At 50.9% G+C, this 279,058-nt stretch overlaps 12 protein-coding genes across 40 annotated transcripts; 8 read left to right on the top strand and 4 right to left on the bottom strand.

Annotated features, from left to right (window-relative positions):
• The first annotated feature begins 46,199 nt into the window (after positions 1 to 46,199).
• FAM193B (family with sequence similarity 193 member B) lies at positions 46,200 to 79,038 on the top strand. Of its 19 annotated transcripts, none has more exons than XM_049874426.1 (13): positions 46,427 to 47,626; positions 52,319 to 52,543; positions 53,106 to 53,166; positions 62,027 to 62,164; positions 62,937 to 63,168; positions 63,396 to 63,486; positions 64,659 to 65,055; positions 67,573 to 67,774; positions 68,696 to 68,935; positions 75,155 to 76,151; positions 76,303 to 76,378; positions 77,253 to 77,350; positions 78,673 to 79,034. In XM_049874426.1, exons 4-12 carry the CDS (start codon positions 62,130 to 62,132, stop codon positions 77,347 to 77,349), a joined length of 2,367 nt encoding a protein of 788 aa, XP_049730383.1. In that variant the 5' UTR covers positions 46,427 to 47,626; positions 52,319 to 52,543; positions 53,106 to 53,166; positions 62,027 to 62,129; the 3' UTR covers position 77,350; positions 78,673 to 79,034. The 19 variants fall into 19 exon arrangements, with proteins under 19 accessions (XP_049730376.1, XP_049730375.1, XP_049730374.1 ...); XM_049874425.1 differs by lacking the exon at positions 52,319 to 52,543 and having other exon boundaries at positions 46,428 to 46,518; positions 46,669 to 47,626; XM_049874427.1 differs by lacking the exon at positions 52,319 to 52,543 and having other exon boundaries at positions 53,111 to 53,166.
• Positions 79,039 to 82,070: 3,032 nt separating this feature from the next.
• Positions 82,071 to 88,173, top strand: DDX41 (DEAD-box helicase 41). Of its 3 annotated transcripts, XM_049874439.1 has the most exons (17): positions 82,071 to 82,238; positions 82,321 to 82,431; positions 82,726 to 82,885; positions 82,964 to 83,038; positions 83,120 to 83,180; positions 83,302 to 83,438; positions 84,451 to 84,523; positions 84,645 to 84,798; positions 84,877 to 85,013; positions 85,864 to 86,026; positions 86,222 to 86,353; positions 86,634 to 86,705; positions 86,840 to 86,936; positions 87,084 to 87,233; positions 87,335 to 87,406; positions 87,500 to 87,610; positions 87,791 to 88,173. In XM_049874439.1, exons 1-17 carry the CDS (start codon positions 82,212 to 82,214, stop codon positions 87,925 to 87,927), a joined length of 1,869 nt encoding a protein of 622 aa, XP_049730396.1. In that variant the 5' UTR covers positions 82,071 to 82,211; the 3' UTR covers positions 87,928 to 88,173. The 3 variants fall into 3 exon arrangements, with proteins under 3 accessions (XP_049730396.1, XP_049730397.1, XP_049730395.1); XM_049874440.1 differs by lacking the exon at positions 86,222 to 86,353; XM_049874438.1 differs by having other exon boundaries at positions 85,864 to 86,353.
• A 1,151-nt stretch (positions 88,174 to 89,324) lies between these two features.
• Positions 89,325 to 93,811, top strand: DOK3 (docking protein 3). Its single transcript, XM_049859015.1, has 6 exons — positions 89,325 to 89,386; positions 90,059 to 90,170; positions 91,101 to 91,397; positions 92,503 to 92,602; positions 92,742 to 92,914; positions 92,994 to 93,811. Exons 1-6 carry the CDS (start codon positions 89,346 to 89,348, stop codon positions 93,672 to 93,674), a joined length of 1,404 nt encoding a protein of 467 aa, XP_049714972.1. The 5' UTR covers positions 89,325 to 89,345; the 3' UTR covers positions 93,675 to 93,811.
• A 10,706-nt stretch (positions 93,812 to 104,517) lies between these two features.
• On the top strand, positions 104,518 to 124,234 carry PDLIM7 (PDZ and LIM domain 7). Of its 4 annotated transcripts, XR_007516197.1 has the most exons (14): positions 104,518 to 104,605; positions 105,566 to 105,672; positions 109,865 to 110,016; positions 110,094 to 110,124; positions 110,597 to 110,715; positions 111,331 to 111,467; positions 111,608 to 111,644; positions 112,602 to 112,663; positions 112,788 to 113,025; positions 114,018 to 114,198; positions 120,807 to 120,927; positions 121,021 to 121,136; positions 121,301 to 121,466; positions 123,007 to 124,234. XR_007516197.1 is itself a non-coding variant. In XM_049874415.1 (13 exons), exons 2-13 carry the CDS (start codon positions 105,577 to 105,579, stop codon positions 121,385 to 121,387), a joined length of 1,275 nt encoding a protein of 424 aa, XP_049730372.1. In that variant the 5' UTR covers positions 104,518 to 104,605; positions 105,566 to 105,576; the 3' UTR covers positions 121,388 to 121,639. The 4 variants fall into 4 exon arrangements, 3 of the variants coding, with proteins under 3 accessions (XP_049730372.1, XP_049730371.1, XP_049730373.1); XM_049874415.1 differs by lacking the exons at positions 110,597 to 110,715; positions 123,007 to 124,234 and adding an exon at positions 111,080 to 111,096 and having other exon boundaries at positions 121,301 to 121,639; XM_049874414.1 differs by lacking the exon at positions 123,007 to 124,234 and having other exon boundaries at positions 121,301 to 121,639.
• DBN1 (drebrin 1) lies at positions 109,176 to 148,031 on the top strand. Of its 3 annotated transcripts, XM_049874413.1 has the most exons (15): positions 133,747 to 134,049; positions 138,615 to 138,670; positions 139,315 to 139,427; positions 139,559 to 139,633; positions 139,748 to 139,894; positions 140,038 to 140,115; positions 140,376 to 140,527; positions 140,632 to 140,695; positions 143,740 to 143,799; positions 143,885 to 144,008; positions 144,791 to 144,928; positions 145,263 to 145,433; positions 145,877 to 146,565; positions 146,857 to 146,959; positions 147,130 to 148,031. In XM_049874413.1, exons 1-15 carry the CDS (start codon positions 133,964 to 133,966, stop codon positions 147,198 to 147,200), a joined length of 2,127 nt encoding a protein of 708 aa, XP_049730370.1. In that variant the 5' UTR covers positions 133,747 to 133,963; the 3' UTR covers positions 147,201 to 148,031. The 3 variants fall into 3 exon arrangements, with proteins under 3 accessions (XP_049730369.1, XP_049730370.1, XP_049730368.1); XM_049874411.1 differs by lacking the exon at positions 144,791 to 144,928 and having other exon boundaries at positions 147,130 to 148,030; XM_049874412.1 differs by lacking the exons at positions 133,747 to 134,049; positions 138,615 to 138,670; positions 144,791 to 144,928 and adding an exon at positions 109,176 to 109,179 and having other exon boundaries at positions 139,395 to 139,427.
• A 175-nt stretch (positions 148,032 to 148,206) lies between these two features.
• Positions 148,207 to 157,848, bottom strand: PRR7 (proline rich 7, synaptic). Its single transcript, XM_049874410.1, has 3 exons — positions 157,761 to 157,848; positions 149,090 to 149,748; positions 148,207 to 148,862 (listed from the first exon to the last, which is right to left on the bottom strand). Exons 2-3 carry the CDS (start codon positions 149,508 to 149,510, stop codon positions 148,465 to 148,467), a joined length of 819 nt encoding a protein of 272 aa, XP_049730367.1. The 5' UTR covers positions 149,511 to 149,748; positions 157,761 to 157,848; the 3' UTR covers positions 148,207 to 148,464.
• Positions 157,849 to 161,458: 3,610 nt separating this feature from the next.
• Positions 161,459 to 178,527, bottom strand: GRK6 (G protein-coupled receptor kinase 6). Of its 4 annotated transcripts, none has more exons than XM_049874406.1 (16): positions 178,338 to 178,527; positions 174,511 to 174,606; positions 173,500 to 173,612; positions 173,298 to 173,375; positions 172,861 to 172,961; positions 172,505 to 172,597; positions 172,335 to 172,398; positions 172,043 to 172,183; positions 171,583 to 171,773; positions 170,739 to 170,776; positions 170,567 to 170,656; positions 169,186 to 169,394; positions 168,945 to 169,082; positions 163,427 to 163,564; positions 163,212 to 163,346; positions 161,459 to 162,630 (listed from the first exon to the last, which is right to left on the bottom strand). In XM_049874406.1, the coding sequence occupies exons 1-16, from the start codon at positions 178,387 to 178,389 to the stop codon at positions 162,541 to 162,543; spliced, it is 1,767 nt and encodes a 588-aa protein (XP_049730363.1). In that variant the 5' UTR covers positions 178,390 to 178,527; the 3' UTR covers positions 161,459 to 162,540. The 4 variants fall into 4 exon arrangements, with proteins under 4 accessions (XP_049730363.1, XP_049730362.1, XP_049730365.1 ...); XM_049874405.1 differs by having other exon boundaries at positions 171,583 to 171,795; positions 172,050 to 172,183; XM_049874408.1 differs by lacking the exon at positions 174,511 to 174,606.
• Positions 178,528 to 195,183: 16,656 nt separating this feature from the next.
• On the top strand, positions 195,184 to 202,162 carry F12 (coagulation factor XII). The gene is made up of 14 exons (XM_049859002.1): positions 195,184 to 195,390; positions 195,749 to 195,806; positions 198,019 to 198,118; positions 198,276 to 198,346; positions 198,643 to 198,753; positions 198,904 to 199,035; positions 199,177 to 199,281; positions 199,406 to 199,571; positions 199,665 to 199,873; positions 199,980 to 200,202; positions 200,382 to 200,518; positions 200,610 to 200,759; positions 201,328 to 201,476; positions 201,567 to 202,162. The coding sequence occupies exons 1-14, from the start codon at positions 195,334 to 195,336 to the stop codon at positions 201,732 to 201,734; spliced, it is 1,836 nt and encodes a 611-aa protein (XP_049714959.1). The 5' UTR covers positions 195,184 to 195,333; the 3' UTR covers positions 201,735 to 202,162.
• Positions 202,163 to 203,121: 959 nt separating this feature from the next.
• PFN3 (profilin 3) lies at positions 203,122 to 203,535 on the top strand. The gene has a single exon (XM_049858989.1). It carries the CDS (start codon positions 203,122 to 203,124, stop codon positions 203,533 to 203,535), a length of 414 nt encoding a protein of 137 aa, XP_049714946.1.
• A 1,973-nt stretch (positions 203,536 to 205,508) lies between these two features.
• SLC34A1 (solute carrier family 34 member 1) lies at positions 205,509 to 219,276 on the bottom strand. Its single transcript, XM_049858977.1, has 13 exons — positions 219,237 to 219,276; positions 217,613 to 217,742; positions 217,319 to 217,468; positions 217,127 to 217,255; positions 216,912 to 217,055; positions 215,766 to 215,877; positions 215,432 to 215,627; positions 215,247 to 215,342; positions 208,809 to 208,878; positions 208,439 to 208,606; positions 206,893 to 207,009; positions 206,693 to 206,817; positions 205,509 to 206,012 (listed from the first exon to the last, which is right to left on the bottom strand). Exons 2-13 carry the CDS (start codon positions 217,719 to 217,721, stop codon positions 205,509 to 205,511), a joined length of 1,920 nt encoding a protein of 639 aa, XP_049714934.1. The 5' UTR covers positions 217,722 to 217,742; positions 219,237 to 219,276.
• A 12,689-nt stretch (positions 219,277 to 231,965) lies between these two features.
• Positions 231,966 to 246,791, bottom strand: RGS14 (regulator of G protein signaling 14). Its single transcript, XM_049874404.1, has 15 exons — positions 246,606 to 246,791; positions 239,484 to 239,505; positions 239,149 to 239,321; positions 238,691 to 238,783; positions 238,450 to 238,593; positions 237,299 to 237,442; positions 237,039 to 237,150; positions 236,398 to 236,504; positions 235,734 to 235,943; positions 233,740 to 233,816; positions 233,406 to 233,532; positions 233,242 to 233,323; positions 233,084 to 233,130; positions 232,881 to 232,995; positions 231,966 to 232,663 (listed from the first exon to the last, which is right to left on the bottom strand). The coding sequence occupies exons 1-15, from the start codon at positions 246,648 to 246,650 to the stop codon at positions 232,461 to 232,463; spliced, it is 1,701 nt and encodes a 566-aa protein (XP_049730361.1). The 5' UTR covers positions 246,651 to 246,791; the 3' UTR covers positions 231,966 to 232,460.
• Positions 246,792 to 252,707: 5,916 nt separating this feature from the next.
• Positions 252,708 to 276,182, top strand: LMAN2 (lectin, mannose binding 2). The gene is made up of 8 exons (XM_049874403.1): positions 252,708 to 253,122; positions 253,278 to 253,396; positions 264,528 to 264,645; positions 265,705 to 265,784; positions 265,949 to 266,110; positions 266,213 to 266,327; positions 271,582 to 271,701; positions 273,711 to 276,182. Exons 1-8 carry the CDS (start codon positions 252,921 to 252,923, stop codon positions 273,869 to 273,871), a joined length of 1,077 nt encoding a protein of 358 aa, XP_049730360.1. The 5' UTR covers positions 252,708 to 252,920; the 3' UTR covers positions 273,872 to 276,182.
• The last annotated feature ends 2,876 nt before the right edge of the window (positions 276,183 to 279,058 follow it).

Genomic DNA, 279,058 nt, shown 5'->3' with positions numbered 1-279,058 from the left:
TGAAACATGAGGACAATGGGACCTGGAATGGGGAAGGCACCAGCCAGGCTGGTTAGCTGCAGAGTGAGTTTCAAAACCCTGTCCTTTGACTTCAGGCAAATGCCTTTTCCTTCATCGTAGTACGAACAACCAAAATGCACTCATTGCACACTACTCTGAGCACAAGCCTGTGCTAGCCTTTTCATATGCCATCTAATTTCATCCTCACAATAGCCCTGAGAGTTAGGCGTTGTTGCATTTCAGAAGTGGAAACAGTTCAATTCTGCCTTTATTTGACATTTTTTTGAGAATACTAGTGATTGCCTATGAGGCACGTCGGTTTATCACTTTCAGGCTTTGCTCACTCTTCAGTCCCTGGGAACCCCTAATGACAGAGTATTTCCTGTGTATCAGTACATACAGCTTCTCTGAGATGGGAAATCCAAATTAATATCTTTGCCAAAATCTTCCAGTCACTTCAGCATTTGACCAAACTTTCCTGGCTGGTGAAAGTCAACATTCAAATACGAAAGCCTACTTCATTTTCCAAAAAGTTGATTGTATTATTTGGAATTAGTAGTGATTTAAGAAATAATATTAGAGTCATTATTCCCTGTCCCTGAGCATAGAGAATGTGACCCAGCTGGAGCTGGACTCACAAGGACACATCAACTGGGCCCTGAGGTATAAAGACAATAGCTAAGATAATCTTAGAAAATCTCTTTTAGGGAATCTTTCACATAAACCAGTCAAACAGAACACAAAAGACTTTTCACTCATCTTTTTCTATTAGAATTTAGTGAATGGAAAATTTGTCGGACCAATGAAGACCCTCCTGATTGTCATTACTGAAACCTGTACCAATCATTGTTAAGAAAGACAATTCAGAATGTAGGATCAGAGTTTCTAGCCAATCTGTGAAAAGGTGAAGCTTTCAATGGTTTTGCCCATCTGTAATGTTAATTTTTTGTTGTTGTTGTTTGGTTTAATGTTAATATACACTGATGATTCTATAACGTTTGGGCAAACATGGCTGTGGCAGCATCCGTGTCTGTTTCCCCATTCTTGCCTATTCTGTAATATTTCTTGGACTCAGATAGACATGGCTCTAACAGCATTCTTGTCTGGTTTCCCACTTCCAGCTGTTCTACAATATTTCCTTGGATTTGGGCAGACATTAGCTCTGGCAGCATTCTTGTCCGCTTCCCACTTTTGCCTTTTTGAATATATGCCGAATAAAACTTTCTTTTTGTTTTACTCAACTTTATGATGTTTTTACCCTACAACAATACAAGCTGCATTTTGCCAATCCAGGTGGAAAAGGCTGGGAATAAAGCTGACGTAACACTCAAGGCTGGCCAGCAATTCGGTGCCGTTCCTAAAATACTCGATGTATTGGATTGCAATGGGTGTGGTACCACCTCCAGCACGGTGCGTACCTACTGCCTGGGACACAGTTCTAGACCCTCTGGGGGGAATAGACATCAGTGCTAGAGAAAGAGGCTGGCTGTACCTAGGATCCAGGGACAAATATGACAAACTTAAAAAAAAAAAAAAGATGATCAGGCAGAAGCCACTAAAAATTCACAGCCAGCCCCGCGGCCTCAGGCAATGACAGCTGGATTGCTGAGTATCAGCTCTGTTTGTGCAAGTCCAGTCTGGAAACCAGGTGCTGAAGACTTTTCAGTCCTGTTGCCTCCCAGATTTTATTAGGGCTTTTATGAGAGTCATGACCTCAGCCCGGCATGGCAACATTTAAAAGAGACAACCAAAAAAAAAGATAAGACGAGTAAAGCTTTTAGTGGAAGAGGAGGAGAATGGGTGGGGTGAAAATTGGGACCTTCGCATTTGATTTTCAAGGCTGGGGTAAAACGAAGGGCCTCCGTTTTGAATGCTGTGTTGTGGAAATCTTTCAAAAGAGTCATCTCTGGGATTCTGCATGCCAAACCAGAGGTGTAGGATTCTCTCTCTGTGCCTCTTGCCTTGGTTTATGTAACACTAACCAGCTGAGTCAATTCTGACTCACGGAGACCCCATGCGTGTTGGAATAGAACTGTGCCCCACAGAGTTTTCAATGTCTGATTTTTTGGAAGCAGATCACCAGGCCTTTCTTCTGGGGTGCCTCCGGATGGACTGAACCTACCAAGTTTGGATTAGCAGCCAAGCCTGTAAACCATTTATACCACTCAGGGATTCCTTGTCTCCTTTTGCTTATTTGTAAAAGTGGAAAGTAACTGCTACCTCGCAGGATTTCTTTTAAGTATTAAATGAGGTAAAGCACACTCATTGTCGGCATAAGTGTGTAGGAAGCAGACTATGTTATACATTGCCCAGCTAAGCCAGCTGTCTGGTAAAAATATAAGACTGGACATTTAGACCCATTTAATAGAACATTGGAGATCACCTAGTCCAACATCTGAGTGTGGTAGATGAAAAGGGAGAAGGCAGTAAGTACCTTGCCCAAGGTCTCTCAGAAAGTTAGAAGCTGAAACAACATAAGTGGGCGTACCGAGAGGAATGAATACTGGAAACCACCATTAGTCAGGAGCTCTGCTGTGGCTCCTACAAACATAATCTCATTTCTTTCTGATGGGAAACATACGAGGCAAGCTCTTAATTTTGTAAACCAGGAGCTTAAGGTTCCAAATGAAAAGAGCCCCCCCCGAGATCAAAGCAGAGGGGGGAGAGCCAAACCCAGGCTGAGCTAAAACCCAGCTCCATGCTCTTGACCCTATACCATCTTGCCAAGTTTTCTCCTTCCACGCACTGACACATTTCTGACCTATTTCTAGAGAACCTATAGAAAACAGAGGTGGTTGTCAAGGGCATTGTTTTTGTTTTGTTTTGTTTTTAAATCTGCCTATAAATCACTGCGTAACCTTGGAAAAGTCACCCTCCTTTATGCAGCTGAATTTTGCAATCTAAAATGGCTAAGTGCACCCAATGACCCAAGACTCTTTTATTTTTTTTTTGTGATCAATCACAGCATTAATTGTGCAAGCAAATGGTTTATCTGCACCACTGTGCGGGGGTGAGAGGATGGTATTTTGCAACTATTATTCAGCAGCTGCAGTTTTATTTGCCCCATTTTAGCTGAATTTTAAATCACCATGGATATTTAGTACTAATCACCACATGCTGCTTTCTTTTCATGAGGTTAAACACTGTGTCAGGTTATACACTGTACATTTTTACCACTCTGGATTGCCTCCTTTCTAGGATGGCGCCTCTGACAAATAGCCAAACAAACACAAACTGATGCCTGTGTACAGTTGGCCCTTGGAAAAATGCATGCCCGTCAAGGTGGTCACGCACTCTGCTTGCTGTGGTAGGTTCCACTTCAGGGTCTTACCATCTTATCTTCTTCCTCCCCCAGGAAATAAAATGTCATGTGGTGTACCAGCTTGATCATGGCTGAGCTGTTGTCTGAGATGAGATGGTGCACTGAACAAAGCATTTCTGTTTCCAAAGTGATCTCTGTAAGATGCAAACGGAGCATGAATTGCTCTAGGGTGCCAACTTTGTGCTCATCGCTTTCCATTCTGTCTTATCGGCTTTCCTCTAAAAGCCAGAAGCAGGAGCATTGGCTGCCAAAGATAGTTTGAATCTTTGTCTGGAAGCTGCCAAAGTCAAAGAAGGAGGAAAAGAGAAGGGAAGTGTTATGGATTGAACTATGTCCCCCAAAAATGTTATCAACTTGGCTAAGCCATGATTCCCAGTATCGTGTAGTTGTCCACCAGTTTTTCATCTGAGGTGATTTTCCTATATGCTGCAACTCCTATTTCTATGATATTAATAAGGCAGAATTAGAGGCAGTTGTGTTAATGAGGCAGGACTCAATCTACAAGATGACGTTGTGTCTTGAGTCAATCTCTTTTGAGATATAAAAGAAAGAAGCAAGCAAGGAGACAGGGGGACTTCATACCACCAAGAAAGCAGTGCCAGAAGCAGAGTACATCCTCTGGACCTGGGGTCCCTGCTCTGAGAAGCTCCTCAACTGGGGAAAATTGATGACAAGGACCTTCACCCAGAGCTGACAGAGAAAGCCTTCCCGTGGAGCTGGCACCCTGAATTTAAACTTCTAGCCTCCTAGACGATGAGAGAATAAATTTCTGTTTGTTAAAGCCATCCACTTGTGGTATTTCTATTATAGCAGCACTACATGACTAAGACAGGAAGTAACAACATTTACAGAGCACCTTCTGTGCTGCCAGGCACTGCTTAACTCATTCAGTGCTCATGATGTCACATCAAAAATGGCAGGACCCAAGGCCCAAACAGTGTGCCCAGCACTCTGATTTTCTCCATCTCTCAGTACTGCTTTTCTCTGCTTGACTTTGTTCTCATCCCAGCTCTGTCCATACGTTGATAAGAAGACCACCAGCATCCCCAGTCTCACATTCTCCTAGCTTAGCCCATAGATAGGAGACTGCTCCTTCCCGTGTCTGCATAACAGTCCCAAAGAGAATTCAGATTGGCCTTGCTCTGTCACATGTTCATGATTGAACCAGGGCAAGGCTAGCCTAGTCAGGAGTCAGAGTCTGAATCTGGGGACAGTGATTGGCAGCCCAGTATGAAGTAGGGAGGGGTTTCTTCAAGGAATCGGAAGAAGAGGGGTGGCAAGCCTTGCTAGACAGACGAAAACTCTAGCTACCACATTTCATTGCAGTGAGTCACTTAAGAATAATGTTGGTGGGAGTTGTCAGTTTGAAAGTTTTCTCTAATAGAACTGAATCAAGAATCCAAAAGGGAGAGCTAAGGGCAGTTTACCAAGTCTCAGTGGACACATATATTAACATGTATTTATCAGAACACCCAAAAAAAAAAAAAAAAAAAAAAAAAAACCATTGCCGTCGAGTCGATTAATCAGTCTTTTTTCATCTTTTGATGACTCTTGGTGTGCTGAAGTGGTAGTTAGCTTTCTCTTGGATAGACCCAGGCCTCTTTCACTCGCAGCACTCTGTGATTGGTGCTTCACACCAAAAGGAAAATGACCCTCCAACTCCAAGGGGTTCTTTCCTATAAAAATCACTGATTTAAGATCATTTATATATACGGGGGGGAGTCTTTGACGGTTCAGTGGTAGAATTTTTGCCTTTCATGCTGGGTTTGATTCCCAGCCCATACGCCTCACGTGGAGCCACCGTTCGTCTGTCGGTGCAGGCTTGCGTGTTGCTATGATGCTGAACAGGTTTCAGTGGCACTTTCAGACTAAGGCAGACTAGAAAGAAAGGCCTGGTGACTTAATCCCAAAAATCAACCAGTGAAAACTCTACGGATCACAATGGTTAGATTCACAGTGGATCATGGGGATGGCACAGGACTGGGCAGTGCTTCATTGGGTTTTGCATGGAGTCTCCATGAGTGAGGGGCCAACTCAAGGACAGCTAACAACAGCATATATGTTTTTTGTGGTTATTTGAGAACAATGCAAAGAAATATTCCACCCATTTCCTTCCACCAACACCCATTAAGTGCACAATAAACTCTCTGGTGCATCAGTGTGTAAAGTAAGTGTAGCATCAACATCTGAGACCTTATTACAGGCTGTTTCTTCTGGCGTTTGTCTGACATCTGGCCTGAGTAGCCACCCATCTATCCATCCATCTACCTATCTGTCTTAATTGCCTAGTTCTGCTACAACAGAAATACTACAAATGGGTGGCTTTAACAAAGAGAAATTTATTCTCTCACAGTCTAGGAGGCTAGAAGTCCAAATTCAGGGTGTTGCTTCCGGGGGAAGGCTTTCTCTCTTTGTCAGTTCTGAGGGAAGGTCCTTGTTATCAATATTCCCTGGTCAAGGAGCTTCTCAGCGCAGGGACTCTGGGTCCAGAGGATGCATTCTGCTCTTAGCGGTGTTTTCTTGGTGGTGTGAGGTCCCCCTGTCTCTCTGCTTGCTTCTCTCTTTTATATCTCAAAAGAGATTGACTCAAGACATAACGTCATCTTGTAGATTGAGTCCTGCCTCGTTAACATAACTGCTGCTGATCCCACCTCATTAACATCAGAGAGATAGGATTTACAACACAAAGGAAAATCACATCAGATGACAAAACGGTGGACAGTCACAAGATACTGTCCATGGGAATCATGGCCTAGCCAAGTTGATACACATTTTTGGGGGACACAGTTCAATCCATGATACCATCCGTCATCCATGCAAATGAACTTACATACATATATGCCAAAAAACCTACCCATTACCGTATATGTTATACATACATATAGATACGTGCATATATTCAGTGAACATTTATTAAGCCCCATTATGCGGCAGGCAACAGGCTACAGGTTACCGCAAAAGTGCCACCTAGTTAAAATCTGGAGTAGGGTTGTCAAGTATCCACAAAGTCATGTCATTTCTTGTACCACTATTCTTTTATTTTGGATGCTTACAAAGACCAGTGCACGTTGCTCCCAGCTATATTACTATTAATGCTCTAACTGAAGATTTAGCTTGAAATCTGGTTTCTTCTAAACTGTTACTACATATCGGCAAGAGAAACCATTCATAGCACAGGGCAGTGGCCTAGAAAAGGGATTGGATTTAAAGATGGGACACTGACCTTCCTTTTCACTTTTAGAGTTATGCTTAATAGCTCAGAGTCTGTTATCTGCCTGGGCCCCTGATGTTAGACTGTGTTATCCATTTGTCCAAATCTGGGTGACTGAGGTAGCACTTTCAATGCTTAATTGTTTGCACCAAGGTTTACACTCTCTGAAAAGGCAGCCTGTGGAAAGAGAACAGACTCTCGAGGAGACAAATCTGTTTTCTTCTAACTCACGCCAAATACCTATGTGACTGTGAGCAAGTTACTTAACCTCTCTAAGCCTTGGTTTTCTCAACTCAAAAAAGAAGGTTATTAATACCTAACTCACACATTTATGTAAGGACTAAAGGAAAGAAATAATCCCCAGAATATGATGCACAAAGAATAAATAGCAGCTCATTTAACACTAGCCACATCCTCAGGGAGGTACATCTCCTTCCAATCCCTCCTCCCGTGTCCCTGCCATGACCGAAAGCCCAGACGAAGAATTTCTGAATTAGTCACTGATTTGGAGCCCCCCTCCTCCTTCCCTTGCCACTGAGAGATATCTGTATATAAGTCTGAGTAATTATTTTAGTGATACACTCATATATTTCACTAATACCCACTACAGTTGTCCAGCTTTCCGAGTACAGATCACTTTCCCATCCGTTACCTCATTTGATCCTCACAACAGTCCCATGAGAAGCACAAGCCAGTGTTGCCGTCTTTCTTTTACAGACGAGCAAGCAGAGGGTTAGGAAGGTTAAGTGGCTTGTCCAGGGTCACACTTCTAGATTCAGATCTATGACTCTGAATTCCATCCATGAGTTTTCTATTACACCAAGCAGCTGTGGGATTTTACCACAAACTGAAAGACAAACAATAGGTATTCTGGAAGGAAAAAAACCAGGAAGGTAAATGCTAATGGGAACAGGTCAGTTAGTGCAGCCCTAACCATCCCCACAGGGCCCCTTTCGGGCCTTTGTTCAGCTTTCAGCCTGTTCTTTTCCCAGGCACACCTTTTCTCAGCCTCTGTGTTCACTCAGATCCTCCCTGTAGTCCACAGCCTCACTCAAACTCAGGCTCCTCCGTGAAGCCTATAGCCAACTACCGCATTCATTTCTTCAATTAATATTTACTGAATGCCAGGCACTGTGGGGGCAAAAGAACCTGTCTTGTGGGATTTCCTTCTAGTGGGGCGAAACACAATAAACTTGGTAGTAAATATGTCCTGTATTTTTGATGATAATAAATGCTCAAAAGGAAAAAAAAGCAGAAAGTACAGGTAGGGCATGTGTGTGCAATTTTAGAGAGGAAGGCCTTGCTGAGCAGTTGCCATTTGGGTGAAGACTAAGAATAGGTGCGGGAGACAGCCATTTGATTAACTGGGATAGGAACAGGCAAACAGAGGAAAGAGCCAAGTGTCAATGCCCTGTGCCAGAGTGTGCATGCCATGTTTCAAGAATATCGAGGAGACGGGTGTGGCATGTATGAGTGAAGGACGGCAAAGCAAGGGAGATGAGTTTGGAGAGGAAGGAGAAGTAGATTGGTTATGCCTGTTAGAGCATTGGAAGAACTCATTGTTACTCTGGATGAGATGGGAAGCTATTGAGGGTTTGGACAGGATCTGAATTTTATTTTACAGGATCCTTTTGGCTACTCTGTTGAGATGGGCAAGGCGGAAGCATAGAGATCATTTAGGAAGCTGTTGTATTAATCCTGGTGAGGTATGATGGTAGCTTGGGCCAGGAAATATCCAGATGATGGTGGCTTGGACCAGGAAGTGTTCAAATTCTGTGTCTATTTTTAAGGCAGATCCAACAGTATTTCTGGTAGGTTAGATGTGGGGCATGAGAGATATAGAGGAATCAAGCATGCTCCAAATTCTTTGGCCTGAGCAACAGGAACAAATGTAACTGTTACTTACTAAGATAGGAAAGGAGCGTTGGTGGTGCACTGGTTAAGAGATTGGCTGCTAACCAAAAGGTCAGCAGTTCAAATCTACCAGCTACTCCTTGGAAACCCTATGAGGTAGTTCTACTCTGTACTTTAGGGTCTCTATGAGTCAGAATTGACTTGACAGCAACAGATAAGATAGGAAAGACTGCAGGTAGAATAGACTGGAAGAGGTGGAGGGCATATTGCTGTTGTTGTTATTGCTGTGTGCCATGGAGTCAATTCTGACTCATAGTGACCCCATAGGATAAAGTAGAACTGCCCAATAGGTTTCCTAGGCTGTAACCCTTATGGGAGCAGATCACCAAGTCTTTTCTCCTATGGAGCTGCTAGTGGGTTTGAATCACTGACCTTCTGGTTAGCAGCCAAGCATTTAACAATTATGCCACCATGGCTCCTTGGGGGACATATTAGGAGCTCCAATTTGGATGTGTGTTCAGTTAGAGATACCTCATAGACATTTAAAGGGAGATGACTGAGCAGACAGCTGGATTTCCAAGTCTGTAGTTCCAGAGAGAAGTCTAAGCTGGAGATATGATTTTAGGAGTTGTCAAGGTATAAGATTTTATTAAAAATTTGAAACTGAATAAGATCTCCAAGGAAGTGTGCAGAGAACAAGAAGAGGTCCAGTGGTTGAGCCCTAGGACACGCCACTGTTGAGAGGTTGGTACAAGAGGAGGCACCAGTCACGGAGAATAAAAAGGAGTAGCCAGGGAGATGGGAGAAATCCTTGATTATCCCTTCTGTGGAGTCCTACCAAAAGCTATCTGTCCCCTTCAACTACTGGTTTACATGTCTTTGATGGACACAGACGAGAGACATCCTGAGACTGAGAACCAAGTCATTTCTCTACTCTCCACAGTGCTGAGCGTCTAGTAACATTGTTAAAACCCAATTAACTGATTGTCTTACAACTGAATCACAAAATGATAGTGTAAGTGTCATGGATTGAATTGTGTCCCCCAAATACATGTGTATCATTGATTCCCAGTATTGTGTGGTTGTTCACCATTTTGTCATCTGATGTGATTTTCCTATGTGTTGTAAATCCTGCCTCTATGATGTTAATGAGGGGGGATAGGCAGCAATTATGTTAATGAGGCATTGACTCAATCAACAAGATTGGATTGTATCTTGAGCCAATTTCTTTTGGGGTATAAAAAGAGAGAAGCAAGCAGAGAGTCCAGGGACCTCATACCACAAAGAAAGAAGCGCAGGGAGCAGAGCACATCCTCTGGACTCAAGAGTCCTGTGAGGAGAAGCTCCTAGTTCAGGGGAAGAATGATGAGAAGGACCTTCTTCCAGAGCCAACAGAGAGAGGAAGCCTTCCTCTGGAGCTGACACCCTGAATTTGGACTTCTAGCCTACTAGACTTTGAGAAAACAAATTTCTGTTTTTTTAAAGCCATCCACTTGTGGTATTTCTGTTATAGCAGCACTAGATAACTAAGACAGTAAGAAACCTAAAAAATCATCCAGCTTTGTGATTCCCCAACTCTATTCCTTGGAGCAATTCAAAGGAGTTATTTGCCTTCATCATTTGGAAATCTATGCGCCCTCCTTTCCTTGAAAGGCTAATAAAAGCAACAGAGTCCAGGCAGTCAAAGACACAGTCCTCACCCTTTCCTTCTAGGAAATATTTGTGATTTTCATCAGACCTCAAATACTTCAGATAGTTCCAAGTGCTTAGATCTAGTCAAGAGCATCCACAGGGCACAGGAACCAAAGGAGAAACACTGCGCTCTGAGCACCTTGGCCTCATTTCTGGCTGATTTGAGAGGGGAAGACAACATCTGCCACATTCCTTTCTTTTAAGACCAACCAAAGTCCTAGAATCCTGGAGATGATCATAGAGATCATCTAGTCCAACCACCCGCTACAAAGATGAGGAATTTGAGCCTAGAAGGGCCAGCCCCAGTCCTTGTTCCATTGTGTTCAATCCAAGACTAAAACCCAGGTCTTTTAACTTGAAATTTCCTATTCAGATTCAAATACAACTAAAGTGTATTAGCATATAGTATAAGCCTAATATACTGATGAAGATCAAAGACTATAGTCTTCAGTATGGATTGCACCTCAACATAAAGAAAACTTAAATCCTCACAACTGGACCAATAAACAACATCATGATAAATGGAGAAAAGATTGAAGTTGTCAAGGATTTCATTTTGCCTGGATCCACAGTCTTGGAAACAGTAGTCAAGAAATAAAATGATGTCCCAAGAGACAGAAAGGGCCATATAAACCAGAGACTAAATCAGCCTGAAACTGGAAGAATTAGATGGTGCCCGGCTACCATTGATCACTGCCCTGACAGAGAACACAACAGAGAATCCCTGGAGGAGCAGGAGAACAGTGGGATGCAGATCTCAAATTCTCATAAAAAGACAGGCTTAATGGTCTGGCTGAGACTAGAGGGACCCTGGAGGTCATGGTCACCGGACCCTTAGTTAGCCCAAGACTGGAACCATTCCTGAAGCCAACTCTTCAGACAGGGATTGGACTGGAGCATAAGATAGATAATGATACTGGTGAGGAGTGAGCTTCTTGGCCCAAGCAGACACATGAGACTATCTGGGCAACTCCTGTCTGGAGGCAAGATGAGAAGGAAGAGGGGGACAGGAGCTGGTTGAATGGACACAGGGAACACAGGGTGGAGAGGAGGAGTATGCTGTCTCATTAGGAAGAGAGCAGCTAGGAGTACATAGCAAGGTGTATATAACTTTTTGTATGAGAGACTGACTTGATTTGTAAACTTTCACTTAAAGCACAATAAATAAATTAATTAATTTTAAAAAATAAAATGACATACTGCATTGAACAAATCTGCTCCAAAAGATTTCTTTAAAGTATGAAAAAGCAAAGATGTCATTTTGAGGGCTAAGGTACACCCGACCCAAGCTATGGTATTTTCAGTAGCCTCATATGCATGTGAAAGCTTAACAGTGAATAAGGAAGAGCAGAAGAGAATGAAGAACACAAGGAAAATACAGCCCAAGAGACAAAATGTCCACATAAACCAAAGACTCCATCAGCCTGACACCAGAAGAACTAGACAGTGCCCGGCTGCCATCAATGACTGCCCTGACAGGGAACACAACAGAGTCCCAGAAAAAGCAGGAAAAAAATGCAGAGCAGCACTCAAATTCATGTAAAAAGACCAGACTTAATGGTCTGACTGAAGTGGAGGAACCCCCGAAGCTATGGCCCCCAGACACTCTGTTAACTCAGAACTAAAACCATTCTGGAAGCCCCCTCTTTAGACAAAGGTTAATCTGGACTATAAAACAGAAAATAATACTTATGGAGAGTGTGCATCTTAGTTCAGTCAGATACACCAGACCAAATGGGCAGCTTCTGACCGGAGGCAGGATGAGAAAGCAGGAAGGGACAGGAACTGGTTGAATGGACACAAGAAACCCAGGGTGGAAAGGGGGAATGTGCTGTCACATTGTAGGGATTGTAACTAATGTCATATAACAATATGTGTATATATTTTTGTATGAGAAATTAACTTGAGCTGTAAACTTTCACCTAAAATGCAATTAAAAAAAAAAAAAAGACTGCATTGGAAATTAGGATGATTCAAATTCAAACTAACTCAACAATGATAGATTAGGTTTTTCGGTTTGTTCATTTTTTGTTACTCATTGTTTTGTTTTGGTTTGGTTTGCCCCTTAGATTGTTATAAATTTTAATAGCTGATGATATCTAATATTTGCAGAGGTGTGGATACTCTCATAATAGGTGGATAGTATCAGAGGTACAGGTACAGGTACAGCCTTGTTAGAAGACACTATGAGAGCATCTATTAACATTTTAGAATACACAAGCCATGAGTCACAACAATTTCACTTCTGGATATCAGACTAGAGAAGGACTTGCCCATGTGCATGGAGAGGCAAGAACAAGGACATTCTTGATAGCATTGTTTAAAACAACAACAACAAAAAAAGAAATGATGCCTTTGAATTATGGTGTTGGCAAAGAATATTGAATAACGAACAAATCTATCTTGGAAGAAGTACAGCCAGCATGCTCGTTAGAAGCAAGGATGGCGAGACTTCATCTCATGTACTTTGGACGTGTTATCAGGAGGGACCAGTCCCTAGAGAAGGACATGGTGCTTGGTAGAGGGTCAGCAAAAAAGAGGAAGACCCTCAATGTGATGGATTGACACAGCGGCTGCAACAACGGGCTCAAACATAGCAACAATTGTGAGATGGTGCAGGACTGGGCATTGTTTCGTTCTATTGTACATAGGGTCACTACAAGTCTGAACCAACTCAATGGCACTAACAACATATACCTAAAAATATGCCAGGTACTTTTATATGTTATTGTCTTAGGCAAGATTCTCCAGAAAAGCAAAACCAGTAAAGCTTATAAATATAGAGATTTACATCAAGGAAATGGCTCATGTGGTTGTAGAGGCTGGAACGCCCCCAGTCCGTGGGTCAGGCTGGACACTACTCGTGGTTCACGTAGCTACAGGGGCTGGCAAACCCAAGATCAGCAGGTCAGACAGCAAGGCTCTTGCTCACAGGCTGCAAAGATGGATGAATCTCAAGATCAGCAGGCAAGATGGCAGGTAAGTTGCTAGCTCAAGTGAAAAGAACTGGAGGTCAGATGAACAGGACTCAGCTGCAGGATCCAGAGCGAGAAAAAGCCCCCAAGCCTTGCCAGAAAGTCTACTTACATTCAATGAAGGCCACACCTCCAAGGAAACTCCCTTTCGACTGATTGGCTACTCAGCAAATCCCACCATGGAAGTGATCACATCATCATACAACTGCCAAACTACATTGTAACTGCCAAACCGCTGAGAATCATGGCACAGCCAAGTTGACACATAACCTTAACGATCACAGTTATCATTCTTAATACTTACCACAGCCCCATAAGACCAATACTACTATCCCATTTTTACAGATGAGAAAATGGATGCCCCAACAGGAAAGTGACACGTCCAGGACCACACAGTGGTATGTTGGAAGACTGGGATTGGAGTCTGTGTCTATTGACTATAAGGCTAGTGCTCATTCTAGCATACCTGTTGCCTTTCCCAGCAAGACTAGGCTCACAAGGTTTTATACTCCTACAGTCCAAGTAATTACCCCAAGGTGCTACCAGTAGGGTAGACCTGCCCAGCTTAGTGTGTTAGTAAATGACTCAACTCTGAGCCCCTTCAACAAGGAAGGTATTACAGAGAAGTGGTCAAAAGCCTGAACTCTGAAGCCAAACTGCCTGGGTTAGAGCCATAACTCTGCCACTTATTAACTGTGCAGCTTTGGACAAACCCTTTAATTCCTCGAAGCCCCAGTTTCCTAATCTGTAAAGTGGGAACAATGATATACTTACCCTTTAGGGAGTTAGAATTAAGTAATATAATACATGTAAATCACTTAGTACAATGTCTGACATCTATAGTATATGCTCAATAAATGTTAAATATAATAGTAAATGGCTGATTTTTAATAACTCTGGAGCTGTTTTGGAACACACTGCCCAAAACTTCAAAATCCTTTCCTGGAAATACGTCACGATGGGAAAGCCAATATCAAGAAACTGACATAACCAACCAATTCTTTTAGGCACAGTGACTCTGTGTATTCCTTCTGTCTTCTTTTGATGCTTCCTGCATCAGAGAGCCTCAGGAGGCTGTAACAGTAAACAACTGCTTCCCTCTTCTAGGAGACAATGAGAGTGAACCAGATTCTGGACCCTGCCATTACTCTCTCCCTTCCCCAATCCACTGATGATGGTAGAAGTGGGAAGAGCTACGGCAATAGGGGCAGCGCCCCAGCTTGCCAAGAGCACTCCAGCCACACCAGAAAAGGGTCCCCCACGCTTGCTGGATTTCTGACCACACTGTAGGGCTACAACAGCCAAAGGACAGCTTCTGAGGATTCCCTAAGCTTTCCAGGGTCCTGTTCTGTGAAATTCTGCAAGACTGACCGGGGTGACTAAGTTGCAGACCTACCTCGGAAAGGAACAAGGTAAGAAAAACATTCTTGGGATGGTGAGTTGGGGGGACCCAAGCCAGGCCAATTAACATAAACATTAAAAGACTTGTAACATTTTTACTTTTTGTAGTCTGTTCCCACACTGAATGGTGCTGACCTGTGTAACCCAAAGGATATTGTAAAAATGATAAGATAAAGCAGATTGCTATATAATAGACTACATCATAAAAGACGCTGAAGTTTTCACCTTGCTCTCACTTATATCACACATTCTGAGGGTTTTCATGCCATGAGGACATTCAAGCAGCCTGTGGAGAGGTCCATGTGGCCAGAAACTGAGGCCTCCTGCCATCGGCCACAAGAAGAGCCATCTTTGTAGTAGATCCTCCAGCCCCTTCAGCCTGCAGATGCAGATTCAGATGATATCCAGAATATATAAAGAGCTCTTACAATTCAACAACAACAAAAAGCAACCCAATGACAAAATGAACTTGAATAGACATTTCTCCAAAGAAGATACACAAATGGCCAACAAGCACATGAAAAGATGTTCAGCATCATTCCTCATTAGGGAAAGGTAAGTCAAAACCACAATGAGATATAGCAGTAATAAAAACCCCAAAGCAACACGTGTTGGTGAAAAGGTGGAGAAATTGGAACCCTCTTTTTTTAATGTAAAAAAAAAAAAAATTCACATAACATAAAATCACCGTTTTAACTTTTGGATATACACCTAGGAGTGGAATTGCTGTGTTACATGGTAATTCTATGTTTAACTTCTTGAGGAGCCACCAAACTGTTTTCCACAGCAATTATGCCATTTTATATTCCCATCAGCAATGTACGAGGGTTCCGAATCCTCTGCATTCTCACCACACTTGTTATTTTGGGGCGGGGGGCGGTTATTATCACACAGTGGTTAAAGCGATCAACTGCTTATCAAAAGGTTAGCAGTTCAAAACTACCAGTGGCTGTGCAGGAGAAAAATGGGGCAGTCTGCTTCTGTAGAGATATACAGCATTGGAAACCCTATAGGGTAGCTATGAGTCAGAATTAACTTGATGGCAGTGGGTTCGGTTTGGGTTTGGGTTGTTTGGAATGACTAATGATGCCGAACATCTTTTCAGGACCTTGTTTGTGCTTTTTTTTTTTTTTTTCCTGGCCATTTGTATATATTCTTTGGAGAAATATCTATTCATTTTTTTCATTGGGTTGTTTGTCTTTTTTGTTGCTGAATTGTAAGAGTTCTTTATATATTCTGGATGTTGTTGTTGTGTGTCATCGAGTCAATCCCAACTCATAGCAATCCTACAGGACAGAGTAGAACTGCCCTACAAGGTTTTCTAAGCTGTAATCTTTATAGGGAAGGAGCCCTGGTGCTCAGTGGTTACTGTGCTCGGCTGCTAACACAAAGGTCAGCCGTTAGAACCCACCAGCCTCTCTGCAGGAGAAAGATGTGGCGGTCTGCTTCTGTAAAGACTTACAGCCTCAGAAACCTTATGGGGCAGTTCTACACTGTCCTATAGGGTAGCTATAAGTTGAAATCAATTTGATGGCAGTAGATTTGAATTTTTTTGGAATCTTTGTGGGAGCAGATTACCACGTCTTCTCTCTCCCTCTGAGCCATTGATGAGTTCAAACTGCCAACCTTTCATTTAGCAGCTGAGCTCTTAACCAATGAGACTAGGATGCATAGGAATGGATATCTCCAGCTGACTTCCCATCCATACTCTGTCCTAATCTGAGTCATTTCTTGCCACGATTATAAATTTTCAGGTGTGTGGGTGAGACCTTTCCTAACTTCCAGTGATGTAGAGAATTTTTCCTATTATGTTGGTTTTACTATTTCAGTGAGAGACTGGGAAAGAATATAAATCAAAAGCACAAACATGGAATGCCATTTTGGAATGGGAAATTATTAACATCCCAAGTTACAACATTGCCTTATCTGTAAGAAAATTCACTCCAGAGCAGTGGGCAGCACATGCTGGAAGGGACAGCTGTGGGGGTCAGGAGCCCTGCAATGGGGCTGTTATATTGTCTATGGAGCAGTGATGACCTCATGGTCGTTTCTGTGATAAATCATTTTATCACCTGACTTCTGAGAGGACAGGCTGCACTAGATACCAGAGGCACTGGGGAACCGTGTGCAGGGTTTCAAGATGCCATGGCGCTTAACTCTCTCTGAGCCAGACCCTTGTTGGGGAGGTGTTGTCTATGAACATGCTAGTGTATGTGCCAGAGGGCAGTAGTGGTTTACTGGTAGAATTCTCGCCTTCCAGGTAGGAGACCAGGGTTCAATTCCTGACCAATGTCATGCACAGCCACCACCACCCATCTATCAGTGGAGGCTTTTGTCTTGCTGTGATGCTGAGCAGGTTTTGGCAGAGCTTCCAGACTAAAACAGACTAGGAAGAAAGGCCTGGCAATCTACATCTGAAAATCAATGAAAACCCTCTGGAGCAGAGTAGTCCAATCCCATTGTGCATGAAGTCACCCTAAGTGGTGATCTGACTCTGACAGCAGCTAACAACAACAACAGTATCTGTGACTAAGATTTCCATATGCATCTCACAATCCCATGAGACAAGTACTTGCATCCCTACTCTGTAGATGATGAGACTGAGAACCAGAGTGTGAGACAGAGAACTTGGTTTGGCCCTTTGACTCTGGTTTCTGAAAATAACCTGCGCAATCAAGATGACTTTGTTTTGTAAACTAGCCAAGCAAGTAGGGGCTACAGAGGTCCCATACCTGATGAACTAACTTCAAGAGGGGGGAGTGCTAATGCAGTCATGTATATTCACTTATTGATTGGATCAATCATAACTCTGCATTAAGACCCAAGTCTGGCATATTCATCGAGGTCTCAATGTCTAGGGGGAACTGGAACATTTGAGCCCTCTTTTTGGGGCCTCCTGGGTGGGTGAGAACATCCATGCACGGGAGAGGGAGCAGCGCATCCCTGGGGACAATGGAGATCCCTGGCTGGGAACTCTCCCAAACTTTGCCTGATACATCTCTACACTCGTATCCTTTCTGGTTCGAATAAATGGGTAACTGTAGGTGTAGGTAACAGTTTCATTGAATTCTGTGAGCCATTTAGAGAATTAACAAACTGACAGGGGCAATGAGCCAGCAGGGGCTGGCAGTACAGAGTCAGTTGTGTAGACCAGGCTCTAGATGGCTGGGAAAGTTTGCACAGGTAGTCGATGGAGGAGGATAGAGTCCTTCTGGCTTGTGACCTAGTCCCAGGGGACCAGAGAGAGAGACAGGGAGGCCAGTTCGTCTGAAGTGCAAGGAGTTGGGCAGACTCCTGAGCCTACAGCTGCTCCCTGATGACCTGGTCTCAGGTAGCCAGGGATGTTTTGACCCGACTCAGGATAGCCAGGGATGAGGTCTGATCTAACTCTGGGTAGTAAGGGTCAAAGAGAGGAACTGCCATGGAAGTGTCTGGAGAAGAGTGGAAATATGGGAAGATGAGGACTGGATCCATTTCCAACTGGGCATTGAATTCATGCTGATCCTTGCCACGCAGTTAGTGATGCAGATGGGGTTTGCTCACCTTGCCTCTTTCTTAGCATGGCACAGAGAAATTGAGGACTTTCCTAAGGCCACACAGCTAGTAAGTGGCAGAGCTTAGATTCAAATCTAAATCTGTCTGACTCCCAAGGCTTTCCATTACAATATACAGCCAAATAAGTCACCAGCATCAGTTACCATTGATTCTGACACTTGGTGACACCATGTGTGTCAACTAGAACTATGCTCCATAGCATTTTCAGTGGCTCATTTTTCGCAAGTAGATCACAAAGCCTTTCTTCCAAGGCACTTCCAGGTGGCCTTTAAGGTAACAAGCCGAGTACATTAACCAGGACAGCTTCAAAAAAGAGACAATCCTTGGACTGGTCCTTGAAGGATCAGTACATGTTTATCCGGCCCAGGAGGGGTAAGGAGAGAACCTAAAGAGTTGAACACACCAAAGTTGTAAGACGTGGCTGAAACCGAGAGTTCAGGGGAGAGAGTGATGGGGAAGGAGGCTGCTGATCCGGGCAAAGGGCCCTAAATACCAGGCCTGATGAACTGGAACTTACCCTGTAGGCTGTAAGGACTCCTGGGTTGTTCTAAGAAGGAGTATTTAAAGATAACTCTGGAGGCAGCATGGAGGGTGAATTGGCCCAGCGGTTCTTGACATTAATGTGAATTGGAATCACCTGGGGTGTTTGAAAAAAAAAAAAAAACAGATTCCTGGAACCCACTCAAAGATCCTGGGTCGGTGGGGCTGGAGAGAAGCCCTGGGATCTGCATGTTAACAAATTTTCCGGATGATTCTGAAGCAAGGGATGACTTTAAGAAACACTGGTAAGGCAAGGAGACCATTACGACATTGTTGCCAGAGACAAATGGTGAGTCCGGAACTGGAACGATGGCAAGGAAAATGGAAACAGCATGGTCATGTTCATATAATGTTACCCTTAATTTTTCCTTTTTCTAGCAATTCACCACCACCCCCCTTTCAAATGCTAGTCCATTCTGTGTTCATTGCCTCAGTGTTGGAATATGACAGGGCAGACAACAGGAGCAAGAGTCCTTCTGGTAAGATGAATGGTAATTGTTTCAAATAATAAGGGGCTGGGGAAGGGGGTAGAGGTATAGTTGGATCAAGATTGGACACGAGCTGGTCATTGTTGAAGCTGGGTGATGGCTGCGTGGGGATTTGCTGTAGAATTCTGCCTACGTTTGTCTATGTTTAAACTTTGTATAATAAAAAGACTTTTTAAAAAATATTTCTGGATTTGGATTTGGGGGGCAACCAATGTCACGAAAGAACATATATGTTAGTTGTTTAAAGAGAAACTAATTTACTCTGTAAACCTCCCCCTAAAGCACAATTAAAAAAAAAAGACTTGGGGGAAAGAAGAGAAATCCTAATCATAGCCCAAAAATTCTGAGAAACTTTGTGAGAGACTAAATGAATAATTTCTTTTGTGAGGATTAGCACAAAGCTGGCTCCTATGAGGCGGAGGCTAAGGATGTCCCAAATGCCCGACTTCCCTAAACTGCTGTACCACTCCGTCATCTCTAACACCAACTCCTACCCCTCCCCTCACTAACCTCCTTCCCATCTTTGGGTTCCGTAATTCCCTTCAACATCTCATAGAACTCACGAAGCATACTTACAGTGAAGTGGTTTATTAAGGAAGTAACAAGGTATAACTCGGGTTCAGGATCTACTCAGAAGTAACAGAAACAAGTCAGGACACAGTTCTATCAGGACAGCTTCTTCTCCGCTGCTGCCACAGGGCCCTGCTTGGGGCCTTCTCGGGCAAACGTTACAGCTCTTAGCTCTGTGGGTCCACAAGCCCTGCTGCAGCTGTCTTGCGCCGGTCTCCTGCCACTATCACTCCTGCTCTCTCTGTCTTCAGTGTTACAACTCCTTTCTCTCTCTCTCCACGTCTCTCTCCTAAAATCTCCACCAGGTAAGCTTGTTATATAGCAAGCTATCAATTTCAAGGTATGGTCCCCCCGAGCAAGACCACGAACTAACTAATCCCCTGCAAGTGTTCCATGCACCTTAGTTACACTATTAGCAGGCTGTCCAATCCTCTCGGTGGGCCACAAGCACCTGATTTGCATAGCCCCACCCAATCATTTTGTGGGAGCCACAGATGATGTATAGCTAGAAAGGCCATATTAGGTAATTCACTGTACTGCAGAGACCAAAGTTTATTGGTGGTTACCAGGGGCAAGTGGGATGGAGAAAGGGAGGCCCATGACATCTGGACCCTCTCAGCCCCTTTACCTCATTGTTTTAGTTACCTGGTGCTGCTGTAACAGAAATACCACAAGTGAATGGCTTTAACAAACAGAAATTTATTCTCTCACAGTCTAGGAGCCTAGAAGTCTGGATTCAGGGTGCCAGCTCTAGGAGAAGGTTTTCTATCTCTGTTGGTTCTTGGGTAAGGTCCTTGTCATCAATCTTCCCCTGGTCTAGGAGCTTCTCAGTGCAGGAACCCCAGGTACAAAGGACACGCTTCGCTCCTGCCTCTTCTTTCTTGGTGATATGAGGTCTCTCTCCTCTCTTCTCCATTCTCTCTTTTATATCTCAAAAGAGATTGACTCAAGATACTACTTAATCCTGTAGATTGAGTCCTGCCTCATTAACATAACTGCCTCTAATTCTGCCTCATTAACATCATAGAGGTTAGGATTTACAACACACATGATAATCACATCAGATCACAAAACGGAGGACAACCACACAATTCTGGGAATCCTGGCCTAGCCATGTTGGCGCACATTTTTGGGGACCACAGTTCATTCTATAACACTCACTCAACCCTGGGAAGAAAGAACAGCTCATCTGAGTAGTGCTTTTGGGTAGAACATGGGCATACTCTGGCCCACTTTGCCCATCTTCCTTGTAGGACCCTCCTGCCTGCGAAGGGCACACACCCACTCCCAGAATCGACAGGTCATAAGGCAGGAGACTTGGAGATCAGATGCGTAACAGGGTGGTGAGGAAGAGGGAGAGGAGGTCTCTCCTACCTTCAGTAGAACTGTTTCCCAAACACATCAAGCAAATTCAGATCCTTAAACATGGCAAGGGTTTTATTCCTTCCCCTGATGGTCTTCCCTTACCAGTCTTTTAACATAGGTTCAGTTGTTCTTGCCCAGTTAATTAATGATCAGGAGCAATTACGTTTACTCCCATAAAGCAAGTCCCAATAACCAGAGGTTAGTTGATCACTAACCAGACACAGGTTTCAGATGCCGAGAGAGAGAGCCCTGCTAGGACATTCACATATAAACCTTAGATGCAAGCTACACCCCAAGGAAGCACATAACTTGAGTAAGTATGGGACTTGAGTCACCCCTCCTGCAAGGCTGCAACCCAAGACATACCCCACACCAGCCCTACCTCATCAAAATATAGAAGTCAGGATCCACAACACATAAAATGGAGGACAACCACACAATATTGGGAATCATGGCCTAGCCAAGTTGACATATAACACACTCACATATTCTATGTACCTTATTTTTTTTTAATTTTTATTGTGTTTTAAGTGAAAGTTTACAAATCAAGTCAGTCTCTCACACAAAAACTTACTTACATCTTGCTACATACTCCCAATTGCTCTCCCCCTAATGAGACAGCCTGCTCCCTCTCTCCACTCTCTCTTTTCATGTCCATTTCATCAGCTTCTAACCCCCTCTACCCTCTCATCTCCCCTCCAGGGAGGAGATGCCAACATAGTCTCAAGTGTCCACCTGATCCAAGAAGCTCACTCCTCACCAGCATCCCTCTCCAACCCATTGTCCAGTCCAATCCCTGTCTGAAGAGTTGGCTTTGGGAATGGTTCCTGTCCTGGGCCAATAGAAAGTCTGGGGGCCATGACCACCGGGGTCCTTCTAGTCTCAGTCAGACCATTAAGTCTGGTCTATTTACAAGAATTTGGGGTCTGCATCCCACTGCTCTCCTGCTCCCTCAGGGGTCCTCTGTTGTGTTCCCTGTCAGGGCAGTCATCGGTTATAGCCAGGAATCATCTAGTTCTTCTGGTCTCAGGATGATGTAGTCTCTGGTTTATGTGGCCCTTTCTGTCTTTTGGGCTTGTAATTACCTTGTGTCCTTGGTGTTCTTCATTGTCCTTTGGTCCAGGTGGGTTGAGACCAATTGATACATCTTAGATGTCCGCTTGCTAGCGTTTAAGACCCCAGACACCACTCTCCAAAGTGGGATGCAGAATGTTTTCTTAACAGAGTTTATCATGCCAATTGACTTAGATGTCCCCTGAAACCATGGTCCCCAAACCCCCGCCCCTGCTACGCCGGCCTTCAAAGCATTCAGTTTATTCAGGAAACTTCTTTGCTTTTGGTTTAGTACAGTTGTGCTGACCTCTCCTGTATTGTGTGTTGTCTTTCCAGTCACCAAAAGTAGTTCTTATCTACTATCTAATTAGTGAAAGCCCCTCTCCCACCCTCCCTCCCTCCCCCTTCTCGTAACCATCAAAGAATATTTTTTTCTCTGTTTAAACAATTTGTTGAGTTCATATGATAGTGCCCGTAAACAATATTTATCCCTTTGCAACTAATTTCGCTCAGCATAATGCCTTCCAGATTCCTCCATGTTATGAAATGTTTCACAGATTCATCACCGTTCTGTATCGATGCATAGTATTCCATTACTGAATATACCATAATTTATTTATCCATTCATCCATTGATGGGCACCTTGGTTGCTTCCATCTTTTTGCTATTGTAAACAGTGCTGCAATGAACATGCATATACCTGTTCATGTAAAGGCTCTTATTTCTCTAGGGCATATTCCAAGGAGTGGGATTGCTGGATCATATGGTAGTTCTATTTCTAGCTTTTTAAGGAAGCGCCAGATCAATTTCCAAAGTGGTTGTGCCATTTTACATTTCCACCAGCAGTGTATAAGTGTTCCAGTCTCTCCACAACCTCTCCAACATTTATTCTTTTGTGTTTTTTGGATTAATGCCGCCTTGTTGGGGATGAAATCTCATTGTAGTTTTGATTTGCATTTCTCTAATGGCTAATGATCGTGAGCATTTCCTCATGTATCTGTTCGCTACCTGAATGTCTTCTTTAGTGAAGTGTTTGTCCATATCTTTTGACCATTTTTTAAGTGGGTTATTTGTCTTTTTGTTGTTGAGTTTTTGTAATACCATATAGGTTTTAGAGATCAGGTGCGGATTGGAAATGTCATAGCTAAAACTTTTTCCCAGTCTGTAGGTAATCTTTTTACTCTTTTGGTGAAGTCTTTGGATGAGCATACGTGTTTGATTTTTAGGAGCTCCCAGTTATCTAGCTTTTCTTCTGCATTGTTAGTAATGTTTTATATACTGTTTATGCCATGTAATAGGGCTCCTAGCGTTGTCCCTATTTTTTCTTCCATGATCTTTATTGTTTTAGATTTTGTATTTAGGTCTTTGATCCATTTTGAGCTCGTTTTTGTGCATGGTGTGAGATATGGGTCTTGTTTCATTTTTTTGCTGGTGGGTATCCAGTTATGCCAGCACCATTTGTTAAAAAGACTGTCTTTTCCCCATTTAACTAACTTTGGGCCTTTGTCAAATATCAGTTGCTCATATGTGGATGGATTTATGTCTAGATTTTCAATTCTGTTCCATTGGTCTATATACCTGTTGTACCAGTACCAGGCTGTTTTAACTACTGTGGCGGTATAATAGGTTCTAAAATGAGGTAGAGTGAGACCTGCCACTTTGTTCTTCTTTTTCAATAATGCTTTACTTATCTGGGGCCTCTTTCCCTTCCATGTAAAGTTCGTGATTCGTTTCTCCATCTCATTAAGAAATGTCATTGGAATTTGGGTTGGAATTGCATTAAATCTATAGATCGCTTCTGGTAGAATACAAAAAAAATATATAGACATTTTTATGTTAAGTCATCCTATCCATGAGCATGGTATGTTTTTCCACTTATGTAGGTCTCTTGGTTTCTTGCAGTAGTGTCTTGTAGATTTCTTTTTATAGGTCTTTTACATCTCTGGTAAGATTTATTCCTAAGTATTTTATCTTCTTGGGGGCTACTGTAAATGGTATTGATTTGGTGATTTCCTCTTCAATGTTCTTTTTGATGGTGTAGAGGAATCCAACTGATTTTTGTATGTTTATCTTGTATCCTGATACTCTGCTGAACTCTTCTATTAGTTTCAGTAGTTTTCTTGAGGATTCCTTAGGGTTTTCTGCGTATAAGATCATGTCTTTTACTTCTTCCTTGCCAATCTGGATGTTCTTTATTTCTTTATCTAGCCTAATTGCTCTGGCTAGGACCTCCAGCAAAATGTTGAATACGAGTGGTGATAAAGGGCATCCTTGTTTGGTTCCCAATCTCTAGAGAAATGCTTTCAGACTCTCTCCATTCAGGATGATGTTGGCTTTGGCTTTGTATAAATGCCCTTTCATTATGTTGAGGAATTTTCCTTCTATTCCTATTTTGCTGAGAGTTTTTATCATGAATGGGTATTGAAGTTTGTCCAATGCCTTTTCTGCATCAATTGATAAAATCATGTGATTCTTGTCTTTTAGGTATATGATGGATTACATTAATTGTTTTTCTGATGTTGAAACATCCCTGCATACCTGGTATGAATGCTCCTTGTCACGGTGAATTATTTTTTTGATGTTGTTGAATTCTATTGGCTAGAATTTTGTTGAGGATTTTTGCATCTAAGTTCATGAGGGATATAGGTCTGTAATTTTCTTTTTTTGTGACCTGGTTTTGGTATCAGGGATGTGGTGGCTTCATAGAATGATTTTGGGAGTATTCCGTCCTTTTCTATGCTCTGAAATACCTTTAGTAGTAGTGGTGTTAATTCTTTTCTGAAAGTTTGACAGTACTCTGCAGTGAAGCCATCTGGGCCAGGGCTTTTTTTTTGCTTGGAGTTTTTTCATTACCTTTTCAATCTCTTCTTTTGTTTTGGGGCTATCTAGTTGTTCTACCTCTGTTTGTGTTAGTTTAGGTAAGTAGTGTGTTTCTAGGAATTAGCCCATTTCTTTTAGGTTTTTAAATTTGTTAGAGTACAATTTTTCACGGTAATCTGAGATAATTCTTTTAATTTCAGTTGGGTCTGTTGTAATATCGCCTATCTCATTTCTTAGTCGGGTTATTTGCTTGTTCTTTTGTTTTTCTTTTGTCATTTGGGCCTATGGTTTATCAATTTTGTTGATTTTTTCAAAGAGCCAGCTTTTGGTCTTGTTAATTCTTTCAATTGTTTTTCTGTTTTCTATTTCATTTAGTTCTGCTCTAGTTTTTATTTTTTGTTTCTTCTGGTACCTGAGGGTTTCTTTTTTTTTGCTGTCTTTCTATTTGTTCAGGTTGTAGGGATAATTCTTTGATTTTGGCCCTTTCTTCTTTTTGCATATGTGCATTTATTGATATAAATTGACCTCTGAGCGCTGCTTTCGCTGTGTCCGAAAAGTTCTGATAGGAAGTGTTTTCATTCTCATTGGATCCTATGAATGTCTTTATTCCATCCTTAATGTCTCCTATAATCCAGTCTGTTTTGAGCAGGGTGTTGTTCAGTTTCCAAGTGTTTGATTTCTTTTCCCTGCTTTTCCTGTTATTGATTTCCATTTTCATGGCCTTATGGTCAGAGAAGATGCTTTGTGATATTTCAGTGTTTTGGGTTCTGCTAAGGCTTGCTTTATGACCTAATATGTGGTCTATTCTAGAGAATGTTCCATGTGCACTAGAAAAGAAAGTATACTTGGCTGCTGTTGGGTGGATTATTCTGTATATGTCTGTGAGGTCAAGTTGGTTGATTGTGGCATTTAGATCTTCCGTGTCTTTATTGAGCTTCTTTCTGGATGTCCTGTCCTACTATTGGATGTACTGTCCTGTCCTCTACCATTATTGTGGAGCTGCCTTTCTCACTTTTCAATAAGCCGAGAATTTGTTTTATGTATCTTGGAGTCCTGTCACTCAGTGCATAAATATTTAATACGGTTATATCTTCTTGGTATATTGTCCCTCTAATCATTATATAGTGTCCTTCCTTACCCTTTCTGATGGATTTAACTTTAAAGTCTATTTTGTCAGAAATTAATATTGCCACTCCTGCTCTTTTTTGATTGTTGTTTGCTTGATAGATTTTTTTCCATCCTTTGAGTTTTAGTTTGTTTGTGTCTCTAAGTCTGAGGTGTGTCTCTTGTAGGCAGCTTAGAGACAGATCATGTTTTTTAATCCATTCTGCCACTCTCTGTCTCTTTATTGGTGCCTTTAGTCCTTTTACATTGAGCGTAATTATGGATAGGTATGAATTTAATGCTATCCTTTGGATGTCTTTTTTTTGTGTGTTGTTGACAGGTTCTTTTTCTCACTTAATTTTACGTGCTGAGTAGATTATATATTGTGCTTTTTTTCATATTTGTTGTTGTTGATTTGGTTTCTGCTGAGTCTATATTTTTTCTTGTATTTTGCTTTGATGAATAGGATACTTTGTCTTCTTTGTGGTTACCTTGTTATTTACCCCTATTTTTCGAAATTTAAACCTAACTTTTATTTTTTGTATCACATTGTCTTCCTCTCCATATGGAAGATCTATGACTACATTTCTTAGTTCTTCTTTATTGTTTTAATGTTGTCTTCTTTTACATAATAACATTGATGTTTCCCTGTTTTGAGCATTTTTTTATCTTGATTTATTTTTGTGATTTTCCTGTCTGGGTTCTAGTCTAGTCCAGTGTTCTAGTCTTGGCTTGATGCCTGATAGTATTGATTTTCTAACCAAAGAACTCCCTTTAGTATTTCTTGTAGTTTTGGTTTGGTTTTTACGAATTCCCTCAACTTCTGTTTATATGGAAATATCCTAATTTCACCTTCATGTTTAAGAGACAGTTTTGCTGGATATAAGATTCTTGGCTGGCAATTTTTTTCCTTCATTACTTTATATAAGTCATCGCATTGCCTTCTTGCCTGCATGGTTTCTGCCGAGTAGTCCGAGCTTATTCTTACTGACTGTCCTTTGTAGGCGACTTTTCATTTATCCCTAGCTTCTCTTAAAATTCTTTATCTTTGTTTTTGGCAAGTTTGATTATGATATATCTTGGTGACTTTCTTTTAAAATCTACCTTATGTGGAGTTCGATGAGCATCTTGGATTCATATCTGCTCATCTTTCATGATATCAAGGAAGTTTTCTGCCAACAATTCTGTCTGTATTTTCTGGTATCCCTCCCTGTTCTGGTACTCCAATCACTTGTAGGTTATTTCTTTTGATAGAGTCCCACATGATTCTTAAGTTTTCTTAATTTTTTAATCTGATTTTTCTTCAAATATATTAGTGCCAAGTGATTTATCTTTGGGTTCAGAAAGTCTGGCTTCTACTTGCTCAATTCTGCTCTTCTGACTTTCTATTGAGTTGTCTACTTCTGTAATTTTATTGTTAATCTTCTGAATTTCTAATTGCCGTCTATGGATTTTTCCAGCTTATTAAGTTTTTCTTTATGCTCCTGAATAATCTTTTTAATTTCTTCAATTGCTTTATCTGTGTGTTCCTTGGCTTTTTCTATGTATTGCCTCATTTCCTTCCTGATGTCTTGAAGGGTTCTGTATATTAATCTTTTGTATTCTCCCTCTGGTAATTCCAGGAAGGCACTTTCATCTAGAAGATCCCTTGATTCTTTGTTTTGAGAGCTTGTTGAGGCAATCATGGTCTGTTTCTTTTTTATGTGACTTGATATTGACTGTTGTTTCTGAGCATTAGTTTATTTTATGTTTGCATACTGTGTCGTAGCTTCTTGCTTTGTTTTGTTTGGATATGGCCAAATGGGTTGCTTGAGTGAGCGAGCTTGATTATTTTCGCCTTCGGAGCTCTGGCGTTCTGTTCCCAGATGGCTAGAGGTGTTATGAGGTGTATCAGTCTAGGAGTCCATTCAGTTTTCTTCTATGAATTCAGCTCAGGTATCCAGGTAGCTGATCATCAAGTTTGTGGTACAGGCTCTGTCCTACAGTTAGAGGGGCAGAGGTGATTGGTGTAGATACTGGTATCTGGTTGCAGCAGAGACTCACTCTCTGAACAAGGCAGGGGCTGAGACTCATCCCCCATGTGTCTCTGAGGAAAGCATGTCCCTGTTCCCTAGAGTGTACAGGTGGGTGGGTTCTGCAGATGGACCATGGGCACCCAGTGTTTTTGGTTGTAAGGACTGGGAGGTACCAGTTATCCTTGGACCCCTGTCGTGGGTGGCTGGTCGACCTGAGCAGAGACACCAGTCCTTAGGCCCCCAATGTGGGTAGGTAAGGACCCTGTTTAATAGGCAAAGCAATGTCAAACATCAAACACCCACCTCTCTGCCACACAGCTGAAACAGTTGCAGTCTGCCAACAAGGGCCTAGTCTCCCGAAATAGGCCCACACAGGTCCATGCCGAGGGGAAAAGTACACAAAGTCCACAGACCATTTATGCCTGGACAGGACCTGCTTCTGTCCTGAGCTTCCCATTAGTGGAGCTGGCAAATTATCTTTTTCCCCCTTTGCAAATTTATTTCTTCTCCAAGACCAGGAGTATGGCTCTAGGCACTCAACAGGGCCTGTCTCAGGCCCAGAGAAATCAGCCACTGAAGCTGGTTTGGGAACTTGGGGGCGGGGGGGAGTAAAATGTACGCAATACTTAGCTTTTGCCAAGAGCACCATTCTTCTCTGGTTCTGGAGGTGTGAGTAGCCTGTGTGGCTGGCTGCTTCTCCCCGCAGAAACTGCGACCAAACGCTAGTATCAGCCCCCCACAGCCACTCCTAGGAATGGTACCTGAGGGCTCCCTGCGATTCAGGTCCAGTAACTCCTCTCCACTTCTGAACCGCCTCTTCCTCCCCCTGCCCCTCAGTTCATTTTCTAAGCTTGCCTTTGATGTTCAGGTCTCCTAGCTTGTCATAAATATACTCATTTCACTTGTTTCTTCGGGGTCTTTGTTGTAAGAGGGCTCACCGGAAGCATCTGTCTATTCTGCCATTTTGGCTCTGCCTCTCCCTTATTTACATAGTCCTACCCAATCATTGTGTGTGAGTCACAAAGACCATGGCTAGAAGGGCTACATTAATTAATTCATTGCACCACACACAGGCTTTCTTACACACTCACATACTCTCACACATACACATACACACAGCCTCACAAACATGCACAAACATACACACACTGTCTAACACTTAAGTACTAGATAAGAACCTGGGGCCTTAAACACAAGCCCAGGGAAGGGCTAAAGCCCTAAATTAGCTGAGATTAAGTTTCTGCCACCAAAGCAGAGAGGAGTTAAAAACAGAAATTAAGCTGAGTTATAGAAAAACTTTATATTTCTTACACATATTAATTCATGAGCATAGATTCATTGTTGATACAGTAAATGTATGGAGGCAGAGTCAACAAGACTTGAAGGTCAGATCGGTGACAGGGTAGTGAGCAAGAGGAAGAGGAGCTCTCTCCTACCTTCTGTAGACCTGTTTCCCTTAAGCATTGCAAGGTTTTTATTCCTTCCCCGATGGTCTTCCCTTACCAGTCCTCTAACATAGGCTTAATTGTTCTTGCCCAGTTAATTAATGATCAGGAGCAATTACGTGTACTCCCATAAAGCAATTTTCTATTTACTTACTAGAAAAAGTGTATCCGACATGGGAACTCTCTGTGCTTTCTGCAGAATTTTTCTGTAAACCTAAAACTGCTCTAAAAAAAATAGTGTGTTTTTTAAAAAGAGAGTATCTGTTAAAATTGTGCTGTTAACACTACTGTTCAAAAGGCACTGTTACAACCATGGCTGTAATACCTTAAAGAGGTGAGGGCACGGCCCAGCACACTTCGCCTCCCTAGGGCGCCTTGTCCGGACACATCTACTGCATTCTTCCCTTGTGCCCCAGGCTCCATCACCCTCAGGGACAGTCCAAAGCTCATTCTGGGATTCAAGACCCTCCACCACAGGACCCTATCTTTCATCCTTTCCAACCTTCCTTCTGTTGCCAGGTGGAAAGCCCAGGTTGTCATCTCCTGTCTGAAGGGGAGATGAGAGGGCAAAGGGGATCAGAAGCTGGCTGAATGGACACAAAAAGAGAGAGTGGAGGGAAGGAGTGTGCTGTCTCAGTAGGGGGAGAGCAATTAGGAGTATATAGCAAGGTGGGTTTTTTTGGTTAGCAAGGTGTTTATAAATTTTTATATAAGAGTCCATCTTGATTTGTAAACTTTCACTTGAAGCACAATAAAAGTAAAAAAAAAAAAAGTACTAAGAAATTTCTTTAGGAAGGCTGAGTCCCAACTCCAGGATTCAAGGAGGGACCTATTGCCATCAAACTGACTGCAACTCATAGCAACCTGCCGTCAAGTCAATTCTGACTCATAGCTACCCTATCAGACAGAGTAGAATTGCCCCATAGGTTTTCTAAGGCTGTAAATCTGTATGGAAGGAGACCACTACATCTTTCTCCTGTGAAGCAGCTGGTGAATTCGAACCACTGACCTTTTGGTTAGCAGCTGAGCTCCTAACCACTGCACCACTAGGACTCCATTTTTAAATTAACATGTAAAAACAATTTAAACTGTCCCAAAAGATGTAATTTGGATTACATCATATGAACTTCCTGGGTGATGCAAACTGTTAACATGATCAGCTGTTAACCAAAAGGTTGGAGGTTTGAGTTCACCCAGAAGCACCTTGGAAGAAAGTCTTGCTGATCTGCTTCCAAAAAAATCAGCCACTGAAAACCCTCTGGAGGACAGTTCTACTCTGACGCACATGGGGTTGCCACGAGTCAGGATTGACTCAACAACACTGTTTTTTGTTTTTACTGGTATATCGTATGCTTGCTTTAAATATACTTTCTTCCAGTTCCTGAAGCAGCATAATAAACTAATTTAATGTATGAGAATGTATGTCTTTACTCCATATGTCTTACCAAGTCTTCTAGAGTATCTCCTACTTCAGGCTCTCAAGGTCTGTCAGGATGATGTCATCAGTGTCTTGGTAGATTAGCCTGATATCCACTGGAGTGGTAATTTGATCGAATGCCATCAATGCCCCCACATGTATATCAACTGTCCATAAGACCATGTATGTGAGTTGATGGAAAGGTGGCAAGAAAGGAAAGTAACTAGCTCAGGTAACCTACCTGTGCCTTTAGGACTTTCTTGGACCCAGGCTATATATGTCACTTCATCTTGATCATGGAGTGCTTCTTGCTGCCCCAATTTTATGGCTGGGTAGATCAGATAACACCTGGCTCATTATAGGCAGCTCAGGTCACATGGTCACCTGGTATACCATGGCCAGGCATCCAATTTCACCAGATACCTGGAGGGCACCAGGAGCCATTTCTCAAAAAGAATAACTATTTGCTGAAGGAGATCATAACTTCCCTCCAAAATCCAACTCCTGAGTTATAAAGACCAAAGGCAGAAGTACTTACTCTGCAGCCTGGGCCAGTAGGAGAAGTTTCTCTCCTTGTATGGCTTCCCTAAAGTTGGCAGCTTTCAATAAAACTAGTTACAGGTCAAAATAATGTGCCTAACTATGGTATATATTGGGTTCCTAGTTGCACAAACAATTAAGTGTTTGACTACTGGCTGAAAGGTTGGCACTTTGAACCCACCCAGAGGTGCCTCAGAAGACAGGCCTGGTGATGTGCTTCAAAAGGTCACAGCCTTGAAAATCCTATGGAACAGTTCTACTCTGCAACTAACTCAATGGCAACTAACAACAATGACAATTGTATATGTTACCTCTCAAATCTAAAAAAAGTCCACAAAGTATTGTACTTTTCTTAGTGGTAAGGGGTATGACGTATAGCAACTCGTCTTTCATTTCATAGGGAATATCTCAACACACCGCAGGTCCCTAGATAGTTCAGTAAATAGATAGGTTCCTGTATTCGTGCAATTTATCACTTGCCCTTTGGCACTCATAGGTCTTACCAAGTCATCTAGAGTATCTGCTACTTCGTGCTCTGAAAGTCTGTCGGGATGATGTCATCAATGTCTTGGTAGATTGGACTGATATCCAGATATCCAGATTAACGGGACCAGTTGACACCAGAGGACTCCCTGAGACTATCACTCTAAGGTACTCTTTAAACCGTGAACCAAAACTAACTCCTGAGATCACTTTTTAGTGAAATAACCAAGTGGCACACAAAATAAAGGATAGCACTGGGGTACCCATAAGCACAGTGTTCTACTCAAAAACTATCCATATGAGACCAAAAGGTCAACATTTAGTCTAAAGAAAGATGACAAGATAAGGGGTCAGGGAAATTAAACTACTGGAAGTGGAACAACCAGAACACAGTGAAAGAGAATGTTGACACACCATGAAAAATGTAACTAATCTCACTGAACAATTTGTATAAAAAAAGAAATTGTCAAATGGGAACCTTATTTACTGGGTAAACTTTCATCAGAAGTACAATAAAATAGCTGTTGTTGTTAGGTGCCATCGATTCAGTTCCAACTCCTAGCGACCCTATGCACAACAGAACAAAACACTTCCCAGTCCTCCACCATCCTTACAATCGTTGTTATGCTTCAGCCCATTGTGGCAGCCACCGTGCCAATCCATCTCATTAAGGGTCTTCCTCTTTTCCACTGACCCTGTACTTTACCAAGCATGATGTCCTTCTGCAGGACTGATCCCTCCTGACATGTCCAAAGTACATAAGACACGGTCTTGCCATCCTTGCTTCTACTGAGCATCCTGGTTGTACTTCTTCCATGACAGATTTGTTCATTCTTTTGGCAGTCTATGGTATGTTCAATATTCTTCACCAACACCACAACTCAGAGGTGTCAATTCTTCTTCGGACTTCCTTATTTATTGTTCAGCTTTCACATGCATATGATGTGATTGAAAATACCATAGCTTGGGACAGGCATACCTTAGTCTTCAAGGTGACATCCTTGCTTTTCAACACGTTAAGGAGGTCCTTTACAGCAGATTTACCCAATGCAATGCATCTTTTGATTTCTTAACTGCTGCTTCCATGGGTGTTGACTGTGGATCCAAGTAAAATGAAATCCTTGACAACTTCAAACTTTTCTCGGTTTATCATGATGCTGTTTATTGGTCCAGTTGTGAGGATTTTGTTTTCTTTATGTTCAGGTATAATCCATATTGAAGGCTGTGGTCTTTGATCTTCATCAATTAGTGCTTCATGTCCTCTTCACTTTCAGCAAGCAAGGTTGTGTCATCTGCATAACGCAGGTTGTTAATGAGTCTTCCTCCAATCCTGACGCCCATTCTTCTTCATATAGTCCAGCTTCTTGGATTATTTGCTCAGCATACAGATTGAATAGGTATGGTGAAAGGATACAACCCTGACGCACACCTTTCCTGACTTTAAACCACTCAGTATCCCCTTGCTCTGTCTGAACAACTGCCTCTTGATCTATGTACAGGTTCCTCATGAGCACAATTAAGTGTTCTGGAATTCCCATTCTTTGCAATGTTATCTATAATTTGTTATGATCCATAATCAAATGCCTTTGCATAGTCAATAAAACACAGGTAAGCATCTTCCTGGTATTCTCTGCTTTCAGCCAGGATCCATCTGACATCAGCAGTGATATTCCTGGTTCCATGTCCTCTTCTGAATCAGCCTGAATTTCTGGCAGTTTCCTGTCAATATACTGCTGCAGCCACTTTTGAATGATCTTCAGCAAAATTTTACTTGCGTGTTGCTGTGATGCTGGAAGCTATGCCACTGGTATTCAGATACCAGCAGGGTCACCCATGGAGGACAGGTTTCAGCTAAGCTTACAGACTAAGACAGACTAGGAAGAAGGACCTAGCAGTCTACTTCTGAAAAGAATTAGACAGTGAAAACCTTATGAATAGCAGCAGAACATAGTCTGATATAGTGCTGGAAGATGTGTCCCCCAGTTTGGAAGACACTCAGAAGACAACTGGGGAAGAGCTGCAACCTCAAAGTAGAGCCGACCTTAATGAAACGGATCGAGTAAAGCTTTCAGGATCTTCATTTGCTGATGTGGCACAACTCAAAACGAGAAGAAACAGCTGCAAACATCCATTAATAATCAGAAACTGGAAATCATCAAAAATGAAATGGAATGCATAAACATCGATATCCTCGGAATTAGTGAGCTCAAATGGACTGGTATTGACCATTTTGAATCAGACAGTCATATAGTCTACTATGCCGGGAATGACAACTTGAAGAGGAATGATGTTGCATTCATTGTCAAAAAGAACATTTCAAGATCTATCCTGAAGTACAACGCTGTCAGTGATAGGATAATATCCATACGCCAACAAGGACGACCAGCTAATACGACTATTATTCAAATTTACACACCAACCACTAAGGCCAAAGATGAAGAAATGGCAGATTTTTACCAACTTCTGCAGTCTGAAATTGATCGAACATGCAATCAGGATGCATTGATAATTACTGGTGATTGCAATGCAAAAGTTGGAAAAGAAGAAGGATCGCTGGTTGGAAAGTATGGCCTTGGTGATAGAAACAATGCCAGAGATTGAATGATAGAGTTTTGCAAGACAAACAACTTCTTCATTGCAAATACCTTTTTTCACTAACATAAACAGAGTCTATACACATGGATCTCACCAGATGGAAGACACAGGAGTCAAATCGACTACATCTGTGGAAAGAGATGATGGAAAAGATCAATATCATGAGCTAGAACAAGGCCAGGGGCCAACTGTGGAACAGACCATCAACTGCTCATACACAAGTTCAAGCTGAAACTGAAGAAAATCAGAGCAAGTCCACGAGAGCCAAAGTACAACCTTGCATATACTCCATCTGAATTTAGAGACCCTCTCGAGAACAGCTTTGACGTGTTGCACACTAATGACCAAAGACCAGAAGAGTTGTGGAACGACATCATACATGAAGAAAGCAAGAGGTCACTGAAAAGACAGGAAAGAAAGAAAAGACCAAGATGGATGGCAGAGGAGACTCTGAAACTTGCTCTCAAATGTCGAGCAGCTAAAGCAAAAGGAAGAAATGATGAAGTAAAAGAATTGAACAGAAGATTTCAAAGGGTGGCTCGAGAAGACAAAGTAAAGTATTATAATGACATGTGCAAAGAGCTGGAGATAGAAAACCAAAAGGGAAAAACACACTTGGTGTTTCTCAAGCTGAAAGAACTGAAGAAAAAATTCAAGCCTCAAGTTGCAATAGTGAAAGGTTCTATGGGGAAAATATTAAACAATGCAGGAAGCATCAAAAGAAGATGGAAGGAATACACAGAGTCATTATACCAAGAAGAATTGGTCGACATTCAACCATTTCAAGAGGCAGCAGATGATCAGGAACCGATGGTACTAAAGGAAGAAGTCCAAGCTGCACTGAAGCTATTGGCAAAACACAAGGCTCTGGGAACTGAGAGAATACCAACTGAAATGTTTCAACAATTGGATGCAGAGCTGGAAGTGCTGGCCAACTGACTGAAAGAAATCCATATTTATGCCTATTCCCAAGAAAGGTGAGCCAACCAAATGTGGAAAAGATAACATAGTATTTTTTTTTAAATAGTCCTTGCTCTGTGGGTTAAGAAGCCAATGTCAGAACTCTGTCCCTGTTGAGGATACCAGTAACAACTCTACATAAAACCACCATACGGTTTCAGGGTACCACTGGGGCTGCTATAAAACAGACTACACTCAAAGCTTTTCTACTTTTAATTTTTTACCATGTGCATGTATTATATATACAAATTTTTTTCCTAACAAAATAAAATGTAAATACCACTAAAAAAAAAAATCCCGTTTTTAACAATTAAATTCTTAATTATTAAAAATGTTTAAATGGAGGCAGAGCCAAGATGACAGAATAGCCAGATGCTTCCGGCGATCTCTCTTACAATAAAGACCCGAAAAATCAAGTGAAACGATTATATTTATGACAAGCTACGAGCCCTGAACATCAAAGGCAAAGTTAGAAAATGGGCTGAGCCGCAGGAGGAGGGAGAGTCAGTTCAGAAGCGGAGACGAGTTACCAGACCTGAATCGCTGGGATCCCTCAAGCTCCATTCCCGGGACCGGCAGCGGCGGGCTGGTAGTAGCATTCAGCTGCAGCTTCCTCAGGGAGAAGCAGCCAGCCGCACAGCCTACTCACACCTCCAGAACCAGAGAAAAACAATGCTCTCAGCGAAAGCTAAGCAATTTCGTATATTTTACCGCACCCCCCACCCCCAAGCTGGCTTCAGTGGCGTTGATTTCCCTGGGTCTGAGGCAGGCCCATGTGAGCACCCTGACCATGCTCCCAGACTTGGAGAAGAAATAAATTCACAACAGGGGGAAAAGATAATTTGCCAGCTCCACTAACCTGCAGAGCTCAGGGCAGAAGTGGCTCCTGTACAGGCATAAACAGTCCATGGCCTTTGAATATGTTTCCCCCCTGCATGAACCTGTGTGGGCCTATTTCAGGAGAATAGGCCCTTGCTGGCAGACTGCAACTGTTTACGCTATGCAGTGAAGAGTTGGGTGTTGGATATTTGACACTGCTTTGCCTGTTAAACAGGGTCCTCACCTACTCACATCAGGGGCCTAAGGACTGGTGGCTCCACTCAGGTCGCCCAGCCACCCAAGGATCCAAGGATAACTGGTACCTCCCAGTCCTTACAACCAAAATCACTGGGTGCCCATGGTCCATCTGCAGAACCCACGTACCTGTATGCTCTAGGGAACAAGGACGCACATTCCTTAGAGACATTCAGGGGATGGTTCTCAGCCCCCTGCCTTATGTGGAGCATGACCCCCCCGCTGCAACCAGATACCAGTACCTACTCCAAACACCCCTGTCCCTCTAAGACTATAGAACAGACCCTATACCACACACTTGATGACCAGCTACCTGGACACCTGAGCTGAATCCAAACAAGAAAAGTGAATGGCCCCATAAGCTCATATACCTGATAACAGCTCTAGCCATCTGGTGACAAGATGTCAGAGCTCCAAAGGCAAAAATAATCCACCTAGCTTACTCAAGCAACCCATTTGGGTATATCAAAACAAAACAAAGTGAGAAACTAGGATACAATAAGCAAACATAAAATAAACTAATGCAATAACTTATAGGTGGCTCAGAGAACGTCAGTATCAAAGCACATAAAGAAACAGACATGATTGCTTCAACAAGCTCTGAAAGCAGATAATCAAAAGATCTTCTGAATGAAGGTGCTTTCCTGGAATTACTAGATCCAGAATTCAAAAGATTAATATACAGAACCCTTTAAGATTTTTTTTTTTAAGACAGGAAGAAGAGATCAGGCAATATGCAGAACAAGCCAAGAAACACACAGATAAAACAGCTGAAGAAATTAAAAAGATTATTCAAGAACATAATGAAAAATTTAATAAGCTGAAAGAATCCACAGAGAGACACCAATCACAAATTCAGAAGATAGACAATAAAATTGCAGAATTAGACAACTTGGTAGAAAGTCAGAGGAGCAGAATCGAGCAAGTGGAAGGCAGAATTGATGACCCTGAAGATAAAGCACTTGGCACCAATATATTTGAAGAAAAATCAGATAAAAGATTTTTTAAAACGAAGAAACCTTAAGAATCATGTGAGACTCTATCAAGAGAAATAACCTACAAGTGATTGGAGTGCCAGAACAGAGAGGGATAACAGAAAATACAGAGAATTGTTGAAGATTTGTTGGCAGAAAACTTCCCTGATATCATGAAAGATAAGAAGATATCAGTCCAAGATGCTCATCGAACTCCACATAAGACAGATTTTAAAAGAAAGTCACCAAGACATATTATAATCAAAGTTGCCAAAACCAAAGATAAAGAGGGAATTTTAAGAGCAGCTAGGGATAAATGAAAAGTCACCTACAAAGGAGAGTCAATAAGAATAAGCTCAGATTACTCAGCAGAAACCATGCAGGCAAGAAGGCAATGGGATGACTTATATAAAGCATTGAAGGAAAAAAATTGCCAGCCAAGAATCATGTAGCCAGCAAAACTGTCTCTCAAATATAAAGGTGAAATTAGGATATTTCCAGATAAACAGAAGTTCAGGGAATTCATAAAAACCAAACCAAAACTACAAGAAATATTAAAGGGAGTTCTTTGGTTAGAAAATCAATACTATCAGGCATCAAGCCAAGACTAGAACACTGGACTAGACTAGAACCCAGACAGGGAAATCACAAAAATAAATCAAGATTAAAAAAAAAACCACTCAAAACAAGGAAACAGTGATGTCATTACATAAGAGAAGACAACATTAGAACAATAAAGAGGGACTAAGAAATGCAGTCACAGATCTTTCATATGGAGAAAAAGACAAGGTGATATAAAGAAATAAAAGTTAGGTTTAAACTTAGAAAAACAGAGGTAAATATCAAGGTAACCACAAAGGAGTCTATCCTACTCATCAAAATAAAATACAAGAAAAAAAATAGAGACTCAGCAGAAACAAAATCAACAACAACGAAGAAGAGGAAAAGACAATATATAAAGATAAATAGAAAAAATTAACTGGGAAAAAGAAACTGTCAACAACACACAAAAAAAGACATCAAAATGACAGCACTAAACTCATACCTATCCATAATTACGCTGAATATTAATGGACTAAATGCACCAATAAAGAGACAGCGAGTGGCTGAATGGATAAAAAAAACATGATCCATCTATATGCTGCCTACAAGAGACACAACTTAGAGACAAAAAGAAACTAAAACTCAAAGGACGGAAAAAAAATATCAAGCAAACAACAATCAAAAAAGAGTAGGAGTGGCAATATTGATTTCTGACAAAATAGACTTTAAAGTTAAATCCACCGCAAAGGATAAGGAAGGACATTATACAATGATTAAATGGACAATATACCAGGAGAATATAACCATTAAATATTTATGCACCCAATGACGGGGCTCCAAGATACATAAAACAAACTCTATCAGCATTAAAAAGTGAGATAGACAGCTCCACAATTATAGTAGGTGGCTTCAACACACCACTTCTGGTGAAGGACAGGACATCCAGAAAGAAGCTCAATAAAGACACGGAAGATCTAAACGCCACAATCAACTGACTCGACCTTATAGGCATATACAGAACACTCCACCCAACAGCAGCCAAGTATGCTTTCTTTTCTAGTGTACATGGAACAGTCTTTGGAATACACCACATATTAGGTCATAAAGCAAGCCTTAGCAGAATCCAAAACCTCGAAATATTACAAAGCATCTTCTCTGACCATAAGGCCATAAAAGTAGAAATCAGTAACAGAAAAAGCAGGGAAAGAAATCAAACACTTGGAAACTGAACAATACCCTGCTCAAAAATACTGGGTTATAGAAGACATTAAGGATGGAATAAAGAAATCCATAGAATCCAGTGAGAAGGAAAACACTTCCTATCAGAACTTTTGGGACACAGCGAAAGCAGTGCTCAGAGATCAATTTATATCAATAAATGCACACATGCAAAAAGAAGAAAGGGCCAAAATCAAAGAATTATACCTACAACTTGAACAAATAGAAAGAGAGCAACAAAAGAAACCTTCAGAACTTGAAAAAGGAAATACTAAAAATCAGAGCACAACTAAATGAAATAGAAAACAGAAAAAACAATCGAAGAGTTAAAAAGGCCAAAAGCTGGTTCTTTAAAAAAAAAAAACAAAACTGATAAACCATTGGCCCAAATGACAAAAGAAAAAAAGGAGAGGAAGCAAATAACCCAAATAAGAAATGAAAAAAAAAAAATAAACGAGATGGGCAATATTACAACAGACCCAACTGAAATTTAAAAAATCATATCAGATTACTGTGAAAAATTGTACTCTAAACAAATTTGAAAACCTGGAAGAAATGGATGAATTACTAGAAACACACTACCTACCTAAATTAACACAAACAGAGGTAGCACAACTAAATAGACCCATAACAAGAGATTGAAGAGGTAATCAAAAAACTCCCAACAAAAAAAAAGCCCTCGCCTGGATGGTTTCAATGCAGAGTTCTATCAAACTTTCAGAGAAGAATTAACACCACTACTACTAAATTTTTTTTTTTTTCTACTAAAAGACATGGAACCAGGGATATCATTGCTGATGTCAGATGGATCCTGGCTGAAAGCAGAGAATACCAGAAGGTTGTTTACCTGAGTTTTATTTACTATGCAAAGGCATCCGACTGTGTGTATCATAACAAATTACGCATAACATTGCGAAGAATGGGAATTCCAGAACACTTAATTGTGCTCATGAGGAACCTTTATATAGATCAAGACGCAGTTGTTCGGCCAGAACGAGAGGATACTGATTGGTTTAAAATCAGGAAAGGTGTGTGCCAGGGTTGTATTCTTTCACCATACCTATTCAATCTGTATGCTGACCAAATAATCCGAGAAGCTGGACTATATGAAGAAGAATGGAGCATCAGGATTGGAGGAAGACTCATTAACAACCTACATTATGCAGATGGCACAACCTTGCTTGCTGAAAGTGAAGACGACTTGAAGCACTTACTGATGAAGATCAAAGATCACAGCCTTCAGTATTAATTGCACCTCAACATAAAGAAAACAAAAATCCTCACAACTGGACCAATGAGCAACATCATGATAAAAGCATAAAAGATTGAAGTAGTCAAGGATTTCATTTTACTTGGATCCACAATCAACGGCCGTGGAAGCAGCGGTCAAGACATCAAACGACGCATTGCATTGAGTAAATCGGCTACAAATAACCTCTTTAAAGTGTTGAAGAGCAAAGATGTCACCTTGAAGACTAAGGTGCACCTGACCCAAGCCATGGTATTTTCAATCACATCATATGCATGTGAAAGCTGGACAATGAATAAGGAAGACCGAAGAAGAATTGATGCCTTTGAATTGTGGTGTTGGCGAAGAATATTGAATATACCATGGACTGCCAGAAGAACGAATAAATCTGTCTTGGAAGAAGTACAACCAGAATGCTCCTTAGAAGCAAAGATGGTGAGACTGCGTCTACATACTTTGGACAAGTTGTCAGGAGGGATCAGTCTCTGGAAAAAGACATCATGCTTGGCAAAGTACAGGGTCAGCGGAAAACAGGAAGACTCTGAACGAGGTGGATTGACACAGTGGCTGCAACAATGGGGTCAAGCATAACGACGATTGTAAGGATAGCACAGGACTGGGCAGTGTTTTGTTCTGTTGTGCATAGAGAGTTGCTATGAGTCGGAACCAAGTCGACAGCACCTAACAACAACAACACTACTAAAGGTATTTTGGAACATAGAAAAGGACAAAATACTCCAAAACTCATTCTATGAAGCCAGCATATCCCTGATACCAAAACCAGGTAAAGACACCACAAAAAAAAAAAAAGAGAAAAATACAGACCTATATCCCTTATGAACTTAGATGCAAAAACCCTGAACAAATCCTAGTCAACAACATAGCAAAAAAATAATGCACCATGACCAAGTGGGATTCATATCAGGTATGCAGGGATGGTTCAACATTAGAAAAACAATTAATCTAATCCATCATACAAATAAAAGAAAAGAACCACATGGTTTTATCAATCGATGCAGCAAAGGCATTGACAAAGCTCAACACCCACTCCGGAAAGCAAAAGAGACCTACATAAGTGGAAATACATACCTTGCTCATGGATAGGAAGACTTAACATTGTAAAAATGTCTATTCTACCAAAAGCCATCTATAGAAATAATGGAATTCCGATCCAAATTCCAAGAACATGTTTTAATGTGATGGAGAAACAAATCACTAACTTCATATGGAAGGGAAAGAGGCCCTGGATAAGCAAAGCATTACTGAAAAAGGAGAACAAAGTGGCAGGCCTCACTGTACCTGATTTTAGAACCTATTATACTGCCACAGTAGTCAAAATAGCCTGGTACTGGTACAACAACAGATGCATAGACCAATGGAACAGAATTGAGAATCCAGACATAAATCTATCCACATATGAGCAGCTGATATTTGACAAAGGCCCGGAGTTAGTTAAATGGGAAAAGACAGTCTTTTTAACAAACAGTGCTGGCATAACTGGATATCCATTAGCAAAAAAATTAAACAAGACCCATACCTCACACCATGTACAAAAACTAACTCAAAATGGATCAAAGACCTAAACATAAAATCTAAAACAATAAAGATGATGGAAAAAAAAATATGAACAATGGTAGGAGCCCTAATACATGGCATAAACAGTATACAAAACATTACTAACATTGCAGAAGAAAAACTAGATACTTGAGCATTCCTAAAAATCAAGCACGTATGCTCATCCAAAGACTTCACCAAAAGAGTAAAAAGATTACCTACAGACTGGGAAAAGTTTTTAGCTGTGATGTTTCTGATCAGCTCCTGATCTCTAAAATCTACATGGTATTACAAAAACTCAACTATAAAAAGACAACCCAATTAAAAAATGGGCAAAAGATATGAACAGACACTTCACTAAAGAAGACATTCAAGTAGCTAATAGATACATGAGAAAATGCTCACGATCATTAGCCATTAGAGAAATGCAAATCAAAACTACAATGAGATTCCATCTCCAATAAGGCTGGCATTAATCCAAAAAACACAAAATAATAAATGTTGGAGAGGTTGTGGAGAGACTGGAACACTTATATACTGCTGGTGGGAATGTAAAATGGTACAACCACTTTGGAAATCAATTTGGCGCTTCCTTAAAAAACTTGAAATAAAACTACCATATGATCCAGCAATCCCACTCCTCGGAATATACCCTAGAGAAATAAGAGCCTTCACAAAAACAGATATATGCACACCCATGTTTATTGCAGCTCTGTTTACAATAGCAAAAAGCTGGAAGCAACCAATGTGTCCATCAACGGATGAATGGTTAAATAAATTGTGGTATATTCACACAATGGAATACTACGCATCGATAAAGAACAGTGACGAATCTGTGAAACATTTCATAACATGGAGGAACCTGGAAGGCATTATGCTGAGCGAAATTAGTCAGAGGCAAAAGGACAAATATTGTATAAGACCACTATTATAAGATTTTGAGAAATAGTATAAACTGAGAAGAACACATACGTTTGTGGTTACGAGGTGGGGAGGGAGGGAGGGTGGGAGAGGGTTTTTTACTGATTAATTAGTAGATAAGAACTGCTTTAGGTGAAGGGAAGGACAATACTCAATACATGGGAGGTCAGCTCAACAGGACTGGACTGGACCAAAAGCAAAGAAGTTTCCGGGATAAACTGAATACTTCAAAGGTCAGCGGAGCAAGGGCGGGGGTTTGGGGACTATGGCTTAAGGGGACTTCTAAGTCAATTGGCAAAATAATTCTATTATGAAAACATTCTGCATCCCACTTTGAAATGTGACGTCTGGAGTCTTAAATGCTAACAAGAGGCCATCTAAGATGCATCAATTGGTCTCAACCCACCTGGAGCAAAGGAGAATGAAGAACACCAAGGGCACATGATAACTAAGAGCCCAAGAGACAGAAAGGGCCACATGAACTAGAGACTTACATCATCCTGAGACCAGAAGAACTAGATGGTGCCCAGCTACAACCGATGACTGCCCTGGCAGGGAGCACAACAGAGAACCCCTGAGGGAGCAGGAGATCAGTGGATGCAGACCCCAAATTCTCACAAAAAGACCATACTTAATGGTCTGACTGAGACTAGAGGAATCCCGGCTGTCATGGTCCCCAAACCTTCTGTTGGCCCAGGACAGGAACCATTCCCGAAGACAACTCATCAGACATGAAAGGGACTGGACAGTGGGTAGGAGAGAGATGCTGATGAAGAGTGAGCTAATGATATCAGGTGGACACTTGAGACTGTGTTGGTATCTCCTGTCTGGAGGGGGGATGGGAGGATAGAGAGAGTTGGAAGCTGGCAAAATTGTCACGAAAGGAGAGACTGGAAGGGGTTGACTCATTAGGGGGAGAGCAAGTGGGAGAATGGAGTAAGGTGTATATAAACTTATATGTGACAGTCTGACTTGATTTGTAAACGTTCACTTGAAGCTCAATAAAAGTTAATAAAAAAAAAAAAAACTTGAAATAAAACTACCATATGATCCAGCAATCCCACTCCTTGGCATATGCCCTAGAGAAATAAGAGCCTTCACACGAACAGATATATGTACACCCATGTTCACTGCAGCACTGTTTACAATAGCAAAAAGATGGAAGCAACCAAGGTGCCTATCAACGGATGAATGAGTAAATAAATTATGGTATATTCATGCAATGGAAGATCACACATCAGTAAAGAACAATGATGAATCCGTGAAACATTTCATGACATGGAGGATCTGGAAGGCATTATGCTGAATGAAATTAGTCAGCTGCAAAAGGACAAATACTGTATAAGACCACTATTATAAGAACTTGAGAAATAGTTTAAACAGAAAAGAAAATATTCTTTGATGGTTACAAGAGTGGAGAGGGAGGAAAGGAGGGAAAGGGGTTTTCACTAATTAGTAGATAAGAACTATTTTAGGTAAAGGGAAAGACAACACAATACAGGAGAGGTCAGCACAACTGGACTAAACCAAAAGCAAAGAAGTTTCATGAATAAACTGAATGCTTCGAAGGCCAGCGTAGAAGGGGCAGGGGCTTGGGGACCATGGTTTCAGGAGACATCTAAGTCAATTGGCATAAGAAAATCTATTAAGAAAACATTCTGCATCCCACTTTGCAGAGTGGCATCTGGGCTCTTAAATGCTAGCAAGCAGCCATCTAAGATGCATCAATTGGTCTCAACCCACCTGGAGCAAAGGAGAATGAAGAACACCAAAGACATAAGGTAATTATAAGCCTAAGAGGCAGATCGGGCCACATAAAGCAGAGACTACATTAGCCTGAGACCAGAAGAACAAGATGATACCCGGCTACAACTAACGGCTGTCCTGACAGGAAACACAACAGAGAACCCCTGAGGGAGCAAGAGATCAGTGGATGCAGACTCCAAATTCACATAAAAAGACCAGACTTAAAGGTCAGACTGAGACTAGAAGGACCCCAGAGAGGTCATGGTCCCCAGACCTTCTGTTAGCCCAAGACTGGAACCATTCCCAAAGCCAACTCTTCAGACAGGGATTGGACTGGACTATGGGATAGACAATAAAACTGGTGAAGAATGAACTTTTTGGATCAAGTAGACACATGAGACTATGTTGCCATCTCCTGTCTGAAGGGGAGAGGAAAGAGTAGAGGGGGTCAGAAGCTGGCCGAATGGACATGAAAAGAGAGAGTGGAGGGAAGCAGTGTGCTGTCTCATTACAGGGAGAGCAATAAGGAGTATATAGCAAGGTTTTGTATGAGAATCCAATTTGATTTGTAAACTTTCACTTAAAGCACAATAAAAATTAAAAAAAAAAAAGTTTAAATGTTCTTTTGTGTGCTACTCAAAATCCTCTCCTGCACATACCACTGACCCAGGACATGCCCCAGTCACCTCACTTTTATCACACTGGTTTTAAGTGTGTATCTAAGTGCCCACCTTCCCCAACAGTTTAGGGTGCGGGAGCTGAGTGTGAAGTCACACTGTCCCGAGCACCGGACACTGAGCTCCCAGTGGCCTATATGTTTAAAATAAAGACGTAGAAGATCCCTTCCTCCCTTTCAGCTCAGGCCATCCTGGAGTGCATGGGTTTTAGCTGAATGATGTTGAACAACCATTTCGCCTTTCATAGCCTCAATCTTCTCCGCGGTAAAATGGGAATGATCATGCCTGCGTCACTGTATTGTTGGGGGTAGTCAGATGATGGGTGTCAAAGTACCTAGAACTACACAAATGAATTAATTCACTCACCCATTTAACAGGCAATTATTAAGTGCGGTTTTTTAAGCCTGTGCAAGGAGCCCTGGTGGCGCAGTGGTTAAGCGCTCTGCTGCTAACCAAAAAGTTGTTGGTTCGAACCCACCAGCCGCTCAGCGGGAGAAAAATGTGGCAAGGTGCTCCTATGAAGATTACATTACAGCCTAGGAAGCCGCATGGGGCAGTTCAACGCTGTCCTGTAGGGTCGCTATGAGTCCGAATCGACTGGACGGTAACGGATTTGGTTTCTTTTAACCTACAGGACAGTTACTACAACTTTATACCCGCTCCTCTGGCAGGTCTCATCCCTCGGATCCCGGGGAGGAGGAGGCGCCTCCCCACGAGGCTCATTCTCCCACGAACTACGGGTGGTGACCTTATGCAAGATGGCGCAGGCAGCCTCAGGGGCTAATGCGGCGGCGCCGACTCCGCATGCCCTCTGACCTGCTGGCAGCGGACGGAGACGAGCCGGGCGCCGCCATATTGGCTGTTGTCCTGTGAGGGGAGAGGCGGTGGCGGCGGCGGTGGCGGCGGCGGGAGTGGAGCGAGGTAGCAGCGTTAGGAGCAGCATGACTCGGAGGCGGAGTAGGCCCAGCGGCGGCGCGGGCCGGCGCGAGCGGGCGCGAGTGCCGGGGCCTCAGAAGCCCCAGGCGCCCGAACCCCCGCCGCCGCCGAGCCTGGACGCGGGAGTGGGTGCCGGGCCCCCGGAGGTGCCGGCGCCTGCGGAGCCCGACCGCGACGACCCCAGGCAGGAAGATGAGCCCAAGCTGGTGCCTGGCCCGCAGGTAGGAGCGAGCGAAGCGGCTCCGGCTACTCGGGCGCTTTCGCATCCCCGGAGCGGAGTCGGTGCCAGGGCGGAGTTGGGATGGACCATTCTCCCCGGGCTGGGGCTGGAGCCTACCCCCAGGTCCGCAGCTGAGGCTTTCTTCTCCAAGGCGGGAGTGCAGGCTGGACCCAACTCCATGCCGAGGCATGGTCCATCTTCCTAAGACCAGACTGAAGCTGCCAGCCGCAACCGCCCTGCCGCCTCCGGGCTGGAGTAGAGGCTAACCGTTCTGCTCATACACCCACATTGGGGCTGGCTCTGATCCTGGGGCTACGATTCAGCCCTCTGCCCACCTTCCCCTGGGCCCACCTGCTCCCCCACCCACAGGTCTTGGGAGGGGCATCTGTGGGCGAAGGGTCCTGGAAGGCCGGCTGCAGCCTATTCCTGTCCCCCAGGGAGCAGCTCCACCCCTTCCCCTGCACTGCCTGCAGCCCCTGCCCCCTCAGCAGCTGTGCCCCCAGCATGTCTCCTGGGACCTCCCTCCTCTCCCTGCCCAGCTGAACAGCTGGAGCAGACAGACAGCTTGGCTGCCAGGAAGACTATTTGGTGGGGCTCCCGCACTGAGGTGGAAACCCAGCAAAATCTCTCCTTCCTCCTCTCGGTACCCTGGCCCACCCCGACCCTCAGGTCCCTGGGCTTGGCGAATCCTGCTGAGAGTGAGCAGTAGGAGTATTCCCCAAAGCTTCCAGCTTGCTACCTGGAAGGTTACTTTCTTTTGAGCGAAGGAAATAATGGGGGGCACCCTGTCAGTGTTCACTGAGAGGCCGGGGAGGCACGGGCCACAGTTGCTCTGGGAGGGTTGTGGCACCCTGGGATGGGTGGCTCGCCCTAAGCTTGCTCTGACAAAAGAGTTTTGAGTTGGTCTTTTGGCTGAGCCTGCCAAGGAAGGCAGGTTCCTGCAGGAGACTTGGAGGGTCGGATGCAGCGCCGGATGAGGATGAGGCGTGGCGGAAGATGCGTTTGGCTCTGCAGACACTGCATCGGGCAGCAGGGGACTCTGGGAGGCTGGTGCAGCCAGAAGGCATGGCTCTTGACAGCTTTCTAGTAGAATCTCTGGAGTTGTGCATGTGAGTGGGGATGTCATTTGGGGTACCATTCCCAGAAAGCCTTCCCTGACCTCCCCAGTTGCATCAGGTGCCCCTTCTATGCCCATGGCCCTCTGTACTTCCCTCTGGTAGCATCCCCAATTCTGTGATGAAATGTTCTGTTGATGTGTCTGTCCCCCACTCTGGACTGTGAACTCCACAGGGGCAAGGACTATGTCATCTAGCTCTGATCCTCCATGCCTAGCTGACACAGGGTAGAAAATAACTAGATGAATGAGAGGGAAAATGAGTCAGTTGAGAATCTGTGCTTACTGTAACCAGTTTTGATGCTGGTCTCCTTTGTGTCTCAAATCACAATAAGAAGGGTTTTAATTAATGAATATGTCATACTTACTGAGTGTCAGAATCAACATCTTCATGCCCACCCCCACCTCCTGCCCTGGGCTGAGTCTGGTGTAAAGGATACTCTAACCTCCCCCAGGTTGGACCCCACCCCCACTAGGTCTGGGGTGGGACCTTGAGACTGCTTCCCTCTCTAGCCTTCTCTTTCCGTACTCGTCTGTGTCTCCCCCTTTTCCCCCAGTCCTGTTATCCAGAGGGAGGAGTAGGGGAAGGGAGAGCCAGGGAGTTGTTGTCTTCTCCTTCCTATTCACCCATTCAGACCATACAATACTTTCAGGGTCCCTCCTACTTCTGGTTCCAGTTAGCCAACCTATAGTGTTCATTGTATAGAGGAGCCAAAAAACTTGACTTAACTATTCAGCTTTCATTTAGGATACGACTTTCCCGAGAACTATAACCTTTATTAACTTGTCTGACATCTAGGTTCCTACCATGTTCTGTCTACTCCACTGCTTTACCTGCCCATTCATTCATTTATTCATGCCAGGCACTTTACATATCTTCTAATCTCATCGCCTCATCATTTAGCACCATTGTAATGAACTAATTATTGGTGCGATTGTTGTCTTTGCTACATAAACTCTGAGAATGCAGGAACCATGTCAGTCACCATTGTACCCCTATACCTGGTGATTAACAAATGCTAATGAATGAGCTGAAGGATATAAATATTACTACCCCATTTTACAGATGAAGAAACAGAAACTCAGACTAAATATTTACCCAGAATGACTCCCGCCATAAGTCTTAGACCAAAAAAAAAAAGACACTCTTGTGTACTTTGGGGACTTTAACAAGGCATTTTTAACTGACAAGCTCTGAATTCTCCTTCCTGATTGTGCCCCACTTTATTGCTGAGGGGGCTGGATGCCAGAAACAGGCTTTCGTGCCCTGGTGAAAAGCACCCACTGAAGGGGTTGGGGTCAGTCACTGCCCTACCCACTGGCATCCTTTGGTGAGCATCTTCTGGCTTCCACCACCACTTGGAACCCTGTCTTATGTACGTAGTGTAAGAAAGTAAGGTGAGAGTCAGTGCCATATACCAAACTTAACCCACAGGTAGCAAATAGGACCAGTTCCAGTGCACAGACATGTTTAATGTGTTACCTCACACATCGTTTGGTTTAATTTGAGCCACAGTTTAAAAAATCAAAAGATTTCTCACAGATCTGGATTTGTACGATCTCAAAACTGATGATCTAGTGATGCTGGGCCACGTTTGCCCCTCCCCCCCACTCCCCACCGTAGTAGTCTACAGTCTGTGCGCAGCATCTGCCCCTTTTAAATAACATGTGCTCCCTAGGCCACTCCTCTTCCGTCCAGTCCACTTCCCTCATTTGCATAACCAGTACACATTTAACAGGAGCCTTGGTGGCACAGTGGTTAAGCACTTGGCTGCTATCCAAAAGGTCGGCAGTACAAATGCACTAGCCACTCTGAGAGGGAAATATCTGGCAGTCTGCTTCCATAAGGATTTACAGCCTTTGAAACCCTATTGGGGCAGTTCTACTCTGTCCAGTAGGGTCACTATGAGTCACAATTGACTCCGTGGCAATGGGTTTGGTTTAGTTTTTTGGTACACATTTAAGCGCAGGACCCCGAGCTAACTGGGACCCCAAAAGTCCTCATTTTCAATTGTTCAGGCCACTAAACCACATTGATCTGTTTACTAAGAACCCAGACCCCTCCCCCCCTTTACTTCACAAGGAAACAATTACTGCCTTATTAGCAAAAAAAAAAAAAAATTTTTTTTAAGCAGTTGAAGGAAGCAGTGGGGAATAGTGTTTGGTGGTTCCAAACTTGGGTTGAACTCCCCACCTTAGCCTCCTTCTAGCTTATAATTTTGGGCAAGTTTTTTGTTCCTCTGAGCCTCGTGGGCAACTACACGAGAGGATGTGAAGCTTCCCACATGGCACCTTGTACGAAGAGGCTTCTCAAGCACTAGCGGGAGTGGGAGGTGGCATGCGGCAGAAGCTGTGCCCAGGTAGCCAGCGAAAGCCTGAGTGTTCTCACCTGCTCACTCACTGGTTGTCATTAAGTGTCTCTTGGGCCCTTCAGCTTTGTAATCCAGGTACACACTCAGTAAAGGCCCCCAGGAGACTTGCTAGAATGGAAACCCACAGTTGGCGGGGGGCTGGCCTAATCCTCCCCTTCCCCACCTCTTGTTCTCCACCTCTGATCTCTCCAGCATCCCCTAGGACTTGGGCCAGTTTCCTTTGAAGGGACTGTAGAGACCTGGTTCTCCCACTGCTAAGAGTAGACCTGCCTCCTCAGGAATTGGAGCAGTACCCTTACTAAAACCATCTCATGTTTAATTTGTTCAGCCAGCATTAAACTATCTCTATGCCAAGGCCTTTATTAGGGGTACAAAGATGAATGAGATAGTCCCTACCTACCCTGAGGGACCTCCCCCTTAGAATCCTGCCTGCCTAGCCTGTGCCACTTTCATTGCAAGTAGGAGGAAGTGACCCTGAAGGGTGCCTGCCACCTGACTCTTGTAGCAAGCCAAGAGAATGACTATGTAGAAAAATCAAAAGGACTTTGAAGGTAGACTTACCTCAGATTTTAAAAAATTTTTATTTCCTTAATATGTCCCAGAACAATAAGCTTTATTACCATGTCTGATATCCAGATGGACCTGGGTTAGGATCCTACTACCTTTACATGGAGCCCTGGTGGCATAGTGGTTAATAGCTCAGGCTGCTAACCAAAAGGTCAGCGATTCAAATCCACCAGCCACTCCTTGGAAACCTTGTGGGGGCAGTTCTACTCTGTCATATAGGGTCAACTCGATGGTGCACAACAACAGCCTTCACTTACCACACCTAGACTTTTTGAGAGCAAGGACTATGCTTTATTCATTTTGGGGGTATTGTGCATGGTCCTTAGGTGCTCGATAAATGCCTTAAACCAAACTACAACAACAGAAATAAATTAGGTTTCTACCACTTTATTCTTACCTGCCCCCACTGCTTGGCCAGGCTGGCAGCTATGCATTCCTTTAGGCCATACATTGCACACATGCGCCCCCTAGGCTTCCTCTTGCCTGGAGTCCATGTATTCTGCGAACAGTAACCAACACCTGATCTCTGCAGGCCGTGTGCTAGCTGGAAATGAAGAAGTGAATCAGATGGGTCCCTGCCCCCAAGGAGTTCATGGTGTAGAGAACATGTATATAAACAATTGTAATAATGCTAGACAAGGGTGTACCATTGGCTTCCTCTGATTTAAGATTCAAATCCTAGATCCTAGCAAGTGGCTTAGGAAATGTAAAATGACAATGATGCCAGGCTCACAGGGTTAATGGTAGGGTTAGACAAGTAACGTATGGAAAGCACTTAACACAAGTGGCAGCCACAGTTAGGATGAATGCTTGGTGCTGAGAATGCACAGACGATGACACCCTAGAGAAGGCTTTTCAGAGCTGAGTCTTCAAGGATGAGTTGTTCCTCCAGAGGATAAGGTGAGAGAAAGGGGTCTAAACAAAGGAAGTGACATATGCGAAGGCCCAGAGGCAAGGAACTGGCCGGCACATTTGGAGAGTCCGGAGAGATGAGGCTGGAGAGGTTAGCAGGGTTCTTGAAAACCACACGGAAAGGTTGGGACTTCATCCTGCAGGCAGCGAGGCACTGGTGAAAGATTTTAAGTAGGGAAGTAGGCGTGATGTACTTCAGTAAGTTCCCTGATAGCTTGTGAAGGAGTGATTCTGAGGGGAGAGGCATCTGTGATTGCGTGACACATCCTCCCTCCCCCGGGCCTAATAAATCATCAGAATTCCCTGGGCTTGGCTGACCATGTTCTTGATCAACAGAACAGCAGCTCCAGGCCCAGAACCCAGGGATCTGCTATGGAATTGCCCCAAGTGATTCCGATGTGTGCCTGGGTCTGGGAGCTGCTGAGTTGTGGGTGCTGTGGGAATCTTTGCAGAGAGAGGCTTATGATACTCTTGCAAAGAATTGGTCTTTCCAGGAGGGGAGCTTTTCCATAAGCAAGAATGGAAATAACCTTTGTTTAAAAAAAAAAGAAAGAAAACCTCCCCCAGTTTTCTAGTTGTTGCCCTATTAATGATACCCTCCACCTGATAACCTTCAAAACACATACTCATGCCTATTAGATGCTGCACCCACTGCCAAATGACTAGAATTAGGGAGAATCTGGGGACACAGGCTCTGCCCTTGAAAAGCTCACAGTGTGTGGAGAAGACAGATTTGTCAACAACTAGAATACATGTGATAAGCACTGATCTAGAGCAGTAGAATAGATAGCTACCATCAAGCTGACTCTGACTCATGGTGACCTTATGTGCAACAGAATGAAACGTTACCCGGTCCTGCACCATCTTCACGATCACCAACATGTGCAAGTCCATCAAAGTCCATCATTGTGGCTGTTAAGCACTACTATAGACATATGTTCAAGTGTTATGGGATCCCAGAGCAAAGCACAATTTATTCAGCCCGTGGCCTTGCGAGAACGTAACACCTAATCTGAGCCTACGAAGAAAAGGAAGAGGCAAAGAGAACGGCACAAGTGAAGGTGTGAATACCTCACGTATTAGGGAAAATGAATAATAAATGATCCTTTGCAGCAAGAAGTGCAGAAGCAGAAAAGAGGACTGTGGAGAGGCATTCTTACATTCTGGGAAGGGCCTGTGTTTGCACCCTTCCGATCTCAGCAGCTCTGTGCCCATGTTCCTGCCTTCATCCTTCAAACTCCAGGCAGTTCCCAGCTGAATGGCTCCAAGCTCATGCAGCCTGTGGCTAAACATGCTGCAATTCTGTAGGTCATCTCTCCTTTATTCCCCACCTGAGTTGTTTAGCTCCCCAGCCCCGCCTTGTGGTTTCCCCCTCCATTCTGAAATGAGTAGATATATTTATTTACTTTGAAAAGTGATATAAGGAAGCTAAGGCAGAAAGAAGGGGACTGAGGGACTGCAAACAGTGAAGGTTCTTATTTAGGAAGTTGTTGCAGGAAGCATGGGCTTGGGGGTTAGAACAAGCCTTGAAGATCACCTGTTTAGTTTTCTGTCCTGTGCTTCAAGTAATAACTTTGGATTGGGCAAGTCTTACTTAGTAAGTTTCCCTGTCATTTTTTCCAGGGCAGAAGAGGAAAGAAACTAACGGGTATTGAGCACCTACTGTGTGCCAGACCCAGGCCAGGTATTTTACATAATTTATTTCCTTCTGTCCTCACAACTCTGTGAAGTATGGTTTTATTCCCATTTCATAAATGAAGAAATTGAGGCCGAAAGAAATTGAGTGATATTCCAAGATGATACTGAAAATGGCAGAACCAGGATTGAACTCACAACTGTCTGTCTTCAAAGTTCATACTCTTCCACCCATGAGAAGCTTGTGCTGGGGATGCAGAGTAGTAGGTGGGAGCTCTGCCTGAGGATCTAGGTAGATAAACAACAGTTTAGGCCTTCCTGTGGGTGATTGCACCCAGGAAGCAGTTCAACAGATGAGCTAGCCTTGAAGTGTGGAGGTCCCTGGGGTCAGAGAGACTCATTGCCTTGGCCTTGGAAGGACCTGCATTGACTGCCTGAGTGGGAGTTGGGGCACTGACTAGGGCTTGTGTTGCCTCCCTGAGAATTAACTGCAGCTCTGACTGTCAGCATTGGAGTGGTCTGAGATTCTTAGCACCAGTGCCCTCTCATCTGTGACTCTGAGTGACACAGCCATGCTTTCAGTGTAGCATGTTAGAAAGGGGCTGATTCGACTGTTTCAAATTTTATCCTTTGTGTAGAGCAGCTGAGACATAAGCCAAATGGGCTTTAACCTTATTCACTGAATGCCTGTTACGTGCCAGGCCCAAACCACGCCTAGGTCCTGGGAACACTTCAATGGCCAAGATCTGCTCCCTGTCCCCAGGGGACTGGGGGGCAGACAGGATACAGCCATGGCACAATGTGATAGGTGCTATACTAAAAGAATTAGTTCTACTTACCCTGGCCCAGAAAAACTTTTGTTGACCAGTGACCAGGGTCTTAGGAAATGAATAGGAATTTGCCCAAGAGAAGAGCTGAGGTGTTGAAATTTTAATGGTCAAAGTGTATCTGAGGAACAGCATGAGTAGAACCTAAGGTTCTCAGGTGTTAAAGTGGAAGTGAAGAATGGAGAGGTTAGCTGGGGCCAAGTCATGAATGCCAGGGGGCAGAGGGTCCCATGGTAGTGAATTCATTACAAACTAATCATGAGCAGTGCTCAGCCAGGGGGCCTGCTCCATATGCTGGTGATGGGAGTAGACTGGGGATTAAAGAGGGACAGGGTAGGAAAGAGGAGCAAATGGCAGGAGATCCACCAACTAGATAGGTGTAGGAGAACTGGGGAGAAGTCACATAATAAGCTAATGTCAAGTAGAGAAGCCCAGTGTCCTAGTTTGTTTTTAGTTTGTTTATTCCCTGCTTGGTTCTCCAAAATGACTATGAGGCGTCCTGGGAGTTTGGGAGCAGTGATAACCCCGTGCATGAACTTGCCTGGTTTATGTGTTCTTAAAGTGGGAACTCTCTTGTTTGATGTTTCCTCTGCACATAGCACAATGGTTGGCACCAGGTAGGGGCTCTGAGAATGTTTGTGGAATGAATGGGTGAATGGAAGAACAAGTGAAGTGACTAGAATGATGAGTTTTTCTGGACTGGGGATTAATCATTTTCCCTGCTTCTGGGAGGAACTTTAGCTGCTGTTGCTGTCTTCAGCCTGCCTTGGTGACAGGGAGGACTTGGGTGTCTTGAGAGTAGAGGGCTCTAATGGGCCATTTCAGAATAGAATTTGGAACTTATTGCAGGGCAGCTGGCTAGATACAGCATGTGTCTTGGGGAAATCATGTACAAACAGACACGAACTCTTGGGACTGGAAAGAATCCATGGGAGCAGTGAGAGCAGGTTTAGTGCTGGAAATTAGATCTAGCTTCAGAGCAGTCCTTGATAACTTCCTGGTCTGCAACCTGGGCTCTTCCCCAGCAATTCCCAAATTGTGAACGAAAAAGGCTGAGGTGGAAAATTGAGTGAAGCCCCCAGAGAACTATCCAGATACACCATGAACTGTATCATTGTTACTAATCACTATCACTTACCAAGCACTCGCTGTGTGACCAGTCCCATTAGGTGCTTTGCATCAGCAGTCCTAAAAGTGTCTGGTCTGAACACCCTTTTACATTCCTAAAAAGTGTTGAGCACCCCATAGAGCTTTTCTTTATGTTGGTTATATCTATCGATATTTACCAAATTAAGTGTTAAAATTGAGAATTTTTTCAAGTAGTTACTAATTCATAATAGTACTAAACCCATCGCATGTTAACATAAATAACGTTTTTATGAAATATAACTATTTTCAAAAAATCAGTGAAAAGAATGATCTTGTTTTCATTTTTGCAAATTTCTTTTTGCCTGACTTCATAGAATAAAACTGGGTCCTCATATGCAGAAGCATTCAGTCTGTTGCAGTATGTCGTTTCAGTTGAAGTATGCAAAACAAAATCCAGCCTCACACAGATATATAAAGGAACAGGGAGGAGTATTTTAATAATCTTTCCAAATGATTGTAGCACTTCTTTGCAATATGGAATCTGAAACCTTATTGGTGAACTTTTTATACTCCTGTTTCATGAAAACCCATTGGTCTGTCTTGCACTTGGAATGGATCTTTTACTCACACGCGACTTTGTAACATACTTTGATCATTTGGAAAACAGATTTGCTGAGTTATGCAAGTCTTCCAAATGTCCTGTTCTATTTTCTAGTATCAAAAGATAACATTTGTTATCATCACCCTCAATTTAATCAGAAAAGTCTTTAAGCATTGGGAAGCTGTTAAGCTCATGGTGGTGCATACAAGTTTTCAAAAATTCTTTCACTTGAAAGATTGAATTTTATCACTAGACACATACTTTTACTTGTTTTCCTTGAAATAACAGGCTCATTTTGTTCATTTTTGAGAAAAAGTCTCCTCTCCCAAATACCTAAGTCTGAATCACCATAGTTTGTCAATCGTTCAAGTAAAAATCGTGTTCCATGGAAAAAATGGCAAATCCAGCTCACCACTTAGTACCCCATGTGTTTTTCTGCAAGACACCACCATACTCTGGTCTGCTGCAGAAGTGCTTTATGCTTGCTTCCTATTCTTACCACATAGGAGATTTAAAACATAGACTCTAGAGGCAAAATTTGATAAAATTAATAATTTTTATTTCTTCATCGGGGATATTCTTAAGTGAAATCGGTACTTTTCCTTCTTTTTTCTTCTACAGTACTACCAGTGGTCCAGTGCTGCTGCCTTGATCTGTGTTAAGGCACCAGAATTTTACTTTTTTTTTTTTTTTTGCACCATTAGTATAAATATTAACATAGTTTTGACCTCAGGGTCCTGTGAACTGCACTTTGAAACCTGCTGTTTTATGTCATTTATAATCACCCTCTAATCCTCATAAGAGTCCTGCCCAGTACATGTTATTAGCTTTACCATTTTAAAATTAACTTCTTCAGTATCACTGTTACTAAGTCCTGGACAGTACGTCTATGTCATTGAATTTTACAAAGACTACTTCTTTGGGCCAAAGCAAACCTGGCTTGTGGCCAAGCTGCCTTTGGTTTTTGTAGTTGTTTTAAAAAAGAAGTAGCATCCCTTCCTCCTGGCAATGTGGCAGGCTTACAGGCTTGCTGAGCAGAATAGGGCTGGGATTTCAGCTCCCACTTAACCCCTTGGCCAGGCACACTGCACACCTATTCACAATAGTTCTGGCTTCCAGAGCCCAGATTTAAACCCAAGTAGGCCTATTCTGTTTCCATTCTGCATTGCATCTCAGTACTCGTTCCTTTGTACTAAATATACATAAAAGCCCCTACTCCAGTGATGTGAATTGAGAGCAGATTGTTCTAAGGTCTGTGGGAAGTCAGCTGCACCTCAGTCTGTTCTTCATGATGCTTAGCTCTACTACCTGAGGCTCTGGGAGACAGTGGGTGCTCTGTTCTTGCATTTGTATCTTCACAGGAGCAGCCAGTCAGTAAATGATTATAAAGCATAGTTATCACTAGAGCTAGCATGGGTCCAGTGTGCTAAAGAAAGCAGTTGAATAAGCCATAGTTCCTGCCTTTGAATCTAGCAGGAGAGACAGGCATGAAAATAATATAATGCGGCAGAGTGTTTCAGGAGTATGTCAAGATATACTGGCTCCAAAGAACTCCTGCTGCTTCAGCGTTTTCCCAGCCAGAAGCCAAACTTTAGTGCGTGAACTAGGAAGTAAAGTGACTACCTGGTCAACTTCCCCCTTCCTTTGATTTTGTCTCTTTTTATCCAGGAAAAACTAGATTTCCCTAATAAGTTCATACTTATCAGGCCTGGGCCAGAAAAGTCTTGGGCCTGGTCAGGTAAGGGAGAAGACATACTGGTTTTAATGGCTGCAGTTGCCAGCACCATGGGCCCTGAAGCGGCTGTAGACTAGAGTTCCCCTGGCTTCTTGGCTGCTCCAGGCATGTGGGAGATGCAGCATGAGTCCCCTGTGTGAGTAACCCCAAACTGTCCAGAGATTCTGGTTTTGCTCGAAGAGTATCCTGAGAGATTGAAGCGGAATTATCTTGGAGATTTTTTGAGCAGATCCAAAATCAAGAGGACCCCTGTAGCCTTTTCTTCCTCTTTCTTCATCTTCTGCTTACAGCTAGACCTATGTCCAGAGAGGGTCTAAAACTTAAGCTGAACTGAGAAGGAACAATTAGTTGTTACTCAGGGCTGCTGGGTTTGAGAAAGAATTTCATCAGCCTTCGTGATGAAGAAAAATGGTTGGCTGTTTCATTCATTCAATAAACATTTATGGAGCATGTTCTCTCTGTGAAACGGCTATACCAGGTGCTAAGACTACAGCTTGAATACAGCTAATGGAAAGCATGGGTGACTGGCTCTTTGGGATATAAGGGGTCATGATAGCCAGAAATTTGGGGGATGACAGGAGATTGCAGCCAAAAGGAATTCTGAACTGAGAGGTTTTCTCTGCCAAAGCAAAATCCAAACAGTGGTATTACTGACTGAATATAGTATCTCTAGGGCTTGAGATTTCTACCACCTTCTGGCAATTAGAGGCAATTAGAACAGAGGTGATGGAGTGAGAGAGAAAAGTACCCAGGACTCACCAGGATTATACCCAAGGGCAGACACCATGGCCTTGAGGGTGGCCTCCAGAACTGCCTGGGCCTAGAAAGAACTCATGTATACCAAACTTAGAGAGGACAGTGGATAAACCAGTTTCCATTGTAGACTTATTAAGATCAGAATAGCCAGGGGGCCTAGATAATAGATTATCTATTGCGTGGATCCCTCAAGCTAAGTGCTTTGCTCCTGTGATGTCCATAATCCTCTGGGCAACATTATGTAATGTAGATGGTATCAGCCTTGCTTTCAAAAAAAAAAAAAAACTTGTTGCCGTGGAGTCGATTCTGACCCATAGTGACCGTATAGGACAGAGTAGAACTGCCCCCTAAGGTTTCCAGGGAGCAGCTGGTGGATTCGAACTGCTGACCTTTTGGTTAGCAGCTGAGCTCTTAACCACTATACCACCAGGGCTATAGCCTTGCTTCAGCTAGGGCTTCATTAGCTTCCCAGGCCCTGTGTTTCTTCCTGTAACTGGGGAGACAGCCTGTCTTATAAAGTCATTTCCACTGATGGCTAATCTCATTTATTATGTGTACCAGTTTGGTTCTAGAGAGAGTCACATTATTTCCATGAAGTAAGGGTGTCTCACTGTAATCTCTGAAGAATTCAGTCTTCCACTCTTGAGTTTGGAACTGTTTGGATAGAAGTTCAGTGTGGGGAGATGGCCCTTCTCAGTGGAAAGCAATCATTTCAAGCCATGCCTCACAAGCTGCCTGCCAGTTGTACTGCTATGGGAACACCTTACAAACCTGATTTAGCTGCTATGTACCCAGCTGGGCCTAGGCCCTTTGCCTTGAATTCTCATAAAAACACCAGACTTAATGGTCTGACTGAAACTAAAAGGACCCGGGAGGTCATGGTCCCCAGACCATCTGTTAGCCCAAGACTGGAACCACTCCCAAAGCCAACTCTTCAGACAGGATTGGACTGGACTATAAGATAGAAAATGATACTTGTGAGAACTGAGCTGCTTGGATCCCATAGACTCATGAGACTATGTGGGCAGCTCCTGTCTGGAGGGGAGATGAGAAGGCAGAGGGGGACAGAAGCCGGCTGAATGGACGCGGAGATAGAGGGTAGAGAGAAGGAGCATGCTGTCTCATTAGCTGGAGAGCAACTAGGAGTATATAGCAAGGTGTATGTAAATTTTTGTATGAGAGGCTGACTTGATTTGTAAACTTTGACTTAAAGCACAATAAAAATTAAAAAAAAAAAAGATGTCTAACAAGTCACCTTAGATTCATGGCATGTGAGAGGTACAAAGACCATATATTCTATATTTTCATCCCTACTGCTCATTTTAGTATTGTTTCTTATTGTTCCCACCATGTTAATAATTAGTACCATTTATTAAACCAGTTATTATCGGCACAGGACTAGGTGTTATATCACATTTATTTCTCACAGCCAGCCCCACAGGTTAGGACTTAATCTTATTTTACAAATGAGGAAACAGGGTAAGTAGAACTTACCCAGCACTATACAGCTGGTGTGTGATGGAAGCCCAGGATTAATGCCAAAGCCAGTGTTGTTCCCACTGCACCCTATCACCTCTTGCAATACTTGGGCACCAAGTACAGTAACATTCGTCACACATTTAACTTACTAGAATTCTATATTTGCTGTTAAAACAAACAAACAAAAAAACTTACTGTACATCACTGTATACATTATACATTTGAATTCTTGACTGCACCTACAAAACTACACATATTGTTCTTTAAGGCCATGTAAAGAAATTCAAGAATAATTTTACTTACACAAGATTGTCATCTTATGTGATGACATTAAAACCTAACACCCAAATGAAAGGAGACTCTGTTGTAGTAAAAATTCATGTCCTGGTGTATGCCTTAAGAATATGATCAGCATCATTACAGGGAAAGGGGCTTGGGCCTCACCGTCTCCACCTAGAGTGACTATGGCTCCTTGTAGTGATGGCAAGTTTCCTGGGTACGTTTCTAAAAAGAGCTTCTCGGCCTTAACTTCTCTGAACACCACCCTTCTCAATCAGCCTTTTATCCCTTTCCAGTGGGTACTTACCAGTGATGGGTTCTGGAGGACTGTCTCTTTTGTAGCTGCTGTTAGGCACCTGCCTTGCTCACTGAAATGTTCCCTTGGCAGGAACTGTCTAGGCAGTATCTCACGTGAGTTCTGCTTGTAAAATTCGCTCTCTCTGGTACTCTTTCCCAAACTCCTCATACTTCCACAAATGTTTCATTATGCTCTTGATATCATTCTTTGGAAAAACGACCCTTCTTTTTCAAGAAACCAGGGACCCAGGTCAGTGTAAGTGTAACATTACAGGCCCTGATGCCAATTCTTTTTGAGAAGGTGATTTTATGCAAGAAAGAAAATGGCATTGGTTTTATTGGTAGGATAAGGGTGGTACCCTTTATTGCTTTGCTTAGGCTTTTGAAATACCTATTACCTAGCGGTGGGTAAGTTTCGAAGGTATATCAGTTAACAATGCTGCATAACAAACCATACCAAAACGTAGTGGCTTAGGATGACACCATTTGTTGTTCCTCAAGAGTCTGTGGGTTGGCTGCATTTGGCTGAATCTCAGCTGGGCTCATTCTGTATCTCTGATCAGCTGGTAGATCAGCTGGAAGCTGGTTGGTATAGGATGGTGTCCGAGTTCTCCCCTTGTCTCTCACCTCCTTCCAACAGCTAGTTTGGTCATGTTCTTATGGCATGGCAGAGGTGCGAGGGTGAGCAAGCCCAGTCACGCAGGAAAGCAAGCAGCAGTGCATACACTTTCAAGCTTTTGCTAACATCCTACATTCGCTAACATTCCGTTGGCCAAAGCAAATGCCCTGGCCAAGCCCAGCATCAGAGTGGGAGGGGACTATAGAGTTACAGGATCTAGGAAGGCCGTTAATTGGGGCCATTAAATGCAATCAGTCCACCAGTCAGTACCCCTAATGTGAAAGAAAACCTACTGACTTGTATTTCTTGGGTAAATTTGTCCTAGAAAAAAAAAATCCCAAATAATAATACTGCTTTTTGGCCTATCATATGAGCATGAATAGCGCTAGGCAATTACCTGCTTATGCGTTGATCCTCACAACAACTCTGCAAGGTAGGTAGGAAATTGGAGTTCAGGGAAATTAAATAACTTGCTCAAGGTCACCCAGCTACTGCATTGTCAAGCAGGGATCAGAATGCATGTCTGTCTGACCCCAAAGCCCAGGTTCTTTTCTCCATACCTCACTGCCTTTCTGAAGCACCAGGATCTGCCTTCCATTCTCTTTTCCCTTTCCTCTCCCCCCAAAATGCTGCTGTGATCTTAGCAGAATTATGCAGCTCTTCTGGAAACACACAAGGGCTCCCAAACTCTCCATTGACCGAAAGCTTGCTTTCCTTCCCAGTGAGGATTGGACTGGAGACTAGTGGCCCCGCCCAGACATTCCAAAGAGGAAGGGACCATCTTCTCTTTGACCTTCAAGATTTGGGGGCCTCAGGGATTTCTAGGCATTTGAGCATGGCCTTGGGAGTCAGACTGACAGGAGTTCAAATCCTAGCTCAACCACTCACTAACTCTATAACCTTGGGCAACTTATTTAACTTCTAGAAATCTGTTTCTTCATCTTAAAAAAATGGGAATAATACCACTTAGTTTGCAGAGCTGTTACAAGGACTAAAATTATGTATATAAAGTGCCTAACACCGTTCCTGGCATGTAATACCTAAAATTATTAATATCATTAATATTATTTCTAAGTAGAGCCTTTCCGCTCCTCGGAAACCCTGTTTCTGTCTGTTGGACAGGTTCCCCCCACCACCAGCCAGTCTGTGCAGACTTGCTGTCTACTATGTCACCGGGAACGCAAAGGCTGGGAAGAAGGCCCTTCTCAAAATGGACTGGTGTTGCAGGGTGAGAAGCTGCCCCCTGACTTCATGCCAAAGCTCGTCAAGAACCTCCTAGGCGAGATGCCCCTGTGGGTCTGCCAGAGTTGCCGAAAGAGCATGGAGGAAGATGAAAGGCAGACAGGTCAAGAACACGCAGTGGCGGTAGGTAACTGCTGAGAGAAGGTCCCTGAATGCAGGAGGGCAGCCTTCCCGAATAAGCTGAGCCATCCTTGCCCTAGCCCGTCAAGTGGCTCCACTTGGGCAGCCCCAAAGCCCCAGGCACTAGAGACTGCTGGGTTGCATTGACACAACATTAGTGGCTTTGGTTCAGATTTGCAGGAAGAAGAAAAAGGCTTCAGCCAGCACTTCAGGACAGTCTGCACAGTCCCTTGCCACTGATCTGCTGCCTTCAGCTCTGGCAACTTGAAAGCCAATTAGTGTGATATGGAAGGCAAGAGTTGGTTTGAAGATCTGAATGGTGCCTCAGTTAAAAGGCCTCCAGAGTAACTGGGAGCCATCTAAGTTGACCATCTCATGAATCATGATGGCCAGACTTGCCTTGTTTCTCATTCCCCTCTAGAACCCCTTTATCCAGAATCAGTTCAGCTTCTGGATTCCTGACCTAAAGACCCCCTTCTCCTATCCCTCTGTAGCCAGCTCTCACTACTCCCTGAAAGCCCACACTTCACAGGCAGTCTTTACCCCTGCCAGCATCTTTCTCGCCGATATCCACACTTAACCGGGAGCACCTCATCCTCTGCCCAGCAAAGGCCTGACCATCATTTTCCCTTGCACTTGAGAGTGCAGTCATTGCACTTTGCCATGGCACAGGAGCCTGAGGGAAGAGGGTCTACCCCTGGTATGCTTCAGCAGCACGGGGCCAACTCTGATATTTGCTGTTTTACATTGAGCCTTTTTCTTCCCCCTTCTCCAGATCTCCTTGTCACATACATCCTGCAAATCACAGTCTTGTGGGGGTGACTCTCATTCTTCTTCGTCCTCCTCTTCATCATCCTCGTCTTCGTCCTCCTCCTGCCACGGGAACTCAGGGGACTGGGATCCCAGCTCATTTCTGTCAGCACATAAGCTCTCAGGCCTGTGGAACTCCCCGCACTCCAGTGGAGCCATGCCAGGCAGCTCTCTCGGGAGTCCTCCTGCCATACCCGGTGAGTTTCCAAGCTTGAGAGAGCCAGGCCTTTGACTGCCCTGCAAGGAATTCATAAGGAGGGGGTTTTGTGGCTCTAAGATAGGCCTGGGGAACCCATAAATGTAGAGAGCTGTGGTTTCCAAACAAATCAGAATAGCAGGCATTAAAACAAGTAAAAATGGAGCTATCCTGATTGATGGGGTGTGGAAGGGGGTACCTAGACCTTGACCATCTCTCTGCCCCCAGGACTCTGGCGTTCAAAAAATATTGCTGATAGAGAACAGTTCGCCCTCGGAGCCGTCATTGGCTCTCATCATTGGATCCAGGAGGGGACCTGGTGAGCACAGTCTGAACAGAAAGTGGAGTCTGGAAGGGCCCTTAGGGAATTAGGGCTTAGATCACCAACCCCTGACTCCTGTAGCACTATGTTGTTGTTAGGTGCTGTCAAATCAGTTGTGACTCACAGCGACCTTATGTACAACAGAATAAAATATTGCACAGTCCTGCACCATCCTCATAATTGTGCTCGAGCCCATCATTGCAGCCACTGTATCAATCCATCTCATTGAGGGTCTTCCTCTCTTTCACTGAGGCTCTACTCTACCAAGCATGAAGTGCTTCTCCAGGGACTGGTCCTTCCTGATAACATGTCCAGAGTATGTGAGACGAAGTCTTGCCATCTTCGCTTCTAACGAGCATTCTGGCTGTAACACAATAGAGGCCTCATTTTCTCCACTGAAAAAGGAGTATAAAAGCCCTGCACTTCCAACCAAAAGAGACTGCCATGATTATTAGCCAGTTTAGCAGCTATATAACCCTCTTTAGGCTCTGAGATATCGCTTAGAGACCAGAGAAAAGGCTCTTGGGTTATTGATTTACTATGTAAATAGGATTTACTATCATACTTGTAAGTGGAGAGGCTAAGTTCTGCAAAGTGGTGCTGTTCCCAAAATGTGGGAGAGTTGGGCAGTACCTATTCCAGTTTATTTTGGTGCATAAGCCAGAGAGAATCATTAAAGCCTTTTCCTACCTTACCAAAATGTGGGGCCAACTGGACATCTGGCAGCCCCTGGCTGCATCAGCCCACACACCCAGAGGCAGAGGCTTGGCCCACTGCTCGGCTGGCTTTTGTAGATCCTGACCTGGGCTTGGGGGATGCCCAGGGACAAGCAAGTCCTGGAGAGGCCCTGAGGACACACACACACTCTCTGTTTGTGCCACAGCAGAGGTGTGTTGCCTTCAGTGGACCAGCATTCCTGGTGCCTCCTCCCTCAGGCCTGAGCTCCTCAAGCCTGCTTCACCTAGCTGCCGCCTGTAGAGATTCCTCCCAGCCCAAGGCACTGCAGAGCTCTCCCAAAAGCTCCAGTTCTCACAGCGCGGAGAGGCTATGCCCAGAACAGAGGACTCCTTTGGTCACAGCAAGCAAGATGCTGTGGCAGTGAGCCTTTAGGCTTTCCTTCCCTAGGGCTCAGTGCCCACGCTGACACCTTCTTCCCCATCTGCCCACAGGTGAGACTTTCCCCATCTCGGAGCACCACCGGCACTCAGACCTCACTGACCTCACTGTCCCTCCTAACAGCCCCACTGGCCACCACCCCCAGCCAGCATCTCTGATCCCGTCTCACCCTGAATCCTTTGGCTCACCGCCCCACCCCCACCTGCTGCCCACTACCCCGGCAGCGCCTTTTCTGGCCCAGGCATCCGAGTGCCCTGTTACCACTGCTGCTGCCCCCCACACCCCAGGGACATGTCAGAGCCCCCACCTGCCCTCTACCAGCATGCCACTCTTAAAGATGCCTCCACCATTCCCGGGGTCCAGCCACCCTTGTAGTGGGCACTGCAGCGGGCACTGCAGCGTGCCTCTCCTCCCACCACCAAGCTCTCAGCAACTCCCCAGCACTCACAGGTAAGTGAAGGGCAAACTCCCTGGGTGACCTGAGCTCAGAGTTTTGAAAAACTTTGTAAGGGTGCCTTTGGGTGGAAATTAAAGGGTAGCTATTTGTTTATTGTTTTTCTAGTTATGAAAGAAATTTGTATTATTTTTTTTTTAACTTGGGATGATTCAGAAATGTATAAAGAAGCAAAATATGTCCTCACATCCCAAAAATAAACTTCTAACTTACATATGTTTATATAAAGAAACATATTTACATACATATTTTCATTTATGTTTCTTTATATAAATGACATAATTAGGTCTATATTCTGTATGCATTTTGGGGAAGTTATTTTTTTCACATGATATCATAGCCAACTGACCAGTTGCCATCAAGTCAGTTTCACCTTCTGGTGACACTGTGTGTGAGAGTAAACTGTCAATGACTAATTTTTTTGGAAGCAGGTCACTGGCCTTTCTTCCAGGGTGCCTCTGGCGGACTCGAACAGCCAACCTTTCAGATAGCAGCTGAGCTAATTAACTCACAACGTTTCCCCAGTTAAAATTTTTCAGAAAACTTTTCAGTGACCACATGATGCATAATCATGTAGCTGTAGCATAATTTATCCTTCCCCTATCCCTGGACTTAGAAGTATTTCTGGTTTCTTAACCATTATAAGTAAATAAGGCTGTAAAAACATCCTTGCACCTAAATTTTCATTTGAGTCAGGAATGATGTCCATAAGGTGGGTTCCTAGAAGTAACTCTCAGTAAAATAACTCTAAGTACTGGAGAAAGGTTATATTAATATATATTGGAAGGATAGATTCTTTAAAGGAGATAGATGTATGTTTTGTATGATAAATCAGATGTTTTATCTTGCATTTACATTTTCCCACTCCCCTAACGCAACCCCTCAGAGCAGTGTGTTTTGGTGTGTGTTGTTCACACCCAGTACTGATGGTGTCTGTGCAGTTTCACATCCTCTGGTATTCACTTAGCGTAACATCATAAGCACATTTATGGCCCCTGTGTGGTCGTCCTAGCCCTCAGCTGTAAAGGCTGGAGAATATGGACCATGGTTCAGTTAACTCTTCTCCAGTTGCTCAGCATTTGTCATTCCCACACTTTAACGTTATCAGTGATGTCGCTAAAGATTTCTGTGCCTGAAGCTTCCTGCCTCTTCTGAATTTTTCCCCTTGGAAAAGGTTCCTCAATATGAAACGACATTCTCAGTCAAAGCGTGTTTTGTTTGTGTTTGTTTTTTGGAAGTGGGTTCTTAATACACACTGAAAATTGCTTTCCAATGTGATCACCAGTCAGTCTCTGGAGCACTGGGTGTTTTAATTTTTCTGAAAATAATTTTGCTAATGTAATAGATGAAAGATGGTAGATTTGGATTAAACTTCTAAAAGCACCACTGATAATAACCCTCCCAGTGCTTCCTTCTTTTTAACACTTGCCATGTGCTTCCTGTTCTTTCTACCAGCAGAGGGGAGTTACTAGTTGGACTGCCCCAGCAGCAGAGCAGCCACACTGCTCTTTGGGCTCCATCCTTACTCTCGGCTCCGCTGCCTCCTGAGCCTTAGCCTTAGCATTGAGACCAGCCTCTGAAGCACTTGCACTGTCTGTAGCCCAACCTAGTACTCTGACTTTTCCGGGCTCTCCACTTCTGGGACCTTTCATGCTGATGTCTCATTCTTACCCTGGGAGAATGTTCTATTTTGTAAGATACCCCCATACCTCCTGAAATCCAGAGGCAGGACAATGCAATGGAGAGAACATGAGCTTTACAGACAGAGCCTGAGTGCTGGCCCCTCCTTTGGCAGAGCAGTTAAGCACTCTGAGCCTCCATTTCCTCCGCTGCAAAATGGGGCTGATAATGCCATTTTGTAGGATTTGGGGGATGGTTAGAAATAATATGCTGTGGCCCGGAAGACACAGTAGCTTTTCTGAACTTAATGCTCTATGGTTAACTGCAGAGTACTAGACTTGAGTCATAAGGACCTTAGAAAGTGAAAGAAAACTGGCCTCACTTACCACCTTTGGATGTTCTAAGGGAGCCACTAATTGTTTTCAGGTATTTACTGAGCACCTACTATGTGCAAGGTTGTTAAGCTGTATGTGCACTGAGGATCCACAAATGAAAGTGGCGTAGTCCCTGCCCTTGGGGGACACAGTGTGGTTTGAGAGACCAGTGAGCAAACAGACCATTACAATAAGCATAAATGGTAGGATAGAGAGAACTCTGCATGGTGCCGAGAGACTCCTGAGAAGAGTGTGCACTGGTAGGTGTGGCGAGGGAGGTGTGGGAAACCTTCCCAGAGAGCAGCGTTTGGGATGGGCACTGAGGGACAGTGAGGGGTGCTCACCCTTTCCTTGCGGGAGATGTTATGTAGGTTGACTGCCTCAGACCTTGGTGGAAGGAGGCAGGTAAAGAATAGCTGGGGAGGTGAATAGGGGTTGAGAAGCTTTTCAGGGCTCCTGTTATGGTCTGCTCCGGAAATGCCCTTCCTCACTTTGGGGCCTGTCTTTCTCCCCCATCAGCAGGGACTCCGGGTGCAAGGGACACAAGTTTACACACAGTGGCCTGGCATGCCAACTGCCCCAGCCCTGCGAGGCAGATGAGGGGCTGGGCGAGGAAGAGGATAGCAGCTCAGAGCGCAGCTCCTGCACCTCGTCCTCCACCCACCAGAGAGATGGGAAGTTCTGTGACTGCTGCTACTGTGAGTTCTTCGGCCACAATGCGGTGAGTGAGCCTGCCAGGCCAGAGAGGGCTGGGGGCCAGCAAGATGAGCCAGAGGAGCCCCCTGCTCTCCGCAGAGGTCCCTGTGACTCACAGGAGGACATTACTCTTCTGTTTTATAACAACCGTGCTGGGACCATGTAAGTCCTTTTACTTGCGTCCACTTGTGTATTCTCAGCAGATTTGTGAGGTAGGGAGTTTTTTAATTTTGCTACCTTTGCTCTTTTTGTGGTTTCTCTTAAGATTGACTTTTTTTCCTTAGGCAAAAGGGAAGGAAATGGCAGAGAGAAAGCTTGATTCTGATGAGTCTGTATACGTGTGTAATCACAGAGCAATGAGCGCTTGTGAGTGATGAAGGCAGAGTGGAAGCAAAGGCTCAGTCCCCAGTGTGACAGCCAGCCGAGGGGAAGGCCGTGGGCACAGATCACGCCAGCCAGGAGGCTCAGATGAGAGCACATCCTCTCTGGACAGGGGGAGGAAGAGTGCAGGAGTCTCATAAGGTGAAGAGGAGAGGGCTGCTGGTTAGGGGAGAGCAGTTGAGAAGAAATGAAAATCATTAAAGTGCCAGTCACCTTTGAGCTAGGAATTATTGTCCTCATTTTAGAGATGACAAAACTGAGGCTCGCAAAGACTGAGTGACTCACCCAAGGTCATACGGCCTCTAAGTAGGGAAGCTGGGCTCAAACCTGGCCTCCCAGCTCCCTGTCAGGGTTCTCCCCTGCTGTTGTGTGCCTCCTCCCACCCACCTCGCACCCCCTGCAGCCTTGGCTCCAAGCTTGGCTGAGGGAGACTCCATTTGGCCCTGTGGCTGGTGGTAGAGAGAACATTTGTCTCACTTCTCACCACATCTCTGATACCAGCGGGTGGGAGTGTGAATGGGCTCCCAGGCCCAGGGTGTAATGTAAGCACCTCCCCCTCCCCCAGCCACCCGCTGCCCCGACGAGTCGGAATTATACCGAGATCCGGGAGAAGCTCCGCTCAAGGCTGACCAGGCGGAAAGAGGAGCTGCCCATGAAGGGGGGAGCCCTGGGCGGGATCTCTGGGGAGCCCGCCGTGGACCACCGAGATGTGGATGAGCTGCTGGAATTCATCAACAGCACGGAACCCAAAGTCCCCAACAGCGCCAGGGCCGCCAAGCGGGCCCGGCACAAGCTGAAAAAGAAGGTGGGTGTGGGGGGGAGCCCAGTTCTACTACCTCCTCTTCCTGAGGAATCCCTCACCCCAGCCCCCAAGACTTCTGGGGCATGAATGGTGCTGGCTACCAAAGGCCTTGGCATGGCTCTCTACTCTGGGAAAATCTGAATGAGTTTGGGAAGCATCAGGGTCAGGGCACCTGGGGCACAGGATTGGAGGAAAGCCATGTCTTGGCCTCTGAAGCTGCTTATGGAGCCCTCCCAGCCCAGGACTTGGATCAGTCAGTCAGCCCCTTACTCCATCAGCAAACACGTCTCCAAATACTGGAAGCAAAGTATGATACAGTGCAGTTCTCACCTGGAAGAGCTCAGTCCAGTAGGGAGAGTGACGCAAAGCTGGCCAAGCATGTTAGAGGGTGACCTAGTCAGTCCTGATGAGCATGCTGGAAGTGGCTGAACCAAGAGGATCATGCATGAGCTGAGTGGCAGGGAGTGTTACAGACTCACCATGGGGCCTCCGGCAGCAGGCACAGCACGTTCCACAGCAGCGTGGTCTGACCCGAGCTTAAAACCAAAGCAAGGCAGGACCGATATAGTACAGGCGAAGGAGGGCCTCTCAGGCCCTGTTGAGAGCTCTGGCTCAATTCTGCAGGTGAGAGGAAGTCCCCTTCAGGATTTAATCAAGAAATCCACCTGGTCAGACCTGTACTCTAAGGTTACTGTGTGGCAATGTGGAAGGTAGGTCAGAGAGGGTAATATTCAAGGCAGGAAAATTTTGAGTTTGACACTCCAGGCAGGAAATGGTGGCCCAGGGGAGAGATGATTGATGATCCTTCAATGAAAGCCAGCTCTGGGGTGGGAGCTGAAGAGATGGATTTTCAGAGGAAGTGACAGGCCTCAATGATCTAACTGCAGGAAAGGGAGGTGAAGGAGTCAGGGGTGTCTCCAGGTGTTTGCTTGGGTGACTGGAAAGATGGTGGTGCCTTTCCCTGAGTGAGGATGGGATTTGCAGAAGACAGTGAATTCTTTTGGGGCCTGTTGACTCGGAGGGTCCCATGAGACACCATGAAGGTACAGGGCTGGGTGTTGCTGGCACAGAGATGTAATTGAAGCCATGGGAGCGAGCAAGTCCACAGGGCTGAGTTCGCCTCACAGAGGGCTAAGGTAGGACCTGGTTAGCTATTCCCGGGCAGCCCCGCTGCCAGATGAGCCCCAGGGCTTGGTGGCTTGTTCCCAGCTGCCTTGTTACCTCTTACTTGACTACACCCCAACTGTGTCTGCACAGTGCCACCCTCAGGAGCCTAGCATCTGAAGAGATTTGGGGTTGACAACCAGCTGGCGGTCCTGGGTGGTCAAACAGCCCTGGTATTCTGGAAAGTAAAAGTGATTCTTCACCTTTCTCCAGCCCAGAGGCCTACCTTTCTGCAGCCTGAAGTAGGGAGCTAAGGAGTCTCACCACTGCCTGCAGAAAACCGCCTGCCCTTTCTTTCTCCCACCCAGCGTTGCCCACCTCAAGTGTTTCAGCAGGCTTCAGTGGTCTCTCTGGACTGGTCAGCTCATAAGGCAGTGGTGCCCAGTTAGGGCCCCAGAGAGCACACTCAACAGTTCCGGACTGGCGAGCTTTCCCTACAGCGGAGTCCCACACGTCCTTTTCCCTTTCCCAGTAATGCTGTCTCCTCCCTCCTCTTTTTCCTGACAAATTTCCCATCCACGCTCAGTTCAGGTGTTTCCTACTTTGCAGACTTCCTCAGATAACTTCATCAGTAGTGCTCTGCACCTTGCACATCTCTCCAGTCTGCCACTCATCACCCTCTGGGCACTTGTTCAGGAACCCACTACACAGCTCCTGTCTGCCAGGCCCAGTTCCCAAGGTCAGGGAAATGACCCGGAACGAAACGGACCTACAGTCATGGCGTGTGCAGACATAGAAACCGTCGGTGCAGTATCATATGATCGGCAACTGTGGCCATTGTTTGTTTACTCATGGTCTCCTCCCTGAACTCTCTCTACCTCCCAGACTAACAAATCTGGCTGTCCCCAAAACACAGCTTCCCCCAGCAGCTGTCCAGCGGGGGCTGCTCATTCTCTTCCACCTCAAGGGATGGATAAAAGTTAAGTGTCTTTCTTGCTCTCTTATGCCACTGCAAATGACTCTCATCTTACGTACTAATCCTGATCCATTGAAGCTGCACCCCTGCCTCTGTCCCCTCTAGCCTCCCAGCCATTCCTCTTCATTCATGGAAGACTATCAATGCCTCTTTCTCATCTTCCCAGACCACTCTAGATCCTTGGACTAGTGCTTCAGTCACTCTCTAGCCAACACACTCAATTCCTTACTCCTTTGCCCTTCCATTACACCCACTCAGAAAAACTGCAGCACTGGGCCAGACCGCATCCTGCCTTTTCTGCTCCTGCACCTTGACGGGGGCACATCATCAGATCTGTTGGAGCCTCCAGCCACATGGCCTTCTGCTCGCTGAGTTCTCTTTCTCCTTATCACTTCCACCCTCCAGCCCCTTTGTCAGATCTCCATCCATCTCAGACCTCTAGGCCTTCCCTGTCCCCACCTTATTTTTCATCAAATAACCTCACTTCCTACTTCAACAAGAACAAAAAAAAAAAGCCATTGGACAGGCATTCTCTCAACATCTTACGACTCCACCTGAAAAATTTCTTCCTTCTTGTCATGGTAGAGGAGTTGTCCCTCTTCCCCCCTCAGGCCATTCCAGTCCTCAGTCCAACAGTGGACCACTTTCTCTGGCGCTCAAGTCTCTCCTCTAGGCTGTTTCCCACTGACATTTCATTGTACCTCAGTACTCTTTTTTTGAGAGCGAGCTCTTCCTTGAGCCTACAACCTTTCTTTCACCCCCATAGCCTCTTCCCTCTCATTACAGCAAATTTCTTGAAGAATCCTATCTGTGTTCACTGTCTTCACTTCTCTTGTCAACACTCTGCAAACTATTCCCAGCCACACCCCTCCACAGAGTCACCAAGGGCTCCTTTGTTGCCAAAGCCACTTTGTACTCTCCTGTTCCCATCTTATTTGTCCACTAAGCAACATTTGACACTTTGTATTCCTTCTTCTTTTTCTAACATTGTTTTCTTTGGCAGCTTCATCTTCAGCCAAGCAGGGGCAGGGAAAGGGCAGTGGGAAGACCATGTTTTCAAGAGTTTCTGCCTTCCTCTCTGACCTCTCTCTCCTTTGTGAGCTCCTCTTCCTCTACCTGGTCCTTCCTCTTGAGGACACCTCCCTAGAAAAAGAAGCCACCAGACAGTGCTGACTCCCAATTTGCTGTGCCCACCCCATTTCCTCCCTGTACTTGGTATTGACATCTCTTCCTGCTGCTAGGCACCTGCTCACGGGAGGCCCACGGGCACCCCAGACTCAGCACATTCAAAGCCGAGCTGTCCTCTTTCTCCAAAGAAGGCCCTCTCCCTTCTCCATTGTCTGTCTAGTTAAAGGCACCACCATCCACCCAGTTGCCCAAACCAGAAACCTGGGTGCCGCCTGGGGAGGGAGTGTGCTTTGGTGATGAGAGCAGCGGGCCTTAGAGTTAGACATCAGTTTGAAACCCGGCTCAGCCACACTTGCTCTATGACCTTGGGCAAATCACTTCACCTCCGGGCCTCAGTTTCTTCATGCATAAAGTGCGAATACTAGGAGAAGCTAACTCAGGTGGTTGGGAGGATGAGATGGAGTAATGCATGAAAAGGGTTGGCCATGTGTTCAGCACATGGTGAGCACTTAATAAACGGTGCCTGCTTAAGCAGCAGCTGTGCTTGTTGGTGTTGTTTTCTTGTTCTCTCTCCCCACCAGTCACAAGTCCTGTCCATGCTGCCTCCTAAGTAGCTCAGACCAGCCCACCTGTCACCACCCTACTGCCACTACTTTTAACACCCTTCAGTGGCTGAGCATTGGCCCAGCATAAATCCTGACTCTTGGTGGCCCGTGTGGCTTTTCATGATCCTGCCCCTCCTGAGCTTTCCAGCTTCCTCTCTCAGTCTCTCCTTCTGGCTTTCCTGCCCACCCACCGACAGAGGTAAATCTGGGCTCTAGCTGTACCTCTGAGCAGTTTGCATTCCCTCAGAGGTATTGTGCTCCCATATCCTGGCCTTTACACTTGCTGTTCCTTCTGTCTGGAAAGTGCTGGTCTCACTTTCTCCAGGATACTCCCTTACTCTTTAGCACAGTGTAGAGGCTGCCTCCTCTGGAAAGCAGTCTCTAGTGGCCTGTCTGGGACAGGGGCATCTCCATTGGGATCCCAGAGCACCCTGTGCTTTCTTCCGTTATATAGCACCTGTCCCTGCCACTCTGAATTAGGCGGGGACTTCTAATCCAGGTCTGGCCCACACTTGAGCCCCAGTGTGTGCCTCAGGCCTCAGAAAGCTCTGTTCGCTCAGCATTCTCCCCTCCACAGTCTGCATGCTGTCTGTCTCCCCAGCAGATGAAGTTAGCCAGGCAGAGACCATGTCTCTCTCAAGGCTGAATTCCCAGAACCTAGCCCAGTGCCTCACAGAGTTGTGGTCAACAAACGATTATCAAACAATTGAAAACCGTAGGAACTTCCGAAGACCAAAGTAGTAAGCTGCCACTTACTAGTCGTATAACCTTGGGCTGATTCCTTAGTCTTTCAAAAGTCGAGTGTTCTCATCTGTGAATTGAGGATAATGAGATAGCAAGGGCTGTATGAGGGTTAAATGCAGAAAATAAATCTTTCTGTGCCTTCTCCTCTTGCTGCCAGATTGTGAGTGGCACCACATTGCTCCCTCTATACCTTTTCTCAGGCTCTTTGGTTTAGCAACAAAACTCTTTTCTGCAAATGAAACCTTACATGGACCCTCAGTCTGTGCCAAAAGCAAAGCTGTTCTGAAAGGGAGGAGAGGGATGAAGGGCCCAGGTTGCTCGTCCATTCCCATGGCTCTGGAGCTCTGGGCAGCACTGGGAGTGTGGCTGTGGGTGGTGCGTCCTCCTCCCCTCAAATCACAGTGCTGAGGCAGCCTCTGCACACAGGGACGAGGGCTCTGCGTGCCCTCTTAGGTTGCCCATAGCAAGCCTGTTGGGCTCAGGTACCTTTCTCCCTAATTTACAAATGGGGAAGATAAGGTTCAGAGAGAATAAATGATCTGTCCAAGGTCCCACTGCTAGTCGATTGTAAACCCAGAGGTCAAAAAAGACTAAGTGCGTGCCCTCCGAGCACAGAATCACCCTGCTGAAGTTGACTCTGAAGTGGCAGCACACCCTCTTTTCTCTCCCAGTTTCCTTTTCCTGTTTCCTCCTCCGCTCCCAGATCAACTGGAACATGTGTAATTTGGAAGTCGTCCAGCTTCCAGTGTATCTCTGCCACCCACTTCCGCAGGCTCTGTCATCTGTCTCATGTCTCCCTCTGAGGCCTGGTTGGTCTGCTGGCACCTCGAGGTTGGGAGGTAGGGTGTGTGACTCAAGGCCCACAGACTTGCATCTTGACTTTCCACATCTGGGCCTGTCAGAGCTAAACGGCCGTATCTAGACTCTCTTAGCCTCCCATCATCACCTGGGCAAAAGGGCTGCTGTTACATCTTGCAGTGAGGGCCCATTGTATGCCAGGGAGCACACTTTAGGTGTGACCTTGATGACTTGGGGCCAGCTGAGCAGTGAGTGGCCTTTCTATGGGAACCTCACTCACTTTGGCAGCCCCCACTCACAGTGTCAGGAGGGGCACACATGTTCCCGTCTACCCAGAGCAGACTCATCTCCCATGACAACCTCCTGCCCCTGCATCTTTCTTCTCACACAATCCCCATGATATCATGACTTTCCCCTCCCACCTACAGAACGTCTCTGTAGAACCATCTTCGTCACAGGCAACCCCCCTTTGGTCTTTGGAATTACTGTCCCCATTTTATAGATGAGTCCACTGAGACCCAACAAGTCAGTCAGCTGCTAAAGCTCACACACACTCAGCCCTGGGAGACGAGATCCACTTGGCAAAGTTCCTATCCCCTTGACTCTTAACCTTCTTAGGCCAGAGGACTGCCTGGGGGCCTGGATAAACATACTGGAAACCCTACCTGTCACTGTACCTCCACCCCGAGGACATGCAGCTGTCCAAGTGCACTTCCTCCTCACTCTTGCAGGGTGGGCAAATGGGCTTGTGGCTGGCTCTGCCTCAGCCAGTGAGTGACAAAGCAGGGCACCAGGCTGATGTGTCAGGTGTCACATTGTGCCCAGCCACTGCCGGGCCCCTGCTTACGCTGCCTCTTGTGTTGGTAGGAGAAGGAGAAGGCCCAGTTGGCAGCAGAAGCCGTGAAGCAGGCACATCACAGTGTTTCTGGAAGCCAGGAGCCAAGGCCTGCCAGGGAAAGGCTCTTGGAGTGGCCTGGCCGGGAGCTGGATCGGGTCAATAGCTTCCTAAGCAGCCGTCTGCAGGAGATTAAGAACACTGTAAAGGACTCCATCCGGGCCAGCTTCAGTGTGTGTGAGCTCAGCATGGACAGCAACGGCTACGCAAAGGATGGAGCTGCTGAGCCTGAGCCTCAGAGTCAGCCCCCTTCAAACCTCAATGGCTCCTCAGAGCAACGGCCTGACATCAACCTTGACCTGTCCCCTTTGACTTTGGGCTCCTCGCGTAATCACACGTTACAAGATCCAGGCGAGCCAGCCCCACCATGGGCAGAAGTGAGAGGCCCCCACCCATGGACAGAGGTGAGGGGTCCCCCTCCTGGTATCGTACCAGAGAATGGTCTAGTGAGGAGGCTCAACACTGTGCCCAACCTGTCCCGGGTGATCTGGGTCAAGACACCCAAGCCAGCCAACCCCAGCTCTGAGGACCCAAGCCCAAAGGAGGTCCCCAGTTGCAAGCAGGAGCTGCCAGAGCCTGTGGCCTCAGGTGGGAAGCCACGTAAGGGCAAGAGACAAGGCAATCAGGCCAAGAAGAGTGAGGCAAGCCCATGCCTCCAGCCCGCAGCCAACCTGGAGGCTCCCAGTGCCAAGGTCCAGACCCCTCGCTTCAAACTGCCGGGCAAAGCCCCAGAGCCTCCCAAATTGGGTAACTGTGTTGAGGCTGGAGAGGGGAGCTGGGCTGGCATCCCCAAAGCTGAGAAGCAGAAGGGCAGCTCCTGGCGAAACTGGCCTGGCGAGGCCAAGGCTCGGCCCCCAGAGCAGGAGTCTGTGCAGCCCCCAGGCCCAGCGAGGCCACAGAGCTTGCCACAGGGCAAGGGCCGCAGCCGCCGGAGTCGCAACAAGCAGGAGAAGTCAGCCTCCTCCTTGGGTGAGTGCCTCAGGAACCAAGTGGCTGACCCCCCGATCCCAACCAAGCCATGGGTGGAGGGCAGTCCTCACGTGTGGGCATCGCTGCTCCAAGAGCATGACCCCAGAGGCCTGGCTGTGGGCACTGAGCCCTCCTGGCTGTGTCTTCCTAGACGATGTGTTCCTGCCCAAGGACATGGATGGGGTGGAGATGGATGAGACGGACCGGGAAGTGGAGTACTTCAAGAGGTAGGTGTGGGAGGTGGCTGTGCACCCACCCACCTGGGACTCTAAGTCCAGCCCACACTTGAGCCCCAGTTTGTGCTTCAGGCCTCAGAAAGCCGTCTTCCCTCAGTCTTCTCTGTCTGCCAACTACTAGAGCTCAGTTGAGAGGGCAGGGCTGACCCCCAACCTGTCTGCTGGAACTCTGGGAGCCACTTGGCAGGACTGGGTGTTGGGGAAGAAATGGGGAATGGAGGAAGGACATGTGTCAGGCCCCAGGAACAAGGCCTTTTTCTAGCTCTATTCACTTTGTTCACTTGACGCTCTGCTCTGGGCGTGGGCTGAGCTCTGGGAACAGGTAAATCCAGCACAGTCTGGATGGGGAGAGAGGTCCTTAAACCTGATGGGTGGTGGTGGAGGGCCAAGGTCATGGGGCTGGGAGAGGGACTCCAAACCAAGCTGGGGTGTGGGGGCAGGCCAGGGACACCTGCCCCAGAGGAGGTGACAACCAAGCAGAAAACAGGATTTTCTGGAGACTGGAGAATGAGGTGACCAGGTAAAACAGGAGAGGGCCTTTGTGACAGTGAGGCCAGCAAGTACAAAGCTTGGAGGGTGAAGGGAGGTGGCGTACTTGGGGGATGGAAGCAACCCAGTATAGCTAGACGATGAGGAGAGAGCCCATATCCCAAGACAGCCTCTGCTTTCCTCCAGTGGCTCCTGGCCCAGTCCAGGAGGCCCCCTAGTCAGCAAAACTTCCAAACCTGCTAGACATCAATGCCTGGGTGCCAGAGAGGTTGTGCAGAGCCAACCTGGTTTCCTTATTGACCAGGGGACAGAGGGGTCCCACAAGGAGGGGATGGAACCTCTGATTGCACTCCTCCTGTGTCTCCAAACCCAACAGGTTCTGTTTGGATTCTGCAAAACAAACACGTCAGAAAGTTGCTGTGAACTGGACCAACTTCAGCCTCAAGAAAACCACTCCCAGCACAGCTCAGTGAGGTAAAGAGACCCCAAGTATGCGTGCCACCCTCTCTCCCCATGTTCCGCCATCTTCCATGCCTCCTGCCAGACCATTTCGTGCTCTGGGGCGCAGAGAGCTGGACTTTGGGCTGGCAGCCCTGGTCCCTCTGCCTCCACAGCAACAGCATGTGGACTATGGTCTCTGAAGGTCTAGGCCCCATCTGTTGTCCTGTGACCACTCACCCCTCAGCCTGTGCTTTCCCATGGCCCCACCCTGGCCCAGGCCCTCTTGTGAGCAAATCCTGCCTGTGCTTCTGAAGGGGCCCTTCCGTCAGGGAGGTCCTGCCAGGGCTCTACTTCCCTTCCCAGCTGCCTCCCACAGGGCCAATGTGTGCCATGGGGCCTGCCCCTACCCCAACACAATCTGCCCTTCAGGCTGAATCCCACTTGCCAGGGCTGGCTTCTCACTGCAGGTAACTGGGATACTTCCCAGCTGAAGCTGTGAGGAAAGGGGCCAGCCCTGAAAGCAATGAGAAGGGCAGAGAGCTAGGAGGTCATTTTGGCCTGGAGGTGCAGGGGACACTCGAAACAGCCATTCCATGTGGAAATTGAGGGTCCAGCTGGCTCCTGGAAGAAGAGACCTGGCCCTCACTGGGCTCCAGCTTCCCCTGCCAGCTGCCTGCACAGGTCGTTTAGTCTGCAATAGCAGAGTATCCGATGATGTTCTAGATGGGAACAGAAGACTAAAGAAAGCAAGGGATGAGAGTCCCAGTGCAGAAGAGAAGCATGCAAGCAGGCCTTGTGCCAGGCTGGGCTTGGGGCCAAGCGGCTGTGCATATCCCAACCCTGTGCTGTGTGCCATGTGCCTGGGGAGAGGCCTTTTCCAGCTGGCAATCACACAGCTGCCCTTAAGGCAGTGGCAAGCTGGGGTACCCCCATTCCTCCCAGATGTCTCCACCCATCCTCCTCCTCTTTCTAGGCCCAGGCACCTCCTCTTTGAGCTCATCTGACCCCCATCACAGCAGCTGAGTCCCCTTGGGATCAGGATCCCCCACCCTTGACAGCTGACCTTAGCTCTCAGGGGGCCCCAGAGAAGATGAGGCCAGGGCAACCTTTGGGGCTGTTGACAGAAGAACAAATATCAGAGGCCAGGGTCTTACCGCCCCAGCCTGGAAGGATAGGCTGCAGCAGGGGGTCCTGGGCTCATCCAGGATTGTTCCCCATTCCTTGAGATCTAGGACAACGCTCTGCACGTTCCAGAACCCCAGGACTGGTGCTCGGTCTCTGACAGGGTCTAACCTCATATTCTTCTGGAGCTGACCCAGGGAGTCTGTTCAATGTTTGCGTTTGCTCTTTCTCAGCCCCTGCCAGGTCAAGCTCCTTCAGGGTATCCTGAGACCCCGACTGCCAGCTGAAGGTCTACAGTTCCTCCTTCTACATGCCCTGTCCACCTGCCCAGGACGTCCCTGTTCCCTGCCATCTTGGACCAACCAAAAGCTGAATGGATGCCGGACTGTGCTGGAGTCCTTCTAGACCTCCACAGAGCCGCTTCCTGGTGCTACGCAGCCTCCACACTCAGAGCCTGGGACTGGGCTGGCCTGTGGGCCGGGGGCTGATGGTACTGCTGGCCCAATACTGCTCTCTTTGTGTTTGATTTTTTGTTTTTGTTTTTTCAATTCATTACTTTTGATACTGTGAAGATCTTTCATGCTGAAAGATAAAGCAACATTTGGACACAGAGTTGGTATGTTTGGTGATTTGCTGGTCTGAGTGGGGAGTGTGGTGGGGATGTATTTAGAAGCATGGGATCAGCTGTTGGTCACTAACCCTTTTGAGTGTGTCCTACACATCTGGAGTTAGGCATCATTTCCACTCAACCCTTGCAGCAATCCTAGTGGTACTGTTTTACCCCATTTTACAGATGAGGAAACAAAAGCTAAGACAGGAAAGTGATTCAGCTGAGCTCAGTCTGGCCCACTAGGGTTAGGGCGCAGGCCTGTATAACTCTGGCATCTCTGCCTTTTCCTCCTGTGGCGAGGACTCTAGTATGTAAACTTGGAGCAGCCCCTTCACCACTCTATGCCTCATTTTCCCCCTTTGCAAAATGGTGAGTTGAAGGGGTTGGACTTGATACCTGGGAAAGGCTTTGCGAGGGCTTACAGCCCGTGTACCTGCAGCCGGGGCTATTGAGGTTCTTCACATGGAATTAGCAAAGTCAGGGATAAATTGAGTGTTTATAAATCAAATCTGACTTTCTCATGGAAATGGGACATGAGCCTAAGTGCTTGAGCTGAGAGGATAATGAACCCTGCAGAAAAGTAAAGCAAACTACCTCATCCCGCCCAAATTGATCTGGTTTGTCCATTCAGATTTTTAATACAGTGGGTCCCTGGTGTAGTTTTCTTTACCAAAACCAACTCTTTAACTTGAGCTTCTGTAGGGAGTGCCCCTGTGGGCAGTGCCCTATGGGGGCAGTGGCCACACAGTCGCTAAGAGCCCTTTATGGAGTGTTGTGAGCAGGATCAGAAGCCACTTCTTCCTTCCTCTCCCTCTTCCCATTCACCCCCAGTTGAGCCCCACCTGGGGGCACTATGGGGCTGGCAGTGTGTGCCAACTTCCTCTTTGAAAGGCATGACCCAGGGCTCTGAACCGGTTCGTTCCAGTTAGAACTCCTGCTGAGAATTTGTTGTCTTTCCATCCCCCGGATATACTCAATCTGAATCTATAATTGAACAAAATCCCCAGGTGATTCTTAATGTATGATATGTATGATAAATTTTGAGACCCACTGTTCTACTAGCAGTTTTCAGAATTGGTCTCTAACCAGCAGCATTAGCATTGCCTGGGAACTTGCTAGAATTGCAAATTCTCTGAATGAGAAACCAATTTGTGCTGTAAACTTTCACCTAAAACAATAAAATTTTTTTTAAAAATTACAGCCAAAAAAAACCCTATGGGGCAGTTCTACTCTGTCACATAGGGTCACTATGAGTCAGAGTCCACTCAGTGGCAAATGACGACGATGATTATTTTTATTATGCAAAATTACTAATTCTGCACTGTCCAGTCAGGCAGCCACTGACCACGTGTGGCCGCTGGGCACTTGACGTGTGGTTAGTCCAAAGTGAGATGTGCTGTTAGTATAAATACACATGGATTTCAATGATTTAGACCATCCTTAAAAAAAAGAAAAACATTAACTTAAAATATTGACTACATGTTTAAATTATGACACCGGTTATACTGGGTTGAACAGAACATTAAAATAAAAATGATGGAGATTCTCAGCAGGGATTCAAACCGGTTCAAAGTCCTGCCTGAAACAAACAGCACTAACCACAGGCTCACAATCACTGGTCCCTGGCCTTTCCCAATGCTCAAGTAAGCATGGACACTTAACCTGTGAAACCTTTCCCTCGTTTTAGTTGTGGCCCTCTCTCCCTTCAACTCTTGTACCAGTCTCCTACCCTGAGGTTGCACTGGCACAGCCACCTAAAAGTCTGCTTCATCATTCTAAACTTGCAAGTCTGATCAGGCAGCCTCTTCACCTACAGAGAAAGACTGTGTGAGTGGCATTCAAGGCCCTTCATGCCTGGCCCCTGCTGGACAACCGCAGCTCCCAGTTAGGCCCAGCACCCTCAGGCGCCTGCTTCCCGGATTACCCTTCCTTCATGACTCCCTGCCTATCCTGCAGGTCCCAGCTAAGGGCCTGCTTTTGCTACGAATTCCTGGAGAATTGGCTTGCCTGCCTTGGTGATACTAACTACAGTGATACTTTGTCTTATGATAAACCCAAAAACCAAACACTGCTGTTGAGTCAATTATGACTCTGATGGTTCTTAATCTCAAGATTGGTTTGTGTCTTGTTCATCTTTGATCTGCTTCTGCATTGTGCAGGGTGCCCAGCACACAGTAGGTGGTTCTTAAATATGAGTGAAGAAATTCCTCTAAAAAATCCCCAATGAAGTTGAAATTACTCAATATGGCAGTCAAGGCCCCTTCGTGCTCTGGGCCCAATTTACTTTTCCAGCCTTGTGTCTGACTACTTCTACTCACTCCAGCTGCAGTGATCTCTTTGTTCCCTGAGAAATCTGTACTAGCACATCGCCAGCCTTCTATTCCTGCTGCACCTTCTATCTGGAAGCCTCTCTCTTCCTCTCCTCCACTCCCTGCACCGAGGTTCCTACACTTCCCTCCAAGTTCGGACACTTTCCTTCTCGAAGCTTCTCAGGTTTCCCAGGCAGTGAGTCACTCTGAGCTCTATTACAGCCCTCAGAATAATAATCGTTTCCAAATGTTCTGAGCCTCACAGTTAAAAATCACTGTCATCACGATTCTATTTAACCCTCGCGGCTCTGAACATAGGTATTGCCTCGCACAGACGAGGACAGCAGTCAGGGAGGCCGTGCGGGCTGGGTCATTAATTCCACAAGCTCCACCCTGCCCCGGCGGCCTTGTGCTAGGGATGACGACATGGCCGGGACACCAGCGTGCCCTGCCCCGCGGCTCCCAGGCCACGAGACGGCGCGGCGTGCCTGGATGATGTCATGCCCTGGCCTGGTGTCCAGCCTCCCTGGGTTCGGAATTAGCCGCCTCCGCTCAGATCCCTCCTCTTCAAACAGGGTGGTTTGAGCCTTTAGCGCATGCTCCTAATTTCCCAGTGGCCTACAATGCCTTGCCTGACGCTTTCTCCCTCAACTCCGGCAATAGCAACAGAAGTCACACAAGGGGCGTTGACGCCGCACCGTGCGAGAGCTGCCCAGGAGAAAATTTGTCCCTCTGCGCGATCCGGCACTCAGAGGTCGTTGCTAGGCACCGACGTCCGCTTCCTCACACCTGATTGGTTCTCAGTCGAAGGTGAGGCGGGGTTTTGCCGTGGTGCGCATGCGTGCAGCAAAGGATGGAGGAGTCAGAACCAGAGCGCAAGGTGAGAGCGAGGCTGTGGTCAGCGCGGGTGGGGAGCGGGAGTGAAGGCAGGGGTACCGGGCCTGACTCGAGTGTTTCTTCAGCGGGCTCGCACCGACGAGGCGACTGCCGGAGGAGGTCGCTCCGAGGCGGAGGATGAGGACGATGAGGACTACGTGCCGTACGTGCCGCTGCGGCAGCGCCGGCAACTGCTGGTGAGGAGCCCGGGTCGGCGGAGGAATGAAGGAGTGACCACCGGTTCGCTGTTGAGGGACTGCCGGGAGTCTGCAGTGGGGGGCGGTCGCGGTCTGAGGAGTTGGGTGTCAGTATATGGGAGTGGTGGTCCCAGGCAAACGAGGGACTGGCAACTTGATCTGAGTGGTGGGGAAGGTTTGCGCCAGGGGGCCCGAGATCCTCTCCCAAAAGCCAGGATCCTAACTCAGGGCCCCTGGACCCGATCCCCCACTTTGTCTTGGGCGTGACTCTGAGGGGCGCTGGGGGAATCACAGCTCCAGAAGCTGCTACAGCGAAGGCGCAAGGGGGCTGCAGAGGAGGAGCAGCAGGACAGCGGCAGTGAGCCCCGGGGAGATGAGGACGACATCCCGCTGGGCCCTCAGTCCAACGTCAGTCTCCTGGACCAGCATCAGCACCTAAAAGAGAAGGCTGAAGGTGGACTGAGCAGCAAGCCTGGGGGCGGGAGGCGGAGCCTGGTGCTGGTGCCTTTTTGACAAATACTGCTTCTCTCAGCCCGCAAAGAGTCCGCCAAGGAGAAGCAGCTGAAAGAAGAAGAGAAAATTCTGGAGAGTGTGGCCGAGGGCCGAGGTATGGTTATAGCTAGTGCGGTGAGGAGGGCCTGGCTTCTGGGAAGCAGGAGCCACCCCTGAGCCCTGCCTGTCTCCTCAGCCTTGATGTCAGTGAAGGAGATGGCCAAGGGAATCACGTATGATGATCCAATCAAAACCAGGTATGTCTTTTTAGTCTGTGCAGTTATCCTTACTTGGGATGGTGTATACCTGAGAATGGCAGGTATGCCCTAAGGCCAGCTGTGCTCTTGGCCACTCTTGACCACTACAACCCACCCACAGTTGGATGCCCCCCCGTTACGTCCTGAGCATGTCTGAAGAGCGGCACGAGCGTGTGCGAAAAAAGTACCACATCCTGGTGGAGGGAGATGGTATCCCACCACCCATCAAGAGCTTCAAGGAGATGAAATTCCCTGCAGGTACCTGGGAACTAAGAGAGACGCCATATTTTTATAATTAAAAATCTGTGCAATATGAAATATCTAGAATAGGCAAGTGTAAAATGGTCAGAGTTTATTAGTGGTTACCGGGGGCTGGCAGGAGGGAAGGGGAAAAGAAGACACAATACTTACGGGACACTGAGCTTTTGTTAAAGGTGGTGGGAATATTAAGGAATGGTTCATGGTGATGGTTGGACACGATGAACATATGTAATGTCACCGAACTATTCTTGTGAAGGTTGTTGAAATGCCAAATGTTTGGTACTTATATATTTACCACAATTTAAAAAAAAATTATGAGGTTGTTTCCTAGCACCTGCTTGGCCTGAGGCAGGAGAGCCAGGGAGCAAAGTGCAGTGGTCTGTTCTGTCAGACCTCGCAGACAGTTGGGGCATAGAAACCCCTGGGCCACGTGCCATGTGCAAGATCATGTGACTTACAAAGGTTTATCTTTTTAAAGGATAAATATTTTGTCCAGGTGTTTTGTTTCTTTATTTACATTAGACTTACAAGTAGTAAAACCTATAAGAATAGGTAGTTATTAAAGATAAAACAAGTGAAGTACCTGGGAGCTAGGAGGGACCTGACAGTTTTATAAGCAGATATATACGAGATTGTGCCCTTGCCCCCCTCCCCCCACTGAGCTCAGCAGCTACAGTGTTGGCTGTAACCTGTGGAAATGAAAAGACTTGAGGAGAGATTTTTTAGGCTTCTTTTTCAGTCACTAGCTGTTCAAGTTCACTGTCCTCTGCCATTGGGGGCACTTCACTGGGAAAGTGAGTAGCACCTCCAGCAGTAAGAAGCCCAACCTGGCTCCTGGCTCTACCCAGCCCAGGGGCCTTGGGCAAATGCCTGTGTGTGAGTGCGTGTGTCTGTGTCTCTCTGTTTTATCGTTTGTAACTTTGGGAGGATGGTGCCAATCTTATAGGCTTTGGGGGCCTGAGAAAGTACCTGTGAGACACAGGAATGATGCGGAGGTTGTCTTCTATAGCTATCCTGAGAGGTCTGAAAAAGAAAGGCATCCACCACCCGACGCCCATTCAGATCCAGGGCATCCCCACCATGTGAGTGTGGGTGGGGGCCTGAGAAGGGTGGTGAGGGAGAAGCAGGTGCTGCACATCCATCTGGAGAAGTAGACCCTGTCTTCTGCTGAACCTGACCCTCAGGCCTGTCCTCTCCCCACAGTCTATCTGGCCGGGACATGATCGGTATCGCCTTCACCGGTTCCGGCAAGACTCTGGTGTTCACGCTGCCCGTCATCATGTTCTGCCTGGAACAAGAGAAGAGGTTACCTTTCTCCAAGCGAGAGGGACCATATGGACTCATCATCTGCCCTTCGGTAAGATACAGGAGCCTGGCAGGCAGGGCAGAGGCTAGGACTGCCTTCCGGTGCCAGCCTCTGCCCCTGTGCCTGCAGCGGGAGCTGGCCCGGCAGACGCACGGCATCCTGGAGTACTACTGCCGCCTGCTGCAGGAAGACAGCTCGCCCCTGCTGCGCTGCGCACTCTGCATTGGGGGCATGTCTGTCAAAGAGCAAATGGAGACCATCCGACAGTGAGTGCTGGCCCAGGCTCCCCCAGAGCCCCAAGAGAAGAGAGAGGCCTCCTGTGGGCCCAGCCCTCAGGGAGCTCCCAGCCCCTGGAAGTGGACAGATGAACCACAACTCCAGGCGTCGGGGTAGGACAGAGGGATATGGCGAGGTGCACGGAAGCTCAGCAGATGGAGCAGCCCACCCCTGCCTGGGGGATCTAGAATATAGGGTGGTCAGGGAAGACTGCGGGGAAGGGGACACTTGAATTTCGAAGAGGGACATTACAGGCAGAAGACACAGCAAGAACAGAAGCAGAGAGGCAAGGGGCTCGGTGTGCCCAGGAAAATTGGGGTCATTTGGTGTGGTCAGAATGAAGAGGCTGAGGTACTGGGCCAGGGGCTCGATCCCAGCTGCACTCATGCTATTCCACATTAGCCACTCCTGGGACCATGGATGGGCCAGTCCCTGTCCCTTGTCTCGAAGGCATTCCCTGTGTCAGGGAAGATGCCACTACAGGAAAGATGAGCTCTCTTAACAGAAGAAGGACCCCACCGAGGACTACAGAGGGGGCTTCATAAGCGCAGACTGAAGCCCATCCTGAGATTCAGGACAGACCCCTGGGGACAAGAGAAGAGTGGTCCGGGGGAGGGGGAGAGGGTGCAGGAGCAGAGCAGTGGTCGAGAAGGCTGTAGCCTCTTCCAGGGGGAGAATTGTGTGCCATATGGAGGGCAGGGTGGTGGGAGCAAAGAGAAGGGGACAGGTGAGGAGAGACAGGGAGACTGGCAGCGAGAGGGCAGAGCAGAGGCAGAGCCCCAGTCTCTAGGTAGGGGTGGGCAGGTGGCCCCCACCTCAGAGTCTCTCCTCCATTTCCAGTGGGGTGCACATGATGGTGGCCACCCCTGGGCGCCTCATGGATTTGCTACAGAAGAAGATGGTCAGTCTAGATATCTGTCGCTACCTGGCCCTGGACGAGGCTGACCGCATGATTGACATGGGCTTTGAGGGTGACATCCGGACCATCTTCTCCTACTTCAAGGTGCCCGCCCCTGCCTGGTTCCATGTCCTCCTGCTCCTAGAGTCCCCATACACACCATATTTGACTGCACTGCTGCCCCCCCGCCACCATCAGAAGGGCTACATCCCAGCTTCTCAGTGCCCAAACCCCAACCTGCCCTTGGCTCCAGCCTCCACATCCCATGTCCCCAAGGTGCCAGCCCCCACCCTTCCTCAGGGCCAGCGGCAAACCCTGCTCTTCAGTGCTACCATGCCCAAGAAGATTCAGAATTTTGCCAAGAGCGCCCTGGTGAAGCCTGTCACGATCAACGTGGGCCGCGCCGGGGCTGCCAGTCTGGACGTCATCCAGGTGGGGGGGGGGGCACCCCTAATGGTCAGACTGTCACCTCTGAGAGCTGAAACTGGGCTCCCTTGAAACTGACTGGTTGAGGGTGTCCACCTTGGGGGCTCTGAGGATATCATTCAGGGCCCCAGACCCCTTAACAGAAAACATAGGTATAACTTCCAGCTTTTGGTGGCAACAGGCTTCTGGTCACTTCCCAGCCCGGACTGGGGATCTGGCTTTGTGGCAGGGGCATGGCTGGTGAACCTAACCTCAGGGTCACCTGACCTGGTCCCTGTGGTGGCAGGAGGTGGAATATGTGAAGGAAGAGGCCAAGATGGTGTACCTGCTCGAGTGCCTGCAGAAGACACCCCCACCAGTGAGTTCAGCAGGCAAGGCCAGCCCGGATCACTGGGAAGGAGGGAGGGGGCAGTCAGGATAGCTCCCACAGGGAGGCTGGGGTGTGCCCAGGTTGAGTCAACCCACTCAACTGGTGTTGGCCTTCCTGGACAGGTGCTCATCTTCGCAGAGAAGAAGGCAGACGTGGATGCCATCCATGAGTACCTGCTGCTCAAGGGGGTCGAGGCTGTGGCCATCCATGGGGGCAAAGGTCAGGGTGATGTCTCCTTTGGCACAGACCCTGCTGCCACAGCAGCCCCCTCCTAACCCCTTCTCCTGCCCAGCCGTCCTGCTGTTTCTCCCCAAATTCCTCCTTTAGCCCTAACAGCTTCTGCCTGACCCCGACTCCCCACCCCAGACCAGGAGGAACGGACCAAGGCAATTGAGGCATTCCGAGAGGGCAAGAAGGATGTCCTCGTGGCCACAGACGTAGCCTCCAAGGGCCTGGACTTCCCTGCCATCCAGCACGTCATCAATTACGACATGCCTGAGGAGATTGAGAACTATGGTGGGAAGATTGAGGGGCCGGGGGTACAGGGTGTCAAGGGGAAGGTCAGGCCAGGCCCCAACTCCTGGGCAGTGGGCCAAAGCTCTGCTTCCCATCTGTAGTACACCGTATCGGCCGCACTGGGCGCTCAGGAAACACGGGCATTGCTACCACCTTCATCAACAAGGCCTGCGGTGAGTCTATCTCTGGAGCCTGGGCTGTCCCCCAGGTTCTGACTGCAGGACCCAGGGTTGGGTCTGATGATATCACCTCCGCCTGCTCTGCAGATGAGTCTGTGCTGATGGACCTCAAAGCCCTGCTGCTGGAAGCCAAGCAGAAGGTGCCCCCTGTGCTGCAAGTGCTACACTGCGGGGACGAGTCCATGCTGGACATCGGAGGTGACTGTGGGGTAGGGGCACAAGCCCAGGGTCGGTGGGGAAGGTGCATGACGGGAACACAGTGGAAACAAGTCCACGTTGGACATCAGGGCCTGGGTGGTTCTTATGGCAGTCCCAGCTCTGGGCCCTGGAGTCTGGCCCTATGGCCATGCTGACCCCATCCCCTACCCCAACCCCCAGGAGAGCGTGGCTGTGCCTTCTGCGGGGGTCTGGGCCATCGCATCACGGATTGCCCCAAGCTGGAGGCTATGCAGACCAAGCAGGTCAGCAACATCGGCCGCAAGGACTACCTGGCCCACAGTTCCATGGATTTCTGAGCCGTCTGTCTGTCCTCACCAAGAGGCTCCAGTCCCTGGGGCTCCACCCACCCCTACGCATATACACACCCCAGTCCCCTGGACAAGAAGCCAGCATCCTCAGCCCAGCTGGCCTGGGTTGGGCCAGGCTGGGCCTGACCGCCTGCTTCCTGTGCCCCCAGAAGCACTATTTTTGTCCTCCTTCACCCCAGCTGCCATTAAAGCACAGCCTCTCTGGTCTCACCCCAGCCCCGCCTCTCGTTTTTCTTGGCTGCCCCCGTGGTCCCTAGGCAAGCCTTACCCTCCAACCTCAGAGCCCTCCAAGGCAAGGTCTCAGCATGTCCCTCACCCATTAGCACCAGCTTGCCAGGACCTGGATGTGTAGGGAGCCACCTTACCATGCCGGCACGACCCAGGGCTCATGCCCCAGGGAGGGAGCCATACCTCTAGCCTCACCCCGTCCTCCGTCTTCCTGTCCGTTGGGTGAAGCTTCCTGGGGCTTCTCCTGGGGCCCATTGGGAGACCACTTCCTGCCCCAGGCCCACGGCCCACCTGCACAGGCTCCCAGAGGAGAACCCTCAGCTCCTTTCACTAAGGAGTAGCAGTCAACACAGGACTATCATTCACCCTTGGTCCCCGCTCTGCCCAGCTTGGCTGGTGACCATTGGCCCCACTCTGCCCAGTTCAGTTGGTGCTAGGCTCTTAGGGCCCAGGAGAGCCAGGCTAATGCCTGCCTGGGAAGCTCAGTTGAGTGGGAAAGCTCACAAGTAAAAACGCAAATGAGACTGGTGGCCGTCACGAGACTGCTGTAGATGAACTTGAATTTCAGCATCTGAGCAGGGGGTTAGTAGAGCAACAATCTTGGCAGCAGCCACTTCCCAAGCCGTTCCTCTGGGTAAGGTGACTACATAGAAAGCCACACACAGATCCCAGTGGGACAGCAGTTACTCAAGCCATGTTTGTCACTTGGTGTGTGGCCTTGGGCAGGTTACATAATTTTTCCAAGCCTCGATTTCCTCATTGTTGAGATGGTGATGAGAAGGCAAAGCCCATGGTGTTTGAGGTCCCCCAAGCTCAGGCTGCCTGGCCACCTCCTGTCATGGCCGTAGAGCAAGTGCCCGGGAGGCCGGAGAAAGTAACCCTGGCCAGAAGAAACTGCCTGTCCTACACATGGCCCCAAACAGCATTCTTTGGCCTGGTCACACATGCCTTCCTCAAGGTGGCACTGGTGACTGGCATGAGACTGCCCCAGGATTTGGAGTCACACACACAACCCAGGTACTGGCCCCCAGCAGGAAGCACAGCCACTCTAACAGAGCATGTGACCTCTCCAGGGGGCCTGCAAGGGTGCCACCCACACCCTGGTGGCTGGGTGGCTCAGGTGTGTACTCCTGTGTGGACTGGGTGCACGCTATGGGGGCACTGTGTTCTGGAATACCATGGATTGTCTGGGACTCCAGGAGGAAGAGGTTGCACAGTGGTGAGAGCACCTGGGGGTGCTGATCTGTGGGGCTCGAACTCAGGACCCAGAGTGCAGAGCTGAGGAGGGCAGTGAGGAAATGTGTTAGGAGGGGGAGAAACAGGGCTGGGTTCGAGCAGTAAAGAAATGGCTTCCTACGGTGGAGAGGGCTGGAGCACTGCTGAGGCTGGCAGTGGGGCAGGGGCTGTGGGGATGAAATGACTGTTAGAAATACTTCAGAGGAAAAGAAACACAGAGTGGGATGGGTAAGACCATTGCTGGCCGGCCCAGTGGTCCAAACCCAGACTCACAGAGTCGGAAAAGCAAGGAGGATGCATAGTGAGAGCACGGCGGTGGGCACACCAGGCCTGGGGTGCACAGCAGCAGGGGAGGGGTGGGGCCAAGTTCATGACTCAGGGGAGCCAGCCTGCCGGTCAGAAGCTCTCCCAGCTGACCCAGGCTCGTCTGGGGCCATTACCGTTGGGTAGCCTGAGGCCCCTGCCAGGCAGGTATGGGCACCAGGGCCCAGTCAAGACCCCAAGGAAAAAATATGTGATGCCCCACTGCCTGTCCCAGCTTCTCTACTGAAGACAGGGCTCCCCTCCCCCCAGCCCTGCAGCTGCCTCTCTGGACGGAGGGAGGGGAAGTGGCCAGAAGGGGAAGTGTGAGGAGTTCCCCTCCACTTGTCACTAGTCTCCTCAGGCCTTCGGAGTGGCGGCCCTGTGGCCCAGCCGCAGCCATGGAGCCTCCGGAGACCCCCGTCAAGGATGGCATCCTCTACCAGCAGCACATCAAGTTCGGCAAGGTGGGCATCCCCCAGCTGCCAGGCAGCTATCCAGGACAAAAGTGGGCAGAAAGCAGCCCCCCATCCCCACCTTGCTCATCTCACCCAGACTTGGGACAATTGGGGAGTTGGGGTGGGGAACCCAACCCAGGTATGGGAGCATGGAGCAGAGCCTGGTCCTGGGCTCGATGGGCTGAGGCTGGCCAAGCCTGTGGAAGACCCTGCCTCATTCACAGCTGGGGGAGCCAAGAGCAGGGAGCGGGTCAGAGCAGAGGCTGTGTAGACCAACAGCCCTCCTTCCCATCTCATAGTAGCACCAAGGCCCCTAGGGAGTCTAGGGAGGGTCAGCTGAGGTGGAAGAGACCGAGGTCCTATGGCCGAGCCCCACCCTGCAGAAGAGGGCTTGGCTCCTAGCCAGTCGTGAGAGAAGAGGTGGGTGGGAGTCCACCTCTCCCCAACAGTCAACCCTGCACCCCCAGCTCCGCTGCAGCTGCTGCCCAGGCAGATAAAGGGCCTGTTTCCTTTGTTCGAAGTTATTTGCATGTTTCCTTCCTTGCCATCATGAGACTGAGGCCTCCCTGCAACCCACCCGGCCCTTGGCCCGAGAGGCCTTGTTTGTGGGAGGTGATCAACACAACAACAGTGCCGGGTGGTCAGCTCCGTGCCTCTCGGGCCTTCACAGACACCATCCAGTAGAATCTTCAACTTTGTGTTCTCACAATGTTATGGAGATCACAGGAAAGGGTCGGGGGTTTGAACCCAGGGCTGACTGACACTGCGCATACTCTTCTCTGTGTCAGCCTGGCTGTAATGGGCCTCCTTCACTGGGGCCCTGAGGAATCGGAAAGGCAGAGGCTAGCCAGGGCAGCCAGGAGTGTATGCTAAGCTGCTTGTGCTGAGCTTGTGCAGCAGGGAGAGTCCACCACCCAAGGGTCTCCCTCTTTCCCACAGAAGTGCTGGCGGAAGGTGTGGGCGCTGCTGTACGCAGGAGGCCCATCAGGTGTGGCCCGGCTGGAGACCTGGGAGGTCCGCAATGGTGGCCCAGGGTCTGTGGGGGAAAGGTCTGCACGGCGCGGGGAACGGCGGGTCATCCGCCTGGCTGACTGCGTATCTGTGCTGCCTGCGGACGGTGAGAGCTGCCCCCAAGACACTGGGGCCTTCCTGATCACCACCACTGATCGAAGCCACCTGCTGGCCACGAAGGACCGCCAGGCCTGGATGGGCCCCATCTGCCAGCTGGCCTTCCCGGTGAGCAGGGCACACCTCACCCCCGACTTGGTCATCTCCGTGCTCCCTCATATCTTGTCCCTCAGTAGCATCTGCCAAGCATCTACAGGTGGGAAAACAGCCCAGAAGCCCATAGAAAAATTCTCAGGTGGCCACGTGTGTGATAGAGCAAGGGAACACTGCGATGAAGGACATCAGACAGGATGGTCAAGGAAGGCCTCTGTGAAGGGAGCAGTAGGGCTGAGTCCTGAATGACAAAGAGCCCGCTAGGCCAAGGTCTAAGGAAAGAATGTCACAGGCAGAGGGAGCAGCATGGGCAAAGGCCCTGAGGCCGGAAAAAGTTTGGTGTGTTCAAGGGGCAGAAAGGAGGCCAGGGCGGCCAGAGGGTAAGGAGTGGCAACGAGCATACTAGGAGATGAAGTTGAAATTTGACAAGAGCCACATAAAAACCACCTTGGACCATGGTGAGAGTTTGGAATTTTATTCTGAGTAAGAGGAAAAGCCTTATGGAGGGTTCAAGCCAGAGACCAAAAGGAAATGAGCAGACATGAGGGCACCAGTTAGGAATTTGCTGCATCTGACCAGGCAGGCGATGGTGCCCTGGACCAGGGTGGTGGTGGTGTTGAAAGTCAGGGGGCCCAGGGAGGGGGGCTTGCTGCAGGATTGGATGTGGGGGTGAAGGGAAGAGAGGGGCTTTTTGTGCTTCAGTGGAGAAAGAGGCCTGGGGAGTGCGGAACACAAGGCTCAGAACCAGGTCACTCATGGTTCCTTTCCAGCTCTCCTGCCCCTCCAGTGCTCCACACTGTCAGGGGGACACAACCCAGCCCAGTCCCTACAGGGAACATCCTCCCATATACCCAGCACTTTATGCTGTCTGACACCCTAAGCCAAGCACCCCCAAGGAGTAGCAAGTGGGACTGCTGCCCATCTCACAGGTGGGGATCAGGCTTAGAGGGCTGGCACACCAGCAAAGTGGACTGGCACCTGGGACTCGGAATGTTCTTGCTTGTCATAGAGTCCTGAGTTACCAACACCAAGGAGGCATAGGGGAAGGCCATGGGGAGACAGAGGAGCCAAATGTAAGGAATGGGGGGACTCTAATCTCTGACCTTGGGCCCACCCTCAGGGCACAGTGGAGTGCTCCTCAGCATCAGGGGAGGCCATGTCTTCCATCAGAGGCCCCGTCTCCATGGAGGAAAACTCCATCTACTCCTCTTGGCAGGAAGGTGAGTTGAGGAGGCACAAGGGCAGCCTCAGCCCGCCAGCACCCAGAGCTGGGATCCGTGGGGGCCGATGGGGGCTGCGCTTGCTTGCTTGCTTGCTTTGGTGATGGCAGAAGGAGCCCTCATGGCCACCTGCCTGCAGTGGTCAAGTTCCCCGTGGTGGTACAGAAGACGGAGGCTGCCACCCGCTGCCAACTGAAGGGGCCCTACTTGCTGGGGCTGAGCCGGGATACCATCCAGCTGAACGATCCCTCTGGCCTGCGGGCCCTCTACACCTGGCCGTACTGCTTCTTGCGAAAGTTCGGCTCCCACAAGGTGAGGTACCCATCCCAAGGGTCCTGGTAGGAGGGGCGACACTTGGCCCTGGCCGCTGACCTGGCCTTGTCTCCCCCAGGGAGTGTTCTCCTTTGAAGCTGGCCGCCGCTGCGACACTGGCGAGGGCCTCTTCGCCTTCAGCAGCCCCTACGCCCCTGACCTCTGCGGCGCCGTGGCAGCAGCCATCGCCCGCCAGCGCGAGCTGCTGCCGGAGCTGGTGCCCCCCCAGCCCAGCCCCCTGCCACGGGCCACCTCGCTGCCCTGCCTGGAGCCACCCGGGGAGCTGCAGGAGGTCCTGGGGCTGGAGCCGCGGGCATGCCGGAAGGTGCGCGAGGGGCTGGGTCCCGGGCCACAGAGCCTGCCACCGCTGTCAGGCCAGGACACCAAGGACTTCCCTGTCTACGCTGTCGTGGCCAAGCGCACCAGCAGGCCACCGGCTACCGCTGCCGCAGCCACCACCACCGCCGCCGCTGCCGAGCACCTCTACGAGAACCTGTGCGCACTGGATGGCGGCCCTGAGGCCAGCCCCCAGGCCAGTGCCCTCTACCACAACCGTGAAGACCTGAGCTGGCCTGGTCCCAGCTCTGACGAGAGCCTGGAGGCCCAGTACCGGCGGCTCCTCGAGCTGGAGCTGGACAAGGCCGGCGACGAAGTCGGGGCCATCGGCCGCTCCAGCGCACAGACAGGCTTCAAGGCCAAGCTGGTGACGCTGCTGAGCCGAGAGCGGAGGAAGGGCCCTGTCCCATGCGACCGGCCCTGAGCCCCTGAGCTATGTGGCCACTGGAGAAGGGAGACATCTGGACCCTTCACATCCACTCTGACCTGCAGGGACCCCTCCCCTGCCTTCCCCCCACCCACTGTATAGTGTACAGAGATTTGCTGATAATAAAGCCTTCCAGCTCCAGCACAGACTCAGTGCCAGCTTTGCTCTGCCATGCAGCCCCCAGCTTCACCTTCTCTAACTTCAGCTCCCGCCAGTGGGTACATGTGGGCACACAGACTTCACTCACATTCGCTGCAGCAAAGCCCAGCACCCTGCACTGAGTTCCACAGATGACTTGGACCTGACCTCTGCCACCAGAGGGCTCACATCCTCAGGACCAGATAATTGTGTGCCCACCCACCACCCCCACCCCCGTTCTGTGCAGCAGAAAGATGTGAAGGGAGGAAGGTGGCTTGCTGATTGGAGAGGCACCCTTTGAACACATAAAAGGCAGACAGGGCTTCAACACAGGGCGGGGGGCTGGCCAAGGAGGAGCTGGTGACCAGAGCAGGAGAGTCCCTGAAAGTCCTACAAGAGCTTGGTCTCCTGCTCAGGGGAGAGGGGGGATTTTGCATTGGGGAGGAACACAGTTGGACTGACAAAGGAGCAGTGCAGAGCCCAGATTTGAAGCAGCCAATTAGACACCAGGAAGCCCGAGGTAGGGACAGGGCTAGGGGAGAGGAGGGAAGGATTTCAAAGATGTGCACACCCAAAGCGTTTGTCCCCTGCTGAGACACTAAATGGTAGACACATGTGAGGGACTTCAGGTCTCAGCCTCCTCAACTCTAAGGGAAAAAGATCAAATTCTATTTCAGATGCCCATCCATTTGTTTGATTTTTACAACATGCCTACTCTGTGCCGGACTCTGGAGTGTTCAGTGTGTGTTCTCAAGGGGGTGACCTTCCAGTATGGGGTAAGCAAGTCTCCTGAAGATGGCAGTGCCTGCTTCATTCTCCTCTCCACGTGCTATTCCTGTCATTGTCCTTGGACCATATACACAGCATCATGTCTCCAAGGACCTGGTCTCTTGGTCCCTCAACCTCAACTGCACTCAGTTGCCCACTCCTGAGCCTCATCATCATGAGGCTAATTGCATCCATTGTAAAAATGTGATTGCAAACCTCAAGCAAACAGGCTCTCCCTACCGCTTTTGTGTCCTAGTATGGCTGCCTTTCTAGTCCCTGAGATCATCCAACCTTCTCCTCTCGTCCCCACCCACTCCTACCTTGCAGACATCATTGGAGAAATGACCGACAACAGAAATAAGCACCCTCACCCACCCATAACTGCACCTACATGTACCAGCATTTGCATCTGTTTCCCTTTTCTGCTCCTGAACATGAGAGAAGGGTCTGTACCCAACCCACCAGCTCAGTTTCCCACATGTGCTCTGGTCCCAGCCCCTGAGCTTGAGGAGCTCCCTCCTCTCTCTCCTTGATCCATTGTTATTGTTGTTGTTAGGTGCTGTCGGGTCAGTTCCAACTCACAGCAACCCTATGTACAACAGAGAGAAACACTGCCCGGTCCTGCACCATCCTCACAATCATGCTTGCGCCCACTGTTGCAACCACTGTGTTAGTCGATCTTGTTGAGGGTCTTCCTCCTTTTCACTGACCCTCTACTTCACCAAGCATAACATCCTTCTTCTGGGACTGGTCCCTCTTGATACCATGTCCAAAGTACATGAGACAAAGTCCTCCCTTCTAAGGAGCAGTCTGGCTGTACTTCCAAGACAGATGTGATGTGTTTGTTCTTCTGGCCGTCCATGGTATATTCAGTATTCTTTGCCAACACCGTAATTCAAAGGCATCAATTCTTCAGTCTTCCTTACTCATTGTCCAGCTTTTGCATGCATATGAGGCAATTGAAAATACCATGGTTTGGGTCAGGCACACCTTAGTCCTCAAAGTGACATCTTTGCTTTGTAACACTTTAAAGAGGTCTTTTGAAGCAGATTTGCCTGTAATAACTCATTTGATTTCTTGACTGCAGCTTCAATTGGGCATTGATTGTGGATCCAAGTAAAATGAAATCCTTGACAACTTCAATATTTTTTCAATTTAACATGATGTTGTTTACTGGTCCAGTTGTGTGGATTTTTGTTTTATGTTGAGGTGTAATCCATACTGAAGGCTGTAGTCTTTGATCCTTTTTTTTTTAATTATTAATTTTTATTGTGCTTTAAGTGAAAGTTTACAAATCATGTCAGTCTCTCATATAAAAATTTATATACACCTTGCTATACACTCCTAATTGCTCTCCCCCTAATGAGACAGCACACCCCTTCCCTCCACTCTCTCTCCTCATGTCCATTCAGCCAGCTTCTGGTCCCCTCTGCCCTCTCATTTCCGCCCCCAGACAGGAGATGCCAACATAGTCTCATGTGTCTACTTGATCCAAGAAGCTCATTCTTCACCAGTCCAATCCCTGTCTGAAGAGTTGGCTTTGGGAATGGTTCCTGTCTTGGGCTAACAGAAGGTCTGGGGACCATGACCTCTGGGGTCTTTCTACTCCCAGTCAGACCATTAAGTCTGGTCTTTTTATGAGAATTTGGGGTCTGCATCCCACTGCTCTCCTGCTCCCTCAGGGGTTCTCTGTTGTGTTCCCTGTCAGGACAGTCATTGGTTGTGGCCGGGCACCATCTAGTTCTTCTGGTCTCAGGCTGATGTAGTCTCTGGTTTATGTGCTCCTTTCTGTCTCTTGGGCTCATAATCACCTAGTATCTTTGGTGTTCTTCACACTTCCTTGCTCCCGGTGGGTTGAGACCAATTGATGCATCTTGGATGGCTGCTTGCTAGTGTTTAAGACCCCAGGTACCACCCTCCAAAGTGGGATGCAGAATGTTTTCTTAATAGATTTTATTATCCCAATTGTGTAGTCTTTGATCTTTATCAGTAAGTGCTTCAAGTCCTCTTCCCTTTCAGCAAGTAAGGTTGTGTCATCTGCATATCACACATATACAGGCACATATATGGATCTCTTCCAGTCAGGTGGCCAGATAGCTGTCTTCCAAATTTCTTGGCACAAGCAAGTGAGCACTTCCAGCGTTTCATCTGTTTGTTGAAACATCCCAATTGGTATTCCATTAATTCCTAGAGCCTTGTTTTTTGGCAACGCCTTCAGTGCAGCTTGGACTTCTTCCTTTAATATCATCGGTTCTTGATCATATGCTGCCTACTGAAATGGCTGAACATCAATTAATTTTGTTACAGTGACTGTGTTCCTTCCATGTTCAACATTTTGTCCATAGCATCCTTCAATATTGCATCTCAAGGCTTGAATTCTTCAGTTCTTCCAGCTTGAGGAAGGCTGAATGTGCTCTTCCCTTTTGGTTTTCTAACTCCAGGTCTTTGTACGTTTCATTATAATACTCTGTCTTCTCAAGCCACCCTTTGAAATTTTCTTTTCTGCTCTTTTGCGTCATCATTTCTTCTATTTGCTTTAGCTACTCTACATTCAAGAGCAAGTTTCAGTCTCTTCTGACATCCATTTTGGTCTTTTCTTTCTTTCCTGTTTTTAATGACCTTTTGCTTTCTTCATGTATGATGTCCTTAATGTCATCCCACAACTCATCTGGTCTTCAGTCATTAATGTTCCGTGTATCAAATCTGTTCTTGAGATGGTCTCTAAATTCAGGTGGGATATACTTAGGCTTTCATGGACTTGTCTTAATTTTCTTCAGCTTCAGCTTCAGCTTGAATTTGCTTATGAGCAATTGATGGTCTGATCTGCAGTCGGCCCCTGACCTTGTTCTGACTGCTGATATTGAGCTTCTCCATCATCTCTTTCCACAGATGTAGTTGATTTGATTTCTGTGCATTCCATCTAGTGAGGTCAATGTGTACAGTCGCCATTGATGTTGTTGAAAAAGATATTTCCAATCAATAAGCTGTTGGTCTTGCAAAATTCTATCATTCAATCTCCACCGACATTTCTGTCACCAAGGCCATATTTTGCAACTGCTGATCCTTCTTTGTTTCTGACTTTTGCATTCCAATTCCCAGTAATTATCAATGCATCTTGAGTGCATGTTTGATCCATTTCAGACTGCAGAAGTTGGTAAAAATCTTCAATTTCTTCATATTTGGTCTTAGCGGTTGATGTGTAAATTTGAATAATAATCATATTAACCAGTCTTCCTTGTAGGCGTATGGATGTTATTCTATTATTGACAGCATGGTACTTCAGGATAGACCTTGAAATGTTCTTTTGATGGTAAATCCAACCCCGTTCCTCTTCGACTTGCCATTCCCTGCAGAGAAAACATGATTGTCTGGTTAAAAATGGCCAATACCAGTCCATTTCAGCTCACTAATGCCTAGCATATTGATCTTTAAGTGTTTCATTTCATTTTTGACAACTTCCAATTTTCCTAGATTCACTCTTCATATATTCCCTGTTCCAAATACTAATGGACGTTTGCAGCTGTTTCATTTCACTGTGAGTCGTGCCACATCAGCAAATCAAGGTCCCGAAGCTTGACTCCATCCACGTCATTCAGGTTGACTCTACTCTGAGGAGGCAGCTCTTCTCCAGTTGTATTTTCAGGGCCTTCCAACCTCAGGGGCACATCTTCCGGCATTATTCCAGAGAACGTTCTGCTACCATTCACAAGATTTTCACTGGCCTATTTTTTTTTTTTCTGAAGTAGATCACCAGGTCCTTCTTCCTAGTCTTAGTCTGGAAGCTCAATTGAAACCTGTCTACCATGGTGACCCTGTTGTTATTTGAAACACTGGTGACATAGCTTCCAGCATCAGAGCAACATGCATGCTACCACAGCATAACAAGCTACAGACTCATTGATCCATTAATAGTCCCATTACCCTCCTCCTCATCATTACCATTTCCAGCCACACACAAACATGCTCTTTAAGTTCACGTTTCAAAGAAACCCTCCCATGACCTCACATTCCCCTTCAGTCACCCTCCTCAAATTTCTCTGTTCCTCTTCACAGTAAAACTCCTCAAAGGAGTGTTGATGACTCTCATTTCCACTTTCTAGCTTACTATTCTTCCCTCAATCACGTTCGTCACCCCTTTGTCTCCTCAACTCCATTAAATCAGTTGCTGTTGATTGAATTGATTCCGACTCATGACAACCCCATGTATGTCAGAGTAAAACTGTGGCTTCATAAGGTTTTCAGTGGCTGGTTTTTTGGAAGTAGGTCACCAGGCTTTTCTTCCAAGGTTCCTCTGGTGGACTAGAACCAACAACCTTTTGGTCAACTCCATTACATGGCTCTTATTAAGGTCATCAGCCTCCTTGCGCCCCAAAACAAAAACGACCTGGCAATGTTCATCACAGCTCCACTCAATAGCCAAGAGGTGGAAGCAACCCAAGGGTCCGTCAATGGATAAATGGATAAATAAAATGTGATGTATTTGTAGAATGGAATATTATTCAGCCATAAAGAGAAATGAAGTCCTGATGCATGCTACCACACGGATGGACCTTGAAGACATACTGAGCAAAATAAGTCAGACACAAAAGGATAATGTTGTATGATTCCACTTTTCTGAAATATCTGGAAGAGGCAAACGCAGAGAGGCAAAAGTTTATCAGAGGTTACCAGGGGCTAAGGAGAGGGAGGGTGGGGCATCAGAGCTGAAGAGGTACTGAATTTCTGTTTGGGGTGATGAAAAACTTGGCTACTGGTGACAATTGCATAATGTGGTAAATATAGTTAACGTCTCTGAATTGCACACTTAAAAATGGTTAGAATGGCAAACTTTTTGTTATATATATTTCCTCACAAGAATTTTCTTAAAGTGATCTGGACCCCCTCCATCCCTCAGCAGTGTTTGACAACCCTTCTTGAAACACTGTCTTCACTGAGTTTTCCCCTCCCTCACAGGTCACTCTTTCCCAGCCTCTTTTGCTGTCTCCTCTATCTGACCTCTGCCCAGGGCTCTGGCCTCAAACACAGGGTAACTCAACCCTGGCTACACCTGGGAAGCACCTGAGAGGCTTTTTAAAATGCCCTTGCATAGGCCCACACCTAGGGGTTCTGATCCCATCAGTGTGTGAGTTTTTTGTTTTTAACTACCCAGGTACTTGTAGTGTGCATCCAAGAATGGGAATTGCTGCTCCAGGTGAGCCAACTGGGTCCCCAGGTTTCATGGACCATCCAAATGCGATGACTCCCAAAGGCGTATCTTCAGCCCAGGCCTCTCCCCTGAGCTCCAGCTTTTAAAAAATCCAACTGCATAACTAAACATCTTCATGTGGACATATAAAAGGCACCTCCAAATTTAATGAATGAAAGTAGATTGAGATGGGGCTCCTTGCAGTGCAGTGCCAGGGCCTATGTGGCCACAGAGGGCAAAGCCCAGAAGGTTAGAGGTGGCATGGAGACTGAATTTGGTCCTATTTATGGAAGTACATTTTACAGGTGAAGTCTTCCCATGATCCATGAGGCTGCCAGAGAGCAAACTGAGGCCAGCAGGCTCCCAGTCAGAGTGGCTGCAGCCCTCTGCGGTGCCCCTCCTTCCCAAAATGGCAAGTCCTGGCCCAGCCCTTGTTAGCTCTGCAAGTTCCAGGACATACTGGAGGTTACCCAGAGAGCATCTTGGCCAGACTGGAGCCAGGACTCTGGGTCCCCGGTCTGGTGTGCTTCTCTTCAGTACAAATCTAATGGTGAGTTCTGAAAGGTCCCAACCAGACTGGATGAGAAAGTTCTTGGAAGCCTGTCAGAATCTTGTCCTGGAGCTGAAGCAGCCCTGGCCACCAGGGGGCACAGTCTCCTAACCTTGGGCCTGGGAGCCCTGGTGGCTTGGAGGCTTCGTCCAGGCCTGAGCTTGTGCGGGCCCAAGAACCAGGACCCCAGGGCTGGCATCTCTGCTGGAGGACTGCCAGGACCCCCAGACTGCTGCTTCACCCTTTGTTCATTTGCTGTTTCACTTCCTCAGACGGTCCTCTCCTTCCTTCCCTTCCTTCCCTTGCTTCCCTCCTTCCTTTCCTTCCTTTCAGTTCTTCCTCTGTTTATTTATACCCGCTGTGCGCATACACAGGATATAATAGTGGCCAAGACTGACAAGACAAGCCTCTGCTCTCGTGGAACTGACATTTTAATGAAGACAAACAACAATGAAGAAACGCTTAATGTAAAAAATAAAAAAATAAAAAAAAACCATTGCCATCAAGTCAATTCTGACTTATAAAAAAAAAAAAAAAAAAACTTATAAAGATGGTGGTAAATTCTGTGAAGAATAAAGCTGGGTAAGGAACTGATGGGTGATGACAGGGAGGTGTGGGGGCCACTACTTTAGGTAGGGTGATCAGGGAAGGCTTTTTTGAGAAAGCAGCATCTGAGCAGAGACTTGAACAAAGTGAGAGAGCCTGCCATTTAGATATTTGAGGAAAAGTGTTTCAAGCAGAGGGAGCAACAAGTACAAAGGCCCTGAGTCTGGCACATGCTTGGTGTGTTAGAGGAACAGTGAGAAGGCCAGTGTGGCCGGAGGAAGACAACAGTGGGAGGTGGACCCAGTTCATTAGGACTGTGTAGGTTATAAGGACTTTGCATTTTATTTTAAGCACAACGCCAGCCCACGGGAACGCTGAAAGCTGAGGGTGCTGTGGTGTGATTTCTGCTTTAAAAATATCACTGTGTTGCATAGAGAAGGCTCTGCAAGAGTGAAGGAAGCAGGGAGACCTGTTAGGAGGCTGTCACAAGTCCAGGAACGAAATGACAGTTGGCTCGGACAACAGTGGCAGCAGTGGCCAGAAGTGATCCCACATGTGGCATATTTTGAAGGTGGAATTTACAGAAGCTGAGGTATGAGAGGAAACCCTGGTGGCGTAGTGGTTAAAAGCTACAGCTGCTAACCAAAAAGTCGGCAGTTCAAATCCACCAGGTGCTCCTTGGAAACTATGGGGCAGTTCTACTCTGTCTTATGGGGTTGCTATGAGTCAGAATCTGCTCAGCCGCAATGGGTTTTGTCTTGGAGGTATGAGAGAGAGAAGAGAAAGGAAGAATGACTTCATAGTTTTTACTGAACCAGTTGGATGGATGGCAGTGCCATTTACTGAGATGAGAGAGGTAGGATAAGTCACAAATTTGGTTTGAGATATCTGGTAGGCATCCAAGTAGAGATGCTGGACAGATAGTTGGATATCGGAGTCTGAGGTCCACGGGGGAGAAATCAGGGCTTGGCATATAACTTGGAGTCCTTGGCATACAACCAGTTAACCAGTTCCCGCTGAGTCAACTCTGACTCATGGTGACCTCATGTGTGTCAGAGTATAACTGTGTTGCATAAGATTTCCAATGGCTGATTTTTTGGAAGTAGATTATCAGGCCTTTCTTTTGAGATGTTTCTGGGTGAACTCGAAGTGCCAACTTTTCAGTTAGCAGCCAAGCACATTAACCGTTTGCACCACCCAGGACTCCCCTTGGCATATCCAAAAATCAGTTGCCATCAAGTCAATTCCAACTCATGGTGGCCCCTGTATGCCAGAGTAGAACTGTGTTCCCCAGGGTTTTCAGGTGGTGTTAAAAGTCATAAGACAGGATGAGGTGAGTGTAGAGAGTGTAGAGAGAGGTAAATCATCAGGCAAATGAGGGGCCTCCAAAGGAGATAGAGCAGCAGCCAGTGGGGCTGGAAGAAACCAGGAAAAGAGTGCTTCCAGAAGGAGGGCATGACCAACCTGGACCAGTGCTGCTCCTTGGCTGCGTAGGATGAAAGCTGAGAAACCACCACTGATCTGATAACGTGGCGGTCACTGGGGACCTTGAGAGAGCAATCTCAGACAACTGGTGGGGATAAGAGCCTAACTGGAATGAGTTCAAGAGATAATAGGAGATAGAGTGATAGACAACTCCTTCGTGGAATTTTACTCTAAAGGGAAGTTGTTGTTAGGTGCCATCGAGTCGGTTCTGGCTCACAGTGACCCTGTGTACAACAGAACTAAACACTGCCTCGTCCTGTGCCGTCCTCACAATCGTTGCTATGTTTGAGCCCATGGTTGTACCCACTGTGTCAATCCATCTCATTGAAGGTATTCCTCTTTTTCGCTAACCGTCTACTTTACCAAGCATGATGTCCTTCTCCAGGGACTGGTCCCTCCCGATAACACATCCAAAGTACAGGAGACAAAGTCTTGCCATCCTCCCTTCTAAGGAGCATTCTGGCTGTACTTCTCTCAAGACAGATCTGTTTGTTATTCTGCAGTCCATGGTATATTCAATATTCTTCACCAACGCTATAATTTAAATGCATCAATTCTTCAGTCTTCCTTATTCATTGTCCAGCCTTCACATACATATGAGGCAGCTGAAAATACCATGGCTGGGTCAGGCGCACCTTAGTCCTCAAAGTGACATCTTTGCTTTTTAACACTTTAAAGCGGTCTTTTGTAGCAGATTTGCTCAATACCATACATCATTTGATTTCTTGACTGCTGCTTCCATGGGCGTTGATTGTGAATCCAAGTAAAATGAAATCCTTGACAACTTCAATCTTTTCTCCATTTATCATCATGCTGCTTATCCGTTCAATTGTCAGGAATTTTGTTTTCTTTATGTTGAGGTGTCATCTATACTGAAGACTGTAGTCTTTGATCTTCATCAAGGGAAGCAGAATAAAAGAAAGGCCTGGCAATCTGCTTCTAAAAAATCAGACATTGAAAACTCCATGGATCACAAAGATCCAGTCAGCAAACAATCAAGGGGATGGTGTAGGACCCTGAGTTTCTTTCTGTTGTGCATGGGGCCGCCATGAGTTAGGGTGATGGAGGGAGGGGAGAACTGCAGCAGAGGAGCTCAAGGAATGAGTGGAGGGTGGAAACCTCTTCACTTACTCGAACACTCACATGTGTGCTCAATCTTCCTGCCACCTTACCTGCCCGAGCCGCCTGGGCTGGGCGCTGGGAGCAGAGTGAGGACCCTGAGGACAACTCCTCAGAGGTGGGATGTAGCGTGCCAGGCGCGGGGCCAGACTGCAGGGCTGCAGACGATGACTCTGCCCGGGGCGGGGCGGGGCGGGGGGGCAGTGAGGTCAGGGGTCATGGTCAGGCTCTAGGCGGAGCCCCGGGCCCCCTCCTTCTAAGCTTCCTTCTCCCATTTTTCCTGCCTTCGGCAAAGTGTTCTGCAAATCTAGCCTCAAGCTCCCTGGCTCCCCCTGGACTTGCCCTCCACCAAAACAAAACCCCGGACTGCGAGGATGGCGTAGGACGGAGCAGTGTTTCGTCCTGGGGTACACAGGGTCGCTGTGAGTCGGCACTTACTCGACGGCAGCTAACAACCACCACCAAACCAAACCCACTGCCATCGAGTCTGACTCACAGCAACCGTATAGGACAGTGAACTGCCCCATAGCGTTTCCAAGGAGCGGCTCGTGGATTCGAACTGCCAACCTTTTGGTTAGCGGCCGAGCTCTTAACCACTGCGCCTGCAGGGCTCCTCTCCTAAGTCCCTCCGATTTAGAAACTCTGGAGTCTCTGAAGCAGCGCCTTGCGCCATACCATACTATCCTCCCGACGGCCCTGCGAGACGGGTATTATTGCCCCATTCTTCCGAGGAGGAAGCTAAGGTTCAGAGGCGATAAACGGTGTACAGCTCTTTTTCAAAGTCAGCTTTCTTTTCACTCCGCCAGCTAGAGACGCAAGCGGCTGGCAAGTCCCGGGCGAGTCCGGGGCGAGGCGGTGTATCTCAGACGCGGCGTCCCGCAGCCCCGGCCCCGCCCCACCCAACGGGACCCCCGCGGGCAGCTCCCTCCAGCTCCACGGTGGGGCGGGGCTTCCCCTAGAGGAGCGGCGCCTTGTGGGCGCGGCCTTGTCGGAGGCGAGCCCTCGGGCCCCGCCCCCAGCCGGAGACTCAAAGCGGACGGCGGGCGCGGGGCGGGGTCAGAACGGGGGACAGGCGGCCGATCCCAACGCGGCTCCTTTGAGCCGGCGGCGAAGTAGCGCCCCGGCGGGGCCGAGCAGGTACGGGCGACCGCGCGGGCGTCTCGGGCTGGGCTAGGCGGGGGCGGGGGCCTGCCGAGGGCCACGGAGGGATTAGGGGTCGTGGCCAGCGCTGGGCTTCCTCCCGCCGGCCGGGCCCCTTCCCCCGCCCTCGCCCCCGCCTTCCTGCGGCGAAGCCGGCTGTGGCGGGGCAGATTGGCGCCTGCGCTGCTTCCTGCGGCCCGGACCCGGCCAGTGCTTGGGGCCCGGGCGGGGGACCCGGGGAAACTGAGTCGCGTCGGGGTGGGAACAGGCCTGTGTGGGAGGCACCGCCCCCACTAGACTCCAGGATGGATACCCTTGCAGGGCACGCTTCGGGCTCCTGGCCCCCACCGGTCTTCCCAGGGACCGCGCCCCACTCACCCAGCCCCCAGGGGTCCTGCCCTGGCTCCCAGCAGCCTCAGTCGGGCCCGGAACGGCTAGTACCCGCCCCAGCCGCCTCCTTCCCTTGTCTTCCCCTCCCCCCCGCGTCCAGAGCCCCCGTGTGCTCCCTCCGCTGGCTCTCCTCGCAGTGTCAGCTTACACGCCTTATATAGTCCGAGCAGGCTCCAGCAGCGGCCTGCCTGCCTGCCGGGACCTGGGGCGGGGGAGAGAAGCGCTGGCCCCTGACTCACCCCACCGCCCGAGGCTCCGTGCTGGCTTGGGGGCAGGCTGTGCCAACCTATCCCAGCAGCCCACACCTAGATGAAAAGAATCTCACATTTGGATGCAGGATCGCTCGGCCTTCCATCTTTGGGGGAGAGGGGCTGCCCCTGTCTTTTCAAAGTGAGCTCTGCCAGCCAGCCGCCCAGCCAAGCCTGACAAGGGGCCTGCCCTCCAGGCCCTGGGTGTGCTCAGCGCCCACCCGTGCCTGCCTGGTGCCTGTCCAGGGCTAGTGTCCAGCGCTCAGCCTGCCTGTCCATCCACCATGCCAGCCACTCACATTCTCTTCTCTCCTCTCAGGAGCGGGCACCATGGATTCTTTCAAGGTGGTGCTGGAGGGACCAGCACCCTGGGGCTTCCGGCTGCAAGGGGGCAAAGACTTCAATGTACCCCTCTCCATCTCCAGGGTGAGCCAAGGCTGAGTTCCAGGTCGGGGTCTTTGGGTGCTGAAGTCTCCAGTGGGTGGTGGGAGGAGTCTGAACAGGAGCCAACCAGGGGCCACCAGGTCAGGGCGTACCCAGGTGGAGAGATGTAGTAGGCCCCTGCCCCAACCTCGTGGAACAAGGCTGCAAAGACTCCAACTAGGTGGCCATGAAGCCCCCTGTTCCCCCAGTTCTGTGCTGAACTGGATGCCATTCCACAAAGCTCCATACCAACCTGGGAGGCCAGGGTGCGTGCCCTTCTGCGGAAGGGAGCCTGAGGTCTCAAGAGGAAGTGTCTGAGCCAGTCGAGGGGATGTAACTTCCAGCCAGGTCCTAGGCTGGACTCTCTGACTGCAGGATCTCATTTCACTCTCACCGTTGACCAGGGAATAGAAATTGTCATCCTGTTTTTCCAAATGAGAGAATCTGGGGCATAGAGAGATGGAGGGGTTTGTTCAGCAGCTCCATGGCAGAGCAAGGATTTGAAGTCAGGCACCAGCACTGGGCCTGCAGTTTGTTTAAGTAGGAGGAGAGGTCTCTCCTCAGCCTATGTGAGGGCTGGCATCATCATCATCCACTGGCTCATTGAGGAGGCTGTGGCCTTTGATCCCTTGCAGGGGTAGGGGGCCAGGGGCTGTCTCTGGGGCTCCACCTACAGCTCCTGAGAGCCCTGATGGGGGCGGAGCTGGGGGCTGGCTCCTCCCTGTGGCAGGGGGATTGCCTTATAAGCTCAAGAATGCAGCCCCACACTGGGATGGCCAACTGGGTGGCTGGAGTCTGCAGAACCGAAAAGGGCTGGCCTCAGCCTGGACCCCTGAACTTCATTGGTGGGCTCCTCTGTCTGAGGGGTGGCCCAAGCCAGGTTCCTGCTGGTTAGCAGGCCATAGCTCCAGCTATGGCGGTCAGTTGTGGGGCACAGAAAGCAAAATGCCTGCTGAGAGTGGGTGAGGCCAGCTCTGGGACTGGTGACTCGGCTCTGGTTGTGGCCTGGGGGTTAGGAGGGGGCGGGGACTTCCTTCCCCCACATCCGCCTGCCCGGAGAGGCCCACCCAAGTGCCGGTGGGCAGGCAACTATTGGCAGGAAGCCCAGGGCAAGCATATCATGGAGGGGACCAGAGGGTTGTCCAAGCACTGCCCAGTCTGAGAAGTGCCCCAAGGCAGAGTCTGTTTGTGGAGACTTTGTGGCCAGGGCAGGCAGGAGATGTTCAGTGCGTCTCCTGGAGAGCCTTCAACAGGATTCCCCTGGTACCTGCCCTGGACGCCAAGGGCAGTGATCTCCCTCCTCCCTCCTTCCCCCATACACACCCCTACACAATCTTTAAGCCTTGCCAACCCCGAAAACCTAGCCCACATCCCCCCTCCCTGGGAAAGCATTGGCCACTGTGGCTGGGGAGCCCTAGGCCTTTGCTGGGCTCAGAGCCTCAGCTGCCTCATCAGTGAGGATGGACAACATAGTAGCCCAGGGGATGGACTTCCAGATGTGGCCTGTTGGGGGCACTGTGAGCCTGGGCTCCCTTGTCAGCAGCCCCAGCCCTGGAGTTGGGCATAGGCCCAGGTGGGAGGGGTGGTCTTTTTTGAGCTAGGCCAGCCCCCTTCCCTGACCCCAGAACAGAGGGACAAGGGAGGGGCTAACGCTGGCTCTGGGCCCAGGCCTGGGAGATGAGGTAACGTCTGGGACTCGGGGGTTGGGCTGCTCAGTGGAGCCCTCAGGCTGACTCACCCCCACCCCAAGAAGTGTCCAGCTCCTGGCTTTCCCCCTCCATGGACCCGAGGGCCTCATCCTGCCCCCACCTGAAGCTGCACTCTGCTTGGTTCTCCAGCCACCCCGGCTCTCCCCTGTGGCTCCGTCAGTCTCTCTGACCACTCCCCTACTGCTCGTGTGCTTCGTGCTCTCCTCACCCGGGAAAGGAAGTTCTCCCCACCCTACCTCCCTCCAGCTGCTCCTGCCCACCCCAGACCCCCATTTCTGGCACAGCCCACACCTCCCAGGAGTCACTCACTGTCAGTAGGGAGTGGCTGGACCAGGTTTCACTTCTACTGACTCACCGTGACCTGAGTAAGTCACTTCCCCTTGAGAGTGTTACTTCCCCTTGCCTCTGATAAGGAGTTAGATTGAACTAAAGGTGAGGTAGTGAATCCAGGCCCCAAACCCAGCTGGGAGTCAGGAGGTCTTTACAAGGAGGCTGACCCTGGGCGGGGCCCCGGTGCTCAGCAGAGGTGGCCCAGTGTGGAGGAACCTTAGGACAAGAATCAAATCTTGGCCCTGCCTCTTACTAGCTGGACGACTTGAGGCAAATTGTTTAACCTGTCCGTGTTTTCCCATGTGTAAAATGGGCATAATCTCAGGCTCCAATCCACAGAGTTGTTGGAGGATTCAGTGTCCATATGTGGCCTGGAAACTAGTAGGTGCCCAATAAATGTAAGCTACTACGATTACTGTTATTACTTAGCAGATAAAGAAGGGGCCACTCCTAACCTCCCAGGCATGAAATAGAGCCAGCCAACCCAGCTCTCCTACCTTCTGGCCCCAATGCTATCAGTCTCCGCCATCTCTTTGGAACCTCTGCCCTCTCCTCTTCTTGCCTGGGCTTACTTTGTACATTGGCCCACCTGAAAAGGCTACTGCTGTCTCAGGCAACCTGTCCCCCCTTGTCTTAATTATCTAGTGCTGTTATAACAGAAATACCACAAGTGGATGGCTTTAACAAACACAAATTCATTTTCTCACAGTTTAAGAGGCTAGAAATACATATTCAAAGTGCTGGCTCTAGGGGAAGACTTTCTCTCTGTGGGTTCTTTGGGAAGGTGCTTGTCTCTTCAGCTTGTTTTCTGATTCCTTGGAGATCTCCATGTGGCTTAGCATCAATCTTCCTTCATCTCTGCCTGATTGATCTGCTCATTTTATATCTTGAAAGAGATTGACTCTAAACACACCCTACACTAATCCCACCTCATTAACGTAACAAAGACAGTCCTTTCCCAAGTGGGGTTATAACCACAAACTTAGAGGTTAGGATTTACAACACACATTTTTTGTGGACACAATTCAATCCATAACACCCCTCTGAGCACTGTGAAGTGTAAACCTGGCTCCAAGCACTTCCTGTGGAAACTGCTCAGGACCAGGTCCCTTGCCAGGCAGCTGGGCAGCCCCTGGGCTCTGCCCCATTAATGGTGGAGCCACTCCTGCCTGGGTGGCTGGTACTGGGCCAGAGGGTTGGGGAAGTGCCCTGAGGCCTGTCAGGGTCTCTTCTATCAGGGACCTGCTAAAGATCCCTCTCCTGCCATCAAGGCCAAATCCTGGTTCCTGCTTTGCCCTCAGTTGCCCCCATTAAAAAAAAAAAAACCATTGTTGTCAAGTCAGTTCTGACTCATAGCAACCCTATAGGACATCGTAGAACTGCTCCATAGGATTTCCAAGGGGTGGCTGGTGAATTCAAACTGCCCAGCAGCAGCTGAGCTCTTATCTACCACACCACCAGGGACTCCCAAGTCAGAGCCTGAAAGATGGTGATGCAGTGTGTGTGGGGTGATGTGGCATTTGCAAGCTTGGGGGTGACACCATTTACAGCCCGTGAAGCCCCACTGACATCTAAGGCCCCATTCAGACACTGCACTGGTAACCTGGAGATGATGCAGCCTACCTCTGGCTCTTGAAGGGGCCTACTATGGGGGAGACAGGTCTCTGCAGATGGCCCCAAGACAGGGTACTGGGAGTATCAGAAATCAGAGCACCCAGAGGTATCAGGAATGTGTACCATGTACAAGCCAGGGAAAGGGAGGATATACCTGGTAGGTGGAACAGCCTGGGCGAAGGCCTAAGAGGCCAGCAGGACTCTCAAAAGGCTGTGGTTGAGGCTGAGGGGCTTGGGTTTTATCATAAGAGTGGCTGTTTGTCAACGTCATAACAATTTCTGGACTGTCGGGGAGAGTCTTGGAGGTAAATGTAAAGAAATGAATAAGTAAGTGAATAGGCAGGGTGGTTGGGGTAATGTGAAGCTCAGGTGAGCCACTACCTCCCAGGTAGCTTTAGTATCCACCAGCTGCCCAGAAATCTGTTTGATGGAGAGGCCTTTGGGCTCTGGAAGTGGGGCAGCTTAGGGAAGGGCAGGTTGATGGCTCTTGGCCTGTTTGGCCTGTGGAGTCCTGAAGCCTCCATGACCCCGTCTCCCCACAGCTCACTCCGGGTGGCAAAGCTGCGCAGGCTGGTGTGGCCGTGGGTGACTGGGTGCTGAGCATTGATGGCGAGAATGCGGGGACCCTCACGCACATCGAAGCCCAGAATAAGATTCGTGCCTGCGGGGAGCGCCTCAGCCTGGGTCTTAGCAGGTGTGAGAGTACTGGCCAGCCCAGAGGGTGGGGGTGCCCTTCCTAGCCCACCCTCACTGCTTCTCTTTTTCCTTCAGGGCCCAGCCAGCTCAGAGTAAACCACAGAAGGTAGGCAGCAGACTGGGGACATGGGATGGAGGGTGGGTGGTGTTGGACAAGGGGGCTGATCTGCCCTCCTCAGCGCAGGCTCAGTTCCACCATCCCTGGCCGGGAGTAGAGGTTTGAGGCCGGAGCTAGGGAGGGCCTGGGGGACCCGAGTTGAGCTGGAGGCTGCCGCACGGTGGAGGCACCGTGCATGTCTGTCTGTCTGCCTGCCCGCCAGCCCACCTCCCTGCCTGCCTCCTTCACACTGGCCTGTGTTGTGAGCCCGCGTGCACATCATCCACCCTTGGGCCTGCATGAGCTGAGACCATAGCTCCCAGATGGGCCTCTTACTTGAAACCCGAGTCACCCCCTCCCCTGTTGCCTCCGGCCAGATGTGTGGGGGCGGGGCTGGAGCCACTCTGCGCCAGGTGGGGCATCACACTTTGGCCCCAAACCCCCCCCCCGCCCCGCCCCGCCCGGATGTCTCTCTGCTCAGGCCCCGGCCCCCACCGCGGACACCCCGCGGTACACCTTTACACCCAGCGCGTCCCTCAACAAGACGGCCCGGCCTTTTGGGGCATCCCCACCAGCGGACAGCACCCCGCAGCAGAATGGGTACGTGGTCCCTGCCTACCCACGCAGTCCCTCCGCTGCCCCATGCCAGCTGCTGCTCCTCTGTCTGTGCTGTGCCCCAGCCCGGCCAAAACCATGCGGCAGCAACCCCTGGCAGCCAGGGTGGGGGCTGCAGGCACAGGGCCCTTCCCTAGGGGGTGGCTCCTGCCCAGGCATCGACCTCCTGGGGCTCTGAATGAGGCAGCGCCCCCACCAGCGGCCTAGGGTTGGGGTGTGGTATTGGGCCTGACCAAGCCCCAGATACTCCCCACAGCCTTGCCCCTGGCTGCTCTGACTCTTCACCATCTCTCTTCCTCCCTTGTGTCTGTCCCTTTGTCCCTGTATCTGTCCATCTATTTCTTCACAGGTGCAGACCCCTGACAAGTCAGTGAGCCCCCTCTGCCTGTCCCTGTCTTCCTTCCTTTGGCACTCTGGGCGGTGGCCCCTCCCTGCCCTGACTACCCTCACCTCTCACTTCCCTACCCACTCACTAGTAGGGCCCCTGGCCTCTCCCTTCCTCATGCTCCCCATCACCATTACCCACATGTACCAAATCCTGGGAGGGGCCGCCCCCACTCCCACCCCCAGCATGCCTTCTGAGCCACACCCTCCCCACAGACAGCCGATTCAACCGCTGGTCCCCAACGCCAGCAAGCAGCGGCTGATGGAGAACACAGAGGACTGGCGGCCGCGGCCTGGGACAGGCCAGTCCCGTTCCTTTCGCATCCTTGCCCACCTCACAGGCACCGAGTTCAGTAAGTGCCAGTCCAGGGCAGGGCAGACTCTCCTTCTGGCCCCCAGTCCGGGCTCCAGTGCCCTGTGGACCCCTGCCAGAACTCAGGGTTGGGATGACCCTTTGTCTCACCTTGGTCAATGCCTGCCTCTGCCCTCTCAGTGCAAGACCCGGATGAGGAGCACCTGAAGAAATCAAGGTAACAGGATGGGCACCGGTCCCTCTCTCCTACCTCTTGCCTCTCCCCATTCCAGTCACCGCTCCCAGGTCTGCTCCTGGCACTGAAGCCAGGGCTCTTCATCTTTCTTCCTTCCTTGCTTCCTCCCTTCCCTCCTCCCTCCCTTCCTCCCTTTCATCTCTCCTTCCTTCTACTTCCTCTTCCTTCTCTCTCTGCCCCTCAGGGAAAAGTATGTCCTGGAGCTGCAGAGCCCACGCTACACCCGCCTCCGGGACTGGCACCACCAGCGCTCTGCCCACGTGCTCAACGTGCAGTCGTAGCCTGGCCCTCTCGCCGGCCTGCTGCCCTCTGCCTCTCTTTTTCTGTTCTTCCCACCCAGTGCAACCCCCTTGGGTGCCTCCAGCTTCTGCCTACTTCACCCACCCCTTTTCTGCCCCTGGATTGAGCTTCTACAGACCTGGCCCTAGCAGCCCCACCTGGCACCGGCCTGGCTCCGTCTGACACTGCCGCCCCTCTCTGCCCTATGGTGCTGCTGTCTGCCAGGTCCACACCAGCTTGGGCATGGAAATAAACATTCTCAGCCCTGCTTTCTCTGTCTGTCTTCTCTCTTTGTGGGTCTGGTTCACATTTGGGGTGTGGGGGTGTTTGATGGTTCAGACTCAATGTGGTCCCTGCCGGTCTGGGTCTCTGTGGGAAGGGGTACATGGCCAAGAGGGTGCCACCCTGCCAGCGGAGCCAGAGCCCTGGTATGAGGGGTCCCCAGAGCTGACCTCCCTGCTCTGCACAATAGACCAGCCAGCTGGCACCTGGCTGGAGAAGCTGTTCTTCCCATCCCTCCCCCAGTGAGACCTGGAACCCAGCTCAGCAGCTCTCACTCACCCAAGCATCTCCCAGGGGGCCAGCAGGACCAAGGTCAAGGGGGTGGGGAGCATGCCAGGAGCCTCAGCCCTGCAGGGTCTTGAACAGCAGGTCTCGCAGCCAGGTGCCCAGGACTGAAGCCCCAGCCCCAGCCTCAGCTACAGCCCAGGAGCCCTGGCCTGGTAAGAGGGTGGGCTTGGGCCTGGGGAAGGGTGGGTATGGGGGTGGCAAGCTCCTCCAAGCTGCCCCTGTCCTTTGGGGTCCCCAAACACCCCGCTGGAGTCACACTCTCCTTGGCCGTGGCAGGCCCTACCACCCCTACCCTGACCAGCCGCCCACCCTGGGCCGTGGACCCTGCATTTGCGGAGCGCTACGCCCCGGATAAAACAAGCACGGTGCTGACCCGGCACAGCCAGCCAGCCACACCCACGCCTCTGCAGAACCGTACCTCCATTGTGCAGGCGGCTGCTGGAGGGGGCCTAGGAGATGGCAGTGGGAGCAATGGCAAGACTCCCGTGTGCCACCAGTGCCACAAGGTCATTCGGTGAGTGGTCTGTTCTTCCCTACCCTGGCCTTTTCTATCCCACAGCCCAGCCCTAGTGTCTTTCCTATCTCCACCACCCCCATCTGCCCTCCCATCTTGCCTCAGCTGCCACTGCAGTTGCTGGTCAGCATTGGGAATGGGGACCTGACCTGGGGCCCCAGACTCTCAATTCCTGCACTGCCGACCCCCGACACAACCTTCTATCAGGGTTTATCCTGGTGAAATGGAGGAAGATGCCAACAACACATTCAAGCTGCAGCCTTATTCCCCTGGGCAAAGAAGGGCCTGTACCTTTGTAGCCCCTCTGCCTCTCCCTCCTGCTCACTTAGCCTCTCTCTGCTAGGCCTCTGCTCTCAGAGCAGGCAGGCTAGAGACCCCCTACAGGACCTGGCAGGGTCACACAGCCCCACATAGTGCACGAGGTTCTAGTACCTTCCCAGTTCTCAACCCCAGCCCTGCTCTGCTCTTGACTTCTGTCCACTCTGCAAAGTTCCCCCTCCTTCAGACACTCCATTTAACTGGGACCTGCAGACCCCTCCCCTAGGGACCACCTAGGCTCAGCCCAGGCCAGATGGAGCAGGCAAGCAGGACAGGTCAGCTCAGGTCTTCTAGGGTTCATGGGAACTCGGGCCTCTTATCCCCCCGGGGCTCTGTCTCTCTGCCACTTCCTCAGGTCCCTCTCAGGAACCTCAAGTCCTCAGCCCCCACCCAGGGTAACTCTCCTCCCTGTCCTACAGCTGCCTCTTTCTCTCATCAGTCATCAAAATAGTGTAGCCTGGCAGAGCAGGCCCTTTCTTGGCCTTAAAACCCTCACTGTGTGACCTTAGACAAGTCATTTCCCAGGCCTGATTCCTTTCTATTTGGAAAATGGGAGAACGCACTTTCCCTCTTAAGGCTTTGTAGTAGGTGTTCAATAAACCCACTTGGGCTCTAGCCAGGAGCCCCACCTCACTGGCGTATATGCTCTCTTTCTGCCCCTCGCCTCCTCTCAGGGGCCGCTACCTGGTGGCTCTGGGCCATGCATACCACCCTGAGGAGTTTGTGTGCAGCCAGTGTGGGAAGGTCCTAGAAGAGGGTGGCTTCTTCGAAGAGAAGGGGGCCATCTTCTGTCCCCCCTGCTATGATGTGCGTTATGCGCCCAGCTGTGCCAAGTGCAAGAAGAAGATCACAGGCGTGAGTGGGGCTGGTGGGGGGACGGGAAGGCGGTTCCCGACAGTCAGCACTGAACAGCGTTTGTGGAGCAACTCCAGGGCCTGGAATTCTCTCTGCATAATCCTTTTGGAGCTTTAACAGCCTGTTAAAGGGGCCACTACATTAGCCTCACTACAGATGAGGTACATTAGCCAGGATCCTCTTAACAAATGACCAAAAGCCTACTCAAAAGCCTATTTATTGGCTCAAATAACTCGCAAGCCCATGGGGACCTAATTTCAGGCCCAGGAGAATCCAGGTAAGGTCTCTAGGTGGTGCAAACAGTTTGCACTTGACTGCTAACCTAAAGGTTGTCCACTTGAACCAGCCCAGCAGTACCATGGAAGAAAGGGCGTGGCGATCTGCTTCCATTAAGATTACAGCCCAGAAAACCCTGTGGAGCAGTTCTACTCTGTAACACATGGGGTTGCCATGAGTCGGAATCTACTCAGTGGCAAAAACAACAATAGAATCCAGGTACTGAGGTTATCAAGAGTCTTTCTGGCACTTGCCTCTGTTTTTGTCTGTGGTGGCTTCATTCCCCAGCATGTGCTTCCCCAAAAGGCTGCAAAGGGCATGCCACAGTAGCTGTAGGCGTACATCTCTCCAGCTTAGCATCACACACTGAAAGAGACTATCTCTGTCCCAATTTATGCAACAAAAGTCTCGGTGCTGATGGTCATTGTACTGGCTTGGGTCACATGCCCATCCCTGAACCAAGCCCCATGACTCTGATTGACCACGGAGGCCTGGTTTACAGCCATGGCTGGAGCAGGGGCTTAGACAGCCCCACCTGAACTACAGACTGAGAGTGAGGCATGAGTAGTTCCCTAAAATAAAACCAGAATGACATTATCCTAGGAAGAGAAGTCCTGGACAGGCCAAAATAAGAGATGGCTGCTGTGTCAGTTGGAAGTGTGTTCATCTGCAATAACAGAAGTCCCCACAGAAGAGATTTAAACAGAAGGGTTTATTTGTTTCAATCGTTAGAGTTCCACGGCAGGAACAGGAGCTCAAGGATGTCTTCAGGGGCCCAGGATTTTCCCAGCTTTTTGCCCCAAAATCCTTAGCGCAGTTTGTCCTCAAGTTTATCATGTCATTGGTTGCCAAGTGGCTGCTCAAGTCCCAAGCCTTATGTCCTTATTCCAGGCAAGAAGTAAAAGGAAGGAGCAGCTGGCATTCTTTTAGCAGGGTCATAACTTCTGACTGTAGAACAAAAGCCAGGAACTTCCATCTTCATCTCATTGTCTGGAGTTGTATGACTACCCTAGGCTGCACAGGAAGCTGGGAAATCCAGGATTTAGCTCTCCAACCTCAATCAAAGAATGGAAGAAAAAGGAAGGGGGTGGTTGTGAAAGGCTTTTGAGAGGCTAATCCACAGCGTCTGTTCCATCTGTCATTCGCTGCCGTTCAGTCGGCATGACTCACGGCAACCCATGCGCAAAGGAAGGAAATGCTGTCTGGTCCTGCGCCAAGCCCGTGATTGGTTACAGACCGGACCGTTGTGCTCTGTAGGGTTTTCATTGGCTGGCTTTCTGAAGTAGGTCACAAGGCCTTTCTTCCTAGTCTGTTTGAGTCTGGAAGCTCCACTGAAACCTGTTCAGCATCAGTAGGCAGGCCTCCACGGACAGGCAGATGGTGGCTGCCCGTGAGGTGCATGTTGCCGCACCTAACACATGAGAGAACCCTCAAAACAAACGACTCAATGTGCCGCTATAAGGGCATAGGCCACTGAAGAGCCAGAAATTTAGACTCAAAAGTTTGTGATTCCTGTTCTTCCCACTGAACTTAAACACAAAACATAGCCTAATAAGGTCTCCTGTAGGGAAACCTGCCTGCTGCCCAAAGCTGGGCTTGGGACCTCGGTCAGTGTGTGACAAGAGCTAAGAGTAAGGGCCCTTCTACCTTCGCCGATTCATTCTCTTTATTAAATGTGAGTACTGCTAGGCAGTGTGTCCCATGCTGAGGACCAACCATGAACAAGATATACACGGGTCCTGCCCCCAGGAGTTCATACTTGGGGAGGGTGACTCAGAAGGTGTCAGGGGCTGAGGGCAGAGCCAGCCTTTGTTCTTTAACCCCGGGGGAAAGGGGCAGATCAGGCAGGATCGACAAGCTGATCAGGCTCCTGTTGTACATATATGGAAATGGAGGCCCAGAGAGGGGCAGAGAGTGCCTGAGGCTGCACAGAGCTTGAATGGCCCAGGCCTGCCTGACTCCCAGCTTTGGCTCACACTTCCTCCTCCTGTGAATCCAGAGGCAAAGCTGCCAGATGTGTCCAGAGAGCTCTGTGATGGTGATGTTCCTATTAGTTAGGTTTACCTTGACTGCGAGTAGGAGAAAACTGAAAATAATGTGGTGCAAACGGTTAACATGCTCGGCTGCTAACTGAAAGGTTGGAGGTTTGAGTTCACCCAAAGGTGCTCAGGAGAAAGACCTGGCAACCTACTTCTGAAAGGTCATAGCCATTGAAAGCCCTGTGGAGCACAGATCTACTCTGACACACACAAGGTCGCCATGAATTGGAGTCGACTCAAAAGCAACTAAAAAAGGCTAGAGGTGGGCAGCCCAGGACTAGCATGGCTCACCAAGGCCCTGTGTCTTGTTGCTTGGCCTTCCTCAGCACATGCTTACTTAGAACTCATAGTCCAAGATGGCTCTTGAGCCTCAGCCAAAATTTCCACATTCTAGCCAGCAGAAAGTTGAGGAGGGGAAGAAGGGGGACAGAAGGCCATGGCAGCTGGCTTCTGAGGATGCTACCACACAACCCTCCTGCTTACATCCCATCGGTCAGAACTCCATCACAGCACAAGACCACAGAGCTATAGGGGAGGCTGGGAAATGTAGTCTTTATTTTGGGTGGCCACGTGCCCAGCAGAAAATTGGAGTTCCATGAGTAGGCAAGAAGGGCCAAATGTATATCACCACAGTTTTGTCATTGTAATGACAGCTAATGTTTATGGGACATTTAACTGTGTGGGCATTCTGCTTCACAGTCATACTATGAAGTTAGTTTGGTTATCATTCCCATCTTAGAGATGAGGAAAATTTGCCCAAGATCACAGTCATCCCCCTACCAGCCTGTGCCACACCCCACTGGACTGTTCTAGAGGAATGGGCTAGACACCAGGACCTCTCTTGAGCTGGGCATCCAAGTTCGCCCCCTGCTGTTTGCTGACCTGCTCTGCTTGCATCACACAGGCCCCTCAACTTGGCCACATACAGTCCTGGGTGGGCAGGGTTATCAGCCACACCCCAGCCATTGAGGAGTTGCTGAGGCTCCATGGATCCTGGGTCCTAGAATAAGCTGTGGCTGGCAGCCCTGCTCCTGTCCCCAGCCCAGTCTGGTGCTTCCACAGAGCTGCCATGGGCCTCAGCTTCCCCTCTTGCAGGGACTCCAGGGCCTGAAAGACACCAGGGAACCCCTGCTAGGAGACAGGAGTCTGACTTCACCACCCTGAGAGGTGCTTGGAGAGGGGCTCTCACTGCCCAGGGGTCCCTCAGGAATATTCCCTGACACCAGCTCGGTGTCCTGCCTGTGCCCAGCTCTAGCGATGATGCTGCCCTTGGGGCCCTCAGTACGGAGCACAGAGAATCAGACTATTTCAGAGAGTTGGAGGGAAGCTCAGGGGGCTGGGATCATCTGGGGACCCTGTGCTCCCTCAAGTCTCAGTGCTCACCCCAGCCTCTCACTCTGAACTTCACCCACTTGGGCCTCTCTGTTTTGTGCCCTCCTCCCTCCCACCATGGGGCCTTTGCTCAGGCTGTCCTCTCTGTCAGGAACACTCTTTAGCACGCTTTCTTGTTTACCATTCCTTCCTTCTCATCAGGGACGCAAATGTCACTTCCTCAGGAGAACATTCTCGGGTGCCACCCTTCCCACCAGGTCAGGTCACCCACAATTTGCCACTACATCCCAGTCATTTGTTTTTGTTCCCCCATCTCTTCCCCAGGGGTAAGCTGACATTTGATGAATGAGTGGGTGGAAGTGGCCTTGAAGCTGAACTTAAAGCCTGAGTAGGAATTAGCTTGGAGAAGGATCAGGGAAGAGTGTTCCAGGCAGAGGGAATCACTTGCATCAAAAGGGAAAGACAGGAAGGGTATGAGATGGGGTGGCAGAGGAAGGCAGGGCCGTGTTAGGGAGTTTGGAGCAGGGACTGGCAAGGTCAGATTTGCCTCACTGAACGTTTCCTCTGGGGAGGGTAGAAGATGGGCTGGAGAGGGAGGACTGGAGGCTTCTGGGACCCGGGCCTGGGCAATGGGGATGGGAGAGCAGACAGATTTAGGAAAATGAAGGGAGTAAAATAAAAATTGATAACTGGCCCACAGGTTCTTCTGAAACCTGCCTTCCAGCCCATACCCACTGGGCCCAGCTCTGGGCTTCTGTCTGGGCAGCTCCTACTCCTGTTAGAGTATCCGCTCCCACTAGATTCTTCACCTTGACCCTTTTTCTTTTAAAAAGAGGCGACACAAGGTTGCAGGAAGAGCCAGCTTTGAAACCAGGCAGATGTGGGCACAAAACCCGTTTCTGTCATCAGTTGTCTGGGCAAGCCACGTTCTCTGAGCCTCACCAAAACAGGGGTGTCAGTAACTCCTGGCCAGGGTGGTTGTGAGGTCTACGTGGGATGTGATGTGATGTTGTAGAGGTTACTAAAGGCCCCTTGGTGGTGCAGACAGTTTGCACTCAGCTACTAACCAAAAGATTGGCAGTTCACATGCACCCAGCAGTGCCACAGAAGAAAGGCCTGGTGATCTGCTTCCACAAGATTACAGACATTGAAAACTCTATGGAGCCCAGTACTACTGTGACACCTGGGGTTACCATGAGTCAGAATCGACTCAACAGCAACAAGAAGAGGTCACAAACAGGCCATTGGAGGGCGAGATGCAGCCCATGCTTATCTCGATTGACCTGTAAACTGTTTCATTTTTAAATTAATGGCCAACGTTTAAAAATGAGATTTCACTTCTAACACTTAGATTTCAACCTGAGCTTTCATAGCATTCCAGAGTAAACCAGTCAGTACTGCCCCCTGGGGCAGGCAAGTGCTCCCCCATGATACAGTCCCCGCCTTGCCCTGTTGTTCACCCCTGCCAGCCTCACTCCCTTCTGTTCCCACCTGGCCCTTGCAGGCATTTGGGTCTGGGGCCCTGGCTCAAATGTGAGGTCATTCTTGCAACCACCCTGCAAGGATTAGGTTCCCAGTTCACAAGCACAAGAACCAGTCTCAAGATAAAGCTTTTGGCCAAGTCACCCGGCTAAGAAGCAAAGTCAGGCAGAACCCACAGACCTCCGCCCTCTCTCTGGGGCTCTACGCTGCCTTCTGCCCACTTCAGCTCTGAATGCCACCTGCCCTGGCTGGCCCAAGTGTCCCAGAGATTGACAGCCCAGCCCTCAGGGAGAGCCCAGTCTCCAGTGGAGGCAGGTGAATTCAGCCCACAAACACTGAGTGCCCACTAAAGGCCAAGCAGGAGTCCCTGGGTGTCACAAACAGTTAAGCACTCAACTCCTAGCCAAGAGGTTGGCGGTTCAAACTTACCCAGAAGCGTCTCAGAAGACAGGCTTGGCAGTTTGCTTCTGAAAGGTCACAGCCGTTGAAAACTGGGGCATAGTTCTACTACATGGGCCCTCCATGAGTCAGAATCAACTCGCTGGTGATTAACAAGCCCTCCTGGACCTTATATTTGAGCAGGAAGAAGTGGGGGAGAGACAGATAATAAGCAGTAAAAAGTGGACATTAGTAAATTATCTGATAGTATGTTAGTAAGGATAAGTGCTATGGAAAGAGGCAAAGAGCAAAGGGTCTCGGGAGGGCAGGTTGGAGAATTAATAGTGTCAAAGTGGGCCTCATTAAAAAGGTGACACTTGATCAGAGATGGGGAGGAGGTGAGGGGTGAGCCTTGCAGATGTCTGAGGAAGTGCATTCCAGGCAGCGCTAACAGCCAATGCAAAGCCCCAAGACAGGTATATGCCTGGTGCATTTAAGGACTGGCAAGAGGCCAGTGGCTGGATGGTACAGAGAGATAGCGGGGGAGATCAGCTGGCCGATAGGGAACAGACCAGACCCTACCAGCCCTGTAGGCCCTTCACAGGATTTTTACTCGGAAACATGGACCCTGCAGGGTTTTGTGCAGAGGGAAGAGGTGGTCTGGCTTGGGTTTGGAGGTCCACAGTGATTACTGGTGAGAATAGTAGGTGAGGACAGAGGTAGGAGCAGCGAGGCCAGCTTCGTGCAGTCACAAAGAGGATTGATACCTTGAAGGTAGGCCCAAAGGGATTTCCTGGCAGACCTGGTGTGGGGTGTGAGTGAAAGGGAATGTGACCTGAGTGAAAGACGGATGGAGTTGCCATCAGCCAGATGGGGTGGCTGTGAGGACCGATTTTGGGGCGTAGAGACTGGGAGCTGCCTGCACATGGCAAGTCTGAGGTGTGGTGGACAGCCACTGGCCTCATTGGGGTTGGAGAGAGAGGTGGGCATCAGGGACGTGCAGTCACGGGAAGGAAGAGGTTCCGGGGCCAGGCTTGCTGTGTGTCTGCGTGCTCAGGAGGAGGGGGCCAAGCTGCTAAGTGTGACTCTCGCCCCTCCCAGGAGATCATGCACGCCTTAAAAATGACCTGGCACGTACACTGCTTCACCTGCGCCGCCTGCAAGACGCCCATTCGCAACAGGGCCTTCTACATGGAAGAGGGGTCGCCCTACTGCGAGCGAGGTACGGGGGAGGGTCCAGGGGCGTGGGCGAGTCGGGTGCCGTGAGGGTTCCGCTGGAATCCAGCGCCCTCTTCTTCTTTACCCCCATCCCCAGACTACGAGAAGATGTTTGGCACAAAGTGTCGAGGTTGTGACTTCAAGATCGACGCTGGGGACCGCTTCCTAGAAGCGCTGGGATTCAGTTGGCATGACACGTGCTTCGTTTGCGCGGTGAGCGCTCCCTACTGGCCGCCCCTTGGAATCGGTCCCGCCTCCACTGCCCTCTGTTCTTCGCCAGCCCCCACACCCCCACGGCTGGCCTTGGGAGGAGTCCCCGGGGAGGGGCCTCTTCTGCCATCCCCCAGCCCATGTGACTAGATCTTCTCTGTCTCAAGATATGTCAGATCAACCTGGAAGGAAAGACCTTCTATTCGAAGAAGGACAAGCCCCTTTGCAAGAGCCATGCCTTCTCTCACGTGTGAGCCCGTCCTGCCCACTGCTACCTGGCCCGCCCCAGCTGGAGGGGTCATGGTTCTGGAACCATCGCCCCAAGACTTCTGGGTAGGACTGGCAAAGGTGGCCCCAACCCCGGCTCCTGGCCCAAGCCTGGGGTCTCCCGTGCCCTGCCTCACCCCTACACTCCCTCACTCTCTCAATCAGCATCACACCACCGGTGCTGGCCACACCGGCCCCTGTTCACCTCCAGTGCCACAGTAAACCTGTATCCAGCTGTGTCCTGTGTGTCCTTATTCCCAGGCATCAGTCCTGGTGGAATTGGAGGCTATGCAGTGGTTAAGCGCTCGGATGCTAACTGAAAGGTTGGTGGTTCGAACCCATCAGCCACTCCATGGGAGAAAGATGTGGCAGTTGGCTTCCATAAGCTTTGGAAATCATATATCGGGGAGTTCTCTCGGGTCGCTATGAGTAAAAAAATTGATTTGACAGCAATGGGTTTAGCAGGGTGGAGACCGAGGTAGTTTTCTCAGGGCTAACCATCTTGGTGGTCTTTGTGGTGGGCCTGTGAGAGGAAGTAAAGTGGGGAGTCCCATGTGCTGGGCACAGGCACCCACAGAAGTGAGGGGAGCTGCTGGAGAAAGAGCCGGGGGTGGGTCTGCAGGGATGGAGCACAGAGAAAGAGGAGCAGCCCAGAGGTGCCAGGGTCTTCTTATGGAGAGGGCACCCCACAGGTCAAGGAGCTGGGACTGTCTTCTGAGGACAAGGGGGGCCATGGAAGAGTTTGAAATCAAGAAGCAACCAGTTGGGATTTCTGTTGTAGAAAGGGGCCCTTAGGACACTAAGCAGGGTGGGGAGGAAGAATTGGGGCAATGGTCCAGGGAAAGGAGGAGCGGAAATGGAAATCGATGTGGCAGAGATGGGACCCAGTGATAGGTCCCAGGGAGCCCAGAGGAAGAAAGGTACTTTTTGCCAGACAACTAGTAGATACCAGACATTTCTTACATCAATGCCTATGATCCTCCTAGCAACCTCAGTAACTCCTGCAGTTACCCTCACTTTATAGATGAGGTTCAGAAGGGTTAGAAGACCTGCCCAAGGTCACACAGCCACTGAACCACAAACCAGGCTAGAAGCCAGGCTGGCACCAGCAACGCTTTCCAGCTAGTGCCCCTCTGGGATGCTTTGCATCCTCCTGGTACCTCCAGTTCCAAAGGCGTGTGTGGTGGCCTTGTCATCCTCATCCTAGAGCTTTCCATCTCCCACTGGTGCCCTATACCCCCAGAGGGACTTTCAGTGGTGCTGTTCCAAGCGTAGACTGGAGAGGGACTGAGGAGAGGGGACAGAGCAGACCAGGATAGCACAGTGTGCCCACGCACCCAGGTCCTTCCAGGCTCTCTGGCCCCATCACCTTCCCTACATCAGTCAGCAGTTTCAATGGGTCCTTGGGCCAACCCCCTTTAAGAGAAGACAAGGGTCTCTGTCTCAACTCATATTTAGACTGTGAGAGGGAAGGGTTTGAGCCCAAGCAGCCTGGGGAAATGGCACTTTGGATGGAGACAGGCGGGGAAGAAGGGGCTATCTTCTGTCTTGGACTCCTGGGGATTGAGTGCAGGGCTTTATGGCTGTTTCTTTCATGTTTTGCCAGATCTGGAACTGCGCCTGGCACTTAGTTGGGGCCCAATAACTGTTGAATGACTGACTGAAGAGCCTGTGACACATTTAGGGGACAAATTCAGGAAGCAGCTGAAGATCCGATTTGGAAATGGATTTCGGACCAGTCTAGGGCAGTCAACCTACATGCTTACAGTTGAGCCTCAAGGCTGCATTCTCCCTGCATTCAAGTGCACAGGGGCAATCTCTAAGTTGCAGCCCCCCCCCCCCATTTCAAGATGAACAGACCTTGATAGCCGGTGACAGCAACACGTCAGCAGACATGCCTTCCCTCCTCTTGTCCAACTGCCTCAGTCAGGCGCCTTGCATATTTGTGGTGCCTCTGAGTGTCATTCTGCACCTCGTCTGGGCCCCCCTTGGACTTGCGCATGGGGGCAAATACTCCCCTCTGCCCCCCCTTGCTACACATCTGCCCAGGCAGGTAACATCAGGAATAACATTGGGAGTAAGATAAGGAGTAACAGCAGCAGATTGGATGTGGTTTTCTTTCAGCCTAGACATCCTTGACACATTATACCCAGTACCCCAGTGCCTTCGAGTCGATTCCGACTCATAGTGACCCTATAGGACAGAGTATTATATATACAGTATTTTTCACTTCAACAAAGAAATGTATTCTCTCCCACTTCTCTTGAACCATGAAGCCCTCTCAGTCCATCTTTGGTTTCCATGGATACAAATGAGAAAGCTCTAGGAGCCGGGAGCCGCCTGGGGGGCACCGAAGGGGAGTCGGGCAGTGTGGCCATCTCTGTGTTTATCAAGAGCACCCAGAGATTCCAATTTCTATGTGAAATCAGGTTTTTTAATATTGGCAACTAAGTTACATATATTTTAAAATCTTATTAAAAAATAAATGTGGGCCCAAACCAGGATGAGGACAGCCAGGGTCCTAGAAAGAAGAGATGGGAGACTGGGAAACCCATACAGGACTGGGCAGAAAAACTGGAAGCAGTTTCAAGAGGTAAGCAGAGCTCCCAGAGCTTCAGGTCGGGGAAGCCAGGGCAGGGCGACAGTGTTTCCAGAAGTTGCCAACAGTGTCAACCAGGAAGGTAAGGCCTGAGGAGTCCCCCTGGCATTTGGAAACAAGGTGACATTTGCCAGATCAGTTTAGCAGAGAGCTGGGGCAGCTGCCAGGGTTAAGAAGGAACAAGGAAGGTAGTGAGGATGTGGAATTAGTGAGTGTGGAGAGTGAGTGCAGACAGCGCTTTCAAGAGGCTGGGCTGTGATGGGCCAAGAGATGGTGGCTGGAGCAGCCAAGGGTCAGTCAGTGGCCCAGATGGATGAAGGGAGGGAAGTGGGAGGCATCTGGTCTGTAGAGGGGTGGTGGTTAAAATGAGAGACTTTGGAGGGGGCATGTAAGGGGAGAGTAGGGTGGGGACTGAATCTTGGGAAAGAGCGAACCTAGATAAAAGTAAAAATAAGTATTAGGTGCCTACTGTGAACAGCCACCTCCTCTGTATCCTGTGAAACACAAAGCAATTACTTAAATAGTATAATCACCTGTAGGAGATGTTACAGATGGGGGAACGGAGGCTCAGAGGGGAGCGTGACCTGTCCAGAACCACCCAGCTGCAATGGCCCAGGTCAAAGACCCCAGAGCTCTCTGCTGCACCATGCAGCCCTTCTGCACCCCCCCTCCTACCCCTCCACAAAACACACACGCACACGCACACACACACAGCTGCAGGGATCACGGTGTTCCAAAACTGGGGGTGTGAGCTGTGCGGTGCAGGCAGGGGACTGGGACATACCCGGGTACCAGGAAGGGGAGGCCATTAGCGCCCTCAGAGAATTGGAAAGTGCAGTTTCCCGACCGAGGGGGCAGAGCCCATGGCAGGGGGCTAAGTGGGCAGCCAAGAGGCAGCAGGGCTTTTTCCAGCTCCAAGCGGCTGGAGCTCATTTGAAGTCAGCAGGGAGAGAGGCGGTAGAGGGCGAGGGACTGTGACGCTGGAGTACAGAGGAAAGAACTGGTGCTTCTGGCCCTGACCTCTCAGTGCTCAGCCCCACGTGGCCTTGTTACACACACCAGGTGACCGCAGTCCTGTGAGCCCCTCCGCACAGCCCTGCTACAGAGAAAGAACCGAAGTCACAGGTATAGGGCCTGGCCCCAGGTCACATAGGGATAGATGGGGCTGAGATTCAAACCTGAGCCTGTCTGAATCCAAAGCCAACCCTGAGAGTGGAGGAGGAGCTGCGGTCCCAGGGTCACTAAGCAGCTTGCTGCCTGAAAGCCTGAGGAGAAGGCGGGAGGTCTGCTGCTAGGGAGATGAGCAGGGGGTCGCTGCAGAGCCGTCCACAAGGACCCCTGGGTCAGACTGGATCTTCTGCTTAGGGCTTTGGGTGAATTGGAAACTCAGCTCAGGTTTCACCCGTGTCCCTTGCTGATTCCTACTACTTGGGGCCCCACTACTGGGGACCAGCTAGATTAAGAAGGATGCTTTCAGCTCCATTTCAAACTAGTTTAAGCAAATTAAGGGATAATTTGTCTTATTTAACTGCAAAGGTTAATGGCTTTGGCATGGCTGGGTCCAAGTACCCATGGATGTTATCAGGGGTCAATCTGTCTCTCAACACCCCTAACCTCTTGGCTCTGCTTTCCTCAGTGCTGACTTCACTCTCAGGCAGCTCCCTCCATCTTTGGCAAAGACACTCCCCGACAGCACAGACTCTCTATCCTGGCAGCTCAGCAGCCCCAGTGGACAAAGAGCACCTCTTTCTTGATGGTTCCAGCAAAAGATCCAGGGCTGGCACTCATTGGACTGTCGTGGGTCACGTGTCCATCCCTGAAGCCACCCCAGGGACTCTGACCGACCAGGCCTGGAGCTCTAGTGGGAGATCAGCCAGAAGACAGGGTGTGGATGATGGCAGCTGACTAGGGCTATCACTGCACTGGCCACATTCTGCCCTCCTTGCCCAGGAGCCCCTCCCAACTCATCCCTCAGACCCCACAATTCTAGCCTCCACAACTGCGTCTGGCACTGACCCCAGGCCAGCCCAGCCCCTGGATGTGGAAATGGTGTGCTAGAAAGGGAAGCAGGGAGATGACTGTGGTGGTTTGCTGTGATGCTGGAAGCTATGCCATTAGTATTTCGAATGCCAGCATGGTGGACATGTACTGTTCAGTGAATTACTTAATATGGTCCTTCTAGCCATAATCTTTGTGATTCCCATCAAAGACTGTGTGAGACTGTGCAAATGTTGTGCTTGTGGCCCACCAAGGGGATTGGACAGCTTGCTAATAATGTCCCATGGCACCCTTGTGGAGGTGGGACCATGCAAATAAGGTATATGGAAGCCTAATGAGAGGACTGGTCAGTTGTGCTATCCCCTAGGCTTAGAAAGAGACATGGCGGGCGGGGGGCGGATAGAGGGCTGACTGCAACACAGGAGACAGAGAGAGGCAGCAGAGGCAGCAGAACCAGGAGACCAGCAGGAGAGAGTGTGGTGGCTCCCCGGCCCATGAAGCTGAGCGCCTTCAGGTAGGAGGCTTATTGGTGGAGTAGGATGCCTCCAGGCACTTGGTGGAGCTAAGTTTGCCAGCCCATGGAGCTAGAGCTGAGCGCCTTCAGGCCAAGGCTTACTGGCAGAGTGGGATGCCTCTGGGCACTTATCGGCAGAGGCCAGACCAAAGGGCAGAGGGCCAGAGAGAAACCTGCCTGTGGCACAGCTGAGAAGAGGCTGTCCTGATGAAAGAACTGTATCCTGAGCATTCCTCAATCTGAATGGTAACTGTTACTTTGCTAATAAACCCTATAATCATGAATACTGTCAGTGAGTACTGTGTGGTCATTGCAATGAATTATTGAACCCAGCAGAGAAGTAGAGACTACCATGAGAGGGACATTTGGTGTCAGAATTGGTAAGGATGGCAGAGAGATGAGGCATATCTGACCTCCAACTCATAGCAATCAGCCTTGGGCTGTTGATCTTGATTCTCCTTCCCCCTTGTGAAATTAGAGGAAGTCAGATACCGCCACCACACCATTTTTACAACAGGTTTCAACAGAGCTTCCAGAGTAAGACAGACTAGGAAGACCCAGAAATCTACGTCCGAAAATTAGCCAATGAAAGCTCTATAGATCACAAAAGAATATTGTTCAATATAACACTGGAAGATGCGCCCCTAGGTTGGAAGGCACTTGAAGTACACAGTGGCCACAACAATTGACTTAAGCATACCAGTAATGGTGAAGATGGCGCAGGACCGGGCAACGTTTCATTCTGTTGTGTGTGGTGTTGCCATGAGTCAGAGGTGACTTGATGGCAACTAACAACACCCACAACAGATATTTGTAAAAAATATCTTTAAGCTGACCCTATGAAGTAAGTACCACCACTTTCATCCCATTTTATAGTTGATGAAGATAGGGCAAGAGAGGTCAAGCAACTAGCCTAAAGCCATACCGCTAGTGAGGTCACACTGCTAAGAGGCTTGTCAGGAGCCAAGCTAATGTGGTCAAAGTGGCTGGCCAGGTGCCAGCCGTCCAATGCATGCTGAAAAGCATAAGAACAAGGGCACACTTTTGAGGATGTTGTTTCAGGAAGCAGGTTGAGGGCGGACTGAAAAACCTTCCCTGTGAGCTGTGAGGGGGAGCTTGCATACGGAAGGCAGCGGTGGGAGGGAGGAGGGTGGATAGAGATGAGTGGAAGAAGGGGAAGCTCCCATTTTCTAAGCCTCCACCCAGTCACATTTTATCCTCACATGTTATCAATAAAGAAACTAAGGGAGGGGAAGTGGTTTTGCCAAGGTCACACAGCAAGCAACCATCTTCTATATCCAGATCTCTACATAAAGAAGGCTACCCTCTTTCCTGGCTTTTCTCTCTTCCTCCTTCAGCACGCTGGGAACCCAGAAGACACTGGATCAGCTTCTGAGTGTGGGGGGGAGCTCATGGTCTGGCAGCGGAAGGTCAATCAGTACCAGGAGAATGGTGGCTGTGAAGGCTGGATGGGAGGACTTTCAAGTGGCACCCACCACCAACACACCGAGCTTGAGTGTGTGGATTTGGAGATCACCAGTAGCTGGTTGGAAGGCACTCAAAACACCACTGGGGAAGAGCTGCCTCCTCAAAGGAGAGTCGACCTTAATGATGTAAATGGAGTCAAGCTTTCAGGACCTTCATTTTGCTGATGTGGCACAACTCAAAATGAGAAGAAACAGCAGCAAACATCCATTACTAATCAGAACCTGGAATGTACGAGGTATGAATCTAGGAAAAGTGAAAATCGTCAGAACTGAAACGGAACTCATAAACATCGATATCCTAAGGCATTAGTGAGCTCACATGGACTGCTATTGGCCATTTTTGAATTGGACAATCATACAGTCTACTACGCCAGGGATGATACCTTGAAGAGGAATGGTGTTGCATTCATCATCAAAAAGAACATTTCAAGATCTATCCTGAAGTACAACGCTGTCAGTGATAGGATAATATCCATATGCCTACAAGGAAGATGAGTTAATACTATTATTCAAATTTATGCACCAACCACTAAGGCCAAAAGATGAAGAAATAGAAGATTTTTATCAGCTGCCGCAGTCTGAAATTGATCAAACATGCAATCAGGATGCATTGATAATTACTGGTGATTGCAATGCAAAATTTGGAAACAAAGAAGGATCGGTAGTTGGAAAACAGGGCCTTGGTGATAGAAACAATGCCGGAGATTGAATGATAGAATTTAGCAAGACCAACGACTTCCTCATTGCAAATACCTTCTTTCACCAACATAAACAGCAACTCTACACATGGACCTCACCAGATGCAACACACAGGAATCAAATCGACTACATCTGTGGAAAGAGACGATGGAAAAGCTCAATATCATCAGTCAGAACAAGGCCAGGGGCTGACTGTGGAACAGACCATCAAATGTTCATTTGCAAGTTCAAGCTGAAACTGAAGAAAATCAGAGCAAGTCCATGAGAGTCAAAATATGACCTTGAGTATATCCCACCTGAATTTAGAGACCATCTCAAGAATAGACTTGACGCATTGAACACTAGTGACCAAAGACCAGATGAGCTGTGGAACGACATCAAGGACGTCATACATGAAGAAAGCAAGAGGTTATTGAAAAGACAGGAAAGAAAGACAAGACCAAAATGGATGTCAGAGGAGACTCTGAAACTTGCTCTTGAACATCGAGCAGCTAAAGCAAAAGGAAGAAATGACAAAGTAAAAGAACTGAACAGAAGATTTTAAAGGGTGGATCAAGAAGACAAAGTAAAGTAGTATAATGACATGTGCAAAGAACTGGAGATAGAAAACCAAAAGAGAAAAACACACTTGGTGTTTCTCAAGCTGAGAGAACTGAAGAAAAAATTCAAGCCTCGAGTTGCAGTGGTGAAGAATTCTATGGGGACAATATTAAATGACATAGGAAGCATCAAACGAAGATAGAAGGAATACACAGAGTCATTATACCAAAAAGAACTGGTCAATGTTCAATCATTTCAAGAGGTAGCATATGATTAGGAACCGATGGTACTGAAGGAAGAAGTCCAGGCTGAAGGCATTGGCGAAAAATAAGGCTCCAGGAATTGATGGAATATCAAGTGAGATGTTTCAACAAACGGATGCAGCAAAATGCCAAGAAATTTGGAAGACAGCTTCCTGGCCAACTGACTGGAAGAGATTCGTATTTATGCCTATTCCCAAGACAGGTTATCTAACCGAATGTGGAAATTATAGAACAATATCATTAATATCACACACAAACAAAATTTTGCTGAAGGTCATCAAAAACAGCTGCAGCAATATAGCGACAGGGAACTGCCAGAAATTCAGGCCGGTTTCAGAAGAGGACATGGAACCAGGGATATCATTGCTGATGTCAGATGGATCCTGGCTGAAAGCAGAGAATACCAGAAGGATGTTTACCTGCGTTTTATTGACTATCCAAAAGCATTCAACTGTGTGGATCATAAGAAGTTATGGATAACACTGTGAAGAATGGGAATTCCAGAACACTTAATTGTGCTCATGAGGAACCTGTACATAGATCAAGAGGCGGTTGTTCGGACAGAACGATGGGATACTGTTTGGTTTAAAGTCAGAAAGGTGTGAGTCAGTGTTGTATCCTTTCACCATACCTATTCAATCTGTATACTGAGCAAATAATCCAAGAAGCTGGACTATATGAAGAACAGGGCATCAGGATTGGAGGAAGACTCATTAACAACCTGCATTATGCAGATGACACAACCTTGCTTGCTGAAAGTGAAAAGGACTTGAGGCACTTACTGATGAAGATCAAAGACCACAGCCTTCAGTATTGATTGCACCTCAACAAAAAGAAAACAAAAATCCTCACAACTGGACCAATGAGCAACATCATGATAAAAGCAGAAAAGGTTGAAGTTGTCAAAAATTTTATTTTACTTGTATCCACGATCAACAGCCATGGAAGCAGCAGTCAAGAAATCAAAAGACCCATTGCATTGGGCAAATCTGCTGCAAAGAACCCCTTTAAAGTGTTGAAAAGCAAAGATGTTACCTTGAAGACTAAGGTGCACCTGACCCAAGCCATGGTATTTTCAATCGCATCATACGCATGTGAAAGCTCGACAATAAATAAGGAAGATCAAAGAAGAATTGACGCCTTTGAATTGTGGTGTTGGTGAAGAATATTGAATATACCATGGACTGCCAAAAGAACAAACAAATTTGTCTTGGAGGAAGTACAATCAGAATGCTCCTTAGAAGCAAGGATGGTGAGAGTACACCTTACATACTTTGGACATGTTGTCAGAAGGGATCAGTCCCTAGAGAAAGACATCATGCCTGGCAAAGTAGAAGATCAGTGGAAAAGAGGAAGACCCTCAACGAGGAGGACTGACTCAGTGGCTGCAACAATGAGCTCAACCATAACAGCCATTGTAAGGATGGCGCAGGACAGGGCAGCGTTTCATTCTGTTGTGCATAGGATCGCTATGAGTCGGAACTGACTCGATGGCACCTTACAACAACAACAACAGTAGCAGTTTCGCAGAAGAGGGAGAGCCAGTAGTGGTAACCCTGCTCCCGTCATTCAAAGAAACTGAGGGCTATGACAGGTCCACTGAATTTGGCAACTTTTGGGTCACTACTGACCCTAGCCAGTCCCTGGGTACTGCAAACGGTTAACATGCTTAGCTACTAACAGAAGGTTGGCAGTTCAAATCCACCCAGAGACCCAGAGGTGTGTCAGAAGAAGGGCCAGCCGATCTACTTCAGAAAGATCACAGCCATTGAAAACCCTATGAACCTCAGTTTTACTCTGATGCTCATGGGTTGTCATGAGTCAGAATCAACTTAATGGCAACTGATTCTTTAGTGACCTTGGCCAGAGCAGTGCCAGGGAAAACAGTACAGTTGACAAATGATAGGAGGAAGGTCATGTGCAAGGGACAAGGGCGGAAAGACCAGGAGTGGGCTCTCAGGCATGGGAGCAGGGAACTCTCTTGCTCTCCTGAAAATGGACAAGTTGATAATAGGGAAAACTGGGTGGCAACTCTCTGCACTCTCTTTGCAATTTTTCTGCAAATTTAAAACTGTTCTAAAATAAAAAGTTTATTTCAAAAAATAGATGGCAAGAGGTGAGAGTGGGTGTGGTTGAGGAGAATTTGCAGGTGGCTGGAATTTGAGGAAAGAAGTGTGCAAGTCGGCTGGCTTCTGTTTTTTTGGATGTGAAGTAGAATGAGCAGGAGGCTGGGGAGGGGCCCCAGGAGAGGGAAGTGGGAGGTGTTCTGAGCTAGGACAACTCCAAGGAAGCAGAAAGGGGCTGAGGCCAGAGGTGTCCTCTGCCTAGCCTTCCCAGATGCCCCCCTCAGCAGTGCTGTGGGGTCTTCTCCTCCCACCCCAGAATCATCCTCTTCCTGTCTAATGATGGGAGAAAGCTGAATGAAGCACATGCTTCTCCTGGCTCCTTTCTCCTTCCCTCCCCCACCCTGCATCATCCACTCCGCTGTCTCGGTGCTTCCCATTGCACCTGGTTTCCTACTGGCCAGTGGGTCTAGGGCACAGGGCCTGGGTCTGACCCTGCCTGGGCCTCATCCCCAGTGGGGGCCATGGAGAAACTGCCAGGGAGAGGGCCCCACGGACACAGTGGGCGCCAAGTGTTCTCTATACCAAAACCAAAACCCATTGCCATCCAGTCAATTCCAACTCATAGCAACTCTAACGGACAGAGTAGAACTGCCCTACAGGGCTTCCAGTGGCTGGTGGACTCAAACTGCCGACCTCTGGTTAGCAGCTGAGCTCTTAACCACCGTGCTACCAGGGTTCCGTTCTCTACACAAGGGTCTGTAAAATGTTTTGAGTTTTAAGAGTTCCTCCTACTCCCAAGCAGTAGGAACCACTGCTGGAGAAAAACACACACACTGTTCTCCCTCTCGGTGCTGGTGACATGGCCGATTACCTAACTCTGAGGCCCAGCTGGTGCCACCTCCTCCTCCACCTCCCAGATTGGACCAGTCCCATGTCTTTGCTCTCCTCTTAGCTCTGGGGCAAGTAAGGTTTGCTTGGGTCTGTCACTGTCCCCTAGAAAGATGGGGTTGGGAGGTTTTGCAGGTGGTGGGAAAGGATTCTGACAGCTGTGAAGAGTTCTAAGGGTCTCCTAGCAAGGACAGAGATGTACCAAGAGGCCCTGGCAGTGGTGGCCACGCCCCTGCAGGGGACCTCTCTGGGGCCTCAGCCTCTTCCATGCTCAGAGCTTTGGGAAATTAAGGTGCCAGGAGGCTGGCCCTGGTGTGTCCTTGGAGGAGCCCTGCCCTGGGAGTCTGAGTTAGATGCTGCTTCTTGAACTCAATTTGGGATTCCTTTGGGAGGCCTGAGGCTTGGGAGATAAAGCAAAGGATTTCCTAGGCTGGTGCCATCTGAAGAGGCACAGGAGGCAGCCAGTAAGGAAGAGAGAGCTCAGGACAGGGGTGGATGTGAATGGAGGAAGAGGCTGGGGATGGTGGGGGTAATGAGCTGAGGTTGGGGCTGGGAATGGCCTGAGAGAACATGGTCCCACAGGCATGGAGGGGTGTGGGTGGGAACTGGGTTCAGGATGGGACTAGGGTAGGTTGGAGAGAGAAGGGTGCAGCTGGATATGGGGTGTGGTGAATGGAGAGGTGGGGGTATGCCAAGCAAGGGATTGAAAATGGGCTGGAGCTAAGACAGAAATGGGATTGGAATGCAGGTAGCAGTGGACAGTGATGGGGATGGATTAGGCATGGACTTTTCAGAGGTGGTGATGGGCTGGAGACCAGCAGGAGTGGAGCAGGTATATGAACTAGGTTGGAGTTGAGATTTGAGACGGAAATTGTTTAAAATGGGCTGGGATGGACCAGGGATGGGGTGAGGTTGGGATAACCTATGAAGCACAGGAATAGGGTGGGGCTGGGACCGGACTGGAATGAAGTGGATTTGGGAGTGGGACTAGAAATTGGAGTTGGGGCTGGATGGGGGTTGGAGAGTGGAATCTTGATTAGATGCTGGGGCTGCGGGACTGGGTTTGGGGAGCAGGGTAAGCACCCAGGTTGGGGATAGGGTAGAGGAGGGTTCTGAACGAGGAAGGGCGCAACTGGGAACCCGAGGGGCAAGTTAGACTACTGGGGCTGCGCGCGCCGCCGCCCGCCTGGTTGAAGCGACCCGGCACCGCCCGCGGTGAGGGGCGTGGGGGCGCCCGGGGCAGGCCGGGAAGGGGGGGCGGGCCTCCCCCTGGGCGGGCCGGGGCGGCGCTAGGACCGAGTGAGCGGAGGGAGCCTAGCCGGGCGGAGCCAGCGCCCCCCGCCCCCCGCCGGCCGGTTCCCCTCCCCCGGCCACTGGTTCGCTCGGCTTGCAACGCTGCAGAGGCTCCTAGGCGGCAGCGGCGGCGGCTACTCCCTCTTTCCCTCCCTCCCTCTCTGTCCGTCCATCCGTCTGTGCGTCTGTCCGTTCGGCCTAGGTCCGGCCCGCAGCATGGCCGGCGTCAGCTTCAGCGGCCACCGCCTAGAGCTGCTGGCCGCGTACGAGGAGGTGATTCGGGAGGAAAGCGCGGCCGACTGGTGAGCCCCCCGCCCCCGCCCCCCGGCCCCTTTGTCCCCGCGCCGCCGCCGCCGCCGCGCCTTTGTTCCCAGCCGGCCCGCCGCCGACAGCCGGGAAGGGAGGGGGAGACCCCGAAATGGTGCATCGGACCGGGAGGGCCAGGGAGGGGCTGCCTTTGTGCGCGCCGGGGGGAGGGGCCGGGCGGGCCGGGCGGGCCAGGCGGGGCACTGCTGGGCCCCGAGCGCCCCGAGTGGCCCCAGGCAGGCGGTGGGAGCGGTGACCGGACACGGGCCGGATGCACGCAGGGTCCAGATGTGTGGCCCGGGGCCGCATGGCCCTACGGGAGCCCATCCCCAGTCCCTACCCTCCCCCCGGACCCGGGGGACAGGTGTGCGCGGGGCGGCCAAGGGCACCTTCTCCACCTTGGAGCTGGCGGGGACGGGGCGGGGACCAAGGTAGCGGAGTCAGCGCAGCCTGCCCGGCCCAGCTTGCCCGGCCGCAGCACAAAGGAAAGCTCGGGCGGGGGAGGAGCGGAGCGGGCCGGGGGCTGGGGCGCCCCGCCCACCGGGGGCCGCTTGTCGTTGCCCGCCCCCGCCCTCCCCTCCACTCTGGGCTGGGAGGTGATGGAAGGGCGTTCTTTGCCACATGGCAAGCTCGAAGTGACTCCTTTTCCCCTCCCGGGTCACGGAGGAGGCAAGAGTGAGCCGTCGTCTCCCCCGACCTGGACGGGATTGCAGGGACAAGGCAGCTGAGCTGGGGGACGCCAAGGGGACAGGAACTGCCTGTCTATGGGGCCAGCTGGGGTACCTGGGAGAAAGCCTTCAGGCGCAAATGTACGGAGGTGGGCCCCTTTCACTTGGTCCCGTTAGTTAGACCATTTGCCCACGGCAGCTAGGGGCACTCCTCTCCCAGTGGGGGAGGGTCTGGGCTGCTGCTCTCCCCCTCCCCCAGCTGTTATCGTGCCCCTGAGCCGGGGGAGGGGATGGACCACCAGCTCTGGGGCTGGAGTCCCCAGAGTGGCCAAAAAGCCAAGGGATTCCACACTTCCCCATCCAGGAAACAGCCCCCCAGAATACTCTTCCTGGGGCAGGTGCCCATTCTGTTCCCTGCCTCTCTTCATGCTGTCAGGCAGAAGACAGCTTCCTCTCCCCAAGGAAACTGAGGAACAGAGTGAGCACAGGCCTGAGTGGCCCCACTTGGGCTGGCCTCACCCTCAAGATGAGAGGGCAGCCAGATAGGGCCACTGACCTGGGGGGCTGGAGGAGGGGACGAAATGGCCAGGCGTCGATGCCACAGCATTGCAGCACTGGCGGGCGGCCAGGCCTGGAGGAATGGACGAGGGAGACAAGCTCTGTGTCCTGCAGGTCAGCCACAGGAGAGGCTAAGCAGACAGGAGGCCCACCCATTGTCCCAGCCTGCCCCTGGGGGCTGAGGTCATGGGAGGAGTTCAGGGCAAGGGGCCTGCTTGGCCTGGTGGAAGAGCTGGCCCTAAGTTGTGGGCCCTGCCTGTTAATCCCTGCCTGGGAAGTGACACAGCCCACTTCAGAGCACCCCTCATGCCATCCAGTCTGGGGAACCTTGTCTACCACCACCCACCCCATTTTCCCCTAACCCCCAGAAGCAGAGCTCCAACAGCCCTGCGCGGGGACCACACAACCACTGCTGCCCCACATCCTGCTCAGCAGAGGCCTGCCTGGCTCCCACCACCCAGCAACACCCATATGGCCACAGTGATTTATTCATCATTGGCGTGCATCACCCCCCATCTGGGCTGTGTGTGGGACACACACACACAGATGCACACACCCTTCCTCACATATACACACGTGTGTTCAGTCCCAAGGGCCTAGCTAACATTTTGAAAAAAAGTGTGAGGGCTGTATCCTGGGGAGAGGGGGAGCAGGGCAGGAGTGTGTCCCTCTCCCACTTCGTGCTCAACCACAAGCCAAGGGTCAGTGGTCTCAAGACTCAGGGCAGACCTGATCTCAGAGGCCAGGAAAGAGATGTCTTCAGTAAAACTGTTGCCTGCCGAAGGGGATTGACACTGCCCTCCCTCACCTGGCTTCATGGGGCAAGGCTTCTGAAATGGACCACTGAGCCCTGACGTAGGAACAGGGGCCAGGGAGATCAGATCATGTGGGAAAGGCCAGTGTTGTCATGACTGTATACAAGTCCCTGCCCCCTCTGATTCTCTGTGCACCTGTGAAATCGAAGGAAGGGATTGGGCTCAACCATATCTGGGAAACCTAAGGCCTTTCTAGCTCAGACATTCTGCGTGTGTGACTAGACTCAGCCCTCCAGTCCCAGCTGACCTCAGGATTGCCCTGGACCTGCTCACTCCAGCTCACTCCTCACCCTAGTCCAGGTTCTCTGGCCTAGGTGGTTTCTAAGAGTTTGTGTCAATATCACAGATACCTACCGGTGCTGCTCTGTGCTGGGCCCTGGGACCCAGAGCTGTATGTGTTGATTCATAGAGTTACAGGTTCTGCCCCCATGAAGATTACCATCTGGGCAGTGTCTCCAGGGTCCAGAGCTGGTGAAACGTGTAGATTCTGATTCCCTGTGGGGTTCACCAGCTCCCACCCCCCAGGATGGATGTGTCTTATGCAATTGTGGGGTCTGGGATGGGTTCAGATGCCTCTAAATCCCTGGTGGGGTCTGGGAAGTACTCTGGAGAGGCTGACAGAGCAAGGCTTCCTGGGGAGCTGCCATGGCCCCCCCCCGAAGGGTTTCCACAGTGGCGGTGGGGGTTCAGAACCAGGTCTGGCCTTCCATGTGAAGGGCACTCCAAATGCAAAGACTGGGGGTGGGAGATATGAGGGTGCCACCCAATGTGACCCAAGTGTGTAGTATGTACAGGAGGCCAGGGAAGGGGTTGAATTTAGGTGTGGATTCAGACAGGGGAGGGATGTGGCTGTAGCAGAAAAGGTGTGTGAATGGGCGAGGGGGGCTTGGAAGGGGTTGAGGATTTAGGGGCCTGGGGCAGGGCACGCCTTCCTGGGAGGAGCAGGGGCCATCAGCCTTGGAGAGGTCCGGATACCACCTCCCAAGGAAGTATGATGCTTAGAGCAGCGTTTGGGAGCCAGGATCCTCCGGTTCTGCCTCAGTTTCTCATCTGTGGGTTGGAAAGGGGCAGACTCTGCTTTCTGAGGGCCCTTTGTTCCCAGTGGTGGGTCAGGGCAGAGGACAGGTGGTGGGACAGCTGTGCGGGAAAGCAGCTGCCAGGACTCGGTGAGGGCAACAGTTGGACAAGGAACTCAGCCCCACAGCCCACCTGTGTCCCTCTTGGGAGGGAGGGACCTGGGAAGGGGAGGGGTTGGGGGGCCATTTGGCCCTGGCAGCAACCTGTGCTGATCTCATGGGACAGATTCTCCCTCCTTCCTCCCTTTCCTCTTCACTTCCTTGTCATACTTCTTCCCTTTCACTTGTTTTATTCTCTCTTCTTCCTTTCTGCCTGTGTCTCCCTCCCCTCTCCCCTCCCCTCCTCTTGTCCATCTCCCTGGAGCTCCTGCCTCACCCCCACCCCCATCTCCTGCTGCAGCATTGGGGAAATGGTAGCGTGGGGAAGGGTCCAGCCCTTCTGAACTGCAGAAACAAAGCCATTCCTTCTTCTCGCCCCAGGCCTCTCCTCCCACTGTGAGCAGATGGGAGGCACCTCTGCATTCCCTTCAGTGAAATGGATGCTGTGCCCCAGCCACCTGGGGAGAACAAGCCAGGGCAGAAAAAGCTTGGGAGGAGGAGGGTGGGGCATGAATGCTGGCTCAGCTTTGTGGCTAAGCTAGGGCGGAAAGGCTGGCAGTCCCAGGAGGCCAGGGCCTTGGCTAGGGTGGAGGCAGCCTCAGGGTTGGAAGGCTGGGAGAGCGCAGCCATCCCAGGGCCAGAGTCTGGGCAAGAGTGACAGAGGTGACCTCATCCCCATTTCTGAGAGGAGGAGTTGGAGGCTGAGGGCTGGTCCCTGGGGTCCTTTGTGTTCAAGGAGAATGCACTCGGGTGGGCCGCTAGTGTGCCAATTGCCGAGTTGCCATGGTTACTGGGGGATGCCCAGAGCTGTTAGAGCACCAGGTTCTGTCCTCCCCCTCCTTCCTTGCAGGGGGGGCGGGTACCAAGGCACGTGCCAGGTAGGCTCCTAGTGTTGGCCAATGGGGGCTGAGGAGCTCGGTAGTCAGGGAACAGTAACCAAGGTAACCAAGGAACAGTAGCCTTGGAAGCTCCATTGCACACCACTCTGCTCTGTGGAAGGCAGCTGGAGCCAGGGCCCGGACGCACTGGATTGGAGGCGCTGACCTCAAGCAGGCGGTGGCAGCGATTTCTGCCCCATCCCCTACTCCCCACCTGACCTAGGCCCTAAGCCTCCCTCCACTGGGCTCACAGTCCACCCCCTGCTGGGCTCCGTCAGAACCGTCAGAACCGTCAGAACCCGGTGCCCAGCCCTATTGTCATGATGATGCTGCCCCAGCTGGTCTGGAACCAGCTCCTGGCCTGGCCCCTCCACTTTCCTCCGCTTACCCCTCCCCAGAGCCATCTCCACCCAAAATTGGCAACTGGGGCTCTGAAAGTTCTTCCAGCCGCCCCTCCCTCTCCCCAGGGCTCTGTACACATATGAGGATGGCTCCGATGACCTCAAGCTTGCAGCGTCAGGAGGTAAGAATTCCAGCCATTCCTTTGCCTTTCTTTCCGCCCCCTCCTCCACTTATTTTCTTCCCCACCCGCCTGGCTCTGGGCCGCCCTCCTGCCTGCATCTGACAGCCCCACACTTATCTGGCAGTGTCCTTCTTCCAGTCATCCCTGTTATCCCCATTGGGTGGGGAGGGAGGGAGCCTTGTTTTCCCTATTGAGTGACTGAGGAGGAGACCAGAGCACTTTCAGAGAGAAAAAGAGACTTGCCCAAAGCCACACAGTTAGAAGGAAAGGGCCTAGGAGGCATGGGCAGCCCCACTCACCATTTCACACCAAGGCTTCTTTCACACTGTTGGGGTTGGGCACCAGCACCTCAGATACATGATGTGTGAGGAGGGAATGATGCGAGAAAAGGGCTAGAGCAAGCAAACACTTCTTAGTCCTACGCCAGATCAGCTCCAGAAGGTTCAAAGACAAAGCTAGACCCTGCCTGCCATCCCCTCACTCCTACAAAACTATGGGGCTTCCACGGCTTAGAAGCCAGAAAGCCCCTGGGGGGGAGGCCGCTGAGCCTGGGAGAATTCTCTCCTGTGGGGTTCAGGCCCTTCACGGAGGAGGGGGTATGGGTTTAGGAAACAGGAGTCCTGACACCCTCCTGACTCCCCCAGAAGGGGGCTTGCAGGAGCTCTCGGGGCACTTCGAGAACCAGAAGGTGATGTATGGCTTCTGCAGCGTCAAGGACTCCCAGGCTGCTCTGCCAAAATACGTGCTCATCAACTGGGTATGCAGCTGTAGGCTGGGGAGGGGCACCCACTGACTCTGGGAGAGACTCCCTCCGGCCCTGGGGAGGATGGCCTGGGGGCTTCACCTGCTGCCCCGTCTCCCGACCCCTCTTCACTGGGTATCTTGCAGGTCGGCGAAGACGTGCCTGATGCCCGAAAGTGCGCTTGTGCCAGCCATGTGGCTAAAGTGGCTGAGTTCTTCCAGGTGTGCGTGGAGCCAGGCCCCATGGGGACAGGGACAGCCACCCAGGGCGGGGTCGGTATGCTGGGGTGGTAACGGGGGCCACAGTGCTGCCTGAACGCTGCCTTCTTGCCAAAGGGCGTCGACGTAATCGTGAATGCCAGCAGTGTGGAAGACATAGATGCAGGCGCCATCGGGCAGCGGCTCTCCAACGGTCTGGCGCGGCTCTCCAGCCCAGTGCTACACCGTCTGCGGCTGCGGGAAGATGAGAACACTGAGCCTGTGGTCAGTGTGGGCCTGCTCTGGCTGGCCCTGCCCTGGGCCCCTGTGTCTGGCCCTCCCTTGTTCCCCATAGTGCCCTTATTTATGGGGGTTCCCAAAGCACCAGCCTGCTCTCTGTGCTTATGCCCTGTAACTTGACTCTACAGGGCACCACCTATCAGAAGACAGACGCAGCTGTGGAAATGAAGCGAATTAACCGTGAGCAGTTCTGGGAGCAGGCCAAGGTGTGGACCCCAACCCTGGCCTTCAGGCTGAGCTGCCCTTCCCTGACCCCCTGGAACCTGTCACCCAGCTCCTCGTTTTAGCAGTGTGCTCCAGACCACATACTCCTCTGTCTCAAAGAGAGAAAGCCTTTTGGCTTTGTTGCATAGGACCCATCCCCAGAATTCTCAGAACTGGTACCTCCCTAGTCATGGGTTTGGGATGGGATGCAGGGCCGGGCTCCCCAGCTCAGGCCTGCACTTCCTTGGTGTGGGGGTTGCAGAAGGAGGAGGAGCTGAGGAAGGAGGAGGAGAGGAAGAAGGCCCTGGATGAGAGGCTCAGGTTTGAGCAGGAGCGGATGGAGCAGGAACGGCAGGAGCAGGAGGAGCGGGAGCGACGCTACCGGGAGCGGGAGCAGCAGATTGAAGAACACAGGTGCAGCCCCGCCTGCCCCGGCAGTCTGACCTGGGTGCCCCGGCAATCTGACCTGGGTGCCCCGCGTGCCTGCCCTGAGGGCACCTGTTGGCTTCTTGTTCCAGGAGGAAACAGCAGACTCTAGAAGCAGAAGAGGCCAAGAGGCGGTTGAAGGAGCAGTCGATCTTTGTAAGTTCTGAGCCAAGGCTCCCAGCTCCTAGTCAGGCAGAGATGAGGCTCCCTGTGCCTGGGCCTCATGGGGGAGATCAGGGCTTGGGAACAGTGCTGGGTGCCCTGGAGACCTCTGCACAGGCCTGGGGGGCGCCTTGGAGGGTCAGGCCAGGTGCCTGATCATGTGGGGCTCTGGCTTCTGGCTGTGGATAGAGACCTCTTTGGAGAAGCTTATCCTCTAGATTGGAAGAGAAAATGCCCTTAACCCAGGCACTCCCTGCAAGGCACCCCGGTCCCTCCTCAGTGGGGCCTCTGGGGCTCGGGGTAAATCAGACTTTGCTCCTGCACTGAGAAGGCCCAGCCACCACACAAGAGTGGTGTGGAGTCATGTGAATGAATGGGCTGGACCTGTTCTTTGAGTGTCTCTATGCAAGTGTGTCTCCTTGTTCCAGGGGTGCCGCCGAATCGCCAAACACTGGGAACAGCCCATAGCTCCTGAGGATTGGCATTTTGGAAATCACAGAGGGGTCACATCTCTGTGGTTTGAACTGAATTTTGCATTTCAGAAATAGCTAGGGTTATTCAGGGCTGAGCATGGTGCCATTCAGGAAGGGAGGCCTGGATTGGGATTATAATTGGCAGATGTTGGGCCCTGGGGACTCACGGGAGGTCCAGGGTCACATCCAGAATAAGACAGCTCTGCAGGCACCAGCATTACCAAGTGCTGTCTGTCATAGGTGGCTCTGATCACATCAACTGCCAGGGTGAGATGGAGCCGAAGGGCAGCTGGTTGATCAACTCTTGCCTCAGTCATTCATTCAACACACACTTGCCATGTGCCACCTGCCATGTGCCAGTGAGAACAAGATGGGCAAGGTCTTTTTGAAAAAGCTTATTTTTATGGGAAATTGGGCTGAAGATGGCACACGCACACGTGAAGAGGGAATCATATAGTGAGCCCCCTGAACTGATTGCTTATTTTCACCAGTTATCAGTATTTTTGGCAAAGCCTTAAGGAGCTTGCATCATTATAGCCTCATCTGGTCCTTCATGTGTGGCTCATGTGACAGCGACAGTGGATGTGCTGGCAGGTCAGTGTGATGGCTGTACAACTTCAGGCTACTCCTAAGGAAGGTCCCATATGAGAAACTTTGGAACTTAGCACCACGAAATGCTTTCTCTTAGTTTAAAGAGCTATTCTTTTTCTTTCCATTTAAAACAAGATTTATTTATATCCCTTATCTTGGCTCCCTTTTTGTCTGGGCTGCCAGGGAGCTCCCATGTATCTGAAGATGCTCAGGCCCAGCAATGCCTTTGGCCTTCATGGATAGAGTATTGATCCCTCTCTCCTACGCACAGCTCTAATTTGTTCTATGTTATTCACACTGTTGGTAGTTAAAGCCTTTGTGATAAACTGCCTGTGGTCTTTATTTTTGAACTAGACAGAGGAACCTAGGAAGATTACACTAGGGGGCAGAGAACAAGCAAGGGCTTGGCCGTTCTTTTATGAATAGGCAGTGAGTCTGGCCTGACTGGAGCCCAGTCGGCTGAGGAGCAGGGGGAAGCCCATTGGAAGGGAGAGCAGGGTCAGGGGAGGCATTTAGACTTCATTCTGGAGGACATACAAAGTTATTGTAGGTGAGAACCCTCTTGCAGGGTGATACTTTGAACATCATTCCCTTTATGCACCTTGACCAGTGTTTTAAGTTCTATCTGGGTTCTGTGTTCAAAAACAAAGCAGCCTGGCTCGTTCACTACCTCACCTAGAGCTTTTTCTCTGCCCACTCCAGTCTTTTCTGCCCAGTTTGCCGCATGAGCAGCAGGGGGCGCTGATGAAGAAGTTTTTGGTATAGTGAGTTCGATTGAGCAAACATGAAACAACTTGACCCTTATGCTGGCCACTCACACACAGACCTAAGTCCATATCCTATGTCATTCATGGGGGCATGGGGGAGATGACCCCAGAAACAGGAAATTATGATACAGTGTACTTTGTAGTGTATGCCAGAAACACCTGTTGGGGACCTAGAGAAGAGAATGACCTGATTGTGCCAGGGTGCTTTTCCCTGAGGAGACAGTGCCCAAGCTGGGGCTGGAAGTGGGAGGAGTCATATCTGGGGGTGGGGTCAGCACTGGGCAGGGAGAGAGACTCATCTCTCATGCCATGGCATGGAGGAGGGACGCTGCATGTTCCAGGAACTGACTGCTTCACGGCTGATGACTTTGTCTATGCCTCATGGCAGGGGTAGGGGGCGAGTGAAGGTTGGGGTTTAGAGAGGGAATGGGGCCAGATCAGCGAGGGGCTCTGACCACCTGAGGGATTACAGTCTCAGGACAAGTGAGTGACTAGGCAGGTACAGTAGAGTGGGGAGTGGTGGGGACTGCAGCAAGCTGGACAGCACATGCCCAGGTGAGGGGCAGCTGCAGCGTGGTTCTGGCCTACAGCTGCCTTGGGAGAATGTGGACCAGTGTTGCCAGAGCTGGCATTTCAAGATGGGTCCAGATCCAGGTTTCAGTGTGAAACTTCCAGATTTTGAAGCGGTGGCAACTGATTAGTGTTTTTTTAAAAACAATACACCGTCTGTGGGCATCTTCAGAACTGCTTGCTGTGGCTCATGGGAAGCTCTGGAGGGATTTTAAGCTAGGAAAAATCACGATCTGATCTGCGTTTTGAAAGTTTCTTCTGGGACTATAGAGAATAGACTAGATGGGGAGAGTAGGGAGGTAGGAGCTGGTGAGGGAGCCTCTGCCTGGATGCCCAAGTCCAGGCAGTGCTGATGGGAGTGTGGTGGGCAGGCACTGGCGGGGGAGGTCTGAGAAAAGTAGACACAAGGAAGGAGAGCTCCTGGGGGCCTGAGTGGCAAAAGATTGTGTGAGGGAACAGGAGATGCTGAGCCAGCTGGGTGTCTAGGGCTTGGCCAGTGAGTGGAGAGAGGCTGTGTGACAGTGGTGTGGGGACCAGAGGTGCCACCGCTAAGGCCCTTCCTGCCATGGAAGGAACCTGGGAGCTGTAAGAAGATCCCTGTGGGGGTGGAGTGCCCAGGACTCTGTTTGGTTTCCAGGGTGATCAGCAGGATGAGGAGGAAGAGACCCAGATGAAGAAGTCAGAATCTGAAGTGGAGGTAAGATACAGGAGGATGGAGCAGGGGCAGTGGGCAGGGCTACCTCAGCCTGGCCAGGCCCTGACCCCTAGCCTCGTGCCCCCAGGAGGCAGCGGCCATCATTGCCCAGCGGCCCGACAACCCTCGCGAGTTCTTCAAGCAGCAGGAACGAGTCGCATCAGCCTCCACAGGCAGCTGTGATGTGCCCTCGCCCTTTAACCACCGGACAGGTAGTCCCAGCCCCCTGCTCTGCCCCGCCCCCCACTCCTTAGGTTTGGGCCCTGAGCCTCTTTGGGACTGTTTCTTGGAAGGGAAGCCTTGCCCAAGGACCCCTTGGAGAAGGCCAAGGAGGCCCATCAAATGTGCTTCCATCCACCACTTCCCAGGTGGCAGGGCCCTGAGACAGGCTCAGAGCAAGTTGATGTTGGGCCTTGGCTGTTCAGTGGGTGGTGCCAGGTGGGCAGCTCTGGCGTGGGCTGAGGCACCCCACTGGCCACAAAGAAGGAAGCAGGGAGTGGCCCTGCTAGGGTTGAGCTAGGTCTGGCCTGGAAGGCTGGTGGGTGCATGTGCGGTGGGCTGACCCTGACCCTGACCCTGAGTCAGAGCAGCCTGGGCCTGCACCATGGCTCCCTGTTCAGCTTCTCACTACACAGCTTCTGCCTCCTGCTCCAGCATCCTTCCCCTCCCTGTCTGTTGGTCCCAGTGTGTTGGCACCTGCTGCTGTGTGTGAGCCCTCTGCTGGTGTCTGGGGTTGGGGGGCAGGCTGTCAGCTTATCAGCTGCTCAGAGAGGCTGGCTGTGTGTGGCAGGCTCATTGCTGTGCGGCTGGTGCTGGCAGGAGTCGGCTGACGCTTAAGGCTGTGGCCCAGCTTGAATGAATGTGTGCCTTGGATGTGGGCAGCTTGGACATCCAGGGCCAGCACTGGGGGTGGCGGGTGAGATCTCTGCACAGGGTAGGGGAGACTGACCCTCTCTTGTCCTCTGTCTCTTTCTCTGTCTGTCTCTCTCGGCAGGTCGTCCGTACTGCCCTTTCATAAAGGCATCGGACAGTGGGCCTTCCTCCTCCTCCTCTTCCTCCTCCTCCCCTCCACGGACTCCCTTTCCCTATATCACCTGTCACCGCACCCCAAACCTCTCTTCCTCCCTCCCATGTAGGTAGCAGCCCCAGGCCTCGGCGGGGGGGTAAGGAGGGCCCCGCTTCCCAGCAGCCCCCTCTGCCCTCGCTCCCCCGCCCTAGCCTGACCGCTGATGTCTGGAGTTTGTTCCTAGAGCAGGTACTGCCTGCCTCTTTCCCCTGGCCCTGCAGGGGCGCTGGCCCCCAGGGGCCTGGCTTATAGGGTTTGGAGCTGTGGTCTGGCCCCTGGGGAGCTCACAGCCTTCACCCAGACTCCAGAAAGGAGGTGCTGGCCAGGCCCTAAGGTGAACAGTCCTGGTCCCACCCAGCTCCTCAGCCCTTGCTGACCAGCCTGGGGCTTTGTTCCGCAGGCAGCCACTTGGATAGCCACCGGAGGATGGCTCCCACCCCCATACCTGCCCGGAGCCCATCCGACTCCAGCACGGCCTCCACCCCTATTGCTGAGCAGATCGAGCGGGCCCTGGATGAGGTCACATCCTTGCAGCCTCCACCACTGCCACCACCACTACCACCAGCCCAAGGTGAGTGAGGGGCCCCACCTGCCTGGGGTCTCCCATCAGCCCCTGGGCTGGCAACCCTGGGTTGCCATGGTAACAACTCCCCAGGGATCTGGGCTGCCCATCATCAAGACTGCACTGCCCTGGAGGTTGCTGTGGCCAGGGGGGAGCCCTTGCGCTGCACCATCAGGCCTGCCTGCTCTGAGTTGCAGGGCCTCAGCTCTGAAGGGGGCTCGGGCCTTTCTTCCTCTGGGTACTGAGTGGAGTCAAGGCAGCCTGGTGGAGCTGGTGCAGCATGCTTGCCCTCTGGCCCAGTTGGAAAGTGTTCCCCATGGACGGCTGAGTGGAGTCCTCTCCTGGAGTCCCTGACTCCCTCACTCCTCAGGGGTGGCTAGGGTATGGTAAGGTCTCCATCCAATCCCCAGGGGAGCAGATCATAGCTCTCTCCTTGATCTGTGCTGTCACAGAGACCCAGGAGCCCAGCCCCTGCCTGGAGAGTGAAGAGACCAGCAAGGAGGCCCAAGCAGCAGCCCCTCAGGCCTGGGCCAGCCTGGTGGAGGAGTCTCTTCTGTCAAGGGAGACTCCCCGGGGGCAGGGCAGCCCCACGGAGGACTTGATGTTCATAGAGTCTCCAGATCAGGCTGTCCTGGCCACCTCTTTGGAGCCTCCTCCAGCCGGCACCACTGCAGCCGACACCTCTGCAGCTGACGCAGCCGACACCATCGAAACCGACACTGCCGAGGTTGACGCCACTGTTGCCAACACAGCCGCCCCTGCTGCTGCCAGCCTCATTGACCTATGGCCTGGCAACGGGGAAGAGGCCTCTGCACCCCAGGCCTGGGAGCCACAGGCCGAGCCCAGGGCCCCCACACCACCCTCCAGTGCCAAGGTCCCTCTGGCAGAGGTGCCCCTGCTGGACCAGGTGGATCAGGAGCCCCTGCCACCAGTGAGCAAAAGCTGTGCCAACCTTCTCAATTTTGATGAGCTTCCTGAGCCGCCAGCCACCTTCTGTGACCCAGAGGAAGTAGAAGGGGAGCTCCTGGCTGCCCCCCAGGCCCCAGCTCTGCCTTCTGCTCTAGAGGAGCTAGATCAAGAGCCGGAGCCAGAGCCCCACATGCTGACCAATGGCGAGACCACCCAGAAGGAAGGGACCCAGGTGGGGACAGAAGCAGCCTGGGGGGAGGGGTGCTGGTTAGGGCTCCAGCAGAGCTGCATTTCTCAGAATTGCAGCAGCACCTCCCTTCTCTGTGACCGATATTATTGGGGTGAAGCGCCAGTCCACTCCCCCTCACTGGCCAGCTCTGCTTTTGTTCCCAGGGCAGGCATCTGTGTTTCCCAGGCAACCGCTGATGGAATCGCCGGTTGCTGGGGAAACGGGCTCGGGCCTGGTAGGTCACCCCTAGCCCTGGAGGGTGGGGTCCAGCGACCTGGTGCTTTTCCCCTGCAGGCCAGTGAGGGGTACTTCAGCCAATCACAGGAGGAGGAGTTTGCCCAATCAGAAGAGCTGTGTGCGAAGGCTCCGCCTCCTGTGTTCTACAGCAAGCCTCCAGGTAGTCTTGGGATGGAGGATGAGAAGGGATCTAGGCGGGAGTGCTGGGTTTGTGGGTGAGCAGGCAACCCCCACGTGCAGACGGGGACCAGCACGCCTATCAGGGGTCGGGGACATAATGGATCTGCTGAGCCATCTCCTTAACGGCCCTCCCCCCTCCCGACCCCTTAGAAATCGACATCACCTGCTGGGATGCAGACCCTGTACCAGAAGAGGAGGAGGGCTTCGAGGGTGGAGACTAGTGGTGCACCCGCCCTAAGGCTGCCCTCGCCAAGGCCGCCCACTTCCAGGCCTCTGGCCAGACGGCCTGTCGTGCCTGCACTCGCAGCAGCTCCGCCTGGCACCCACTCCGGATTCCGGCCCTGGCTCAGACTCGGCCGCTTCCCCACCCACAGGGCCTTTGACAGCTTTTCTCTCTTTTTTTTTTTAAAGTGGATAGGAGACTTGTACAGTTGACTGGTTTTCCTCCCGTTGGTAGTTGAGACGCTGTTGCAGATTCCACCCTCTCCCCACCCGGTCCAGATTGTAGCTCTTAGAACTCCCTGCTCAGCTGGCCGGGGTGGGCCTCCCCCTGCTTGGGGCCTGGTGCGGGGGAGCTCTGGTGGGAAGATGTGCCCCCACCTCTTTTCCTAGTTTTATGTTTCTTGGAAAAATATCACTTTGTATTCTCTGTCCAGGGCTTCAGATATTTTGCACGAATTTTAAAACATGGCAATAAATGGCTCGTGGGCTCTGGCTCCCTGGGACCCCCTCCCTGCCCTTCTCTTGACCCCTCCCTGCCTGGCCCAAAGGAAGTAGCAGGCCCAGCTGGGGCCCCTCGGCTTCCCTGCCCTCTCCTGCCCCCTCCTGCTGGGCAGGTCCCAGGCTGGAGGCCCTCAGATACATTCAGGTCAGGGCTTTGGGGGGGCGGGGGCTTGGGAGGCCCCTCCCTGACTCCTCCCTCTTTGCTTGGGTTCTTTTTCACGTTCAGTAACTGTTTTTTGGAAAGCACAAACTTCTGTAACGGGTCGTGCTCATGTCTGTTAATAAAGAAATCCAGATCCCTTCAGGCCTGCTGCTCCGGGCCTCCAGGGGCTTATCTGGGGTGTTCCGCCCGCCCGGACCCCCTCCCCAAACTCCTCCCGCCTCCAAGGCCGCAGAGGGAGGGACGGACACCTTATGAGAGATCTCATGGCAGGGTCTGGGACTCCCGGGAACCAGTCTCGTCCCTGAAGGCTGACCTCGAGTTTAGCACGTATACACCCTCAGGCCAGCCTGTAGCCAGACAAAATGTTAATGTCCCATGGCCCCGGCGCGCCAGGCCACAAGCCTTCTGGCTGAACCTTGGGCGCAAGCAGTGGCCACCCCCTCCGCTTGTACCAAAGCAGATCACACACCTTTATTATCCTCAAAATGTAACAAACAGGGTAAGAAATCCTCCCCCCCCCCAAGTCCCAGGGAAGCATTTAAAAAGCCCCGCAGTCTGGCCAAGAGTCCGCGGGTGGGGCCGGGACGCCGGGCGCCCCTCTATACGGCAGTAGTCCTCCCGAACAAAGGGATGGAGACCGGCAGGCGCCAAGCTCCGTGCTCCAGAGGCTCGCGGCTGCTGAGCTCCGAATCGGTCCAGCTGGGGAAGACCCGGCGGCCGCGGTCCGCCTGCAGGCAGAGCGCCGGGCATGGCGCCGCGGGCCGCGGGGCGCTGGGCAGGTGCAGCGCCGACGTGTAGCCCCGGTCCAGGAAGAGCGGTTTGTAGCTGGGCGGCGGCTGCTCCTGTTTTTCCGCGCTGTCGCGGCGGCTCAAAAAGGGCGTAACGATCTTTCGGTAGAGGCCGCGCGTGTCCGTGAGCACCTCGCTGTAGGGCGGTGGCGGCTCGGCCATCAACACCGCCTCTTCGTAGCACGGGGGCTTAGACATGTCCGATTCCGCTGCGGAGTGGGAAGCGGTCCGAAGAATGAGGCCACCCGTCCCCGGCCTCCCGCAGAGACCTTGGCCAGCCGCCAATCCCAGGGCCACCGCGAGGGAGCCCGCTCCTCCCTCCTCCGTACTCGGGAAAGCAACTCGGCGGAAGCCCCGCCCGTCTTAGTGAGCCCGCCCCCTGCCGGGGCCCCGCCCACCCGTGTCCGGGGCCCCTCCCGGCGGAGGTCGTTCTTACCTTGGCGCGGGTAGCTCCAGGGCCGCGGCGGCACGGAGAGGTGCGGCGGCGGTGGGTGCGGAAGCGCGTGGTGGTGTGGGTGCATGTGGGCGTGTGGCTGCGCGGGCCCGTGGTGCAGCAGCGGGTGCACGTGCACATGCGGGTGCGCATGCGCTGGCGCCTCCAGGCGGCCGCGATGCGGTGGTGGTGGTGGCGGTGGTGGTGCCAGGCCTGGGGGGCTCCCGGCCAGGCTGCCCTCGAGCTCGAGGGGCTCCAGCTCGAGGGCGCGCAGGTTCTGCTCACGCAGTCGCTCCTCCTGGCGCCGTTTGAGTCGGCGGCGCAGGAAGCTGCAGAAGCAGCAGAGCAGAACGATGAGCCCCCAAATGAGCCAGAAGCCGGCGAAACACGTGAGAAACGTGTAGGTGCCCTGGGACATAACCATGGCGGCGGCGCGGGCGGCGGGTCCTCGGCTGCTTCACTGGACACTGCTCTCCTCTGCGTGGCCCCGGGCCCGCGCCACGCTCCCAGGTGCCGCCAGCGTTACTTGGGGGCCCGCGGCCGGGGGCTGCCCGCGGCTGGGCTCAAGTAGTGCGCGCGCTGGCGGGGGGCAGTAGCGGCGCCCGCTCCTTCCCATGGCGCCAGCGGGCGTGCGGGCTGCCTCACCCAGGGCCGCGCGAGACCTGTGGGCAGACACAGGGCGCGGTGAAGGCGCGCTGCGGCCCCTGACGACGTCCCTGTGCGTCCCCGCGCCCTGCGCAGTCCCGGGAAAGCCTCCTTGCGGGAACCCCCGCACTCCCCGAGGGGCCCGGTGACGTCACCGAAGAGGCTGACATCACTCCTAGAGGCTTCCCGGGTAGGGTTTCCCCGGATCTGAGACAGGGCCGCCACCGCCGCTGAGCCGGAGTGCGGAGGGGGACGCTAGACCAACCAGCAGGGGGCGCGCGAGGCTACACTCAGGCCTTGAGCGCGCACAGATTGGCCACCGACGTCCCCGGGGCACCGGGTACTCCAGCTCGGAAAGGTTTTCAGAGACCTGCGGGCCGGCCCCTAAGGCGCTAATAAGGAGTTTGGACGGGGAAAGGGTGGCCCACCTCCGAGAGCCCCACAAGTAACCTGGCCTGGGCTACAGCCCCGTGCATGTGCCTGGCAGCCGCCAGCGCTCTCAGTCTTATTTATACCCACCCCCACCCGTAACTGCCCAATGCACGGAACACCGGTCCTGCACCGCGGCCTCCCGGTCTTTGCCGCTCTCTCAGGGGGCTCAGACTCAGGACTCCGTCTGCTACTGCGTGACACGGACCTTGCCTTTGTCTGCCTAGCGCGCCTCTCTCCTTTGGTTCCTAGCGTCCCTCGCTTCCTTTCCTCTAGGCGCCTCCGCCTGCCAGGTTGCAGCTCCAGTTCCGCTTCCCCCACCCTCTACCCATGCACAGCCTTCTTGGCTCTGCTTCTCCAGCTCCAGGCCCCTTCCCCAATTCCCTTCCCTCTGAAGAAGGGAGGAAAAGTAAGTGGCACTCAGAAGCTTGTCTTCCGGACCCCCCGGTCCTGAACCGCTCCAGAGTTCTACCTCCTCCACAGCCAGGGCTGAGGGGGAACTGTGCATCCTAAGGTATATGCATGGGGAGGGGGGGCAGGGGGAGCCCTAACTCTGGGGAGTGAGGAGTGGTTGGCAACTGTTCACCACTCTCACAGAACAGAAATGAACCTTGCGGGGTCAGTGCAATTATTCCTATTTTATAGATGAGGAAGTGGGTTGGCAATCAGCTGTGTAGATGGCAAGTGGCAGAACCCCAGCCTAGGCAGGGGGGAAAGTGCTGCTGCCTGAGCTACTTCGGGGGCCTCTTGCAGGAGCCCCAAGGGCCCTCCCACCCTCAGTAGGCAGAAGGCACACAGGCATTCAGCTCTGGGGGCCATGGCAGGCCTCAGCCCCAAGCTGGGAGGCTCTAGATTAAGCCATCTCCAACTGGTCCACCAATCTGGGGAGAAGCCGGGGCAGCATGCCCCGGCTTCTCCCCAGATGGCTCCCGACTCCATGGCTGCCTCCAGCCATGTGCCACTTGGTGCCTGTGCCAGTCTCTTTCTCCTGGGCCTTCATTCCAGAACAGACAATGGCAGGAACAATAGCTCTGCCCGCCCCCTCAACAACCCCACCATGAGGCTGCCATGGTGACGAAGCCCAGATAAAAACACGATGCTGCCAGTCACTGAGAGTTAATTAAATCTGTTGTTCTCCTTTTCCCAAACCCTCAGGAATTTTCAGGAATGCTCTGAGGACACTTGCACTAACAAGGGGGCCCCTTGGCCTGCAGGGCAGGAACAGCTCTGCATCAGAAAAGGCACTTCTAGGGTTGGAGATGATGGGATTTACCTGAATTAGAAGTATCTGCCAGAGGCCATCTAGTGTTTGTCGGGCCTGGTTCTAGCCCTTTACATGCAGAATCTTACGTGATTTTCAACACCTCCTGGTCACTGGGGGTTGTGCCCCATTTGATATATGAGGAGACATGTTCAGAGAGGGAAATGACTTGCCCCAGGTCACACAGCTAATAAGGGGAGGAGCTAAAATTTGAGCCTGAGTGTAAATCCCCAAATTTGTGTCCAAAGGTTTTCCACTATGTGACAAGTGAGATGTCTGTGACAAGCCTGGTGCCCGTGAGCACTTGGTACACGAGGGTTTAGTGGCAGTGGGGGCACAGGGCCGATGGGCCAGTTCTCAGTGTTCCTGCTCCTTCCTGCCAAGGCCCTGGTGCTCCTGGCCACCAGCCCTCAGTTTCCGTGAAATAGCTCAAGGGTGGGAAAGGAGTTCAAGGTGAAGGATGGATGGCATGGCGGGTCCATGGTTCACAAGGAACAAAGGATATGGACCAAGCTCTGAGATGTCCAGCTCAGTGGGCTGGGCGTTAGGCCAGACTAGGGCAGGCCACACCTAAGATTGTCACCCAGGTGACAATGTACCCAGTGCACAAATGGGTGAAATTGTGCACTACAGATTACTAAGTAAGCACAATTAAGCCCATGCGTACCTTGCTTATTGGGTAATCTGACCCTGTTGTCACTCCTCAGCCAGGAGTCTTTGCCGTGTTTTACAGATGTAGAAACGATGGGTCAGAAAGAGGAAGTCTCTTGCTTAGGTCTCACAGCTGAGGGGGCCCTGTGACCCCACTGTGGCTCCATCACCCAGTTTAAGCAGGTATGTGATGCTAACCACACCTCCCTCAGCTGTTGCTCCACTCAGTGGGGATACACTCAGCCTGGAGGAGGCCCTGCCTCCTTCCCTGTATCTTGTCCCCAGGAGTTGCTGAGTATCTTCCCATCAAACCCACAGTAGGTGTTCAGTAGATAAGCATCAAGAGATTCATGGAGACTTTTCAAAATGCTTCACCTGGCCAGGCCAAACTTCTCACCCTCCCCCCGACAAAAAAAAAAAAAAAAACGGTGCCCCTTTACCCTCCGTGCCTTCCTGCATGCTCTCCTCTTTGGCTGGGGAGCCCTGCGGACTCACACCCTGTCTAACAGCCTCTGATTCATAGCCACTCTCCTTGCCCACACCCCTCCTGGCTGTTACCCACAAACACCAGTCATTTGCCCAGCTGTGGACCAGGAGCCTGCCCTTCAGAAGGACCCATCCTTAAGTCTGCCATTTTATTATTTGTTTTCTGTTTCTCTTCCCTTCCCTTCCTGCAGGCTTTGTGAACAATTTTTTAGGATGCCCTCTTGATTTATTGGTAGTGCTTTTGAGCATATCGGTTAGTATCGTTTTCTTACGCCACACACTCATGGGGACCCAACAGGGGGATGAAAGTGAGACCTCCAGTTTCCTCATCTACAGTTGTGGTGCAGATGGAGCTAATCCATGTAAAGGGCTTGGAGGTGTCCAATAGACATTAGCTCTGAGGATGGCAGCTCCGAGCAGAGGACACAGGGATGTGTGTGTCCCCAAGGTACTCCCTGCCATAGGGCTGGACACCACAAGTAATTCTCGACATCTTCCTATGAAGGAGATGAACATTCTTTCCGTTTGACAAATGAGGAAACTTGGCTCAAAGAGATTACATGACTCCCACGGTCACTCAGATCTCTTATTATAGGGCCTGGTGCCTACTATGTGCCAAGCACTGCTGTTGGCACCAAGCACATTACCCTCCACATGAATGACCCCAGCACCCCAACCTCAGACCTGCTGCTGGGTCCTTTATCTCAGTAAAGGGCCCATCATTCACTCCATCCACCCAGTCATGTTGTTTCCACATCTCAGTGTAGCATGTCTTCATCTGTCCACTGTCTTCGGTCCCCTCTGCCAACCACCTCGGCCAGGTCACCCTCATCCCTCAGCATCCTTGCTGCCACTCTCTGCTTCATCCTGTGCTCCTGCCCAGGTTGACTACTCTCCACGTGGTCTGTTTCATCCCATCCCTCTCTTGCCTGAACCCTCCAGCAATTTCCCACTGCGCTCAAGACACAGGCCAACTCCTTAACATGGGTTAGATTAGTGCCTCTCAAACTTGAGCAAACATCCGAATCACATGACGGGCTTGCTAAAACAGAGTGCTGGCCTCCACTGCCAGGGTTCCCAACTCAGGATGTCCGAAGGGGCGCTTGAGAGTTTGCGTTTCTCCCAAGTTCCCAGGAGATGCTGATGCTGCTGGTCCAGGGACCAGAGGCCAGTGAGAACCACTGAACTAGATCATTGCCTCCAGCATGAGCTCCTGCCAAGGCTTTTTGAGTCTCACCTTGGGGCACCCTGTCCCTTTGCAGAAGGCATGCCAAGCATTCTCTGGGCTGCCGAGTGTTCGAAGCAAGCACGCTTTCTTGGCCTGCAACTCCGCTCTTGCTGCCCTTGCCACAGCTCTCTCTACTTAGCCTCTTGGCAAGTCAGCCCAGGACTAGGTGAGAAGCCCAATCACACAGGAATGTTGTGTAGTGGCCTGTGTCCAACACCAGAGGGCTGCCTCTGCATCATCCAGAACACAGGCACTTGTGGAAGGAGTGGCTGCAGGTGTCCGGTTACCTGCTTGGTCTTTTAGCTGTGGGACAAGGACCACCTCAAGAACTAGGTCTGCATCCAGTTCATTCCTGGGATATACTGGCCATTCACCAAAATGCCCCTGAGAGAGAACCGACTGCTAAGCTTTCACCCCTTGAAGAGTGCTTTATAATGAGCTGAGAAGCCATATATCTCTGTGACTAAGACAACATGGAGGCGCACTCCACGGGCTCAGGAGGGGACAGGAAATCCCAGGCAGCAGGGCTCTGGGCCACAAGAAGCAGCCCTGGACAGGAGGCTGGAACTGCTGGTCCTTGAGCAAAGGGACAGGGGACTCAGGCTAGGAGGAGAGTGTGGTATGTGCTCAGTGAGGGTGGGGTGGAGGATGGGGAACTGCTGACTGCCTTGCACAGGCCAGGACCACTGTTGGGCCCTTGTACTTGTTCTCTCAGTAACACCTAGGGGATGGCTGTTGTCATCCTCATTCTACAGACAAGGACAGAGGCTCACCTAGGGGCCAGCTCAGGTGAAGCCCAGGCACCTGCAAAGCCTGCTGTTCTGGCAGGAAGGGCATTTCAGGGAGACCCTGGTGACATTTTCACACCCCTCCCACCCCAAGACAGATGAACTGAGGCCAGAGAGGGATGATGGGCACGGAGGTGGCCAGCACCTCATTTTCAGCTAGCCCAGGGCACTGGCTTGGCACCCTATCTGTGGATGCAACTTCTGTGGCCCAGTCATGGCCCTAGGCCAGGGACCCAGGAATTGGGAAACTGCAAATGGGACAACAAAGACTTGGACCCCTGTGGGCCGGGGGTAGAGGCCTGATTTAGGCCAGTGTTCACTGTACTCAGCACTGGCTCTCCTCAGGGGGCTGGGGGGAGGGGGCAGATACTCAAAGGCCAGGCTCCTCCCTTGAGACCTGGGACAAATCGACCTCCATCCCCTCATTTGGGCATGGGGATAATTATCTGTACCTCCAAGGGACTTGGCCACACATGTGAAGGTGATTAAGACCCTCTTCAGAGGGGTAGCCTGGTGTAATGCCAAGCACTGAAGGGGGAACCCCGGGTTCAAACCCCACTTCTGCCCTAAAAGAGCTGTGTGGCCCTATCCTGGCTCTCCTCATCCCTGAGTGGAGTGTCTTCACCTGTAAATCAAGAATAATGAGACCTGCCTGGTAGTCCCAAGGGGAAGAACAACTGAGAAGGGTATGCAAAGACTCCAGCACATGCACACAGCAGCCTGTAACTAACCAAGCGCCAGCCCCCTGCAGCCTCTGAGGCTCAAATGGGGAAACCAGCCCAGGGCGCTACACTGTCCACAAAGCCAGGGGGAGGGTGGGGTCGTCCAGCAAGAACTGTCACTTGACAATGGACCAGACGTCTCAAACTCACAACCTTCAGGCTAGACCCAGTTCACTGATCTGTTTTGTTGGCCCACAATCTATTTTTGAAAAATATTCTGATGAGCCGCCAGCATTTGAAAACCAGGAGGTTTTACATAAAGATCTAGATTTCTGGCCTATCTTGAACACTGGATAATCTGGTCATACCAAGCTACAACCTCACATGGTGACGAAGACTACAGTGGAGTAGCTGCCTGGCCCACCTCACTCATTCCATCCCCCTCCCCAGGTGCTGAGACATTTGGGATTCCAATCTCTGAGCTAGACTGAGTACCCCACTGCATGGACCCACCTTTGCGAAATTCTCTCCCTCACAGGCAGGACGGCAAGTCCATCAGGCCACGGAGCCCACAAACCAACAACTAGGGCCTCAAGGGTTCCCCCCAGGAACTGCTGTCCTATGGGTGCTGAGTGGCCACCCACCCCGAACCAGAGCCCTCAGAACCTGCCCAGAACATGAAAGCAGCCCTCACCATTCAGTCTCACCCAGAGAGAGAAAATAAAGGGAGGCTGAGAGGTAGGGCACTAGGAAACAAGCCCAGCAGTAGCACAATCTTATATGTATCTAAAGGAGCAAGAATCTGGTGGATTTTGCTGGGAAAAGCAAAGGTCTACCAAGGCCTGAAAGACACATGGGATTTCCTCACCAGAGGAATGTGAAGGGTGGTTAAGGAAGCTCCTCTAGAAGGCTCTCCCATTCTTTTCTGCCTGGGTCACAAAGAGATGGGTGACAGGCAGAGAGGGGCTCTGCAAGCAGAGAAACTGGATCTGGAAACCTAGCTCTATCACTCAGTGGTTGTGTGACCTTGGGCAAGTCACTTCCCCTCCCTGAGCCTCAGAGTCTTCACCTCTGAAATGGGGGTAATAACTTACCTTGTGTAATTGTTGGGATAATGAAGGGGTTATCGATGCAAAGAACTCAACACAGGTCTCACCCAGAGCAGGAGGGATGAAAGGAGTCTGTGAATAACTCCAAGCATACTCCTGCCTTTGGGAGACTCAGGCCCGGCTTCCCAGGGCTCCATCCATGTAAGGGCATTACATGTCAAGGCCTCAAGTGCCCCAGACACTGGTCACTGCTGGGGCTCAGGACATCTCCCTGGGTAGGAAAGGAAACCCAGGGGTGGTTGTGGTAGCCGGGATGGTGGGTCTGAGGTCTGTGGGTGGCAGGCATCTGCTGAGTCAGGCCTGGGAGAGCTGGCAGGAGGGCCATTTCTCTGCCCAGCATGCTGCCTGCGGACAGCAGGTTGGGAGGGGAGCCAGAGGTCATTTCCTCTGACTCAGAAGCCATTCTCCTCCCTGAGGAGCTCCCCTGGAGCACCCGCACCTCCATGTGGTGCTGGCCTCCCTGATGGTCAACCTGCATGCCACCCCAGCACAGTCGGGCATTGTGCTCAAACAAGAAAGGGGCACTTGTGAGCTAAACAATGGCCGGGTCGCTCCCATTTGGCCTCGGGCTTGGCTTCCTTGGGTCAGCAATGGCTCCTGCCCGCTTTGCTCCCACCCCTACCGGGAGAATGGTGGCTTGGGCAGAGACCCACGCTGGCCCATGCCGCGGTTTGGCATATGCCCTGGCTGTAAGGAGAAGGGATGCGAGCTTCTTGCTTCTCCTTTGGTAGGGAGCATCATCTCAGAGGGACCCAACTCGGGGCAGGCCGTTTTGCCGGCGGGAGAAGGCCCTGGGTGGTGGTGGTAGTAGTTAGTGGGGGTTCCAGGGCAGAGACCCCAGCCCAGCCTTCATGTCTCCTCGCGCCTACCCCCACACCCATGATTGCAGCCACCCCATGAGCCCTGCTGCGACGACTGCAGCCACGTGGGAGCCAGCTCGTGCCCACGGGGCCGCTCGCCCCCCCACCCCCACCCACGACGAGCTATGGAGGCAGGCACACCCAGACCGGCTTGAGGGGCGAAGGTTGCCCACCCAGGGCGTGAGGGTACTTGCTCTCGCTCTCCCCCTGCGCCCCCGGCTACTGCCCCGCGTGGGGTGGGGGATGGGCGGGAGGGGGCGTCACCGCCCCGCAGCCGCGTTGCCGGGGAGCGCAACCCTGTTGCTGTGGCAACCGTTTCCAAGCGAACCGGTGGCGGCTCCCGCCCCACTCCGGCTCCCTTGCTCGCTGGCACGCTCCCTCCCTCCCTCTGGTGTGGCTTGGGGGAGGGTCCGCCTCGCGGCTGGGGCGGGGGTCCGGGCCAGCGACCCGTGGAGAGGGTGCAGAGCCGCCCGCGGGGAGGGGCTCAGCCCCCCGACCGTCTTCCGCCAGCGCTCCACCCCCGCCCGGCCCGACAGAAGCCACCGCGATACTCACGGGCCCAGGCATCCTCCTCGAACTCGTCCTTCTGGTTCGGGGCGAGCGGCGCGAGACCAATGTACAAAGCCCCCAGCCTCGGGGACGCGACGGCGGCCCCGGGGAGCAGACCGTGGCAACGAAAGCGGCTCCTAGTGTTGGGCTGGAGCCGCGGGGCGCGCGCACGGGCGCGTACTCGGCGCGTACCGAGCCTGGCGTGCGCGCGCGCGAGCGAGGCGGCCGGCAGAGGGCCCCCACCCCCAGCAACACACCGCCGAGGAAGCTCCCTGGGAGGGGAGGAGGGGAAGGCCCGCTGTACCCACCTGCCACGCTGAGACATGGCACACACGGGGCGCCGGGCTCTCGCCACCGACAGCACCCTTCACGGAGCATGCACACTCCACGCAGCTCCTGGCAACAGGCCGTGCAGCCAGGCACTCGCGGGCAGATCTGGCGGACACGATCGATCGTGCACACTGCATGCCCAGCCGAGTAGATGAGGAAGAGAACCCTGACACACATACAGTTTGACCTGGACAGCACACATACATCCAGGCCCCAGTCACATTTCGAAAGGTACTGCGCACACCCAGTGGGCAGACAGGCACCCAATGTGGCCCCAGCGGAGGAACACATGGCCTCCCTCCCCGCTCCGGCCCCTCCCACTGTGTCCCCGGCAGGCACACATCACCACACGCCTACTAGGAATTAGCACAAGCCAGAGGAGCTACTTCGGAGTCCATAGCCCTCCAACCGGAGCCACGGCCCCACCTCACCCTGAGGGAAAGAACACAAGAGGCCCCACTGTGGCCTGAGGTCCAGTCGGACTGGCTGTCCATCAGCCGTTTAACTGGGTTCCTTGTTTCTAATTCAGCCTCTCTCTTTTTTTTTTTTTTATTGCACTTAGGATGCGCTTTCAAAGCACCCTTCACCACTATATGAGTTGGGTCATATTTAGATACAAGTGACAGAACCCCAAATCAAATGTGCTTGAGCCCAAAGGGGAACTGATTGGCTTACCTAACTGGAAAGTCCAGGTGTAGAGCTTAGCTTGGGCCCAGTGGGACCTAGGTGCTCAAGCAATGGCATCAAGCATGCATCTATTTCTCTCCACTCTCTTTCTATGTTTACATCCTTCTCAGGAAAGTTTTCCCCAAGTGGTGGCCTGGATGACCCCACAGCTCCTGCCTTTATATCCTCCCATCCATCCCCAGACGAAAGGGAATCTCAATTCTTTCCCAATAGTTCTAGCAAAAAACAAAACAAAAAACACACGAATAACTCGTTTGGACTCATTTTGAGTGTCCATCAGTGAACCAATCCAGGTGGCTATGTCTGGGGGAGGGGATATGTGTTCAGCCATCTAATATCCCCCTTTCTTTGGCACTAACACCCAGATTTCCTCAGGGGAGTCCCCGCACCCCATGGATGCCATCTTGGTGGGCCTCTCCCCCCAAATCCATAATGGGCAGGTTTCCAGCCTGGCCATTCAGACTCTTTGGAGTCTTGGGCTCAGTGGTACAAAGACACACACAGGACTATAGCATCTTGCTTTGGTGAGGATGGGGTCTGTCTGAGCTTTGCCCATATCCTTCTAACCCTGTTTCTAGGTTACCTGGAGGACAGTTCTGTCACTTGCAACCACAGACTCCTGGTGGCCCAACCTGAGTCACACACTCCATCCAGGTGTGTGTGGTGTATGATAGAGGCCTAGCCCCATCTAAACATGAACTGGGAGTCGGGGAGATTCCCCAAAGGAAACTTGGAATGCTTTTGTAGAAACTGGGCAGACACCCTGACACAACCAGTTAAAACTCTTCAAGGACTCCCCACTTCCCAGATGAGGCCCCATGTCCTTAATACAGCTTCCAAAACTGAGTGGCTGGGCCTCACTGTCCCTAGCTCCAGCCCCTCCCTTCTCTACCCTGCATTCAGCCACCTAAACCATTAGAGGCCTTCAACCATTTGTCTCGTTCCTCTTTCTAGACACAAGTTACTCCTGTGTCTTGGAGGGCACTAATAACCCGGACACCCTCATGGCCAAGGGACCTCCCTTCTTGGCATTTTGCCCCACCCCCACCTGCACCCCCATGGCAGTCCAGGTCTGCCAGCCCTAGCATCATCTCTTCCACGGTACTGATCACACTGGGTCCCACTGTTTCCACGTCTGCCTCCCTACGAGACTGAGCTCCAAGCTGGCAGGAGCCTCATCTCCATCTGGGTCCCCAGCTCCCAGCACAGAGCTGGGTGGGGAGGAGATAAGCTTAGGCAAGGCTCACTGGGAGTTGAATTGTGGGAGTTTCTTATGCCAAGGAGCCACTATGCTGAGCTTTAAGGTGAGCTTTACCCTAGCTAAGTTCCCTGCAGGCATCTCTAGCCCAAAGGGGAGATTGGCAAGAAGGTCTAGGACTCACCAGAAGGCAGAATGCCTCAGGAAGTCAGATATCCACCTGGAACTCACTCACAGTCACAGGGCTGGGCACTGGCCTCTGCATACTAGTACCTACACACAGCCCCCCACTGGAACCTGGGGCAGAGGAACAAATGCACCTCTGGCCCTGACATCACACCTATGGACAGGATCGAGCTTCTCTACCCTGCATGGCTCAATCACTAGCTGGAAGACCTTGGGAAAGGCCCCCTCTTCCCACCATTTCCTTCAAGTTGATCGAAGCACAGCAGCTACTCCGCGCACCAAGGGCTGGGCGGGCAGAGGTTCCTTCTGTTAAGCTGGGGCTTGGAGCCTTCTGGCTGCTCCTGAGGTAGTGGTCGGCTTGGTGCCCACCAGCTTCAGTAAATTCTCACAGCCACCCAGCAAGGCCGTGGTTATTATACCCTTTTCCAGACAAGGGAAGGGCCTCATGCAAAGCCACACAACTTGAAAATGGGCCCTTGAAGCCAGAACTATCCAACTGCAAAGTGAGGTGGCATGCTCAGCCCAAGGGCAAGGAACAGGGCATTCCTGGGGGACTGGGGACACTGGGAGGCTACGGAGCAGGGAAGGTTCTGCAAGGCCGGGGACAGACTTGTGGTGGACAAGCTCTGACCTCTGAGTCTTTGGAAGATGGTCAAACTGCCTGGAATGCTCTCTCCAAACCCCCTCTAGTCCCCTGGCAAGTATGTCTCCTTCAAGGCCTGGCTCAACTTTTATCTTCAGAGAAGCCTCCCTGATGTCCAGGTGGCTTGTCCCCACGCACCCCTGCCACAGCCTTCTTCCCAGTGCCACCACTGTCTACGTCTTTGCCCACCCACATCTCATGCTTCAAGGGCAAAACAGAAGGACAAGTCTAATGCATGTGTGCTGACCCAGAGTCAGGCACACAGGAGACACCCAGGTAAGACGGACCTGGTTGCCACACAACCCCAGGCCACTCCAAGTCCACAATGGCTGCGAGGCTACCTCAGCCTTGGTGGGGAAGCTGCCAGCTGGGCCTGCCTTGCTAGCCCAGCAGACAGACCCACATCCCAATTGGTACCTGAGGCTTCTTCCCACAGGTCTTGTCCTATTGAGGAAGCTGAGAAGCCCTGAGCCTGAAGACTCACAGAGGCCTGGCTGCTGGAAAGGTCACCCTAAGATTAGGTCTGGGGATCCTGGGCCTTGCTGGAAGGACAGCCCTGCCAGGCCCATCTCCAATCCCTCTCCACTTTCCCACAGGACCAAGGAAGCAGGTAGATCACCGGAGCACCCAAGCAAGAAAGAGGCAAGCAGGGGCCATGGGCCAGGTTTGTGCTCGGACTGTATTTACATGGAGACACATGGCAGCTTACACTGGACAAAATGAGTAATAAAAATTGGCTTTAAATATGGAAAAACCAGGGCCCTGTAATCCCATGTGGCCCTAGCACTGGGACTAGGATGGCCATCACAGTCTGTGAAGGGCCTGGGGAGCAGGCAGACAGTCTCACCCTACCCCCTTCTCATGTGCATACACACACACACACATACGCACACATGCACACACCCCACAGGCACATACAGGAAGGGTGGAGTATTGCTGGGCGTGTGTCTATCGTTAGGAGGGGAGGTGGAATGTTCGAGGGTTGGCCAGGGGCACCCCCCCATGGCCTAGGCTGGGGCATTTCTGAAAGAAGTGTCTTCAGGGCAGGGCCCAGCGTAAGGGAGGCACCCTGGGAGCCGGAAGGCAGAGGCAGACCCATGTGGGACAGCCTGGGCAGTGGACTATGTGTCCCAGGGTCAGCCCAATCTCTGGTCACACTTTGGCACAGGCCTAGTGGAGCAGAGGCCCCCATCTAACTCTGACAAGCGTTGAGAAGGGACAGCAGTGGGCCCCGAAATGGGATGGCTGCGCCCAGAGCAGCAGGGACAGGCACGGTTCTCACTCTGAGGTCTGCAGTGACGAGCACAGTGCTGGAGCATGGTGGCCTGGCCTGGCCAGAACTGGGCCTGAGGGGCCTTGAGTTTGGCAGCAGCTCCTCTGCCAGCCCCCGACTCTCCCAGGCCAGGACTCGCTGCCCCAGGGAGCTGAGGCTGGGGTGCCAGGCCTGGGTTGGGTATTAACACTCTGGTTGCTATATACATTCATACACATACATAAATACAGAAAGCCCCGAGCTCCGCAGAGAAGAGCTGACGGGACGCACCTTGTCCCAGGGACAGCCCAGGCCTTGCCAGACTCAGCCAGGCCAGGGGCTGAGGGGCAGAGGGCACTGGGGACAACTCAGGCTGTGTTCCCCCAGCCACAACTCAGGTGGACAATGGGGAAGACCACTGTGCAAAACTGTAAACAGCGCTCAAAGTAGCTGCTACCGCCAAGTGCCGATGGGGGCCTCAGGCTCAGGGCTAGAGGCGGGTGGGGAGCTCAAGGTGGGTGGGGAACTCGAGACGGGTGGGGAGCTCTTCCTCACTGTCACTGCAGTTCCCGCAGCAATCCTGGAGGGGTGGGGAAGACACGGGGAGAGAGGCAGAGCAAGCTCCATTAGCCACTAGAGACACCAGAGGTCCCGGTCCTGCCAGGCGGGGTCATAGCTCTGGCCAAAGTGGCTGGGCATCAGTGCAGAGGCTGCCAGCAGCAGACAGCAGGAAAGGCACTAGGTCTCAGGTTCCACCTAGGCAAGGCCTCCTTCTAGCCCCTTTCCCCTGGGGCGGTGGAGGCAGGGCAGGGGAAACAGGGTAGCTAAGCAAGGCTAGCAGCTTCAAGGTACCAGGGTGTGGGGAACAGAGCAGGAGGGGAGGGGGAGCGGGCACCAGACTTCTTTCACCCACATCTTGCCTCTGCCATGGAAGGGCTGCCTGTGGCTCCCCAAGGCCGGGCAGCAAGGCCAACCTACGGGGAGCCCACACTGCTCACCTCTGGAAAGAGAAAAGAGGCCATGAGCCCAGCCAGGGGCAAGGGAAAGGCGGGAGTGAGGCAGGAGTCCCTGGGCACAGCTGGAGGAGGCCTACTCCCAGCGCATGCGGGCACCAGCTCTGCCTCCCACCCACCGTCCCCTGGAGCCAGGCTGCTGGGGTACCTGGCGGCTGAAGAGTCTCTGCAGCAGGCCCTTCTTAGGAGGTGCAGGTGGCTGGCCCTTCCAGTCCAGGTCTGGGGGGACCGCACCATCCAGCCCGAAGACATTCAGTTCCTGGAAGCACTCGGTCTCCACCATCTGCCATGGAACAGACTGGTTGGGGGAGCTGCCCCCAGGGCCAGCCCTGGGAGCCCACCCCCTGGCTGGACAGGCCCCACCTCGTTCTGCCAGGGGATGGGCACGCTGCCTGTGGCAAACTTCTGGTAGAAGTCTTGGTCGGTGGGCTCCAGCTCCACACCTTTAACCGTGGAGAACTGTTCAATGTCCAGAACATCCTTGCAGTAAATGGCCTGGGGCTGGGGTGACAGAGGCAGTGGTCAAAGAGGATCATCCCCTCTCCCCCCAAAACATGGGAAGGCAGCTGAGCCTAAGTCTTGGCCTGGTCCTGCCCTCCTGACACCTGCAGCTCTCAGGTATGGAGTCAGAAACACAGTGCCCAAGTGCAATTCTCCCACCTCATCATCCCTCAGCCCAGGGGCTGCCTCCATGGCTGAATGAGGCTGCATAAAGGCCAGGCTTGTCTAGGGGTAGCTGGGGAATCATTGCTAGCCAGTCCATATGGTGCCTTTGTAGAATCAGTAAAGGTGCTCTCTGCATGTGCACACAGCCGTGTGGGTGAATGGCTTGGGGAGGTGAGGGCAGGAGGAACCTCAGCTGGCCCCCTCAGTGAGGCCCCCTGTGCAGGACTCAGCATGGACTGAGTCCTCTGACCTGCGGTGTCCAGCAGTTTGCTCCAGTCCCTTCTCCCACTTCACAGCCAACCAGGGGATCAGTATAATTCTCCCAACTAGGCCCCCTGCTGGGAGCCCACTTCAGCTCCAGAAGACCATTTTCTATTTTATCTTTATATTGCTTTCTAAAATCCTGCTTTTAAGGATATCAATTAAAATAATGCTATCACGCAAAGGATATGAGCAGACATTTCACCAAAGAAAACATTCAGGTGGCTAACAGACACATAAGGAAATGCTTACGATTACTAGCTGTTAGAGAAATGCAAATCAAAACTACAGTGAGATACTATCTCACCCCACATTACTGGCACGAATCAAAAAAACAGAAAATAACAAATGTTGGAAAGGTTGTGGGGGGATGGAACTCTTAGACACTGCTGGTGGGAATGCAAAATGGTACAACCATTTTGGAAAACAATAGGCGCTTCTTTAAAAAGCTAGAAATAGAAATACCATACGATCCAGCAATCCCTCTCTTAGGCATATATCCTAGAGAAATAAGAGCCGCCATACAAATAGACCTATGCACACCCATGTTCACTGCAGTACCATCCACAATACCAAAAAGATGGAAACAACCTAAGTGCCCGTCAACAGATGAATGGATAAACTATAGTACATACACACAATGGAACACTACCCACGATAAAGAACAATGATGAATCTGTGAAACATCTAACAACATGGATGAAGCCGGACAGAATTATGCTGAGTGAAATAAGTCAGTCACAAAAGGACAAATACTGTATGAGACCACTATTATAAAAACACATGAAAATGTTTCCACATAGAAAGAAACAATCTTTGATGGTTATGAGCGAGGGGAAGGGTAGGGAGGGAAAAACACTAACTAGATAGTAGGTTAAGTAGTAACTTGGGTAAAGGGTGAGGCAGTGCACAATATTGGGGAAATCAGCACAACTTGACCAGGGCAAGGTCTAAGAAGCTTCACAGACACATCCAAACATTCTGAGAGACCGAGTTACTGGGCTGAGGACTGGGGACCATGGTCTCGGGGGACACCAAGCTCAACTGGCATAACATAGTCTATAAAGAAAATGGTCTACATCCAATCGTGGTGAGTAGCAACTGGGGCCTTAAAAGCCTGCGGGTAGCCATCTAAGATACATCTACTGGTCCCATCCCAGCTGGAGCAAAGGAGAATGACGACCAAAGGCACAAGGGAAAGGTTATTTCAAACGACTAATGGACCACACCTACCACAACCTCCACCAGACTGAGCCCAGAACAACTAGGTGGTACCAAGTTATCACCACTGACTGCTCTGGAAGGGATCACAATAGAGGGTCCCGGACAGAGCAGGAGAAAAATGTAGAACAAAACTCAAATCCATACACACACGCACACACAAAAAGACCAGGCTTGCTGGTCTGACAGAGACTGGAGAAACTCCAAGAGTATGACCCCTGACCACCCTTTTAAGTCAGTACTGACGTCACTACTGAAGTTCACTGTTCAGCCAAAGATTTAACAGGTCTATAGGGCCAATAATAACACACAATAGTTCAATCATGTATACAACAAGGCAGGAAGGGACAGGAAAACTGGACAAATGGAAACAGGGAACCAAGGGTGGAGAAGGGGAGAGTGTTGACACATCGCGAGATTGGCAACCAATGTCACAAAACAATTTGTGCATTAACTGTTTAATGAGAAACTAATTTGCTCTGTAAACTTTCACCTAAATCACAATTTAAAAAAATGATGTCATATTCAATGGTGCAGCCAATTTGGCAAATAATCTGGCAGTGCCTCAAAAAGTTTTAAACATAGAGTTACCATTATGATCCAGCAATTCCACTCCTAAGTACATACCCAAGAGAAGTGAAAACATCCATCCACACAACCAATATTGTACATCAATGTTCACAATAGCACTATTCATAACAGCCAGAAAGTGGAAACAGTCCAAATACCCACCAACTGATGAATGGATGGGAGTCCCTGGGTGGTGAAAATGGTTAACAAGCTTGGCTGCTAATTGAAAGACTGGGAGTTTAAGTTCACCCAGAGGTACCTCGGAAGAAAGGCCTGGCACTCTACTTCCAAAAAATCAGTCATTAAAACCCTAAGGAGCACAATTCTATCTGACATACATGGGATCACCATAAGCCAAAGTCTTGATGGTAACTGGTTTGGTTTTGGATGAATGAATAAACAAAATGTGGATATTCATACAATAGAATATTACTCAACCATAAAAAGCAACAAAGTACTGACACATGTTACAACATGGATAAACCTTGAAAACAGTGTGCGACGTGAAAGGAGCCACACACGAAAGGCCACAGATGGTGTAATTCTGTTTACTTGAAATACCCAGAAAAGGCAAATCCATGGCGACTGAAAGTGGATTAGTAGTTGCCTAGGGCTGGGAGGGCAGGAAAAGGGAGTTTGGGGAACGATGGCTAAAGGGTACAGGGTTTCTTTTTGGAGTGATGAAAATGCTCTAAAATTGTGGTGATGCTGTACAACTCTGAATATGCTAAAAGCTACTAAATTGTACACTTTTAATGTAGGGTGTGAATGTATACCTCAATAAAGCTACTAAGAAAAAAAATTATCATCACACTTGCTTTTCATTTGCTGCGTCTAAAAAGTTGACCGCCAGGGCACTGGTTCTATCTCTGACTTTGAACACCAGAGGTCATGGATTTACCTCGAGGTTCAGGGAGATGATAGGGGTGTGAGGGGGGTGTAACAGTAAGTAGCAGCTGCCACCTTGGGACAGCAGTGGGGACAGGCTCACTCAGTTCAATTGCTAGCCCTGGACACTGGGCCAGTCACCTAAGCCCACGATGATGGCTACCCTGCAGGGTTCTGGTGAGGCCTACAGAAGATGGTCACTCTGAGGCAGCAGTCCCCTAACCAGTTTTCCAGTCTGCCCTCCACACCTCACATTCCTGCTCAACATCTTCAATGGCCCCATCACACTTAGGGACCAGAATCCCCGCCGACCTTCCAGGGCCCTGCCTCCTGTTAGGCTTTCCTGCCCCATGTGCTCGGCACCAGCCACACTGGCCTCCTCACTGCTGTCCATCGCACAAGGCTGGGGCCTGCCCCAGGGCCTCGATGCTTGCTGCTCCTTCCACCCAAAAGCCTCACACTCTACATCTTGGATCGGCTCTCTCCTTCATGTATTTTTAGGCTGCTGTTTAACCCTTAGCTCCTCAGAGACTACCCTGCCTAAAAATGCCTCCAGCCACACCCTTCCTCTCTTATTGTTGTTTTTAGTTGCTGTCAAGTTGACCCCGACTCATGGCAATCCCATGTGTGCAGACAGAGCTGCACCATAGGGTTTTCAAAGCTGTGACCTTTCGGAAGCAGACCACCAGGTCTGTCTTCCAAGGCACCGCTGAGTGTGCTCGAACCTCCAACCTTTAGCTGAGTGCTTAACTATTTGCGCCATTCGGGGACGCCTTCCTATTTTCTTAGCCTGTTTTATTTTTCTTTGTCACACTGAACATTACCTGAAATTGCTTTCTGCTGAAAGGTTTATTTTTTTTGCTGTGTCCCCACTAGAACATAAGCTCCATGAGGGCTGGACTTGGTCCTGCTGACCTTAGCATCTCAAAGGCCCAGCACATGTGGCATTTTTATTTGTTGAGTATATAAACAAACGTGTATGGTTGACACCCATCAACCTGGCCTGCCCATCACCTTCCTGGCCGCCTCCTCAGTGTTTCTGGTGAACTATCAGTTACAGAATGGTGGTTAAATGATAGAACTCTTACTTTCCATGCGGGAGACCCAGGTTTGATTCCCACCAATGCACTTCATATGCAGCCACCACCCATCTGTCAGTGGAGGTCTGCTTGTTGCTATGACATTGAACAGGTTTTAGTAGAGCTTCCAGACTATGACACACTAAGAAAAAAGGCCTGGTGATCTACTTCCAGAAACCAGCCAGTGAAAGCCCTTTGGATCAGACAGAACACGGTCCAATCCACAACCGATCACGGGGAGGGTGCAGTCACAGGACCTAGTCCTCTTACACACAGCGCAGGTAAGGGAAAGCACATGCCCTAACCTTGGCCAGTCAGAGCCTTCCCTATGACTTTATACAGGGAAGCCTGCATTCAGTGGGAGGGACACAGTCAACAGGCTGAAGCAGAGCAGGGAGATGGAGTGTGTTGGCAATCTGGCATGAAGCCCTGATGTTGGCCCTAGTCTGGGACTTTCTGGCCAAATGAACCAAAAGCTCCATGCTGGGCTTAAGGAAGTTTGGGTTGGGTTTCTGTCACTTGGAACCCAATGACTGGAGGATGTACCTGCTTGCAGGGTGCCTGGCCCACTGTGGGAGGATTCCACCCACAGACAGGTGGTCAGCATTGCTGGGGGTAAGCAGCCCCTGTTCTACCAGCCCAACAGCCCTCCGCCCTGCTGGCAATAGCATCTTGGTTTTCCTTTGGGGAACAGACCTGTCCCGTTGGTAGCGGTCCCAGGTGTGGCCAGCGAGGCCCACGGCCCCTGGACAGAATCAGCTGGTCTTTGGGGAGGTGGGGGGTCATCTGAGCAATCAGACAATAAGCATCAGCCTAGGGCTTCTTTTAGCATTACTGAGGTCCCTGGGAGGTGCGGTTGCTTAAGCACTGGGACAGTAACCGAAAGTTTGATAGTTCGAAGCCACCCAGAGGCACCTCGGAAACAAGGCCTAGTAATCTGAAAGGTCACAGCCTTGAAAACCACTATGGAATCGACTCCATGGCAACTGGTTAATCCTAACCAAACCAGTTGCCATTGAGTAGACTCCTGTTAACCCTATCCTGGGCTTTTCACTTCTGGGAGTGTCAGTGAATTATCTTTTAAATTTTGGCTAGGTTATTTGATTGGGTTTTCTACCACTCGCACTGAATGTGTCCTAACTGTTCCTCCAAGATCCCCCACCCATATGGCTCACCCTGCTCCTGGGGGTACTCACATCAGGCTTAAAGGGTGGCTCCAGCATGCCAGCTCCCAGCCGCTTGAAGTTCAGCTTCTTGAAGAGGGGGTGCTCCTTCACTTCTCGGGCACTGCCCCCGCGACACCCCAGGCGCTCAGCAGGGTCTTTGCAGAGAAGCTGTGGCAGGGCTGGGGTGGTCAGGGTGCCTGCAGGCAGGTGGGTGGGCGGGTGGGGTGCCTCACCCCAGCCCTGCCACCCAGCCCCTAATGGGTTGCCGTACCTGGGAGCAGAGTGAGCGGGCCTGCAAGGAAAAGCGGTCGGAGTACTCCTCGGGTACCTCCTTCACGAGCCGCTCCACTTCCTCCCGCTTGATCTTCTTCTTCCTTTGCTGAAAGGGCGACTGGCCCGCGATCATCTCGTACAGGAGGCAGCCGAGCGCCCACCAGTCTGGGCTAAACGTGTACCGTTCGTTCTTCACCACCTCCGGAGCTGGTGGGGAGGCACAGAAGTTAGGGCAGGGTGGAAGCCGGAGCGGGGTGGGGAAGAGCCCTTGGGCCCACAATGTCTAACAAATGTTAAGTCAGGGGGTCCCAAACTTAAGCACCCATCAGCCGGTGGGTACCACTAAGTGTCTTGGTGGGGACTGTGGCTAACAGGAGAGCACAGGACCCATCCAAGGGCGCTGATGCAGCCTGCAGGGAGGACAACGCCCAGTACCCCCTCTTCTGATTTTTTAAAAAAGGTCAGAAATCACTACTTTCAATGTGAAATGGCCTGATTAAATGCTGGCAAACAATTCAAACTGTTCTTCAGAACAATTTGATTTAAACACAAATGTAGGCCAAATTGGGCCCATGTAGCTAGCAGTATACAACGTCTGGATTTACTATCTAAGGAAGAAAAAAAACTAACGCTTGCTGAATACCCGCTACATGCCAGGGGAGGCATGTGGGAATTTTCTCCTCTACTACCTCTTTTCATCTTCAAGGCGAGCCTGGTAGGCAGGCTGGATCATCATTTTACCATCGAGGAAAGTGAGGGTAAGTGAAGTGGAGGGTCTGGCCCAGGGCCATACAACAAGCTGTAGAGCTGCAGAGCCTGGCTCCCCGTGCTACGTCATGGGGTCCCCGTGTGGAAAATGTATCTCAAGGGCAACATGAGGGCACCTCTTGGCCCTTCCACTGGCCCCCACCATGGACAGATGTTCCAACTCTGAGAATGGGCAATTCGGGGCAGAGAGGGCCAGGGGTCCAAGTTTGAGCCCCTCCTCAGCATTCACAGTAGCCACTGCCAGGCCTCGCCAATAGTAGGCATTTCACAATGAATGAACGATGCTGGATTTCCAAGTGGTGGGGTCCTGGCTGAGTCCTTATCTCCTAATCTATATAACGGTAGAATAGGAGCACCCCAGAGGCAGGGCCAGGATTGGCCAGGTTGCTGGGCCTCCTCCCAGACCCTGAACCCCTGCTCCACCAACGTTTACTCCCCTCCTTCTTGCCCACAGGCAGCCAGTGACCAAAAACACCTTTGGGCTGTACCAAGCCTAGTTTTTTCTATTCCCTGAGCCACCAGAGAGTCCCAAACAGCAGTAAGTGGGACCAGGCTCTGGATGATAAGCCAGGGACCCAGGAGGCTGGTGGACTGGGCAGAGAGAGACTCACCCATGTAGCCCACGGTGCCCACGCGGCCTTTGATGGTCTGGCCCTCGGGCACGTGCACAGCCAGCCCCAGGTCGGAGATGCGAATGTGACCTGTATGTGGTGCAACAGCAGGGGCCATTACAAGACCAGGCCGCCCACCTCACCCCACACCCTTAGCGGCACCCCCACCCACCGTGGTCATCCAGCAGGATGTTTTCGGGCTTCAGGTCCCTGTGGGAGAGAAGGGCAGGGTCAGAGGCTGCTCACTGTGCCAGGGAGCCAGCTGGGGCCACCCCTACCAAGCTCTTTTACCTCCTGGGATTGCAGGTGGAGTGAGGTGCAGGGCCCATTTGCTAACAGAGTGACAATGGATAACTCAATCCTCCCCTTACCTGCAGGAGCCCCATCCCAAGGGAGCAGATGAGGGACCTACAGAGCCAGAACTCTCTAGGCAAGTGGAAGACACTCCCATCCAGGAGGGGAACTCCCTGGACACTGCCACAGCCTTGCTCGCTCCTGGTGCAAAACACCCTCCCTCCCCTTTGGGGGCTGACTCTATCTTTCCTCGTCTGTCAAATGGGACTACTCATCCACCCCTCCTGGGGCTTAGTGAGGCTCCAGTGAAATAACAGCAATAGCAACTGTGCCTGGTGCTGATGCTGCTGAACGGGGACAATCCACTGCTGAGCCTGACCGGGGGGTGGGCTCTGGGCCAGGAACCTCACCGCACTACCTCACTCAGTCCCTACAACAACCTGCGAGGGAGGAACAATGGGAATTATCATCTCAGCTTCCCAGACAAGGAAATGGTGCTGGGAGCAGGGAGCTGACTGGCCCAGGGTCACACAGAGAGGGGTGACAAAGCCAGGATTCACACACGGGCCAGTCAGAATAATACAAGTTGGTCTACTAGGAGGAATGTGCCAAGCCTGAGCCCGGCAGGGCGCAGATAGACTTGTGGCCTCACACAGCGGCCCAACACCCCAGCATCCTTGCACAGGCTGAGCCCAACCGGCGGGTGCCCATGCCTTCCACACCTGTACACGATGCGCTCCCGGTGCAGGTCCTCTAGGCCACAGCAGATCTCAGCGGCATAGAAGACAGCCCGTGCCTCAGGGAAGCCTGCCTGGCCCATGTGATAGATGTGGAACTTGAGGTCGCCCCCATTCATCAGCGTCAGCACCAGGCAGAGGGCATCCTTGGTCTCGTAGGCATAGGCCAGGCTCACCTGTGGCCAGGGGAACCCAAGCCTGAAGCAGGGGTTACAGACCTGCCTGGTGGCAGGGCTGGCACCAGCCACCCCATATAGCCTTCTCAGTGCTACTTCTGGGGCCCAGCTGCTTCAAGGCCTGTGTCAACACCCCAAGCCTACCCTTCCCAGGCATCATGGATGACAGGGTGGGATTGGAGGGAGGGTACCCTCTTGGAGGGCAGGAAGAGACTTGAGTCTGGCGGACAGGACTGAGAGGAAAGGCAAGGTCTCCTTTCTGTACTTACTACAAACCTACTGTTCACTTTCTCCAGGATCTGCTTCTCGTTGAGTGCCATGGCCTCGCCTTTCCGCTTCTTGATCCGCTTTTTCTCCAGCTTCTTGCAGGCATACATCTTGCCTGTTGCCCGCACCTGGCAGGCGCACACCTGTGGCCAGGACAGAAGTGGGCAAATAGGTGCCTAACGTGCCATGCCCTTCCTGGAGTGCAGGGCTCTGAGAGGGCCAGGGCTGGTCCAGGGCTGCACCCTACCGCCTGACCCTCTGCACTCTGCCTGGGGCTCTGGCCTGGCCACTCACCTCCCCAAAGCCGCCTTTGCCCAGTACTCGGTACTGCCTGAAGGTGTTTTTGGTCACGGGCTGCCTGTGTGCAAGAAGCAGAGAAGTAAACGTTGGCAGAGCAGGGGTCCAAGGTCAGGGAGGAGGCTTAGCAACCCAGCTAATCTTGGCCCCGCCTCTGGGGAGTTCACCTTTCCAGCCATTTCCACTGCAGGAAACGGTTGAAGTAGATGCTGTCGAGGTAGTCTGCAAAAGGGGCCATGCTCAGGTACTCGTGGGTCAGCCTGTTGGGAGAAGGACCGGCACACTGGTCAGCCCCACACCCCAGGCTCCTGAAAGGTGCCTGCTAAGCCTAGAGGTACCATCCTTGGCTGACCCTCGCATGCACCCATGGATGAGGGATGAACAAACCCCGTGCTGCAACTGAGGATTCTACAGAGAGGGGAGGCAGTCTATCGCGGTCATAAGGCAGGGGCAGGGCCAGGCCAGGCTCCCACCAGAGGCCCCTCTGGGCACAATTCCATCCTGTGGGCAGCAAGGGTCTTACCGGGTGAGTTCCTGGAAGAGGTCTTTGCAGGGCCCCTGCTCCAGCTGCTGGGCACAATTTGTCACTAGCTGCCGGGGAACCTCAGGGATGAGGTCAGGACCCTGGGGATAGACCACAGACAGGTCAGTGCATGGACCCAGATGCCAGAGATCTCAGGCCTGTGCTGGTGTGGCTGCAGACCAGTGATGTGTCAGCCCACCTGGTTACTGAACCCCATCCTGCCAACCCCCTGGAGGCAGGGTGCTACAGAGCTGCTCCCAGGCTCACCTAGCCCAGAGCTGTGCTCCTCTTCCCCCACCCCTGGGGCTCCATGCCCGCGGTGTGCCTGGAGGAGCCTGGAACAGCTCCAGGCCACTCTTTGCCCAGGCTGTGGTCGATCCTCGCTCCAGCGAGGAGCTCTGCCCACAGCCGTCATTCCTCCATCACCATTCACTCACTGTGTGGCTCAGGAAATTCTGCATTAGCCGCCGCCCACATGCTTTCCGTTTCTCATCAGGGGTCACTTCATACTCGGCCTGCAGGCAGGAGGAAGGGGGAGAATCTCGGGGTTTGGGCTGAGCAACAGGTGGGGGGTACCAGCAATGAGGCCTGGGACCTTCATGGGTACACCACCCCTGGGGCCAAGCCAAGCCCACTCACCACCCCATCCAGAAAGGCGATGCAGCGTGTCAGCTCTGGGCGTGTCTCACAGAACTCACGGAACAGCAGGCGCCCTATGGGCTGCCGCTCACACAGGCTATGGTAGTCACGCTCTGTGGGCAGAAGAGGGAGCTGCTGGGTTCACAGGCTGGAGCCTGCCAGCCAGGCAGCCCAGCTCACACCACCAAGCCCTGGTTCCAACAGCTTCCAGAACACCTTCAGAACCCTCACAACAAGCCTCAAGTGGGCACTATTGTTATCCTATCATGACCTGGAATCTGAGGACCAGAAATGTTAAATGACTAGCCCAAGTGACAGCCAGGAATCTGGCTCCAAAGCCCTGGATTCCGTCAGTCCCTGCTGCCTCCTGGTTCACACCACAGCATACATCATAATGCTGGAGCTGGGTGCACTCTGAGAGGTTCTGGCCCTGCCCAGGCCTGGCCCACACCTGCTGCCTGCCTGGCAAAAGTGCGGGAGGAAGCTGTGGCTTCCGGTGAGCTCGTAGCTGGGCTTCCTTCCCGGGCAGTGGGAGCAGCCACAGGTATGCTCCTTGACCACGTGCTGTCCATCAAAGGGGGACCTGGGCAGCCTTGGGAGCTGCTCAGACCTGGGACCTCAGCCTAGATAAGCATGAAGTGGGGTCCTGGCTCTTCTGTCCTCTCTCAGAAGTGACCCTTTCACACTGCCCAGGCTGGGGACCTCTGGTCAAGGCTTTGCTGGCCTGAGTACAAGCCTGGGATTCCCAACACAGGCGGGCTGTGGACTAGCCTCTGCCCCCATCACTCCCTCAGTCCCAGGGCCCTGCCCACCCTAAGTCTAGCTGCTCCTTCCTCTGCTTCTCTCAGACAACCCAAACTCATCCCCTCACATGGGCCTGTCTCTGCCTTCCACCCATCGCAAGCCCAGGAACTAAAACCAGGGTCGGCAGTGCAGCTTCAATCTTCGAGCTCACCCGACCCCCTGCTCCTCTGCCCCAGCAGGACCCCTTGGTGTCCGCCCACGCCTCACCGAGGCTGAGCCGCAGCTCTTCACACTGGCTGATGTGGGGGAACTGCAGCATCTGCCGCCATTTCTTGCTTTTGCCTTTGCGATTCCCGCCACCACCTGTGGGAGCATAGAGGGGCTGTGTCTGGAGTCATGCCACCACTGTGCCTCACCTTAGCAAATCCTATCCTGGGTTGCAACTCTGACCTTCCTGCCATATGCTTCAAACCTGTCCTTGCTGGGGACCAGGACACACACGGACCCTCCTGCTAGCGGCTCCCAGGCTGGGAGAGTCAGAAGACAGTAAGGCCTCTGGGGGGCTCCCGCAGCTTCTGCAAGGGTCTGCTTCCTACTGGGTGGGAGTTTCCCAGATGAAGAAAGTGGAGAAAGGCACCAGGAGTGGTGGGAACTGTGTAAGTCTGAGCCCAGACAGGAGAGATTCCAGGGCATTTGGGACATGTCTGAGAGATGCCAAGAGCAGCGGCAGCCTGGGCCACCAGGAAGGCTCCCAAGCATCTATCACAGGTCCCCACATCAGAGATATTGGAGGTTTGAGGAAGGCTTGAAGGGCAGCACAGCCAGGTGGTGGCAAGAGGGCTGGCACTCGGGGGTCCCCTCACCTACACATGAGGGCTTTCCTGGCCTGGATACCTGCCTGATTCTACCTAGCTGACTCACCACCTGTAGCAGTAGCTCAAATGCCTACAGAGCCACATAGCTATGGCAAATGTGGGCCACACGTCAGACAAAAGGGAGTGGTGGGGAGTGTGGTACACTAGGGCAGTGTGCCCCTTCTAACAGGGGCAGCTGCAACACAACTCCAGCTGATTGGTGCACTGTTGGCAGGCAAGAATGCTGGCTCGGCATGGCCAGGTCTTCTGATTTTTCAAAAGAAGCCAGAAATCCAGATTGTTATATGAAATACTGGTGCCGATTTTATTTACCAAAACAAACAAAAACAACAGCACCACTACAGTTAAATAAATAAAACATGTCAGAGAGCCAGATCTGGCCAGGGACCACTAGGTTGAGATGGTGGAAGGGCCTGAGCCTTGTCTCACAGACCTGGGTTTGAGTCTCCAATTCACTCTTTAGACCCATCTCTTACCCTCTATGAACCTGGATTTATCCGTGTGTACTTTGGGTCCAAATCTACCTCCAGAGGTGGTGAGGACAAAACTGGAGATTCTGTGTCCAGCAGCCACTAGGGCCATGGCAAGAGGCTGGCCTAGCTCCACCAACTAAGGGGCAACCTCAGGCAAGCACATTCCCTTGCCTGGCCTCAGTTTCCTCTCTGTTCTTGCCAGCTGGCTTCCCATCTGGCCTAGGTGAAGGCAGGTGGTGTGGGGGAGGGGGTAGGGCTGGGTCCCTCCCTGGGCTTCCTGGAGGAGGAAGTCTTGCAGGGCACCCATTGGGAAACCTGTGAGTGGCTCTCCTGCAGCCTGCTGCACCCGGCATACGCTGCAGCCATTGCTTCACTGTGAGTGAGCAACAAACTCCCCCCCTCACCATGGGCAAGGCCTCTCCAGAAGGGGAACTCCTCCCCACCCCCGCAGGTCCCTCACCCAGCCCTCCATCTGCCTGCCTCCCCCCACCAGTTACTTCCTCCTCCCCCTCCTCCCAGCCACATCAAGGCAGCAGCCAAGAGTCACATGCAAATACCCTGTCCTGGAGCTGCCATCAAGTCAGTGGGGCTCCCCACCCCACCTACTCAGCCCTCTCCCTGTACCTCTGGGTGCCTGGGAAAGGAAGAAGGACTGAGCAAGGACACACACCCCAGTGCTGCCCCCCTTCAGCAACTCTGCCCATTTGGGCTCAAGGTCATGAGAAAATGAGACCCTGAAGTGAGGAATCCATCTGCTCAAGATCACAGAGGCTGGAAGTGACAGAGACAGGATTTGAATCTAGCTCCCCAGAAAGCTACAGCCCAAACTCCTCCCCTGCCCCCCCAAACATGCTGGGCATCTATTAGGTGCCAACAGTATACATACTCCAAGGATTCCCAAACCACTTTCCGGTCTCTGGATCGCTTGGGAAGCTGGTAAAGGCCCTGGCCCCAAGCTGTTAGCCAGCTCATGGGTGATTCCGATGCAGCCACCATTTCAACCTGGTGGCCCCTGGCCAGATCTGGCTCTCTGACATGATTTATTTATTTATTTGGTTACAGTGGGATTTTTGTTTTGTTTTGGTAAATAAAATCAGCACCAGTATTCCATGGGCAGGGTTCAGGACTTGGTGACAATCAGGATTTCCTTTAATCTTCATGTCCCACTCCCAACCATTCTACAAAGAGATACTGAAGATCAGAAAGACTTGTCTAAAGCCATATAGCTGGGAAGGGGCACAGCGAGGTCTGGTAAGTGTTCTCAGTGGATGTACCAGTCTCTGGCAGGGCCATAAACCCCGTGCCTTACCCGCAGCCTGATGAAGCCTGTCCAATGACGCCCACACTCTCTAGCCAGGCAAGGCAGTGCCCTCAGCAGGCCTGAGGCCTGAATGGCTAGAGCCCTTCAGGTCTGGCCCAGCTCTCCCCACCCCTCCTCCCTGGCTAGCTGGATGACAAGGCAGAACAGAATCGGCAGATGCCCCCAGAGGCTGGGAGGAAGGCCTAGCCCCAGGGCTTGATAAGGGACAGGAGATAAGCGGGGCTCTGGGCACTGAGGACCCAGCCTCCTATGCCCATTTCCAGGCAGCACACCCCAGAGATCCACGAACTTGGGTGAGCCGGAGGACCAGAGGCTGCACCGAGTTGGGCGTCCCTCTGGGCTTCCTACAGACTGTGTTGGGGACATTCTGTGCCTAGGACTGGGTCAGCCATGGACCCTCTGGGTAACACAGGGCTAGTCCCTGGTCTGAGCCTCAGTTGCCCATTGCAAAATGGGGAAGAAATGTGGAGCAGATGACTCTTAAAACCTGGACGCCCAGCAAACTGTGGACAAGCTGTCATGACTGTCCACCCTGGAGTTTCAAAAAAAGGGTCTTGCTCACTGCTGGGCCCTCAGTACCCTGGACAGGGCAGGGCACAAAGTGGGTGCTTGGTGATTGTTACTAGGTGGGCTATGGCAGGGAAGCAGCAGACTGACTACAGGACAGTGAGGACCAGGCCTGATGGTCCTTGTCGGCTAGAACCTTCACAGAGCAGGTGACTGAAAACAGCTGGGGTAGGGAGCCACGAGGGGCTCAGTACACACACTGGGCTCACCAGACTGGCTCCCACCTTGGCAGGTCCAGTGCAGCCCACCCTACATGCTCTCTTCCTTCAAAGCCCACTTCCCACTTATTTCTGTGCCTGTTTGTCCCATTCACCTCTGTCCCACGTACTGAGGTACCCGGCAAGTTGCAGTCGTGTTGGCAGCATATATGACCAGGAGTTTCCCCAACTGGAGTGGGCTGTGCTAAGCACAGGCTGCTTTCATTCATTCTCCAAGCCTTTCCCCAGCACCAACTTTGGGCTGGTTCAGGCTGGGCGGGCGCCCGGGACTGGGCCGAGCACGTGTGGGCTCCCCTCCCTAGGTCATCTTCACACCTCTCATCTGGGAGAGGGCTCGAAGGGTCGGGTCCCACCCTCCCCACTTCCTTCCTCTCTCCTTCCCTCACCCCCTGCCCCCCCGCCCCGCCTCGAGGGCGGCGGCCTGACCCCCGCCCCTTCCTGGGCCCCGGATCCCGGGGCAGGTGCGGAGGAGTACGACCGGCCGGAAGGGCTTGTCTCTGCGCGGGGCGCCGGGCGCGGGATGCGGGCCGCTGAGCCCGCTGCTCTAGGGGGCCGTTTGGCTGGAGCGCACCGCGGAGCTGGGAGGCCGAGTGCCCGCCGCTCCCTGCACCCTGGCCCGTCGGATCGCCCGGTCGCTCACCTTCCCGGGCCTTGAGTAGCACCGTGTTTGCTACGATGTTCTCGAGCTCCATGGGCTGCGGCGCCGCGGGGCCCGCCGGGCCGCGCAGCCGGCCGGGATCGCGCACTGGAGCCGGGGCCGGATGGCGATCGGCGCGGCTCGGCTCGGCTCGCAGTGACCGCGCCGCGGCCTCCCCGGCCTCCCCGGCCGCCGCCGCCCGCCGCGCACTCTCCGCCCCCTCCCGGGAGCCACCCCGGCGCCGGCCCGCCCCGCTCCGCCTCTGTTTACTTTACTTTGCCAATAAGCGAGCCGGTGGTCCCCGCGCCGTTTTCCCATTGGGTTGCCTTTTCATCATTCCCCGCCCCCCAAGTCAGGGATTCGCTCAAAGGCGCAACGGGGGTGGGATTAATTACGTCACCTCTCCCTGGTTGGTCTGAGGGCGGGTTTCAGCCCCTAGGTTCGAATTTCTGGGCCTTCGTAGGATACAGTGCTGCCAATTAGGGGCTAGCGGCTCCTCTCAGCGGGGGACAAAACGGAGGCGGTGTCCTCTGGGTCACGCCCAGGAGGCCAAATGGTTGATTGGATAAAGGAAGCGTCAGCCATTCTCAGGAATACATTCTGATTGGGCTATCGTTGGGGGTGTGGCCATGTGGGGGTGGCCCGGGCGGCTCTGGTGCATCTACCGCTTTTCTAGGGGTTTGTTGGAGATGCGGTGTATATCCCGCTCTCCTGCAAGCCGTATTGCTTTGGGTCGGCCCATCCTGGAGGGCGCGCATCGGGAGCGAGGAGCGTCCCCCTGGAGACCGGCGGACCCCCCAGAGCCTCCCCGGCTCTCCAGAGGCTCCCGGGCCTCCAGCCGGAACGCCTCGGCACCCCCGCCCCGCCCCCACAGCCGGATGTTGTGATTTCTCCCCACCCACACGGCCTCGCCTGCCCTTGGCCTCTCCTGCCTTATAAGGCTGCACTATCACGCCTAGACGTTAGGAGAACTCACGCCCATTATACAGGTGGGGATCTGAGGCACCGGAGGCTGGCTCGAAGCTGAAGACTAGGAGGAAAACAAGGCCGAAATTTTACAGCTAGTCAACACCTTCTTGCTCAGCCCATTCTCTCCACCCCAACTTTACAAAGCAGGAAACAGAGGCTTACCCAAACTCCGCGAGTAAGGCAGAGCCAGGCTTCTCTGCGCCTTGTTCATTCATTTATCCTGAAATACCTACAGAGCACTCACTTCGTGTCAGGCACCAAGCCAGGTGCTGGAATTACAGTGGTGTCCGCAAGATAGCCAGGCTGCCTGCATGCTCGCTAGAAGCGGGGGTGGGGCGAGGGGGATGGGTAAAGATAATAATCCTGTAGCTAAATAAAGGAGATGGCTTCAGACAGTGATAAGTACTACTAATACAATGAAATAAAGAGTGAGTGAGAATGGGCTCAGAGTGTGACATTTGAGCAGAGACCTGAATGATGGAAAGGACCCAATCATGCAAAATTCTAGGGAAACAGAGTTCCAGGCAGAGGAAACAGCAAGTGCAAGGCTCAAAGCCTAGGATAAGTTTGGTGCATTCAGTGAACAGGAAGAAGGCCTGTGTAGCTTTAAGGTTGAGTGATACAATGAGAAACAAGGTGCAAGGGCACGAGATAATGGAATGCTTTGTAGGCTATAAACCGCAACCCCCCCAAAAAACAAACCAATTGCTTACGAGTCAGTTCTGACTCATGGCGACCCCACGTGTGTGAGAGTAGAACTGTGCTCCTTAGGGTTTTCCTTGGCTGATTTTTTAGAAGTAGATTGCCAGGCCTTTCTTCCTAGGCACCTTTGGGTGGGCTCAAGCCACTAACCTTTTAGTTAGCAACTGAGTGCATTAACTGTTTGCATCATCTAGGGACTCCTTGTAGACCATAACAAGGAGTCGTTTTATTTTGTTTTTTGTTTTTTCCCCTAAATGAAACGTGAAGCCTTTGAAAGGATGATTTCTACTTTTAAAAGGTTGCTTTGGCTGGTGGACCTTTAGGGGGCCAAGAGTGTTAGCCAAAAGAGCAGTTGGGAGGCTACAGAAGAATTCCAGGAGAAAGATGACCTTGGCTGGGACTAAGGTGGTGGCAGTGAAGATGGAGAAAAGTGGGTGGGTCTAGGAACATTTGGGAGTAAAGATAAATATCTTGAAAGAGGGAAACCCAGTGGCCAGTGGAACAAAGAACTTGAGGTGGGGGTGAGGGTCAGTGAAGGTTGTTGTATCTCAAGGTGAGACCTGACAGTTAAGTGGGAATGTGCTGGTTTCAGAGATTCCTGGAGCTGGAGGGAAAGGGCCTTCTGGGCAAAGACCCATAGAGGAAGGAGGTAAGGGCAGAGCATCAGGCTAGATTTTAAGGTGCAAGTTGGGGTCGAGAAATGAGGCTGAGGCCTTAGGAGGAGTCTGGATCAGGGAGGTCCTTGGAAGCCAGGCAAGCAGTTAAGGCTTCATTCTGAGGGTAGTGGAGGGCCATGGAGGGGCTTTTAAGCTGGAGAGTAGTATGGTCCGATTTGCTTGGACGGTGGGCTCTGTGGTGCACTATGGAGGACAGGCTAGGGCAACGGGTAGGGGGGAAAGAGGGGCCGAGGCCCACTTGTGGATACCCGTTGTTTTGTCACTGCATCTGAATACCCCTCCCATTTAGTTGGATTCCTACAAGATGCAGAGGCCTCTGCCTTCCACCAGAGCAATCCCAGAGGGGCGGCAGTATTTCCTCTCCCAGGTCTCTGGTAGCTGGAGCACATTTCCAGTGTTTCCAACCAGGTCTTTGAATACAGAGCAAGTGATCAACACGAGACATGGAGGGCACCATTTAGAATTCACTGTGGAGGCAGTAGATTGGAAGACAGTCAAATTGGCTAATCAAAGCCAGGTCTTTCCTAAAAAGAAACAAAAAAAAAGTCATCTAGTTGATTCCAACTCATAGTGACCCTATAGGATAGAGTAGAACCATCCTGTAGAGTTTCTGAGGAGCGCCTGGTGAATTTGAACTGCTAACTCTTTGGTTAGCAGCCGTAGCACTTAACTACTATGCCACCAGGGTTTTCAGGCCCTTCTGACGGAAGGGAGTTCAGCAAGCATCCCAGGAGCTGTCTGATCTGTTCTTTGTTGGCCTAAGTGACCCAGAACTAGCTTCGTTGTTTGCAACCAAGCATCCTGACTAAGACAGGCAGATGTTTTATGAGGAACTGTCAGAGAGGGGAATGGTACTGCCCTTGCTGGGGTAGTGGCCAGGCTGTGCTTTCACCTGGACAGGGTGAGAGCTATCATGGAACTGGAACGAGCAGGACATGGCCATTGATCTGGGGTGACAAGGGGAAGGTGTCCTGCATAACTCTCAGGTCTGACTCTTCAAACCGTTCTCCACCCACTGCCAAAGTGATCTTTTTTAAAAAAGAAATCAGCCACCAACCATCTGAGATATGCACTTGTAGAAATTTGTCCTACAAATATAGTTGCTTCCAGGTAAAATGAGAAACGTTCAAGGTTATTCATTGCAGCATTGTCTGAAAAGGTAGAATATACAAATCTTCCTTAGTAGGGACTGGGTAATAAAATTTGTTCCTTTCTTACACAGGAATACTATGCAGCTGTTTTTAAAAAAGGGAGTCCCTGAGTGGCATAAACAAAAGGTTGATGGGTGGAGTCTACCCACAGGCATCTCAGAAGAAGGGCCTGGTGATCTACTTCCGGAAAAAAAATTAGCCCTGGAAAACCTTACGAACCACAGTTCTACTGTGACACACATGGGGTATCCACGGGTCAGAATCAACTCCATGGCAACGGGGTTGAATTTTTTGGTTTGGTTTTTAAACAAAAAAAGAGTTGGGAGGGAGCTCTTCAGTACTGATATAAATGATCTCCAAGATATATTGTTAAATGAAAAAAAGCAAGGTACAAACCAGGTATAAGCTTTGCTACCATTTGTGTAAAAGGGTCAGGATAAGGTAGGCTAAATTATCCTGCAGTAACAATCCCCAAATTTCAGTGACTTAAAACAACAAAAGTTTATTTCTCATGTATACCACAGGTCTAACCCAGGTTGCTGGGAGGTGACAGGGACTCTACTCATGGTAATCACTCAGGGATCCAGGGTGACAGGGGCTCTATCTCAACTTGTGCTTCTGTGAGGGCAGAGAGAGTAAAAGGAAATGTGGTAAGTTGTATAACAGCCCTTTAAAGCTTGCACCTGAAAGTGACACAACTCACTTCTGCTCTCGTGTCACTGGTCAAAGAAAACCATGTGGCCACACTATAAATGATTTGGGGCGGGGGTACAACACTACTGTAAACCAAAAAACCAAACCAGTTGCCATCGCCTCTGACTCCCAGCAACCCCATGTGTGTAAGAGTAGAACAGTGCTCCATAGGGCTTTCAATGGCTGTGACACTTTGGAAGCAGATCACCAGGACTTTCTTCCAAGGCACTTCTAGGTTGACTCAAACAGCAAACCTTTCAGTTAGTAGCCAAATGCTTAATTGATTGAGGCACCCAGGTGGCCTCAATACTACTATAGCAGGGTTTATTTTCCAAAGACACGCAAAGCAACATCTCCCATCCCATGGGCAGTTCTGCAATGTGACCTTGCAGCCCCCTCTCATCAGAAGGTGGAGTCCAATTCCCCTCCCCTGAATCTGGTATGGCCTTAGGGACTCTCTCATAATCAGTAGACTATGGTGGAAGTGATGCCAAGTGACTTTTGAGGCTGGGTCAGCAAAGGCCATCCAGCCTGGATCTCTTGAAATGCTTGCTCTCCAGAAGTTTCTTGGGATATTCCAGGAATCAGCTGCCATGCCGTGAGAAGCCCAAGCTGAATGGAGAGGTGCTTTGGCTGACGATCCCAGTAGAGCCTGACCTTCAAATCATCCCACCCCAAGCACCAGGCTGTGAGTAAAGAAGCCTCCAGATAATTCTGGCCCCCAGTGATTCTTTGAATCACCTTCAGCCATTCAAACATCCCCTCTGAACCCAGACATTGTGGAGAAGAGACAAACCATCCCTGCTGTGTCCTGTCTAAAAAATTCCTGACCCACAGAACCCATGAGCATGATAAAATGGTGGTGGTATTATGCCACTAAGTTTGGAGTGTGTTGGGTTTCTTTTTAAAACTTATTTTTGTTCTTGGGAGCCCTGGTGGCGTAGTGGTAAAGACTTGGGCTGCTAACCAAAAGGCTGGCAGTTGAAATCTACCAGGCACTCCTTGGAAACCTTATGGGGCAGCTCTACTCGGTCCTGCAGGGTTGCTAGGAGTCGGAATTGACTTAAAGGCAATGGTTCATTTTTGTTCTTGTTGAGAATATACACAGCAAAAATACATACCAATTCAACAATTTTTACAGGTACAATTCAGTGACATTGATAACATTCTTTTAGTTGTGCAACCATTCTCACCCTCCTTTTCCGAGTTGTTCTTTCTCCATTAATATAAACTAACTGCCCTCTAAGTTTCCTATCTAATCTTTTGAGTTGCTGTTGTCAGTTTGATCCCATATACCTAGATCTTAAAAGAGCACAATGCTCAAGGCAGATATTCTTTATTAGTTAAGCTAAACTATTGTTTGGTTTTAAGAAGACTTAAGGGGATATTTTTGTTTAAGGTTCAAAGATTATCTCAGGGCAATAGTTTCAAAGGTTCATCCCGTCTCCATGGCTCCAGAGAGTCGGGATACGTTTACACTGGTTTGTTACACAGAAATAGATAACTGAAATAACTACCACATGCCTAGAAGGAGAATATAATTGGGAATATTTGGTGGACAAAACTAAAACCCACCACGGACTAATTCACTTGTATATGCTTGGATCATCTCTGGAAGACTACGTGAGAACCGGAAACATCAGTGGCCTCTGGGAGGGGGGAATTAGGTGGCTGGGGACAGGGGTGGGAGGGAGGCTTTTCGTCATATTTGTTTTGGGCCTTGAATCCTGTATCATATGACTATATCATCTATTTTTAAAACAAAAGGTGTAAATATAACCCTGTTACTCTCCAGCACAGAACCCACCAGTGACTTCCTGTGGTAGGCAGCCTGTAAGATGGCCCCAGTGTTCCCCTCCTCCTGGTATTCACACCCTGGTATAAATTCCCTCCCCTTCAGTGTGGGTTGGACCTAATGGCTCCCTTCTAATGAAAAGAATACAGAAAAAGTGATCAAATGTCACTCCCAAGATTAGGTTATAAAAAGACTGTGGCTTCTCTCTTTGGTGCCCTCTCTCTCTCTCAGGGGCTTATTCTGAGGGAAGCCAGCTGCCCCATATTGTGAGCTGCCCTGTGGAGAGGCCTAGGAGGGGAAGAGCTCCCATCTGTAGCCAATAGCCAAGAAGGATCTGCAGCCTGCTAACAGCCCCTTGAGTGAACTTGGAAGTCAATTCTCCCACAGTCAAGGTGACTGCAGCTCCAGCTGACACTCTGAGGCAGCCTTGTGAGGGACCATGATTCAGAGACCCCCAATTAAACAGTGCTATGTTCCCAACCCACAGAAACTGTGACATCATAATTTTTTTTAAGCTGCTAATTTGTTATGTAGCAATAAATAACTAATAAGCTTCCTATTATACTTAAAAAAAAAAAATCCAAACTCTTCACCATGGCCTACAAGGCCCAGCCTGATCATGGCCCCGTTTATCTCTCCCTTTTTACATCAAGCCCGTCTCTCTCTTGCTCAGCATGCGCCACTAGCCACACACTGATGTTCTTCCCATATCCTTCAGGAGCTTCGCTGTCCAAGACAGTAGCCACTAGCCACATGTGTCTATTTAAATTAAAATTATGAAAATTAAAATTCAGTTCCTCAGACATACTAGCTACATTTCAAGTACTCAAAAGCTGCATGTGGCTAGTGTCTGCTGTATTGGGCAACAGAGATATAGAACATTTCCGTCATCACAGAAAGTTCTCTCAGACAATGCTGGTCTGGAGGAAGGAGTGGCTTCTATTTGTACAAAGGCTCCATGGTGGCAGTGTGAGTGACTGGGGAACAACAGTGTCACCAACTGAGAGGCGTGCAGGATGGCGTGCTGGGTACCTTCGATTCCCCAAACTTGTCTTTGATCAGGCAGTTTTGGAGCCTCTTGAAATCTATGTCCAAGTCCCTGCTAGAGAGAAACAGCACGTGTGCGTGCATGTGTGTTGTGTGTGCATGTGTGTGTGCGTGCAAGCCCCTGTGAACAGGAACTTGATGGTTTCTCACTTCTCTCCCCATATACTCACATTTCAGCAGTAGAAAGACACAAGCCAGGAAAAAGAGACAGTGACTTTCCGCTCTGGTCCAAAGTTCCCCCTGGCAAAGCAGTTGCTGGAAGAGACCCAGGCGTGCAGGGAGAGCTAGGGAGATTGCTGGGAAGTGTAAGTGTGTCTGCATGGGAAAGTTTCTTTGTAAATCTCTCCAGATTGAGCCCCAACTGTTTGCCAGGCTCTGCCTTTCACACGTGTTCCCATTCAAACATCACAAATCAGCCAGATGGTGTGAGTGCTCACTCCGCCCAAAGAGGCGTGACAATTAAGGTTCAGGGAGGTTGTGCTCCTTAATCATGTCACACTGGGATCAGGGGCCAAGATGGGGTTTGAAGGCTTCTGACTCAAGTCCAGTGCATTTACTTTTTCAGCCTCACCCTTTAAACTACTGAATTACTGGGCTGATAATGAAGGTTTCGTTTTGTTTTAGGAACTTCCTGGTAACAATCTATGAACCTTGCATCAGCTAGGACTCTTGGCTGCAACTTAAAAAAAAAAAAAAGTATTGGTTCAAGTAACTGCAAAGAATAGGTAGTGGTTCTGACTTTGAGTGTCTCTGGATCCAGGGTCTCAAGCGGTGCTACCCAAAATCTGTCTTTCCCATCCCTCGGCTCTGCTTTTAATCTGTGTTATCTTCAGTCTCAGGCAGGTTCTCCCTCTGAGACGTTAAAGATGGCTGCCAGCAGCTCCAGACTCACTTCCTACCAAGTGGCAACCCCTCTAGAAAGACAAAACTTTACCTTGAAGATTCCAGGGCTGCCTCTCATTGGTTTGATTTGGGTCAAGTGATCATTGAACCAATCACTGAGGACAGGGGGAGGCAGTGCTCTGATTGGCCAGGTCTGCAGGTGGCCTCCACCCTCGGCTGAGGGGTGTGGTAAACTTTAAATTAGCCACATTGATTGAGGGAGAGGCAGGGGTGATTTCCCAAAGAAAAATTGAAGGCCATTACTAGAAGGATGGAGAATGGATGCTAAGCAGGTGAAATGAGAGATGTCTACCACACGCTCTCAAATTATGCTTCTTAGCTGTAGCTACCTTGAATTTTCTGGAAATCAAAGAGGCAGTGGGAATGGAGGGAGGTGGAGGAATCTGAGAAATATTTAGGCAGTGGAGTGAACAGAACTGGGTGGCAGATTAGACTTGAGGTGTGAGGGAGTGGGAGAGTTCTTGGCTGCAAGCAACAGAAAATGACTATTTAAGCCAAAGGGAATTTATGCGAAGGCCCTCGGGGATTCACAGCATCAACTGGAAGGAACACGTTTGGAAATGGACAGGAATGAAGGGTGTGTCAGAGGACTAGGAAACAAGAAGTACAGGATGTTTCTGGAGCAGATACTTGTTGTCCACCTAATGTCCACCCCACTGCTGTTTCTTGTTTGCAGAGCCCCAGTTCTGCTCCAGTGGCCTCACAGGCCTCTGACCTAGCTCCAGGGTTGATTGGTCTAAGCCTGTTATGGAATCCCCTTACACTTGACAGAGATTGGTTTAGAGAAGTCATGTTGCCCAGTTCTGGCCAATAAGCCACGAGGAGAGGCCTGCTTGGGATTTTTTTTGAGGAAGTTTTCCTCATTCCTAAGAGGGAGCTACTAGAAGGGAAAGCCCCTTTTCCTACTTGGACATTACTGAGTTTAGATGTGATTCTTGAGACTGTGGCAGTCATCTTGTAGCCATGAGGGGAGTCAACCTGAAAGTTTGCTCTGTGAAGACCACAGACAAGAGGGATGGGAAAGAACTTGGGTCCTTGATAACATTGTTAAACTACTGAGAGCACTGTTCCTGGAGCCACACTACTCTACTCTTGTAATGGGAAATGATGAATTTCCTTACTGCTTAAGCTTGGTTTTCAGAAGGCACGCTGACTTATGCCATCAGTAGGGACAATCTGATCAGGGCACAGGTGGTACAATGCCAGGCTTCCAACTCTTCTGGCCTTCCTTGTGCAGTTTGCTCAGGATCAGGGTCAAGTTTGGGTCCCTGTGGCTGTGCTACAGTAAGAGGGTGATCTGGTCCATAGGCTTCCATAGTGGGATATGGTCACTAGAAATTACCCTTCACCACACAATGGGGGCAGAGTGACCTTCAAGTAGAAACTGGGAGTCTAAAGGAAGGGGGAATAGATGGTGAGCATCCAAAAGCCCACGGATATCCACCACTGGTCTCAACGGACTCCACAGCCTCATTCCTCACACTCCCCACAAGGCAGTGCTCAGTGCTGGAGCCATATTTCTCAGTTGGCATGCTGCCTTCAGGCTTCTGTGAGGTTGTAAGTATTATCCACTCCGCCTAGAAGTATTTTCCTCCCTTTCCCACTTGCAAACCCCTACTCATTGTGAAGACCTGTTCAAAAGGCCCCTCCAAATTCACAGGGATAGCGGGTTCTCAGCAGGGGAAGGAGCCAATGGGATGGGCCTGCACCCTAGGTGCAAGTGAGAACGATGACCTTGCTTCTCCTTTAATTAGATCATCTTGATGTCTCATAGTCTTGCTTTCATCACTGTCTTAACAGCTGTTATCAACATATTACCTTTGGAAAAAATTGTTGAAAAGGTGACACTTTTAGAGAATATGCTGGGAATGCCCCACTCCTTCTGCCCTCCTCTTGCTGGGTTTCTGTCCCAGGAAGGCTTCCACAGCCTGCCTCTCTCCCAGCAGAATTAGATCACTACATCTGTCTTCCAGAGCAATGGTGCTTCAGCAGGAGAATTCTCACCTTCCATGCAAGAGACCCAAGTTTGATTCCCGGTACACTTAAAGCTCAGCCACTACCCATTGTCTTGCATGTTGATAAGATGCAGAACAGGTTTCACCAGAGCTTCCAGACTAGGACAGACTAGGAAGAAAGGTCTGGCAATCGACTTCTGAAAAATCAATGAATGCAAATCCTATGGATCACAATGGTCTCCTGATGTTGTGCATAGGGTGACCATGAGCCAGGGGCTGACTCCATGGTACCTGACAACAACACTTCCCTTCATTTCCCATAATTTACTTTGTCTCAGTCAGGACTCCTTTAATGGAAAGTAACAGACTCCCACTCAACTGATTTAAGCAAAAAAGGAATTTATTGGCTCACATAGCTGAGGTGCCTTGGTGGTACTTGTGGTTTTAGGAGCCAGGTTCTTAAACAAAATCATCAAGAATCAATCTATTTGTATTGGTTATCAGATACTATGTAACAAATCACCTTTTTTTTTTTAGGGTAGTGCTATTCAGCTATATGCATCCCCTCCTAATGGAATCGGCTTTGCTCTTCCTCGAAGCATGCTAGGGATGAATTTGGGATGGACTCAGGCTAAGGTACAAGGCTGGAAGTGGCATGCCTGGGCCAGCAGGCAAGGCCGAGGAATGCCTTTGCAACAGGAAGAAAAACATCTGGGTCTGGACGTGAAGTCCCTGGGAACACTGACTGCCCAAGGACGTGGGAGAAAAACAATGAGCCTGGGTCCCAGCTAAAATAGTATATAAGCTTGTGTCCCTGGCTAGGTGGTTGCGGAGCACTAAACTGGTCCAGCTGCTGCCCTGGGCCACGGTCCTGTAAGTAAGCTTCCCAAATAAACCATATGTCATGATTGCTGGTTCCAGCGTCTTTCTTCGGTCTCTTGGAAATGCGGCTGACCTTGTGTTCAGGTGCCACTGGGTTGTTAGCCGACACCTTAAGACTTATATGGTTTCAAATAACAACAATCAATTACTATTTCTCATAGTTTCTGAGGGTCAGGAATTCAGGAGCAGCTTAGATGGATGATTCAGGCAACCCCTTTCATGATGTTGCAGGCAACAGATCAGTTGGGGCTGCAAAATCCACTTCCAAGGTGGTTCACTCAATTGCTGTCAAATTGGTGCTGGCTGTTGGAAGGAGGCTTTGCTTTCTCCCCATGTGGACCTCTCTTCAGGGCTGCTTAGGTATGCTCAGAGCATGGTAGCTGGCTTCCCTGAATGAGCAATCCAAGAGACCAAGGCAGAAACTGTGATGCCTTTTATGACCTGGGATTGGTAGTCAAACACCATCACTCTACTATGTTCTATTGGTCACATGGAACAGCTCTGATTCACTGTGGGAGGAGATTATACAAAGGCATGAATACCAGAAGGTAAGGATCCTACCACCGCATCCCTCCCTCCTTCCTTCCCTGTTTGCTCTGCTTTTTCTCTGTGTAAGCTTCATTCTCAGGGAGGCCCTCCCAAGCAGTAACAAAGGTGACCATCAACATCTCCTTCATGCTTAGCTACCCCATTGGAAAGAAAGTAGCTGTTTCCAAAAGTCCCAAGGCAGACTTTGATTGGCCTAACTTGTGTTACATATTTGTCTCTAAACCAATCACTGCCATTCTACGACTGGCCAGATTGAGCCCACACCCCCAAAACTGTGAGTAGAGTTGGCAACACTGGAGACTCATGAAAGAAGTGAGAGAGGGGTGGTTCCCAAAGGAAAAACCATGGTGCCATTAATGAACTAGGGCAAATGCATGCTAGGCAGGAAAAACAACACATGCCCACCCCATCTTCCTTCCTTGTGCTTCAGCCACACATTTTAGCACCATTTGGTTTACCACTTAAACTTGGTTTTGACTTTTCTTATGGCAGGTAGAATTCTAAGATGGCCCCAAGATCCCTACCCTCTAGTGTCTGCACACCTTTGCCCAGTTATTCAGTGAAACAGTAATCTAGGTGCTTCTGTGAAGGGATTTTGCAAATATAACTAGGGTCTCAAATCAGTTGACCTTAAAATAGGGAGATTATCCTTGGTGGACCTGATCCAATCAGATGAGCCCTTAAACACAAGGAGTTTCTTTCTGGCAAAGGAGATTTGAAGTGTGAGAGAGATCCAGAGTGAGGAAGATTCTTTGTTGCTGACTTTGAAGATGGAGGGAGCCATATAATAGATAAATGAAAGCTGCCTCTAGGAGCTGAGGGCAGCTCCTGGCCAACAGTCAGCAAGGAAATGGGGGCCTCAGTCACAGAACCACAAGGAACTGAACTCTGCCAACAACCTGAATGAGGTTGGAAGTGGACTTTTCCCAGAACCTTCGGAGAATTCAGCCTTGATTGCAGCTTCGAGCAAAACTCTGAGCACAGAACGCAGTCACATAGTGCTGGACTTTTGACCTACGGATCTGTGAACTAATGAATGAGTATTGTTTTAAGATGCTAAGTATGTGGTAATTTATTATGCAGCATTAGAAAACTAATACACTTACAAGTGGACTCTAAGATCCTGTGGTGCAATGAAATACTCAATATGGCCCTTCTAGCCATAGTCTTTGTAATTCCCACTGAATGACTGGGTTGTACTATGCAAATGAGGTGCTTATGGCCCACCAAGGGGATTGGACAGCTTGCTAATAATGTAAATAAGGTGTATGGCACCCTTGTGGGAGTGCAATCATGCAAATAAAGTATATGGAACTCTAACAAGGGAATTAGTCAGTTTTGCCATCCTGCTAGGTTTAAAGGGAGAGAGAGAGAGAGAGAGAGGAGCTATAACATGGAAGACAGAGAGAGGCAGCAGAGGCAGCAGAACCAGGACAGAGAAGGAAGCTGTAACACTGGAGATGGCGATAAGCAGTGGCAGAGAAACGGCAGCAGCAGAAAACAGGAGATCAGCAGGTTATAGCACAGTGTGCTTCCCAGCCTATGGAGTGAGAAAGTTGAGCACTTTTGAACAGGAGGCTTGCTGGCAGAGAGGGGTGCCTCTGGGCATTTATCAGCAGAGCTAAAAGAGCTTTGTAACACTTGTCCAAACAGGGCAGAGGCCAGGCAGAGGGGCCAAGGGCCAGAGAGAGCCCTGCCTGTTGGCAAGGCTAAGAAGAGGTTGTCCTGATTGACGAACTGTGCCCTGAGCATTCCTGAACCTGGATCATAACCTGTTACTTCCCTAATAAACCACGTAACTGTGAGTATTGTCTATGAGTTCTGTGTGGCCATTGCAATGAATTATTGAACCCAGCACAGAGAAATAGAGAGTGCCATGGGAGGGACGGTTGGTGTCAGAATTGGTAAAAAGGTTGAAGAGAGGAGGTATGTCTGACCTCCAACTCATAGCATTCAGCCTTGGGCTATTGATCTTGATTCTCCTCCCTCCTTGTGAAGTTAGATGAGGAAGTCAGATGCCCCTGCCATGCCATTTTTGCAGTTGGCATCAGGAATGGGATTTGTTGCAATGGCTTCAGACTCATGGAAGCATGGGACTTTGTAAGAGAAAGAATGAAGGGATGTGGGAAGTGAAACTTTTTATTCTTAGATGGTTACTTTGGTTGTTGTTACCTGTAATGGCTGAAAGGAAAGTAAAAGATGTTATGCTGCAGCTGAGAGGAGAAAAACCCCATCTGAAGTGGCCTGGGGCAAAAGCCAAATTGATTAAACAAAGTGATTGATAGGGGACCAGGATCTACTGGTCCCACCCAGCCAGAGGTCCAAGGCCATATGCATATGAATGGGAAGATAGTCAAGTGTGAAGAAGATGAAATTGGAGTGTTTTAAAAAATGGATGTGTTTATTTGAATGTACTATGGATATTGAATGTTTCTCCTACCTAATGCTGTAACCAAAAACCCCAAACCCATTGCCGTTGAGTCAAATCCGACTCATAGTGACCCTATAGGATAGAGTAGAACTGGTTTCCAAGGAGTGCCTGGTGGATTCAAACTGCCAACCCTTTGGTTAGCAGCTGTAGCACTTAACCACTACACCTCCCCACAAGGGTTTCCAGTCTCGTGTTGTAAAGCAGACCTAAATGTATGGTAGAAATGAATATTGGGTATTATAGATAGCAGAGGGCCTATAACTCTGCCTTCAGCCAATACTTGATTGGATATGCTAAAAGGGGAACTAGGATTTGCCTGAAAGAAACACAGGCTGTTGTGAATGCAGTGGGCCTGTATATGGAGTATTAGGAAATTAGGTGGAAAATCTGAGCCCCACCCAGAATCTTTCCAGTTAGGAAGTTTGCATTTGAAAAGACATACGGACCCACCTGGAACTACTGAGAGAGCAGGAGATTTGCATTTGAAGGAAGGGCCTGCAGGAAAGAAAAAAAAAAATGACTGTTTTCCTTTTTGAATTTCAAGCAAGCAATTTGTCTTTGGATGCGTAGAGGCAGGAAAATTCAGTTCCCATCAGAAGAACCCCTTTATAGGTCTGGAAGTTAAAGGGAGCCGTCAAGTAGATAGCCAGATATGCTCCTCTGCGTAGTGACCCCTTGGGTCCATTCATGAGTTTAAGTAGGAGAAGTACAGCAATGAGTATGGACATGTTCCACTGGCACTTGTTGACCTAGCTCATGGAGACTAGGGATGATAGTGAGAAAGGGCTGGTTGGTCTGAAGTGCAGAGCCCTGGTGGTACAGTGGTTAAGAGCTTGACTGCTAACAATAAGGTAGGCAGTTTGAATCTACCAGCTGCTCCTTGGAAACCCCAGAGGTCAGAATCAACTCCACAGCAACAAGTTTCAGTGGGTGGTCTGAAGTGCAGGGAATTGTGTGGACTCTTGAGCCTACCAGTGGTGCCCGTTGACCTAGCCTATGGGGCTAGGGATGAGAGAGAGAGAAGGGGTTGGCTGGTCTGAAGTGCCAGGTTTGTGGACTCCTGAGCCTACAGTTGGTACCCACTGACTTGGCCCACAGGTGCTAGGGATGAGCTGACCAGAGCCCGAGCCAATGAAGAGAAAGATGTTTGACACTATGAGCTGGTGTAAATTGCCTCAATGTCATGGCTTGCTCTGGACTGGACTTTGATTATGGATGCAGACACTCAGAGTTCCAGCTGGAACAAAAGATTCTTCAAGACCAAGGAACATACTTATATCCTCAGGGTACTGAGGGAGAATTTAAACATTGGCTATCTAAAATAGGGGGAGATAAAGGCATGAAGTGGCTGGCTTACACGCTTTCATGGGTGTGCTTATACTCAAAATGAGAGGGACAAAGGAGGATTCTCCATTGAATAGATCCCTCTCTTCCTGATAGGTCTGGGGAAGAGGGTGGGAGAAGATGCGGATAGGTTTATATGATTCAGCTGTGAGTAATGATTGTTAACAGAGTTAATTGTGGTAGTAAAAACTATAATTATAGAAGCAATTACTGTGAAGGAGTGGACAAAGCGGAGGCACTGCTGGACTTGAGTACGGTGGCCGAACCTGAAGTCCCTTAAAGGTTTTGCTATGCTGATACCTTGTGAGGCTCAGAGCAAGGGAATAATCTACTCCCAGTTAAGTTTTATCAGACACCAGAGAGGGTGAACACAAGACGAACTTTTGGAGAACCTGATCAGATCAGATGGACCCTGCAGCAGATCTAAATTCCTGAATAACCTCACCCTGAGGACTCTTTGCCCTACTGAAGGACTTTATTGTTAATGACTGTTTTAGACTGATAAAATTATTGGGAGGAGGAAGTTAATCCTTCAAGTATGAAAGGGCCAATGGCTAGAAGAGCCAGGGGTGGCCTGTGCTGCAGTGAATTACTTAATATGGCCTCTCTAACCAGTCTTTTGTAACTCCCACCAAATGACTGGGTGGGACTATGCAAATGAGGTGCTTGTGGCCCACCAAGGGGATTGGATAGCTTGCTAATAAGGTGCATGGCACCCTTGTGGGAGTGCAATCATGCAAATAAAGTATATGGAACCCTAACAAGGGGATTGGTCATTTTTGCCATCCTGCTAGGCTTAAAGGGAGACAGGAGTTGTAACACGGAAGACAGAGAGAGGCAGCAGAGGCAGTAGAACTAGGGCAGAGAGGGAGAGAAGTAACACCAGAGACAGCGAGAAGCAGTGGCAGAGAAACGCAGCAGCAGAGACAGCAGAACCAGGAGATCAGAAGGAGACGGGGCAGTGGGCTTCCCAACCCACGGAGTGAGAAAGCTGAGTGCCTTCGGACAGGAGGCTTGCTGGTGGAGTGGGGTGCCTCCAGGCACTTGGTAGAGCTAGGCTTGCCAACCCACAGAGCTAGAGTGAAGTTCTTCCGGGCTGAGACGTACTGGTGGAGTGGGGTGCCTCTGGGCACTATGAGCAGAGCTAAAAGAGCTTTGTAACACTTGCTGAAACAGCGCAGAGGCCAGGCCAAGGGGCCAAGGGCCAGACAGTGGTGTGCCTGAGGGCAAGGCTGAGAAAAGGCTGTCCTGATCGAAGAACTATATCCTGAGCATTCCTGAACCTGAATTGTAACCTGTTACTTCCCTAATAAACCCATAACCGTGAGTGTGGTCTGTGAGTTCTGCGTGTCCATTGCAATGAATTATTGAACCTAGCAAAGAGGCAGACAAAAGCTCCATGGGAGAGATGGATGATGTCAGAATTGGTAAAAAGTTTGGAGAGAGGAGGAATGTCTGAACTCCACCTCAGAGGAATCAGCTTTGGCTGTTGATCCTGATTCTCCTTCTACCTTGTGAAGTTAGAGGAAAAGGTCAGATGCCCCTGCCATGCCATTTTTACAGATGTCTAAGCAGACAGCTTCCCTTTCATCTCGTAATCCCCTCACCCATAGCAGGACTCAGAACACAACACTGTTCCTTATTCCTCCTTCCAGTTCCACCCTCCAGGAAAGAGAGGCGGAACCCAGCTCCTCATCATTTGGCTCCCACCCACCAACTCCCACTTCCCCTTCTCTTGGAGATCTCTCAAGGAAGCTGCTGTGCTTGGCTTTCCAGAGCCTGTGCCCCACAGGCCCAAAAGGACAGCTTGACCTGTCCTAGCTTCCCAGGCCTCAGAAACCTTTGGCCAGCTCTATTGATCTGAACTGCTGAGCAGGCAGTCAGACCAACAGATAGACGCCATGAGGGCTCTACTGCTTTTAGGGTCCCTGCTGGTGAACCTGGAGTCAGCGCTTTTGGTGAGGGCTGTGGGAATCAGGAAGACTATGTTAGGATGGCCCTGGGGGGCGGGGGTCCTCTTGCCTGCCTTGGCCCCTGGCCGCAATCTATTGGCCCAGTTGGAGAAAGGTAAGGCCAGCCTAGAAGGCCCAGGCAGAGGAGAGAGACAACCAGAGCTGGTGGATATGAGTGCACGGCCTGAATTTCTAGGAGGATGGGACTTTGAAGAGACAATGGGAGGAGAAAGGAAGGATCTCAGATCTTGGGAGGAAATCTCTTGATTTCTGGGTGGTAAGAGGAATTTAGCAACTACTTTGGAATCAGGGACAAGCTATGACTTCCTGGGCAAATTACCTGCTCTCTTATCATCCCCTGTAGATTCCACCTTGGAAAGCCCCCAAGGAGCACAAGCACACAGTTGGTGAACACACAGTGGGTAAGTAGCCTGGCTCTGCCTCCTGACACCCTTGGATGGGGACAGAATGGTGGGGAGTGTGCAGAGGGTCAGTCTCAGGCCAGTCAGGTGAGGGGGGCATCCTAGACACTCTTTACTCTTGTCCCTGGAAGTGCCTGGCTGGGATTCAGACCTGAGTGTTCATTCTGTGCCAGGTCTGTGTTTTTGGCCGGCAGGGACCCAGAGTGACACTGAGCTGAATGTTCCTTAAGGCCAGGAGTTGGGCTGTATCTGAGTGCCCAGACCAAAGCCTGGCAGGAGCAGGTGTTTGGGGGCATGCTTGCTGGATCCCTCACACCTGGGGTCCCGTGGGTCTTCCTTCATTTCCCCAGCCTCCTGCCCTCTTTTTCTTTCCTTGATATATCTCTCGGGCATCAGTCATGCCACACAGGTCCAGTGATGGGCAAAGAAGGATCAAGAGCTGGGCTCCGGAGTCCAAATGCCTCTGAGTCCTGGCTTCCCCACTCATGAGCTGGGTGACTTTGGGCTAGTGACTTAACCTCCTAGCTTCAAGCTCCCCATCTGTAAAACCGGCGTGATAACAGTAAATCTATAGGGTCTTTTAGAAAGAGAAAGTAGTCTTCAATCCATGTAAGGCCCTCAGCACAGAGCCCGGTACATGATCAATGCTTCTAACACAGTATCTTTTTTTAAAATTTATTTATTTTTTGTTGTTGCTGAGAATATACACAGCAGAACATGTAACAATTTAACAATTTCTACATGTACAATTCAGTGACATTGATTACTTTCTTCAAGTTGCGTGACCATTCTCACCCTTCTTTCCCGAATCATTCCTTCTCTGTTAACATAAAGTAACTGCCGCCTAAGTTTTCTATCTAATCTTTCTAGTTGCTGTTGTCAATTTGATCCCATATACGTAGATCTTAAAAGAGCACAGTGCTCAAAGCAGACATTCTTTACTAGTTAAGCTAAACTATGGTTTTAAGAAGACCTCAGGGGATACTTTTGGTCTAACATATTAGCTTTTATTATCAAGCTCCTTTTTAGGTGGGGGTGGGGTGAGGGGAGGGGAGTTGGAGGCGTAGGAAGAGGGAGTAGGGAGGAGAGGGGCTAGAGGAGTAAGGGGCTGGAGGGGTGGGAGGTGTCTGCCATCTGCCCTCTGCTGGAACCCTCCTGTTGCCTTCATTCTTCCAGGCACTGAATATTTATCTACAGTGCTCAATGAGCCAGGGCTTGTCAACTCGGTGGACTCCAGGCCTGCCCTGGTTGAGCCTTCCCTGGTGGGGTCAAGTCCAAGCCCCTTCCCATGGCATCTGAGGCCAATATAATCTGACTCTGGATGTCCTCAGCCTCCTCTTCTCATCACCCTCACACCCAGCCAAACTGCTCTCCTCATTGTCCTGAACCAACCTTGGTGCCCTCTCCTTGCCCAATCAGCTATTTGGGGGCCTTCCTCACTGTCCACCCCATTTGCATCTTAAAAGTCCATCTCAGACCTTTTTCTCTCCAAGAAATCTTCCCAGGCCCCTCCTTCCTCAATCACCCATTCTCTTTACTGTCCTGGCCTGGTCTGTCCCTCAGCAAGCGTCACTATGCCTTTAACAATAAAATAGCAGCGAATGTTTATTGAGCACTTACTACGTGCTAGGCACAATGCTAAATGCTTTACAGGAATCATCTTGTTTTAGCCTTATAACATTCCTCTGGAGTAGATACCATTATTGTTGCCATGTTACAGATGAGGAAACCAAGGCTCAGAGTGGTTAACTGATTTCAACATTCAACAAGTATTTATTAAGTGCATGCCCTATGGCAGGGAGTCCCTGGCTGGTGCAAACAGTTAAGCGTTCAGCTATTAACTGCAAGGTTGGTGGTTTGAACCCACCCAGAGGTGCCTCAAAAGAAATGACTGGTGGTCTGCTTCCACATGGAGTCACTATGGATCAAAATTGACTTGACAGGGACTTTCTGCCACTCTGTGGCAAGCTCTCTTCTAGGCCCTGGGACTGCAGACTTGCCCAAGGTCACACAGCTAGTAGGTGCAGTCAGCAGTCCATGGCAACTGTCTGACTCCAGGATGCTGCTACCTCTGAAGCAGGGCGCTGTCTTGACTGCACAATGACCTTTTCCAGGGCCCGTCCTTTCTCCACCCAGACCCTGAAGGTAGTGCCAGGGTACTCTGGGCAGTTGGGCATGGGGCAGATCCTAAGGGAGTGTGTCATCCCTGCAGTTCTCACGGTTACTGGAGAGCCCTGCCACTTCCCGTTCCAGTACCACAGGCAGCTGCACCACAAATGCACCCACAGGGGCCGGCCCGGCCCCCAGCCCTGGTAAGACCACCCAGAAGGGGTTGGAACAGGGGCCTTCGAGACATGGACTCTGCCCAGCCTCTGCCCAAGGAATCTTGCTTGGAGAGAGGGGGCCGTGATGGGGGGGGGGCAGACCAGCCCCCTGGGTCAAGCAGGGAGGCCTCGTTTCTTTCTACAGGTGTGCTACCACCCCCAACTTTGAGCAGGACCAGCGCTGGGGGTACTGCCTGGAGCCTAAGAAAGTGAAAGGTGCCACACACAGCCTCTGGGGTGGCCCAGGGCCCTCTCCTCCCCTCTAGTGACTCTTCTGGGTATCATCAGACCCCTTACTCCTGGGATTCTGGGCCCATTCCCTTGCCTCCCTCCACAATATCCCTCAGAGGGAGAGTTCTGGCAGGGGTTGGCCCCGTTTTGCAGGTGGGTAAACTAAGGCTCAGAAACCTAGAGTATCAAGGTCACAAGACAGGCAGGTTGAGGTCAGGACTTGGCTCTCATCTCTCTGACTCAGGCTCCTTACTCTTCCTCGGGCTGTGTTCCTCTCTCAGACCACTGCAGCAAACACAGCCCCTGCCAGAGGGGAGGGACCTGTGTGAACACACCCAGCGGCCCACACTGCCTCTGTCCAGAGCACCTCACTGGGAAGCACTGCCAGAGTGGTAAGGGGATGACAAGGGTCAGGGGAGTGTGGTGGGCAGTAGGGGCAGCTGGGCCTACTGAAGGGGTCCCTGGGTACCTGAACACCATGCCTGCCCCAGACTGGGCATGATCCTACCTCTTCTGAGACCACCACCCCCCTTCATCACCAGAGAAGTGTTTTGAGCCTCAGCTTCTGCGCTTCTTCCACAAGGATGAGATGTGGCATAGATTTGGGCCAAGAGGTGTGGACAAGTGCCAGTGCAAGGGTCCAGATGTCCGCTGCAAACCGCTGGCCAGCCAGGGTGAGCAGACCCGGCGGGAACTGGCCCGGGAGGAGGGCCCAAGGTCAGGAGGAGAAGCTGGCAGAGGACCGGGTGGTGGTGGTGGGGGCTCTCTGAGGGTTCTTCAGACCCAGGGGTGCTCAATTCGCTTCTTCCCCCCAGCCTGCCGCACCAATCCGTGCCTCAACGGGGGCCGCTGCCTGCAGGCGGAGGGCCTTACCCTGTGCCGTTGCCCTGCGGGCTACGCGGGACTCATCTGCGATGTGGGTGAGTCAGAGTCTCCGGGGTTGCAGAAGCCCCGCCTCACGTGGAACGGGGTTGTTAGAAGGACCGTAGGGAGTGCGGCGGGGACACCACCCCCTTGGCTGCAGTGAGCTCCTTCTCTCCTCAGACATTGAGGCAAGCTGCTACAACGGCCGCGGACTCAGCTACCGCGGTACCGCCGGGACGACGCGCTCGGGCGCGTCCTGCCAGCCGTGGGCTTCGGAGGCCACCTACCGGAACGTGTCTGCAGAGCAAAAGCTGAAATGGGGACTGGGCCGCCACGCCTTCTGCCGGTGCGCTCGGTGGGGCGGAGCAGGGCATTCCATCAGCCCCGGGGTCCTCGGGTCTCCCCGCGCTCTAACAGCGCGCCAGTCTTGTGGCTGCAGGAACCCGGACAATGACACCCGCCCGTGGTGCTTCGCGTTGAGCGGCGACCGGCTGACCTGGGAGTACTGCCACTTGACACAGTGCCAGGCATCATTACCGTCCGCGCCCCCGCTTCCCCCTCTGACACAGGACCTGCCCCTGCCCCAGCCTTCGACGTGGCAGTGGCCTCACCCCACCACCCAGAGCCCGCCTCAGTCCCAGACCCCAAGTAGGTGGGACGGGGCCCGGCCGGAAGTTCAAGCCCAGAGGGGCCGGGGAAGAGGGGTTCGGCCGGCTGTGCATGCCCCAGTCCTCAGCCCTGGCCTCCTTCACAGCCTTGAGCGCGGCGCCAGAGCAGCAGACTCCACTACCCACCGCTGGCCCCGCGGCCTGCGGGCAGCGGCTCCGGAAGCGGCTGAGCCGCATTGTCGGGGGACTGGTTGCGCTGCCCGGCGCGCACCCCTACATCGCCGCGCTGTACTGGGGCAACAGTTTCTGCGCGGGTAGTCTCATCGCCTCCTGCTGGGTGCTGACCGCAGCTCACTGCCTGCAGAATCGGCGAGTACCGCTCGCCCAGCTCCCAGACCTGGACTAGCTCCCCCCTCCTGTGGGCCCAGATGGCGCGCGACTCCCTCCCCCGCACCCTCCAAAGCTCCCCAGCAGCCCGCCCCCTCCCCCGCCCCAGGACGCCTGCGGCGGGCTCTGAGCGCGCGTCTTCTCCCCCACTACGCCCGCAGGCCGGCCCCGGAGGAGCTGACTGTGGTGTTGGGCCAGGAACGCCACAACCAGAGCTGTGAGCAGTGCCAGACCCTGACAGTGCGTGCCTACCGCCTGCACGAGGCCTTCTCGCCCAGCAGCTACCAGCACGACCTGGGTGCGTGGGGTGTCCTGGCGGGGCCGGGAAAAGGGTGGGGAAGGCCCGGGCTCTGGCGTCCCCGCCTCACCCTCCTCCCCGCTGGGGTTAGCCCTGCTACGCCTGCAGGAGAGCCCAGACGGCAGCTGCGCTCGTCTGTCGCCTTACGTCCAACCTGTGTGCCTGCCGAGGGACGCTACGCGACCCGCTGAGCCCGAGGCTGCGCCCTGCGAGGTGGCGGGCTGGGGCCACCAGTTCGAGGGTAGGCAGAGCGGCTGGGGGTGGGAGACGCTGGCTCCGGATAAGCCAGAGAACCTCACAACTTTGGTACCGTCCAGGGTACCTATTGGGCAGGTGGCGCCGGTCTGGTGGTTTGTGAGAACGTGCAGATCCCTAGTCTGTGCGGTCCGCACCTCCCGGGGCCTGAGATTCACTATCGGGGGTCTCAAAATCTCCCGGGGTTGCAGGGAGAATCTCACTTTCTCTTGGCTTAGTCTGGTGCAGGGCTGCAAGGGCTGATTAAATCGCTGGCCCGGCACTGGACCAGCCAGTACTCTAGCGGACTAATCTGGGAGCAAGGTGCTGAGACTCTGGGTGGGGGTGCAGTGCCAAAGCACCCCACTCATTCCAATCCCGGGTGCCTCCGTCCCGCCCATTCAAATCCCGGTTCCTCTCTGGGCCTCAGTTTCCTCATCTAAAATGGAGTTAAAGGCAACTCCCTCCCTCTCCAGGTTGTTGGGAGGAAGGTAGGAGGTTAGTGGGTTTGGAAGCGCCCAGGCAGCGACCGCAGTGGGGTGGGGTGTGACGAGGAAGGAGCTCTCTGCTGGCAGGGTCAGAGGAATACTCCAGCTTCCTGCAGGAGGCGCAGGTGCCGCTCATCCCCAGGGAGCGCTGCTCCAACCCAGAAGTGCACGGAGCCGCCCTCGCCCCCGGTATGCTCTGCGCCGGCTTCCTCGAGGGAGGCACGGATGCTTGCCAGGTGAGCACTTGGGCAGGATTGGCTCCCTCCTCCCACACCGCCAGGTGCTGCCCCAGGCGAAGGATGCTGAACTTCTTGTTCCCGACCCAGGGTGACTCCGGGGGCCCGCTGGTGTGTGAGGACGAGGCCAGGGAGCACCGACTCATCCTGCGGGGTGTCGTCAGCTGGGGCTCGGGCTGCGGCGACCGCTATAAGCCCGGCGTGTACACAGATGTAGCCGACTACCTGGCCTGGATCCAGGAGCACACTGCTTCCTGACCTCCCAGGGACGAGTCTTTTTCTCCTGTGCTGCCCCGTAGTGGGAGGATGGCTGGGCTTGATGATGGGATAATGGACGTTAAGAATTGCATCCCATTTCCTGGGAGCCACCAGCCTGTGCCAGGCGTGGTGCATGCACTCAATAAAGTCCTTGGAAAATGCTTGAGAGGAACAGCCCTTCAGGGGTTCCCCCTCGGAAATACCAAGGCAGAAAACCCGAGCACAACTTCTCCTCGGCCACTCAAAAGAGCAGGGTCTGCGAGTTCTCATCACGCAAGATTTAGATTCATGTCCAGCTAAGTTGACTGAGCCATGCTGTGTGCCAAGCCCTCCTCATATACTCCTCATAAGAAATATTCACATTTTAAGTTTACAGAGCAGCAGTTCTCAATCTTGGTTGTACTTCGGAATCACCTGGGGAAAATATCTATGCACAAGATCCACTCCAGACCAATTAAATTAGTATCTCTAAGGATGGAGCCTGGGGAGTGGTATGTTTTAAAAACTCCCCAGAAAGTCCATGTGCACGAGGCTGAGAACGATTGTTAGAAATGCTTAATGTTAAAATCGCAGCCCTGGTGCCCTGGTGCAGTGGTTAAGTGTTCAGCTGCTAACCTAAAGGCAGGAGGTTCAAACCCACCAGCGGCTCCACGGGAGAAAGGCGCAGCAGTCAGCTTCTATAAAGGTTTACAGCCTTGGAAACCCTGTGAGGGCAGTTCTACTCTGTCCCATAGGGTTATGAGTCAGAATCCAATCAAGGGGAATGGGTTTAGTTTGGTTTTTGACGTTAAAATCGTGGTGTGGACCCTGATGGCTCGAGGATTGGAATACCACCTTCCCCAACCCACATGGGCAGTGGGTCTCAAAGTGTGGTCACCGCACCAGCTGCACCTAAAGCCAGGAAGCTTGCTAGAAATGCAACCGTGGGGCCACACCCCATCCGACTGAATCTGAAACTCTAGGGTGGGGTCTAGCAATCTCTTTCACAGCCTTCCAGGGGATTCTAAGGCTTGGTAACGTTTGAGAACCACAGTCTAGGGGTTGAATGGCACTCTTACAGGGAGAGGGGTCCTGCCGCCCAGACCTCAGCACCTCACTTTTTGTTCTTAAACCCATGTGTACTGAGCTTTGTGGACCATTTAAGCTGGACTCTTAAACTTTTTTTTTTTTTCTTAAACGATTCCCTCTACAAGCTAACTTTATAACATCACTAGGTATAAGATGCGAACGCCTTTCCCTCACCCCCACATACATTCTCCAGTCTGTGATATCGCTGGCCTTCACGTCACAGCCTCCCCCCCTTCGTCACAGCGCCTCGGGCGTTCCAAGCGTGCTGCGCAGCCGCACATCCCTTGGGAGTGCAAGGCGGAGGACGCGCTCAGCCAGGATGGGTGACTGGAAGGGCTACATCAGTGCGGTGCTGCGGGACCAGCGCATCGACGACGTGGCCATTGTAGGCCACTCGGACAATCGCTGTGTCTGGGCATCGCGGCCAGGGGGCCTGCTGGCGGCCATCTCACCGCAGGAGGTGGGCGTGCTCACTGGGCCAGACAGGAACACCTTCCTAAAGACCGGCCTGAGCGTTGGGGGCCGCCGCTGCTGTGTCATCCGCGATCACTTGCTGGCGGAGGATGATGGCGTGCTGGATGCGCGCACCAAGTGCCGGGATGGGCGCGCCGTCTGCGTGGGCCACACACCACGCGCGCTCCTCGTGCTCATGGGCCGGCGCGGTGTGCACGGGGGCATCCTCAACAAGACCGTGCACGAGCTGCTCCGGGGGATGCGAACGCAGGGCACGTAGCGAGGCAGCCACGGCACCACGCGGTGTGGCCCGAATAAACTAACCCGGGCGCGATTGGGTCATCCATCCTTTGCACGTGGAGAGTTGTGATGAGAAACCGGTTTAGGGGAGATTCTTTCTGAAGGATTGCCTGGTGGGGCTGGAATTATGTGTTCAAATGCTGCCCAGCCTCGTGTGCTCTAGGCGCTGCCCTCCCATCCCTGGGTGCCCTGCAGAGGCACTTAGCTTGACTCTCTTGCTCTTCGGGTCCTTCCCAGGGCCGTAGGGGTGCTCCAGCTGAGGAGTAGTCCAAGGGTGTGGGCCTTGTCCTCACACTCTGTAACCCAGGCCTTAGCGCCTTTTCCCACAAAAATTCAGAAATGTCTGTGCATGAGGAACAGTAAAAGGAGTCCCTTCCCTTCTGTCTCCCCACCTTCCCCTCCACCTCTCCCCGCATATACATCTGCTAGAGCCTGTAGGGTCAGAGAGTCTGCCTGGAGGCCAGTACTTCCCACCCTCTCCATTTGGCTGAAGGAAGCACAAGCAAGGGTTGTGAGGGGATGACATGGCGGGGCTGGTAGCTGGGAGAGCTGACCTGCGGCTCCTAGGCCCCTGCATCTCCCCCTGCCAAAACAAAAACAAAAACCCATTGCCCTGGAGTCGATTCCGACTCCTAGCCATCCTACAGGACAGAGCAGAATTGCCCCATAGGATTTCCAAGTTGCAGCTGCTGGATTAGAACTGCCTTTTGGTTAGCAGGTGCACTCTTCACCACTGCACCACCAGGGCTCCATCCCTCCCCCCACATGCTTCAAAGGAGGAGGCCAGCCTGGAGGGCGCATGTCCAAGACCGTTATACTCTGGGCCTGGGGTCCTACAGCCATCCTGCCCCCTTCCTCCCCTAGAGAAATCCCTGGACCGGAGGCAGGAGCTTAGATCCAGGACCCTATGGAGAGGGAATTGAAGAACTTGGTTAAGTTTAAGTGAGGCGTAGTTTATTGCCCAGAGGTGGATGGCAGGGTATCTGGTCTCTGCCCCCTTGTGCTGGGACCCAGGGATCAGCCCTTTTGCCCATCACCCTCCTCGCCCCTTTCCCCAGTGGCCCTGACAAGCCCCCACCTATCACTCATTTTCTGGAGTACTGATCTTATCCCAGCAAGGGGCAGTGGGTAAGAGTGAGGGAAGTCATGAGTGGAGGTGAGCAGACAGTCCTTACGCTTGCCTTAGGGCAACTCAGGCCCTGGGGGGTTCTGGGGAGTTTGATTGTGGATTGGTCTTGTTAAGGCAGGATCAGTTGGAGAGCTGGGAAGAGCTTGCAGGACCTGATCCTGTAAGAGTAAGACTGCACTGGCCAGGCAGGGCTGGCTATTGTTGTAGGGTGTCTTTGAAAGGGGAGAGGGTGCTGCTGGACCCCCAGCCAAGTCTTGCCCTCCCCTGTAGGTGGAGAGCAAAAAGACTCTCACGTGCATGATGAGAGTTTAATTCTTTTTATTTTTTCATCAGGCAATGTTCGGGAAAGGGGTTGTAGCCAGTGGTGCAGAACACCTGGATGAGGGTGAGAAGAAGTGGTGTTATGGAGGAAAGAATGCCTGGAGAATTCAGTCCGTCACTCAGGCACCCACATGTATGCACGAGCACAGCCCCGCAGTACTCAGACCAGCCCTGACTGCTGCCCAGCCCCTTGTGTGGACATGAGGGCACAGCAGAGGCCTCCAGTCACCTGTACAAGGGACTCAAAATCATCTCCAGGTGCCCTGCAATGTGCACCCTGCCTCGTTCAGGTGCAGTTGTGCACATGCACAGGGGGTTCACGTGTATACACAAGTACAAGCACCCACACTTCTGCACAATGACACAGACTCACCCCAAACATGCCTACAAGCCCAGACCTCTGTGGACCTGCATAAGGGCAGACACACACCCAGATGGGCACAGACATGCACACACAAGCCCCTCTGCTTGTCCATGCTGGGTACTGTGTGCAGGCTTCCCCCCTAGAGGCGAGTGGCAGTGTGGTGAGCAGGCTGCGCTAGGTGGGGAGAGGGCGTGGCAGGGGGCAGCTCCTCCAGGAAGACCCTTCTGGGCATCGGGGGCGAACGGGGCTCGGGCCTGGCACAGCACAGGGTGGCGCGGGTGATGAAGTGGTCCAGGGGCTTTAGGGAGTGCATCCAGTGTGGCAGAAAGTCCCATGTCTGCAGCCACTTGGGCAGGTGCCCCGGGCTGCGGCTCTGCAGGAAGCTGACGAGTCCCATGAAGGCCAGCAGGGCCCCAAAGGGAGCGCCCACACCCACCATGGCCTGCCAGCCTGCCATGGAGATACCGAATACCAGCGAGGGTAGCAGCAGGAAGCACACGAGGAGATAGAGGACGGCAAACCAGCGGTACTTGGCAGTGCGTTTACCCAGTGCCTTGGCCATGCGGATGGGCAGGCGTGTGCAGGGCACTGGATACCACAACAGGATGCCTGAGATGTTGAAGAAGAAGTGGCAGAGGGCAATCTGCACAGGAGTGAGCAGAGGACCGAGGTGGGCACAGGCCCTAGCTCCCAAGTCAGGCCAAAGGGGAATAGATAATAGAGGGCCTACATGGTCTGAGCAGCAGGGAAGTCTCTACCTAGGGCTGATGTCTGGTCTGCACCCACCTGCCCCTTCCTTGTCAGTTATACGCCCTTGCTCCTAGAGCCTGTCCCTTGCCTAGAGGGCTGTTCCCCATCTCTTAGTTAACCCCTACCCTGCTCATCCTCGATCCCCCAGGCTGGGCCAGGCCCCCTCCTATAGCACCTCTTCTTCATAGTGTCAGTCAGACATGCACTTGTTTATTGGTGTGACTATTTAATGTCTCCTTGAGTGGTGCAAATGGTTAATGCGCTCAGCCGTTAACTGAAAGTTTGGAGGGTTGACCCACCCAGAAGTGCCTCAGAAGAAAGGCCTGGTGATCTACTTCTGAAAAATCAACCACTGAAATCCCTATAGAACACACTTCTACTCTGACATACATGTGGTCGCCATGAGTCAGAATCCCCTCAAAGGCAACTGTTTTTTTTTTTTTTAGGGAAACTGAGGTGCACTTTGCTTACAGCCTGGCATAGTGGGTAGCACCCAGTAAGCAGTCAGTAAATATTTGTGGCCCCACGCCACAGTCCCAGGCCCATCCTTGCCTCTGCCCCTGCCCCCTGCACCTGGAAGGCACTCGGCAGCTTCTCCCTGGGGCTGGCCAGAGCAGCCAGGATGGCGGTGGTGGTGGTGCCAATGTTGGAGCCCAGCGTGAGAGGGTAGGCTCGCTCGATGCTGATCACACCCAGGCCTGAGGGGCAGAGGGAGAGCTTATACTATCCTCCCCAGCTCCCCACTTCAGCCACACCCCAGCATGGGCACTCACCGATGAGCGGCGTGATGGCGGAGGTGAACACGGAACTGCTTTGGACAACGAAGGTCATGCCTGCGCCCACCACCATGGCAAAGTAGCCTGTGACCCAGGTAAAGGGGACGGGAAAGTCTGCAACGAGAGCCCATTGCAGCAGGCCTGGTCAGTGTGGGCATTGGGCAAGGGGCAGGGGCCCTTCCTGGGGAGCGGGTATGTGGGGACCAGCTTCCACATAGGACCTTGGCATTCCACTGTCAATGACAGAGCATCCATTTCCCTCTTCAATCTTGGATAAAGGCCCTTCTTAGCCTGGTTCCATCATGCTACCTTGCCTTTCCTCAGGCCATTCCCTTTGCCAGGAATGTCCTGCTCAGCTCGTGGATACAGTATCCTCAGGGCTCAGGGCAGATAACACTTCCACTGGAAGCCTGCCCTGACCCTCTGCCCTTCTCTGCACTCACGCAGCCCTGTGGAGATTTCTTCTCCCAGCCTTTGCCGTGCAGCCTCTCCCTGTGCCAGCCAGCGTCCCAAACACTCAAAGTGGAGCTTAAAATGGTGTCACTCTCCTGCCTCGAGTGCTCCTCATACTCTTAATAAAGTCCAGGCTCTGAGCCCAGCTTATGAAGCCCCATAATCTGGCTCCATTCCCTGTGACCTATCTGACGCCCCCCTCCTCTCTCCCCATCGCTGGCTGTGCTCCAGTCACACACCTGCCAAGTGGGCTCCAGCCTCTGAGCCTTTGCATGTGCTCTTTCCACAGTCTAGAATGTTCCTCACCCATGTCTCCACTACTTCTCATTTTAGGCCCTGCTCCAGTGTCACCTCCCCAGAGAGGCCTCTGAGGCCCATGGAAAGCTGCCTCTTCTGTGCTCTCTTGTGTTGCCATGTGATGCTTTCTCCTTGGCAGCTACCTCTCGCTTTCTCTAAATTTATCCAGCTCGTTCACTTATTTTTGCTTGCCCAAAGGTTCTGACTTTGCTGTGAGCCCCCTGAGGGCAAGATCCACCTTGATTTGGCCCACCTTTGTATCACTGGCACTACACCGTCCTTGGCACACACCACTTACCAGTTGCCCTCGAGTCAGCTCCAACTCATGGTGACCCCATGTGTGTCAGAGTAGAACTGTGCTCCATAGGGTTTTCAATGGCTAATTTTTCAGAAGTAGATGACCAGGCCTTTTTGCCAAGATGCCTCTGGGTAGACTCAAACCTCCAACCTTTTAGTTAGCAGCCAACCGTGTTAACCATTTGCACAAACCAGGGACTCCTGCTTGGCACACAATGGCAAGGGCTTAATGAATATTTGTTGATTGAATCGAACTTTTTCTGAGGATCTTAGAGACACCAGCTAGAATGAAACCACAGCCAGAGGCAACCACAGATCCCCCAGCTGTCACCACCTCAAGAGCCTCAGAAATCACCTGGCCCAAGCCCTTCTTTGGTCAGATGGGAAAACTGAGGCTCAGAGATGGCAGGGTCTTGCCCAGATCACACAGCAAGGCAATGGCAGGACTCAGTGAGATCTGGAAGGGTTCTGTGCCCACCCACTGCCCAATGCTCACCGGTGTTTATAACCTTCTGAATGATCTTGGCCACCTGGCCCTTGAGCAGGGAGTTGAGCATCTTGACAAGGAGGATGAGGCAGGTGCACAGGAGCACCAGGGAGCCAGCCAGCAGAATGAGCCCCACAGCCAAGTCAGGCAGCCCCGTGTCCACAAAGATGTGGTTGCCTGTGGGAGGTGGGGTGTCAAGCTGCTGAGCACTGACTCCCACACCCAGATCCCAGCCCCTCATCTTTGCCACTCCTTTGGACTCTGAGCCTAAGGCCTCACCTTAAGCCCCAAGCCTGGGAGCTGGGCTGGTCGACAGCGAGTGGTCCTCCCTAAGCCCTGCCCTTCCCAGGCTCAGCACCCCCACACAGCAGGCACTTACATTTCTCCATGGTGGCATTTCCAAGATGCCAGCTACTGTTGGCCTCTACACTGGGCGTGGAGGTGTGAGCCTAGATGAAGAGGAGGTGACTTTAGATAATTTAGGAAAACAGGCTGGGTTTAGGACTAAGGGGGGGGGTACGGTGGAGATGACCATGGACGGTGCCCTGCCTTCCTTTGATGAAGAACTGTGGATGAAGGTGCCCAGTACACAAGGGTCTGGCTATCATGGGCCTCAGTACTTTCCCCATCAGTCACTGACCTGCACTCCAGGCGGGCAGAGGCCTCCCGCTTACCAAACCCAGTGGTCTCTTGTCCTTGTTTCCCCCACCTCTCAGGGGCATTAGGAGCCAAGCCCAATTTTGCTGACCATGTCCCTCTTTTTCTGAAAGCTGTCCCTTGCCTCATCTTTTATGATCCAACCCTTTGTTGGCCTCCTGCCCCTCCCCAGCTTCCTTTCCTTGTCCTCTGCCCAGGCTCCATTCTCCCCTTGCTCAGTTCCTTATCCAGAGAGGTCAGATAGTGGTGAGGGGGCCCAGCCCCCATGTCTCTTCCCCCCTCACCTACTGTTAGTGAAGTGAAGGGGCTGCCCGGAGAGGCCCCCCAATTCAAAAGGCCACAGAGCCAAGCAGGTAACAAATGAGTGGCTCAGGCTGGATTATGGAGGGGGTGGGGACCTGGCCGACTGGAGCAAGGGTACTGGGCCTGTAGGGACAGCAGCTATTCAGTCCAGGCTGCTGTCACTGTCCAGGAACTCAGCCAGAATGCCAAATTGTCCAGGTCACAGGAGAATTCCAAACGCTGAAGTTTTAGATAAACTCTCCCAATTTGTAAATGCTGGCAACCACTTTGAGACATACTTTACAGTCCTCTGAAGGCCAATCAGAAGCAGCCCAGTCCTGCCTGTACACCACTAACTTCAGTGGGTTAACAAGTTATTTTTTAAATGCAGTGCCAGGCTCCTTACCTCCCCCCAGGAGCCTAGCAGCCTTCCAGCGCTGGGAAAGGAGAAAGCATAAGTGGCCTGGCTTGGTGGTCTGGTCCCCACTGCATCCTTGCTGTCTCACAAAAGAGGACTGAGCCTCAGAGAGAGGCAGTCGCCCCCCAAGGCCTCATGCCCAGCCAGAGCTGCCAGGGCACCAGATAAAATACAGGGGCTACTTCTTGTCCCTGGCATTCACCGTATTCTGCTGCTTCTCGGGGAGTGCCTAGGTGGTGCAAACAGTTAATGTGCTCAACTGTTAATCAAAAGATTGGTGGCTCAAGTCTACCTAGAGGTACCTCAGAAGAAAGGCCTGGTGACCTACCTCTGGAAAACCAACCATTGAAAACCCTCCGGAGCACAGTTCTGCTCTAACACTCATGGTGGTATCATGAGTTGGAATCGTCTAGATGGCAACTGGCTTTTGGACTCTTCTTGGGGCTGGTATCTGGGTGATGCGAGTGGTTTGTGCTTGGCTACTAACCTAAAGGTTGCTGGTTTGAGTCCATTCAGCAGTGCTTTAGAAGAAAGGTCTGGTTATCTACTTGCATAAGATTAAAAAAATAAATAAATAAAGACCAAAGAAAAACCAAACCTGTTGCCATCGAGTCGACCCCGACTCATAGTGACCCTATGGAACAGAGTAGAACTACCCCATAGGGTTTCCAAGGAGCAGCTGGTGGATTCAAACAGCCAAGCTTTTAGTTAGCAGCCGAGCTCTCAGCCTCCGTAAGATTATTGCCATTGAAAATCCTATGTAGCAGTTCTATTCCGATATACATGGGGTTGCCATGAGTTGGAACCGACTTCGCAGCAACAGGTTGTGGGGCTGCTATAGGTCATGGCCCTCTTCCTGTCAGCCCACATCCCAGAACTCTTGGGCCTCCCTGGTGCTGAGAGTAGGCCTGCTATTGGGTGTTGGCACTTGGCTGTTTACAGTTCCTTTATGTTTTGTTCTAAACCGTGTCTTTTTAAAACACTTCAATGATTGGAGATAAGAACTGTTTTGGAGTCTGGCTGTAAAACAAGGGTTTATTTCAGTGGGACGTGCTCCCTTGAGTGGGCTAATGTGCTCCTGGGTGCTCCCAGCTCACACACCAAGGCCTTGGGGCACCATCAATCCCTGCCTGAATTGCAGGCAGAGAAACCAAGAGAAAAGAGCTCTGACGGGTTAGACTGGAAAACCAGGCTGGTAGGGCGAGGGGAACTGCCTCCCCACCCCCATGTCAGGGAGAGAGCCAGGCGCCTGCTGCCAGGCAGAGCTGAGTTCAAATCCACTTCTTGTCCCAACTACCTTAGGCAAGTCATGTCACCTCTCAGACTCTGTTTTCTCTAAAGTGGGGATAATAACAGAGTTGTTGTAAAGGTAACAGGAGAAAATGGCTGTGAGGGACTCCCCATGGGGCCTGGCTCACGACAAGCCTTCAGTAAATTGTGTCTTTAAGTAAGGATTAGGTCCTCTCCCTCCCTGGCCCATCCAGGATCACATGGTGGGAAGGCTGTGTGTGTGTGTGTGTGAGATTGACTTCCTAGGTCAGGAACAGTGTCTTCCCAGGATTCTCTGGAACCCCCAGTTGGGCCAACATTAGGGTTGCTGAAAACGTGTCCCAAGTAGAGACATACCTGTTGGGTACCTTCCTGGGGATCCCCAGCCTGCAACCCTGGAGGGGCAGATGACTCTTTAGATAAGTGGGTGCCTGACCCAGCCTGTTCCCATGATCTGCCCTGAGCTGGGCCCAGGGGTCTCCTGGGGGAGGGTCTGTGGTACCCTGGGGAGACTAGAAGAGGGAGAGAAACTTGCCGAGGTCCCCACTCAGGGCTGGCAGAGTTAGGGGCAGGGCAACGCTAATGGCTAAGTCCTCTGGGGTTTGGAACCTTGGCCTTCCTGCCTGGGGCATATGACCCTGATGAGCCCACAAGGTGTCTAAAAAACCAAACCAAACCCATTGCTGTTGAGTGGATTCCGACTCCTAGCGACAGGGTGTCTAGAGGCTCTTAAAGCCCAGAGAGGAGCGTAGAGGCAGCAGAGAGCAGGCTTGGGTGGGCGGTGATGCTGAAGGGAAGGACCAGGCAGCCCTGGGGCTTTCTTCCAGGGTGGAGAAAGAGGATAGAGGCACAGCCAAGATAAGAGAGCTGGAAGCTCCAGGGTGGGGGGCATATCCCAGTGATGTGCCTGTCCCTTCCTGGGTGGATGGGTGAGCTCTGTGAAAAGAGAACAGAGAACCTCAGGCAGCCCAGGGCTCAAATTCCAGTTCAGCCACTGCCCAGCTGTGTGACCTTGGACCTTCTCTGGGCCTTCACTTCCTCTTCTGCAGCATGACGTCCATAATGCTGCCCACCTCTCCCCAGCGGGTAGTTGCCAGGCATCTTGGAAGAGAATTGGGATTTAAGCATCTGCAGGGAATTAAGGAGGCACCTCTGGGAACTGAAGGAGGTAATTAAGTTTGTGGAACAGTGTCAACTTTAAGAATTCTTGCCCTGGGGAGAAACGCAGGGAATGTGGACCTGCAAAACAGTTTTCCCTTCGGAAGAAGGGGAGCTCCGGCGTCTTTGTCCGCCTGGAAGGAGAGGAGGAACTCTGTGCCGACAGCGCCCTCTCGTGGCAAAGAGAGGAAATTGGTCTTAGAGTCCCACCCACTGCCCCTGGAAGCCTTCGGGGGTGGCTATGGTAGCCATATGGGTGAGGGCTGACAAGCAGAGCAGGGAATGGAATAAACGGGTGTGGTGGGAAACCAAGCTGGCGTCTGGAAGAGGCAGCAAGATTGGGACTCAGGAGCATGGGCTCCACCAGGGTTTGCATCCGACCTCAACAGCATGGACTTGGGTAAGCCCCTGTAAGTCTCTGAGCCTCAGTTCCCTCACCTGTAAAATGGGGATGGGATAATCCCTGCTTTCCAGGTTTCAAGTCCTCAAAAGATGCTTGTTTAAGCCAGGTGGGTGTGGTTGACAGTCTACAGTGTGACCATACAAGAAGGCAACCTCCAGGTCAATGACAGGCCCCCTGAGCGTCAAAAAGTACTTGAAACCTGAAACTGCATTTGATTTTCCTTTTCTGGAAAGCCTGAAACCTCCCAGTCCTCCACTGTTTTGGGCAAGGTTGGGTCCGGTTTGCTGAAAGCTGGAGGCAAGGAAATCAGGCTGGAAGGAAGCACAGGGAGACTCCGTGGCCCAAGGAGTATATGAGTCTTCAGTGCAGGAGAAGCCCCCAGTGCGTGCTCCAGGGGAATGGTGAGAACAGGGAGCTCTGATCCCCCCACCAGCCACTCTCCGTGCCAAGGGAATCCGACCTGGACACTGTCATGAAGGAAAGGGTTTCCCTGTAGAGTGGGGTTGAGAAGGTGGTGCCCAGGCAAGTGGCGGCTGAAGCCTTGGCTAAACTGTGGGGGCAGCCCCAGCTGAGTGCCTGGGCAGCCTGCTTCCTGCTGTGAAACAGGACCTTCATGTGCACCTCACCAGAGAGGCGTAAGGACTGAACTCAGTTAGTTGGTGCATGTTGAAAGTCCTCTTAGTCATTGAGTCCTGCTGGACACAGCTGCAGGTCAGGGGCAGGGGCCTTCAGAGGACGTGACTCATGGCTGAGGATCTCCCTTTCATGGCTTGTTTTTTATGAAGGGCAAATTTTGTTCACATTTTGCTATCAAGTACAGAAGATCTTAGCAACCCAGAGAGATCAGAGAATGCTCAGAGGGCTTCCGAGAAGATGGCTAATGTGTTAGAAAATAACAAAGTCTGGAGAAAAGCTGTATGCCGGCGCTTTTTGATGTCAAGCTCTGAAGACTCAGAGTGGCTGAGCTGGAGCTGTGAACCACTGAGGATGCAAAGAGGGATTGTAGGGCGAATGGAAAGGTTTGTTCTGTTCACACCAAGATAAGGGGGCAGTGGTGGCGCAGTGGTAGGATTCTTATCTTCCACGAGGGAGACCTGGGTTCGATTCTCAGCCAATGCCCCTCAGGCACACCCACCACCTGTCTGTCAGTGGAGGCTTGTGTGTTACTATGATGCTGAACTGGTTTCAGCAGAGCTGCCAGACTAAGATGAACCAGGAAGAAAGGCCTGGTGATCTACTAAAAATGAGCCAGTGAAAACCCTGTGGATCACAATGGTCCAGTCTAGGGGGATGGTGCAGGACTGGGCAGAGTTTCATTGATTCCTTGAGTCAGGGCTCACTCGAAGGCAGTTAACAGCAACAGCAAGTGGCGAGGGTAAGGGGGAGAGGCTCATGCTTGTGCTTGAGGTTCGAATTTCCTTGTGTCTTGTTCTAAACAGAATTAATTTTTGAGCGCAATAATTAAGGAGAAGCAAATATTCTGGATTATGATTTTGATGAGGCATTTTCCTTTTCAGGGCAGAGTGAGAAAGTGTGCTAATTGCCTGCTTCCTTGTTAGCCTGGTGTGATGGGCATTCCCTGGAGGCATTCTCTCGTGGAGACTTGAGTGCCTGACCCATCCAAACAGGTCTTCTCTTGGGCAGTAGAGGACAGGAAGCAGCAGAAACTCACGCCCGTGACGGGCTGAAGGTATGGAGACCCAGATGCCGGCACCATGAGCTACTGTTGTCTCTTCTCCCGACAGGCAGTTTTCCAGATCTCTTTGAGTCAGTTTCCTGTTCTTCCTATTTTCCTTAGTGTTCTTGTAACACTCCACCCCCACATTTCCTGGACCCCAAAACGAGGCACACTACAGTCACTAACCCTGGTACCCCAGGGGAGAGGGAAGAACCCTAGACTGCAAGATCTGTCCTCAGCCCCTGGCACTGTAGGACAAGCTCTGGCAAGTTCCTTAACCACTCTGAGCCTATTTCCCTACCTGTGAAACCACAGGGTGGAGCTAGATCAGTGGTTCTCAAACTTGAGCATGGAGCAGACCTGGAGGGCTTGTTGAAATGTAGGCTGCTGGGCCCCATCCCCAGAGTTGCTGTACCAGATGCTGTCAAGTCAGTTCTGACTCGTGGGTACCCCACGTGTGTCAGGGTAAAACTGTGCTCTGTAGGGTTTTCAACAGCTGATTTTTGGGAAGGAGATTGACAGGCCTTTCTTCCGAGGTTCCTCTGGGTGGACTTGAACCTCCAAACTTTCTGTTAGCAGCTGAATGGATTAATCGTTTGCACCACTAAGGAACTCCAAGTCTAGGGAAGGGCCCAATAATTTGCGTCTCTGACATGTTCCCAGGTGGTACTAATGCTGCTGCTGTGGAACCCCATTTTGAGAACTGCTGGGCTAGATCAATTATCTGCCGCCTGTATTTGATGGGTATTGGTGGCCTACAATAGGGTGTGAGGCTATGAGGGTTTGCAACGTCAGCCATAGCACAGAATCACAATAAAAGTGTCACGTATTCACCCTCTCCCAGCTAAATAAACCCAAGGTATAGCTGGAGTATTTTGAATGGACGATGAAAGCAACCATCAGCTGTGTGCAGAATGTGTCCTTTTACCAGGAGGCCAGGCCTGGGACTCACCTCCAGGAGGTCTGGGTGGCACCAGGTCCGAATGAGGCTGTGGTTCCTCAGGGACTCGTCACCAGTGGCAATGCTGGTAATGACAGACTTGTCCAGCTGGGGCAAGATGTGGATGGGAGGAGTGAGGGTGAGAGACATCCACCCACCTCCCACTTACCACCCCCCAGCCCTGCCCCAGCCCCCACCTGGATGATGAGCTTAGTGAAGGGCTCCGTGATGATCTTGAGCAGGTCTGGGGCATCTCGGCCGCCACAGATGTTGAAGGAGGCCACCACAAGCCGACTGACATGGTGCAGGTAGCCGGTGGCAGCCTCCAGGGGCAGTAGGACCAGCACTGACAGCCAGTTAAAGCAGTCGTGTACTGTGGCCCCCGCAAAGGCCCTGGGCAGGGAGGCCACATGGCAGGGCAGCCCGGAGCCAGAGTGTGTTGGCCCTAGGGGCTCCTGGCATCCAGGCAAAGGAGGGGCAGTGCCACCCTCCCCCAGCAAGCCCAAGGCCCCCACCTTCCCACCCTCTCACCGCCGGAAGTCAGTCCTGTCCCCCGCCTGCATTAGGGCCACAATGGTGTTGGTGACGGAGGTGCCAATGTTGGAGCCCATGATGATGGGGATGGCAGAGCTCACCTCCAGTACTGGTGGAAGAGGGGACCTCTTAACTAACTGGGTGGGGTCCCCTAGCTCCTGCTCCCACAACAGTGCCTTCCAGAGGCACTGCCCATGCCCCAGCCCCCAGCGGGCATCCCTGCTGACTGCCAGCCCTGACATCACAGGTGCGTGGCAGTGAGAGCTGTGTATTTATGTGAACCTGTGCACACATGTGAACAGATATGCACACGTACCTATACTAAGGTGTGTGCACATGCATACATGAGTACATATTGCAAACACGTATGTGTGCTGCGTGCACACTTGGATGTGAGCGCAATGGTCAGCTTTGTGTTAATTTGTAGGCCTGTAGCACCCAGCGTTTCAATCCAACACTCATCTGTGCTGCTGTGAAGGTTTTTGTGGATGTGGGTAACGTCTACACTCAAGTGACTTTAAGTAAAGGAGATCAACCTCTGTGATCTGGGTGGGCCTCATCCCATCAGTTGAAGGCCTTAAAAGTAGAGCTGATGGGTCCCTGATAGAGAAGACATTTCTCCCATAGACTGCAGCGTCAGCTCCTGCCCCAGAGTGTGAGCCTGCCTTCCTGACAGTCTGCCCTATGAATTTTAGACTTGTGTAGCCAATCACAATCATGTATGCCAATTCCTTGTAATAAATCTCTTAACATATACCTCCTACTGGTTGTGTTTCTCTGGTAGAACGCTGACTGATACAATGAGTGGCCATATGAAGGTGGACATTCTTGGGGAGCGTATGTCCTAGTTATCACCTTTCTCTGCTCCTGAGGGCAACCTCCTGGCTCAGACACCTGGCCATGCTGAGGGGACAGAGTGGAAGATGCTGAATCCCTGCACTTTGCTCCTGGCCCCCTGCTTCCACTCCTGCTTCCGTCCCCTGTCCCCACAGCTGCCCCCAGCCCCCTGTCCCTGCACCTGCCCCCCAGCTCCCCACCCCACCCCTGCTGCCATTCCTGCCTCCTGTCCCCAGCCCCTTGTCCAGCAGCCACGGCACCCCACACACACACTCAACTGTCTCCTGGCCCTATGGGCTGACTCACAGCCGGAGGAGACCATGCTGACGATGATAGAGGTAGAAGTGCTAGAACTCTGCACCAGCACGGTCACCAGGATGCCCACCACCAGCCCAGCCACTGGGTTGGAGAGGATGGCGTTGTCCTTGAAGATGTCACCAGCCACCTTCCCTGGAAAGCAGGAGCCAGCATCCATGGATGCCCTTCAGGAACCCTGCCCTGGCCCCTCCACACAGTCCTACCTCCAGCCAGCTGGAAGGCTGAGCTGAGCACATCCAGGGAGCAGACGAAGAGGTAGAGGAAGGCCAGCATCAGTGGCACCTTGAGCAGTGTGGTGCTGGCCTGGCGGAGCCTCTGGGCCAACCCAGGCTCTGGAGACAGGCAGCTGTGAGCACCAGTCATGGGTCGGGACAGCCAGCCTGTGCCTGGCCTACCTGGCTTCTGCTCCTCCTCCAGGGCCGGCTTGGCAGGCAGCGGATCATGGAGCTCCAGGACCTCCCCGTAAGGGCAGCTGTGCTCGGCGAGGGCCACGGGGCCCAGGCTGGGGAAGGCATAGGCGGAGGTCCCTGGGATCCTGTGCAGGACTGGGGAGGGAGGCTAGTCAGGAGTCCCAAAGGCCCCAGGATCCTGGGGAGGTGGGCATGTGGAACGGCACAGGTGTGACCTGGATGAAGGCAGCTGTGGGCAAGCCAAACCCGCGGGGTGGAGTAGGACAGGGTAGCACTCACCCTGTGGGCTAGGCACATAGGCAAAGGCTGCCCCATGCATCACATGTCCCCCGCGGACGGGGAGCGGGGAGACAGCTGGGCTCCCCAGTCTCTCACCATAGGACATCATCCTGGGCACACACCGTGGGGCCTGCGTGCAGAACACTGAGTGACAACTGTGTGTCCTGGACACACACACATTCAGCCACGCTTCCGCAGGAACACAGGGATTCGCACGCATAACCACTCACAAACACCACAGATTTGGGCATTCATTCATGCAGCAAGTACTTATTCTCTATTCTAGTCCAGGTGCTGAGCTAGATGCATGTGCAACCAACCAACCCCCCAGTTGCTATAGAGTTGACTTCGACCCATGGTGACTGCATATGCATCGCAGTAGAACTGTGCTCTACAGGGTACTCAGTGGGTGGCTTTTCAGAAGTAGATTGCCAGGCCTTTCTTCTGAGGTGCCTCTGGGTGGACTTGAACCTCCAACCTTTCAGTTAGCAGCTGAGCACATTAACTGTTTGCACCATTCAATGGTTTATGGGGTACAGTGGGGATTAAAGTCAGACAGAAGTCTTCCCTCAGAAAGCTCAAAGCCTAGCGGGAGAGACTGATCTAAGTCAAAGAATCCCTCAAATGAGTGGAAAATGGCAATGGGACCGTGTGATAACGAAAGATACAGGATGCCCCTAGAGTGCCCCAAGTGCCCTGTGGTGTTGGCAGTGACAGCTCTTGGGGGAGGAGAGTCTTCCCTGAGAAAGAGACAATTATCTGAGATCAAAAGAGAGTTGCGGTTAGCTGGATGAGGAGGAGGAGAGGTTTGTGTGCCAAACCCCTGTGGGAGGAAGCAGCAGGCTCCGTTCAGGAACGGAGAACTGCCATGTGGTTGGGGGCAAGGGAACAAGGTGAGTTGGAAGAGGTTGAAGGTGTAGACCAGGGCTGGGGCAGGTGGGTAGAGTTTTTTGCCTATCCTGAGAGCAGGGAGAAGCCACCTGGCTGCTCCTGGGCACACACTCATAGCCACACACATGACACCGACATGGTGGAGGGCCCAATGGCCTGGATCCCAAGTTCCTAGGTTCCTCTCACAACTGACATTCCTTTCTCATCCACCTCCTACCCTGGCGGCACCAAACGAACACCTAAGGCCCTTCTGTGAATGAGGCTCAGACCAGGGGTAATTTCAGTAAGGAGGGGCTTCACCTTGCCACCAAGTCTGGGAAGACCCAGGCTTGCTCTAAGCTACTCAGCACTGTCCTGGGGTCCTTGGCTATTGTGGTGGGGGTGCCTCTGGTCTGCCTCAGCACCCCCAATATTGTCTGAGGATCCTCGGCTGTTGGGATGGGTTGCTGCTAGTCTGTCTCAGCACCCCCACATTATCCCAGGGGTACTTGACTGTTGGGATGGGGGCACAGCTGAATTCCAAGCCCTGGGACAGCAGTTTTTTTTCACCCTGGGGCAGTGAGCCAGGCTGGGCTGGGGCTGAGGTGTTACAGGGGCAGGAATGGGAGGCACCCAGGCAGGACAGAGGGGAGACTGGCTGAGGGAGCTGGGACTGAGGACTTCTGGTGGGGATAATGGGCTGTTTCCTACTAAGAGCTGGGGATGGGGTTGGGACATGGGGGCTCTGGCTCACCTTGGGCTTCTGTGTTTCAGCTCCTGCTCAGCTGCTCAAGAAAACCCCAGGGGCCCGAGGAAGGGGTGGGACCCTCCTCTTTATACCCTCGGGTCAAGGGCAAAGTCCCTAGAACCGTAGCTGCCCTCCCTCTGTTCCTCGATTAACCTCACCCTGAGATTCCTCCCGGTTAATTGCTAATCGTCAGCTCTGCAGGGGGAGTCTGTGGTCAGGCCCTCTCTCCCCCACATGGACACACAGCCTGAACCACCACCCAGTGAAGGGGCAGGCACATCCCCTACGCCCCCAGCAGAGACCTGCCACCACTCAGGCCATTTGCTCCCAGGGTCCCTAAAGAGAGTCCTCTCATTCTTGACCTGACAGTACTCCCCAGGGAGTGACTCAAACTCCCTGCGGCTTGTCATGCATCTGTGCATCTGTGTGTCTGTCTGTGCTCCAGGGCAGCATCCCAGGGAAAGGGAGCGTATGATGGAGGAAACAACAGGAGATAAACCCAGAGAGGCTGTGTCATGTTGAATCATGGAGGGTCTCTAATGCCTGGCCAGGGATCCAGAGTGTGAGCCTAAGGGGCCATGGAGCCACTGACAAGCTGGAGAAGGGCCTAATCTATATTTTAGGACAATCCATCTGAAGTGGGGTCAGGGAATGCGTCAGAGGAAGCGAGTCTGGAAGCAGAAAAACCAGTTGAGAAGCTGATGGAATGGCCCAGATGAGAGATAATGAGGTCTGAGCTAAGCTGGGAAGAGGAGGGATAGGGAGGAGAAGATGCATCCAGGGGATGCTTGGGCAGCGGACTTGGGTGGTGATGGAATGGAGGGAGGGGGAATATATGCCAGTCAAGGCACTAGATTGGGGGGCTGATAATAACACAAGGTGTGTACAGTTTCTGAAATGCAGAGCTGGGTCTTAGGGAGCCTTTGGGGAAGCTCCTTCCTCTTTTATTGCAGGGCCTGAGTTGGGGCCCAGAGCCATAGAGATGAGAAAGGATTAAGGATTTAATCAGGTCCAGCAGTGTGGGTTTCATTCAAGAGCTATCTTGGGCAACTGTCTGAGTAACTTGCCTAAAATTGTCAAACCATCCATGCATCTGATTATCGACCCACTTGTCCAACATCTATTTGTCCATACATTTGCCAGCCAGCGAGCCACCGATCTGCATTTATAGATCCATTCTTTTATCCATCTATCTACCCATCCATTCACCTGGCTAGCTAGCCAACCATCTGTACATCCATCCATTCATGCGTGTGTCCATCCACCCACCCACCCCATCTATCCATCCACCCACCCATCCAGCTAGCTAGCCAGCCAGTCACCAGTCTGTCCATCCATTCTTAAGTACATTAGTTAAGTTCCTACTCTACGCTGAGCCAAGATGGGCAAAGCCAGATTCTCTCCTGGTCCAAACAATGGGCTCCTGAGTCAGCCAGGTAGGATTCTGAGGCAAGTCCCCTCACCCCCTGAGTCCTAGTCTCTTCACCTATAAAATGGGAATCATCAGGCTTTTCCAGTGAGTTGTAAAATTCCAGGATGTAAATTACCTATCTTAGCTCCTAGAACCAAGTCCCACAGAGTTTTTGTGTTCTCCGTGCCCTCGTGCTCTTTGCAGAGTCTCCAGGATGGCCCTAGCTAAGGGCATGGGCATTCCCAGTCCTGTTTGAAGTTAACAATCCTCTTGGCTCACTGGCTGCTCCAAACAACAGTCCTACTAACATCTTAAATATTTTCGGGTGACATAGACCCAGAGTTTTTCTATCAAGGAAGACGGATATTCCCAAACAGTTCCCCCTTTAACCCTGGTTCAATTCCCAGCCAACGCACCTCAAGTGCAGCCACCGGCCCCTCTGTTGGTGGTTTGTGTGTTGCTATGATGCTAAACAGATTTCAGTGGAGCTTGCAGACTACGGAGAAAGGCCACGAAATCTACTTCCAAAAATCAATGAAAACCCTATGGGTCACGACAGTCCTATCCGCATCCAATCATGGGGGTGGCACAGGACAGGAAAACGTTTAGTTCCATCGTGCATGGAGTCGCCATGAGTCGGAACCCAACTTGGAAGAAGCTAACAAAAGCAACTAATCAACACTTAATGCATTGAGCATCATAGAGTCTGGGCACAGCAGTTGTGCATTGTATGCTGTTCACAGCTGCCTTTCCGTCCAAGTGGTTAAGAGCAGAGAGCAAGCTGGCCTGAGTTTGACTCTCACCCCCACCACAAAGTGGCTGTGTCAGTTCAGGTCACAGAACCCACAGGGGAGAGAGGAGGGAGGAGGAGGTGCAGCTGGGATTGGTTTGGGGCCAAGTGACCATACGTTCTTGTTTGCCTGGCCCAGGCCTGGTTTACAACTGTTGTGCCAGAGTCTCCTTTTACTCTGAAAATTGTCTTGGTTTGGACTATAAATGGTATAGTCACCTTGGTTGTGGGGGATTCTGGGAGACTGAGGCAGAGAGTTAGCCACTTCAGGGTGCCTACTGAAAATGTCTCCATTCAATTATTGAAATAGTAAAGATGAAAATCCACTACCTGTCTGTCACTTTGCCATACTGTGGTGACTTGCATGTTGCTATGATGCTGGAAGCTATGCCACCGATATTTCAGTGTCAGCAGGGTCACCTATGGTGGACAGGTTTCAGCGGAGCTTCCAGATTAAGACAGACTAGGAAGGAAGGCCTGGAGGTCTACTTGTGAATATTAGCTAATGAAAGCCCTGTGGATCACAGAATATAGTCTGAAACTTTGACTTGCTTACTTTGGACATGTCATCAGAAGGGGCCAACGGCTGGAGAAGGACATCATGTTTGGTAAAGCGGAGGCTAGCAAAGATGAGGGAAACCCTCAGTGAGATAGGCCGACACGATGGCCACAACCGGGGATTTCAAACATACCAACAATCATGACGATGCTACAGGACCGGCAGCCTTTTGCTCTGGTATACTTGGGGTGGTCAGGAGTTGGAGCCAACTTGACAGCAACTAACAACAACAAAAAAGAAAAAAAAAAAAAGCCACCCTACTTCTCAGAAACATCACTGTTACATTTTGGAGCATTGCTTTTCATCCTTTTTTCCTATGCCTTCCTAACTCAATTAGGGTTTTATTGTCCGTAAAATATTGCCTCTTGCTTTTTCATCTCACATTATATCGTAAGCCTTTTCTCATGGCTTTACACTCGGCACACGTATCGTTTTTAATGGTTGCATCACAGTCTGTCACGAACCCTAATTTACTCAGTGAACCCTCAGGTGTCCTCGAGCCCCTTGAACTTGGTAGGAGTGATTTGGGTACGGTCGGGGTTCATACAGAGGAGGGGTAGTGTTGCTGAACCAGGGAAATGCAGTCGTGGCTGAGTTTTGTGTCAGAATCTCCCTGTCCTGGGGCTCAGAGGCGCTGTTAAAATTGCAGTAGGGATGGGTGGGGGACTTTCTGGGCTGGAGTACCCCAACCCAGGCAGCAGGTCCAGAGACCCTGGTCATATGACCTATTCCTCTCCCTGAGCAGGAGCAGCCAGATCCCAGGGTCTCCTTATGAACCGGAGGTGCCTCTCATTTTTAGTGAGGTTGAGATTCTCCGAATGTTTGAAAAGTTCATCTTCCCTGCTGTTGTGGAGATTGGGGTGTAGCAGAGGAAGCAGGTATTGCTCACGTGGGTCACAAGGTTGTAATTACAAAACGCTGGGTGGTACAGAGTCCCTGGGTGGTACAAGCGGTTACAAAATGTTGGAGGTTCAAGTCTACCCAGAGGTGCCCTGAAGAAAGGCCTGGCTATCTACTTCTGAACGATCAGCCATTGAAAACCCTGTTGAACTGGTGTATGTTCTGCTGTGTGTATTCTCAACAACAAAACTAACTAAATAAAATAAATAATTAAAAAAAGAAAATCCCATGGAATGGTGATGTTTGAACAACATGATGAACATTTTAATGTCACTAGGCTTTAACTTGTGAAGATTGTTGATGGCAAATATTTTCTTACCTATGCGTTTACCACACACACACACACACACACACACACAAGTTTAAAAAACACAACCATATAGAGCACAGTTCTACTCTGACGCACAGGGGTCGCCATGAGTCAGAATCATCTCAACAGCCAACTAGGAACTTATACCACTTCCAAAAATAATTTTTGAGGGTGGGGCTGCTACAGCCCTAGTGAAAGGCCCCAAACTTTGGAGCTGATGAGAGCTGCTTTCTCGGCTCCTGCGAGTGAGAGAGGAGGCAGATACACTCCAGCCCCAAAGCGTCTTGGCCCTCTGCTCATCTCATCCTCCTTCCTGCCCACTGCCCGCCTCCTCCCAGGACCATGGCAGTCTGTGTGTCCCCCTGATTGGTGACTCCTGTCCTATTTGTGCTCCTGGGCTTGGCACCCACACGAACCACTTCCTGTCTTCTCACCTGACTGTGGCCTCCCCCAGACCTTCCTGCGGCCAGCAGCCTGGGTGGTTAGCGGTGTCTCACATTGCAAAGGCTCCCAGCGGGAGGAGCAGTTCTGGAGGGAAGATGCCAAGTTCAGTCTGTGCAGGTTGGGTGTGAGGTGGCTCAGAGGCAGCAGTTGGAGCGGAGGCCTGAAGCACACAGAGAGCGCCTGCCCAGCCCTGGGGCCTGGCCTCCTTCCCGAACTCCACGAGCAGCCTGTCACCCGTCAATGCAAGCCCAGAACCCAGCAGGCATCTTTGACACTTCTTTTCCCTCCACCTTCTCATCTCCAACCCATCACGTAGCCCTCCAACTTTATTTCCCCAAGAGTTCCCTGTCCTTCCGCTGTTTGGCATCGCTGTCACCAACTCCCTGAACAAGGCCACTGTCATCTTTCCCCAACTCACTCACCAAAAATGCAGACCGTTACCTTCCTAAGATGCAAATCTGACAATGTCACCTCCTCTCTCTTTTAAAACCTGCACCTTTGGTCTTAGAAGTTCCTGCTGCCAGGAGGGAAGCCTGCACCACCCTGCTACCCTGCCCTGGGGAGCTGCGATGAAGCCCCGCGTCCGCACCCCCTCCCCAGGCCCCCAGCAGGGCCTTTTTCTGCATGAGCTTCTTTGCTCTCCTCGGGCTGGGCCACACTTGGCTTGAGCTCTGGGACAAACAAGGCCATTTCTTGAGTCCTTCCAGGTGGGATGGCACCTTCCTTGGGAGGAGAGGCTGTTCACAGGCCAGAGAAGTCCAGGCGTAATGACCAGGACGCTGGCATAACTGCCTGGAAGGAGCGATATGGCTGGCTCTCTGCCTGCCTTGCTAGCCGTGCCAGTGAAAGTACTCGCCAAAGAGAGGATGTTAGAGAGGGAGAAGAGACCTAGGGCAGAATCCAGAGGAGCACCAACATTTAAAGGAGGGCAGAAGAAGAAAACCAAACCTGTGCGGTCTAGTCAATTCTATATTGTGGCAACAGCATGTGTTACAGAGTCACACTCCTTCATAGGGTTTTCTTGGCTGTAATCTTTTTGGAAGCAGTTTGCCAGGCCTTTCTTCATTGGAGCCACAGAGTGAATTTGAACTGTCAACCTTTAGGTTAGTAGTTGAGCACAAACCATTTGTGCCACTCAGGGACCTGGCAGAGGAAGAGGGGTCAATAAAGAGAACTAAGAGCTGCGGCAGGGATCAAAGGATGAGCAGAAAAGCAGGTGCTTCATGTGATGGACTGAATTGTTTCACCCCGTCAAAATATGAACTGGAATCCTAACCCTATACTTGTGGACGCAACCCCGTTTGGGAACAGGGTTTTCTTTGTTATGTTAATGAGGCCATATCAGTATAGGGGTTGTCCTAAACCAAAAAGTCACTTCTGAGTTAGGGCAGATTAGACACAGAAGGAGGACTCCCTGGGTGGTGCAAACAGTTAAGTGTTTGGCAGTTCAAACCCACCCAGAGGCACTTCTGAAGACAAGCCTGCCAATCTGCTTCTGAAAGGTCATAGCTTTGAAAAATCTATGGAGTACAGTTCTGCTCTGCACACATGGGGTTGCCATGAGTCCGAACTGACTGAACAGCAACTACCAACAACAACAGACACAGAAGCAAGCACAAATAGGGGGAAGATAGATGCCATATGAAGATTGCCAAGGCGCCAAGGAATGCCAGAAGACAAGGATCTGCCCCCACAGCCTACAGAAAGAGCCTTGATTTGGACTTCAGCCTCCTGAACAGTGAGAAAATAACCTTCTGTTCTTTAAAACCGGACACTTGTGGTATTTCTGTTACAGCAGCCCTAGGTACCTGAGATACCCTAGAAGCCACACGTGGACAAGGTTTTGAGAAACACCCTGGTCAGCTGGGTCAAATGGTGCTGAGGTATCAAGTAATCTGAGGAGAGTGCAGATTTAGCAACAAGGGGCTGTTGGGGACCTCAGAGAGCCATTTTGGGGCCATGTTTGGGGAAAGAGACAGCTTCCAGTGGGTTTGGGAAGGAACAGGAGGTGGGGAAGCAGAGAAAACATGGACAACTGGAACGTGAGAGACTGACACATACGGACTCTTGTCACATGAAAACAATCTCCCTAGGAGCAACATGACTGCTGAACACAGGGAGAGAACGATTGCAAGAACAAGTGTGTGTGTCCAGGAACCAGCAAGCTGTGCAAGCTGGCGCTGCCAGTTGTTCCTGCAATTCTTGGTTCACGTCCACTTGCTCCTTGTACACATTTAGCTATGTATGAGCTTTCTGCAGGACCTAAAGGCAAAGGACAATCAACGGAGGAAAAACTGACATTCACAAGCATTCTGTCCATGAACTGGATTTTTTTTGGCAAACTGTCTAATGACCAGCGTAGTCCCACAGCAAGATCCCCCAGGAGCATAGCTTGTCTCTTCCCACAAATACGTTCATTTATTCAACAAGCGTATAAACCCCTTTCTAAACCTGCAGGAGCCCTGGCAGTACAGTGGTTAAGCACTCAGCTGTTAACTGAAACGTCGGCGCTTCGAATCCACCAGCTACTCCACAGGAGTAGATGTGGAGAAAGATGTGGCAGTCTGCATCCGTAAAGGTTTATAGCCATGGAAACCCTATGGGGCAGTTCTACTCTGTCCTATAGTGTCGCTATGAGTCACAATTGACTGAACGGCAATAGGATGAACCTGTATGGAGTCCCTGGGTGGTTCAAAGGTGAATGTGCTCGGCTGCTAACTCAAAGGCCGGAGGTTCAAGCCTACCCAGAGACACCTCGGAAGAAAGGCCTGGCGATCTACTTCCAAAAACTCAGCCATGGAAAACCCTGTGGAGCACAGTTTCACTCTGACAAACATGGAGTCACCATGAATTGGAATTGACTCAATGGCAACTGGAAATGAGCCCACACAAGGCCATATATTAGAATATGCCAGTGAACATTTCAACCCAGCACTCAGCCTCACATGACTGCACACATACACACTCACAAGTGTGTGTTGCGCACATTGGGGATCCATCCCTCTGTGGTCAAGGCAACTGTCCTCACCAATGTGCTGAGTGACATGGTAGGGGACCACCTGCCACCTCCTTCTGGGGAACAAAGTCACCCCCCTTCAGGCCCTCCTGACTTTGTCCTGGGCTTCAATCTGAAGTTCCCAGCACAGAGTGGGTAGGGCCCTGAGGCATTGTCCAATCCAAGCCCCATTTTCCAAAAGAGGGGCTCAAGGCTGAAATAGATCCTGTGGGCCCACGGCAGGGTCAGGCTGACCTGTTTGGGGAGTAAACGTCCTGCGTAATTATTAATTTTAGTGGCCCAGGCACTAGTCACTCATTTACTGATGAGGCCAAAGTCTGTGGCCAAAATAGCTGAGGCTGCTTTGGGCTTTTCTCAGAAATCCCCTGTTCCTTGTAGCTACCTTTCCCATGTGGCTCAGCCCCAGGCCCTGCATGCTGGCCTCAGGGACCAGGTAGAGAGTGAGGTGCCGGCAGCGTGCTACCAGATGATTCCTGGCTCTGGCTTCCAGGTTCCAGGTCTGAAGCTCGCGATCTGGCTTTAGACTCCTTCCTGGTCCTGGGCTCCGTGTTCTGGGCCTGGACATGGATCTTCAGGTTCTGGGATCCTCATGCTAGTTCTGGTCTCCAGCTGGGAGCTCTCGGTTCTTTGCACTCAAAGTGCTTAGGCAGAATCTCTGGGTTCTGGGCTCTGGGCTCTGAGTTCTAGTCTCCCGGCTCCAGTTTCAGACTTCAAATGTCAAGCCTGGGGTTTTGCATCTGGGCACTAGGTTCTGGGTTTGAGTTCCAGTCTGCAGGTTCTGGACTCCAGGCTCCAATTTCAGATTCCAGACTCCAAGCTCTGGACTTCAGGCTCTTGGCTCCAGGTTCTGGGTTCTGGGATCTAAGCTCTAGTCCCATATTCCAGACTCTGGGTTCTGGGTCTCGCTCCGGACTCCTTCGGGTCCTCAGCAATAAGGGAAGAACAAGGTGGCTTCCCTGGCTAGTGGGGTTATCCCCACCCACCCATCTTCATCCTCGGCTGGCCTGGAGGTGGGACACTGGTTCTAGAGTGGTTCTTCTTGGCTTTCTACCTCTGTTCTACCCCCAAGCCAGTTCTCTGGAGACAGGTGCACCCCCCGACCTGGACCCTTCAGGCTTCACAGGATGCATGCGCACATTCATGATCCCAGCTCTTCCTGGACCCCACCAGGACCACCTGAGACATGAATCGCACCCGGTGGAGTTGTGCCCAGCCTGGGCTGCATCTCAGTCGATTGATTCACTATAACCAGCTGTGTGTTCCTCTCCACCTGCCCATTTGTTTCTCTGTGGGAGCTGAATTCCAGACTACCAGGCCAGGCCTCCTGCAGGGTACACCTTGTTCTCACCCTTGAGGATAGGGGTGGCTACCCAGGGGAGTAGCTCGTCCACAGCTTTGTCAGCACTTTCAGCCAGGGCTCCAGGTGAGCGGTCAGCGGCCAGCGCCTCTACCTGCCCCCCCGCCACCCTGGCCCAGAGCGGAGGTCACTGTGTGCCCTGTGCTGGTCCTATGCCCATCCTGTACCATCCCCTTCCCCAGCCCCGGGGACCTCAAGTGGGTACGGTGGAAGACAGGAGACATGTGGCAAGATTCTCGCTTGGAGGCTTGGGACTAGTCAGGCTAGGGTTTCAGGGGCATCCTGAGGAAGTCACAGCTGTTTTAGCCTTGGTGTCCTCTGTAAAACGGGAGTGTGGGGGACGGTGTAGAGTGGTCAGCAAACATGTTCTCTCCCTTCCTGCATGCTGAGCGCTGGGTGCACAGGACCCCCCCAGCCCCCGGGCTTCCCCACCTGGTCGGGTGAGGGGAAGCAGCTCTACTACAGTTTCCCAACCATCAAGAAGCCCAGGCTCAGTGCAGTGGATGTGTAACGCAGCCCTGTGGCTGGACCAGAGCTGGTGCCCCTTGTCCCTGACCCCGTGTCGGACCTCTATCCCTGCATGGGGACTGGCCATGCTGGGATGGTGAGGGCCCAGGGCCTTGAGGGATTCTGAGAGTGCAGAAACTGGGAGGAGGGAACCTGGTTTCCTTCAGTCCAGGGCTGCATTAGGAGGTGCATTTGGGGAGGAGCAAGATCTGTAGTGACAAAGAAAGGTCCTTATTATTACTATTTTTTTAAAATAATTTTTATCGTGCTTTAAGTGAAAGTTTACAAATCAAGTCAGTCTCTCACACAAAAACCCATGTACACCTTGCTACACACTCCCAATTACTTTCCCCCTAATGAGACAGCCCACTCTCTCCCTCCACTCTATCTTTTCATGTCCATTTCGACAGCTTCTAACCCCCTCCACCCTCTCATCTCCCCTTCAGGCAGGAAATGCCAACATAGTCTCAAGTGTCCACCTGATCCAAGAAGCCCACGCCTCACCAGCATCCCTCTCCAACCCATTGTCCAGTCCACTTATTATTACTATTTTTAATTGCATTCTGTAAAAAAATTAAAGGCTAAAGTCTTCTTTGACCACTACCCCCAATCCGAGGCCCCTCCCCATCTCCCAGAAATAACCACTATTGTCAGCTTGGTGTGTATCCTTCTAGAACATTCTTTCTCCTTTCTGTACACTTGTAAGTGCCTGTTTGTGTGTTTTATATAAAAGTATCATGCTATACGCATTGTTTGGCTTTATTTCACTGAACAATAACATGTCTTGGGGAACTCTCCCATCAGGGCATACCATACCCAATTCTTTATCTGTAGTGTGGTACTCCAGAGCATGGAGATGCCAAAGTGTGTTTTGTTATCTGCCCCCCTCCCCACTGCCCTGCCCACATTTGGGTGTTTGCCAGTTTTGGGGTTACAGGCAATGCTGCAGGGATGGGCCTCCTTGCTCCTGGGAGGGAGTGATTCTTCAGGAGCACTGCTGGGGTCACAAGCTGTGCGTTTTTAATTTTACAGAAACTCCCAAGCCACCCCTCAGAGTAGCCATAGCAATCAATGTACCCTCCCATGAGAGGCAACTGGCTCTGTCAGGGGTTTCTGCAGCATTGTGCCCTCCCTGGTGTGTGTCCTGCAGTCTGACAGCCCTGAGTGCTGGGCAGTTCCTGCGACAATTCCTTACAGGATCCTGGGCTGGTCGCTTTCCCTCCTGCGGCCTTGGTTTCATCCACCCAGGGCTGTTTTGTGGCGAGGATGATAAGATGAAGGATGGAGGATGTCTAACTTAGGGGCCTCAGTAAATCTGAGCTGCACCCCCTACAGGTGCTGACCTCTGTGGGAGCTCTTTCACCTGGCCCATGACCCCACTCCCACATGGGGCAGGGGACCCCTAAGAGTAACAGGCATCATGACTGGATCTGCAGAGGTGCAGGGTTGGGTGAAGGGTGGGTCTGACCTACAGGACCTACGGACCTTAGGGGAGACATCTCATCTCTATCCTGGGGTGCACGGGGACAGATGTCCCCTCCCACAAGGAAGAAGCTCCAGGTCCCAGGAGCTTCAGGGAGGTTCTGCAGCTGGTGGGGGCCGGGACATGGGCTAATCTCCCCAGCCCCTGGTCACAGACTGTGAGTCTGGTGCTGAGCTGTTCCCTGCCCAGGGCTGGCACTGCCTGCTGTCCCTGCATCCCCTGCTGAGACTGTCTGAGGCTGTGATATCATTTGTCAGCCTACTAGGCCAAGGGGACACCAGGGCACTCACATCCCACTGTCAGCAAATTCGTATAAAATAAGTCAACAAGATAACCACAGAGTGTGATCAGTGCTGCACAGGAAGAAAACAGGACAGGGTGATAGAGAATCAAGGTGGGGTACACTTTCTATGGGGTGACTGGGAAGTCTCCTCTGAGCTATTCAAACTGAGATCTTCGATAAAGCAAGATTTTTGTGGTTTTGGGAGTCCCTGGGTGGTGCAAACAGTCAACTCGTTCAGCTGCTAACTGAAAAGTTGGAGGCTCACTTCCACCCAGAGATGCCTCAGAACAAAAGCCTGGCAACCTATTTCCAAAAAAAATTAGCTATTGAAAACCCTATGGAGCACAGTTCTACCTGACACAGATGGGGTCATCACGAGTTGGAGTCAACTCAATGACAACTGGTGGTTTTTGTGGTTGCAGGTCTTGGAAATCTGGTCTGACTCACAGTAACAAATGCACATACATACACAAAGAATTTATTGGCTTGCTTAATGAGAAAGTCTAGCTGTTGTTGAATGACTGAATCCAGGTGTTCAAATAATATTGTCTGAAATCTCTGTCTTTCGGTTCTCCTTTCCCATGTTAGCTCCATTCATACTCAGGTTCTTTCCACAGAGGCCTTTCTATAAACTCGCTATCACCAAGAGATGGTAGAAAATGACCAGGATTGGGATTCTGCTTGGGACAACTTGGGTCAGAGGACCGTTTACCCCTGAACTAAACTGTAGCCAGGGGAAGAGAGTACTCTGATTGGCCAGGCCTGGATCATGAGCCCACCCCAGCAGCCAAGGAGTCAGGTCAACCTAGCCAAAGAAAATGGCCTGAGGGGGTCAGAGGGCTGAAGCTCCCCAAAACAGGCTTGGCTTCTACTCTAGAGAAAGGAGTTGTGGTCCAGCAAAAGCCACTGTTTCCTCCCGTGGATTCCAGGGATGGCAGGGAACCAATGACACTATACAGGGCAGGTGGGGGCATTTCAGAGGGAACAGACCTGGAGTAGGGAAGAGAGATCTACCACAAGGTGTTAGGAGATCCCCTCACCCTCGAGTGCCTTCTCAGGTGCCCATGTCTCCTTGCTTCCTCTGTTGCAGCACTTACCTCTCTGGGCTAGGGCTGCCTAAGTCTGGCTTCCCTCCTCATAGGCTGGGACCCTCCTTCTGGGAGGTCTTCCCTGCTCCCTCTCCCTGTGGGGGGTTGGAGCTTGCCTGGCTGCCTGGGACAGGAAAAATCTCCCAGCCAAAGCAGATAAGAGTCAGAATCTGCCCCCTGCCCCCATCAACAGCCAGAGTCTCCCGCACAGGGCTTCCGATGCATGCAAAGGGGCCACCAGTCAAGCTTGAGACACTCAGTCCCCAACTACAGGTCCAAACAGAAGCAGAGGACAATGGCCAGAATGGTGTATGAAGACCCACAGAGGCTGCAGAACAGCACCCCGCCTGGCAGAGACGGCTCCCCAGAGGGTTCTCCCCTCGCTCTTGCTGTCTCTCTCTCTCTCACACACACACTCGATACTCCAGGCAGTCAAGAACAGAGCTTCTGACAACAGGAAGTCAGGAGGCACATCCTGAGGTCACCAAGAGCTTCCTGGCACTGACCTTGGTGACAGAGGCAGTGTGGTTTGTGGGGGATGGGGGGTATACAGGGCAGACTGGCACACAAGGAACACACCTGATAGCTGAATAATAATAATTATTATAATAACAATATCATACATCCAGGACATACCCAGCTGCCCCAACGCCAACTGCAAAATCCATATGTACGGTCTGGTCTGTGTCAGTGGAGGGAGAGGCTGCCCACCTGCATCCTCAGGCCTGACTCATACCAGCTCCCTGAGGAGGGGCCCAGCCCCTCCTCCTGCCCCCAACTGAGCCCTGGCACAGAGTAGGGAGGCTGGTACTGCCAACTCCACCCCTCTGGGTTGGGCCCACCTCCCCCCAGGGACCTGGCTGCAAGGGGAGAGTGGGTGAGCTTGTGAGGGGTCGGGTGGTAGTAGCAGTGGGATGTGGCTCCCCTGAGCCCCCTCTCCACCCCTCCCCACTCTTCCTGTGGGCCTGCCCATGGAAGAAGGGGCCAGGGACACTCATGGCACAGACAGAGCATGCAGAGCGGACCCATGGCATGCTTGGCCCGCAGGCGCCATGCAGCCGGCTTGGTCTGTTGGGCAGCTGTCAGAGAGCTGGACGGCCAGTGGAGTCCAAGTGACCACCCCTGGGCTGGGCCACTGATTCAGTCTGTGGTGGACCTTCCTGGGCGCTGGGCCCTTGGGTGGGCAGCTGCAGAAATTCTGGAAGCACCAGGTCCTCTTTGCGCAGAAGGCCCCTCTGGTCGTGGGCCCCGCTGCTCTGCACCCGGTTCAGCAGCTCTACCAGGCCTGGGGGCGGTCACAGAGTCAAGGCTCACCAGAGTCTTGCTCCCCTCACTGTGGCGGCAGCCTCCCAGATGCCAACACCAATGGCCCAGCTCCCAAGGCAGCCCCTCTGGTCTCTGTCCCCTGCCTCAGTTCAAGCCTCTCTAATGGCACTCTCAAGGGCCCCCAACACCACTGCCCTGGTCCCTCTGGTCCCCAGTCCCCACCATCCCCAATGTACCTTCAATGTCACAGGTCTGCCGCTTCCCAGCGGCACTACCAGGCAGCTCGGCCAGCGAGTTGGGGGGTAGTGGATGGGAGTAGGCGGCCTTGTCCTGGGTCCTGGGCGGGCCGCCCTGTGAGAACGTTGGGTCAGAGCCACAGCCAGCAGAGGCGTAGCAGTGGGTGGAAGGGAAAGGGCAGGGTGCCCTGCCCCTGGCTCACCTGGCTGCGGCGGGGGGACAGGTTGCCAGCGTCGGGGATCTTAGTACCTGTGGCAGAGAGCGCCACTGTTCGGGTTCGCCTCCCGCCCGGTCCCGCTTCCTTCTGGGTATGCACCGTTCCTAGGGGCCAAATGTCTCTGGGGGCCCAATGTCCCCTACCTGGGAGAGTGTCCAAAACCAGTCTCTGGGCCACCACCGAGCTCACTAGCTTCTCCAGATCCAGCGGTTGCTTCTCGCCTGGCTGTGGGAACAGGTCAGTAACCGGCAGGACAGCCAGCCCTCCTCCCTGCTGCCCAGTCCCGGCCCGCGACCCCACCGCTTACCCGGTGCAGCGTCACCTGCTGTGGACTCAAGCCGTGCTTCGCCAGGATGGGCTGCAGTGCCTCCTGCAGCCTCTTGGTGGGCTTGGCTGAGATCCGCACCACACGATCCAGCGCAGCCAACTCCAGCCTGCGCGGGACCCCCGGGCTGCGGAAGGGCGGAGGCCGGCCCCGCCTCGCCCCTAACCCACCCGGCAGGACTGGAGGAGGTGGAGCCTGAACTGGGGTGGGTGGGGCTGACTGGGGGCGAGGCGGGGCTATCACAGGGTCAGGGCTTGAGTGGGAGACTAGCATGGGTGTATGTTTAGCGGCCCCAAGATGCAGGGCGGGCACTCACTCGAAAGTGATCCTGTTCTCCAGCCGCACTTCCTGGTCCGCCAGCACGGTGCAGTCCTGATCCAGGACCAGGGCCTTCTGCGGACGCCAAGCAGGGTCACAGTCCCTCCCCCACCCTGAGCCATCCCCAGGGTCTGAGGGAGCCATCGTCATTTCCTGACGTGGCCGCTATTGGGGATCCCTAGAGGATTAGAAGGCAAGCAGTAATGGTGCAGATGGTGTAAGGCCACGATGGCATAGGAGCCTGAGAAGGGTGAAGGGTGGCGAGAATGCTGGACAGAGCTCAGGAAAGGAATGGAGTTATGGGAAAGGTGGGGAGGGGGCATGAAATGGTCATGGGGCTGCTTCAGTAAAGGGCAGCTTAGGTCCTGGATCATGGGGGCTGCCCCCTCTGAGCCAGGACTGAATCTGCCTCCAGGACAGCAGCCCCGTTGTCCCTCAGGCATCTGAACTCCAGCCAGTCCAGCTGGCTGTATTTAATCAGCCATCCAGGCCTTGTTCCTTTTTTGACACCTGTCCACTTCGCTCCATTCCCTGCTACTAAGGACTTATCTTGTCTCCTCACTGCAAAATGGGGCGCCAAAGTCCACCTGCAAGACTGCTGTGAGGCCGAAAACCAAACCCATTGCCACCAAGTCGATTCCAACTCATGGTGACCCCATGTGTTTCAGAGTAGAACTCTGCTCCAGAAGGGTTCTCAATGGCTGTAATCTTATGGAAGTAGATTGCCAGGCCTTTCTTCTGCAGCACTGGTAGGTGAATTCAAACTGCCAACCTTTTGCTCAGTAGCCAAGTGCAAACCATTTAAGCCACTCAGGGGCCAGAGGGACTTAAATCATCCGGCACAGTGCCTGGCACACAGTAGCTACATAAACAGTGACTGTTGTGATTTTCGATCCCATAGGCCCCATGTGCCTGTGCCAGCTCAGGGGATGGGAAGACGACTGGGCCATCCTGTCTCAGGCACTAGGTCTGTGCTGTGCTACAGGGACAGGTGGAGTGTGGGTGTGAAGCTATATTTAGCTGGACATGAAGGCCCATCTGGGCTGCTGGCAGCTGCCCTGGTGGCTCCTCCTCACTGCTGCCCTCACGCCCCCACGCTCTAAGCCCCTAATATGTCCTACACTTACCCACTTCCACGCCTTTGCTTAAGCTGTGCCCTCTGCCTGGAATGCCCTGCCCCACATCACTGCCAGGCAAACTCCTCCCCATTCTCACCAAAGGCCTCTTCCATGAACCCTTCCCAGACCAGCCAGAAACACCTGCCTTCACCTCAGAAACTCTTTCTGGAATTTTGACTCCTTGGCCTGATGCCATCCTGCCTGACTTACCTCCAGTCTGAGGGCCTAGAGGGCAGAGCCCAGGCCCTGATACCTCTGCCCACCCACCTGGCAGGGCCTTAGGACTTGTCTCCTTGGTGAATGAAATCCTGACAGGTGCCTCTGGAATGCTGCCTTCTTCCTTTAGATCCCCTTAACTGGAAGGTTTTGTTTAAAGGGGTTTTTTTTTTTTTTTTCCTAGACTCCTCTTTAACACTTAATGCTAGTTTGCACCTAAAGGAAAGTTTTCATGGGTTAGGTGAGGTTGGGCGTCCCTGGTGGCAGAGGAGGTGAGAACCCCCTTCAAATGGCCATTTCAGAGATGGACTGCGGAGACGGCAGTAGAATTCTGGGAGTGATGGGCAGGCGGCTTTACCTTCCTTAGACTATCCCAGCAAAAATGATGAAAGAAGTTGGAAACTGGGATGGGCATGGGATAGGGTTTAGCATCTTTATGGGGGGAGGGTGGATGTCTGAGTTTAAGTGAAGAGTTGGTGCTGGGGATGGGAGCCTGGACTTAGGAAGAGGATGATGCTAGGAATGGAGCTGGAATTAGGGTTGCTCCAGGGGATTAGGAATGGAGTTGGGGTTGTGGTCATGGCTGGGCAGAGACAGGAATAGGGTTGGGGTCAGGATCAGGAAGGGGACAGAGTTGGAGGTCAGGCCTAATTCGTACCTGCTCTTTGCCCACCAGGTAGACCTTGATATCAGGTAGAGAGAGCCCTCGTTTCTCACAGATGCTTGCCAGCATGTCACGGATGGTGAGGCCAGGTCGGGCCAAGGCCAGGGAGGCTGTGCCATCAGGCAAGTACACGCAGCAGTACTTCCCTGGCCGGTTTTCACTCTCACCCTCTGCACTCCCAAGGCTCTTCCGGTGGCTTTGGTTCTGGGCAGGAGTGGGGGAGAGGGGGTATGAGTACACATGCAAGGACATGCAAACAGGTAAACAGACAGGTATGCTCACTGGGGCACACATGCCTAAGGGCACATCTGGCACACCAGTTGGCAGGCAAAGATACAGCCTCCTACAGGAACACATGTATGCGCATCCAAGAATATGGGCACCCACAGACAGGTTCATCCTCTGAGCCACACACATACACACACATGCTGTGTACACCTGGGCAGATGGGTCCACCAGTGGGGGCCCATCCACACACGGGGAGACAGAAAATATGTGCCCATGACATGTGGTGAGGGCAGGAAGGCTGAGGAATTGGGTGTGTAGAGCAAGTCGGGAGATAAAAGTGTGGATCGCAAATGTGAATGATGCCGGCCACGAAAAGGGGCCTGAGTAGTGGCCCTAGCCCGTGTCTCATTTCCCCCAGTAGTCGGCTCACCTCAGATTTGCTGCTGACGAAGGCGAGGAAGCCGAGGTCCAGACTGGCGGAGGAGTTTAGGGAACCCTGAGACTCGCGGCGCAAGTTTGCGGCCCCGCTTGCCAGCTCTGGGGGAGGGAGAGCAATGAACGGAACAGCCCCTCCTCCCTCTACCCATCTCTTTCCGCCTGGCTCAGGAGCCCGCGTCTTTGGGACCTTGTTTGGCACCCTCTTGCAGGGGTCCAATGTGGTTTGGGTCCCTGGAAGCGTCGCTACCTTGGGGGCTTCCCAAACTTCTGAGATCCCAAACTTCTGAGATCTAGCCTGGGTAGCGAACGACCCAGGGGAACGTGGTGGTCACAGGGATTGCACTTCGGTTTTCACCCAGACCCCAGTGCCATCGACTCGATTCCTACTCATAGCGACCCCACAGGACAGAGTAGAACTGCCCCCAGAGAGTTTCCAAGGAGCGCCTGGTGGATTTGAGCTGCTGACCCTTTGGTTAGCAGCCATAGCACTTAACCACTACGCCATCAGCGTTTCCTTTCGGTTTTCATACCGTGCGGCAATTAGGGGAGAGGGGGTGTTCCCAAGGCTTGCCCAAACTCCCACCACTCCTCCTCCAGCCACCTCTCCTCTAAGCCACTTTCTTCTGCCCTCACCCCTGCGGAAGGACTTGCGAAGCGGGAGGCCCCCAGGACCCTCCGCTGGCGGCAGCTGCCCCAACTCTTCCACGCCCAGAGGCAGCGACTTCCCGGGCTTCAGCTTCGGCTTCTGCGGGTACAGGGAAAGCGCTAGGAAGGCATCGGATCCTAGCCCGCATGCAGACCATGGGCACACCCCCGCAGATCTGCACCCAGGGGCGTCCCCTCTTGCATATGGTCTGCAAGGCCCCTGCCTCCCATTGCCCCTCCATCCGCACCTTCCTGGTAGCGTCGGGGCTGCCGAGGCATGAGGAGCCAGGTTCCCGCAGAGGGCGCCCCTCGGCCTCGGCCAGGAGGCACTCGCGGTATATCGGGGACTTGACGAAGCGCGCGTAGCTGTCGAACTTCATTAAGTTGAAGATCTGTAGGACCGGAGCCAGGACCTTGAGCCGAAGGAGGCGCTCTGCGCGGGGCCAGAGGCCCCGCCCCAATCTAGGGAGGGAACAGCTAGCCCCCACCCACCCCAGGGCCTTTGCCCACTGCATTGGTCCAGGGCCCGCCCTACTCTTGGCCCCGCCCCTACCTCTGCTAGACCTGGGTAGGGGGGCTCCCCTAGCTCCTCCACCACTACGCTTGGTAAGGCCCTGTGACCCAGGCCCTGTTCCTGCATTAAGCTCTATAAACAAAAACCAAACACGTTGGATACGTGTGGATTCCAACTCATAGCGACCCTATAGAACAGAGTAGAGCTGCCCCACAGGGTTTCCAACGATAGAAACTTAATGAAGCAGACCGCCATTATTTTTCTCCTGCGGAGCGGCTGGTGGGTTCGAACCACTGACCTTTCGGTTAGCAGCTGAGCTCTTAACCACTGTGCCACCAGGGCCCCTTATTAGGGTCTATACTAAAAAAAAAAGAAAACCATTGCCCTTGAGTCGATTCTGACTCACAGCGACCCTACAGAACAGAGTAGAGCTGCCCACCGGGTTTCCAAGGAGCGGCTGGTGAATTCCAATCGCCACCTTTTGGTTAACAACCCAATGCTTAACCACTGCGCCACCTGGGCTCTAGTAAACCAAAAACCAAACCAAACCTCATTGCCGTGGAGTCGATTCCGACTCATAGCGATCCTATAGGATATAGTAGAAATGCCCCATAGGGTTTCCAGGGAGCGGCTGGTGGATTCCAACTGCCCACCTTTTGGTTAGCAGCCAAGTTCTTAACCACTGCGGCCACCAGGGCTCTATAAAACCAAAACCAAACCAGTTGCCGTCACAGAGACCCTATAGGACAGGTTCCATACTCGCATACAAATCTTTCTGCCGCGGCTCAGGCTGCGTCCCTGGATCTGACCCCGCCTCTGCCATCAAATCATCCCTCTTTCAAAGCCACGCCCCCATGCCAGGCAGCGCGCCTCGGGCCTGCCCACCTGAAGCTGTGGCGCCCGGAACATGTCCGGCCGGGGCTGGGCCAGCACCTCCTCGCCGAGCCAGGCCTGCCGATCGATGTTCACCGGGCTCAGCGCCTGGCTGGACAGGAACTCCTCGTAGATGTTGCGGGCCTCCTGAGCTAGCTGCGGACGAGCGGCAGGAGAAGGTCAGGGGCCAGCGAGCAAAGCCCAAGCCCTGGTCCCCACCCTGATGCCCCCAGCTCCCCACCCCCCCGCCCACCTGCTGGGTGTCGCTGGCCGGGATCTGTTGGAAGCGCTCGCAGGCCTTCCAGAAAGTCACGTTCTCGGCGCTGAACTCCTTTTTCAGAAACTCCTGGGGGGAGGGGTGGGGAGGAAGGCAGGCAGAAACACAGAGACCCGGTTAGGCAATGTGGTCAGAGATTGGGACAGAGATGGCCAAGAGGCTGAGCCAGACAGATAAGGCCAGACAGACTCACAGCGTCGGATCCAGACGAGCAGAGAGAAAATGAAAGGCAGAGACAAGGATAGAGAGAAAGAAGAAAAGTTCTCTGCTGGGAGAAGAGGAAGAGGGCCCCAAAGAAAGGCTAGCTGAGGGCTAGACAGAGGAGCCCCACCCTGGCCAGCCTGGAGCAGCTTCATCTATGCCCTCTGCCACCCCCCGCCCCCAACACCGTTGGCTACTACCACCCACCGTCCTCACCCCACCCCAGGGCTTACAGTGAAGTAAGCCAAGCCCAGCGGGTCCTGCAGCAGCCGCTCGAAGGACAAGGCCCAGCCTGCCACAGACTGCTCCTCGGTGGGGAAGGGGCTGCTGGGGCCACTGGGGAGGCTGTGTATGCTGAGGGAGCTGCCTCGGCCCTGGTCCTGGGAGTCCGCCACGCTGCTCAGCTCTGCAAGGGAATGGATAAATGGGAGTGAGTCTTGCGCCATCCCTGCCCAGCCCCATCCATATTCCAGGTACAGTCCTTGAAAAGATAGCTTGTGGCAAGGTTGCCCTCAACCCATTCCCACCCCTACCCCCAGCCAGGCTTCCCTCACACTCCATTACTTACCTCCATCTGAGACAGCCAGAACCTAAAAGAGACCCAAGGTAGAAAGTCAGAACAGAGCTCAGTGAGGATTCCCAAAGGACAGTCCCGGCTCAGCACCCAGGAGCTGGACCTGTGCTCTCCCCTGCCTGGAGGGCCACCCCGGGCAGCCCAGCCACACCCCTACTTGGTCAGGGTTTAGCTCAGACGGCCTCTGGCTCCTGTTCAGATCATGTGGCAACCACTGTGTGCTGGGGCTTAGGCCAGCTACTTGATGGTCATCCCTGGCTCACTCCTCCTGCAGCCCCTGCTAGGTGGGCCCAGCTGTATAGCATGGTGGGTAGGAGCACAGGCTTTTAATCCTCTGCCACTTGCTGGCTATGTGACCTTGGGTGAGCCTTAACCTGCTTGTCTCTGTTTCTCCATCTGTAAATAGTGGATGATGCTAATAATAGTAACTCACTTTCTGGGGCTGTTATGAGGATCAAATGAATTTAATATAGGATAGTGGCCAGCACGTGGTGTTAGTTACATCACTGTTTGCTATTGCCTTTGAGGAAGCAGAGGTGTCTCTGTAGCCAGTGGTCTCCTTATTGTAATTGTTTCCTCTTGGGCCTCAGGGTCTCCCACAAGTCCCACCTCACCTTGGGCAGAGCACAGGATGTTATACTATAGTATAGAGCAGTGGCTCTCAGACTTGAGCATGAAATAGAATGACCTGGAGGACCCCACCTGCAGAGATTCAGGTTCTGTAGGTCCAGGGTGGGGCCTGAGGCTCTTCATTTCTAACAAGCTCTCAGGTGATGTTGCTGCTGCTGGTCCATGGACCACACTGTGAGCAGCATTGCTCTAGGGGCTGACCCCTCCCTCCCCCTCTACCCCCCAAAGCACAGCTCGGACATTTCTGGGAATCCCCCCTTAGTAAAGCAGAAAAACCCTCCTCTCAAAATGACTCTTGCAGTAATCTCCCTGGGTCTCTTCTTACCTTTCTATCAGCTCCTCCAGCTTCCTCGTCATCTACCCAGAGCAGCTTCTACCCCTCCCTGGCTCTGTCCTGGGCCCTTACTCACCTACATATCCCCAGCTCCAGACACACATAGCCAGCTTCCTGCAATCATCTTCCTTCAAAATGTCCCATAAGCCCCTCAAGCTCAGCCAGTGCCCCAGTGGAACCCACCTCTGCACCTACAAAGGCAGAGTGTCAAACCTGCTTCCCTGCATCCTTTCTTCCCATCACCTGGGATCCCAGTTCCAGGGCTTGAGTCATCCCCAATTCCTCCCTCCCTCTCACCTCCTACATTTTTCATTTGCCCCTGTCTTGGGAAGCTTTCTACCACCTGTCCCTTCCTTCCAGCCCCACTGGAAACAGCCCTGCAAACATCTCCTCCCCCAGGAAGCAGCTCCCTGTCCTCCTTGTTGAAATCTCTGCTCCCTGCTCCCAAAGCATCCTGGGAGCACCCAGGTTACAGAATAACCGTCTGAGAGCTGGATCTAGCCTGCAGATATGTAGGATATTAGAACCACTATGTGGTGCGAATAGTTACGTGCTCAGTTGCTACCCGAAAGGTTGGAGGTTTGAATCCACCCAGAGGCATCTCCGAAGAAAGGCCTGGAGATCTACTTCAGAAAAATCAGCCATTGAAAACCCTATGGAGCACAGTTCTACTCTGACATATTCATGGTTGCCGTAAGTCAGAATCAACTCGGATGCAACTGGTATAAGTATTTTGGCCCTAAGTTTTTTTTTTGTTTTTTTTTTAAGTTTAAAGGGGTTTCCCACCATTAAAAATCAGGAAATCTTACATAAACTCCAAATTTCTGTCTCCTGTTTAAGACTGTGATGTTTCAGCAACCCTGATCTGCTTTTCAGAATGGCAACCTTGACTGGCACTCAGCAGCAACCCCTATCCCTTGCAGGGACCCTAGCTGTCCCCAGTGGCCTCTTGGGCCTGTCTGACACATTTATGTTACTTGTAGAGGCAGTGGTAGGCAGGGGCTGCCCCAGACTGCCTGAGTTCAAATTCGTGCTGTGTGACCTCAGGCAAGGTACTTAACCTCTCTGTGCCTCAGTTTCCTTCTCTATGAAAATGGAGGAAAAAAATGGAATTGACTTCAAAGGGTTGTTGCAGGGATTAAATGAGTTAAATATACACAAAGATCTTAGAACATTATCTGACATGTAGTAAATGCTCAAAGAATGTTAGTTACTATTACTGTCATTGTATCAGCGCCTGACCCAGCTAGGCATCTGAGTTGGCGACCCCTGCCATAAAGAAAGAGTACAGGCTTTGGGGTCTGCTGGGCCTGGATTCAAATCCCAGCTCTGCCTCTTTCTAGTTTTAGAGACTTGGACTCTGCTTGGAGCCTTGTTTCCCACCTGGAGCATGGGGGTATGTCGCAAGGAGGAGGAAAAGTTTTGCAGAGTGAGGAACAAGTTCCTCCGCACACCACTCCCTGCCAGGGCCTCTGCCCTCCCCGATCGGACCTGCTTCGACAGCAGCATCTCTCTGAACGCAGTCCCTGGCTACAGGAGAAGTTCTGACTCCTCTGTGACCGTGCAGGAGGGATGGAGTTGAAGCACTTCCCTACACCGCCCAAGGTTCCTTTCCAGCCTGCTGGCTTCCTTCTTGGCAGCAGGGCGCCATCACTCATCCCTCTCACCGCCTGCCCCCGAGTGCCCCTCCCCCGGATGCTCTGCCACGCTGCTTCCATGCCCAGAGATGCCATCCGGGAATCCTCCTGTCTCCCCCTTCCCTTGCCGTGGCTGCCTGGACCTGCCCTCCTCCGAAACCCCTCTGCCTTGCTCAGAGCCCTCCACGGCTCCTGGCACAGGGCAAGGGTATCCGAGAAAGGAACCCAGGGCTGGAGCCAGGCCACATGCCTCTTTTGTTTGGCCGCAGAGGTTTTGATTTTCACATTATGTTTAATGGACTGTTTGCGTTTTCAGGTGGGCCTGGCCCTACTCCTCCCCACTATCCCACCCGGTTCTTCTCCTGCTCTGGAAGGCCTGGCAGTTGCCAGTTTTGCAGCCTAAAGTCCCACCTGGGCCTGACTCATGCACCCCTTCAACCTCACCAGTTTCCCTCCCCCTCACCTCCTCCCTGAACTTTAGCAAACTTTTCAATTCCCCCCACACCCCTACACACTCTGGCTTTCTGCTTTGTTCTTTTCTCCGCCTGGATATCTATTCCTGCTCCCCCTACCAGACTGCCCCCTAGTCTCTGCCCATTGAAATTAGTCATCCCCAACAGCAGTCTCCCAAGGACCTCCCCCTTCCCACTGTACCGGTGGCCAGCCTCTCTGCCCTGCCAGTCTGGTAACTCCTGGGGGGGCAGACCTGGTTTGCAGGAAGGAGCTGATTTGAACCCCCACACCAGGATACACCGTATTTGCCCCAGGTCTCCCAAGCAGCCTCAGGGCCCTGAGACCCTTCCTCTGCCCTCCATGAGGCACTGGCACCCCCTTCACCAGGGGGACCCATCCTCTGGACGCCCAACAGCCTAAGCGGTCACACCGTCTGAGCCTGCAGATCTCCCTCTAGTTCCACTAGTTGCTGGTCATACAGTTGGTGTTGAGACACAGTAGGGACAGAAATCTAGAAGTGGGAGAGAGTGGGGATGGAGTCTAATTCTACCTCTGTCACTTGGGAGCAAGTAACTTCCCTCCTCTGAACCTCAGTTTCCCCCTGGTAGCATGGGGCTTAGCATTTGCAAGCTCTTTGGAGGGAGGTGAAGTCGAAAGTGGCCCATATGGGAAAGCACTAGGCAGGCAATGGTCAGGGGAGCATTGTGGGCAGAGTGGGACGCAGCATCCCAAGGGCCAGGCTCTGACCTGCCAGCTGCCAGGCCTGGGGAAGTTGTGCTGAGCAGGGATGGCCTTGCCCTGCCCAGCCTGTTTTAGAAGTGGTGAGTAAGTGGGAGAAAAGGGGAAGGAAGGTAAGGGAGGGTGTGGTGGCCAGTGACACCCCAACCCATGGTCAGACCTCAATTTTCCATAGTTTTTCTTAGGAAATGGACCCTGGGGGAGTTGATGGTACCTGAGCATGGGGCCCAAAATTTCCTGAGCTGCAACTGTGTGACAAGTACCCTCTGGCAGCACACACCCATGTTGTCACTCCGTCCTTATATTTTTACCCTCTGTGGCAGACGTTACCCCCATTGTACAGATGAACAACCAAGGCCCAAAGGAGTCACACAGCTGGGAAGTGGCAGAGCTTTGCTTAGAGCCCAAGTTTGTCTGACTGAAGTCTGAGGTCTTCCCTCACCCAAGCTGCCTCCCTTGTGGACAAGATACATACCAGGGAGAGGTTGGAGGCCATAGGACCTCAGACCTTGGGGCACAGGTGGGCAAGGTCAGTGGGGGTGAAGGGCTCAGGGGCTCCCATTGAACTCTGCCCTCTGGAGGGGTCAGATCTCAAAGAGAGGGCCGAGTTACTGAGCATCTTCTGTGCTGGCCATTCTGTATCGTCATCTCAGGTTGTCCTCACTTGGGGAAACTGAGCCTCCAAGACCCTCTCTGGGGATGCCCCACAGAACCCTGGGTGCCCGGAGCATCAGCTTACACCCAGCCTGGGTGTTTCAGGAGGGCCACTTTGCACGTGAATGCCCAGCCCAGAGGGGTCCAGTAGTCACCTTGCAGTTGTCCTCATCAGGTGGGGAAGTCAGACGGGTCTCCTGAGAGCAACAGGACTGATAACTGCCACCTCTCCTGTCCTTAACTTCAGCCTCCCCTCCGACACCCATACCCTGTGTTTGCTGTGTCCAGGCCATGCTCTTTCCTCCGCTGGGCGGCATGTCCTTTAAGCACATCTTCTGCAGAGAAGTTAGTTCCTCCTCAGGTCCTCACAAGCTTTGTCCTGACCCGAGGCTTTTACCCAAAACCAAGCTGTATCTAGTTTTTTGAGGCCATGTCTTCTGAATCTTGCCAGACTGGGGGCTGCTGGAGGGCAGGGCCCAGGTCCCACGTACCTGGGACTTGAGTGCCTAGGATGGGCCAGCACAGAGCAGGCGCTAAGGAGGGTCAGTTGAATGAATGAATGAACAAACAAGTGAAGTGGCAGTTGGGGCTGTATGAAAGACATCTCTGGGAGGGGGGTGGGAGCCATCTCTGATTGACAGGCTTCATTGCAACTGCCTGACAGGCTGAGTGGCAGAAACACAGCTGGCAAACGGAGCTGCCTCAGCAGGGATGACGGCAGTGGGGGGAAGTGGCAGGTGGAGGGGGAGGACCCTAACCAGGCAGTGCGGGATGTGGGAAAGCTCCAGAATTGGGGTCAGCTTGGCTGGGTTCAAATGCAGGCCCCTCTGCTTGCTGCTGACCTTGGGCACGTCATTTATTCCACTGAGCCTCCATCAGAGGTCACTCCTGGAAGGAGCAAGACACTTGGCCTCAGGGTGCCTCTCTGTCCATATCTCTGCTATTGAGGCCAGGCTGAAACACCTGACTACCTGCCCCACCCCAGCCGGACAGTGCCCCAAAGTGCTGCCCAGTGGCCAGCAAGCAGCTGATCTGTGACCCTCAGCATTCCAAGAGGTGGCACAGAGAGTTCAGAGGGGGCCCAGAAAAGACAAAGATAAACCTGTGTGTGAAGGTTGCTGGGAGGAACCAGGGTGTCCATGGGCTTGACAGGCAGGGGGCAGAGGTTGGGGTGCACTCTCTACTCTGACTGACATTAGGGTAGAAAAACCCCGGGTTGATGCAGCAGGGGCGGGAGCAAGGTCTGGGTCTGATTCCAAGCCCCCTAGCTGCTCTGCAGCTCTGGATACCAATCCAACTGCCCCTTCCTTAAGAGAGGGGTGAGCCTGGGTCTGCTCCACCTCAGCTGCGTGGCCTGGACATGCAGGGAGGGTCAAGCTAAGAGTCATGGCTCCGGGCGTGAGAGTGTGAGGACGATGGGTTTTTTTGAGCTTTCAGAGTTGGGCTGGTGGGAGAGACAGTGAGAAGGTGGCTGGGCCAGCTTTGGGGGATTGACTCCTACCTAGCCAGCCTGGGGCTGAGCAGTAAGAGATGCTGGAAGAAGGAGAGATGGAGACAGGTCTTGGGAATTAGGAGGCAGGGGTGGGGGTGAGGGGTGGCTCAGCCTTTTTGTGAGGCAGGAGATCTCTGAGGAAAGGCTGAGAATGTAGGGGGACATTGGACTGACATTTGCAGATGCCCATAATGGGTCAGGGTCCTCGTGTTCATCACTCCATTTAACCATCTCAACAAGATTTTGAGATTCTTTCCAATCTCCCCATATTTCAGATTAGGAAGCTGAGGCTCAGAGAGGAGTTCTACCCCCCCAGTAAGGGACCCAGGTATCCCTGGATCCAGTGGGGACAGGTAGGGGGCCAGGACACTGGCTGGCCTTGCTGGGGTTATCAGGAAGGGCTGGATCTCTGCCAAGTGAGGACTTAGGGAGGGTAGGAGGCCCAGCACTGTCTGCCCTTCTGCCCAATGAATGACAAAACTGCATTCTTCAAAGGTGGCCCCTACCCGGGGCCAAGCAGCCAGGGAGAGGGTGCAGGAGTGTGGTAGTGCAGCCAGGGTCATCCTAGTGCTCAGCGCCACCCCCTTCCTGGAAGGGATTGAGCAGGTAGAAACTGTGATACTCATCTTGCCCTCCCCACAACCCAGCCTGACCCTGCTGACCAGGCTGCCCGAGGACTGAGAGTTTTGGCAGAGGAAACCTATGGAGAGGGTCTATCTGCAGGGCAGTGACCCGGTGAGAGCTACCCCTTTCCTATCTGTCCTGGCCTTGAGCACCAGGGACCTAGGGGGAGGAGAGGAAGGTTGAGGTTGAGTGAGGTGTGGGGGTTCGAGCCACTCTGGGGGTTGGCAGAGGGCAAAGGGGCTGTCATCTCCCTGTTGCCCAAGGACACAGACAGCTCTGATGGTGCCAAAGTACTAGATGAGGGAGCCGTGAGGGTTGGATCAAAAGCTGTGCCCACTCTGCCCTGACCTTATCCCCAGAGTCCCCCAGGTCCCCACTGAGCCATCTAGGAGGACACTGGGGCAAGGGCATCAGTCCTGCTGCCTGCTGCTGTCCCCAACTTCTGTTTGCTGGCAGCTGCAGGTTCTTGCTGGGCCCTGCCGGGAGTACCTCTGGGGCTCCGCCCTAGGTGTACCCACCCCTCCCTGTGGCCCTGGCCAGGAGCCCATACTCACCATGCGCCCGTTGGGGACGCCCAGGTGCTTGGGCTTCCCTGGCATGCTGCCGCTGATCACCGGCCCCCGCTGCAGGGGGCGCCCACCATGTGGACAGTGGGTAGCACCGGCCAGAGCTTGCAGAACGGGCGGGTGGCGGAGAAAGCCCGGCTCTGCTCCTGTGGGCCCTCACATCCTGAAACACCAGCTCACTACCTCTTTTCTCTGCCACAGGAAGTGTCTCTATAGAAACCAAACCACAGAAAGAAGCAAGGTCTAAGAGAGCGAACGCCTCTTCCTACACACACACACACACATTCATGCACTCACACACGCCGCCAACACATCCTTGGCAGCACCCCACGCAGGCACTAAAACACAGCAGGGCCTTGGCGTGCCCAGAAAGGAGCCAGTCTGGTCTGGCCCAGTTCTGGAAGCTCCAAGATCGTGGCTGGGCACACAGAAGTGCACATTCACACAGCCAGGCATCTTTGTATGCCCTGGCAGGGGTCCTCGTGGATATGTGTGCACATGCACTGGGACCTGTTGGTCACGTGTGTACTCCACTCAGTACACATCTATACCTACTGTGTGCTGGGCCTGTGCACACTCAGGGACACCCCCCTGATACCCACAGGCTGTCTCCCCATGCACAAGCCCAGGTATGCAGACAGATGGACACCTTGCATGCATGGCCATGTGCACAGAGACTATTCAGGTGTGCATGTCATAAACACAGAGGCTGTCGTTGGACGGAGTCACCTGGGCCCTCACTCATATACATGCACAGTCCCTCAGACAGGTGTGGGGCACAGGCACAATCTGCCTAAGGGCACACGTGTAGTCAGGCATGCACAAGCTCACCCACCAGAGCAGGTGATAGTCATACTCACATAACAGTCCTGCCATGGTGCAGCACTGGTGGGTGGGCCCTGCCCTCTTGGCCCTGGCCCAGGCCTGGATGAGCTCAGGTCCTTTAGCCAGAGAGGCCTCAGTTTGCCTCTTTCTTTTACATGCATGTACCTACTATAAGGGCTCATATTTTACTCTGTGTATGGGCTTACTTGGAGCCCTCAAGTTACCTACCATTATGGTTTGGACAACTCTCCATAGAGACAAAGCAATGTCTCTCAGTCTGTCATCCTTTGCCTGGACCCCTCCTCTTCCTCCTGGGTACACAGTTAAACTTGATGTCTCAGGCTCCATGTGACTAGCTCCCACCAGTTGGATGTGAGTGGAACGGCATGTACTGCTCCTGGGCCAAGGAAGTAAGCGTGTGCTCTCCACACTCTCTCTTTTCCCTTTAGCTGGCTGGATGCAGAAGGTGACGAGGCCCAAGGGGAGACTGTGGAGCTACAAGGAGGTAGGGGCCTGGGTCTCTGCATTAGTGCAGGAAGGCAAGCCATCCATCAATCAGGAACACCAGCTTTGGACTATTACGTGAGTGAGAAATAAACTTCTATTGTATTTGAGCCATTATTGGGAGCAAATAGAGCATAAAGGTCTATTTGTTACAGCAGCTAGCATTCCTCTAGTTGATATGCCTCTTTTCCCAGCTCTGACTCTCTTTTTTCCAGAAACTCTGCTCCACGACATCCAGACAGAGAGGTTCAGACAGACATGGTATATGTATGGGGTAGGGCTGAGGGGTGTCACTGGGTATGGAACACTGCCAATGGTGATCTTAATAAGGTGTGTGACGGTGGGGGGCGTGTAGGGTGTGTGCTGTGAGTGGGGACTACTTGTCAGCCGCACCATGGGCCCGGGCCTAGGCTTTATAAGGGACTTTACAATTTGTGGAAAACCGGCTGCTAACTGAAAGGTTGATGGTTCAAGTCTACATGGAGGTATCTTCAGAAGAAAGGCCTGGTGATCAGCCATTGAAAACCCTATGGAGCACAGTTCTACTCTGACACACATGGGTTGCCGTGAGTCAGAGTTGACTCAGTGGCAACTGGTTTACTGTTTACAGTTTACAGGGTCTTCTCCCAACACAGCTTTGTTTGATCCTTATAACCACTTTCTGAGTGGTGCTCATTATTCCCATTTTACAGAACAGACAACTGAGGTTAAGAGAGAAGTGAGTTGCCCAAGGTTACACATCAAGTTAGAGATCTGCTGATGTGTGAACATGTGTACTTGAGATAGGGAAGAAACAGGGACTGAGCCCCTGGGCAAGGAGTCCTGCAACATCTGCAACTTGTGCAACATCTGCAACTTGCAACTTCAGTACTATGTGCTTGGCTAATGACATAAAACCCCCATTCTGGAATGTGCAATAAAGAAAGAACAAACAATGTACTCCCTTGTAAGGTGTGTTTCAGAAGGACCAGCCTGATCTGGTCCCTGGAGCATGCACAGATATCTGCAAGGTGACTGACGGATAACTTCCACCTGATGCAAGTACCCACCACAGGAATTAAACTGGCACCGCAGGGGGACTGCGCAGGTGCTACACCCCATAATAAGTCTTGCCACCCAGTCCCAGCAGCCTTTGCTACGGGTTCCTTCTTGGATTCTAGATGCGTGCGCAGCCTAATTTATAGTATGCACCACCATTCTGAGAAGTACCCACTCCTTGAAAGAAATCTACAAAACATTCGTTACTTTATTACCCTCGCCGAACCCACGTAAGCCCCAGAAAAACCTTTGTTCAGGGGAACAGAGGCTAGCGTTGCTTGGTCCCTCTCTCTTCTCTGCTGGTGAGCCTTTACTCTCTGTCGCTAATAAACCTTTGTTTGTGTGGAACCTCTAAGCCTGTCCTGGTCATTCTTGGTCAGTAGAAGGCAAGAACCTAAGCAGGGCTTAGTCCCAAGCTGGGAAGCCTTGCCCTGCAACATGCGTGGGGTGCCAGGACCTGGCTACCACCAGCCTGAGTCTTGCCCAGGTTCGAACAGCTCATCTTTCTCTCCCTAAAGGCCCAGTCACAGGTTCTACCTTGGAACCTCTCTAAGTCTATCTTCTTCTGCTGCTGCAGAGATGCCTCTCCCCACTTCTCCATCATGGATGCCACTTCCAGCTCTGACCATATCTTCACCTCAGGGAGGCCAGCTGACCCTAGGACCTCCCATCTCTTGACTCTTATCTAGTTTTCTCCACTCCATGACAGTGGTGGGGTACCTCCACAGAACAGTGTTCTCAACTTCTTTCTCCCTGGTGCCCCACAGGGATCAGTTACTGTGTCCAATCTCTCTTGGGTCTTTTCCTGATCCTCCTTTCCTGTGGAAACCTCCCTGGCTCAGACCTCACCATCTATCACCTGGTCATAAAACCAAAAAAGCCAAACCCGATTCCGATTCATAGCGACCCTATAGGACAGAGTAGAACTGCCCTATAGGGTTTCCAAGGAGCAGCTGGTGGATTTGAACTGCCGACCTTTTGGTTAGCAGCCAAACACTTAACTACTGCGCCCCCAGGGCCGCTATTTTACCTGCCTCCTATCTCTTCACACTGTGCCCAGAGAAACCCACATCTGTCACTCCCATGCTTAAATCCATCCCACTACCCTCTAGAAAAAGGCCATGTTCCTTAGCTGGAAATTTAAGGCCTTTGAGTTGTGGCCTCAGCCAAACTCTCTGCCCACCATTTTTCAGCCATCCCAAACTACTTGTATCTTATGTTTTCAAGCAACCCTCCCTGCCTTTGTCTTTCCTGTTCTCTCTGCTGAGAATGCCTTTCCTTTTCTGATAAACTCCTACTCATCCCTCATGACTCAATCCCAAGTTCTAGAACAAATATTCATTCCTTCACCAATTACTTATTAATCACCGCCTATGTGCCAGGCACTGTTCTAGATGCTGGGAATTTAGTAACCTGTTGCCATTGAGTTGATTCTGACTCATAGCCACCCTATAGAACAGAGTAGAGCTGCCCCATAGGATTTCCAGGGCTATAATCTTATGGAAACAGACTGCCACATCCTTTTCCCGAGGAGCAGCTGGTGGGTTTGAACCACTGATGTTTCAGTTAGCCGCAGAGTGCTCTGGGGATTTAGTAGTGATCGTAAAAACAAAAACCAAACCCATTGCCACCGAGTCAATTCCGACTCATGGTGGCCTCATGTGTTACTGTTTAGAACTGCTTCTTAGGGTTTTCTTGACTATAATCTTTATGGAAGCAGATTGACAGGCCTTTCTTCTGAAGCACTGCTGGATGGGTTCAAACCACCAACCTTTAGGTTAGCAGTTGAGTGCAAACCACTTGTGCCACACAGAGACCTGTAGTGACCATAGCTGACAAAAATCTCAGCCCTAATGTTTAGTGGAATGCACATGTCCTTGCTTGAATAGGTACAGATAAATCTCTGGAAACATACATCCCTTGGGAGGGGAGTAGCAGGGGACTTTTGTACATGTTCCTGTAATACATACATACATTATATATATATGTCTCCATATGCCTGTAAAAGCCAGAACCTGTGTAAGGCAGAAATCTGTTAGAAAAGGAAAACAAAAATATTTTCCACTAATAGAGCGTGATAGAAAAGTGGTGAGGCTGCACTCTGTCAAGGCAGAAATCTTGCGAGACCCAGAAAAACAACACAGTCTCATCAAGTTCCGGCTCTCACAGGTTTCACTGTACATATATATTTAAAAAAATATATTACTTTAATAATAAAATAATAGCTAAATAAAAATCATATGACCCAGAAAACATGTCTCAACACAAAATCCTCAATAAGCTCATTCAAAGGGCATTTTCTTAAAATTAAATAAAGGACCAACCAACCAACCAACCTCCTCTATGACCTATAGCAGGATCATTAATTCAGTTGCTTAGAGGGGTCAGGGGGAGACCGGCTTAGGCAAGTAAGACATTTGTAGCAGGGACAGTCCCATTCAACTGTAGTCCATTGTTCTCTTGTGGTAAGGGGGCCTAGTGTGTTTAGATCTTCCGATTTTTCAGAAGAAACTAGAACTTTGGTTTTGTAATGTTAACTTAAATCTCCTGATTTAAAAATAATGATGATTACCAGACTGAGTCCAGTACAACTAGATAGTGCCTGGCTACCCCCACTGACTGCTCTGACAGGGATCAACAACGTAGGGTCCCAGACAGAGCTGGAGAAAGATGTAGAACAAAATCCTAACTCAGAAAGGAAGACCAGACTTGCTGGTCTGACAGAGACTGGAGAAACCCTGAGAGCATGGCCCCTGGACACCCTTTCAGCTCAATAATGGGGCCACTCCTGAGGCTTACCCTTCAGCCAAAGATTGGACAGGCCCATGGAACAAAACAAATCTAAAGGGGCGCACTAGGCCTGGGGCAGGGACTGGAAGGCAGGAGGGAACAGGAAAGCTGGTAATAGGGAACCCAGGGTTGAGAAGGGAGAGTGTTGACATGTTGTGGCGTTGTTAAGGAATGTCATAGAACAATGTGTGTACTAACTGAACAGAAACTAGTTTGTTCTGTAAACCTTCATCTAAAGTTCAATTAAAAAAAAAAAAAGAAATACCACAAGTAAAAAAAAATAATAATAATGGTGATTAAATTATTTATTGAAATAGCATTAGCAGGAAAAACAGCTCTATTCAGCTTTGGGCCACCAGTTTTCGGCTTTCTGGTCCACAGCCAGCTTTCCTGGAGCCTTCCAGGGACTCTTCTTGCTGGGCTGAACACAGCGATCGTTTGGATCCGGGTGGCCCGAACCATCGCTGGGGTCCCACCCAGGACAGGATCTGGGTGTGCTCCTTCTTCAACCCAATAAGGCCTGAGGATTTGGGAGTTGTGGACGCCCTCAAATAACTGGGAATTCTGAAGTCTCCAAAGTCGTCGAGCTAGGGCTGGTGAAGCCAGAGATCGCAAAAGCCTCGCTGAGGACCAATGAGTAAGTCCAAGGCGGCGCAGGGGTTGGAACCCAGGCCTTCACCTTCAACTGCAAAAGGCAGCTCCAGAGACCGGGTCACAGGCCAGGAGCCGAGAGTGTTGCAGCGTTCGCTCGTCCAGCCCACTCGAGCGGCCCCCAAAACTACAAGTTCCAGCATGCCGGGCTTCCCATACGACCCTCGCGCTACCCGCCGGCTCAAACCCTCCTTCAACTCCCCATTGGCTCACAGGCCTAACGTGCTATTCCGTGATTTGTTGAGGCTCTTGTCGTTCGTAAAAACCCATTGCGGCGGCTGGCAGAGGGGTGCCTCTGAGCCGCCAAGGAGAGGTCACACCACTTGATCACGATGGGGAATAGCTCGGCCAATAGACCCGCCACCCCTCGGCTGCGAGGCCTTGCTTTTTAACTCCCTGGCCACACCAGGGTTGGTGGGCTTCCGGCCGGAGGCCATTAGATGGGACACCGGAAGGCGGAAGTCCTAGAGCGGAAGTGGTCGTGAGAAGAGAAGAATGGCGGCGGAAGCCTGGTTTTGGCGCTGGGGCTGGGGCCGGCGGTGCCTGGGAAGGCCTGGGCTTCCCGGCCCCGGCCCTGGCCCCACTACATCTCTACTTCTTGTTTTTCTTCTTTTTCTGGGGCTGGTGACTTCAGATATAACTGATGGCAACAGTGAACACCTCAAGCGGGAGCATTCGCTCATCAAACCCTACCAAGGTGAGGCCCGAAGCGGGAATGAGTAAAGGGTGAAGGCGAGGCTGAGCAAGGTTGGGGGGGGGGGGGTGCCCTTCCTGTGCGCTACCTGCCTCTGGCAAGGCCAGTCCTGGCATAGTCTCATACGCACCTGTCTATACTCGGCTCTCTGCCCGCAGGAGTCGGTTCCAGCTCCATGCCCCTCTGGGACTTCCAGGGGAGCACTATGCTCACGAGCCAGTACGTGCGTCTGACCCCTGACGAACGCAGTAAAGAGGGTTCTATCTGGAATTACCAGGTGAGTGGTTCCCAAGAGACTAAAAGTTCCGTTCAGTAAGCCCCTGCTCTCCGCCTCCCCAGCAGCGGAGACCTGAGCTTGGTTCAAAGTCTTGTTCCCTTTTACCCCCATCTTGGTCGCACCCACCAGTAATAGTAATGGATATTCGATAGGTGCTATGCGTCAAGAGTTGCGTTTGACACTTTACACCCTTCTCACTTTTTCAAAAGCCATATGAGGTAAATGACGGTGTCTCCATTTTCCTAAGAAACTGATGTTCGGAGTTGAAAGTGTCTTACTCAAAGTCACACAGCCAGTAAGTAGTAGAGCTGTGTGGCTGTCTGATTCGAACCCTTCCAATAGCAGGAAGAATGGGATGAACTGTATCTTTATTGGATATTTACTTTGTATTAGGCACTGACCTTGACATACCTTATTGCATGTGATTCTCAAACAGATTTTTTGAAATAGGTGGTAGTCATGGTTTTTTACAAAGATTACACAGCTAGCGAATGGCATAAATAATATTTTAAACTCTGTGTGATTTCTGAGCCCAGCACTATGCTGGGCTTCCTTCTCCTGGTCTGTGGGACAACTCCTTAGAAATAACTTGTAGGCTCAAGTGGTTGAGGATCTTGTCAGCAGTGGTGTGGGGGGGCCACACTTGTGGTTAGTTCTGTTTTGACAGTGTTGTTAGCATATAAAAGTTTCAGTGACTTTTGGCCAGAGGTCAAGGAGCCTGAGGTGTCTGACCAAGGTCAGCTGCCTAATAGACTCCACATTTAGAAAATCTAGGTTAGGAAAGGAGCAAAAGGGGAGTATACTTCGACTGAGTCAGCGTGGAGTGGGACCATCTCCTGCTCCAGTCTGCCTAATCCCAATTCTTTCCACAGCCTAAGCTGTTGGCCAGTGTCTGAGTTCTCTCTATCACCTTGCTCCCTGGTCCTTTCTGGTTGACTTCCCTGCTGAGTTCTGGTAGGCAACACAAACCTACACCACCCTTCTGTTGTCTCATCTGCCTGTCCCCTTAGTGTCTTCTCTCCTTCCTGCCTTATGCCTCCTCACTGCTGCTAGGGGCATCTGTGATTACTTTTTTCAGTTTTTTCTCTGATCCTCAGAGCCTCAAGTCTCCTGGGAAGGGATAAATATGCATTATGTCTTCACAATCTGGCCCCTAGTGCCTGCGCATCTCCAGTCATTCTCTTGGTTAATTTTGTTCCAACCTGTCTGGCTGCCTTCTTGGCTCCAGGCCTCTACACTTGTTCCCTCTGTCTGGGACACTGCCTTCTGGCTCTTCATGTGTGCTTCATTCCTCTTATCTGTTAAGTCTCGGCCTCCCACTCAGAGGGTACTTCTTTAACTACCTCATCTCCTCCAAGTCACATTCTGTCACATTATTTTGTCTCAGGGCTTTCAGATGATTTTTAAAAATAATTACGTAGCCTTGTATTTTTCATGAAAATGATTTCAGTATATAGTGCTGGAACTGTTAGAAATTGGGTTCAGCCACTAGTAACAGACACATCCAAGGCAGTGATTTAAATTATGATTGTAATAGTTTATAAAGAAAATGTTCCACATTCTACTTTGGTGAGTAGTGTCTGGGGTCTTAAAAGCTTAGTGAGCGGCCATCTAAGGTACTCCACTGGTCTCATCCCATCTGGAGCAAGGAATAATGAAGAAAACCAAAGACACAAGGGAAAGATCACTCCAAAGGGCTAATGGACCACAACTACCACAGCCTCCACCAGACTGAGTCCAGCACAAATAAGTGGTGTCCAGCTACCACCATGGGCTGCTCTGATAAGGATCACAATAGAGGGTCCTGGACAGGGCTGGAGGAAAATGTAGAACAAAATTCTAGCACGCACACATGCACGCACGACCAGACTTACTGGTCTGACAGAGACTGAAGAAACCCTGAGTATGGCCCTGGGACACCCTTTTAGCTCAGTAGTGAAGTCACTCCAGAAGTTCTCCCTTCAACCAAAGACTAGATGGGCTGGTAAAACAAGACTAAAGGGGCACACCAGCCCAGGGGCAAGGACTAGAAGGCAGGAGGGGACAGGAAAGCTAGTAATAGGGAACCTAAAGTGAGAAGGGGAGAGCATTGACATGTTGTGGGGTTGGCAACCAGTGTCACAAAACAACATATAAATTGTTAAATGAGAAGCTAGTTTGCTCTGTAAAACTTCATCTAAAGTACAATAAATTTGTAAAAATGGAAATATTAATAAATAAATAATGGTTGTAGGTAGCTGGTTGTTAGCATTGTTGCAGGGCTGAGAAGATTCTGTATGAACCTTCATAGAGTTTTCAGTCTGAAATAAAATTGTCTTACCTTCCTTTCCCTACCTGCACCCTCCCACTGAGCTCCAGGGACCTTTTCTATTTGGCATTGCTGATACTCCCAGAAGGCTTGGAGTGCTTCTTATAATTGCTAAGAAAAATTGCTTGGGACTCTTAGAATTTCCTGTTTCCTCCAAACCACTGCCTCCTTCACTGGATTGGAAAGATGTTTTTTGACCTTTTTTCCTTTTTGTCCCCTCCACGCACTCCATCTGGGAGAAGCACTAAATTAGCGAACACTCAGCACCTGCTGTCTCCTGGGCAGAGATAAGACAAAGCTTCTGCAGGTGGGGGTGGAGCAGTCCACTCCACATGAAGGAGTAGCGGATGCCAGGCATAGCCCAGAGGTGGCTGGAACTCCAGGTGCCTGACAGCGGAGGACAGGACACGCGCACAGGACACGTGCGCAGGACATGGGGAGGTTGGAGGGGCCCTATCCTGAGGGGGAATCTTATGTGGAGGCTACATCAGTGAGTGGTTTTTAAGTTTTTCCTGTTAATTTACCACCTGAAATTATATATCCCCTTGCACTTTTTAAGAAGCCTTGGTGGCACAGTGATTAAGCACTCAGCTGCTGGCTGCTAACCAAAAAGGTCAGCAGATTGAATGAACCGACCAGCTGCTCCTCAGAAGAAAGATGTGGCACTTTGCTTCCATAAAGATTCACAGCCTTGGAAACACAATGGGGCAGTTCTACTCTGTCCTATAGGGTCACTATAGCCAGGATCGACTGGATGGTGGTGGATTTGTTGGGTTTGCATTTTTGAAAAGTTAATACCTCAAATTGTTTATCATAGTTTAAATATTTGCAAAGGATGCAGTTTCCAACATATTTTAAATATTGGCATAAAATTAAACTGTTCAACACTCGTAAATGTATTCAGTGGAATCTAAATATCATTGTAACTTGATACTCACTTTTAAGCCATGTGAATACACCCAAATTGTATATCAGTTCTGTTTTATGGAGGTTGTATTTTCATTTGACTTTCCACACAGAATTTTATTTAATGCAATATATTGAATGCTTGAAAATCTCTTACTGGTTAGCCTGTCATGTTTCTCTGCAGCTAAAATAAGTGTAATAATTTAAACTTTTTGACTTTCTTGGGATTTGAAATTAAGTGCTAATATTTTCTCCTGGATTGAGTTATTAAAATTGTTATCAATGCGTAGTTGATTAAATGTATAACATGTTACACACGTTTTGAATAATTATTATATAAAAGTACAGTTATAATGTATCTCAGTGAGATGGCTCCCCCCCCACCCTGTATTTTGATGAGTATCATAGTCAGAATGAGACAGGGTTCAGCACCACTTCTGCTTTGTGTCTTTATAGATCTGAATGCTGAGAAACTGTGTCCACTTAAACAGGGACGTGGAGATGGAGGGAGTTTTGTTATAACAGGGGCACTCAGTAATTTGAACTTCTTTTGGTATGTAAACCCAAAATCACAAATGTTTGCTGCTGGATTGGATTAGCTGACAGGTGGATAGATGAGCCTTTGATTTTGTTGAAAGCAGAGACATGGAAGCCACCTGTCTGTACAGTGGTCCGTTAGTACCAGGTGAGTCTGATTCAGCTGGCCTGGCTCGGGCCAGGACATTGGGATTCCTGAGTGCCCTGTGAATCTGTTTTGCAGCCTGCACTTTACCTGCCTAAAGTCCTTCTGGAGCTATTTTCTATCCTGTAATCCACAGGCTTCAGTCTGGGGCCCATGGGAACTTTCCAAGGCCTAGGAGCCTTGTAGGAATCGGTATTGAGGTCCTCACCTTCCCTGAGTGTTATTTCCTGCAACTGATTTCCCTGCGAACACCCTGTGGGGGAAGTGTAGGTTACCCTCCCTTGCCTCCGCTGGCAAAGGCACACCTCTCACCGCTTGAGATCTCCCCTCAGCACATTGTTCCCAGGTGCTGGGAACTCCTGATTGTCCAAGAGACTGTTGGAAGTCTGGTTTCTGGGCTGACCTTTATATATGTGAGTTATGTTTTTTGTTTGTTTTGTTTTTTAATTTTCAAATATATGAGGGCTTTTCTTGTTATCTTTGCTTAAATTTATGTCAGGCTTAATTGCATCATGGCCAAGGAACATACTCTGTGGTTTCAGTCCTCTGAGGTCTGTGAACTGTGAATGGTCCCTTAAGTGGTCGCCTTGTTTTGGAAATGTTCCCTGTGTGCTTGCAAAGAATGTGGGTTCTGTACTTGTTGAGCACAGTATCCTCTCAGTCAGGGTTGCTGCTTGGGTTCAGATCTTCTGTATCCTTCCAGATAATTTTGTCTGCTCATTTTTAGTAGTTGCTAAGAGAGGTGTGTTAAAACTTGTTTGTGGATTTGTCTCTGTCTTTGTAGCTCTAACAGTTTCTGTCTTATATGTTTTGAGGCTATGTTAACTCATTGCCGTCGAGTTGATTCCATCTCGTAGTGACCCTATCGGGCAAAGTGGAACTGCCCCATAGTATTCCCAAGGCTGTAATCTTTACAGGAGCAGACTGCCACATCTTTCTCCCATGGAGTGGCTGGTGGATTTGAACCATTGACCTTTTTGTTAGCAGCTCAGCATTTAACGAACTGTGCCACCAGGGCTCCTTGAGGCTGTATTAAAAAAACCAAACCTGTTGCTGTCAAGTTGATTCTGACCTATAGCAACCATATAGGACAGAGTAGAACTGCCCTATAGAGTTTCCAAGGAGCGCCTGGTGGATTCAAACTGCCCACCTTTTGGTTAGCAGCCGAACTCTTAACCACTGCGCCACCAGAATTTCCTGAGGCTATGTTAGGTATATACAAAAACTTCCATTCGTTGTGTCTTTTGTCATTAAGAAGAGCCCCCTTTAAACTTTGTTATTAGTATAGCTATACCAGCTTGCTTTTGGTCAGTGTTTGTACAGTCTTTTTCTATCCTTTTACTTTCTTTTTCCTGTTTTAGAGTTGTCCCTTATAAGCAATAGAATTAAACGGTTTTTTGGGGGAGGTGTTTTACTTATTTTAATTAAACTTTTTGTTTTGAGATAATAGTAGATTCACATGTGGTTGCGAGAAAGAATACAGAGAAATGCCATGTACCCTTAGGTTGAGTTTTCATCCAGCACGTAGCCCTTTTACATTTAATGGACTTGCCAATACTTTTGGGTTTAAATCTACCATCTGCCCTTTACTAATTGTGCCGCCTGCTCTCTGTTCATTTTTCTCTCTGATCTTCAACTCTTTTGGGTTGATTAGTTTTTATGCTGTTTTTCCTCTTCTGTTAGCTTGAAACTTTTCTGCTCTTTCCCTTTTAGTGGTTACTCTCAAGTTTAAAACATGCACCCATGTTTTATCAAAGTCTGATGATAACGTGCACTTAATACCTTCTTCCTGCACAATGCAAGGATCTTAGAGCACGTTGACTCCGTGTGCCTCATGGTTGTCATTTCTTTTAATTCTTTCTATTTTAAATCACGCAAAGCCTTATGGTTTTATGCAGACAAATATTTATTCAGATTTTTGTCCTCATGTTTAGTATATTCGCCCCTCTTCCTTTCCGAAGCTCTGGTTTTACCTCTGGATCATTTTCCTCCTCTGAAGAGTGAAAGACAGCGTGGGTCTGCTGCTGATGGAGGCGTTTAATTGTTTTGTTTGTGTGAAGTGCCTTAGTTTCACCTTCATGCTTTTATATTGTGCATTAGGGGAAAGTTTACAGAGTAAATTATATTCCCATTCGATAGTTTGTACATAAAGCGTTTCATGGCCTTGGCTTCTTTCCCCACAATGTGTCAGCAGTCTCCCCATTTCCCACCTGGGTTCCCTGTTCCCTTTCTTCCTGATTTTCTACCTCTCCCTGCCTTCTCATCTTTGCTTTTAGGCAAATACTGCCCTTTTGATTTCCTGTAACTGATGTAAGGAGCATGTTCTTCTCGGATATTACTGTTTATTTTATGGGCTGGTCTGTTGTTTGGCTGGAAGGTGATCTCTGGGAATCACTTCAGTTCCATGTCAGAAGGGCATCTTAGGGCCATAGTTTCGGGATTCCTCCAGTCTCTGTCAGACCAGTAAGTCTGGTCTTTTTTGTGAATTTGATTTTTTGTTCTACATTTCTCTCCCACTCTGTTAAGGACCCTCTGTTGTGATCCCAGTCAGAACAGTCAGTAGTGGTAGCCAGGCACCATCTAATTCTTTTGGTCTCAGGGTCGTGTAGGCTGTGATTCATGTGTCCATTAGTCTTTTGGACTAATTGCTCCCTTGAATCTTTGGGTTTTTTTCACTCTCCGTTGCTCTGGACGGCAAGAGAGCAGTAGTTGTGTCTTAGATGGCTACTCACAAGCTTTTAAGACCCCAAACGCTACGTACCAAGGTAGGATGTAGAACACTGTCTTTATGAACTATGTTGTGCCAGATGATTTAGATGTCCCCCGAGTCTGTGGTCCTTGGCCTTTGAGGCTAGGAATTTCATCCTGTGAGGTGTTTGGTTACCTCTAAGAGGTTTCCCTGACTAAGCCATTTGAATGCTCTATTGTCTATATTAATATATGAGGAGTAGCTACAGTCACGTATTTAGAAACATCTGCCACCAAACCTGTGTCTGTCTGTGGATACGCTCCCTTACACCCTCCCACACCTCTTAGCATATCTATCTACCTGTGTATCCGTTTGTAAATTAGTGTTTGTTAATATTATTGCTGCAAGATTGTCCATGCTGTAGTGATTATCTTAGTTGCCCTTTATTCCTGCATTCCTTCTCAGTGTCTTCCTTTGCCTTGTTCATGTGTTGACTTCCCCCGTATTGTGTATTGCCTTTCCCTTCACTAATATTAACACTAATATTAAAGTTTCTTTGATAATTTTCCCTTCCCATTCCTGGTAACCATCAAAGAATGGTTTCTTTTTTTTCTGTGTAAGTTTTTTGTTGTTACTCTATAATAGTGGTCTCATACAATATTTGTCCTTTTGCGATTGACTTATTTCACTCAGCATACCCGTTGCTGTCGAGTCAGTTCTAACTCATAGTCCCTGTAGCATGATGTCCTCCAAATTCTTCCATGTTGTGAGATGTTTCGCAGATTTGTCATTATTCTTTATTGTTGTATAGTATTTCATTGTATGTATGTGTAATAGATTAATCCATTCATCTGTTGTTCATTTGTTAATCCCTTCATCTGTTGATGGGTACTTAGGGTGTTTCTACCTTTTTGCTACCGTGGATAATGCTGCAATGAACATGGGTGTGCATATGTCTGTTTGTGTCACAGCTCTTATTTCTTTATGACCTTCATTCTTGAAGGATGCATTTGCTAAGTATAGAATCCTAAGTTGGCTGCTCTTTCAACTCCAAATATATCCATCAATTATCTTCTTGCTCCCAGTGTTTGAGTTGAGAAGGCAGGTATCAGGCTAATTGTTGCTCCTTTGAAGGCAGTCTGTTTTTTTTTTTCCCCCTTCTGGTTGTGTTTAAGATTCTGTTTTCCTTGTTTCTTCGTTCCCTCCCTCTCTTCTTCCTTTTTTATTTTATTTGATTGAGGTAAATATATATGTTACAAAACAGTTGCCATTTCAGCATTTCTTACATGTATATTAATCACGTCCATCTTGTTCAGCCATTACCACTATCCTTTTCCAAATTTTTCCCTCACTCTTAACAGCTCAGTATTCCCCAAACAATGAGCCCTTCTTTCCCCCTCTCCCCAGCCGTGATAACCACTAATAAACCTTGGTTTCTATGCATTTACTTGTTTTAGATATTTCATGTAAGTGGGATCATGCAATAGTTGTCTTTTTGTGACTGACTTATTTCATGGTGCAGAATGTTTTCAAGGTTCATCCATGCTGTAACGTGTTGGCTAGTGTTTGCAGGTCTTTCCTTCCTTTTTAATGTACCTAAATATGATTTTATAATTGTCTCCTTTGGTTCGTAGGACTTTTAAAATCTGTGGCATGATGTCTTTGAATCAGTTTGAGTAAGTTCTCAGACATCTTTTAAATATTCTTTTGCCATAGTCTGTCACTTCTCATTCTGGAACTTAAAGAATATGTATCTTAGACTTTCTTAACCTTCCATTACCTACACTGCTGTGTCTTCCAGTTTTTTGTTCTCTGTGCTTCTTTCTGGATATTATGATCTGACTAAACTTTAGTTCACTAATTCTCTCTTCAGCTGTTTTTAATCTAGTGCTAAACTTATCCGTTTGCATTGTTAATTTCAGTTATTGTGTTTTTCGTTCTGGAATTTTTAGTGTAATTAAAAAAAATGTCAACCTACCAAAATTCTCAAGCTTGTCTTCTATGTCTGTTAGCATAGCAAACCAATTATTTTAAAATCCAAACGTAGCGTTCCTCTGGGCCTGTTTTCTTTTTTCTCTCTGGTTTTTGTTCTTGTCTTATCTCTTTGTATGTCTTTTTTTAAATTGTGGTGAAAATATACACACACAAATATTCGCCAGTATAAACTTTCTGCATTTACAGTGTGTTGACGTTCATTACATTCATGTGCCTGGTTATTTTTGATTGTGTGCCAGATATTTGCAAAATTGTTGGTAGAAAATTTTGAAGCCCGGGCGAGTCATTTCCTCCTGATTCAGGGATTGAGAGGACTCAGTGGGGCTGCCGTCCCTGGAAGGCCTCCCTAATTCACTCTTAACTTTTGTGTTGCAGTCTTTGTGGTCCCAACCCAGAGCCTGCTTCAGCAGGCCTTCCACCTGCCTCAGCAGGACCTGGGCTCAGATTGTCCCTCTTTCCTTGAGAGCCAGTTCTTCTCACCTCTCAGTTGCCCCTTCCAGAATCTGCAAATGCTGCCAGAGCCAATGAGGTGCCAAGAGTGTGAAGGCACTGGGGTTTTACACCTCTTGCAAGCTGCCAGCTTATACCATCTGCTGGTCCTGGACTCTCAGGGCCTGGGCTGGGTCTCAGTGTCTGGGTTCCTGGTGTCCGTAATGAGGCCCAGACCACAGCAGGACCAGTGAGGCCAGTGAATCCATGAATGCATCAACCACATCACCCAGGTTGGGGCCTAATGCTTTTTTTCAATTTAAATTTTTTCTGATTATGGAAGTAATGTGTTTAGTACCCAAAATTGAAACATCGCAGACATAGAAAATACACATTCCTCTCCCAAAGTCACCTGCCATTAATGTGGATTCATGCACCTTAAATTTTTTTTTCTGTACATATATATGAATTTTAGTTTTTTCATAGCATCTGCAATGTTTTGCAACTTACTTTGTCTCTCTTAGTACCATCGATATGTATTTTTAGAGCTTTATTAAGTTTTTAAATAATGTTTTTGAGGTATAATTTACATGATAAACTGCGCTCATTCTGTGAATATAATTTGATAGTTTTTTTTTTTTTTTAAACCATTTCACTGTTCCTGCATTCTCTGGTAATCACTAATCTTCTTTTGTCTTGTTGAATTTACCTGTTCCAGATACCTCATGTAAGTGGAGCCATACAATCTGTGGCCTTTTATGTCTGGCATATTTCACTCAGCATAATGTTTTCTAGGTTCATCTGTGTCGTAGTATTTGTGAATACTTCACTCCTTTTTATGTTTGAATAATATTCTGTCGTATGAATATGCCACATTTTGTTTCTCCATTTATTGGTTGACGAACACTTGGGTTGTTTCCACAGTTTGGCCATTGTGATTAATAATCTTTGATATCTTTATGTATAAATACTTACTGATTTGCCTCATTCTGTTAAAAAACTGCAACACCCAAATTGCCCCTGAGAAGCCTGGACCACTTCCAGTCCCACCAGTTGTTTGAGTGTTTGTTTCCCCAGATCCTTGTCCACATTGGATGTTAATAATTGTTGTGAATAACCCATTATGGATCCACAATGTCTTGTTTCCATTTGCACCTCTAGTGGGCTTTCGTCTGATTGTGTATCTGCGTATCCATCCGTAGACCTCCCCAAGTGGATTCTTACCAAAGCGCATGTCGACACCTGAGTTTTCATGTGCAGCTTCCCAGTGGGCAAGGCCAGGATGTCCCCTTGCTGTTGGCTGTGCCCAGCTCTGCTCCGGTGTTCATCGCACCAGGAGCACCCGCCTTCTCCCGCAGCACAGTAGCCCAGAGGCCCCAGCCCCTGCCTGACACTCTTCCCCCATGTGGGCTAGACTGTGCAAGAGGCAGGAAGTGAAATAGCGAAGGGCTTGGACTTGGGAGTCAGGCAGATCTGAGTTCTGAGTTCAAGACTCAGCCTGATAGTCCTCATTTTGGAAGGCTGGCTAGAAGGGAAGAGAGGCAGTGGGAGAGTAGAAGGAACTGGTGCCTTTATAATAAAGGCCTGAGGGCAGGGTTGTAGAGAGACGTTTGAAGACAGGGTAGAAGCTTGGGATCAGACAGATCTAGGCATGAACCAAGACCATCCACTTCTCTGCTGTGTGTCGTGACCTTGGACAGTCCTTTGCCTCTGAATTTGTTTTCTGTGAAATACGTGGCTCAAACAGGGGTAGTAACCCTCCACAAGATCCCAGGGCAGGAACAGCAGGGATGGAGAGGAGACAGGGCTAACAGGGTCAGCTGGTATTGAGGAGAGAATCAAAGTGTGGCCACTAGCCAGCCCGGGAGAGGGCTGGGAGCCGGGTGGGTGGAGCCGGGGCTTCTGGTAGCCTTGGGGCCCGGTGTGGCCCCCCATCCCAACCGAGAGGCTAGCTTTCAGCAGCCCCTTCCCTACTTGTTGGTTAGGGGCACTCATGACCCTGCTGCCTGGCCCTGTTTCAAGGGGTGCCCAGTGTCAGTGGGGCAGCTGGCCTGGGGCAGGGTCAGCTGCACGTGCAGGAAGGCCCTCGGGTTCTCTGAGCAACACTCTGCTCTCCCCGCAGCCCTGCTTCCTCAAGGATTGGGAGATGCATGTCCACTTCAGAGTTCACGGCGCAGGGAAGAAGAATCTTCATGGGGACGGCATTGCCTTGTGGTACACCCGGGATCGCCTCGTGCCAGGTAGAGCTGTACTGGTGCAGGAGGGCCCTGCTGGCAGGGGACTGGGGGGCGTGGGTTACACTTGGTTTTCTGTGACCCCCTAGGGTCTTCCACTTGGCACCCTCTTTTTAAGATACTGCAGCTTCTCTCAGGTAAAACCTGGGCTCTAAGGTTGGCTCTGGAAGGAATGTCTCTTAGTGAAGAAGAACTTAGTGAAGAGGAGCAGCTGATCCTGCAGCTCAACTCTGTACCCACAAATGAGCTCCCCAGTGACCTCAGCTGCGTGGTCCCTCGGGCCACTACCAGTTGCCATTGAGTCAGTTCCGACTTACGGTGACCATGTGTGTGTCAGAGTAGAACCGTGCTCCATAGGGTTTTCAGTGGCTGATTTTTTAGAAGTAGATTGCCAGGCCTTTCTTCTGAGGTGCCTCTGGATAGACTCGAACTGCCAACCTATTGGTTAACAGCCCAGTGCTTTAATCTTGTGTGTCACCCAGGGATTCTAGCATGCACTAATGCTTTTAGTTCTTTGGCCTGGTCCTGACCCCACAATTCACCCTGCATGTGTGTGGCACAGGAAGGAGATCAAGGGAAATGAACTCAGATTGTACATGTGGGGAGAGCTTGGCTTAGAGCAAACCAGTGGGCTCTTGGCCTGTATACTAGCTAAGAATGGTTCTTACCATTCTACCACTTTAAAGGCTTATTTAAAATAAAGGCAAAAACCAAGGAAGGCTGTGTAACAGACCATCTGTGGCCCACAAAGTGTAAACATTTCCTGTCTAGCCTGTCACAGAAGAACTTTGCTGATCCTAGTTTAGAGCTGGGGCTTCCTCTGTAGGGGTCCTTCCGGAGTGTCCTCCAGCTTTTTGTGGGCAGTGTACGCCCTGGTCCCCTGATGCTCTCCTCAGGCACATGGCTTCAGATTTGGGTCTTCTTGGCATGGCCCCTCTCTTCCCTGGTTGGGTGACTAGTGGATTGATCTTTCTTCCCTACCCCATTGGTGTTACTTTACTGTTCAGGTACCCATGAGGTAACTCCTATTTATCCCAGAATGAGAGCATTTCCTGACCATTCCAGGGCCTGTGTTTGGAAGCAAAGACAACTTTCACGGCTTAGCCATCTTCCTGGACACATATCCCAACGATGAGACCACCGAGGTAGGCTCTGCTCTCCCTGCAGAGCAGGAAAGGAAGGCCCGGGTAGTTGGCTTGGGGCAGGGAGACTGGGACTTGTCCTGGAGCCTCCAGGTCCCAGGATGGTGGATGTCCTGCTGGCTCCCCAGGCCAGGCTGGTGGTGGAATAACCAGTGTCTTGGTCCCAGCGCGTGTTCCCGTACATCTCGGTGATGGTGAACAATGGCTCCCTGTCCTACGACCACAGCAAGGATGGGCGCTGGACGGAACTGGCGGGCTGCACGGCTGACTTCCGCAACCGGGACCATGACACCTTCCTGGCTGTGCGCTACTCCCGGGGCCGCCTGACGGTGAGCAGGCTGTGGGTGGGGGTGCAGGCTTAGGCTCTGGGCAAGGGCTGAGGGCGTGGTGGGCTTGGGCTGTGGGTGTACGTGACCTGCCGGCTACTGCAGGTGATGACTGACCTGGAGGACAAGAACGAATGGAAGAACTGCATCGACATCACTGGAGTACGCCTGCCCACCGGCTACTACTTCGGAGCCTCGGCTGGCACTGGCGACCTGTCTGGTGAGTGGTGGGCCGAGCAAGGCGTTCACTTTGTCTTCATCTTTTCTGGTCTAGCAGGAGCTCAAGAACTTTCTTCATGGAGCTTTTGTACTCACTAGTGTTCCTCCTCTCCGTCCCGTTGTCTGAATGTTGGAGTGCCCCAGGCCTTAGTCCTTGAGCAATCCTTGGCAGTCTTCTCCGATCTTTTGGAGATAACAGAAAAAAACCCCAACTAGTTGCCGTCAAGGTGACTCCGACTCTTGGCGACCCCATGTGTGTCAGGGGAGAATTGCCTTCTACTCTGGTTTTCAATGGCTGCAACCTTTCAGAAGTAGATCACCAGGCCTTTCTTCTAGGGCACTTCTGGGTAGACACAAACCTCCAACCTTTCGGTTAACAGCTGAGCACTTAACTGTTTGCACTACCAGAGACTCTGTCTTTAGGAGATACCCCCCCCCAAAAAAAAAAAAAAAACTAAGCCTGTTGCCATTGAGTTGATTACGACTCATAGCGACCCTATAAACCAAAAAACCAAACCCGTTGCTGTCAAGTCAATTCAGACTCATAGGTCGCTTGTCACTGTGATATGAGCGACCCTGTAGGACAGAGTAAAACTGCCCCATAGTGTTTCCAAGAAGCAGCTGGTGGATTTGAACTTCTGATCTTTTGGTTAGCAACCAAGCTCTTAACCACTGCGCCACTAGGGCTCCAATCTCAACACTGTAGACTCAGACCTATATCTCTGGCCCAGACCTGTGTATCCACCAGCCAACTCAACACCTCTGCTTGGATATCCAAGACATCTCAGATTTAAGTCCATCAGTGAAGATGCGATCTTGCCTGCCAACGAAGATGTAAATGGTACCACCGTCCTTCTAGTGGCTCAGGCCAAAAAACCTTGATGTCATTCTGGACTCTTTTTTTTTTCTCTCTCACATGCCACCTCTAATCCAGTAACAAGTCCTGTGGCCCTGTCTTGGTGGTATATCAGACCCTGCTCTCCACCCCGCCTCCCCACCACCCACGCCCCTCTCTCACTTTTCCATTCTGCTTCCACCCAAGCCCCACAGTCTGCCCAGCATCGGAGCAGTGATCTCATTAAAACTTGAGCAGACCTTGTCAATCCTCTGCTCAGAACTCTGGGGTCTCCCTGACTCACTCAGAGTAGAAGCCACAGGCCCTGTGTGCTTGCCCCCGACCCTCCGTCCCCTTTGTGTGGGCGGTGCTCACTGTGCTCTTTGTTTCACTGTTGCCCCACCCCTGCAGGCCTCTGCACTTGGAATCATGCCCTTGTCTCCCCAAGTCTTTACTCACATGTCACTTTCTCAGGGAGCCTTCCTTGACTCCCCCTATCCCTGCACGCTCCCCATCACCTTTTCCGGCTTTCTTTTTCTTCATAGCACTTACCATCTTTGAATCTACCACATAATTCATTTTTATAGCTGGAGATAGAAAACCAAAAGGGAAGAACACAGTCAGTGTTTCTCAGACTGAAAGAACCGAAGAAAAAAATTCAAGCCTCGAGTTGCAATAGTGAAGGATTCTATGGGGAAAATACTAAACGATGCAGGAAGCATCAAAAGAAGATGGAAGGAATACACAGAATCATTATACCAAAAAGAATTAGTCGATGTTCAATTGTTTCAGGAGGTAGCATGTGATCAGGAACCAATGGTACTGAAGGAAGAAGCCCAAGCTGCACTGAAGGCATTGGTGAAAAACAAGGCTATAGGAATTGACAGAATACCAACTGAGATGTTTGAACAAATGGATGCAGTGCTGGAAGTGCTGACTTGTCTATGCCAAGAAATTTGGAAGACAGCTACCTGGCCCACCGACTGGAAGAGATCCATATTTATGCGTTTTCCCCAGAAAGGTGATCCAACCCAATGCAGAACTTTTCAAACTATCATTAATATCACATGCAAGTAAAATTTTGCTGAAGATCGTTCAAAAGAGTCTGCAGTAGTATATTGACAGGGAACTGCTAGAAATTCAGGCTGGATTCAGAAGAGGACATGGAACCAGGGATATCATTGCTGATATCAGATGGATCCTAGCTGAAAGCAGAGAATACCAGAAGGATGTTTACCTGTGTTTTATTGACTATGCAAAGGCATCTGACTGTGTGGATCATAACAAATTATGGATAACATTGCAAAGAATGGGAATTCCAGAACACTTAATTGTGCTCATGAGGAGCCTTTACATAGATCAAGAGGCCGTCGTTCAGACAGAACAAGGGGATACTGCCTGGTTTAAAGTCAGGAAAGGTGTGCGACAGGGTTGTATCCTTTCACCATACCTGTTCAGTCTGTATGCTGAGGAAATAATCTGAGAAGCTGGACTATATGAAGAAGAACGGGGCATCAAGATTGGAGGAAGACTCATTAAGAGCCTGCATTACGCAGATGACACAACCTTGCTTGTTGAAAGTGAAGAGGACTTGAAGCATTTACTAATGAAGATCAAAGACCACAGCCTTCAGTATGGATTGCATCTCAACATAAAGAAAACAATAATTTGCACAACTAAACCCATAAGCCACCTCATGATAAATGGAGAAAAAAATTGAAATTGTCAAGGATTTCATTTTATTTGGATCCACAATCAACACCCATGGAAGCAGCAGTTAAGAAATCAAAAGACATTGCATTGGGCAAATCTGCTGCAAAGGACCTCTTTAAAGTGTTGAAGAGCAAAGATGTCACCTTGAAGAGTAAGGTGAGCCTGACCTAAGCCATGGTATTTTCAATCACGTCATACGCATGTGAAAGCTGGACAATGAATAAGGAAGACGGAAGAAGAATTGATGCCCTTGAATTGTGGTGTTGGTGAAGAATATTGAATATACCATGGACTGCCAAAAGAACCAACATATCTGTCTTAGAAGAAGTACAATCAGAATGCTCATTAGAAGCAAGGATGGTGAGACTGAGTCTTACATACTTTGAACATGTCAGGAGGTATCGGTCCCTGGAGAAGGACTTCATGTTGGCAAAGTACAGGGTCAGCAGAAAAGAGAAAGACCCTAAACGAGATGGACTGACACAGTGGCCGCAATGATGAGTTCAAGCATAACAACGATTGAAAGGATGGTGCAGGACTGGGCAGTGTTTCATTCTGTGGTACATAGGATCACTGTGAGTCGGAACCGACTCAATGGCGCCTAAAAACAACAACATAATTTATTGTACTGGCTCTGTCCCCCCACTTAATCCTAAGCTCTACAAAGTCAGGGATCTGTCTTGTGTCCTGCTGCAAACCCACGGCCTGCGAGAGTGCCTGGTCCCAGCAGCTGCTCAGGAAGCCCTGGCTGCCGCCAGCCTGTGCAGGCCTCACTGGCTCGCAGGCTGTGTGGCTCTTGTCTCTTGGCTCTGGTCCTCCGTCCTCTCCCTCAGGTCCTCAGAAGGCACCAGGCCCAGGGCCAACTTCTGCTGACTAGAATTGGGGAAGGATATGGAGGACCAGCCAGAGGGCCTTTTTTCCTCAGAATGGGCCTTTTCAGCACCTCCCACCACAGAGATGCCTGGGTCCACCTAGTCCTCCGGATGTCTGTGACTTGGGGGTTTTGTTTTGTTTTGAAGTTTTTAATATGGACGCTTTAATTATACACCCCAGAGAGGAGTGGTGTGATGCAGCCCCTGTCTTGGCACCAGCTCCTGCCGGCCTGTTTTGTCTCTGGCTTTACCATAACCTGTCCCTCCCTGCCACTCATGATTCTTGAGTCCCCTCAGGCAGTATGTGGGCATGTGTCTTCTGAGGTTGTTGGTGGGGACAGAACTGGATCTGTGGCAAACCAGTGCTCTCAGTGGCTGGTGGAGGAGCCAGTGAAGGAGGACAAAGAGTCCATGAGAATAGTCGTATCTGACATTAATCTGGTCCTGGCGATCTGCTTTGTCAGTGGGGCAATTAGCTATTGAAAACCCTGAGGTGCACAGTTGGACTCTGACTCACACGGGGTCACCGTGAGCTGGAGTCAACGTGACAGCGCCTGGTGGGGTGGTCGTAACCTTGATTGGAGCGTGGTCAGGTACCAGCTAGATTACGTGTAGTCACTTAACGTGCCATTCGTAGTGGTTTATTTCCCTTTTTACAAAAATAAGAATACTGAGAATTTGAGAGATAAAGGGATTTGCCCAAGATTATACATGCAGGAAGTGGCAGAGCTGAGATATGAACTTGGGTCTGACTCCAAAGCTGGTGCTTCCCGCCCATGCCCACTTGAAGCCTCTCGGGACTGTGCACTTGGCTGTCGGACACCACTGGGCTCTGCCTCCACTCTGGCTGCCAAACCCTGTTGTTTAGGTTTTCCCTTTTCCAGGCTCCAGATATTCTTTCTTTAACAGGCCTTTCTTCAGGTTCCAGTCAGTCAGCTTACCTTGTAGCTGGAGTCAGGCTGGCCTGGACCCTCATCTTGGTTCTGGGCATCAACTTCCTCATCTGTGAAATGGGTGATCAATTCGTGTTAAGCTTCCCCTTTGGAGGTTCTTTCCTGCCCATACAGATTGAAGCTGGGGCTTTCCCAAGTCTCAGGTACAATCACTGACCACATACTGGGGGTGGGCCCCATAGCCAGCTGCTGAGTGCTTGTCTGCATCCCAGGCACCAGTCTCTGTGGCTGGAACTTCTGTCACCACTTCCCCTACGAGGATCAGGCTCTTCACCAGTCGTTGAACAATTGTGCTGGCTCTTAACTGGTTCCTGTTTCTGAGTACACACATTCTGCCAGGCAGTGTACCTTCCACATTACATTGACTTTCTCATTTACTCGCCATGACAACCATGCAAAATGGAAATGGTTGTTTTTAGTTGCCATTGGGTAGGTTCCAACTCTGGACAACCCCATGAGTGCAGGGTAGCACTGCTCCGTGGAGTTTTCAAGGCTGTGACCTTGCAGAAGCAGATCACCAGGCCTTTCTTCTGAGGTGCATCTGGGTGAGTTTGGAACTGCCGATTCTTTAGCTAATAGTCAAGCACTATTATCACCCTCGTTTTACAGATGAGAAAACCAAGTGTCAAGGAAGGAAGCTGACTTGGGGTTTAGACGCAAGTCATTTTGATTATAAAGCTCTTGCTGTTTTCTCACCACCTTGCCCCTCCCTCGTTTCTTATTGCTGAGTCCTGGAGGTAGTCCTGCCCTGGGACACTGTCCCGCGCTCCCCTGGGTACAGCCAATCCTGTGGCCAGGGTAGCAGCTTCTCCTTTGGGAGGGTTCTGGGCCATGTGCGCAAGGCTGGCTCCAGGCTCACGGCTGGCTTGCTCGGTCCTGCAGACAATCATGACATCATCTCCATGAAGCTGTTCCAGCTGATGGTGGAGCACACCCCTGATGAGGAGAACATCGACTGGACCAAGATTGAGCCCAGTGTCAATTTCCTCAAGTCTCCCAAAGGTATGTATGTGCTCCCGTCACGCCCATGGGGCTGGGTGCTGAGTGTGTGGCAGGGATGAGGCTGGTGCAGTGTGAGCCTTGTGGCCCAGTCAGTGCTGCCCTTGCCTGGTCTCAGGGCCCTTGGGTTAGCCCTGCCCCGAGCGCCTGGTGAGTTCAGCACCGGTGAGGTTTGAAGAATCGAGTGCAGCAGAAGGAAATATTCTCTGAGTCTGTCCATGAGGACATCTCTGCTGTGTGATTTCTGTCGGGATAAACAGCGAATCAGTGGGTGTCTGGGCCCCTGGAGGTGCTTCTCCTGTGCTAGGTAGAGTGACACCAGCCTGCTGCATGAGGTCACATGCTGGGCCCTTTGATGCCACATGTGCATCATCCAGCGACCTCAAATGGGTACTCTCCATTTTAGGGAGGAGGGAATGGAGCAATCTGCAAGTTTCCTCAGCCTGAAAGTGGCAGAGGCAGGATCTAAACTTGGGCTTCTGCAACCCTAAAGCCTGGACTTTTCCCACGGCGCTGACTAGCCCCCACCCTGCCTTCACAGCAGAAGCTCTGGTGGAGAGATAGGCTCATTTGTAGAGAGTCAGCCCCAAAACCAGACTCGTGCCTGTGGGGGTGGGGGGGCAGACGCACAGGCTGTGTTGGGGTGGGGAGCACTGGGGCCTCACCCCAGCCCACGGCCACTGTGTGGAGTGAGCCCGACGTGGTCAGGGCCTTCTGATTTTTAGAAGCCAGAATTCAGCATTTTCTGTGACATCTCACTTTTTTAAGGTTCATACTGTTTTTGAACTTTTTGGGGACCAAGTAGATCATGCCGTGGACCGCCTTTTGTAACCTTGAGGGTTTTTGTCTGCAGAGTGAAGATATCATCTGCCCTGACTCATGACCCATCCATTCCTTCAGCAGGTGTTTCAAAGCTTCTACTCCCACTGAGCCATGTGCTGGGCTCTGGAGACACGGCCTCAGTCTAGTGACTGAGGCGGAGCAGGGGATAGAGGGGCTGGGGGCGCGCCCAGAGGCCAAATGGCCTGCTGGAGAGTCGCCATCACCAGGCATGTCCTGGTTCAGCGAGTGATGTTTCTGTAGCTGTGCAAGGCAGGAAGATGCTGGGCTGAGAGACTTGAGTGGGCCAGCAGCCTGCCGGGAGTCCAGTTTTGAAGGCACGGACAATGCAGAAAGGCTTCTGTGAGGCCTTCTAGGCAAGGGAGCAGCATGGACAGAAGCTGAGAGGAAGGCTGGAGGGAGGACCAGGCACAGGCTGCACAGGAAGATGGACTGAGTTCAGACCCTGCTCCTGTGTGCATGGCCTCATGAACTCGGAAAGTCCATTTCCTTCCCCAGCCTCTCTACAAGGAGATCACCATGTCCCTTCCCTGGGTCACTAGTATCCCATGAGATGCCATGTGTGACAGGGCTGGTGCTAAGGAGGCTCAGGCCTTGGGCTTCCCATAGGCCAAAAAAGGGCGGGGTATATCTAGGTGTTAGTGTGGCTGGAGCAGAAGTATGGCTGCTGGTACTCAGGGCCTGGGAGACCCCCAGGAGGCCATTTACAGCCTTCTGCCAGGGTCATTTTTCTTCTGTGGACCTCAGGCCACTGCATGGGGTAGTGGGGGTGCTTATAAGAGTAGCCTCCTCGTCCCCCATGTGGACTGAGACTCCCAGACAGCCCAGGAGTCTCTCGTTTCAGCCAGCTTCTTGAAGCACAAGCCCCCGACCTCCATTCTGGGCACCTTGGTCCCAGCAGTCTTGTCTCTTCCCCCACTCCCCTGCCTTCACTGGGGAGTGAGGGCTGGGCAGAGGCAGGTTAACCCAACTCTCCTGCCCCTGGTGGTGGCTGTGGGCAAGACACGGGGCCCTCGCACACGCCTGCACAGTGGGTGTGTGGCCCTGCCTGAGCTTGGTGCCCACGGCACACGTGTGCTCTGTCCTGTCCCTGCTCCTGGAACCGGTGGCCTGGGAGGGCGGAGATGTCCACCCCGCTTTGCTGTTTCAGCCTCCTCTCCTTTCTCCCTCAGACAACGTGGATGACCCCACAGGGAACTTCCGCGGCGGGCCCCTGACGGGGTGGAGAGTGTTCCTGCTGCTGCTGTGTGCGCTCCTGGGCATCATAGTCTGCGCCGTGGTGGGGGCCGTAGTGTTTCAGAAGCGGCAGGAGCGGAACAAGCGTTTCTACTGAGCAAGCGCATAGGGCGCTTGGCTGGGGATGGGCCTGCCTTGGGCCTCAGGCACTAATGTGAACTTTTTTTTACTTCGATTGTAAAAGAAAAACAAGACAACCTTATTTCTTAACTGTTTCAAAGAAATAATTAAAGTATTTTCTTACATTTTGCTTCTTGCCCAGCCAGGACAGGTGGCAGGGCTGGGGAGTAAGATTTTGGCATCCCCACAGCTGGCAGCAGGGAGCCCCCTCCCTGTTGCTGGCATCTCAGGACAGAGAGGCCTGGGGTCTGGGCCGGAGCTGGATGTGACCCTGCAGGACTTTGACGGGGCCTCCTCGGGACACCAGCCCTCATTCCGTTTGTGGTGTGGTGTGTGTGGCCGCACAGAGGCCCAAGTTGGGGGACCTGGGCTTTTCTTTTCACCCTCTGAGCTTCTTTTCAAGGCAGGCCATGGAGTGGGGGGAGAGGAGGAGCACTCAGTGGGGCCGAGTGGGCCCCTTTGATAAAAATAAAATGAATTACCCAAACTCAGTGTGTAACTGTCCTGAGGGCTCACCTTTCTTTCTCTTCTGATGATGTCCAGCTGGCTGGTGCCGGCAGTGCTCAGCCTTGCCTCGTCTGGCCTGCACACAGCCCCCAAGGTAGGTACTATGGGACCCCCATTTCCCAGGTGGGGACACCATGGCTCTTGGAGGTCAAGCAAAACCTGCCTGGTGTTACACAGCACTGGTGTGGAGAAGACAGACCCAGATGGCCTGCCCCTCGCCCTGGGCTGTCTCTGTGCCATCACCAGGTGCTCCGCGTATCTGGGTGAGAGGACCTGGTGTGGGAGGTGTGGAGTACTACGCAGAGGGCTCAAGGCCAGGACGTGGGGGAAGTGACAGGGAGCTCTGGGGTGATCTGGAGGGGCTGAGGGACAGGAGGGCAGACTGGAGTCAGTAGTGATGTTTGAGTTGCCTTGGGGAGAAAGATGGTACCAGGGGTGGGAGCAAACCAGCAACTGACAAGGAAGGGCCGTGATTGGCAGTGCCCAGTCCTGCCGTTGGCAGCCCAGAGCCGCCCAAGCTTGGGTCCTGTTTCTGTCCCTCCTTCAGCACCTCGCAGAGTTGATGGTCCCTCCTCTTCAGCGTCTCCTTCCCATTCACGGCTAAATAACATGTGAGTCTCCCATCTTAACAGCAAAAGCAAAACCTTTTCTTTTCGAGCCAGGCTTTTTTGTAATTAATGTTATCAAATAGTCTCATAAAAATTCGGTAGAAGTACACGAAGTGAAGAGTAAACATTTATTTTCTCTCACTTCTTCCGTCTCACTCTGGAGCTCTTCGTTCATCTACCCCGTCTCCTGTATCCTTCGTAACGTGCTCTGTGCACGCACAGAAATTCCTCTCTCAAATCAGGCGAGATTTCAAAAGATTGAACATGAGTTCACGGTGACCGTGAGGCTTCAACTGTGTTTCCTTCACGTGGATCTGTGAGCCTGAAGAGCAGACATGGTCCTCCTTACTGAAATATTTTATTGATCACTTTCAGTTTCTTGAAGAAACAGCCAACACTGAGTGCTTACTATATGCCAGGCATCGTTCTATGCGGTTGACGTGTATGAATTCATTTAGCTCAACATGTACCTGCATGGGTACTAGAAATGCCTTGGGATGGGCAGCTCCCGCCTCCCCTCTGAATGCTGAGGCCCAGAATCTGGAACTTTCCAAGGCTGCTGCAGCCTTTCCTCAGTGCCACACTCCCTACACATAGCCTTAAGATTTTGGCTCTCACTAGGCCTTCCCTGAGTTCCTGAGTCATTTAGGCAAGCTGGCCTCTCGACCCTGTGGTTCTCAAACTTGGTTGCATGTTAGCGTCATCTGGGAACTAAACAGAGCCGCCTCGTTCTCAGATTCTGGGGCAGTCAGTTGGGGAGCCTGGCCAATGGCGTTTTCCAGAGCTCCTTGGGTGGCTCTGATGAGCAGCCTGGCTGGAGAGCCAGTGGCATTAGACAGGATTAGTCTGCGCAGAGATGGAAGCTGTCATGCTGTCTGTCCTTGGTGGGCAGGCTGGTACCCCTTCCCACTGGGACACAGTCTTGTTTGCCCCCAGAAGTCAGTAGCTTCAAAGTTCACACCTAGAGGTGCTTCCGTGGGAGGTCAGTTGTGAGCTTTTTGCATTCTCACACACAGGACCGTCATGTACCCACTGCTCTTTGCTGTGTGTTTAAAAAATGGAATTATTGTACCATCTGAAAGTTAAATATAAATGTATATCCATGTACCTGCTATGCAATGTAAGAAATAAAACTTTGCCACACATGTGGATCCTTGGTACCTTCTTTAAACGCTGTCAAATCTGGCCTTTTATGAGTTTTTTAACATTTCACCACGGAGGAATATATCCCTAAATACAGTGTTGTTTTGCATTTTTAAAAACTGTAGATGGTATTCCTTAACCTCTGAAGCCCAACACTGCCTATTCACATCCACTGGATGACTCAAGACGGGCCTTTCTCGCTGTTGGGTTTTGTTGTGTGAACGTGCCGCAGTTCACCCACTCTGCTCCTGATGGACTTTCAGGTGCTCCCAGTTTTTTGCTGTTACGCAATGCTGCTCCAGGCGTTCTGGAACGTGGCTTCATGCACAAAGGTGCCGGAATTGCTGGGTTGTAACTTACCACACAGCCTCAGCTTTACTAGCTGTTGCCAAGCTCCTGTCCAAAGTGGGTTTTATCAGTTTTACTCCTGTATCGAATGCTCTGCCACCCAGTTCCTAACCCAAGGTGTTGTCAGAGATATTTGACAATCACATGGCTGGAAACTGTTCTTCCTTTCTCTACTATTTGGATTTAGGATCTTTTTGTTTATTGGTCATTTGTGTTTCCTTTGTGATTGTTTACTTTTTGCCCCTTTTTCTTAGTGATAGGAGCTCTTTCATGGTGGTCCTTGGTCGCATGCATTGCAGAGACCTCCCAGTACAGCTTGTCTTTTGGCTTTTCTAGTGTCGTTTGATGTCCGTTCTACAGTCTGTTGTCAGATTTATTCATCTTTTCCAAAGTTTGTTTTTTCCTAAAAGTTTAAAATTTTTGCTTTTCAAATTTAGCAGCGAATCTCCCTGGAATTAATTTTTGTGTAGGGCGTGATGTAGGGACTCGGTTTTCCCCGCTGTGGGTAACCAGTTGTGCCAGCACCATTTATTGAAGAATCCATCTTCCTGTCCCTGAACCACAGCACCACCTGAGGCCTGGGCAGCACCCACTCCTAAGACTGCTGCCTTGCTTACCTCCTCCTCTTTGGAGGCTGGAGGGCTAAATATTTAGCTGGACTTCCCAGCTCCTTCTGAACAAAGGTGGCCATGTGACAGCTGTGGCGGACGAGACCTAGAGGCATATGCTGAGGAGGCTCTGGGATCGGTTTTGGTTCCCCAAAGAAAAACTTGTCAGACGGCAGCTGGAGTGGCCGTTTGCCCGTCCCCAGCTTCCCGCCTGGGATGTGGAGGTGACCCCTGGGGGTGCAGAAGCAGGAGTCGCCTGTGATCACAGGGGAAAAGAGGAGCTCAAGGGAGCATGGGTCCAGGTGCTGCCCCAGCCTGGACTGCCTGCAGCTGGATGTTTATGTGAGAAAAATAAACCTTATGTGTTTAAAGGACTGAGTCTCGTTTTCTGCTGTTGCCAAAAATAGCCCTGACTGTCTGCCAGTGTATATGTAATAACATTACTTTTCTTCCTTTCATGCACGGCTCCTGGACTCCACCTAAGACTCGCCAGTTCCTCAGGTTGACTCTGCAGTGAAGATTCACACTGTTTGGACTAAGACTATGTCTGTCTTCTGAACCTTGTGAAGATTTAGAAGCCCCCTCGAAGTAACTGAAGCTTAGGAGACATCACACCCAATCACCTCTTCCCATGTCTTCCGACAACTGCAGGCAGGAGGAGGGGCAGTCCCAACACATACAAGACCAAAAAGTTTTCTGTAGTCTGGAGAAGTGGCCACTTACATATTTCACCTGTCTTAATATATGATAAAAGATTAAAAAAAAAAAAGTCTATTCCAACTCATGACAACCCTGTGTGTATCAGAGTAGAACTGTACTCCACAGGGTTTTGAATGGTTAATTTTTTGGAAGCAGATTGCCAGGCCTTTCTTCCGAGGCACCTCTGGGTGGACTCAAATCTCCAACCTTTCAGTTAGCAGTCAGAACACATTAGCCATTTGCACCACCCAGGGACTCCTACAATAATGTGGAACTAATAACTGGAGCGATTCTCCAGAGCATTGGGTACTAAAGCCCAGGTCTTCGAAAACACTGTTGTTCTGCTTTCTAGTCTCCAGAAGGTTGGAGGCAACAAGCAAATGATTGGCATAGGTTAGACTACGTTCGTTTCTCAGAGTGGGGTTCATGAGTCCATGAGTCACGAGGCCTGCTTCTGGTCCACACTTCAGGCCCACTGAACCGAATTGCTGGGAGCAGGGCACATGCCTGTATTTTAAAAACACTCGAAGGGATTCTTATGCATACCGAAGGTTGAGGCTTGCTGGATTAGATACTTTTTGTGCCCACGTTAGCATTCTGTGGTGGCTTAAACCAGCCGCAAAGCATATTTAAGACCCTACGATGATAAAAATATTTTATCTGTTCTAGAATGAAGCTAGGAAACTTTCTGTGTTCACCATCTTGGGCACGAAATCTACTTGGTAATGGTATTCCATACTCTGCCTTCAGAAAGCAGACAAGCACAATATTGAAACTGAAGGGTGCCAAGCATTCATCCCATCAGCCAATCTCCACTCTGGTTGGTGCAGGGAGCAGGCTCAGTATAAAAGTCAAAGAGTGCCTCTTGGTGGCTCATTCCTGCCAACACCCTAGAGTCAAATTAGAAGCATTTAATAAGAAAATGCCCAGACTGAGGTCAGAATCCAGTTAGGATTATAATCTCTGTTTCAGAGATTCAGTCTCAAAGTTCTCCTAATTTCCAAGAGCATACCACCCTCATAGGGAACGTCAGCTGAAGGCCAAAACAAAAAACCAGTTGCTGTCTCTTCTGACTCACGGTGACCTCGTGTTACAGAGTAGAACTGCTCAATAAGATTTTCTTGGCTGTAATCTTTATGGAAGCAGATCGCCAGGTGTTTCTTCCATGGTGGGATTTGAATGGGTTCAAACCATTAACCTTTAAGTTAGTAGTGAAGTGCAAACCATTTATGTCAGCTGGGGTAGCTGAAG

Source organism: Elephas maximus, chromosome 2, assembly GCF_024166365.1.
Source record: "Elephas maximus indicus isolate mEleMax1 chromosome 2, mEleMax1 primary haplotype, whole genome shotgun sequence".
Taxonomy (NCBI): Eukaryota; Metazoa; Chordata; class Mammalia; order Proboscidea; family Elephantidae; genus Elephas; species Elephas maximus.
The sequence above is the reverse complement of the archived record's forward strand: the minus strand, read 5'-3'. Positions and strand labels throughout refer to the sequence as shown.

Coding starts and splice junctions, on each gene's coding strand:
- PRR7 (XM_049874410.1), bottom strand. CDS start 149,510: ATGGTTATGTCCCAGGGCACCTACACGTTTCTCACGTGTTTCGCCGGC. Junction 148,863..149,089: donor CTGGAGCTACCCGCGCCAAG/GTAAGAACGACC, acceptor CCCACTCCGCAG/CGGAATCGGACATGTCTAAG.
- GRK6 (XM_049874405.1), bottom strand. CDS start 178,389: ATGGAGCTCGAGAACATCGTAGCAAACACGGTGCTACTCAAGGCCCGG. Junction 170,657..170,738: donor CATCCTGCTGGATGACCACG/GTGGGTGGGGGT, acceptor CACCACATACAG/GTCACATTCGCATCTCCGAC. Junction 163,565..168,944: donor AGCCACCCTTTAAGCCTGAT/GTGAGTACCCCC, acceptor CTGTCACCCCAG/CCCCAGGCCATTTACTGCAA.
- DBN1 (XM_049874413.1), top strand. CDS start 133,964: ATGGCCGGCGTCAGCTTCAGCGGCCACCGCCTAGAGCTGCTGGCCGCG. Junction 145,434..145,876: donor ACCACTACCACCAGCCCAAG/GTGAGTGAGGGG, acceptor GTGCTGTCACAG/AGACCCAGGAGCCCAGCCCC. Junction 146,960..147,129: donor GTTCTACAGCAAGCCTCCAG/GTAGTCTTGGGA, acceptor CCGACCCCTTAG/AAATCGACATCACCTGCTGG.
- DOK3 (XM_049859015.1), top strand. CDS start 89,346: ATGGATTGTCTGGGACTCCAGGAGGAAGAGGTTGCACAGTG. Junction 91,398..92,502: donor TCTGCCAGCTGGCCTTCCCG/GTGAGCAGGGCA, acceptor GCCCACCCTCAG/GGCACAGTGGAGTGCTCCTC. Junction 92,915..92,993: donor GAAAGTTCGGCTCCCACAAG/GTGAGGTACCCA, acceptor TGTCTCCCCCAG/GGAGTGTTCTCCTTTGAAGC.
- PDLIM7 (XM_049874414.1), top strand. CDS start 105,577: ATGGATTCTTTCAAGGTGGTGCTGGAGGGACCAGCACCCTGGGGCTTC. Junction 110,716..111,330: donor AGCACCCCGCAGCAGAATGG/GTACGTGGTCCC, acceptor CCCTCCCCACAG/ACAGCCGATTCAACCGCTGG. Junction 111,468..111,607: donor CCTCACAGGCACCGAGTTCA/GTAAGTGCCAGT, acceptor CTGCCCTCTCAG/TGCAAGACCCGGATGAGGAG.
- FAM193B (XM_049874417.1), top strand. CDS start 46,303: ATGACTCGGAGGCGGAGTAGGCCCAGCGGCGGCGCGGGCCGGCGCGAG. Junction 65,056..67,572: donor CAACTCCCCAGCACTCACAG/GTAAGTGAAGGG, acceptor CTCCCCCATCAG/CAGGGACTCCGGGTGCAAGG. Junction 76,152..76,302: donor GAAGTCAGCCTCCTCCTTGG/GTGAGTGCCTCA, acceptor GTGTCTTCCTAG/ACGATGTGTTCCTGCCCAAG.
- F12 (XM_049859002.1), top strand. CDS start 195,334: ATGAGGGCTCTACTGCTTTTAGGGTCCCTGCTGGTGAACCTGGAGTCA. Junction 195,391..195,748: donor ACCTGGAGTCAGCGCTTTTG/GTGAGGGCTGTG, acceptor CATCCCCTGTAG/ATTCCACCTTGGAAAGCCCC. Junction 199,572..199,664: donor GGCCGCCACGCCTTCTGCCG/GTGCGCTCGGTG, acceptor TTGTGGCTGCAG/GAACCCGGACAATGACACCC.
- SLC34A1 (XM_049858977.1), bottom strand. CDS start 217,721: ATGATGTCCTATGGTGAGAGACTGGGGAGCCCAGCTGTCTCCCCGCTC. Junction 217,056..217,126: donor AGCCTTCCAGCTGGCTGGAG/GTAGGACTGTGT, acceptor CCTGCTTTCCAG/GGAAGGTGGCTGGTGACATC. Junction 207,010..208,438: donor TCAGAAGGTTATAAACACCG/GTGAGCATTGGG, acceptor CTCTCGTTGCAG/ACTTTCCCGTCCCCTTTACC.
- RGS14 (XM_049874404.1), bottom strand. CDS start 246,650: ATGCCAGGGAAGCCCAAGCACCTGGGCGTCCCCAACGGGCGCATG. Junction 236,505..237,038: donor TCGCAAGTCCTTCCGCAGGG/GTGAGGGCAGAA, acceptor TCCCTCCCCCAG/AGCTGGCAAGCGGGGCCGCA. Junction 232,996..233,083: donor TGTCCCCCCGCCGCAGCCAG/GTGAGCCAGGGG, acceptor ACGTTCTCACAG/GGCGGCCCGCCCAGGACCCA.
- LMAN2 (XM_049874403.1), top strand. CDS start 252,921: ATGGCGGCGGAAGCCTGGTTTTGGCGCTGGGGCTGGGGCCGGCGGTGC. Junction 264,646..265,704: donor CCGGGATCGCCTCGTGCCAG/GTAGAGCTGTAC, acceptor TGACCATTCCAG/GGCCTGTGTTTGGAAGCAAA. Junction 266,328..271,581: donor TGGCACTGGCGACCTGTCTG/GTGAGTGGTGGG, acceptor TCGGTCCTGCAG/ACAATCATGACATCATCTCC.
- DDX41 (XM_049874438.1), top strand. CDS start 82,212: ATGGAGGAGTCAGAACCAGAGCGCAAG. Junction 82,239..82,320: donor AGTCAGAACCAGAGCGCAAG/GTGAGAGCGAGG, acceptor GTGTTTCTTCAG/CGGGCTCGCACCGACGAGGC. Junction 83,039..83,119: donor GAGTGTGGCCGAGGGCCGAG/GTATGGTTATAG, acceptor CTGTCTCCTCAG/CCTTGATGTCAGTGAAGGAG.
- PFN3 (XM_049858989.1), top strand. CDS start 203,122: ATGGGTGACTGGAAGGGCTACATCAGTGCGGTGCTGCGGGACCAGCGC.